The 263527-nt window shown below is 47.1% G+C and overlaps 7 protein-coding genes across 18 annotated transcripts in view; 4 read left to right on the forward strand and 3 right to left on the reverse strand.

The window, feature by feature from the left end:
• The window catches only part of UTP4 (UTP4 small subunit processome component), a 30407-nt gene extending 30367 nt beyond the window's left edge, over positions 1-40 (forward strand). For all 3 annotated transcript variants that reach the window (XM_051847225.2, XM_051847226.2, XM_070062639.1), the window contains one exon: positions 1-40. This exon is cut by the window's left edge and continues 163 nt beyond it. The gene's annotated coding sequence lies outside the window, so the exon portion shown is untranslated.
• A 13761-nt stretch (positions 41-13801) lies between these two features.
• SNTB2 (syntrophin beta 2) lies at positions 13802-132088 on the forward strand. Of its 2 annotated transcripts, XM_051847240.2 has the most exons (8): positions 13802-14424; positions 68520-68733; positions 87394-87604; positions 98201-98343; positions 104133-104213; positions 117847-118043; positions 122977-123161; positions 125018-132088. In XM_051847240.2, exons 1-8 carry the CDS (start codon positions 13854-13856, stop codon positions 125108-125110), a joined length of 1695 nt encoding a protein of 564 aa, XP_051703200.1. In that variant the 5' UTR covers positions 13802-13853; the 3' UTR covers positions 125111-132088. The 2 variants fall into 2 exon arrangements, with proteins under 2 accessions (XP_051703200.1, XP_051703201.1); XM_051847241.2 differs by lacking the exon at positions 104133-104213 and having other exon boundaries at positions 13805-14424.
• A 6967-nt stretch (positions 132089-139055) lies between these two features.
• VPS4A (vacuolar protein sorting 4 homolog A) lies at positions 139056-149825 on the forward strand. 2 transcript variants are annotated; one of them, XM_008257545.4, is made up of 11 exons: positions 139056-139306; positions 142665-142776; positions 142859-143006; positions 144297-144355; positions 144459-144578; positions 145010-145166; positions 146391-146539; positions 146834-146915; positions 147162-147381; positions 148229-148369; positions 148971-149825. In XM_008257545.4, exons 1-11 carry the CDS (start codon positions 139286-139288, stop codon positions 149070-149072), a joined length of 1311 nt encoding a protein of 436 aa, XP_008255767.1. In that variant the 5' UTR covers positions 139056-139285; the 3' UTR covers positions 149073-149825. The 2 variants fall into 2 exon arrangements, with proteins under 2 accessions (XP_008255767.1, XP_002711764.1); XM_002711718.5 differs by having other exon boundaries at positions 139058-139306; positions 144294-144355.
• A 2836-nt stretch (positions 149826-152661) lies between these two features.
• Positions 152662-160676, reverse strand: COG8 (component of oligomeric golgi complex 8). 3 transcript variants are annotated; one of them, XM_051840156.2, is made up of 7 exons: positions 160294-160676; positions 158589-158796; positions 157039-157866; positions 155643-155811; positions 155035-155210; positions 153397-153400; positions 152662-153201 (listed from the first exon to the last, which is right to left on the reverse strand). In XM_051840156.2, exons 1-7 carry the CDS (start codon positions 160674-160676, stop codon positions 153044-153046), a joined length of 1926 nt encoding a protein of 641 aa, XP_051696116.2. In that variant the 3' UTR covers positions 152662-153043. The 3 variants fall into 3 exon arrangements, with proteins under 3 accessions (XP_051696116.2, XP_069918759.1, XP_051696115.2); XM_051840155.2 differs by lacking the exons at positions 152662-153201; positions 153397-153400 and having other exon boundaries at positions 154871-155210; XM_070062658.1 differs by lacking the exons at positions 153397-153400; positions 155035-155210; positions 155643-155811.
• A 96-nt stretch (positions 160677-160772) lies between these two features.
• Positions 160773-232164, forward strand: NIP7 (nucleolar pre-rRNA processing protein NIP7). Of its 5 annotated transcripts, XR_007920025.2 has the most exons (7): positions 160879-161012; positions 161135-161221; positions 161307-161445; positions 161819-161959; positions 197189-197274; positions 224127-224195; positions 230205-232164. XR_007920025.2 is itself a non-coding variant. In XM_002711729.5 (5 exons), the coding sequence occupies exons 1-5, from the start codon at positions 160957-160959 to the stop codon at positions 162275-162277; spliced, it is 543 nt and encodes a 180-aa protein (XP_002711775.1). In that variant the 5' UTR covers positions 160773-160956; the 3' UTR covers positions 162278-163490. The 5 variants fall into 5 exon arrangements, 3 of the variants coding, with proteins under 3 accessions (XP_002711775.1, XP_051703206.1, XP_051703207.1); XR_011384061.1 differs by lacking the exons at positions 224127-224195; positions 230205-232164 and adding an exon at positions 199950-200863; XM_002711729.5 differs by lacking the exons at positions 197189-197274; positions 224127-224195; positions 230205-232164 and adding an exon at positions 162158-163490 and having other exon boundaries at positions 160773-161012.
• Positions 163672-169560, reverse strand: TMED6 (transmembrane p24 trafficking protein 6). Its single transcript, XM_051847245.2, has 4 exons — positions 169357-169560; positions 167441-167567; positions 166230-166378; positions 163672-164072 (listed from the first exon to the last, which is right to left on the reverse strand). The coding sequence occupies exons 1-4, from the start codon at positions 169558-169560 to the stop codon at positions 163839-163841; spliced, it is 714 nt and encodes a 237-aa protein (XP_051703205.1). The 3' UTR covers positions 163672-163838.
• On the reverse strand, positions 172333-205780 carry TERF2 (telomeric repeat binding factor 2). Of its 2 annotated transcripts, none has more exons than XM_008257547.4 (10): positions 205390-205780; positions 205201-205296; positions 204405-204535; positions 190446-190532; positions 189284-189430; positions 186040-186146; positions 182943-183335; positions 178699-178784; positions 175510-175550; positions 172333-173496 (listed from the first exon to the last, which is right to left on the reverse strand). In XM_008257547.4, exons 1-10 carry the CDS (start codon positions 205763-205765, stop codon positions 173338-173340), a joined length of 1623 nt encoding a protein of 540 aa, XP_008255769.2. In that variant the 5' UTR covers positions 205766-205780; the 3' UTR covers positions 172333-173337. The 2 variants fall into 2 exon arrangements, with proteins under 2 accessions (XP_008255769.2, XP_002711707.2); XM_002711661.4 differs by having other exon boundaries at positions 175510-175553.
• Positions 232165-263527: the final 31363 nt, after the last annotated feature.

Here is a 263527-nt window from a genome sequence, read left to right on the forward strand (position 1 = left end):
CTTATCACAAATCATGCTAATAAAACAAAGTTATTCTTTAGGACTAGTCATTATAAGTGCTATCTTCCAAAATACTGAATAATAATTTCCCTTCCTTGGAGCAAAGTGGAAGGAAACCTTGAGGTATTTGCAGTTGGGATAATGTTCTGAGCAGCTGCTAGCCCATCCAACTTTTTCAGGGTCCTGTTTGTACTTTAGACCACAGTCTGAAAAAGTGATTTTACTTTTTGTGGGGGGGAATTAAGATTTATTGATGTATTTGAAAGGCAAAGTTACAGAAAGACAGCAAGGTCCTTCCTCTGTTAGTTTACTCCCCAGATGGTTGCAACAGCAGAGGCTGGTCTGGGCTCAAGCCGGGAGCCTCCTCCAGATCTCCCACATGGATGCAAGGGCCCAAGCACCTCTGCCATCTTTTGCTGCTTTCCCAGACCATTAGCAGGGAGCTGGATCAGAAGCGGATCAACCCGGAATCAAACCAGCACCCATATGGGGTGCCGGCATCACAGGCTTTGGCTTAACCCGCTACACCACAACAGCCCCTGATTTTACCCTCTGTTCCCTTAGAAGTGCCTAAGACATCAGTGCGCTGATGACCTTCACTGCCAGCCTACAGCCAATGCAGAGATGTGGAAACCGGCCCTGTCTGGCCCTGGAGGGCTGGGAACCGTGCTTACTTACTCAAGAGCCGGTCCTCTAGGAGGCGTTAACAGCCTTAAGGCTCAAGGAATTCCCATACAGCAGTATAAGGGAGTGCAGCATCTAGAAGATAGATGCCTTTGACCTTTCACAGTCAGCTGTTAGTTTTATTTGAAGAAAGGAAAATTGGGCCTTGGGATATCAGCCCTGCAAGCAGTCTCTTCAGCTGTTGTATGGCAGTTTCTAAAGGTAAGAAAACGGGTGACAGGGAGTTTGCAGGGGCAGGTGAGAGTAGGGGATGGAGATGGGTGCCAGGTGCCCAGCGTATATTTCACTTCCGCTGTTCTCTTCTGTCTTCTTTGACATTGCTGTTCCCCTAGTGTTCTCAACCAATTCGTTTTTTTGTTTTGTTTTGTTTTGTTTTTTTTGACAGGCAGAGTGGACAGTGAGAGAGAGACAGAGAGAGAAAGGTCTTCCTTTTGCCGTTGGTTCACCCTCCAATGGCCGCCGCTGCAGCCGGCGCACCGCGCTGATCCGATGGCAGGAGCCAGGAGCCAGGTGCTTTTCCTGGTCTCCCATGGGGTGCAGGGCCCAAGCACCTGGGCCATCCTCCACTGCACTCCCTGACCATAGCAGAGAGCTGGCCTGGAAGAGGGGCAACCGGGACAGAATCCGGCGCCCCAACCGGGACTAGAACCCGGTGTGCCGGCGCCGCAAGGTGGAGGATTAGCCTATTGAGCCACGGCGCCGGCCAACCAATTCGTTTTAATGTGATCTTTAAATAAGAAAGTGAAAACTACAGTTAACCTGAACTGAGCAGGTAGATTTCTTCCCATCTCAGCAGCTGTATTCTGTTGCACCTCTGCGGAAACCCAGCGTGTGTGGTTTTGTTTGTCTGCATAGGGGACGGACATAGGAGCTATGGACAGAAATGTGTGGGTTCTGGCGACTCGTGAGTGAGTACAATGCTGATGAAGAGCAATTTTGCTGAGATAACCCCACCCTCCAATCTGGAAAGGGAAATAAATGAGAGAATTTAATGTAGCTGCCTGGGAGGAGAAGCAACAAAGAGATCATAAGAAATGAAGAGAGCCCAGTAATTTATAACGTGAAGCACAGTCTCAGTTTTGATAAGAGGGAACTGATACAACCAGGTTTATAATGGACACCGCTTCTCTTGGGCCCCACCTGTTGTGGTTTTGTAGTGATGGGAGTGATTGGAACAACCAACTGCAGCCTTTCAGGTCATCTGTGTAAAGTAACTTTCCATTTCCTGGACTAAGTTTCCTTCTGTAAATGAGAAACAGGCTCCCTCTCAGTCTGCATTAGGCTAGACCATTAATGACCTTTACAGCAGGCTGGACAGTGCTGACCCTTCCGAGAAATTGTTTAGGTCCCTTCTTTGTGTGGTTGAAAGCAAAGTTCAAGTCCCTAGTCTACACTGAAGGTTCATGACCAGAGGGAGGCTAGGATGCCTTAAATATTAACTCACTTGCTTTTCCTTCTCCGTAGTGCTGTAAATCCAGAGGCTCCTTATTAACTGGTGCCCAGTTTATGACTTAACCCTAAACCTATCCTAAAACCTCATGGATTGTGGAGACAGGGCTCACAGATGATCTGAGTGAGGAAGTAAAACTTTGGAAAGTCGAAAGCATTCCTCCAGGCATTGGTAGCCAGTGATTGGACTTCCATAAATGGTAGGGGAAGTAAGCGCTTTGGGCCTTGAAATTGTTCCTAAGTAGTAAGCTTTGAATACAAATGAAGCAGAAACTGATTTGGATGAAGTAGTGAAATTGGGGGAGGGAAAAGCAAACACCAACATTAAATAAGAAGAACAGTTGAATGCATGTTTCTGAGTTTTGTACAAAGTGTGAGGATTTGTGGAACCTGAATGTTGAAAGTAGCTTTTGGCATTGTGTTTCTGTTTGGGGCTCTGCGGAGAGACTGCTGCTCACCAGCCTTAGAAGTCTTTCTTGCCAGCATAACTCAAATACTTTTTTTTTTGACAGGCAGAATGGATAGTGAGAGAGAGAGAGACAGAGAGAAAGGTCTTCCTTTTGCCGTTGGTTCACCCTCCAATGGCCGCCACGGCTGGCGCGCTGCGACCGGCGCACTGTGGGGATCCGAAGCCAGGAGCCAGGTGCTTCTCCTGGTCTCCCATGTGGGTGCAGGGCCCAAGCACTTGGGCCATCCTCCACTGCCTTCCTGGGCCTCAGCAGAGAGCTGGCCTGGAAGAGGGGCAACCGGGACAGAATCCGGCGCCGCGACCGGGACTAGAACCCGGTGTGCTGGCACCTCTAGGTGGAGGATTAGCCTATTGAGCCGCGGCACTGGCCTCAAATACTTTAAGACTTTATTTTTCTCATGTACTCGTTGGTAATCTGGATTCTGGGTGGGTAATTGACCTTTACTATAGAGGTTCTAGCAAATTAAACTGAGAAAATGAAAATCTTGGGATTGAAAGTTAGAGACCATATAGACCATAAAAAATTTTCAAATTTTTCTTTTGAGCATAAAAAGTTCCTTCAAATGGAACTTTATTCTGAACCACAATATATGTTGTAGATAAAAACAGAGCTATCCCAGTTTGGGGGTTGGAGGTGAAGGTAGCAGGGGTTTGTCAAAGAAGTCATGTGACTCTTGACCTTGGTTTTATATTCCTGGAAATGGAGACCAACAGGAAAAAGGTGATTTTTCCCATGATCACACTGATTTTTTTTTTTTTTTAGGGGGTAAGGCACACTCTCAGGGTTACTACCCCACTCTCGCAGTTGGAGGGACGCAGCCTTTAACTTAGGATGGTGAGCAGGTCTGGCATGCGAAGGACTGTCCCTTTCACAGGTCACAGGGGAGGTGTTGAGGCCATTCTTGCCCTTGCTGAGCACTGATGTAGTTGTGACACAGAGTTCTGTCGGCCATCTTTATGTTAATTATGTGAACAGTCTTGTGTGTCCTCTCCTAGTTCTCAGATTGGCATGTGAGAAGTGCCGACTCAACACTGCGCCCATTTTCTTTCACTTTTAATTTCCCTTCAGACTGCCTATATTTCCGTTAGCAGTGTTGGAAAGCACGGAACTCATTTTCTTCTTCTTCTTCTTTTTTTTTTTTTTTTTTTTAAGATTTATTTATTTGAAAGATAGAATTACAGAGAGAGGGGGAGATAGAGATCTTCCATCCTATAGTTCACTCCCTAAAGGCCATAACAGTTGGGACCAGGCTGAAGCCAGAAATCAGGAACTCTGTCCATGTCTCCCTTTTGGGTGGCAGGTATCCAAGCACTTGGGCCATCTTCTGCCTTCCCAGGTGCATCAGCAGGGAGCTGGATCAGAAGCAGAGCAGTCAGGACTCCAGCTGGCACTCATATAGGATATTTTAGGCATTTTAGGTGGAGGCTTAACCCGCTGCACCACCAGGACTCATTTCTTTTTCTTTCTTTTCTTTTTTATTTTTTTTTAAGGTTATTCACTCATTTGAAAAGCCAAACAGGGGCCACTGCTGTGTCACAGTAAGTTAAGCCTCTGCCTGTGGTGCTAGCATCCTATGAGTGCTGCTGCTCCACTCCAGATCCAGCTCCCTGCTAATGGCCTGGGAAAGCAGTGGAAGATGGCCAAGTTCTTGGGTCCCTACATCCACGTAGGAGACCAGGAAGAAATTCCTGGCTCCTGGCTTTGGCCTGGCCCAGCCCCAGCCATTGCAGCCATTTGGGGAGTGACCAGTGGATGGAAGATTTCTGTCTCTGTTTCTCTTTCCTCTCTGTTTCTCTGTCTTTCAAATAAATAAATAAATAAGCAAATATTTAAAAAAAAAAAAAAAAGGCAGAGTTGGAAGAGCTGCCATTTGTTGGTTCACTCTCCAAATGGCTACAATGGCCAGACCTGGTCCTGGATGAAACCAGGAGCTTCTTCCAGTTCTCCGCTGTGGGCGCAGGGACTGAACTACCTGGGCCATCTTCCACTGCTTTCCCAGATGCTTTAGCAGGGAGTTGGATTGGAAGTGGAGCAGCCCAGACAGGAAGCAGCACCCATACAGGATGCCAGCGTCACAGGCAGCAGCTTAACCTGCTATGCCAGGGCACCAGCCCTCTAGGACTCATTTTCTTAATGAGTGAATTGATAGGTTTTCATTTAAGCCTAAGGGGTAAGAAACAGTACCTCTAATGGATCACGGATTAGGCTCGAGACTTCATCTGATTTTGGTGTCTGAGAGATGGGCCTGGTGGGAGGTTGTTTGGTGCAAAGGGTTGATTTGTTGCAGCTGGACCTGGCTTCTTTCTCTGCCTCCTGGTTCACCATCCGTTCATCCCTGCACACATGCGCCTGCTTTACCATGCCTGTCCTGTAGATGAACAGTACCACCAGATCCTGAACTGGGAAACTCCAAACTTAGAATAAACCTTTTCCTCCCCAAGAAGCTCCTCTTAGTATTTAGTTAAGATGATGAAAAGCTAACTGATTGGCCGGCGCCGTGGCTCAATAGGCTAATCCTCCACCTTGCGGCGCCGGCACACCGGGTTCTAGTCCCGGTCGGGGAGCCGGATTCTGTCCCGGTTGCCCCTCTTCCAGGCCAGCTCTCTGCTATGGCCAGGGAGTGCAGTGGAGGATGGCCCAGGTGCTTGGGCCCTGCACCCCATGGGAGACCAGGAAAAGCACCTGGATCCTGGCTCCTGCCATCGGATCAGCGCGGTGCGCCGGCTGCAGCGGCGGCCATTGGAGGGTGAACCAACGGCGCAGGAAGACCTTTCTCTCTCTGTCTCTCTCTCTCACTGTCTGCTCTGCCTGTCAAAAAAATAAAAAAAAATAAAAAAAAAAAATAAAAAAAAAAAAAAAAGAAAAGCTAACTGATACAGCAGTGCTATGTGAGACAGAACATGGAAGCTGACCCGTGGGTTAGATGAGGTTGGAGATAGGAAGTGGTCCTTGAGCTAAGTATGCTTGGAGCTGAGTGTTGATTTACATGGTAGAAAGGAGAAGAAAAGAAAATCCTGGAACGTTCTCAGTACAAAGGCTTGAAGCAAGAGAACACAGCACCTGCCCAAGGGCCTACCAGTAGACATATGTGGTTGAAATGGGATGGCCGGTGCCACAGCTCACTAGGCTAATCCTCTGCCTTGCGGCGCTGGCACACCGGGTTCTAGTCCCAGTTGCCCCTCTTCCAGGCCAGCTGTCTGCTGTGGCCAGGGAGTGCAGTGGAGGATGGCCCAAGTGCTTGGGCCCTGCACCCCATGGGAGACCAGGAAAAGCACCTGGCTCCTGGCTCCTGCCATCGGATCAGCGCGGTGCGCCGGCCGCGGCGGCCATTGGAGGGTGAACCAACGGCAAAGGAAGACCTTTCTCTCTGTCTCTCTCTCTCACTGTCCACTCTGCCTGTCAAAAAAAAAAAAAAAAGAAAAAGAAAGAAAGAAAGAAAGAGAAAGAAATGGGATATGGGATCTACTGGAAGTGGGAGAAAGGAGGTTGGAAGGGCCTTCCATAGGACTGAGAGCTTACTTCAGGAGCGTTAGCCCCAGAGGGTGACTAGGAAGCAGTGAGACTCAGAAGAGATGAGTAGAGCCATTTCTACAGAGGCATGCTAAAGCAGTTTAGGGAAAGTGTATGGAAATGAGAAAAATGAATTTCCAATCCAAACCCTGAAGCCCAGTTGTAGTAAGAAAGAAGATCATTGGTTTGGGCCTTGCAGTCTGTGGCTAAGAATTTTCATTCAGTGGAAACATAGTTGTGAGTCACACCCATTTGAAGAACTGGCACAGTAAAAATGCCCATTTCTATAATTAAGGGGCAGAAGCAAGTGTAAGTTGAGGAGGCAAAAAAAACTGTCTTGGTATACGTACGTTCTTGACTTGGGTTCTGTGTTAATTTATTTGTTAGGGCTGCCACCACAATTTACCCTAGGGGATGGGCTCAACAACTGGCATTTATTTATTTATTTTTGTAAAGATTTATTTGTTTTTTAATTTTTTTTTATTTCAAAGATAGAGTTAGACAGTGAGAGAGATAGAGACAGAGAGAAAGGCCTTGGTGCACTCCCCAAGTGGCCGCTATGGCCAGCGCTGCGCCGATCCGAAGCCAGGAGCCAGGTGCTTCCTCCTGGTCTCCCATGGGGTACAGGGGACCAAGCACTTGGGCCATCCTCCACTGCCCTCCCGGGCCACAGCAGAGAGCTAGACTGGAAGAGGAGCAATCAGGACTAGAACCCGGCACCCATATGGGATGCTGGCGCTGCAGGCGGAGGATTAACCAAGTGAGCCATGGCGCCGGCCCCCGATTTATTTATTTTGAAAAGTTAGAGTTACAGAGAGAAAGAGATCAACCATCTACTGGTTCATTCCCCACATGGTTGCAATGGTCAGCACTGGGCCAGGCCAAAGCCAGGAAGCAGAAGTTCCTTCCAGGTCTCCCATATGGGTGGCAGGGGCCCAAGGACTTGGGCCATCTTCTGCTGCTTTTCCCAAGCACATTAGCAGACAGCTAGAGGGAAGTAGAGCAGCTGGGACATGAGCCAGTGCCTATATGGGGTGGTGGCATTGAAGATGGCAGCTTTGCCCGCTATGCCACAATGCCGGCCCCTGGCATTTATTTACTTAGAGTTCTGGTGACTCCAAGTCTGAGATCAAGGTGTCAGCAAAGTTTTCTGAGACCTCTCTCCTTGGCTTGTAGATGGTCGTCCTCTCCTTGTGTCTTCATATGCCTTTCCCTCTATGCACAAGTCTGTGCCCTAATCTCCCATGAGTAGACAGTTGGCACAGGGGTTAAGATGCCACTTGGCATGCTCACATCTCATCCCATATTGGAGAGACTTCTAGTCCCAGCTCCCTACTAATGCACACCCTGAGAGGCAGTAGGTAACAGCTCAAATGCTTGGGTTCCTGCCACCCATTTGGGAGACCCAGGTTGAGTTCTGGACTCCTGATTTCAGACTGACCCAGCTTCAGCACAGTGGGTATTTGAGGAAGGAAGCAGGTGGAAGATTTCTGTCTCTCTCTGCTTTTCAAGTAAATAAAATAAAGTTTTTTTTTTCTTAATCTCTTATAAAAGTCATATTGGACTAGTGACCCCCTATATCCCATTTTAATATAATTACCTCTCTAAAGACTCTGTCTCATGGGTACCCATTCAATTGCTGGCTGCTCCACTTTTTTTTTTTTTTTTTTTTAGATTAATTTATCTATTTGAAAGAGTTACTGAAAGGCAGAGGCAGAGAGACAGAGAGAGAGAGGTCTTCCATCTGCTGTTCACTCCCCAGATGGCTGCAACACCCAGAGCTGGGCTGATCCAAAGCCAGGAGCCCAGAGCTTCTTCCGGGTCTCCCACGTGAGTGCAGGGGCCCAAGGACTTGGGCCATCTCCCACTGCTTTCCCAGGCCATAACAAAGAGCTGGATCAGAAGTGGAGCAGCTGGGACTCCAACTGGTGCCCATATGGGATGCTGACACTGCAAGTGGTGGTTTTACCTGCTACGCCATAGCACCGGCCCCTGCTCTGCTTCTGATCCAGCTCCCTGCTAATACACCTGGGAAGGCAGAAGAAAATGGTCCAAGTACTTGGGACCCTGCACCCATGTGGGAGACCCGGAAGAAGCTCCTAGCACCTGACTTTGGCCCAATTCCAGCCATTGCGGCTATATGGGGAGTGAACTAGCAGATGGAAGATATATCTCTCTCTCCCTCTAGTCTAACTCTGCCTTTCAAATAAAAATTAAATATTAAAAAGAAAAAAAAGACAAATGTAGTGACAAATTTCCAAATGTAGTGACAATCTCAGATTCTGTGGATTAGGACTTCAACCTATGAATTCTGGATGCAGGTGGATACAGTTCAGCCCATAGCAAAGCTGCAGGAAGGGCTCAGGGACTTTGTGAGTCTCTGTTTCAAGACTGAAACATCTAAGTGTGTGTGGGGTAGGTCCCCCATGCAGCCAATTCTCGAAAGCGTCCACAATCTCCCAGAAAGGTGTTAGACAAACTCAGGGAGTTAAATCTGTGCCATTACGGCCTAGAAAATACCATGGGTGTCAATAAACATGATTTGGTATTCAATAAATACTGTATGAAAAATTGAGAATTGAGGCTGACTATAAGACTGAAGCTATGAACACTGGAAATTCTGTTTGAGGATGGGAGAGAATAGACTTTTATTTTTAGACATTAGAATTTCATGGCAAATTATGTAATTTCCATGATTGTCAATAAAAAACATTGGTGATTTTCTGTAACTAAGTGGAATCAATGAAACTAAGCTGTCAAGTATGTCCTTGCTAATATTTTCCTAAAGAGAAAAGTCACAGCACTACAAAACTGTCACCAGCTGCTTCCCATTAGGAATGTGGTTAGCAGATGTGGGTTTTCATAGTCATAATGCATGAGATAGTTAATCCATTTTGCGGATTTCAGATGCACTGTGATTTGTCTTGGCAGGATGAGTTTAAAAATGTGCTCGCATCAGCTAAAACATATATGCACCTTTCCCTCTCTCAGTACCTATTTATGTTGGAGAGAAAATGCACTTTAGACTACGTCTCCCAAGCAGCATAGTACTCTCTCTTAAAAGGGACAACTGATTTCACCGTCTAATAATTTGGGAAGACTTAAGATAATTTTCAAAAGTTGGGATGTTGGATAGGTTTGTTTACAAAGCTCATTTCTCTTCTTGGCCTCTTCTTTTAGTAATAGTCCAGTGGCTCCTGCTTTTGTTCTCCTGGCATCACGCCATCTTTGTGGCAGTGACCTCCAGGCTTGCTAAGGGCTGCAATTTTGCCTGGGGCCCTCCTTCCTTATGAAATTACACAACACTCAAGCCTTGGAACCAGCCCCAGATCCACTAATTCTTTCATTTGACGGACTCTTGGCAACCTGTACTCCCTGAACTGTAGCTTTATACGAGATCTGTTTGTCACCAGCATGAATCTGGCCATTTGCCCTTTAAGCCTGGAACCAAGTGGCATCATGGTATACCTATTCCTAGATAAAAATATAGACTCTTGCTGGAGTGGCTCTCCCAAGGGTTTTATTGTTGCTGTGCTGAAGCTCAGCAGGTGGTAATAACAGCAGCCTGTACTCTTTATAGGACTCACCCAGGACGGGTACCCATGCCCCTCAGGGCTTTGTGTGTATCATCCTACTCATTCCCGCACAGCCACCCTTGGAAGCAGAAGGTATCTGAATTTTTTTGGAAAACTTTGGCCCATGACCACTGCACCTTGACCATTATCTGCTGAGTATCTAATAAGTGGCTGAACTAGAATTTGAACCTCAGGCTCTTAATTATGCTATACTGTATTTCACTGTGAGGGAACAGGAGGTGAGGGAAGACTATTGGATGTGAGACAGCGTAGATCAGAGCCTGAGTTACAGGATTGTAGGATGAAATCAGAGAATGGAGAGAGCAAATCCATCTCCCTGTTTAAAGTAGCAATGATCCCTGCCTGTTCTGAGAAATAGATAACAGCTTGATCAGAGGAGAATAGATACTGATAGGTGACAGGAATGAAGTTATTTGGAATTATCTCAACCACTTCCTTTTTTTAGAGGTAGATAAAGTAACATGCCTGTTTAACGAATTATCTGGGCTTGTCTCACTGTCCTTAAGAAACCATGGAAACAGATGTATACTCTTTTTGTTTCAGATTTCATTATCCACAGTAAGTAGATTTCCACGAACTCCTTGAGATTTCCTGGATGGCAATTTTCACTCTGCGAGAAACCAATAACTTTCAGAGGGATTACTTGAAAAGACTACAATGCAAGAAGCACTGAATTTCAATCCATCACTTGTCTAATGAATTCTTTCTCTGCAAGGCAATATTTTTAGAATAGTGGGGAATAAAAATAAGTTGATGGGTGGTCCCTGCCCTGCTATAATTTATAATCTCTTTGGGCAAACCAACCAGGCATATAATTAAATTAGTCAAAGAAAAAATACTAGCCAATTGGGTGGTCAGGATTGGTGGGAAGGGAGTCTAAGGGGCAGGAGGTATTTGAAAGGAAGAACCTTGGCCGGCGCTGCGCTCAATAGGCTAACCCTCCGCCTGCGGTGCTGGCACACCAGATTCTGTCCCGGTTGCCCCTCTTCCAGGCCAGCTCTCTGCTGTGGCCAGGGAGTGCATTGGAGGGTGGCCCAGGTCCTTGGGCCTTGCACTGGCATGGGAGACCAGGAGAAACACCTGGCTCCTGGCTTAGGATCAGTGCGATGCGCCAGCCACGGCAGCCATTAGAGGGTGAACCAACGGCAAAGGAAGACCTTTCTCTCTGTCTCTCTCTCTGTCCACTCTGCCTGTCAAAAAAAAAAAAAAAAAAGTATTATACTTAACAGGCTCTTCATATTAAAAAGAAACAATGGGAAAGGAAGGACCAGGCCACTGGGAGACACTGGGTGAATTTGATTAATCCTGAAGTATTGATGAGAATGTTGAAAAGTTCATTTCGGTCCTGAGGAAGGGCCTTATAAATGTAGCTTGATAATTTGGATTTTTTAAAAACTATTTATTTATTTATTTGAAAGGCAGAGATACAGAGAGAGGAAAGAGAAGAAAGGAAGAAAAGGAGAGAGAGAGAGAATCTTTCAACCCCTGGTTCATTCTCCAAATGGCTGCAATTGCCAGGACTGGGCCAAATTGGAGCCAGAAGCCAGGAACTTCTTCCAGGTCTTCCGCATGGGAACAAGGGCCCAAACACTTGGGCCGTCTTCCGCTACTTTCCTAGATGCATTAGCAGGGAGCTAGCTGGCTAAGAAGTAGAGAAGCTGAGTTTCAAACCAACACTAATATGAGATACCAGCATTATTGGTGGTGACTTTACCTGCCATACTACAACACCAGGCCCTAGTTGGGGATTTTTTTTTTAATGGAAATAATCCAAATACCGATCTCCATTACCTTCTCCTAGGATTAAATATTTTGTTACATAACTTGCTTTCTTAAGTAAGTACTCTCACTTACTATTGGTTGGAAGATCTGTAACTTCCTTCAACTCTATTAACAAAAAGGTCTTAATACTCTAAAAATTTCCAGTACTTCCTTTTGCTAATAAAGGTGTCCTCAAATGTGCAACCTTTGGGTGATTACATATGCAGAGGTGTTAAAAATAACGCTCAAACTCCAAAGAATGCACTGCCAAATGCTCTCTAATAAGCAAAAATTTCCCATAACTCAGGTCTCCTGGGGCTCATGCCTCCGCTGGCGCACAGCCAGAAATGTCTGTGACTGCAGGTGCACTTGGGCACGCCGGGACCTCTAGAACAGTGAGCTGACTCCAGTGCCGCTGATTTAGGAGAGGGCTGGAAGGTTGAGCTTTTGCTGACATTTGCAACTTGGAAAAGCCTGCTCCACTAATTGCAGTGGAGATTCTGTCATCATGATTTCTTTGGTAAGGTACTTTTCTCATCTTTAATTCTTCATCTGGACTCTGGATGCTTCCGAGTCTCTATTTATACTGTTTAACTCCTGGTGCAGGAAGCTCTTTGTAAGCTTCTGCTTGCACATGCACGTGCACTTGCAGAATGATGCATGGCTATGGCCTACGAGCCTCAACGTGTACATCCTGAACAAGCAAGAAACCAATGCCCTTTACAGGGACGGCTGCACACTGCTGTTCTCACAGCCTGTTGCTGCCTAAATGAGAGTAGGGATTTTGCTTTTGCTGCTGAAGGAAAGTTAAAGAACATCTTGACCTCATAAATTTCCCGAGAGTTTCCGATTTCAGCAGTGTGTTTCTGGGCCCTCAGAGTCCAAAGTTTGCATTACAGTTCCTGAGGCTGCCCATCTGTACTTGCCCCAACACGAGACCATGGCCTCTAGGATAGGACAGTCCCCTCTACAAAGTCAGGTCCAAATTCCTGGATATTTGATATGAGGCTTTTCACATTCAAATCCAGACACACCCACTGAGCCTGTGCTCTCTTCACATTGGAATTCTGTCATCTTCCTGAGTACCCATGTGCGATGATTACGTTTATGTGTCAACTTGACTGAGCTAAGGGATGCCTGGATGGCTGGCGGAACATTATTTCTGGGTGTGTCTGTGTGGGTGTTTCTGGAACAGATTAGTGTGTGAGTGCTGAACTGAATAAAGATTCCCCTTAGCAATGTGGGCAGGTATCCTCCAATCAGGTGAGGGCCTGAACAGAACAGAGGGAGGGTGCATGCACACTGCCGGAGCTGGGGCTTGCTTAGTTCCTCACGGTTTCCTGCCCCTATTTCTTAGACCAACACTGAAACCACACCTCCAGGCCCCACCCCGTTCTGGGGGCCTGCCGTCTCAGCCTTACAGCATTGGTTTCCAGGTGCTCAGTGGTGGGATTGGAACCGCACCATCAACTTCCCTGGGGCTCTAGTTTGCAGTGGCAGATCCTGGTACTCGGGGTCGCCGTCTAGGGACAGTTCCTCAGGATGAATCTCTAGTGTGTCTGTATATCCTACTGAAGTGTTGCTCTGGAGAAGCCTGGCTGATACATTGTGCAAACATCTTTGAAGCCCGCCTGGTATGGCCCCAGGACTTAAGAAGACAGCGTCCCCCTCTAATTACAGGCAAGAAAACGGGTGATTACGAAGCAGGGTGACACCGTCTTGGAATCATGCCTCTAGACCATGCATATGCTGTTCCATCTGCTCCAGCTATCACCCTCCATTGTCAGCCTCTGTGATGCGGACCCCGGGACCAAACGGAGGCCCTTTTTAGTCTGCTCCGGGGGAGTTTTCTATACATCACTTAACCACATAGTATCACAGCTCGTTGGGTTGGCTCTGCATTTTCCTTCCCCACCAGACCGCAAGCTTCAGGTGTGGTATATTTGATTCAGCTTATGGCCAGCGCCACAGAAGGGGCCCGAGTGCACAGCTCACACGAACAGAGTAAACCAGAGCAAGAATGAACGTGCCACTTAGTCTGGCAGGCTTGCAAGGTGCTTCTCCAAGCTGCTTTTACTTTCTGTGCCTACGCAGCTCCCGTGCATTGCGCGGGAGAGGTCAGCAGTTTGGGGGCCTGTAGGGAACGCAATGGGAGGAGAGTGTGAGATGGAGCCTCCCCTACCCCCCACCGGGGGCTACCCACGTCCCAGGAGCTGTAAGGCGCAGGACAGCCTCTTAACCTCCCGGAAGCCGCTCCGCCGGCCTCGCCCCGCCCCGCCCGGGAGGTGGGCGTGTCCCTCATGAATAATGCATCGCCGCGGGGGAGGGGCCGGGCCCGCCCCCTCGGGCGGGAAGGGGGAAGCGCTGAGGCTGCCTGACTGGAATGAGGGTAGCTGCGGCGGCGGGAGCGGGGCCGGCCATGGCGGTGTGGACGCGGGCCACTAAAGCGGGGCTGGTGGAGCTGCTCCTGAGGGAGCGCTGGGTCCGAGTGGTGGCCGAGCTGAGCGGGGAGAGCCTGAGCCTGACCGGTGACGCCGCGGGAGCCGACCCCGAGCCCGCTCTGGGGCCGGCAGCGGCCGCCTTCAACGGCCTCCCGAACGGCGGCGGCGCCGGCGACTCGCTGCCTGGGAGCCCGAGCCGCGGCCTGGGGTCCCCGAGCCCGCCGGCGCCGCCGCGGAGCCCCGCGGGCGAGGCGGGCGCGTCGCCGCCCGTGCGCCGGGTGCGGGTGGTGAAGCAGGAGGCGGGCGGCCTGGGCATCAGCATCAAGGGCGGCCGCGAGAACCGGATGCCGATCCTCATCTCCAAGATCTTCCCGGGGCTGGCGGCCGACCAGAGCCGGGCTCTGCGGCTGGGCGACGCCATCCTGTCGGTGAACGGCACGGACCTGCGCCAGGCCACCCACGACCAGGCCGTGCAGGCGCTGAAGCGCGCGGGCAAGGAGGTGCTGCTGGAGGGTGAGCGGGGCCGGCTGTCCGGGCGGGCGGGCGGGCGGGGGCGGCCTGGGCCCGGCCGGGCTGCGCCGTCCGGCGCTCACTTTGTTTCTGCCCCCTTGGCAAGGTTGACCCAGCCCCTCCTCCTATCCCTCGGAGCCGGTGTCCTGGGACTCTTGAGTGTCGAAAAGCTGATGCTGCTTGCAGGAAAAGTTGGGCCGGCCGCCGCCGACGTGTGGCTTGCAGCCCCTGGGCAGGACTACTCGGCGGAGATGGAGCCGAAGGCGGCGGCGCTAAGCTGGCGCTAAGAGCTGCGGCGGGACCCGACGCGGCGACTCCGCAGCTCTGCGTGTGTGCCCGCTCAGAAGTGCCGGCCTGGCGCTTTCGGCTCTCACCTCCGGGCTCCCCTGGGCGGGCGGGTCTATTAAAGAAATAAAAATAAAACCCAGCTCCATCGATGCCAGCAGTTGTGCTTGGGCAAGCCACCAAAACGTTAGTTAATTTATGGGAATTTAACCCATCGTTGGCTCTCAACAATAACCGGCGGAGATCACAGAACTCCATTGAAGCCGGAGAGCTGAAGCAGCAAGTCTTGTGTGGTTAATGAGCCTTGTTTAACCGTGGAGGCTCACGTGTTTCAACACTCACTGCCAACCAGAGTTTTGCCCCTTTTGCAAGAGAGCGCTGCCAGCTTCCTAGCGCTCACAGGCGTGCTGTTCCGAGACTATTAGGCTTTGTCGAAGCGACTTGAAATGGCAAAGCACAAAACAGCGTTTAAACAGTCTTCGGTCTGTGTGTGATCTATAGGTTGGAGCTTTTGATGATGCGTTTATGGAGCTAGGGCAGAATGAATTCTCTCCGGCTTCATGGATGTTGGACTTGGTATTTTTACACGAAATTGTAAATGAGAAGTCAGTTGCTTCCCTCAAAAATTGAACTGTTGATTCAGTCCTTGAGAAGCGTGTGTTGTTGACTGCGTGGAAGAGAGGAAAAATGACGTTCCTGTCCCTGTTTGGTCTCTGGTTGGGGAAATAATAGAAAAATGCTGAACTTTGGGGGAGAAAAAAAATCAACTTTTTAATTTTGTGGTGCAAACTATATAGGAATGCCACAGGAATGCGAAGTCAGCAGATCATTAATGGAAGTGCGATTGGTCAGGGAGGACCCTTTCAAGTGTCTGAGTTTTGCGCTGGGTCTCTGAGGAAGTGATGGACGTGTACTGGCAGAGATTAGTCAGGAGGATATATTTGGCAGTGTAAGAGAGCGGGGGAAGGCTGGGATGAGGGGGACCAGTCGACAAATCGAGTCTTAACTTTGGCAAAATGACTTTTGCTTTTTTACAGATCTGCTTGCAAAGATTTGGAAAAAATATTAAGTTTGCAAGTAAATGATTTAAAATGTGCTCTAGTTGTGAAATTCCAGTGTCCCACCTTTTTAATGCCCTATTTATAAATTTTATTTATATCTCATTTGGAGGTGGGGCTAGACACAGTTTGGAAATTCGAATTAATAAAAGGAGCAGAATGGTCGGTTGTGTGTAAAAAAATCATCCTAAATATGTATCTTAAAATGAGCCTAGCTAAGCATTTGGTTATAAATTCTTAGAACCACAATATTGAATTTAGTGCTATTTATGTAGTACTCACTGGAACTAGGCAAACAGTTCAACCTCTTACTCTGTATTGCAAAAACCAAAACAATGGTTTTTATTTAGATGTAGTTTGAACTTGAAATTCATACTAGTAAAATGAAAACCACTTAGTAAATTCTTCTCAGTATTCATTAGTCTAAACTAGGCTACATGTGGTTTTAGCAAGAGTGTTTATAGATTGCAGTATAATTAATATACTTATTAAATGCCTTTTCACCTAATATGTAGACTATTTTATTTTCCCATTTTGTATAAGACAAGCAGTTTCTGATGGAACAGAGACATAGCCCACCTAAGACATAAAAAGGCCCAGCCCCTAGGGTCTGGGCCCTCTGCCACGTGTTCAGTCTGTGTGTGCACTGGCAGTTGGTTGCCCACCTCTGCAGATTTGTTTTCTCTGAATAAATTCGGCCTGGCTGTGAGTTTGTATTCTGTCTCTTCTCTGTTTTTCTTACATTTGGGTGCCCTGTGTGAGGAGGCACCAATCTGCCCTCTTTTTCTTATAATTTCTGTCTCTAGGTATGGGGAAGTCAGTATGGTGGGTTTATGCTGAATTCTTAAACCAAGGCGTATAAAAATAGAATTACTCAAAATATGCAAAATCACACACAAACACAAACCATGGTTTGAGTGAATCAGTCAAACATTGTTTAAGTCTCAGAGCCGCTGTCCCATCCACGTGGGCTATTTTTAAGAGACAGATTTTATTCTTAGTCCTTCAAGTTTTTAAGCTCCACTCTCCTTCTGTTAGCTGCCTTAGAAGTCAGTGATGCCCTTTTGGGGTGTGGCAGGGCATTTCAGGCATGCTCTTGCCACCCCCATGCCAAGGACAGCTATGTAGTCTCTGTTTGCCTGGGGTGAGGGAACAGAGCTCAAGGGTTCTATTTTATCTCAGGGATTTGTAAGGATTGCTCACTCTTTCACTCTTTCATGTTTATTCAGCTTTCCTCACGGGCTAGAGACATTGCAGATACCGGATTCTTGCCCTCAGGAAGTTCAGAGTTGAAGGGGAGGGGTAAGAGGGAGAGAAGGCAGGGGCAGGTTGGTGGTGAGAGAATGCAGACAAATAAAGAACTGTTACAGTGAAGTCTGGAGAGGACACAGCATAAAGGAGGGGGAGGTGTATATGGGTTCTCGATGGGAGTAGCTCCTAGTGGGAGGTTGTGGGTGCCTGGAAGTTGAAGCTGAGCCTTCTCCTAAGAAGGGAGCAGTGGGTCCAGTAAAGACACAGAAGTGCAAGACACCGAGACGGTGCTGTATCCAGCAGGGGTCGAATAGGAGCCAGGGCTTTGTGGTCAGAAGCAGGTTTCTGGCCAGTGGTTTGTAACCCCTAGGCAAGTTACTTAATCTTGCTCAAGCTCAGCTTCCTCGAAATACCAGGATGGTGTTAATACCTCCCTCAAAGCGTTGTTACTCACTTGACAATGTATGTATCCAACAGCAGCAAGGAAAGTCTGGGTGAGGCAAGCAGCACTGGGTACACCCTAAATTAACAACAGGGCCCTGTCACAGAGCCCTGATAGCAAATCGTTTAAATAAAATCCAAGCCTCGTTTTAGTGAAAAGAAATGCATGCTAAAAATTGTTTTCTGTGAACAGGTTAAGAATGAGTTTGTATGTCTTAGGTGCAAGATTATGGCACCCAGGGCCGGCGCCGCGGCTCACTAGGCTAATCCTCCGCCTAGCGGCGCCGGCACACCGGGTTCTAGTCCCGGTCGGGGCGCCGGATTCTGTCCCGGTTGCCCCTCTTCCAGGCCAGCTCTCTGCTGTGGCCAGGGAGTGCAGTGGAGGATGGCCCAGGTGCTTGGGTCCTGCACCCCATGGGAGACCAGGAAAAGCACCTGGCTCCTGGCTCCTGCCATTGGATCAGCGCGGTGCGCCGGCCGCGGCGGCCATTGGAGGGTGAACCAACAGCAAAGGAAGACCTTTCTCTCTGTCTCTCTCTCTCTCTCACTGTCCACTCTGCCTGTCAAAAAAAAAAAAAAAAAAAAGATTATGGCACCCAATATTATTTAATTTTGTTTTCCTGTTTTTCTACTATTTCTTACATATACTGGTGTTTTTATTCCTTAATTTTGCATTTAGTTTCCTCTCCTTTATAGTTTTCACTTCCTTTCACATTTACTTCTCAGAACCTTAAAAGTTGTCATTAAGTATGCACTCACAGTTTGGGCTAGTACTTGTTAACATTGGTATTAGGTCATGCAGAATAAGTAGCCTTTCTATTAATAATGCAGATTGTTAGCATAAAGGGGTAATTCTGCTCATCTGTCAGATGTTATACATGGAATTTCTGTGTCCTTTTGTGTTATAAGTCCAAGAGATTTCTAGAATTTATATTTTTAAGGCCATGAAGCTGACTAAATAAATATGAGTTAGACTACGTGTTGAAAAGTTTTCCAGAGGAGGTTTGGGAAGATGGTATAAAGTATCCAGCTTGAGATCTGAGTAAAGATCCATACTTTTGAAGGAGTTGTCACTGGACTATTATTGGAAAGTCATAATAACTTTTTTTTTTCCTATATCCATTTTTTTCCCTCTGCGAGGCCTCGGTGATTTTTGTATTTGGAATGATTTGAGATTCTGAGTGTTTCATATAATGTGACCTTCTATGTCAGGAGACTTTAAACAAATATTACTGATATTATTAGGCTGCTAAGTTAAAGAAGCTGGTTTGGATTTCCACTGCTTCCCTTTCTTCATTGTATATTGAACTAGTTTCCTAGGGAAAACATTTAACATTTTCTTTGGCTTTATAGCCTGTCTCTTAAAGAGCAACTAAATTATTGACTGTTTGTGTTTTTGTGCTTCTCTTTTTTTTAATTAGCCTCTTTATGTTTCACTTGAATGATTAAACATGTTTATGAGAAGCTGCCTTTGTAACCAGATTCTTTTTTTTTTTTTTTTAATTTATTTGACAGAGTTATAGACAGTGAGAGAGACAGAGAGAAAGGTCTTCCTTCCCTTCCATTGATTCACCCCCCAAATGGCTGCTACGGCTGGCGCTGTGCCGACCCAAAGCTAGGAGCCAGGTGCTTCTTCCTGGTCTTCAATACGAGTGTAAGGGCCCAAGCACTTGGGTCATCCTCCACTGCACTCCCAGGCCACAGCAGAGAGCTGGACTGGAAGAGGAGCAACCAGTACTAGAATCCGGTGCCCATATGGGATGGCGGTGCTGCAGGCGGAGGATTAACCAAGTGAGCCACGGCTCCAGCCCCTGTAACCAGATTCTTACAGAGTCGCCTTGATGTTATGATATGCCCTCCAAGTTATTTCCAAAATATGAGAAGTTGATTGATTCTAATACACAGTAGCTGTGAACATTCTAAGAACACCTTTAGGAAACATACCCAGGCTTCAGCTGATGTATATTCATTCCCTGCCGTCTAGTCTTTCCCTTTCAAAAATTACTTTGTGATCAAGTATGTGTCTTGTTTATAAAAGACACATGTTCCTATGGCTATGGAACAGTTTTCTGGTGTTCTATGCTGACTATTCAAGGATTGTTTCCGGCTTGGTTTGCCCACTATCTTAACTGAACACCAAACAGCACTGCTTGTTTGCATTTGTCTTTTTAATTGACAAATAAAAATGTACATATTATGGAGTACCATGTAATGTTTTGGTATATGTATATGTTGTATAATTTCATACCAGGATAGGCATATCTGTCTCCTCATTTATCATTTCTTTGTGGTAAAAACGTTCCAAATTCTTTTGTCTAGCCTTTTTGAAACATGATACATTATTATCTGTATGCATTTCTGTGAGTGTTTTCTCACTAGATCTATATGCAGTCCTTTGAGATAGGTTGTTTATCTTTGTTGTGCAGATATTTAAAATGAGTTCACTAAAGTTAAATGAATTACTGAAGGTCTCAGATTTTCTTTAATTCTTAGGAACAAGAGAAAATCTTTCATGAATCTTTAAAAGTTGTGAATTCTCACCCTATACATAAAGAATTAGCAACTAGAGAAGTTAAGAGACATGATTAAGACCACCTAACAGGGGCTGGCATTGTGGTATAGCAGGTAAAGCCACCACCTGAGATGCTAGAATCCCATACAGGCACCCATTCAAGTCCTGTGTGCTCCACTTCTGATTTAGCTCCCTGCTAATGCGCCTGGGAGAACAGCGGAAGATAGCCTAATCCTTGGGCCCTTGCACCCATGTGGGAGACTCGAATGAAGCTCCTGGCTCCTGACTTCAGTCTGGTACAATCCCAACCACTGCAACCTTTTGGGGAGTGAACCAATGGGTGGAAGATTCTCTGTGTGTGTGTCTTCTCTCTCTCTCTCTCTCTCTCTCTCTCTCTCTCTCTCTCTGTAACTCTGCCTTTCATATAAATAACTCTTAAAAAAAAAAAAAAAAGACCACCTGACAAATTAGTGGTGGAACTTGGATTAAAACCCAGTACAGTGCTTTCTTTCCTGTACCATGCCACCAACAACCAGTCAGTTAGATCTTTTAGCATCTCCTGTATCCCATCATGTTACAGTGCGCTGTGGGAGGTCATTGTGCAAAGGAAATTGAAGATGAGCCCTCATATCCAAGAATTTAGAGTGAAATGTGGAACATAAAGAATAATTGTAAAACATGTCGGACTCTGCAAGAATTCTCTGAAGGGAATGTTTCACTAGGGGGATAGAAGAGGTGAAGTATGACTTCATGGAGATAGCAGAATCTGATCTGAGGCCTTGAAGATCAGGCTGCTTCTCTTTAGATGAAAGACCAAGTTGAGGGGATAGTTCAAGCAAAGGACAAAACGAGCATGACAGGGGCCAGCGCTGTGGCATAGCTGGTAAAGCCACCACCTGCAGTGCCTGCATCCTATATGGGTGCTGGTTCGAGAACCCGCTGCTCCACTTCCAGTCCAGCTCCCTACTGGTGTGCCTGGAAAGGCAGAGGAGGATGGCCCAGGCCCTTGGGCCCTGCACCCACATGGGAGACCCGGAAGAACCTCAGGCTCCTGGCTTCGGATAGGCCCAGCTCCAGCTGTTGCAGCCATTTGGGAAGTGAATCAGTTTTTGGAAGACTTCTTTTTTCTCTCTGCCTCTCTGTAACTCTGCCTTTCAAGTAAATAAATCTTAAAAAAAAAAAAAAAAAAAAAAAAAAACAGACAACTGACATGAAGATAGTGGCTGATTGCTACGCATTTGAAGGAGGAGAATAAAGTTGGCCAGGTACATTGGAACCAGATTACGCAAGACCTTGAAAGTCTTTAGACAGTCAACATTTATTAAGTGCACTCTGCAAACAAGGTATGGTGGTAAATGCTGGGAATCCCAAGCTGGGAGTAATCCCTGCCCCTTAGGCTAGTGAGAGAACAGTTATAGTGGGTTCTGATGAGTGCTTTAATAGAGATGAGAATGCATTGCCCTGGAAGCTGAGGTAGAAGTACAGATGAGACAGCATGTCAGAGGGCTGGTGTGTTGAGGGAAGTAAAGCATAAGGTATGGGAAGTGTGTGCCAAGAGACCAGTCAGTGTGTGGTAGAGGTGAGATCATCAAGGGCCTTGTGTATATGCGAAGCAATGATCTCTGAGTGTACTTTATATTTACTTTTTCAACTGTAACAAAGGAGAAATTGAGCCTTATTAATATTAAGCATGTAATTAGCACTGGTTCACTCAGTCTTATAAAATGTGCTTTTATATACTTGGTATACCAAGTGATGTCACAAGGGAAGAGTGGATGCTTCCCAGAGCAGAGGAGTCAGTGGTGGTGACCTTGCTAATTTGTCCGCTATTATCAAGTTGCGGCTGGTTGCAGTTTACCAGAGCCTGGTTGAGTGGATTTGTGTTATATTATCTACTTTTAGTGAAATTAATCTTCACAAAAGGATCAAGTGGCTTAACGATTTGCACAAGGATATCACAGATAGAAAATAATTCTGACAAGGCAAACAATAACCAAAATGTAGAGACATTTCTTCTCCAATTAGGAGCCCTTTGTCACATTCTAAAGAATTATGACTGTCAATAAATTTGAGGCCTAGGAAGTTGCTGAAGTGCAAGAGTTACAGAGAGGCAGAGAGGGAGAGAGAGGTCTTCCATCCACTGGTTCACTCACCAGATGGCTGTGATGGCCGGAGCTGGGCTGATGCTAAGCCAGGAGCTAAGATCTTTCAGGTCTCCCATGCAGGTGCAGGGGCCCAAGGACTTGAGCCATATTCTACTGCTTTTGCAGGTCATGGCTGCTCCATTTCTGAGCCAGCTCCCTTCTAATAAGTCCGGGAAAGCAGAGGAAGTTGGCCTGCGCCCACGTGAGAGACCCAGAGGAAGCTCCTGGTTCCTGACTTCACCTTGGCCCAGCTCTGGCCATTGCTTCCATTTGGGGAGTGAACCTGCAGATGGAAAGTTGATCTCTCTCTCTGTAATTCTGCCTTTCAAATAAATAAGTAAATAAATCTTTATAAAACAGAAAAAAAAATTGGGGGACTAAATAGGGTGGTATGAACCTGACAAATAATGAGATGGAAGCAAGTCTAAATTTTTGCAATCTTAGAAAAAAAGTGGAGGATAACTCCTAGATTTCTGGCTTAGGAAACTGGATGTCAGTGAAGCAAAAATGAACAAAGAGGAAGCAGTTGTTTGAGTTAGTTTGGGGCATGTTGCATTTGGGTTACCTCTGTGACATCCTGGTTGAAAGTACAGGTCTGTAGTCAAGAGAAACGTGAGAACTGAGGTGAAGATTTATGAGATGTCTGTGTAGAAGTGGTAACTGAAGCCGTGAATGTGGATGAAGTCATCAACAGAGCACAGCACAAGTTTTAAAAGAGAAGCAGAGCCGGACAGTACTCTGCACACCCCTCACACTAAAGCCTGAGTGGAGGGACAGGAGTCTGGAAAGGAAATGGTCCAGAAGTGGGGGTGCAGCTGGTGCAGTGGTGACCAGACAGGCAGGAGTTTCGAGGAGGGAATGATCAGCAAAGCCAAAGAAACTGAGAGTTAAAACGTGCACTGGATTCCGTAATGAGAGGCCAATCTTGTTGGCATCAGAGTGAGGGAAGACTATCTGGGAAGCTTCTCAGCAAAGCAAAAGAAGCAAAGGTGGGAACTGGGGTTGAAGGAAGCGTCCAAGGAAAGTTTCACTTTTGTGGTCGTTTTAATTTTGTTTTGTTTTAAATGAGAAAGAATTGGGACATGTTTGTAAAGCCAGGAGAAAAGGCCGAGAGAGTGGGGAGAGGTTGAGGAGATAAAAAGGGTGGGGAACTGATGCAATCTGTTTTTGAGCCAGGAAGTGACATGATGGGAACAGAATTTGGGGCTGGCGGCCGTGGATGCACTGCATGCAGTACAAAGAGGAAAGACCAAAGGTGGGGGACTTCAGCTGTTGGAGGGAAGAGGAATCCAAGCAGAGGTGATAACCTTGGAGGGAGTGGGGCGGCAATGGGATAGAGAGGAAGATTCATTTCAAGAAGCTGAAAGTGGGTGATGCATGCCAGGGGAGCTACTCCTGCCTTTGCACACAAACATTTGTTACTGTGGAGAAACTACTGCAGTGAACTTCTCTTTCTAGCACAAGCGTTTGATCCCTGGAGACACTGAAGTGGAAAACTGAGTCACTGTTTTGTTTTTTGTTTTTTGAAATTTTTTTTCTTAATTTATGTGAAAGGCAGAGCTAGAGAGATAGGAAGAGACAGAGAGAGAGAAAGACAAATCAATCTTCCATCCACTGGTTCATTCCCAAAATGTCCTCAACTGGGATAGTCCCCAGTCCAAAGCCAGGAGCCAGGAGCTTCTTCTGGGTCTACCACATGGGTGCAGGGGCCCAAGCACTTGGACTGTCTTCTGCTGCTTTCCCAGGCACATTAGCAGGTATCTTGATGGTAAGCAGAGCAGGCAGTACAATGGGATGCTGGCATTGTAGGCAGCAGCTTAAGCTATGCCACAATGCCAGCCTTGAGTCACTGTTCTAAAGGAAGAAATGGGGGCTGGCATTGTAGTGCAGTGGGTTAAGCTGCTGCTTGTGATGCTGAGTGTTCCTTAAAGTCTTGGATATTGTGCTTCTAATTGAACTTCCTGATAATGCACCTGGAAAGGCAGCAGAAAATGGCCCAAGTGGTTGGGCTCCTGCCACCCACATGGAAGACCTAGATGAAGCTCCTGGCTTTTGGCTTTGGCCTGGCTCAGCCCTGGCCATTACAGCCATTTAGGGAGCAACCCAGTGGTTTGAAGAACTCTCTCTGTCTCTGTAACTCTGTCTTTAAAATAAATTTTTAAAAAATCTTTAAAAATAATTGTAAAAAGGAAAAGAATATTATGATACCTACGGTATTTTAAAATGATGGGAATATTAATAACCATAAAAGTTGGTTCCAGGAAACAAAGAAATATCTGGGAGGCAGCGGTGATGGTTCAGGTGATTGAGTTTCTGCCACCTATGTGGGAGACGCAGATTGAGTTCCTGGCTTCATCTCAATACTCTCGAAGAAAGCAGGCGTAGGGGCAGGTGTTTGACTTAGTGTTTGACTTAGTGGCTAAGGAAATGATTCGGTTGCCTGCATCCCATATCAGAGTACCTGGGGGATTGAGTCCTGGCTCCACTTGGAATTTCAGTTAATGTATGCCCTGGGAGGCATGCAAGTAATGGCTCAAATTGGTGGGTCTCTGCCACCTACATGGGAGTCCTGGATTGAGTTCCAGGCTTCTGGCTTAGACCTGGCCCATCCCTGGCCATTTTAGGCACCTAGGATCTAGGGACTAACCAATGGTTGGGAACTGTTGTTTTTTTTTTTTTTTTTTTTTTTTTAATGCAATAGGAATGTGTTATTTATGGAAATACTTCCCTTAATATCATTTATAAGCTAGAAACTGCTAAGAACTCTTCTTTTTTATATTTTATTTATTTGAGAGAGAGTGCTGTTTTACTCCCCAAGTGCCCACAATGGCAGATCCGGGCTGGCCTGAAGCCGGAAGCCAGGCACACCATCCAGGTCTGCTGCATGGGTAACAGGAACCTAGCTACTTGAGCAATCACTTGTGCCTCCCAGGGTCTGCATTAGCAGAAAGCTGGAATCAGGAGCCAGAGCTGGATCAAACCCAGCTATTCCAGTGCGGGACATGGGCGTCTTAACCAGCATCTTCACCAGAAAGCCAAATGCCCTTCCTGAACCCTTCTGCGGGCTCGAAGTATGAGCGAGCAGAAGTGGACAGCATTGCCACCTAGCTGTAGCTGCTTCCATGGGGTCACTTGGAACACCGTGAATCTTGCACCTGGCAACAGGTTTGTGGGTTGTGTGCTTTCAGGTCTTATTCCATATATGGAATTTTATTGCTCCTCAAATGCAAAACATGTTGAGACAGTAGTTTCTAAGAAGTCAGCCTTTGCCACAAACCCTGTTACATGAAGCACCTCAGGCCTTTCCTAGTATAGATTTAAAATTCTTTCAGAATCACAAATTCTTTGCAGGGACAGATAATTCATTAAGTTTTTTGTAGAAAGCAAGGTAATGGCCACAGCCTAAATGAACTGACAGCAGATTTAAACTTTGGGAAACCTAAACATATTTAAGAACATTTAGTCCTCAACTGAAGCAAGCTATTTTAGATGATCTGCTAACACGGAAATTCGCAGCATTGGCCCCTTCAGTAACCCGACCCAGTTGAATGGTCTGTGGCCAAAGCAAGTATTTTTCCACTCTCTAGTTTACCACATCTTTTTGGGCTTCAAAATACCTTTCTACTTAATTCAAATCACTGGTTTGACTGTGGGGTTGAATGCAGTTGTGTAAGTAGAAATGGAAATTATTTATTCCAAGAATTCAGTGATTACTACTATGATCTTCACATACAGTCATAGTATTTCTGTAGTGATGGTCATGGTTTGTTTCCCTCAATTATGTTTTTGTTTAAAGATTTATTTTATTTATTTGAAAGACAAGAGTTACAGAGAGGTAGAGACAGGGAGAGGTCTTCCATCCGCTTGTTTACTCCCCAGATGTCCGCAACGGCTGGAGCTGCACCGATCCGAAACCAGGAGCCAGGAGCTTCTTCTGGGTCTCCCACATGGGTATAGGGGCCCAAGGACTTGGGCCATCTTCTACTGCTTTCCCAGGCCATAGCAGAGAGCTGGATCAGAAGAAGGGCAGCCGGGACTAGAACCGGCACCCATATGGGATGTCGATGCTTCAGGCCAGGGCTTTAACCCGCTGCGCCACAACACTGGCCCCTCAATTATGTTTTAATTAGGCTCTAATGCAGAATGGAGTCCATTAGCAAAAAGGGAATCCTCATATGCACAGCCCCAAGTTCAAGGGAGGAAATACTTTCTCTTCAGTTGCCCTCACATGTATTTAACAGGTAGCTTTTGTGGCCTCTTGAAAGGCAGGAGTAAAGAACTCCAGTTTAGTCTTTCTTTCTCTTTTGTCCACTGATCCTTGGGTGTGTTCTGGCATCTTGTTTGGTGGGTGTGACATGATGTTTTGACTTCTATCTGAATATTTTCTTTTCCATTTCCTCTTTCCTGTATGTGACATTTTCAACTTGTTTCTTTTACACATATTGTCTCCTAAGAATCCTGAACAAAGAACTTTAAGGTTCTGATAACACTGGCTGGATTTGAAAGAGGGAAGGGTAGAATAAGTAACTTCCTCAGTAAAACCAAAGCTCCTAATAATGCATCTTTAAAATACTTAAATGTAATCAATATTAGAATAATATTGTGTGTCTATGAAATCCTTTCTCTCTCTCTCTCTCTCTTTTTTTTTTTTTTTTTTTTTTTTTTGACAGGCAGAGTGGACAGTGAAAGAGAGAGACAGAGAGAAAGGTCTTCCTTTGCCGTTGGTTCACCCTCCAATGGCTGCCGCGGCCGGCACGCTGCGGCCGGCGCACCGCGCTGATCCGGTGGCAGGAGCCAGGAGCCAGGTGCTTTTCCTGGTCTCCCATGGGGTGCAGGGCCCAAGCACCTGGGCCATCCTCCACTGCACTCCCGGGCCACAGCAGAGAGCTGGCCTGGAAGAGGGGCAACCGGGACAGAATCCAGCGCCCCAACCGGGACTAGAACCCGGTGTGCCGGCACCGCAAGGTGGAGGATTAGCCTAGTGAGCCGCGGCGCCGGCCCTTTTTTTTTTTTTTTTTTTAATGAGATTTACTTCACTTGAAAGGCAGAGTGATAGAGAAAGTGGGAGAGAGACAGAACGAAAGTGATGTCCCAGGGCCGGCACTGTGGCTTAGTGGGTAAAGCCGCCACCCGCGGTGCTGGCGTCCCATATGAGTGCCAGTTGGAGTCCCAGCTGCTCCACTTGTGATTTAGCTCTCTGCTATGGCCTGGGAAAGCAGCAGAAGATGGCCCACGTCCTTGGGCCCCTGCAGCCACATGGGAGACCCTGAAAAATCTCCTGGCTCCTGGCTTCGGATCAATACAGCTTCAGCCATTGTAGCCAGTTGGGGAGTGAACCAATGGATGAAAGACCTCTCTTTCTCTCTGCCTCTCCTCTCTCTGTGTAACTCTGACTTTAAACTAAATAAATACATCTTTAAAAAAAAAAAAAAAGAAGAAGAAGAAGAAGAAAGAAAAAAAGTGATATCCCATGTGCTGCTGGTTCACTTCCCAAGTGACTGTGACAGTCTGGGTTAGGCCAGGCCAGAACCAGGAGCCTGAAACTCCAACTAAGTCTCCCACATGGGTAGCAGGGGCCCAGGTACTTGTGCCATCTTCTCCTGCCTTCCCAGGTTCATTAGCAGTGAGCTGGAGAGCTGAGCAGCTGGGTCTCAAACCAGTGCTCCCATATAGGATGTTGGCATCACAGGCAATGGCTCAACCAGCCCCTATGAAAGCGTTTCCATTTAGGTCCTATGCACAACTATCTTTGTTAGAAAGTGATACAAATTTTTTTTTCTTACCTTTTAACTTTTTGTTTAGGAATCATTACTCGTCTCTCTAGTAAAATACTGTTTGAGCAAGATGTAGGTAGGTAGGTAGTTTTGCTGTAGGAAAATATATTACATAAGTATTTGTTAATAAGAAGTTTACTGGAGTGGGTGTTGTGGGATAGCAGGTTAAGCCTCTGGTTGGGACACCACATCTCCTATCAGAATACCTGAGATAGGGTCCTGCTTCTGCTTCTGGTTCTAAGTTCCTGCTAATGTGCCTTGGAAGCAGCAGATGATGGCTCAGGTACTTGGGTCCCTGCCACTTGTGGGAAACCTGGATGGAGTTCCTAGCTCCTGGCTTCTGTGTGTCTCTCCCTTTCTATCTGTAACTATGCCTTTCAAATAAATAAATCTAAATGAAATAGAATAAAAACACTATAAAGGGGCCAGTCTGTGGCACAGTTGTTAAAGCCCTTGCCTGCAGTGCTGGCATCCCATATGGGTGCTGGTTCAAATCCTGGATGCTCCACTTCCAGCCCAGTTCCCTGCTAATGGCCTGGGAAAGCATTGGAGGATGGCACAAATCCTTGGGCCCCTGTACCCAAGACCCGGAAGAAGCTCCTGGCCTCCTGGCTTCAGATTGGCACAGCTCCAGCCGTTGCAGCCATATGGGGAGTGAACCAGCAGATGGAAGACTCTTTGTCTCTACATCTCTCTCTAACTCTTTCAAATAAATAAAATAAATCTTTTAAAAAAACCACTATTTAAACCTAAAGTCTTCCTCATGCTCCTTCTAGACACCCTAACATCAAGGGTTAATATTACTCTTCATCTCATACCATAGAGTTGATTTGCCTGTTCCTGAGCTTGATATAAATATGGAAAACTATCATGTATATTATTTTGTGTTTGGCGCTTTTGCTTAGCATAGTTTTATGAGTTTAAATCAAGCTGTTTTGTATACTTGTAGTTTATTCATTCTCATTGTCGTCTGACTCTTGTATTATGAATGTGTCAGAAATGTATCCTTTCTGCTGTAGAAGGAGTCTAGAAATAGATTCTCTGCTTGCCAGAGGCACAGAATTCAGGAAGAAATGATCTTTAAAATAGGGCTGTGGACTCAGTTTCAGTAGTTTACCACAGACTGCCATGGGTAGGTTGTACTGCCTCATGATGCACAACAGTGCGTACTCTGAGCTCTTTGGAGTTCAGGGGACAGTGTGAGGAAGGGAAGGAAAGCACTGGATGAAAGAATGAAAAGAAGGAGAAAGTAGAATAAAGTTCTAAAGTATGTTGGAAACGCGAATTCCAAAACCATAAGCATTCTTCACTGCCAAGCACAAACACAACCCACTTCTTAGCATTTTTTAAAAAAATTAGATCTACCTAATATTTCATTTGGCTATTCTCCCATAAATATTTTATTTTTTCCAATGTTTATTTAGTTACGTATTTTGTTTGAAAGGAAGACAGAGAGAGAGAGAGAGAGAGAGAGAGAGTTTTCTCATGGGGCTGGCAGGTCTCCAGCTACCTGAGCTATCGCCTGCTGACTTTTGGGATGTGCGTTAACAGGAAGATGAAATTGGGAGTGGAGCTTGGATGTGAAACCAGGAATTCTGATATGAAATGTGGGCATCCCAAGTACTTTCTTAATTACTACACCAAATGCCTGCCCCTGTAAATGTTTTGAAAAATAAATATAATAGAGAAAAATGAAAATGTATGTGTATGCATAATACTACTTAAGTAATAAAATGCTGAAATTTTAATTGAATCCCACTCTAACTTACTACAGTCACATCACAGCTGTATCAGTAAGGACAGGCAAGATAATGGACTCTCTTCCAAACCATGGTCATATAAACAATGACAGTTTATTTATTACTCATACTGAACATCTGTGTGGGTAGGCACTCAGGGACCCACAGTAATTGGGTGACCACTATTTTTAACTTTGGCAGTCCTTATGCTAGTAGGAAAAGTTAGAGTCTCACACCAGCTAAATGCCTTGCCTACAGTTAAATCCCATTATTTCCATTACCAGCTCAATAGTCCTATTTACCTAAAGGGCAGGAGAAAGTGAAACCTTTCACATGTTTAGATTGCTTAAGGACTAGAAATATTGGTGAGCACAATAATGCATACTTTATCCTGACGTTACTGGTTATCTTTTTCAGCACACGTGACTATATATTTAATCCCTCTTCAAGTATATTGTAAAGTCCCTGTTTAAACATAATGTTAATTGTATTATGCTTTATTATTCTTCCTCTAACTTGTCTTTTTTTGGTTATTTTTATGTTTATGACATTTTTTAAAATGAACATTTTCATTGAAATAAGTTGCAATTTGATTTGTCAAGTTTTTTATTGACAGATATTTCATAAATTTCCATTTTTTTCTTTTTTGATAATTAAAAGAAGTAAACACTTTTGCATATGTAGCTGTAAAATAAATTAATTAATAAAATAGTGAGGGCTAAAAATTTTTTGAAAAATCTTGCCCATTTCACTAGGTAATAAGCATATGGGATTTAAGAACTACAGTTTCTCATGTAGTTACCTCATTCAAAAGTTTGTTAATTGCATGAAGAAGGTAGTGATAAAGAAGATAAATAAATTTTGAATTTTTTTAAAGTTTTTTTATTTCAAAGATTGCTTTATTAATATCATGAAATTTATTTACAAAATTTAACTAAGGTAGCCCAGAGTTTAGCAAAAAGGAAATAGTTCAGTTTTTTTGTTTGTTTTTAAGGTTTATTCATTTGGCCACTACGCCACGGCATCGGCCCCTTTCCTTAATTCTTATTTTGGGGAGTGAACCAGTGGATGGAAGACCTCTCTCTGCCTCTGCCTCTGCCTCTGCCTCTGCCTCTCTGTAACTCAGCCTTTCAAATAAATAAATAAATCTTTAAAAAATACTTTTAATCACAAAATAATTAATTCCTTTTAAAATTTAAGATTCCTCTTCCCCTACATATTTTTCCATTTATACTGTTTTCTTTACCCTGGATCATTTTGTAGGATAAGAGAATATATTATTTTATAGATGTATGTTCATGATTTTTTATTATGACTATAGCTATATGAAAGCATCCTGTTCTTTATGATCATTTAAGTTAGTTTCACAGAATCCTTTTTATTTACTGTGTTACATGGATTGCTGTAATATTAAAATGTTTGTAGAATGTCCAACTCTTTTTGAAATTAAAATAAAGAATAAGGACAAAAGTGTTTAAAAGCAACAAAAAGAAGGAAACAGACTGGACTGAAAAAGATTTCCTGTGTGGCTTCTGTTGTTTGTTTTACTTGGACTTGTAGATGAAGGCTAGGGCCAATTTTGGGATGACCTGTGCAGGTATCTTTGGAATGCACAGAAAACACCTTTACATGTCACTGCTTGAGGATATAGACCCTTTAACACAAATCTTGTTCTAATGGCTTGAGATACGTATTTTGTTCTTTGTTTAAATTATATAAAAAATATACATTTACCCATTACCTTCCTAAGTGTTTACATTATGAAATATTTTAGTGGAGAGCTCCAGGTCTGCTTTGAGGGAAGAAGGCGTTTGCAGTCTTTAGGGTTTTGTTTTCATTTTGTATGCCTACCGTGGTAGCTCTTGGAGGAGAAGTAATCCCAAGAGCCGAGATTTCTTTCTGTGATACCTGCCCACGAGTGAATAGCAACAGCCTCTCGGAAGTGGATCACTGCTTTTCACTTTGAACCCCACACTCCAGCCTTTCCTAGCTGCTTACATTTCTCTGAATGCTTCGTTTTCCTGCCCGGGTTGTAACCCTAGCCAGGCGAGCTCATTTGCATCTTGTCTGCCTGGAGCACTTGAGCTTGTGTTTCAGTGATGAAGGTCTTCGTGAAAACTTCCTGGCTGACTCTGCCCCATCCCCTCCCTTCAAAATCAAGCACTCTTTTTTTAACCTTTTTACTTTGTATGTTCTATTTTGTATTTCTGGGATAATTGAGTAATATACTGAGCTGTAATTATTTATTCATTAGTAGACTCTAGTCATTTTTTTTACCTTCTCTAAGACCTGCATTCCTTATCTGTAAAATGAGAGTGAGAATGTATTCATCTTAAAAGGTTGTTGTGCGATTAAATGAAATTGTGTATATAAAACAAAGTATTAAAATCCATTTTGGCACATATTGAACATTAAATGAGCCATGGAAATAGAAGTTGCATACTTGTATTCTCTTATATTTTGGCATCATGAAAACCTGAGATGTATTTTATTTATGTTATATATATATATATATATATGTATATATATATATATATATTTCCCCACTATTTTGCCTATGATAGGTTGGATCGGTAATGCATATTCAGGGTGACAATCACCATCCCTTACTGTAGAATCTTCCCACTTAATTGTGTTTAGGTTCTTGTTGTGCAACTATCTCCCCCCCCCCCCTTCTAATAGGCTGTACTGTGAGAAATATAATTATCTTAAGATTTTTCTACAGTGTGTTATGGCTTCAGCACATATAAAACTCTAACCCATGTCTACCTTAACCTTTAAAAAGGATATCTTTCTAGTTAGTTATAAATTAGAAATATGCCATATTCAATATTAAAATAGGATTTCATCAATTAAGGGTCTTGGAAGTTATATATAATACCTTTCTACATTGTGGGATAAAGAAAGTACATAGACAATTTCTTACAGAGATAGACAATTTCTTACAGAGTGATATATTTTATGTGAAAATAAGGAACGATATTCTTTTTTAAAAATTTTTTAAAAGCTTATTTATTTTATTTGAAAAGCAGTGTGACAGAGAGAAAGAAAACCTGCCATCTGCCGGTTAACTTTTTTTTTTTTTCTTGACAGGCAGAGTTAGACAGTGAGAGAGAGAGACAGAGAAAGGTCTTCCTTCCATTGGTTCACCCCCCCAAATGGCTGCTATGGCCGGCGCACTGCACCAATCTGAAGCCAGGAGCCAGGTGCTTCCTCCTGGTCTCCCATGCAGGTGCAAGGCCCAAGCACTTGGGCCATCCGTCACTGCCTTCCCGGGCCACAGCAGAGAGCTGGACTGGAAGAGGAGCAGCCGGGACAGAATCTGGCATCCCAACCGGGACAAGAACCCGGGGTGCCAGCCCTGCAGGCAGAGGATTAGCCAAGTGAGCCACGGCGCCAGCCTAGTAGTGGTTAACTTCTTAAATGGCTATAATGACTGGGGCTGAGCCAGGCCAAATCTAGGAGCTCAGAATGCTATCCAGAATTTCCCATGTGGGTGGCAGGAGCCCAGATACTGAAGCTATTATTTTCTGCTTCCCCAGGCACATTAGTAGGGAGCTGGATCAGGAGTGGAGCAGCCGGGGCTTGAACCAGCTCTCCAATATGGGGTGCTGGGGTTACAAGCTGTGGCTTACCCTGCTAAGCCACATGCTGGCCCACATTCTTTTCTCCTGAGGTGAAGACCATGGAGCCTTGATACATGAGCCTTATGAGCTCAACACATGACTTTTTGGAGTTTTCCAATTTTTTTTTTTTAGTTTTTTTTTTTTTAACTTTTATTATTTATTTGAAAAACAGTATGAGCAAGTGAGAGAAATGAGTCCCATCCACTGGTTAATCCCCCAAGTGCCCCCTGCACCTGGGTCTAGGCCATTCCAAAGCCAAAAATTCCACATGGGTCTCCCATAAAGGTGGAAGGGACCAAAGTACAGGGCCATCATCTGCAACCTCTCAGGGTGCACTTTATCAGGAAGCTGGGCCAGAATCTGAAATAGGATTTTATTCCAGGCATCCCAAGCAATGTTCTACCCAGGTGAGCCATAACATCTGCCCCTTCAATTTTCACTATAAAACTACTATTTTAGCCAACTTGGGCTGCTATAAGAAAATATCACAGACGAGTAATTTATAAATAATAGAAGTTTATTTTTCACAGTTCTGGAGGCTGGGAAGCCCAAGACAGCAACACTAGCAGATTCACTGTCCCCTGCGGGCCTGCTCCGTAGATGGCATTTTCTTGCTGTGTCCTCTGTGTAGCACCAAAAAAGACGGAAAAGGCAAAAATGGGCTCAGGTGCTCCCTTAAATCTCTAATCCCTTCGTATGGGCTCGGCCCTCATGACTTCGTCACCTCCTAAAGTCTCCACCTCTTAATATTACCACATTGTCAATTAAGTTTCAGCATACATACTTGCAGAAACAGTTTCAGACCATAACATTTCCTATTGAAAAACTCACTATGATTCTAATGTGAATGGCCTCCTCTTCCAGGCACCCTCTTCTTTGCATTGTTGCTAGGATAGTACTTTTTCAGCAATCTTCTCTTTCAGGATTTCTACCAATGCAAAATAAAATCATAATTGTAAAATTAGGCCACTGGGGTATTAAAAGGTGTGCTCAGAAGTTCCAGGCTCCTGGCTTCGGATTGGCCCAGCTCTGGCCATTGCAGCCCTTTGGGGAGTGAGCTAGTGAATGGAAGACCTCTCTCTCTCTCTCTCTAACTCTGCCTTTCAAATAAATAAATCTCTAAAAAACTTGCTTGATTTTCTCCACTGTTAAGAAACTGTTACCACTTGAGTTTTCATCTTTATTTTGTCTTTTGTGAGAGTAGTATGATAGACTCACACACAGAAGAGTATACTGACAGGAGCCCGTTTCCTTAGATCCCTGGTCTGCTGTTTGAGTTTCATTTTATTAACCCTCACAGTATCACTGTAGTTTGCTGGTATGTAAAGTTCAGACTCAGAAAGACAAAGTGATCATTTTTCTGAATTACTACCACACGTCTGAGGGGTCTTCAAAATTTTTTTTTTTTTTTTTTTTTGACAGGCAGAGTGGACAGTGAGAGAGAGAGACAGAGAGAAAGGTCTTCCTTTTGCCGTTGGTTCACCCTCCAATGGCCGCCGCGGCCGGCGCGCTGCGGCCGGCGCACCGCGCTGATCCGGTGGCAGGAGCCAGGTGCTTCTCCTGGTCTCCCATGGGGTGCAGGGCCCAAGCACCTGGGCCATCCTCCACTGCACTCCCTGGCCACAGCAGAGAGCTGGCCTGGAAGAGGGGCAACCGGGACAGAATCCGGCGCCCCAACCGGGACTAGAACCCGGTGTGCCGGCGCCGCAAGGCGGAGGATTAGCCTAGTGAGCCGCGGCGCCGGCTTCAAAATTTTTGTACCAAAATAAATTTATCTTGTAATTACGTTTTCCATAAACTTTTTGAAGCTCTCTCGTTATCCATTATGTATCTGATAATGCTTCCTGAGAGGAGCGCCTAAGTGCTTTGTACACTCTTTCATGCGACAAGTACTTACTGGGCAGCTGCTCTTTGCTGTGGTCCATGTTAATCTCTGAAGCCAGTGAACATACTTGCCAAGTTCTGCTGCATTAGGTAATAATAGTAATACATTCAATTTCTATGGCTTTTATAACGTCTCAAGTCCTTTTCTATACATTCATTTGTTTAAATCTTCACAATAACCGCCAAAAGATAGGTATTATGATTTTACATATAAAGAAATTGAAATAAGTAGAATTAAACCACATTTCGGATGTTAAGTTCTGAACGGATGGATACATGGGAGGTACAGGCTATTCCAAAATGTCATAACCCCTCTTTTGGAAAAAAGATTATCTCCTCGTGAACCCTGTGTTTGGTGTTAGCATGCCTGGGGGAGGCTGCTAATTTCCCACCTCTCTCTGCCTTTGCTGAAATGCCCAAAACCAGGAGGGAGGCACTGGTGGTGACTGTTCAGGCTTCTCCATGCTCCCGAGGGCTCAGCGGCCACTCTTTGCCTCCGGTTTGGGCAGCCCAGTGAGCGAGCTGTTTTTACTTTTACTTTTAAGTCTTTGATCTGATATAGAAAAAGCAAATTACCACAAGATGAAAACTGTGGCCAGAGTTTTTACAATATGTTAATGTAATGGTAATAAAATGGAAGCTTCTGTCGGATCATTAGCCAAGACCTGTGTTTGACCCATCTTTTTCTCATGCTGGAAAAGTGAATTAAAATGCTCACTTGCTCTCATACCTGGTGAGGTGCTCATGTGAATCTTAGATAAGATTTCACTACTTCAGTTTTTAACTATAAAGACCAAGTGACCAAGTTTAAGTCTTGACTCACTTGTACTGACTGCTGTGTAATTTTATAATTAGCGCTTTTATTTTATGCTCTTAACAAACCACACTGAATGTTGGAGAAGTCTATAGGAGCTTATGACAAGGATTTTTTTTTTTTTTTTTTTTTTGACAGAGTGGACAGTGAGAGAGAGAGAGAGAGAAAAGTCTTCCTTTTGCTGTTGGTTCAAACTTCAGTGGCCGCCACTGCGGCCGGCGCACTGCGCTGATCCGATGGCAGGAGCCAGGTGCTTCTCCTGGTCTCCCATGGGGTGCAGGGCCCAAGCACTTGGGCCATCCTCCACTGCACTCCCTGGCCACAGCAGAGAGCTGGCCTGGAAGAGGAGCAAACAGGACAGAATCCGGTGCCCTGACCGGGACTAGAACCCGTTGTGCCAGCGCCGAAAGGCGGAGGATTAGCCTAGTGAGCCGCGGCGCCGGCCATGACAAGGATTCTTACCCGTGACTCTGCCACAGACTATAACTTGTAAGAAGTTTTCTCACTTACTTAGGCTTTGGTCTTATTAGGTTTCAGTTTGTACATCTTTTTATTTTATAAGATTTATCTTATTTATTTATACATCCTTTTAGAATATGTGTGTGTGTGTATATATATATATATATATTTGAAAGGAAGAGAGAGAAAAATCTTCCATCTGTCTACTGGTTCACTCCCTAAATGGTCACAATAGCCAGGTCTTGGCCAGGCTGTCCCTCCTGGTCTCCCACATGAGTGGCAGGGACTTAAATACTTGGGCCATCTTCCACTGCCTTCTCAGGCACATGAACAGAAGCTGATTGCAAAGTGGAACAGCTGGGACTCAAACTATCTCTCCGATGCAGGATGCTAACATCACCTGCAGAGGTTTAATCCACTGTGCCACAGCTCTGGCCCTATACATCTTTTTTTACTTTTTTTTTTTTTTTAATTTTTTGCCAGGCAGAGTTAGACAGTGAGAGAGAGAGAGAGAGACAGAGAGAGAGTTATAGACAGTGAGAGAAAGACAGACCGAAAGGTCTTCCTTCTGTTGGTTCACTTCCCTAATGGCTGCTATGCCGGCGCGCTGCGCTGATCCGAAGCCAGGAGCCGGGTATTCCTCCTGGTTTCCCATGTGGGTGCAGGGACCCAAACACTTGGGCCATCCTCCGCTGCCCTCCTGGGCCACAGCAGTGAGCTGGACTGGAAGAGGAGCAACCGGGACTAGTACCCGGCGCCCCAACCAGGACTAGAACCCGGGGTGCCGGCGCCACAGGCGGAGGATTAGCTAAGTGAGCCATGGCGCCAGCCACCCCTATACATCTTTAAAAATTAACATTTTAGACTGAATTAGCACTAGCTCTAACTCTAAAATTCTGTAAATTATCTACCTTGAGATCATTCTCTGTCCACAGGACACTGTGTATCTGTGTGTGTTAATACTTAAAAAAAAAATTTTTTTTTAAGTTTTATTCATTTATTTGAAGGGTAGAGCTACAGAGAGAGATATTCCACCTACTGGTTCACTCCTCAAATGGCCACAACAGCCAGAGCTGGGCCATGCTGAAGCTAGGAGCCAGGAGCTTCTTTCTGGTCTCCTACATGGCTGCAGGGACCCAAGCAGCCAGGACTTGAACCAGCCCCCATATGTGATGCTGGTACTGTAGGCCACAGTTTTAACCCTGGAGCCACAGCTCCTGCCCCAACACTTGAAATCAATAGCTATTTCATTAATCTTCTCTAAATATGGTTATTTATTTGGGCTATATTGAATATAGCTCTATAATTTATATGTACTTACTATGCTATAAATCTTTCTCCTTGGCCGGCGCCGCGGCTCACTAGGCTAATCCTCCGCCTTGTGGCGCCGGCACACCGGGTTCTAGTCCCGGTCGGGGCGCCGGATTCTGTCCCGGTTGCCCCTCTTCCAGGCCAGCCCTCTGCTGTGGCCAGGGAGTGCAGTGGAGGATGGCCCAGGTGCTTGGGCCCTGCACCCCACGGGAGACCAGGAAAAGCACCTGGCTCCTGGCTCCTGCCATCGGATCAGCGCGGTGCGCCGGCCGCAGCGCGCTGACCGCGGCGGCCATTGGAGGGTGAACCAACGGCAAAAGGAAGACCTTTCTCTCTGTCTCTCTCTCTCACTGTCCACTCTGCCTGTCAAAAAAAAAAAAAAAAAAAAAAAAAAAAACTTTCTCCTTTACTAGAATAATCTCCAGGAGAGAGAGGAGGATTTAGCATGCATAAAGATAAATATAATCTGAGGCTAAGCACTCTTACTGATTACAGGAAGCTAATATTAACACAAATTGGTTGTCAGTTACAAGGGCATATGTCCATATATCCAGACCTGCTCTATAATATTATTTGCCAAGAATATTTGTAATGGAATTCTGGAATTAAATGTAGATGCCTCTAGAATAAAAATAATTTGGTCTTGTTAAACACTGGATTCATCATTATTCTGACACTTCAGATTTACTCTTAATAACAATGAAGTAAAAAGATTTTTTAAAATAGTGAAATAAAAGAATATTTTGGAAACTATGTTTAAGGGCCTAGTTGTGCCTGGTACTGTAAATTTAACTAAGCCTACTAAAAAACAAGAAAAATTCTGAAAACAGACATTAGCCTTTTTTTTTTTTTCATTTATTTATTTAAAAGGCAGAATTACAGAGCGGGGTGGGAGAGACAGAGAGGTCTTCCAACTGCTGGTTCACTCCCCAAATGGCTGCAATGGCTGAAGCTGGGTCAATCCAAAGCCGGGAGCCAAGAGCTTCCTCTGGGTCACCCACGTGGGTACAGGTGCCCAAGTGCTTGAAACATCTTCCACTGCTTTTCCAGGCTATCAGCAGAGAGCTGGATCAGAAGAGGAGCAGCTGGGTCTTGAACCGGTGCCCATATGTGATGCTGGCACCACAGGCAAAGTCTTAGCCTACTACACTAATAGCACTGGCCCCAAGCATTAGCATTTTTTAACTTACATTTCTACTCATACTATAATTTCTTTCTTAATAACTTTTTAGCATGCTGGTCATAAAAGTATTGAAATAACAAATATTTAGGTAGATTTAAAAATAGTATATAATTGTAGTATACAGGATTACTTTAGAAAGTTTGTGGAAAATGGCATTAAAAGATGTATTTGTTTTTAAAGATGTATTTGTGTATTTGAAAGGCAAAGTTACAGAGAAGGGGGTGGTGTGGCTACTTGACCTGCTGCACCACAACACCCTTTCCTATTTATTTTTAAGATTTGCTTGAACGTTATAGAGAGAGGGGGACAGAGAGAGATACCTCCTGTCTGCTGGTTCATTCCACAGATGGCCATAATGGCAAGGCTGGGCCAAGCCAAAGGCAGAAGCCACGAGTTTCATCTGGGTTTCCTACATGGGTGCAGGGACCCAAACACTGGGCCATCTTCTGCTGCTTTTCCTAGGCCATTAGCAGGGAACTGGATTGGAAATTAGCTGCCAGGACACAAAGTGGTGCCCATATGAGATGCCAGTGTCTTAGGTGGTGGCTTTTTTTTTTTTTCTAAGATTTATTTTGTTATAGAGAGATGGAGAGACAGGGAAAGAGATCCTCTGTCTTCTTGTTCACTCCCCAAATGGCGGCAATGGGTCAGGCTCAGCCAGACTGCAGCAATGAGTTTCTTCTGGGTCTCCATGTGGGTTCAGGGGCCCAAGCACTTGGACTGTCTTCTGCTGCTTTCCCAGGCACAACTCAGCTGGTTAGGAAATGGAGCAGCCAGGACTCAAAGCAGTGCCACAGGTGGTGGCTTTGCCTGCTATGCCACAGCGCCAGACCCAGGTGGTATCTTCACATGCTACGCCACAATGCCAGCCTGAGATCCATCTGGATCTCCCAAGTAGGTGGCGGGGACTCAGGTACTTCAGTCATCATTCACTGCCTCCCTGGCTGTTTATTATTAACAGGAAGCTGCATTGGAAAAACAGTGGCTGGGACTTGAACCAGGCACTCTCAGATGGGATACAGACATCTCTAGTGGCAACTTAAACCACTATATCAAATGTCCACCCCAATACTTGCTTTCTTTTTGGGTCTGTATTCACTAAAGGCAGTTTTTAAATTTACAAGAAACTACCACTAATTGAATATACTTACTGTATTGAAAAAGTCCTCTTCACTTAATTTATATTATTTAAACACTGGTCATATATACCAGGCACTCAGCTTGGCCTTGAGAAAATGAAGGACATATTCAGAACGTCCAGATACTTTATGAGAATCATCTTATTTAATTGCCAGACCAGTCGACTACTACTTTATGCTACTTCTACTAAGGGAGAAATTAAGATCTTAAAAACCAGGGGGCCAGCGTTGTGACACAGTGGGTTCAAGCTTCCACCTGGGACACCGCATCTCATTTGTGTACTGGTCTGAGACCTCGCTGCTCCAACTCCAATCTAGCTCCTTGCTAAACTGCCTAAGAAGCCAGTAGAAGATTGCCCAAGTACTCAGGAGGCCCAGAGTAGTTTCTACCTCCTGAGTTTGGACAAGCCCAGGCCATCATCATGGCCATGTTGATAGAGAACCAGCAGAAGGAAGATCTCTCTCTAAATGCCTTTGAAGTAAATAAATAAATCTATAACAACAGCAACAACAAAAGATTATGAAAATCATATGACTTGGTTAAGGTCTCTGAGCTAGTATATAAGTAAAAGAACTGGGCCGGCGCTGTGGCATGCTGGGTAGAACTGCCACTTGCAGTGCTGGCATCCCGTATGGGCACCGGTTTGAGTCCTGGCTGCTCCACTCCCAATCCAGCTCTCCGCTGTGGCCTGGGAAAGCAGTAGAAGATGGCCCAAGTCCTTGGGCCCCTGACCCGCATGGGAGACCCAGAAGACGCTCCTGGCTCCTGGCTTCAGATCGGCTCAGCTCCAGCCGTTGCGGCCATCTGGGGAGTGAACCCACAGTTGGAAGACCTGTCTCTCTCTCTCTGCCTTTCAAATCTTTTTTTAAATAAAAAGGGTTTAAAAAGAAGTAAGTAAAATAAAAATTAAAATTCAAATTTAGCTCTGTATGATACTAGAGCTCGTACTTATAACCAGAATATTATGTTCTGTGTGTGCTACAAGTATTGAGTTCTCTGAAATATGGAAGTCAACGCTGGGCAGGGCTTACCAGATACAGGGAGCTTGGTGAACAAAGGCCCAGTGACTGGAGTAAAACTGCAGTGGCAGAAGTCCAGGTTGCTGAAGCATGATGAACATGGAGGGAGTGGCAAGAAATGAAGCAGAAAAAGTTATAAAAAGCATTTTATGCCACCTTAAAGGAATTTCATTTTTTTCCCTAGGCAAAGCTAAAAGATTTTAGGCAGGAGGGTGCATAATTGGGTCTGTGTTCTAGAAGTTTAGCTGACTGCAGTATACAAGATGAATTAGGAAGGAGAGTCCTATCTAGTCTCAGTAAGAAGTAGTGGATGGCAATGGAAATGGAGGAGAGGGGCACTGTAAAGAAAGATTTAATGGCACTCGCTGATGCAGTACCTGTGTGCTTACGTTTGAAGAGTTGATTTAGAGAGAGGAGCTAATGGGGCTGGCACTGTGGCGCAGCGGGTTAACACCCTGGCCTGAAACGCCAGCAACCCATATGGGCACCGGTTCTAGTCCCGGCTGTTCCTCTTCCAATCCAGCTCTCTGCTATGGCCTGGGAAAGCAGTAGAAGATGGCCCAAGTCCTTGGGCCCCTGTACCCGTGTGGCCCGTGTGGGAGACCTGGAAGAAGCTCCTGGCTCCTGGCTTTGGATCGGTGCAGCTCCGGCCAGAGCGGCCGTCTGAGGAGTGAACCATCGGATGGAAGACTTCTCTCTCTCTCTCTGCCTCTCCTCATTCTGTGTAACTCTGACTTTCAAATAAATAAATCTTAAAAAAAAAAAAAAAAAAAAGAAGAAGAAGAAGAAGAGCTAAAGGTGTTAGATGTCTAACTTGGGCTTCTGATGATGCCGTTAACCACACTGAGTTCATTTAGAAATGAGATGAAGTATGGCCTACAGGAGATGAGTTAAATTTTGAACACTGTGTAAGTTAGGGGTGCTTTTGACTTTAAGCAAAAAAAACAAACAAACAAACAAACAAAACGTTTTATTTGTGCAGTGCTAGTGTTGTGCCATAACAGGTTAAATCGTCACCAGCATCCCGTATGGGCACTGGTCCAACACCTAGCTGCTCCACTTTTTTGTTTGTTTGTTTGTTTGTTTGTTTGACAGGCAGAGTTAGACAGTGAGAGACAGAGAGAAAGGTCTTCTTTCCGTTGGTTCACACCCAAAATGGCCGCTACGGCCCACATGCTGCGCCAATCCAAAGCCAGGGGCCAGGTACTTCCTCCTGGTCTCCCATGCGGGTGCAGGGCCCAAGGACTTGCGCCATCCTCCGCTGCCTTCCCAGGCCACAGCAGAGAGCTGGACTGGAAGAGGAGAAGAAAGATCTCTTTCTCTCTCTGTAACTCTGCCTGTCAAATAAATAAATAAATCTTTAAAAAAAAGATGTTTTTTTTTGACAGGCAGAGAAGACAGTGAGAGAGAGAGAGAGAAAGGTCTTCCTTTGCCGTTGGTTCACCCTCCAATGGCCGCCGCGGCCAGCGCGCTGCGGCCAGCACACCACGCTGATCCGATGGCAGGAGCCAGGAGCCAGGTGCTTTTCCTGGTCTCCCATGGGGTGCAGGGCCCAAGCACTTGGGCCATCCTCCACTGCACTCCCTGGCCACAGCAGAGAGCTGGCCTGGAAGAGGGGCAACCGGGACAGAATCCGGCGCCCCAACCGGGACTAGAACCCGGTGTGCCGGCGCCGCAAGGCGGAGGATTAGCCTAGTGAGCCGCGGCGCCGGCCTTAAAAAAAAGATTTATTTAAAATTTATTTGACAGGCAGAGTTACGCAGAGAGAAGAGAGGCAGAGAGAGAGAGGTCTTCCATCCACTGGTTCACTCCCAAACAGGCCTCAACAGCCAGAGCTGCGCCAATCCAAAACCAGAAGCCAGGAGCTAGGAGCTTCCTACGAGTCTCCCACGTGGGTGCAGTGGCCTAAGGACTTGGGCCATCTTCTTACTGCTTTCCCAGGCCATAGCAGAGAGCTGGATCAGAAGAGGAGCAACTGGGACTGGAACCAGCACCCATATGGGATGCGGGCGCCTCAGGCCAGGGCATTAACCCACTGCGCCACAGCGCCGGCCCCAAATAAATCTTTTAAAAATATTTATATACAAGAGAGAGCATGCCCATAGACTGGTTCACTCCCCAAATGTCCACAATGGCCAGGGCCAGGCTGAAGCCTAAAGCAGGAGCTGTGAACTTAATCCAGGGCTCTGAAGTGGATGGCAGAAGCCAAATTACTTGAGTCATCGCTGCTGCCTCCCAGGGTCTATATCACAGAAAACTGAAGCTGGAGTCAAGAGCTAAAAGCCAGGTATCAAACTCAGGTCATGGGATGTGGGCATCTGAAGCAGCGTCTTAACAGCTAGGCTGAATGCCTACCATATAATTTTATTTTTGATCTTAAATCACTAGAATTCTGAAGGTAGGCTCTTTTAGGACAGATGCAGCATTCTATGATGCTGTGTTTGTTTTGTTATTCTGAATAACTTCGTTTCTCATGGTAGCAGTGCCAACATCATAGGCAAAGCTACTTTGAGACATAAATTCAAGGCTGGAAGAAGAGGAAAGGGAAACTTTTGATGTCATCTGTTCTCTTTTTCAAGGAAAGATTTTCCAGGTGCACCCACCAGATTTCTACTTACATCTCATTGGCCGGAACTGAGTCTGATAGCCTCAGGATCTACAAGGGAGGTTGGAGCTGTATTTATAGATGGATAGTGACTGGGGATGGTGTTGGGTTAGCCAGCCAAGTATTTACTGGTTGAATTCATAGTACCTATGAGATACCAGATCTGAAGGTTTTTATTTTTTAATCCTGGATACTATATCATAAATCACAGAACTAGAGTTGGTTGCTAATAGGAAAGGTTAAATGACCTGAGGAAAATTGGATAAGGAATACCAAGGGTGAACAGAGGAGCTGGGGAATGGGCCAGATTGTTTAACAGCTGGATCACTGGAAATGTCAACGCAAAGACTGTTTAATGTATCTCTGGAACAATGAGGCAGTCCTCCAAAGGCTGAACAGAAACAATGCAGTCCTAGATAATGTATATTCAGCTGAGACTCTTAAGGGCATGTAATGGCAATGTAAGAGTCATTACTACACAGACGATTGTACTGAAGCCTAAAGATTAAGTAATTTGCTTAAGATCACATTGTCTGTAATAGAAAAACAGGTTAGAAAAAAATGAATTCGGATCTCTGAGACAGTGAATAATATATTTCCAGTGGTTGTATATATTTTCAGTTATTTAATAGTTCATACCCAGGGCCAGCGCTGTGGCACAGTGGGTTAAAGCCCCAGTATGCAACGCCATCATCCTATATGGACGCTGATTTGAGTCCCGGCTGCTCCACTTCCGATCCGGTTCCCTGCTAATGCGCCTGGGAAAACAGTAGAAGATGGTCCAAATTCTTGGACCCTTGCATCTGTGTGGGAGACCCGGAAGAAGCTCCTGGCTTCACATAGGCTCAGCTCTGGCTGTTGCAGCCATTTTGAGAGTGAACCAGCAAATGGAAGACATCTTTCTCTCTCTCTCTCTCTCTCTCCCTCTCCCTCTCCCTCTCTCACCCCCTTCCTCCCTCCCTACCTCCCTCTCCCCCCCCCCCCCCCCGCCGTCCTCTATACTCTTTCAAATTAAAAAAAAAAAATCTTAAAAAAAATAGTTCAGGGCCGGCGCCGCGGCTCAATAGGCTAATCCTCCGCCTAGCGGCGCTGGCACACTGGGTTCTTGTCCCAGTCGGGGCACCGGATTCTGTCCCAGTTGCCCCTCTTCCAGGCCAGCTCTCTGCTATGGCCCGGGGGTACATTGGAGGATGGCCCAGGTCCTTGGGCCCTGCACCCGCATGGGAGACCAGGATAAGCACCTGGCTCCTGGCTCCTGGCTCCTGCCTTTGGATCGACGCAGTGCGGCCAGAACCAACGGCAAAAGGAAGACCTTTCTCTCTCTCTCTCTCACTGTCCACTCTGCCTGTTTAAAAAAAAAAAAAAAAAAAAAAAAAAAAAAAAAAAAAAAAAGTTCATACCTGACGGAAAAACCAGAGTTTGTATTTCTTTCTTTTTTTTTAATTAATTTATTTATTTGAAAGAGTTATGCAGAGAAATGGCCACAGCTCTGGCCGCAATGGCTGGAGCTGCACCAATCTGAAGCCAGGAGCCAGGAGCTTCTTCCAGGTCTCCACGCGGGTGAAGGGGCCCAAGGACTTGGGCCGTCTTCTACTGCTTTCCCAGGCCACAGCACCCATATGGGATGCTGGGACTGTAGGCGGCAGCTTTACCAGCTATGCCACAGTGCCAGCCCCCAGCCACATTCTTTTGCACTTAATCTTTATGTGTCTCCCTTCCTTCTAAATCTGAAAATATCAGGGATGTTGCATCATTTATCTTTGTTTGTTTAAAGATTTATTTATTTATTTGAGTTACAGTGAAAGAGAGGAGAGACACAGGGAGATCTTCCGTCTGCTGGTTTACTCTCCAAATGGCTTCAATGCCTAGGAATGGGCCAGGCCAAAGCTAGGAGCCAGAAGCTTCTAGGTAGGTGTCAGGAGCCCAAGAACTTGGGCCATTTTCCACTGCTTTTCCCAGGCCATTATCAGGGAGCTGGATTGGAAGTGGAGCAGCCATGACAATGAACTGTTGCAAGTGGTGACTTTACCCTCTGTGCCTTAGTGCTGGACCCTATTATCATTCATCTTCATGCAAGTATTTCTAGCAGCTAGCACATACCTTCTGTGATGCAGTAAGTGCTTGATAAATGATGTGTTTAAAGATGTAATTATTTATTTGAAAGAGTTACAGAGAGAGAAGAGACAAAAAGAGTTCTTCCGTCTGCTGATTCACTACCTAAATGTCTGCAATTTCCAGGGCTAGGCCAGGCCAAAGCCAGGAGCCAAGAACTTCTTCCAGGTCTTCCATGTGAGTAGCAGGGGCTACTTTGTTAATGGCATTTGTTAATGGCTTTTCCCAGGCCATCAGCAGGGATTGGAAGTGGAGCAGCCAGGACACGTAACAGCACCCATGTGGGTTGCCGGCATTGCATGAAGCAGCTTTACCTGCTACTCCACAACACCAGGCCCTGATAAATGATTTTTTGGTGGTAGATTGTTTTCCCCAAAAAATTCTTTAGAATTTTATCTCATTCCTGAACTTCTTGTTTATTATTTTCCCAGTTTCACTGTATAAGAATCTAATGATCAAAAAGGTTGGAGATGTGCTATCAAATCTTAAAACTCCTTCATAAGAAATTAATTATGGAGGTAGTTACTTGGTGCAGCTCTTAAGTTGCCACTTGGAATGCCCGTGTCCCATATTGTAGTGCCTAGATTCAAGCCCTGCCTCCGGCCTCCTGCTAATGTGCATCCTGGGAGTCAGCAGGTGCGGTTCCAGGTACTTGGGTCTGTATCATCCATGCAGGAGACTATGCTTCAGTTTCTGTCTCCTGGCTTTGGCCTGGCTCAGCTCAATCTGTTACAGGCATTTGAGGATAAGAGTGCGCTCTCTCGCTCTCTCTTGCTCTCGCTCTCACTCTCTCTCGCTCTCTCTTGCTCTCGCTCTCTCTCACTCTCTCTCTCTTGCTCTCTTTTGCTCTCTCGCTCTCGCTGTCTCTCACTCTCTCTTTCGCTCTCTCGCTCTGTCTCGCTCTCACTCTTTCGCGCTCTCGCTCTCTCTTGCTCTGTCTCGCTCTCGCTCTCTCTTGCTCTCTCGCTCTTGCTCTCTTGCTCGTGCTCTCTCACTCTCCTCCCACTCGCTCTCTCTCGCTCTTTCTGCTTTTTAAATAAAATAAAAATATTATTAAAAAGAAGTTTATTATGTCAATGTAGAAAATATAGCACAACAAATAAACAGGTGATGTATCCAGGGCTTGAGTCCGAATATTAGTTAATACCTGTTTTTCCTAGAAGACTGATAAGCCCTCTGATTGCAAAGCAGCACAAAATTCAAGTCTTTATTGGCACAGCGTCCTCATCATTTAAACCTAAATGTTTAGAAAATATTCACTACTAAAAAAATATTTTAAGGCTTCCAAAATGTCTTTCCTGTACACTCCAGAAAAACACCCTGGTTTTAAATCAGTTCTTTTAAATAATAAGTTATTTACAATAGTTATTTTCTACTCTTTATGCTTTTTCTTAACACACAATCCAAAAAAATTTAATGTTTCTATTTTTAATACATACAGTTTTTAAAAGAATAACAAAGTAATAATTAAAAATATCAGATTTTTGTAAGACCTTTTAAAAAGCATAATTATATGTGTAGTATGATTAAAGCTATTAAAAATACATAATCAAAACCAGAAGGAAAGATGCACACTTGATTTATTGATATTAAGGGTAGCTTTTTCTCACATTTCCAGATTTCCTTTTTTGTGTTTTGTTTACAATTCTTAAAGATTTGATACTGGGGGCCGGCGCCGCGGCTCAATAGGCTGATCCTCCACCTAGCGGCACCGGCACACCAGGTTCTAGTCCTGGTCGGGGCGCAGATTCTGTCCCTGTTGCCCCTCTTCCAGGCCAGCTCTCTGCTGTGGCCCGGGAGTGCAGTGGAGGATGGCCCAGGTGCTTGAGCCCTGCACCCCATGGGAGACCAGGATAGGCGCCTGGCTCCTGCCTTCGGATCGGCAAGGTGCGCTGGCCGCAGCGCGCCGGCTGCGGTGGCCGTTGGAGGGTGAACCAACGGAAAAGGAAGACCTTAAAAACAAAAAAACAACAACAAAAAAAAATTTGGTAGTGGGGAATAATTTTAGATATAGAACTTACAGAAATGATAGTTTCCATTTTCTCCTAATGTTAGCATCCTTTTTTTTTTTTTTTTGTAAATGAAAGCTGGGATTTTTTTTTTAAAGATTTATTTATTTATTTGAAAGTCAGAGTTACACAGAGAGGGAGAGAGAAAGAGAAAGAGAGAGAGGTCTTCCATCCGCTGGTTCACTCTCCAGATGGCCGCAATAGCCGGCGCTGCACCTATCCAAAGCCAGGAGCCAGGAGCTTCTTCCAGGTCTCCCACACGGGTGCAGGGGCCCAAGGACTTGGGCCACCTTCTGCTGCTTTCCCAGGCCATAGCAGAGAGCTGGATGGGAAGAGGAGCAGCCGGGACTTGAACCGGCACCCCTATGGGATGCCAGCGCTTCAGGCCAGGGCGTTAACCCACTGTGCCACAGCTTCGACCCCAAGCATCCTTACATAGACGTTAACAAAAACTGAGTTAACACTGGTAGAATGTTATTAGCTGAACTATAGTCTTTTTTAGTTTTCACCGTTTTCCCACTAACATATTCTGTTCCGAAATCTGTTCTAGGGCCGCATAGTACCTTTATTCAAATCTCCTTAATTCCCTCCAATCTGTGACAGTTCTTCAGTCTTTCCTTGTCTTTTATTTGATCTTTACATTTGTGAGTGGTTTTATAGGCTGTCTCTCAATTTGTTCTCTCATTCTCTTATGAATAAAAGAGGTTCTGTATTTTTAGCAAGCACGCCAGAGAAATGATAGATCCTTCTTTCTCAACATATCATACAGAGAGAGTGAGTGTATGGCACCAGTATATCTCAATCCCAGGCATGTAAACCCGATTAAAGTCAAGTTTCTTTGTGCAAAGTTGAAGATGAATTGAGACTAGGCAACTCTCCTGTTCCTCAGCAAATGTGGTCCCACTAATTTTAGCACTCATCAGAAGATTTTTTAAAAATATTGATTTAAAAGCCAGCGCTATAGTGTTAGCAGGTAAAGCCGCCACCTGTGGCGCCAGTATCCCGTAAGGGTGCCAGTTAAAGTCCTCCCTGCTCCTCTTCCAATCCAGCTTTCTGTTATAGCCTGGGAAAGCAGTAGAAGATGGCCCAAGTCCTTGGGCACCCGCATCCATGTGGGAGACCCGGAAGACGCTCCTGGCTCCTAGCTTTGAATTGGCATAGCTCCAGCCATTGAGGCCATTTGGGGAGTAAACCAGCAGATGAAAGACCTCTCTCTCTCTCTCTGTCTCTCACTCTTTCTCTGCCTCTCTGTAACTCTGCTTTTCAAAATAAATAACTAAATCTTTAGAAAAATATATTTTTTTTTATTTATTTGAAAGGTAGAGTGACAGAGAAAGGAAGGGAGGGAAGGAAAGAGGGGGAGAGAGAGAGATCTTTCATCTGCTGGTTCACTCCTCAGAGAGCTGCTTCATCTGGGTCTCCCAAGTGGGTGCAGGGGCCTAAGCCCCTTAGGACTTCCTCAGGCCATCCTCCACTGCCTTTCTGGGGCGCATTGGCAGAGAGCTGGATCTGAAGTGGGACTCAGACCCTCTACTATGGGATGCTGATGTCACAAGCAGTGACTTAACCCAATGTGCCACAATACCTGCCCCTTATCAGTGGATCTTTTTTAAAATTTTTTTTTATTTTTAATTTTTTTTTTTTTGACAGGCAGAGTGGACAGTGAGAGAGAGAGAGAGAGAGAGAGACAGAGAGAAAGGTCTTCCTTTGCCGTTGGTTCACCCTCCAATGGCCGCCGCGGCCGGCGCACCGCGCTGATTCGATGGCAGGAGCCAGGAGCCAGGTGCTTTTCCTGGTCTCCCATGGGGTGCAGGGCCCAAGCACTTGGGCCATCCTCCACTGCACTTCCAGGACACAGCAGAGAGCTGGCCTGGAAGGGGGCAACCAGGACAGAATCCGGCACCCTGACCAGGACTAGAACCCAGGGTGCCGGCGCCGTAGGCGGAGGATTAGCCTATTGAGCCACGGCGCTGTCCATGGATCTTGACTTTAACAATTATTATAGTGTTTTAATGATTATTCTGTTTCTTTCATTCTTTCTGTACTTATTTGAATTCTCTCTTATTCAAATTCTCTCCCTTCTTTATTTATTCATTTATATCAGTATGGACTCATAGGTATTTATTCTTTAGGCAGTCTATAATACTATTATTTCTTTTGATGCTCAAATTATTCCAGCTTTTGTTTTTTAACCTCCTAATTAAGAAAATTAGTGAACAATTATCAGTGAATGAAGATATTTGATGTGAATTGCACAACATATCACACCGTAACATCCAATAGTTGATTTCAAGCAGCTGATAATTCTCAGCTTGCTACAAATGAATTCCTCAGTCGTGTGTTGTGTAATGAAAAGGGAAAGAACGTGAACACATGTGTCTTCTCCTCTTCCTGAGCTCAGGTATTAATTGATTCTGCCAATTATGTCTGAAAATCCCTGGTAACAATAAAAGCCTGACCGTTACTAATAGCAGCAGTTCTTTTGTATAACAACAAAAATTACAAAATGTCTAAAGATAAGGAAACTTGGGTGGCTTCTTGTTCCCCAGCAGTGACTCTGGTTCAGGATGGAGTGGCTGCTGACCCTTTGAGCACGGCTATTGTGCTGGGTTAATAGTGTGTTTCCTCCTATAGTTCATCACCCAGGGTGCTAGTCTAAAACACACCATCCGGTTTATCCAGGTAGTCCAGGACACATCCACTTAGCAACAAAAATACTGATAGGGATTTCCTTGCACTTAAACTGAGAGAAACTTCGTGTTTTTTGTTGGTGGTGGTTTTTTTTTTTTTTTTTTTTTTTTTTTTTAAGATTTATTTATTGCCGGCGTCGCGGCTCAATAGCTAATCCTCCGCCTGCGGCGCCAGCACCCCAGGTTCTAGTCCCAGTCAGGGCGCCGGATTCTGTCCCGGTTGCCCCTCTTCCAGGCCAGCTGTCTGCTATGGCCTGGGAGTGCAGTGGAGGATGGCCCAGGTCCTTGGGCCCTGCACCCCATGGGAGACCAGGAGAAGCACCTGGCTCCTGCCTTCAGATCAGGGCAATGCGTCGGCCGCAGCGCACCAGCTGCAGCGGCCATTGGAGGGTGAACCAATGGCAAAAGGAAAAGCTTTCTCCCTGTCTCTCTCTCTCTCTTACTGTCCACTCTGCCTGTCAAAAAAAAAAAAAAAAAAAAGATTCATATATGTATTTGAAAGTCTGAGTTACACAGAGAAAGAAGGAAAGGCAGAGAGAGAGAGAGAGAGAGAGAGAGAGAGAGATTCTTCCATCCCCTGGTTCTCACCCCAATTGGTTGCAACAGCAGCCAGGACTCGAACCAGTGCCCATATGGGATGCCGGCACTTCTGGCGGCGGCTTTACCTGCTACGCCACAGCACCGGCCCCCCAGAAACTTCTTGTTTAGTGGAAAAGCATTATTTTAGGAGTGTTTTCCACTTGTCTCGTGCAGTTATGTGTAGCATTGTATTTTACTCTCACAGCAGTTAGCATGTCTTGCCTTTAATTCTTTATTAGTTGCTCTTTTTAGGGAGCATATATCTTTATTTTCCTTCTGAAATAAACAACTTAAGGACAGTATCTGCCTATCAGACGTTTAAATACCCCACATGCATTGCATGCATGTAGGAAAGTGTTATTTGTTGTTGAGAAGGGGGAATATTATGGTTCTTAAGAGTAAATCTTGGCCGGCGCCGCGGCTCAATAGGCTAATCCTCTGCCTCGCGGCGCCGGCACACCGGGTTCTAGTCCCAGTCGGGGAGCCGGATTCTGTCCCGGTCGCCCCTCTTCCAGGCCAGCTCTCTGCTATGGGCTGGGAGTGCAGTGGAGGATGGCCCAAGTGCTTGGGCCCTGTACCCGCATGGGAGACCAGGAGAAGCACCTGGCTCCTGGCTTCGGATCAGCGCAATGCACCGGCTGTAGCACGCCGGCCACGCCGACCATTGGAGGGTGAACCAATGGCAAAGGAAGAGCTTTGTCTCTCTCTCTCACTGTCCACTCTGCCTGTAAAAATAAATTAAATAAATAAATAAATTGGTGCTTAAAAAAAAAAAAAGTAAATCTTGGAGCTGGCACTGAAGTGTAGCAGGTAAAGCTGCTGCCTGGGGTGCTGGCATCCCATATGGGCGCTGGTTTGAGTTCCAGCCACTCTACTTCTGATCCAGCTCCCAACTAATGGGAAAAGCGGTGGAAGATGACCTAAGCCTACCCAGACTGCAATGCAGTTCTGAAGCATGACCAAAAAATAAGTGATATATTGTAATTGTTGACTTTTTTATAGTGCCTTGAATTTTAATCCTTTTACTGTATCCTTCTTCAAGTGCAAAAGACAGGTAGGACAGGAACTGTGACATATGACAGGTGCCAGGATTGCAATATGAAGACTGTTAAGAAAAATAAATGAGGAAGGCTATGTGGTGTCAAAGTTGGTTTTGTGTGTGTGACTGAAAGGGGAAACAAAGAACAATTGGCTTGCTGTGGTTCTGGAGATATCTTAATTACCATCTGCAGATATTCTTGATTGTTATGTAGTAATCCCATTCTGTAAATCATTTATATTCAGTGCCTACTATCTTCTAGGCCCTGTTAAACAATTTTTTATTAAACAACTTTCATTAGTTAAATTTCTTTAATCCTCTCAATTATTCAGTAAAGTTGGCATACGATTGGCATTAGAAATTCTATAAGCCGGCGCCGCGGCTCACTAGGCTAATCCTCCGCCTTGCGGCGCCGGCACACCGGGTTCTAGTCCCAGTCGGGGTGCCGGATTCTGTCCCGGTTGCCCCTCTTCCAGGCCAGCTCTCTGCTGTGGCCAGGGAGTGCAGTGGAGGATGGCCCAAGTGCTTGGGCCCTGCACCCCATGGGAGACCAGGATAAGCACCTGGCTCCTGGCTCCTGCCATCAGATCAGCACGGTGCGCCGGCCGCAGCGCGCCGGCCACGGTGGCCATTGGAGGGGGAACCAACGGCAAAAGGAAGACCTTTCTCTCTGTCTCTCTCTCTCACTGTCCACTCTGCCTGTCAAAAAAAAAAAAAAAAGAAAAAAAAAAAGAAAGAAAGAAAAAAGAAATTCTATAGATTGGGGCCGGCACTGTGGCTCAGCGGGTTAACGCCCTGGCCTGAAGCGCTGGCATCCCGTACGGGCACCAGTTCTAGTCCTGGCTGCTCTTCTTTCCATCCAGCTCTCTGCTATGGCCTGGGAAAGCAGTAGAAGATGGCCCAAGTCCTTGGGCCCCTGCACCCATGTGGGAGACCCGGAAGAAGCTCCTGGCTTCTGACTTCGGATCAGGGCAATTCCAGCCATTACAGCCAACTGGGGAGTTACAGAAAAAGAGGGAGAGAGAGAAAGGGAGAAGAAGAAGGAGAGAGAGAGAGAGAACGATCTTCCATCTGCTGGTTCACTCCCCAAAAGACCGTAATAGCTGAGACTGGGCCAGGCTGAAGCCATTTCATCCGGGTGCCCCCAAACGGGTGCAGGGGCCCAAGCATTTTGAGCTACCTTCTGCTGCTTTCCAAGGCACATTAACTAATCCTATACATGGTCAAATTTTCTCTGCTGTTGTCAACAGTCTTTTTGTGTTTTGAAGTAAGCAAAATGATATGAAAAACATTAGAACATTGTTTCACATAAAGTAGTACTTTTTAGGAATGAAAGAAGTACTAAGTATAATTTGACTTATATAAAAAAAGATGTGGCATAGAAAATAAATATAGATGTCAATACCAATAAGAAAAGAAAAATATAATTTGAAATGCTTGTTCAGATGCAGTATTTGCCAGTTTTTGAATTTGTTATATAAAGGACTTTATTTTATTTTTAAAGATTTGTTTATTTGAAAAGCAGAGTCACAGAGGGAGAGATAGAGATCTTGCATTCACTGATTCACTTCCCAGTGCCTGCAACAACCAGGACAGGAGCCAGGAACTCCACCCGGGTCTCCTGTGTGAATGTCAGGGACTCCTGTACTCGGGCCACCATCTGCTGCATCGCTGCACGTACATTAGCAGGAAGCTGGCTTAGAAGTAGAGTAGCTCAGCCTTGAACCCGCACTGTGATACGGGATGTGGATATCCCAAGTGGTGGCCCTACCTGCTGAGCCACAATGCTGAGCCCCAGAAAGGGTTTTAAACCAGCATTGTTTGGAAATTTCCACAGGGAAATGTACTAGTAGCTGCCTTCTTTACAAAAACGTTTCAAAATGCAAATCCAAGATGTTTTAAAAGATTTTTTTAAATAAAAAGTTGAGAAGTGAGAAGTTTCCATATCTTATTGCAGTTTAAGGAAACATTTCAAAGAAAAACAGTTTGTAAATGCATTTGAGGAATATTTAATATATAAATGACCACAATTCGTTTACCATATAATATTAGTAATTAAAGAAGCCTGCCAAGAAGAAATTATACAGTGAACAGCCCAATGTCCCAAATTATTTCCATCTATCCTGTTAGTCTGCATTTGTGTATGTAATAGTGTGAAAGCCAATACTTTTGTATCGGAGTAATAGATATCCATGTTAGGAATTGATTAAGGCCCAGAAAATATATTTTTTCTGCCAGTTTGCGTAAATATGTTATAAAAGGCTATAATTTTAAAGTCCTGAAATTTTAATTGCTAGGAACAAATTTCAGAGCTACTTTATATCTGGTTTATTTGGACTTACTTCCCTATAGTTCAGAAGTTTAAAAGAAAATTTGAATTCTCCTTATCATATCATCAGTAATTTGAGATCTTTAAAAAGGGTATTTCTCCTGCTTTTATTGACTTAGATAGGGCTTGCACTGAAATGGAGAAGGAGAGATGGAAAGTAAACCAAATTGAAAACCTAGTACTAAGATAAACCACAGTTGTTTTTGTTTTTTGTTTTTTAATGTTAAAATCACATCTCACATCTTCAGAGCACACATACTGCTTCTGAATGGTTCATTTCTTTGCTGGGCATTTTCCACACTGATGCCTTAGAAGAAGAAAGGGTCCCAGGTGGGTGTTTGGTGCAGCGCTTCTGTTGCCAGCATCCTGTATGGGAGTATCTGTCTTGAGTCCTGGCTCCTCTGCTTCCTATCCAGCTTCCTTCCAGTGTGCACCTGGGAGGCAGCAGGTGAAGGCTCAGCTACTTAGGTGCCTGCCACCCATATGGGAGACCCAGATTGAGTTCCAGGTGCCTGGCTTCAACCCAGCCCAGCCTTTGCCGTTGTGGGCATTTTGGGGAATGAACCAGCAGATGGAATATTTCTCTCTGTCTCTTCAATTCAATTTTGGAATTGGATTTTGGAAATGCTGGTATATCATGAAATTTAATTCAGATTTGTGTTAAATATGAGGTCCCAGTGACTGTCCTGTAACTCATCACTGTTCTTAGCTCAAATTATTTCTCCCACTTCTTCAGACAGAAAAAAACCGAAGAGACATGGATTTCCTGCTTTTAAGAAAAAAATAGGGCCTGGTGCTGTGGCGCAGTAGGTTAATCCTACACCTGCAGCACCAGTACCCCATATGGTCACCAGTTCTAGTCCCGGCTGCTCCACTTCCAATCTGGCTCTCTGCTATGGTCTGGGAAGAGCAGTGCAGGATGGCCCAAGTCCAAGGGCCCATGCACCCACATGGGAGACCCAGAAGAAGCGCCTGGCTCCTGGCTTCGGATCGGCCCAGCTCCGGCCGTTGCAGCCATTTGGGGAGTGAACCAACGGAAGGAAGATCTTTCTCTCTGTCTCTTCCTCTCACTGTCTATAACTCTGCCTCTCAAATAAGTAATAAAATCTTTTAAAAAGAAAGAAAAAGAAAAAAATTATAACATTCAACATTTGTTGAGATAGGAGATCAAGATTACACCATTTTTCACCTATTAAAGTAAAAAAGTTTGCTTTAAATGGGACTACTTCTGTCGGCAAATGTCCTGACCTGGACATGCTGGTTGAGAGTGTAAAGTGACACAGTTCATTTGGGGAGCAATTTGGCAACATTTATCATGAACCTTAAATATTCGTGTGACCCAGATAATTTCTTCCCTAAAAAAGATGCACATCATTTAAACTAAGTACTCAGTAATTAGAGAACGCCTAAATAAATTATGGTAAACACACAATGGGATGCTGTAAGTTATTTTCAAATGATGCTTGTGAAGAGTTTGTATAATATTTCTGTGTTAAGTATAGGACTGAAAAAGTCTAGAAGGAAATATGGTAGGATTAGGAATTTTTGTATATATCTTTTTAAAATTTTGGGGGGAATACTACAGAGGAATTATTATGTATATTTGTAATATTTATTTACCTGCCTTCCCGGGCACATTATCAGGAAGCTGGATTGGAAGCAGAGCATCTGGACTCCAACCGACATTCTGATATGGGATGCCAGAGTTGCAACTGGTAGCTTAACTTGGTGGCACCACAACATTGGCCCCTTTGTATTTTTATTTTCTCTATTTTATGTTTACTTATCTGAAATGAAAAGATGAGACTGGGGGCCAGCCTTATGGCATAGTGGATAAAGCTGCCACCTGTGATGCTCGCATCCCATATGGGTGCTGGCTCAAGTCCCAGCTGCTCCACTTCAAGTCCAGCTCCCTGCTAATGTGCCTGGGAAAGTAGCAGAAGATGGTCCAAATGCTTGGGCCCTGCACCCATGTGGGAGACTCGGCAGAAGCTCCTGGCTCCTGACTAGACCAGCCCAGCTCTGGCCGTGTGGCCATATGGAGAGTGAACCAGTGAATGGCAGATTCATTCTCTCTCTCTTGCTCTCTCTTGCTCTCTTTCTACAACTCTGCCTTTCAAATAAATAAATCTTTAAAAAAGTATTAATGGCTGTTTTGAACAGTTGATATGAGAAAGAACAAGAGCAGAACATGGATATGTAGAGGAAATTGTGTGACATGCAACTTGATTCTGACCTGTGATCAGAAACCTCTTACTTAGCCAGTTTCAGCGTTAAGAAGCAGATTGGTATTGGCAGTGCGATGCAGGGGGTTAAGTAGCATTGGCATCCCATGTCAAGTCCTAGCTCTTCTGCTTATGATCCAGCTTCCTGCTAATGTGCCTGGACTAGCATCAGATGATGGCCCAAGTACCTGGGTCCCTGCCACATGGGAGGCATAGAGTAGTCAAATTCATAAGACACAGAAAGAAGAATCGTGGTTGCCAGGGACTGGTGGGAAGTAGGGAACAGGAAGTCATTGCTTATTGGGTGCAGAGTGTCAGTTTGGGAAAATAAAGTTCTGGAGCTGGATGGTAGTGATTGCAAAGCAATGTGAGTGTACATGTAAAAATGGTTAAAATGGTGATTTTTATGTCGTGAATATTTTACCACAATTATCCCCTCCCTCCAGCTCCCACCCCGTCACCTCCCAAAAAGGCATTTCCATGGTCTGAGTGATTCAGAAGCATGTTGGCAGTGAGAAATGAGGAAAGTGCGTAGGTTGGAGAATAATGTTAGAGGTGGGATGAGGGTGCTAGGAAGAGGGAGTCGTCTGCAGAGATCCAGATAAGCAGTTCCTAAATCTGAGCATAAGAATCAGCCATCCAGCAACCTTTAATAAAATAGAAGATTATTGTACTTTACACCAGACTGGTTTAGATTAGATTTGGGATGACTAGATGGTAATGCTGATCATAATAACTAAAACAGTGAACAGGGCAGGGGGATAAAGGATAATGAAGATTAATTTGCATTTGGATATGTTGAATTTGAAGCATTGGGACAGCACCCAAATAGAAGGAATTGGGACCCACAGGAAATAATTGGGTTGAATCCAGCATTGAAAGTTGCCGGGAGTGGGAGTATAAAGTGACAGGAAAGTGGAAAAACCAGAGCCTTGGGAAATGCCTACAATGCAAGGATAGGAGGGAAAAAAAAGCATTAAAAATAAATCAACAGAAAAAAGGGGAAAAGTTGGTAGAGTCATTGTTACAGACAATAGAATGGTGTACACCAAGGATTGAGAAAGGGCCCTTGAATTAGGTAAGAAAACATTAGTGATTCTTTAGAACACAGTTTTATTCAGAAAGATTAAGGAGTGAAAAGAGAAAATAGAAACAGCAAGCATAAGCCGTTTTGTTTTGATTTTTCCAAAGAAGGAAGGAAGAGCCAAGTTGGGGTCACTCAGGTCAAGGCAGAACTTTTTCTGTTTGGTTAAATTTGGATGATGTTTGCTCTTCTCTTCTCTTCTCTTCTCTTCTCTTCTCTTCTCTTCTCTTCTCTTCTCTTCTCTTCTCTTCTCTTCTCTTCTCTTCTTCCCTTCCTTCCTTCCTTCCTTCCTTCCTTCCTTCCTTCCTTCCTTCCTTCTTTCAGATTGATTTATTTCTTTGAAAGGCAGAATTTACAGAGAGAGGCAGAGACAGAGAGAGATCTTCCATCTGCTGGTTCACTCCCCAAATGGCCGCAGTGGCTAGGGCTGGGCCTGTCCAAAACCAGGAGCCAGGAGCTTCATTTGGGTCTCCCACGTGGGTGCAGGGGCCCAAGCACATGAGTCATCCTCTGCTGCTTTCCCAGACACATTGTCAAGGAGCTAGATTGGAAGTAAGCCAGGACTGGAACCAGTGCCCATATGGGTGCTGGCACGCAGACGACAGTTTTTCATGCTATGCCACAATGCCAGCCCCCTTTCTTTTTTAAAATACTAATTTATTTACTTGGAAAGCAGAGTTACAGAGAGAGAGAGAGAGAGAGAGAGAGAGATCTTCCACCCTTTGGTTCACTCCCCAGTTTCTTCTGGGTCTCCCACATGGGTGGCAGGGACCCAAACACTGGGCCATCTTTTATTGCTTTTTCCAGGCCATTAACAGGGAGCTGGATTGGAAGTAGAGCAGCTAAGACACAAATTGGTGCCCATGTGGGATACCAGCATCATAGGCAGTGCCTTTATCAGCTACACCACAATGCCAGCCCCCAGTCTGGTGTTTCTATGAGTACTTGTCTCTCGTGGATCTCCTAGCCCATCTTATTTGCTATTTCTTCTCTCTTCTCCAGCTCGTCAGTAGTGGAACTGCCTTGCCTCCTTTGTGCTCACTTCCTTGGTGATGTACTGAAGTCTTCATTTGTCCCTCTGGGTCCACCCCAGCTTTTTTACCTCAGTCCCAGAAGGCTGACCTGCATAGACTACATCAATAAGGTTCCTTGCTCTTTGGGTTTTGTTAGGTTTGGCCACTGTGGAGCCCCAGCAGGACATTGGAGGGATGGAGAAAGGAGAGTGAGGTTGGAGCATTTGCCCCTTGGCTCCTAAGCCACCTCAAGTCTGGCTGAATGCACCAAAGATTGCTGCTCCCCTCGAATCAGTTTCCATAGGACTCTTCTGAATCTGGTAACCATTTCTAGTCCTGTCAGGCATAGGTGTGCAAACAGCCAGTCTGTTAATAGTCCTGGGATACCATGTTCAATTTTCCCTTGTGGTGTCTGCATTCTGCCCACACCTTTATAAATCTTCCCTTTACTAAATCCTATATCATCTGTCTGCTTTTGGGATTCTAACTGAATCAGCAATCCTATCCAGTTTTGTGGTTTAAATATAACCGTTTGTAATAGCTCCCAGATGAATGCCTCCAGCCCAGACCCGTTTCTTCTGCTACAGACTCACATATCTAGCTGCCTGCTGGACTTAATTGCTTAATTTATGTCTTTGAGGTCCTGATCTTTTCTCCTAAACCTGGCAGTAGAAATCCAGCCTTTTAGTTGTTCAGTTGTTTAGTTGTTTTGGACAGAAATTCTTTTTTTTTTTTTTTTTGTTAAGATTTATATATTTGTTTGAAAGTCAGAATTACAGAGAGAGGGAGAGACAGAGAGATATCTTTCACCTGCTGGTTCACTCCCCAAATGGCCGCAGTGGCTAGGGTTGGGCCAGGCCGAAGCCGGGGACTGAAATTCCTTCCAGGTCTTCCACGTGAATGCAAGGGCCCAAGTACTTGGGCCATCTTCCGCTGTTCTCCCAAGGCACATTAGTGGGGAGCTGGATCAGAAGTGGAGCAGCTGGGACTCAAACCAGCACCCATATGTTATGCCAGTGTTGCAGGCAACAGCTTAACCTACTACACCACAACACAGGCCCCAGGACAGAAATCTTGAAATTATTCTCAACTCGTCTCTCTTTTCCCCACCTTGTCCAATCTGTCAGGACATGTAAGTAGATCTACTTTTATTAGAGATTAGAGTCTAACCACTTCCACTTCAGTCACCCTTGTCCAAATCTTATCATCTCTCACCTCTGACAACCTCCCTGACTAGACTTCCTGCTTCTGCCCTTGGTCTTATTTCACTTCATTTTCAACATAGCAGTCACTCTTCTGCTGGAAAGCTTCCAGTGGCTTCCCATTTGAGGATAAAAGTCAAAGTCCTTATGATGGCTTACAAGACCCCACATGATTTGCCTCCCGCCCCCATAACTTCTGTAAACCTCCCCCCCCTTTAACTCTGATTGGAATGCTTCTTCCTTTTTATTATTATTAAGATTTATTTATTTATTTGAAATTCAAAGGTGCAGAGAGAAGAATCATCTATTTGCTGGTTTACCTCCCAGATAGCTACAACAGCCAGGGCTGGGCCAGACCGAATCCAGGAGCCAGGAGATTCTTCCAAGTCTCCCACGTGCTGTCAGGGGCCCAAGCACTTACACCATCTTCCACTACCTTTCCTAGGCTTTTCCCAGGGAGCTGGATCAGAAGTGGAGCAGCTGAGACACAAACCAGCGTCCATATCCGTATGGGATGCCCTTGTCTCAGGCAGCAGCTTTACCTGCTGTGCCACAACGCCAGCCCCAGGGATACAGTTACGGGTTTGTTTTTTTTTTTTTAAAGATTTACTTATTTATTTGAAAATCAGAGTTACACAGAGAGGCAGAAAGACAGAGAGAAGTCTTCCATCATTTGGTTCAGTCCCCAATTGGCCGCAACAGCTGGAGCTGCTCCAATCCAGAGCCAGGATCTTCCTCCAAATATCCCACGCGGGTGCAGGAGCCCAAGTTGGGCTGTCTTCTACTGCTTTCCCAGGCCACAGCAGAGAGCTGGATTGGAAGCGGGGCAGCCAGAACTGGAACCAGAGTGCATATGGGATGCTGGCACCGCAGGCGGTGCCTTTATCCACTACACACCACAGTGCCGGCCCCCAGTTATGGATTTTAACACATATATAAATTCTTGTATCCATACCACAATGAAGGTACAAGATTGTTCCATAATTACAGCTTCCTGGGGCCAGCACTGTGGTATAGTGGGTAAAGCTGCCGCCTGTGGTACCAGCATCCCATATGGGCGCCAGTTCAAGACCCAGCTGCTCCACTTCCAATCCAGCTCTCTGCTATGGCCTGGAAGGGCAGTGGAAGATGGCCTACGTCCTTGGGCTCCTGCGCCCACATGGGAGACCCAGAAGAAGCTCCTGGCTCCTGGCTTCGGATCGGAGCAGTTCTGGCCATTGCAGCCATCTGGGGAATGAACCAGCAGATGAAAGACCTCTCTCTCTCTCTCTCTCTCTCTCTCCTGCCTCTCTGCCTTTCTCTGCCTCTCTCTGTGTAACTGTGACTTTCAAGTAGAATAAATAAATCTTTTATTTATTTATGTATTTATTTATTTTGACAGGCATAGTGGACAGTGAGAGAGAGAGAGAAAGGTCTTCCTTTGCTGTTGGTTCACCCTCCAGTGGCCGCCGCGGCCGGTGCACCGCGCTGATCCGATGGCAGGAGCCAGGTACTTCTCCTGGTCTCCCATGGGGTGCAGGGCCCAAGCACTTGGGCCATCCTCCACTGCACTCCCTGGCCACAGCAGAGAGCTGGCCTGGAAGAGGGGCAACCGGGACAGAATCTGGCGCCCCGACCAGGACTAGAACCCAGTGTGCCGGCGCCGCAAGGCAGAGGATTAGCCTAGTGAGCCACGGCGCTGGCCTAGAATAAATAAATCTTTAAAAAAAAAAAATTACACCTTCCTTCCTACCTGGCTTCTGGAAAGCACCAATCTGTTCTTCATATATAGTTTTGTTTTTTCAATAATAGAATCATGCAGTTTGTAAGCATTTGAGAATGACCTCTCTCTCTCTCTCTCTCTCTCTCTGACAGTCAGAGTTAGACAGTGAGAGAGAGACAGAGAGAAAGGTCTTCCTTCCGTTGGTTCACCCCCAAATGGCCGCAAAGGCCGGCATCCTGCGCCGATCCGAAGCCAGGAGCCAGGTGCTTCTTCCTGGTCTCCCATGCGGGTGCAGGGTCCAAGCACTTGGGCCATCCTCCACTGCCTCCCGGGCCACAGCAGAGAGCTGGACTGGAAGAGGAGCAACCGGGACAGAACCTGGGGTGCCTGCGCCGCAGGCGGAGGATTAGCCAAGTGAGCCGTAGCACCGGCCAAGAATGACCTCTCTCAACAGAATGCCTTTGAGATTCATCCAGGTTTCTGAGTGTCATCAGTAGTTCATTCCTTTTTATTGTTGAGTAGTATTCTACTCTGCAGCTGTACAACAATGTATCTATTCACTATTGAAGGATATTCCGGTTGTTTCCAGTTTGAGCACTTATAAATAAGCTACTAAAAATATTCATATATAGGGGCAGACATTGGTGCAGTGGTCAGAAGTGACGTGAGTTGGACGCATCCTGTATTGGAGTGCCTGAGTTTGAGTTCCGGTTCTACTTCCAGTTGCACTCCCCTGCTGATGCAGACTCTAGGAGGCAGCAAGTGATGGCTCAAGTGGTTGAGCTGTGTAGGAGGCCTGTGTTGTGTTCCTGGCTGCTGGGCATTTGGGGCAATGCACCATTGGATGGGAGGTCTCTCTCTGTTTCACTGTGTGTGTGTGTGTGTGTGTGTGTGTGTGTCTGTGTTTCTCTGTGCCTCTCAAAAGAAAAAAAAAATATTTTTTGAAAGGCAGAGTGGACAGTGAGAGAGAGAGACAGAGAGAAAGGTCTTCCTTTTGCCGTTGGTTCACCTTCCAATGGCCACCGTGGCCGGCGCGCTGCAGCCGGTGCACCGCGCTGATCCGATGGCAGAAGCCAGGTACTTATCCTGGTCTCCCATGGGGTGCAGGGCCCAAGGACTTGGGCCATCCTCCACTGCACTACCGGGCCATAGCAGAGAGCTGGCCTGGAAGAGGGGCAACCGGGACAGAATCCGGCGCCCCGAGAGGGACTAGAACCCGGTGGGCCGGCGCCGCTAGGTGGAGGATTAGCCTATTGAGTCACGGCGCCGGCCTGAAAAGAAAATTTTGTACAGGCTTTTGTGTGAACGTATTTTCATTTCTCTAGACTATTATTAGCTTATTAATTATTGTTTTTTGCATGTTCTGTTCACTGGTGTCTTATTCTGTGTGCACAAAACAGTTCCTGGTACATAGTAGGTGCTGAATAAATTAATGAATGTGCTATGTTTCTTCAAAGTTAAAAAATGCAATGAAACCAGAGACACTCTGAACACACTTCAGGTTCATTGCACCAAACCCTGTTCTCTGTAGTTTCCTTAAACCCCAAAGACACGGAGACTTGGGTTGGAAGATGCATGCAAGTTGAGAGTATAAAAGGCTCTAATGAGAGTGAAGTAACTCCTCCCTTACGTCTAATCTCTTGGGAGAATACTTTATCACTGACATCAACATAACTCATTTCTGTCCAAAATGCAAAGCCAGATTGTTCACTCTGAGAATATTACAGAAACAAATATCTTGCAAAAGAAGGGGAAGTCATGGTAGCACTCTCCACATTGTGTGACTAACTTAGTTTGACTTAAATTAATAGTAAATATCACCAGCTGGAATGAAAGAAGAGCCAAAGAGTAAAATAATGATTATAGGGAAAGGGATCGGTTTACTCAAATATGTGTAATTACAGCCATAGGCTATGTGTGCACTATGAAGTACTTTTTAGATAAGCTTTAAAAAGTCACAATAAGAAGTAGGTATTTAGCCTTAGTGGTTAAGACCCCTCATGTCCCACATCAGAGTACCTGGATTGGATTCCTGGCTCTGGCCCTTGACCCCAGCTTCCTTCCCTGAGCAGGCTGTGGGAGGTGTTGCCATCACATGAGAGACCTGGATTGGGTTCCAAGTTCTCAGCTTCAGCCTGGCCTAGTCATTGCTATTGTGGGGATTTGGGAAGTGAACCAATGATTGGAGATTTCTCTGTTTTTCTGCCTGTTTTAAAAACCACATAAATAGCATTCAGTTTAGAATTGAATGCAACCTGATGTCCCAAACATGGAAATCCTTGTAATATTACTCCTTAGAGCTTGAAATTCATTAAAAATTAGTTGGATCCTGGATCACACCATCCACTGTGATAGTTTTCACAGACTCAACAAGATTTCATTTTATAGAAGTTCCAATATTTAATTTTTAAAAGACTTTATTTGAAAGAGTTACAGAGAGAGAAGGATAGAGAAAGAGAGATCTTCCATTCACTGGTTCATTCTCCAGATAGCTACTATGGCCTGCACTGAGTTAGGCCAAAGCCAGGACCCAGGAGCTTCATCAGGTCTCCCACATGGGTAACAGTAGCCCAAACATTTGGGCCATTTTCTGCTGCTTTTCTCAGACCATTAGCAGGGAGCTGGATCAGAAATGGAGCAGCCAGGACATGAACCAGCACCCATATGGGATGCTGACATGAAAGGTAGTAATTATACCCTCTATAACAATGCTGGCCTCCTAATGTTTGTTTTATTGCTTTCATCTATTTGAAAGGGTAGCTAAGAGTGACAGAGTACCACACAGCGGTGCCATGTTATGCTTACTATTCTCTCCAAGTGCCTACAGTAGCCAGAGTGAGGTTAGGCTGAAGCAAGGAACCTGGAACTCCCACATGGGCAGCAAGGGCCCAAGCACTTGAGCCACCACCTGCCTCTCCCACAGTACACTTTTGCAGGAGGCTGAATTGGAAGTAGAGTAACTAGGACTCAAACCAACGTTCAGATGTGGGACTCAGATATCACAAGTGGTAGCTTTACCTACTGCACCACAACGCCTGCCTCCCCAACATTTAATATTTGAACAAGGTTTTAGAGTAAGTCTTTTTTTTAAGATGTATTTATTTTATTTGAAAGGCAAAGTTACAGAGAGGCAGAGGCAGAGACAGAGAGAGACACACACAGAGACACAGAAAACAGAGAGGTCTTCCATCCGCTGGTTCACTCTCCAACTGCCCACAACAGCAAGATCTGTGCCAATCCAAAGCCAGGAGCTTCCTCCAGGTCTTCCACATGGGTACAGTGACCCAAGGACTTGGGCCATCTTCCATTGCTTTCCCAGGCCATGGCAGAGAGCTGCACCAGGAGTGGAGCAGCTGGGACTCGAACTGGTGCCCATATGGGATGCTGGTACCACAGGTGGCAGCTTTACCCACTACGCCACAGCACCGGCCCTCTTATTTTTTTTTTCTTTAAAGATTTATTTATTTGAAAGGCAGAGTTCGAGAGAGAGAGAGGAAGACACACACACACACTCACTCACACACTCTACAGGGATGGGGAGTGAGGAGGGGGAGATATCTTCCATCCCCTGGTTCACTCCCCAAATGGCCACAACGGCTGGAGCTGGGTTGGTCTAAAGCCAGGAGATTCTTGCAGGTCTCCCATGTGCTTACAGGAGCCTAAGTACTTGGGCCACCTCTGCTGCTTTCTCAGGTGCACCAGCAGGGAGCTGATTCAGAAGTGGAGCAGCCGGGAATCGAACCGGCACTCAAACAGGATGCCAGTGCCGTAGGTGGCGGCTTTAGGCACTATGCCACAGCACTGGCCCCTCACTACTCTTTTGATAGGTTGTGTGTGTGTGTGTGTGTGTGTGTTTCTGTTGTAGTGCATGTGTGGCAATCAGTTCATTGATGCTACTGTGTGATTGAATGACGTTCTGAGTAGATCATTGACAGTTCCTCTCTAACCACTGCAGTAGTCAAGAGTAGTCATTTAGAATGTCTGTAATTTCCCCACTTGGTAACCCAATGGTTGGTATGCTGCTTTAAATGTTCAAAAAGTATGTCCCTTCTGTTGGCAGCAACTGGAAACCCTAGGAATTTATGCCAAAGTTCTTGTGATATAATCCTCTCTTGAAAGGACAAAGCTTAAGTATATTGAAATGCCTGAGTCAGCCTCTTAGAGATCTACTGGCTGTACCGCTGCCCGTTTTTCTAGGATGAAAAAAAAATTTCCTTAGGAACTTGAGGCAGTTTTTACTGTGTCCTCCGAGAAATACATGTTATAACCATGCATAGAAGTCACACACCTATATGGAAACACGTATAAACTAAATGTAAATGTTGACAACAGAATTATTATATTTTCTAGTATGATGCTTAAATTTAGCAGATCTTGTTTGCTAGCTTAGAAAAAAATAGCTTCATCTCTTCTATTGACTACTGTTAGTTTTTTTAACTTCTTTCTTAACATTCTAATTTAGGAAAAGAAAAAGAGGCACCTATGATTAACTGGAGAAGTAGGCCAAGCCTTTGAATTTTTACTTGTTTAATGTTGCTCCTTCCTTCCTTCCTTCCTTCCTTCCTTCCTTCCTTCCTTCCTTCCTTCCTTCCTTCCTTCCTCTCTCTCTCTCTCTCTCTCTCTCTTTCTTTCTTTCTTTCTTTCTTTCAAGGGTTTATTTATCTATTTGAAGAGCAGAATTACAGAGAAGTCAGAGGAAAAGAAAAAGATAGAGAGGTCTTCCATCCGTTGGTTTACTCCCCAGATGGCCGCAGCTGTGCCAGTCCAAAGCCAGGAGCCAGGAACTTCCTCCGGGTCTCCCCCATGGGTGCTGGGGCCCAAGGACTTGGGCCATCTTCCACTACTTTCCCAGGTCATAGCAGAGAGCTAGATCGGAAGTGGAGCAGCTGAGATCCAACCGGCACCCATATGGAATGCCCAGCACTGCAGGAGGCAGCTGTACCCACTACGCCACAGAACCAGCCCTGCTCTCACTTTCTACATGTGTACCTTAGAGCCTTCAAGTGAGATCACCTAGCAGTGGTTACATCTGTTTTTGATTCCTGTGATACTAGTCTAATGATCTGTCACAGTAGACTTCTAAAGGGAGATAGGATACTGGTATAACGTGTAGTGGTTTTAGCAGAGGTAATGATGACTAATTTATCTGTATTCAACTGTTATAATTTTGATGCTATTTAAGATTTTAATAATTTTTAGTTTATCTAGTTTTTTTTTAAAGGTTTATTTATTTATTTGAAAGTCAGAGTTACAGAGAGAGAGAGAGGTCTTCCATCTGCTGGTTCACTCCCCAAGTGGCCTCAGTGGCCAGGGCTGAACCAGGCTGAAGCCAGGAGCCAGGAGCTTCATACAGGTCTCCTAAGTAGGTAGAACCATCTTCCACTGCTTTCCCAAACACATTGGCAGAGCTGGATTGGAAGTGGAGCAGCTGGGACCCAAACTGGCGCCTATATGGGATGCTGGTGCCACACGTGACAACGTTATCTGCTGTACCACAGTGCCGCCCCAGTTTATCTAGTTTTTGAAAGAAAAACACCACACCACAACTGACAGTAGTCACCAGTCATGACCAAGGTAAAAAAAAATTCTGAGTCTTAACACTGAACTTAAAAAGAAAAACACTCCTATCTAATAAAAACTATATTTTAATTTTGAACTACATTAATAGAAAATAGAGTACCTTGAACAAGCAAAATCTGCTTACACTTTCCAGATCATGCCATATGTTACATATACTTTATTGTTGCACTTATTTTCAGGATTAGCTATCTCATACTTGAGAACAGGAACTATGCCTCATTTGCCTTTTTATTCCCAATGACACTTGTTAGCTAATGAATATTGATTGAGTTGAATTGAGTTGGAGTAAAAATATTTAGGTTGGGGGCGGGACCTGTGGCATAGCAGGTAAAGCCACCGTCTGCAGTGCCAGCATCCTGTATGGGGGCCAGTTCAAGTCCCAGCTTCTCCACTTCCAATGCCAGCTCCCTGCTAATGCGCCTGGAAAGCAGCCAGATGACCCAAGTTTTTGGGCCCCTGTACTCTCATGGGGGACCCAGAGGAAACTCTTGGTTTCTGGCTCCTGACTTCAGTGGGCCTAGCCCCTGCCATTGCTGCCATTTGAGGAGTAAACCAGTAGATGAGAAATCTCTCTCTCTCTTTCTCTCTCTTTCTCTCTCTAATTCTGCCTTTCAAATAAATATATCTTTAAAAAAGAAGAAATAGGATAGTATGGAGAATAGAGATATACAGTCTATCTTCAGATATTTGAAGGGTTCTTGTGTGGAAAAGAGATTATTTTGTTCTGTACATTTTCAATAGACAGCAAATTAGTGGATCAAGGAGTTTCTAAACGTTAAGAGTCGTCCATAACTGGGCCGGCATTGTGATGCAGCAGGTTAAGCATTCCATATGGGTGCTGGTTCAACTCCTGCTATTCCACTTCCAATCCAGCTTCCTGCTAATGTGCCTGGGAAATCAGCAGAAGATGGCCCAAGTACTTGAGCCCCTACACCCACGTGGGAGACCCAGTTGGAGTTTTGGGCTCTGACGTTAGCCTGATACAGCCCTGGCCACTATGACCATTTGGGTATTGAACCAGCAGATGGAAGATCTCTCTCTCTCTCCCCCTTTTTCTGTAACTCTGCCTTTCAAATAAATAAATCTTTTATCTTTTTAACAAAAAGAGTTGTCTATAGCTAGATGACACTATCTCAGAAGGGACTAAATCTATCTTGAGGGAATTCATGGGTTTTAACTTCATTTTTTAAAAAACTTTGTTCAAGATACTGTATGCATGTGGCTATTTCAATTGCCATTTTTCATAGGAAGCAAAAATACTAACCTTCTCCTTTGATTTTTATTCATAGTCAAGTTCATCCGAGAAGTCACACCATATATCAAGAAGCCATCGTTAGTATCAGATCTGCCCTGGGAAGGTGCAGCTCCCCAGTCACCAAGCTTTAGTGGCAGCGAGGACTCTGGTTCTCCAAAACACCAAAACAGCACTAAGGACAGAAAAGTCATCCCTCTCAAAATGTGCTTTGCTGCTAGAAACCTAAGCATGCCGGATCTGGAGAACAGGTAAGCTGTACCCAACAAGAACACCATACTTACAGCCTCAGAGACTAACAGATGTGTCAGAACATTACATAGCTCTGTTAACTAAAGCATACGGAGAAAAAATCTATCTGCAATGAGAGATGAATTCTGGAGTTCTGTATTTATATTATTTAAAAATATATACGTATTATCAAGGAAAATTTTCATTAAAAAAAAAAAAGATTTATTGGGGCCAGCATTGTGGCATTGCAGGTAAAGCTGCTGTCTGCAACGCTGGCATCCCATTTGGGTGCCTGTTCAAGACCCAACTACTATACTTCAATCCAGCTCCCTGCTAATGTGCAGTGTTATTTTTGTTGTTGATTTATAAAGATTTATTTTATTTATTTTAAAGACAGAGATAGAGATCTTCCATGCTCTGATTCACTCTCCAAACAGCTGCAACAACCAGGTCTGGGCCAGGCTGAAGTCAGGAGCCAGGAACTCCATCCGGATCTCCCACATGGGTTACAGGGGCCCAGGTACTTTGACCATCTTACACTGCCTTCCCAGGTGCATTAGCAGGAGCTGGATTGGAAGTGAAGCAGCTGGGACATAAGCAGGCACTCATGGATGGCAGCTAACCACAACATACCACAGCACCGGACCCAAGTCGGCTTCTGGTGATCTGTTTCTTTTGCAAAATAAGAGGGATGGATTGGATAATTTCAGATTTCTCTGCTAGGTATCTGTTCTGTGACTTTGTTTTTATTTATTCCAGGAGGAGGTACTGACAAATCTAGTGTTAGATTAGCGACTAGGGGCTGGCATTGTTGTGCCATATCTTAAGCCACCTCCAATGCTGCATCCCTGTGAGCACAGTTTGAGTCCTGTCTGTTCCACTTCCAATCTAGCTCCCTGCTAACACATCTGGAAAGCAACACAGGATGGCCTAAGAACTTGGACCTTACCACCCACATGGTACACCCTGACACCTGGCTTTGACTTGGCTCAGCACAGCCAAGAGGGAACCAGTGGATAGAAAGTTTCGTTCTCAGGGCTGGTGCCGTGGCTCACTTGGTTAATCCTCTGCCTGCGGCGCCAGCATCAATATGGGCGCCGGGTTCTAGTCCCAGTTGCTCCTCTTGCAGTCCAGCTCTCTGCTGTGGCCCGGGAGGGCAGTGGAAGATGGCTGAAGTGCTTGGGCCCCTGCACCTACATAGGAGACCAGGAAGAAGCACCTGGCTCCTGGCTTCGGATTGGCACAGTGCGCTGGCCGTAGCAACCATTTGGGGGGTGAACCAAGGGAAGGAAGATCTTTCTGTCTCTCTCTCTCACTGTCTAACTCTGCCTGTCAAAAAAAAAAAAAAAAAAAAAAAAGCCTTAACTAACAACTGTGTGTGTATACATATATATATATATATATATATTTATTTATTTATTTATTATATACTGATATGGGGCCAGCGCTGTGGCATAGCAGGTAAAGCCCCAGCCTGCAGTGCTGGCATCCCATATGGGTGCCAATTCTAGTCCCGGCTGTTCCACTTTCAATCCAGCTCTCTGCTATGGCTTGGGAAAACAGTAGAAGACAGCCCAAGTCCTTGGGACCCTGCACCCTCCTGGAGGAGGCTCCCAGCTCCTGGCTTCGGATTGGTGCAGCTCTGGCTGTTGCGACCATTTAGGGAGTAAACCAACAGATGGAAGACCTTTCTCTGTCTCTTTCTCTCTCTCTGCCTCTGCCTCTCTGTAACTCTGCCTTTCAAATAAAATAAATAAATCTTTAAAAAATATATATACTGATATATTTGTATTGCTTTGATTGACCTTTTTAGAACTTTGAGATATTATGGAAATTACTTGGTGTTACACATAGGGTTATTCCTGAAAGGTTGTGTGTTTATGATGGATCATTTTATGTATGCATGTTGAATCATGATCTTTAATTTTTTTTAAGTTTTATTTTATTTATTTGAAAGGCAGAGTTAGAGAGGGAGAAACAGAGAGAGAGAGATCTTCATTCCACTAGTTCACAACATTTGGGGCTGGGTCAGGCCAAAGCCAGAAGCTAGGAGCTTCATCTGGGTCTCCCACACGGGTACAGGGGCCTGAGCACTTGGGCCATCCTTTGCTGCTTTCCCATGTGCATTAGCAGGGAGCTGGATCAGAAGGGGAGCAGCTGGAACTCAAGCTGGCACCCATATGGGATGCCAGACATCACAGGCTGAAGCTTTACCCATGACATGACAGTGCTGGCCCCTAAAGAAATTTTGTGTGATATTTTTCATAAAGTAAGAATTTAATTTGTGGGGCTGACGCAGTGGCACAGTAGGTTAATCCTCCACCTGTGGTGCTGGCGTCCCATATGAGCGCCAGTTCAAGACCCAGCTACTCCTCTTCCAATCCAGCTCTCTGCTATGGCCTGGGAAAGCAGTAGAAGATGGCCCAAATCCTTGGGCCTCTGCACCCATGTGGGAGACCCAGAAGAAACTCCTGGCTCCTGGCTTCGGATTGGCGCAGCTCCAGCCATTGTGGCCATTTAGGGGAGTGAACCAACAGACAGAGGACCTTTCTCTCTGTTTCTCCCTCTCACTGTCTGTAACTACCTCTCAAATAAATAAATCAATAAATAAAATATTTTTAAAAATTAAATAAAGAATTTAATTTGTAAAAGAGGTAATGGTCTCAGCCACTTAAGTCTATATTTGGAATTTTTTTCTTTGAATAGAATTTGTTTTAAATTTTTATTTAATTTGAGAAATAGAGAGAGAGAGAGAGAAAGATGGGAATGTATAATAAGGTAGTTCTCACCCTCTGGTTCACTCTCCAAACACCCACACTCACTGCATCTAAGCTGAGCTGAAGTGGAAATGGAGAGCTCATTCCAGGTCTCCCATGTGGATGGCAGAGACCCAGTTACTTGACCCTTCACTGCTGCCTCCTAGGGTCTCATTAGTATGAACCTAAACCAGGAGCTGTCAAGCTGAGAGGCTGAATCCCTTCATTATAAGTTGAAAATAGGTACCTATGGTTCTGCTGGAGGAGCTGGCTGCTAGAGAATGAAGCAAAGGAATGTAAAGTTTCTGGTTTTTTTTTTTAAGTTTTATTTATTTATTTGAAAATCAGAGTTACACAGAGAGGAGTCAGAGAGAGATATCTTCCATCTGTTCTTTCACTTCCCAACTGGCCGCAATGGCCAGAGCTGTGCAGATCCAAAGCCAGGAGCTTCTTCTGGGTTTCCCACGTGGGTACAGGGGCCCAAAGACTTGGGCCATGCCATCTTCCACCTCCAACCATAGTTGAGAGCTGGATCAGAAGTGGAGCAGCAGGGACTCGAACTGGAGCCCACATGGGATGCTGGCACTACAGGCAATGGCTTTATCTGCTACACCACGGTGCTGGCCCAGGACTGTAAAGTTTCCATGCAACGTTGGGGTATGGCAGTGGGGATAGAAGGAGCAAAGGTGATTTGACTTTGCTAGATAGCTAAAAAGTTGTGTTTTTATTACCCATTAAGAAGTCTTTTAGAGCCTGGTAATCTTGACCTTCATTAAAACCGGTGCTGTGGCGCAGCAGGTTAAAGCCCTTGCCAGACCGCTGGTATTCCATATGGATGCCAGTTCTAGTCCCGGCCGCTTCTCTTCTGATCCAGCTCTCTGCTGTGGCCTGGGATAGCAGTAGAAGATGGCCCAAGTCCTTGGGCCCCTGCGCCCACGTGGGAGACCTGGAAGAAGCTCCTGGCTTCAGATCAGTGCAGCTCTGGCCATTGCGGCCAATTGGGGAGCAAACCAGCAGATGGAAGAGCTCTCTCTGTAGCTCCATCTTTCAAATACATAAAATAAATCTTTAAAAAAAATGATATCATTAAAAAAACCCTTGGGGGCTATATTCTCTTTAGTGTATTTATATGTTGAAGACATCTGCTGATGGTCAGCTTTGAAATATGTCTTCAAGAGCCGGCGCCGTGGCTCAACAGGCTAATCCTCCACCTTGCGGCGCCGGCACACCGGGTTCTAGTCCCGGTTGGGGCGCTGGATTCTGTCCCGGTTGCCCCTCTTCCAGGCCAGCTCTCTGCTATGGCCAGGGAGTGCAGTGGAGGATGGCCCAGGTGCTTGGGCCCTGCACCCCATGGGAGACCAGGAAAAGCACCTGGATCCTGGCTCCTGCCATCGGATCAGCGCGGTGTGCCGGCTGCAGCGGCGGCCATTGGAGGGTGAACCAACGGCAAAGGAAGACCTTTCTCTCTCTGTCTCTCTCTTACTGTCCACTCTGCCTGTCAAAAATAATAAAAAATAAAAAAAATTAAAAAAAAAAGAAATATGTCTTCAAAACAAAGTAGAGAAGGCAGGTTGGAGCCATAAAAGTTTTACCATGGCTTCTTTCGCAATAGGATGATCAGCCTGCTTGGTCACAGCTTACTATACAAGGAAAGGTCTTAGAAGGTCCAGGCTTGTGCAGAAGTTCTCAGTCTATTTGCTGCAAAGTAATTTGTTTCTAATTTTTATTGAATATCAAATTTTAATAATTTTTTGTAAAGTATCAACTGGAAGTGATTCAAGGTTATTCATGATGATATTGTGTTTGCTTGCATTCCAGCATGCTTTTAGAGAAAAAGAAAAGCAGTAAAATTACAAGTAGTTGGCAGAAATTATGCATAGCTTTGGTTCAATCCAGGGAACATGAACGTGTATCCTGTGTATCTTGGCAGAAAAAAGGTACACATTTACTGATTGGCCTTCAGTTACAAGAACTAGAAGATAAGTTAGGGAGATGTTAGGGCTTTATAACTTTGATCAAGCTATGTGTTTGCCATAAGCCTCATATTTCTTCCTGTATAATACAAAATGAAGATTATTGGAAGATTGAGTGAGAAAATGATTACCGAATTGGCATAATGAATTTTTAAGATACTATTTGAGGTGCTGTTAGTATTATGAGACCTTAACTAAGTTCCTTAACCTTGCTGTCCTACTGTTTTTCTCTGTCTATAAATAGGAATAATACGGGATACTTAACTCTTTCGAAATACTTCAAGGATAAATAAGACAATATCTGCAAAACTGCTCGGAGCTCTTTGATCCTTAAATTATATGTTGGCTCGGGGCCGGCGCCATGGTGCACTGGGTTAATCCTCCGCCTGCGGTGCCAGCATCCCATGTGGGCGCCAGTTCTAGCCCCGGTTGCTCCTCTTTCAGTCCAGCTCTCTGCTGTGGCCTGGGATAGCAGTAGAAGATGGCCCAAGTGCTTGGGCCCCTGCACCCACGTGGGAGACCAGGAAAAAACCTGGCTCCTGGCTTCGGATTGGCACAGCTCCACCCGTTGCGGCCATCTGGGGAGTGAACCAATGGAAGGAAGACCTTTCTCTCTGTACCTCTCACTGTCTGTAACTCTATCTGTCAAATAAATAAATAAAAATCTTTAAAAAAAAAATACACATTGGCTCTATCAAACTAAATGTCAATTTTTTTAAATCTGTTTCCCTATGGATGATTACCCGAGCTATTTCTAGTTTTGAGCTAGTATTAATAGAGTTATTATGACTGTTTTTCTACAAGTTTTTTTTTTTTTTTTTTAAGATTTATTTAATTATTTGAAAGGCAGAGTTACAGAGAGATCTTCCATCCGCTGATTCTCTCCTCAACTGGCTGCAACAGCCTGAGCGGCACCGATCTGAAGCCAGGAGCCGGGAGCCAGGAGCTTCTTCGGGGTTTCTCACATGGGTACAGGGGCCCAAGGACTAGGGCCACCTTGTACTGTTTTCTCAGGTCATAGCAGAGAGCTGGATCTGAAGTAGAGCAGCCAAGTCTCGAACCAGCTCCCAGATGGGATGCTGGCACTGCAGGAGGCGGTTTTACCCGCTACACCACAGTGCTGGCCACTACAAGTATTTTTGAGGGCATGCGTTTTTATTTCTCCTGGATAAATGTATAGCAGCAGTAGAATTACTTGGTCAAAGAATAGATATATGTTTACTTCCTCCCAATTAGTTGTTTCCACCAACAGTGTATGAGAGTTTCCATTGCTCTACATTCTTACCGACATTGCTTCAAACTTTTCCATACTAACCATCCTGGTGTGTATGTAGTGGAATTTCTGTGTGTTTGACCCTTCATTTCTATGTAAAGATTAAACTTACTAGGCCAGAAGCTTATTTGCTATTACAGAGAAATATCCTTTTTCCTGACTCCTTTGATTTGTTTCTACTATAGAAAGCTGAAAAAAGGGCTGATCACTGGGAGAGGATGCTTACTCCCCTCCCCCACCTTGAGTTTGCCAGACCTCATAGATGCTTCAGATAATTGTGTGTGTGTGTGTGTGTGTGTGTGTGTGTGTTTTGTTTTTTTGTTTTTTTGTTTTTTTTTGACAGGCAGGCAGAGTGGACAGTGAGAGAGAGAGAGACAGAGAGAAAGGTCTTCCTTTTGCCGTTGGTTCACCCTCCAATGGCCGCCGCGGCCGGCGCACCGCGCTGATCCGATGGCAGGAGCCAGGTGCTTCTCCTGGTCTCCCATGGGGTGCAGGGCCCAAGCACTTGGGCCATCCTCCACTGCACTCCCAGGCCACAGCAGAGAGCTGGCCTGGAAGAGGGGCAACCGGGACAGAATCCGGAGCCCCGACCAGGACTAGAACCCGGTGTGCTGGCGCCACAAGGCGGAGGATTAGCCTACTGAGCCACGGCGCCAGCTGCTTCGGATAATTGTGAGCACTTCATTCTGGAAAGTGAAAACTAAATGGATGAGAAATCCAGGGGGAGAAGCTGAGCCATCCCTTAGCAGACAGTAGAGTGGACAGTGGGAAGGTTAGCCAGGACGGAGTGTTCTTAAATGCTGCGTTTCAGCAGTGTAAATCTGTGTCCTTTGTGCCGGTTCACAATGTCTTGGTCATAGTCCTACTGGCTATTTTCCATGTAAAAGGCCTTATGACATCTAACATTACATGATTATCACTGAGCAGAACGTGTAAATTATATCAAAGACTTTACTAAACAGAAGAAATAAAGTAGAATAGACTTACAGAACCCTGTATGTCTGTATTCCTACCAAAACATGGACTTGATTCATCTAATCAAAATATAATTGCATTTCTCAGGAAATTCTCAGTGGTTTGACTCAAGGCCAAAACATTGCACAGTGTAGCTGTCGCCTCTTCTTTCCCCTGGACTCAAACAATTACTGGCAGATTGCCTCCATAGTTTTTTTTTTTTTTTTTTTTTTTTTTTAGCAGAGTTTTCATTTGAATTTTTCTTTTAAAACAGCAGTAGGCTTTGGAAATTACTTTGTTCCCTTTCTTCAAAGGCATCCTAGACACACCAGTCCACTTCTGGACTTTGTTTTCTATTTCTTCTAATCCCATTTTCTATTTCACCTCCCTTTTCAAGAAACACTGCAGGCCGGCGCTGCGGCTCAATGGGCTAATCCTCCGCCTGTGGCGCCAGCACCCCAAATTCTAGTCCCGGTCGGGGCGCCAGATTCTGTCCCGGTTGCTCCTCTTCCAATCCAGCTCTCTGCTGTGGCCCAACTGCTTGGGCCCTGCACCCGGGTGGGAGACCAGGAGGAAGCGCCTGGCTCCTGGCTTCAGGTCAGCACGGTACGCCAGCCGCAGCGGCCATTAGGGGATGAACCAATGGAAAAGGAAGACCTTTCTCTGTCTCTCTCTCTCTCTCACTGTCCACTCTGCCTGTCCAAAAAAAAAAAAAAAAAAAAAAAAAATACAGTTGGGGCTATGCCCAACAAAGTAAAAAAAAAAAAAAACTGCAGATTTTTTTCTTCTTTTTTTTTTAAAGATCAGAAGTGGAGCAGCCGGGACTCAAACTGGTATCCACATGGGATGCTGGGCACTGCAGATGGCGGCTTAACCCACTGCACTACAGCACCAGCCAAGCAGAATTTTTCATTCATGAAAAATTGGTGATACTGATAATCTTTTTTTCTAGTACAGTTTGATTATTTAATCAAATTTAGTTTTATTTATTTATTTATTTTTAAGATTTATTTATTTACTTGAAAGTCAGAGTTACACAGAAAGAGAAGGAGAAGCAGAAAGAGAGAGGTCTTCCATCCACTGGTTCACTCCCCAGATGGCTGCAACAGCCGGAGCTGCGCCTATCCGAAGCCAGGAGCCAAGCACTTCTTCCAGGACTCCCACACATGGGTACGGGGCCCAAAGACTTGGGCCATCCTCTACTGCTTTCCCAGCCATAGCAGAGAGCTGGATCAGAAGTGGAGCAGCTAGGACACAAATTCGTGCCCATGTGGGATGCCGGCACTTCAGGCGGCAGCCTTACCCGCTACGCCTGTGCCAGACTTAGTTTTACTTTTTTTTTTTTTTTTTGACAGGCAGAGTTAGACAGTGAGAGAGAGAGAGTTATAGACAGAGAGAGAAAGGTCTTCCTTCCGTTGGTTCACTCCCCTATGGCTGCTATGGCCAGCGCTATGCCGATCCGAAGCCAGGAGCCGGGTGCTTCCTCCTGGTCTCCCATGTGGGTACAGGGACCCAAGCACTTGGGCCATCCTCCACTGCCCTCCTGGGCCACAGTAGAGAGCTGGACTGGAAGAGGAACAACCGGGACTAGAACCTGGTAGTTTTACTTTTTAAACAGATTTTTTTTCTTCCAGTTATTAATAAGTAGGATCTCTGATATCAGGATTTTAACAATTTAGACTTTGTCAAAGCAGGCATTTCTGAAGGATTGTCCTAGAAACTCTATGAAATGTAGAGTTTTGGGGCCGGCCCTGTGGCGCAGCGGGTTAAAGCCCTGGCCTCTGGCACCAGCACCCCATATGGGCACTGGTTCTAGTTTCAGCTGCTCCTCTTCTGATCCAGCTCTCTGCTATGGCCTGGGAAAGCAGTGGAAGATGGCCCAGGTCCTTGGGCCCCTGCACCCACGTGGGAGACCTGGAAGAAACTCCTGGCTCCTGGCTTCAGATCAGTGCAGCTCTGGCCGTTGCGGCCATCTGGGTAGCGAACCAGCGGATGGAAGACCTCTCTCTGTGTCTGTACCTCTCTCTGTAACTCTGTCTTTCAAATCAATAAAATAAATCTTTAAAAAAAAATGTAGAGTTTTTCAGGAGGTAGATGTTTTGTGCCTAGGGAAGGATGAACTGATTCCTGTCTTTAGTGCTAAGGAGGTCAGTAGGAGGGGTGAAGGAAATTTCTCATCATGGTTTGCCGCTGAACTTCCAGCATGTGATTAAAGGCTGTTATGCTGGCAAAAGTGTCAAAGCACCGGGTGGGAATGAATAGCCCCTCTAGAAATTGAATAGCCTGGTAAATAGTCTGAACTAAGGTCATCCCCACCGCTCCCACTCAGTTTTGGGAGGATGAGGGTGGGGCAGTTACTGGCCGTTGGGTGTGGAGAATGCGCAAATGGACTTCTGGGCAGCCTCTTTCCTTAGCTGCAGGCATTATTCCCACTTCCAGAGCTGCGCCAGTTCCCCAGGCTCTCAGGGACTCGCAGCAAGGATTGGCTCTGACCCGACTCTCCTACTTCACTTGCATCTGACAAACACTGTTTCCAGCTTTCAACGCTTTGTTGTAATTGCTCCTCTCTTGTTGTCCCTGAGTTTGTTGCATTATGCTTTTGAAAAATGCTTTTAAAGTTTGGTGATGACTTCTTATATTCAGCACAAAAGCACCATCCAGAAAGAAGAAATTGACAAGTTGAACTTCATTAAATTTTAAAAGTTCTGCTCTGCAAAAGCACTGTTAAACGAATGAAAAGACAAGCCAGACTGAGGGGGAAAAATCCTTGTAAAGTACATATTGGATAGAGGACTGGCATTCAAACTCTACACCAAATTCTTAAAACTCAGCAATAAGAAAACAACCCAATTAAAAATGGGTGACATGGAGGTGGGCACTTGGTTCAGTGGCTAAGACGCTGGTTGGGTTGCTAACATCTCATCTTGAAGTACTTGGGTTTTAGCCCCAGCTCCACTTAGAATGCCAGCTTCCTACTAATGTGCACCCTCGAAGGTAGCAGGTGATGTCTCAAGTACTTGGATGTCTGCCACTCATGCGGGAGATGTGGATTGAGTTCTGGGCTCCTGACTTCTGCCTAGGTCTAGCTATTGAGGACGTTTGGGGAATGAGCCAAGTGATTGTAATCTCAGTCTCCCCTCCTCTGCCTTGGTCTCTGTCTCTCTGCCTTTCAAAAATAGGCAGATAGATAGAGGCAGACATTTGGCACAGTAGTTAAGATGTCACCTGGGACACCCACATCCCATATTACAGTATGTGTTTTGAATGCTGGCTCCTTCACTCTCAATACTGCTAATGCACACCCTGGCAGGCAGCAGGTGATTGCTTAAGTACTTGGATTCTTGCCACCCACATGGGAGTTTGGAGTCGGGTTCTGGGCTCCTCTCTTCAACCTGGCTCAGCTCTGGCTGTCGCAGACATTACAAGTGAACCAATAGATGGAAGATCCTTCTTTGTCTCCTTGGTTTAGAAATAAGATGGAGGCCGGCGCCGCGGCTCACTAGGCTAATCCTCCGCCTAGCGGCGCCGGCACACTGGGGTTCTAGTCCCGGTCGGGGCGCCGGATTCTGTCCCGGTTGCCCCTCTTCCAGGCCAGCTCTCTGCTGTGGCCAGGGAGTGCAGTGGAGGATGGCCCAAGTGCTTGGGCCCTGCGCCCCATGGGAGACCAGGAGAAGCACTTGGCTCCTGGCTCCTGCCATCGGATCAGCGCGGTGCGCCGGCCGCAGCGCGCCGGCTGCGGCGGCCATTGGGGAGTGAACCAACGGCAAAGGAAGGCCTTTCTCTCTGTCTCTCTCACTGTCCACTCTGCCTGCCTGTCAAAAAAAAAAAAAAAAAAAAAAAAGAAATAAGATGGAAATAATTTAAAAATAGGTGACACTGAGGCATAGCAAGTAGAGCCGCCGCCCGCAGTGTTGGCATATCATACGGACGCCAGTTTGAGGTCCTGGCTGCTCCACTTCCAATCCAGCTCCCTGCTGGTACACCCGGGAAAGTAGTGGAGGATGGTCCAACTCCTTGGGCCCCTGCACCCACGTGGGAGACCTGGAGGAAGCTCCTGGCTCCTGGCCTTGGATTGGTTCAGCTCCAGCTTTTCCAGAGTTAACCAGCTGAAGGAAGATTCTCTCTCTCTCCTCCCTCTCTCTCTCTTCCTTTCTTCCTCTCTCTCTCTTTGCCTCTGCCTCTAACTCTACCTTTCAAATAAATAAATAAATCTTAAAAAAAATATAGGTGTCAGATCTGAACAGATACTTCACCTAAGAGGACATACAGATGACAAATGAGTAGATTAAAAGGTGCTCAATACCATGTGTCATTAAGAAACTACAAATTGGGGCCAGCACTATGGCATAGTAGGCTAAGCCTCTGCTTGCAGTGCCAGCATCCCATATGAGTGCCAGTATGTGTCGCAGCTGCTCCTCTTCTGATCCAGTTCTTTGCTTATGGCCTGATAAAGCAATGGAAGGTAGCTAAGTGCTTGGGCCACTGCACTGAAGTGCTTGGGCTCCTGGCTCCTCGCTTCAGATTGGCTCAACTCTGGCCATTATAGCCATTTGGGGAGTGAACCAGCAGCCAAAAGATCTTTCTCTTTGTCTCTCCCTCTCTCTGTCTGTAATTCTACCTCTCAAATAGATAAATAAAATCTTTAAAATTAAAGAAAAAAAGAAACTACAAATTAAAAAAAGAAATGCCAGTACTCACCTCAGTACTCACCTGTTAGAATAGTCCAAAATCCAAGATGCTGACAAGTATGTAGAACTCATTTGTTGCTGATACGAATGGAAAGTAGTATGACTACTTTGAAAGATAGTTTAGTAGTTTTCTACAAAGCTAAGTATAATCTTACCATATGACCCAGCATTTGTGCTCCTTGGTATTTACTCAAAGGAGTTAGAAACTTAGATGCACACAAAAACCTGCACATGAATTTCTTTCTTTCTTTCTTTCTTTTTTATTTGACAGGTAGAGTTATAGACAGAGAGAGACAGAGAGAAAGGTCTTCCCTTCACTGGGTCACCCCCTTAATGGCCGCCACGGCCAGTGCTGTGCCAATCTGAAGCCAGGAGCCAGGTGTTTCTTCTTGGTCTCCCATGCAAGTGCAGGGGCCCAAGCATTTGGGCCATCCTCCACTGCCCTTCCGGGCCACAGCAGAGAGCTGGACTGGAAGAGGAGCAGCTGGGACAGAATCCGGTGCCCATATGGGATGCCGGCACCGCAGGCGGAGGATTAACCAAGTGAGCCATGGCTCTGGCCCCCGAATTTCTTTACCAGTTTTTTTCATGTTTGTTAAGACTCTGAAGGAAGCAAAATTCCCTTCAGTAATTGGATAAATGAACTGTGGTGCACTGATACGATGGAATATTATCTAACGATTAAAGGAAAGGACCTATTAAAGCACTAAAAGCATAGAGGAATCTTAAATAGATATTGCTAAATAAAAAAAAAAACCAGTCTGAAAGTTATATATCATGTGATTCCAACTATACAACATTTGAGAAAGACAAAACTATGGAGACAGCAGGGAGATCAGTGATTGTGAGGGCTTAGCAGGGAGGGACAGATGACTGGATGGTGCACAGTATTGCCTTAGCGGTCGTAACAAATATACCACACTAATGCACAGTGGTAATAATGGCAGAAATTATGGAGAGAAAAATTATATGGAAAACCCCGTACTTTCTGCCAAATTTTTTTCTATGAGCCTAAAACTACTAGGAAAAAAAAAGAGTAATTAAGATTTCAGAAGTACAGGCAACAAAAGCAAATGAAATAACATCAAACTAAAAAGATGAGATGGGCATTTGTGGCCTACCATTTGGGTCACTCACATCCCATATCATAGTGCCTACTCCATGTCAGGACTACTTCATGCTTTAGATCCAGTTTCCTGCTAATGCACCTGGAAGGCAATGGGTGAGAGCCCAAGTAGTTGGATTCCTGCCACCCACATGGAAGATCCAGGTGGAGTTCCTGGGTCTTGGCATCAGCTTGGCACAGCCCTGGCTGTTGGGGGCATTTGTGTAGTGAATCAGTGCATCGAAGATACCTTTTTTTTTTTTTTTGTCTCTTCCTCTTTATCACTCTGCATTTCAAATAAATAAATAAATCATAAAAAAAAAGCTTCTGCACAGCAAACATCAGAACGAAGTGACAACCTACAGAATGGGGTAAAATATTTGCAAACCATATTTCTGATAAGTGCTAAAGTCCACAATATATAAAACTGAAACAACTTGATAGCAAAAAATCAAGTAATGTGATTTAAAGATGAACAAAAGACTGAAACTGACATTATATGAAAGAATGCTCACTAATACTGATCATAGGGAAATGGAATTCAAAACCACAATGAGGTATTACCTCCCTCCAGCTGTAATGGCTGTGATAGGATAGAAGATAGCATGTGCTGGTGAGGATATGGAGAAAATAAAATGTACACATTGTTGGTAGAAATGTAAATTTGTTCAGTCATTATGGAAAAATAAATTTTTTCTTAACTCCAATTTTAATTTGAATTTTTAATCCAAAGTTAAAAATGGAGCTATCACATACCCAGCAGTCTCATTCCTGATATTTACACAAGGAAATGAAATTGGTGTGTTGAAGATATCTGCACTCCCATGTTTATTGCAGCAATATTCACAATAGCCAGTATAGGAAATCAATCTCAAGTGTCCAATCAATCTCAAGTGAATGGATAAAGAAAATGTTATATAACCTCAACAGACAGTTCTCAAAAGAAGAAATGCAAATGGCTAACAAATATATGAAAAAATACTCAGCATCACTAGCTGTCAAGGAAGTGCAAGTCACAATCACAATGAGGTAGCTCCTTACCCTTGTCAGAATGGCTGAAATTCGAAAGACAGTAACAGATGCTGGCAAGGATGTAGAGAAAGGGGAACCCTTATGCACTGTTGGTGGGAATGTAAATTAGTCCATCTACATGGCAAACAGTGTGGAGATTTCTTAAAAACTAGAAATAAACTTTCTATAAGATCCAGCAGTCCCACTTCTGAGTATGTACCCAAAAGACAAGAACACATATCAAAGAGATACCTGCACCACCATGTTTATGGCAGCACTCTTCACAATTGCCAAAATATGGAATCAATCAAGATATCTATTATCAAATGAATGGATAAGGCCGGCGCCGTGGCTCACTAGGCTAATCCTCCGCCTAGCGGCGCCGGCACACCGGGTTCTAGCCCCGGTTGGGGTGCCGGATTCTGTCCCGGTTGCCCCTCTTCCAGGCCAGCTCTCTGCTGTGGCCAGGGAGTGCAGTGGAGGATGGCCCAGGTGCTTGGGCCCTGCACCCCATGGGAGACCAGGAAAAGCACCTGGTTCCTGGCTCCTGCCATCGGATCAGCGCGGTGCGCTGGCCACAGCGCGCCGGCCGCGGTGGCCATTGGAGGGTGAACCAACGGCAAAGGAAGACCTTTCTCTCTGTCTCTCTCTCACTGTCCACTCTGCCTGTCCAAAAAAATAAAAAAATAAAATAAAATAAACAACTTACTTGTTTAAAAAAAAAATGAATGGATAAAGAAAATGTGGCATATATACACAATGGACTATTATTCATCTATTAAAAAGAATGAAATTCGGGGCTGGTGTTGTGGCACAGTGGGTAAAGCCCACCGCCTACAGTGCTGGCATCCTATATGGGCACTGATTTGAGACTGGCTGCTCCACTTCTGATCCAGCTCCCTGCTATGGCCTGGAAAAGCAGCAGAAGATGGCCCGAGTCCTTGGGCCCCTTGGTCTCCCTGTGGGAGACCTGGAAGAAGATCCTGGCTCCTAGATTTGGATTGGTGCAGTTCCGGCTGTTGAAGCCAACTGGGGAGTGAACCAGTGGATGGAGGGCCTTTCTCTGTCTGCCTCTCCTTTTCTCTCTGTGTAACTCTGACTTTCAAATAAATAAATAAACAAATCTTTAAAAAAAAAAAAAAAGAATGGAATTCTACCATGTTCAGAAAAATGGATGCAACTGGAAGACATCATGTTGAATGAAATAATCTGGACACAGAAAGACAAATACTGCATGTTTTTCCTTATAAATAGGAACTAAAATTTAAAAAAAAAAATCCGCAAACAAAAAAGAGAAATGCCTGTAGATATCAGTATTGTTGCAAATGCAGTTTTGTCAAGTTATGTTTTATATATTTGTCAAAATGATAGTTAAGAATGTTATACTACTGGGGCCGGTGCCGTGGCTCATTTGGTTAATCCTCTGCCTCGGCGCTGGCATCCCATATGGGCGCCGGGTTCTAGTTCCGGTTGCTCCTCTTCCAGTCCAGCTCTCTCTCTGCTGTGGCCTGAGAGGGTAGTGGAGGATGGCCCAAGTGCTTGGGCCCCTGCACCCGCATGGGAGGCCGGGAAAGAACACCTGGCTCCTGGCTTCAGATCGGCGCAGAGCTGGCCGTAGTGGCCATTTGGGGAGTGAACCAACGGCAGGAAGACCTTTCTCCCTGTCTCTCTCTCTCTCACTGTCTGTAACTCTACCTGTCAAAAAAAAAAAAAAAAAAAAAAAAGGCCGGCGCCGTGGCTCACTAGGCTAATCCTCCGCCTAGCGGCGCCGGCACACTGGATTCTAGTCCCGGTTGGGGCGCCGGATTCTGTCCCGGTTGCCCCTCTTCCAGGCCAGCTCTCTGCTGTGGCCAGGGAGTGCAGTGGAGGATGGCCCAGGTGCTTGGGCCCTGCACCCCATGGGAGACCAGGAAAAGCACCTGGCTCCTGGCTCCTGCCATCGGATCAGCGCGGTGCGCCGGCCGCGGCGGCCATTGGAGGGTGAACCAACGGCAAAGGAAGACCTTTCTCTCTGTCTCTCTCTCTCACTGTCCACTCTGCCTGTCAAATAAATAAATAAATAAATAAATAAATAAAAATTAAAAAAAGAATGTTATACTACTATAGTTTTATGATTGATGATTACTTTGAGATTTGCTCCATATAGGTGAGAGAGTCATTTTTCCATTTGACTGTTGTTTACGGCCCTTACCCACATTCCCACTAAAGTCGAGTCTTTGTCACTTGTTGAACTTGTTATCTACTGTAGCATGAATTCCTTGACTGCATTGTTACCTCAAAAGTGAAGGGGAGAGCCAGCGCCATGGCGAAGTAGTTAATCCTCCGCCTGCGGCACCAGCATCCCATATGGACACCAGTTCTAGTCCTGGCTACTCCTCTTGTGATCCAGCTCTCTGCTATGGCCTGGGAAAGCAGTAGAAGGTGGCCCAAGTGCTTGGGCCCCTGCACCCACATGGGGGACCAGGAGGAAGCACCTGGCTTCTGGCTTCGGATTGGCGCAGCTCTAGCCTTTGCAGCCATCTGAGGAGTGAACCAGTGGATGGAAGATCTCTCTTTCTCTCTCTTTTTCTCTGCCTCTCCTCTCTGTGTGTAACTATGACTTTCAAGTAAAATAAATAAATCTTTTTTTTTTTTTTTGACAGGCAGAGTGGACAGTGAGAGAGAGAGACAGAGAGAAAGGTCTTCCTTTTGCTGTTGGTTCACCCTCCAATGGCCGCCGCGGCCGGCGTGCTGCGGCCAGCGCACTGCGGTGATCCAATGGCAGGAGCCAGGTACTTATCCTGGTCTCCCATGGGGTGTAGGGTCCAAGTACTTGGGCCATCCTCCACTGTACTCCCTGGCCACAGCAGAGAGCTGGCCTGGAAGAGGGGCAACCGGGACAGAATCCGGCGCCCAGACCAGGACTAGAACCCGGTGTGCCGGCGCCGCAAGGCAGAGGATTAGCCTAGTGAGCTGTGGCGCCGGCCAAAATAAATAAATCTTTTAAAAAAAAAAAAACAATCTCACAGAAGTAAAGCGTAAGATAATGATTACCAGAGGCTGTGGAATAGAGAGGGCAAAGAGAAGGGGAGAAGTTGGCCAACCAGTACTAAATTCCAAATTAGATATGAGGAATAAGTTCTGATTTTTCTTTCTTTTTTTAAGATTTTATTTATTTATTGAGCAATAGAGTTACAGACAAAGAGAAGGGAGACAGAGAGAAAGGTAGTTCATCTGCTGGTTCACTCTCCAAATGGCCACAACAGCCAGGGTTGGGCCAGGCTGAAGCCAGGAGCTTTTTCCGGGTCTCCCACACAGGTGCAGGGGCCCAAGCACTTGGGCCATCTTCTGCTACTACTTTCCCAGGCCGTAGCAGAGAGCTGGATCAGAAATGGAGCAGCCGGGTCTTGAACCGGCGCCCATATGGGCTGCAGGCACTCCAGACCAGGGCATTAACCTGGTGTGCTACAGCGCCAGCCCCAAAATAGATAATTCTTTTAAAAAATATTTATTTGAGAGGGAGAGTTACAGAGACAGGAAGAGACAGAAAGGTATTCCATCTGTTGGTTCACTCCCAAATGGCCATAACGGCTGGAACTGGACCAATCCAAAGCCAGGAGCCTGGAGCCAGGAGCTTTTTTTTTTTGGGTGTCCCACATGGATGCAGGGGCCCAAGCACTTGGACCATCTTTTACTGCTTTCCCTGGACATAGCAGAGAACTCAATTGTACTGGCACCCATATGGGATGTTAGCACTGCAGGTGGCAACTTTACCCACTGCGCCACAGCGCCAGCCCCAATAGATAATTCTTGAAAGTTACTTTTGAAATAAAGGTTGTTCTCAGTTGAGTAATAAGAGAACAGTCATAGTGTTGAAGATCTCTTAACTACTTTTCTTCCATTAGTCCATGGGTGATTTAATCATACTGTATTACCCATATATTAAAACACAGATTTTCAGAAAAAACTAGTGTTCCTGGGGCTGGCATTCTAGCCTAACAGCTTAGGCTGCTGCCTGTAACGCTGGCATCCCATGTGGGTGCTGATTTGAGACCTGGCTGCTCCACTTCTGCTCTAGCTCCCTGCTAATGCACCTGGGAAAACAGCAGAAGATGGCCCAAGTGCTTGGGACCCTGCACTCATGTGGGAGATCCTGATCTGGCTCCTGACTTCAGCCTCACCCAGCCTTGGTCGTTGTGGCTATTTGGGAAGTGAATCAGTGGATGGAAGATAGCTCTCTATCGCTGTCCTTTCTCTCTGAAACTCTTTCAAATAAATGAAATAGATAAATCTTTAAAAGGAGTATTCTTCTGCTAATTTCCCTTTTCTTTATTTCACATAATATAAATTTCTATTCACTATATGGACAGTAGTTTTTTGTGTGTTTTTTTTTTTTAACCTGTAAGACCTTATGCCATAATTTCCTAAGTACTTAAAAAATCATGTTCAGCTTTATTTCATGTAATGTATTCCTGATCCATCAGATCATGTGTTCTGGAGAATTTTTTTTTTTTTTAAAGATTTACTTACTTGAAAGTCAGAGTTACTGAGAGGCAGAGGCAGAGAGAAAGAGAGGTCTTCATCCGCTGGTTCGCTCCCCAGATGGCTACAACAGCTGGAGCTGTGCCAAATCTGAAGCCAAGGAGCCAGGAGCTTCTTCCTGGTCCCCCATGTGGGTGCAGGGGCCCAAGGACTTGGGCCATCTTCTATGGCTATCCCAGGCCATAGCAGAGAGCTAAATCATAAGTGGAGCAGCCAGGACTCAAACTAGCACCCAAATGAGATGCCAGCACTGCAGGCAGTGGGTTTACCCAGTATGCCACTGTGCCGACCCCCTGGAGAGTGTTCTTTATTCAATAAAGTTTTAACTTAGTATTAAAAAAGCCCTGGGAGATTTGATGACTTCTCACCTAGCTCACTTTTTTTTCTTTTTCCACACAGATTGATAGAGCTACATTCTCCTGATAGCAGGAACACGTTGATCCTACGCTGCAAAGACACAGCCACAGCACACTCCTGGTTCGTAGCTATCCACACCAACATAATGGCTCTCCTCCCACAGGTGTTGGCTGAACTCAATACCATGCTTGGTGCAACCAGTACAGCAGGAGGCAGCAAGGAGGTCAAGCACATTGCCTGGCTGGCAGAGCAGGTAGGCTGGGAGGCAGAGCAGGGTCTCTCTCACGTGGTTCCCATTCAGAGCCAACATGGTTCCCCATGTCATATGTCTGAAATATTTATCATGGATGTGTAATTTACAGCTCTTTTGTCTGTCTTGTTTCTCCTCCCTTTTTTCCCCCTACCTTTTAACTGTTTGTTGCTGGTGATCACCTCTACAGGAAGAACTGTCATGGTATAGCGATTCTTATTACCACTGCTGTCCTTAGTGGCAGAGGGTAGGTAATTTCCATGATTGTAGACCAAGGTCAGCAAATGTTTTCTATAAAGGGCTAGATAGCATCACAGCTACTTGCCTGTGCCATTGTATCAAGAAAGCAATCAGATAATGTGGAAATGCTTGGATGTGGCTGTGTTTCAGTAAAGCAGCCAGGAGCTTCTTCCAGGTCTCCCACACAGGTGCAGGGGCCCATGGCAGAGAGCTGGATTGGAAATGGTGCAGCCAGGTCACGAACTGGCGCCTCTGGTACTGCAGACAGAGGCTTAACCTACTGTTCCGTAGTGCCTGCCCTGTCAATTATTATTTTGTCTATTATTCCACCATGAATTATCCCCAAGACTCAATGGCTTAAAATAACAGACTCCCTTGGAGCTGGCATTGTGACATAGAGGGTAAAACTGCCACTTGTAGTGCCAGCATCCCATATTGGCGCTGGCTCGAGTTCAGGCTGCTCCACTTCAGATGCAGCTCCCTGCTAATGCACCTGGGAAAGCAGCAGAGGATCGCCCAATTGCCTGGGCCCCTGTACCCACATGAGAGACGCAGAAGAAACTCCTAACTCCTGGCTTCAGCCTGACCCAGCCCTGGTCATTGCTGCCATTTGGGGAGTGAATAACAAATAGCCACTTATAGTTTCTGTGGATCAGGAATCTAATAACAGCGTGGTTTGGTGTTGTAGCCCAGGACCTCTCATCCTAGCTTGAAGTCAGTGGCCACGTGACCACGCAGCGTGGCAGTCAGCCAAGGACTTCCACTTGGAAGGTAATTCACGCTTGTGGTTGTTAGAGGAGGCCTCGGTTCCTTGACATGCAGGCCTTACCACAGCCCTGCCTGAGTGTTCTCATGACGTAACTGTGGGGAGCAACTCGGACTAGACTAAGTTACTGGAATTAAGACTTATTCTATGCATCTGCTCTCCCACAATATGGCGCTGGGAGAGGAGGAAACAGCTTCTACACAGCTGCCTCCAGTTCAACCAATAAACTGTAGGACCTGCTCCTGATTGGAGGAGAGCAGCATACTCGGCGTGTGGGTAGCAGAGTTGGGATTGGTGGAAGAGGACTATAAAGGAGGAGAGAGACAACATGCACCAGGAACACCTGAGGAACATCTGAGCAGCCCCCGAGAGAGCCGGCCGGCGGTGTGCCGCTCCCCCGCGGAAGTAGGGAAAGTGGCAGGGGGAACCGCCCTTCCACGGAGGTGGAAGGGACGGTAGCCAACCCGGGAAGAACCAGCAGCAAACCCGGGAAGGGCCGAGCAGACAAAAGAACAGCGCAGGGTCCTGTGTCGTTCCTCCACGAAGAGGGGGAGCGACAGTAACCACCGGTTTCCATCAGAGTGATCTGAGAACGAGAACACGATGGAAGCCACAGTACCTTATATGACCCAGTCTCAGAAGTCACGCACTGTTGCTTCTGTTTTCTTCTCATCAGAAGTAACTTGCTTACCTTCAGCCTAAACCCAAGGGAAAGTAGCAAAGAATTTATTGGCTTATTTTTAAGCTACTGCAAAGAGTATATGCATTTGCAATTTTCATAAATATTGCCAAATAACCTTCTGTTGAGGTGGTGCTAATTTAATTTAGATTCTCAACAGCAATGTTTGCTAGACTTTTAAAGTGAAGTTAATAGGATTTGTGTTAGAAAGGAGAAAAATAAAGCTGACAGTTCATTGCAGTGTGTCTTTTGTGGGCCACATTTAAGTGTGTGTTTCCCCACTCAGTTGGGAGCTCTTGGAAGACAGGAACTGATTTTTTCCAAATCCTATTCCTCCAAAGAACTTAGCCTAGTAACTTATGTAAAGTAATTCTGTTTTCTCTGTCTGCATACATATATATAAAAAGCAAGCAAACAAGGCACTAATTATAAAATATTATCTAAGGGAGTTGGCATTGTGGTGCTGCCTGCAAAGCCTGCATCCCAAATGGGTGGTGGTTCAAGTCCCGGGTACTCCACTTCTGATCTAGCTCCCTGCTGATTTGCCTGGGAAACAGCAAAAGATGGCCCGAGTCCTTAGGCCCCTGCACCCACAGAGGAGACCCAGATGAAGCTCCCGGCTCCGGGCTGTCCTTGTCCTGGCCCTTGTGGCCACCTGGGGAGTGAACCAGCAGATAGAAGATCTCTCTTTGTCTCTCCCTCTCTCTCTAACTCTGGCTTTCAAATAAATAAATTTAATATATATGTTTATATATTAAAATCTAATATAAATTCAGGATTGGAAAACACTACTAAGTGGAGAAGTTCCAACTGCCTTAAAAATAGTATGACCAAGCTGATTCAAAGAACTGTTTCTAAAATGCTCTTTTTATATTTTGAAGTAGTTGCTTGGGTTACCCAAATCACATATTACTCTCGGAAATAAGGTATTCAAAACAAGACTGGATACCTTTTCTCATAGTTGTTATAATGAATTATGTATCTAATAAGTGTTGAACTACGTAAATGTTAAAGCCTTTTCTTCCTTTAAGATTGATTAACTGTGAATATGAAAATAATGATCACAAAAAATTTGAATCATTTCTGATTCAGATAAATATTTATTTTGGCAAAGGGTATATTTCTTGAAAAGTTGGCATATATAAGGAGCTATTTTAGTTGCAGTACACTAAGAAAAGAATCATTTAGGGCAGATAAATTTAGGAAGGATCATTTGTTTAATATTAAATTATTTCTTCTTAATTTATCATTCTTGTTATTTCACATTATCTTAAATCGAGTTTATTCAAAACAGGGGGCCAGTGCCGTGGCTCACTTGGCTAATCCTCTGCCTGTGGCACTGGCACCCCGGGTTCTAGTCCCGGTCGGGGTGCCAGATTCTGTCCCAGTTGCTCCTCTTCCAGTCCGGCTCTCTGCTGTGGCCCAGGAAGGCAGTGGAGGATGACCCAAGTGCTTGGGCCCTGTACCCACATGGGAGACCAGGAGGAAGCACCTGGCTCCTGGCTTCGGATTGGCGCAGCGTGCTGGCTGCAACGTGCCAGCCGTAGCGGCCACTTTGGGGGTGAACCAACGGAAAAAGGAAGACCTTTCTCTGTCTCTCTCTCTCTCTCACTCACTCTCTCACTAACTCTGCCTGTCAAAAAAAAAAAAAAAAAGAAAGAAAAGAAAAAGAAAAAAAACAGGGAATACCTGAACTATAGCTACTTAGTAACAATAGATAATCTGTTCTGTATATAGGGACTCTGTCTCTTTACGGATGTTTGTGTTTGTATATATTCTAACCTTTTTTTTTCTAAGATTTATTTATTTATTTATTTGAAAGAGTTACACAGAGAGAAGAAAGGCAGAGAGAGAGAGAGAGAGAGAGAGAGGTCTTCCATCCGCTGGTTCACTCCCCGACTGTCGGCAACGGCCAGAGCTGTGCCGATCCGCAGGCAGGAGCCAGGAGCTTCTTGTGGGTCTCCCATGTTGGGAGCAGATTGGGCCATCTTCTACTGCTCTCCCAGGTCACAGCAGAAAGCTGGATCACAAGTGGAGCAGTCAGGACTCGAACTGGCGCCCATGTGGGATGCAGGCGACAGCTTTACCCGCTGTGCCACAGCACCAGCCCCATCCCATATTGGTTATATTCCTTATTAAAAATTTTTACACATTGGCATATTGCAATTATATGTATTTATGGATACAATGCAATGTTTCCACCTATGTTTACATTGTGAAATGATCAAATCATACTGATTAGCTTATCTGTACCTCATTTCTTTGTGGTAAAAGCATTTGAAATCCTCTTTTACCCATTTTGAAATATACAATGTATTATTTTTCTTTTTTCTATTTTATTATTTTTTGAAATACTTATTTTTTTAATTTATTTGAAGGACAGAGTGGGGGAGGGCGTGGTTTCTATCTGCTGCTTCACTTCCCAGATCACCACCACAGCCAGAACTGGGCCAGGCTGAAGCCAGGAACCAGGAGCTTCATCCCAGTTTCCCAAGTGAATGCAGGGCCCAAGGACTTGGGCCATCTTCTGTTGCTTTCCCAGGCACCTTAGCAGGCAACCAGATTGCAAGTGGAGCAGCCAGGACATAAACCAATATCCATAATTGGATGCTGGTGTTGCAGGCAGCAATTTAACCTGCTATGCCACAATGCAACCCCTATTTTTTCTCTTTTTTAAAATTTTATTTTATTTATTTGAAATGCAGAGTTAAGACAGAGAGAAAGAATGTACAACGTAGTGTTAGTAACTACTACAGTTATCATGCTATCCAGTGGATCACCATATCTTATTGCTTCTGTGTAACTAAAACTTTGTACCCTTTAACTAATAGCTGTCCTTCCTTATCTATCTCTCCACCCCTCAGCCTCTGGCAACTGTTCTTCTACTCCCTACTTCACATATAAATAAAACCATTCAGTATTTATCTACATCTAGCTTATTTCACTTAGCATACAGTCCTGTAGACTCATCTGTGTTGTTGCAAGTTACAGAACTCCCTGTATTTTAAAACCAATTGTGTGGGGGTGTGTGTATCTAATTTTATTCCATTCATTCATTGATGAGTGCTTTGTTCCCACATCCTGACTCTTGTGAATAGGCTGTGTTGAATTTGGGAGTTTTGGACATCTCCAACCTACTAATTTCTGTTACTTGGGAATTTAGAAGTGGGATTGCTGGATCTATTTAGCTGTTGGAGCAGCCTCTAGACTGTTCCTCACAATGGCTGTACTACTTTACATTCCCACCAATGGTGTGCAAGTGCCCCCCCCTTTAAATTAATTAATTTATTTGAAAGGCAGCATTTCAGAGAGGCAGAGATAAAGAGAGAGGTCTTCCATCCTCTGGTTCACTCCCCAAATGGCCACAACGACCAGAGCTGGGCCGATGCAAAGCCAGGAGCCAGGAGCTTCTTCCAGATCTCTCATACGGGTGCAGGAGCCCAGGAATTTGGGCCATCTTTGACTGCTTTCCCAGGCCATAGCAGAGAGCTGGGTCGGAAGACAAACAGATGAGACTCAAACCGGCACCCATATAGGATGTCAGCATTGCAGGCAGTGGCTTTACCTGCTATGCTGAAGCGCCGGCCTCAAGGGTCCCATTTTCTCTACATTCTTGTCCACACTTGTTAGTGTTCATCATTTTTATAATAATCATTCTAGTAAGTGTGAGCTGTTGACTCATTATGGTTTTAACTTAACATTTCCTTGATGGAATTGTTGAGCATTTCTTTCATCTATCTCATGGCCATGGCATTTTCTTTTTTTCTTAAGATGTTTTTATTTTATTTGTAAGAGAGAGTAACAGAGATCTTCCATCTTCCATCTGATTCACTCCCCAAATGGCAGCAATGGCTGGGGCTGGTCCAGCCTGAAGCCAGGAGCCTGGATCTCCATCTGGGTCTCCCATGTGGGTGGCAGAGACCCAAGTATTTGGGCCATCTTCTGCTGTTTTCCAGGAGCATGAGCAGGAAGCTGGATCGGAAGTGGAGCAGTTGGCGCTCAAACCAGCGCTCTGATGTGGGATGCTGACATGGCAGTGGCAGCTTAGGTTGCTGCACCACAGCACCTGCTTCTGTGCATCTTTTAGGAAATGTCCTTGTAGGTCCTTTGCTCGTATTTCAGTAGTTGTTTATCTTCTTGTTATTCAGTAATTTGAGTTCCTTGTATATTTTGGGTGTTAGCCTTTTATCCAATGTATAACTTAGAAATAATTTCTCTTAGTCTCTGAGTTGTCTCTTTACTCTTCTAATTGCTTGCTTTTTAATTTAATAGAATCCCATTTGTCTGTTTTTGCTTTCATTGTGTTTTCTTTTGAAGTCTGGTTATATTCTTCTGTTTGTTTGTTTGAAAGGGAGAATTACAGAGACAGAGAGAAAGGGATCTTCCATCTGCTGGTACTCCCCAGATGATTGCAATGCCGGGGTTGGGCCTGGGAAAACACAGGAGCCAGGAATTTCATCTGGGTTTCCCACATGGGTGCAGGAGCCCACACACCTGGGCCATCCTCTAATGCTTTTTCAGGCCATTAGCAAGGAGCTAAATGGAAAATGGAGCAGCCAGGACTCCAGTGACCATATGAGATTCTGGCATTGTGGGCTGTGGCTTAACCTGCTACACCACAATGGTGGCCCCTCTGGTTATATTCATTTTCTCTTTAAAATTTATTTTTTTTTAATTTTATTTGAAAGAGTTATAGAGAGAAGGAGAGACAGAGAGACATTCCATTCACTGATTCACTCCTCAAAAGCTATAGCAGCAGGGACTGTGCCAGCTTGAAGCCAAGAACTGAGAACTTCTACCAGGTCTTTCATCAGGGTGCAAGGGCTCAAGCACTTGGGCCATTCTCCACTGCTTTCCCAGACATCTTAGAAGGGAACTGGATCAGAAGTGGAGCAGCTGAGACACAAACTGGCAGCCATATGGGATGCTGGCATCATCACAGGTGGTGGTCTACCCAACTACTGGCCCCTCTGGTTGTATATTCTTAAAGGAAATTTTCTTTGAGTTCACCAAATGGAGCAACTATTACCTATAAAATCAGTTTTTCTAAAGCATTTTGGTGTTGATGAGAAAAACCAAACTAGCCAAAGAAATGCTTTAACAGTTCATGCTTTGTTCCTGTTAATTCTCAGACTGAATATAAAGGTGCAAATTAGGATAAAATATATATATACTAAATTATATATACTAAAATAAATATATATATGCTAAATCAGAATTAGCAGATTACTTTCCCAAATTTTTAATCTCTGTTTTCTATGGTAATAATTAAATCAATAAAGAGCAGAGAAGTCTCATCACCTGTCAAAAAGAAAGAGCGACTAAGGAGTTTGGAGAATGGATAATAACTCTGAGGACTTTTTCATCTTTAGTGCTATCCGATTTTGTTTATTGAAAAGTAAAATTTGAAGAAGGCTGTTGTTTGGCTGGTTATATGCGTGTGTGGGTATTGAATCACCTGCAAACTAAAACCCTAACATTAGTATCCCTTTTTTCTCCAGCCAAAAACTCAGTAATGGAGCCCCACAGCTATTTGTGCTGATACCACAACCGAAAACACATACTATATATAGCAGGCAGCATTTTGACTCCAGTAAAAGCAAACAGTATCGTTAAAAGTTAAGGCAATAGGTAAACAGAATGACTAAAATTGAGGTTTCATTTTTCTTCACTGTTAAGTAGAAGAAGGGAAAAGATATTCTCTAAAAAAGAAGCTTAAAAGAACTAAAGAGCAAACACTTTTTAAAAATTCATAAACATAATGCTCTCTCTCTCTCTCTCTAGTGGATATTGCTTCTTTTGGCAATAGCATTTTTCCTTTAGAACCCAAAAATTTTCTTAGGGACAAAATACTAACTTACTTCAAAAAGTTCATGGAAAGTGTAATTAAAAGATAACATATTCTCCATGAAGTTTTTTAACACCCTTGAACGTTTAATTCAGGTTTACCAGATGCATATTTTCTGGTCTAGCCTTCAAAAATCTCTCTTTTGCAACTTCGGAGAAATTCATTAACAAAAAATCTTGATTAGGGGCCGGCACTGTGGTGTAGTGGATGAAGCTGCCACCTGCCGACACCGGCATGTTGGAGTCTCAGCTGTTACACTTCTGATCCAGCTCCCTGCTAGTGCACCTGGGAAAGCAATGGAAGATTGCCTAAGTATCTGGGCCCCTGCACCCATGTGGGAGACCTGGAAGAAGCTTCTGGCTTTGGATCAGTCCAGCTCCAGTATTGCAGCCATTTGGGGGTGAACCAGCACATAGAAGATCTCTCTCTCTCTCTCTCTCTCTCTCTCTACTCTGCCTTTCAAATACATAAAATAAATCTTTAAAAATCATCTGATTATCAACTTTAACTCTTTGAAAAGATAGATTTTACATGCTTTTCCTTATTGAAATATTGTCCATAACTGTCTTGGAGACAGAGACTTGCTACTGAACATGATTAGAAATCTATGATCCAAAAATGTAACAATCTAAGAGAACATCTCTAGAGCTTATATTCTCTCTCTGGATATTGCAGTTACTTTAGAATGAAATAGTCTTAGAAAACTAGTGTCCACTGATAAGAAAAATGTAATTATTTCAATAATACTTTGCTTGAATTTTCAGTCAGGTCGTAGTTTTGTTGTTGTTGTTGTTTTCCAACACATAGTAGAATACCACTCCCCTTACTGGCTAGAATTCACTTCCCACTCCTGGAATTAGCTCATGGTTGTGGCTAAGAGAAAAAGAGTCCTGGTGTTAGAGGTCATAACACAGAACCAACCCACTCAGACCACTGGCAGATTGCAGAAGTATTCTTAAGGTGTTCTGCCATGTCCTACTTCAGGAAAAGAAAATGAAAAGTGGCTCTGAAGACAACTGTTTAAAAGATGAGTGATTCGTCAACTTGAATTTTCTGCAGAGCCATCCATGGTGGCTGCCTGTTGTTCAGTGTTGAAGTATGTGTTGCTAAGTGTCCCTGCTCTGATGTTTCATCTAAGGAGGGCAAAAGTTTTGATGATGACAGGGCTTCTCTTGAACAAACTTGATTTTTAAGTCGTGGGCCCTTGACAGTATGGAAAAAGGGTGGTTGTTTTCCTGCATTTTTAATCTTTTACAGAGATAACTATGCATTTAAATTCAATGGGACATTTCAAGCTGAAATACAAATTTCTTAAATATGATAGGAAACTTTAACAATAGTTTATACTAGTGTTTTCCAAAAATATAACCTAGGGACCAGCACTGTAGCATAGTAGGTAAAGCTGCCGCCTGCAGTGCCAGCATCCCGTATGGGCACCGATTCGAGTCCCAGCTGCTTCACTTCCAATCCAGCTCTCTGCTGTGGCCTGGGAAAGCAGTAGAAGATGGCCCAAGTCCTTGGGCAATTGTACCCACATAGGAGACCCAGAAGAAGCTCCTGGCTCCTGGCTTCGGATCTGTACAGCTTTGACCATTGGCAGCCATCTGGGGAGTGAATCAGCAGATGGAAAATCTCTCTCTCTCTGCCTCTGCCTCTCTCTATATAACTCTGCCTTTCAAATAAATAAAGAAATCTTTAAAATATATATATATAACCTAGTGGCTCATGATCAGCATTTTTGGAAAATAGGGCATGGCATTGCGGTGCAGCAGTTTAGTTGCCACCTGCGAGGCTAGCAACTCCTATCAGAATGTCAGTTCCAATCCTGATCCAGCTCCCTGCTAAAGCACCTGGGAGGGCAGCAGATGGTGCCCACATGCAGACCCAGGTGGAGTGCCTGGCTCCTGGCCTCAGCCTGCCCCGCCCTGGCTGTTGTAGCCATTTATGAAGTAAACAAGAAGATAAAGGATCTTTCTGTCCTTCTCCCCTCCTTCCCTTCTCTCTCTCTCTCTCCCCTTTTACAAAATCTTTTAAAAAATAAATAGAAGTTACCATAGTCTGTTACCCAAAATATAGGGAGTTGTATTTTGGGAAATATTCAGTATACCCAATAAACTCAAATTTTATTGAATATAATAGAAAATATTCAAAATCTTTGGTTATGTATGTGTGTGTGTGTGTGTGCTAAATTACAATGTAAAATTGTATTTCTCTTATAAGTCCTGATCAAAAACACTTGGGAAATGTTGATAATTAGATTAATCAGATTTATTTAGTAGGAGAATTTTCTGTCCTACTAGTAAGAGTAGGTAATAGGAATTTCTGTCCTGTACTTGGAAGATATCACTCACACATCAGACACACTGAAGCTATCACCATTTTGAATGCATGCTCTGTTTTTCATCAGAATTCATGATGCACAGTTGCTATGTGGTAGGGGATATACTATGTTCTATCACTAGATAGTGTCTGAAACTCACCAAGGGAGAGCTGCTTTTTTTTTTTTTAAAGATTATTTTACTTTACTTGAAATTCAGAGTTACACAGAGAGAGAAGGAGAGGCAGAGAGAGAGAGAGAGAGAGAGATCTTTAATCCACTGGTTCACTTCCCAATTGTCCACAACAGCTGGAGCTGTACCGATCTGAAGCCAGGAATAAGGAGCCTCCTCTGGGTCTCCCAACCAGGTGCAGGGGCCCAAGGATTTAGGCCATCTTCCACTGCGCTCTCAGGCCATAGCAGTGAGCTGGATTGGAAGTGGAGCTGCCAGGTCTCCTCTCGAACTGGTGCCCACGTGGAATGCCGGCACTGCAGGTGGTGGCCTTACCCACTATGCCACAGAGCTGGCCCCCAAGGAGAGCTTCTTAAATACACAAACAACCTCACACCTCACAGTGGAGAATCTCTACCAGTGGGAAGGAACCTGAGGGAATGTTCCCTGTATCTCAAGTCTGTTAGGATAGGCAAGCAAAATGAAGATGCAATAATTTAGGCCATTATTGAATTAACTTTTACAAAGTCGTACTGTTATACTTGGCTCTGATGTCTGGATTTCTCCATTGAAACAGGCAAAACTAGATGGTGGAAGACAACAATGGAGACCCATCCTCATGGCTGTGACCGAGAAGGACCTACTACTTTATGACTGTATGCCGTGGACAAGAGATGCCTGGGCATCACCATGTCATAGCTACCCTCTGGTTGCTACAAGGTAAGACTAAAGGCAAAAAAAAACAAAAAACAAAAAAAAAAAACAAAACTTATCTTCCTCTAAATCTACTAATGAATTTTAAAATGAATTCTATTATCTAAAGTGCCTAAGAAAGCATTTTAAGTGTCTGATATCAATGATGTAGACAGAAACTTTTCTCTTTTTTTTTTCAAACATTCCCACAAGTCCACTATTTGTTTTTTTGTTTTTTGTTTTTTTTTTTTAAGATTTATTTATTTATTTGAAAGTCAGAGTTACACAGAGAAAGAAGGAGAAGCAGAGAGAGAGACAGAGAGAGAGAGAGGGAGGTCTTCCATCCCCTGATTCGCTTCCCAGTTGGCCACAATGGCTGGAGCTGTGCCGATCCAAAACCTGGAGTCAGGAGCTTCTTCTGGCCTCCCACGTGGGTGCAGGAGCCTAAGGACTTGTGCCATCTTCTACTGCTGCTTTCCCAGGCCACAGCAGAGAGCTGGATCGGAAGTGGAGCAGCCAGGACTAGAACCAGCGCCCACATGGGATGCTGGCACTGGAGGCGGCGGCCTTACCCGCTGTGCCACAGTGCTGGCCCCCAGAAGCTTTTCTTTCACAACCTTATGGGCTATTTTACAGCTCCTAGCTCCAGAATAAGTTGTTTCTGTCACTAGTATTTTTGTGTGTGTCTTTTAAGTTGTTGACGCAGTTTCCTGTGTTTAAGACTTGTTTAGTCATGAAGATAATAGGGTTTTTTTGTTTGTTTTATTGGCTGTGACTAGAAAACCACTGAAATTGTGACAGCTTTCTGACTGAGTGATGAAATCATTTAAACCAGAATGTGGTGCTATGGATAAACCATGCAGCTCAGCCAGAATACTCTTGAGCTTCTCTTTCTAATTTAAGAACATGTAATTTTTAATTCATCTAACAAACATTGATTTGATCTGAAGCAGTAGGACGTTTCCCCATATACTATATCTGGGGACTTGGAATGGAAAAGAATAAAGAAATGTAGATTTAGGGGTCAAGATGTCCCAGGGGATAAGAACTTTGAAACTAGAACGTATATTCAAATTCCGTTTTGTTTAATCATTAAGAAGAATAAGGTGTTGCTGTCACTCAAAAGCCACACTAAAAAGCAGTTTATCTGGTAGTTAATGGGACCATATGGTATGTCCCATAGGAAACAGTGTGTGCTTTCCTGCTTTGAGCAGATCTCATGTGAGGAAGAGTGCAAGTATTCTTTGAGATTTCCTCCAGTTTCCAATTTCCCTTCCATGTATAATTTTTTTTTTTTTTTTTTTTTTTTGACAGGCAGAGTTAGACAGTGAGAAAGAGAGAGACAGAGAGAAAGGTCTTCCTTTGCCATTGGTTCACCCTCCAATGGCCTCCGCGGCCAGCGTGCTGCGGCCGGCGCACCGCGCTGATCCGATGGCAGGAGCCAGGAGCCAGGTGCTTTTCCTGGTCTCCCATGGGGTGCAGGGCCCAAGCACCTGGGCCATCCTCCACTGCATTCCCTGGCCACAGCAAAGAGCTGGCCTGGAAGAGGGGCAACCGGGACAGAATCCGGCGCCCCAACCGGGACTAGAACCCGGTGTGCCGGCGCCGCAAGGCGGAGGATTAGCCTGGTGAGCCGCGGCGCCGGCGCCCATGTATAATTATTTTTATAAAAGATAAGTTTCCCATAGCTTTCCAGGACTCTCTAATTTAGAGCTGGAGCTCCTACTCACACAGCAGAGGTAAAGGAAGAGTCGAACCTCAGCGCTGGGGAGGAACCCCTCAGGAACTCCTTCAGGACTGAAGCGTCCTCCGGAAAGACTGCATTTAACCATCAGTTTACCTGTTTGTTTGTTTGTTTATCTGATAGAGGAAGAGACAGAGAGAGAGAGATCTTCCATCTGCAGGTTCACCCCCCAAATTGGCCACAATGGCTGAAACTGGGCAGACCCAAAACCGGGAGCCAGGAGCCCCCTCCAGGTCCCCCATGAGGCTGCCTCTGCTGCTTTCCCAGGCCACAGCAGAGAGCTGGATTGGAAGTGGAGCAGCTGGGACTTGAACCAGCGCCAATGTGGGATCCCAGTACTGTAGGCACTGGCTTTACCTGCTGTGCTATAGCACCAGCCCCTATTTTTTTTGTTTTATCACTACTAAATTATAACTACCCTAGAAGTCAGGCACTATGACTTAGTCATCTCAGCATTTCCCACAGTGCTTTGCATGTTGTAGGCACTCAATAAATCTTACAGTTAAATTGTTACGTACAGTGTCTGTGTCACAGTTACTCTGGGGACATGACAGGAATCCTGCAAAAACAGGTGGATATATCTCAGTAGTTATAATTAGAGCAATTAAATTTATATTTTTCAAAGAATTAGAACTTAAAAAAATGACCATTGAGATCTGTTAAGTTTAAATGATTTTGAAGCAGCTTACACTCCACTCCTGAATATGGACTATAAAGAAGGTAGCTTTATGCTACCTTTTTTTTTTTTTTTTTTAAGATTTATTTATTTATTTGAAAGAGTTACACAGAAAGAGGAGAGGCAGAGAGAGGTCTTCCATCCACTGATTCACTTTCCAGTTGGCCACAACGGCTGGCTGGAGCTGAGCCGATCTGAAGCCAGGAGCCAGGAGCTCTTTTGGGTCTCCCACATGCGTGTTTGGGCCATCTTCTACTGCTTTCCCAGGCCATAGCAGAGAGCTGGATCAGAAGTGGAGCAGCTGGGACTTGAACCAGCACCCATATGGGATGCCAGTACTGCAGGTGGCAGCTTTATCCACTATGCCACAGCACCAGCCCCCGATACATTTCTTTAACTGTGTACCCTTGGAAGATGGGGCAGAAACCCATAGATGAATCTCTGTTGAATGCTAAAAATACAGTTCCATAAATAAACAATTTCTATCCATAGATTAGACTGGGTGTAGATCACTGAGGCACTTTGTATGTTTTTATATTATCAGTGTGGGGAAAAGATATATATAAGATTTAAGGATTAAAACTATAAAACTTGCAGAAGAAAACACAAGAGTGATCTTCAAGACCTTGGGTGAGCTACAGCCTTCTTGGATATGACACCAAAACCACAAGTAGCAAGAAAAAAAAAATTAGGTAAATTGAACCTCATCAAAATTGAAAACTTCTGTGCTGCAGTGTCAAGAAAGTGAAAAGACAGCTTACAAAATGAGAGAAAATATCTGAAAATCATATACCTCTCAGGAGATTTTACTTAGAATATTTAAAGAACTTTACCAACTCAATAATAAAAAGATATATTACTGTACTAGACGAATGGGAAAAGGAAAAGGAGCTGAATGGAATTTATCCATAGAATGACAATATATATATATGGCCATGATGTACATGAAAAGATACTCATCATTAGGGAAATGAAAATCAAAACCATAGTGAGAGGGACTAGCACTGTGGTGTAGCAGGTAAAGCTGCCACCTGCAGTGCCGGCATCCCATATGGGTGCTGATTCGAGTCCCAGCTGCTCCTCTTCCGATCCAGCTCTCTGCTATGGCCTGGGAACGCAGTAGAAGATGGCCCAAGTCCTTGGGCCCCTGTACCCGTGTGGGAGATTCTAAAGTTCTATTTTAAAAAAAAAAAAAAAAAAACAGTGAGGGGGCTGATGCTGTGCTGTAGCAGGTTAATACACCACCTGCAGCACCAGCATCCCATAGGGGCACCAGTTCGAGACCCGGATGCTCCACTTTGGATCCTGCTCCCAGCTAATGTGCCTGGGAAAGTGGTGGAATATGGCCCAAGTCCCTGGCCCCTGCACCCACATGAGTGGCCCAGCCCCAGCTATTGGTGGCCACTGGGGAGTGAAGCAGCAGTGAAAGACCCTCCTTCCTTTGCCTCTCCTTCTCTCTGTAACTCTGCCTTTCAAATAAATAAAATACATCTTTAAAAAATAAAAAAACATAGTGAGATAACATTTCTCACCCACTAGGATGACTGTAATTAAAAGGACAATAAAAGTATGGATGAATTTGTGGAGAAAGTGCAGCCCTCATAGGCTGCTGGTGGGAATGTAAAATGATGCAGTCATTGCGGAAAACAGTCTGGGAGTTCCTAAAAGGTAAACACAAAGTCATCGTATGACCCAGAAATTCCACTTTAGGTTGTTTAATAAAGAGAAATGAAAACTTAGGCCCACACAGAAACTTATATGAATGTTCTCTACAATATTATTCACAGTAGTCAACAAAATGGAAGCAAAAGGGCCAGCGCTGTGTAGCAGGTAGAGCCATCACCTGCAGTGCCAGTATCCCATATGGGCGCTCGTTCGAGACCAGGTTGCTCAGCTCTCTTCTGTGGCCTGGGGAAGCAGTAAAAGATGGCCCAAGACTTGAGCCCCTGAACCCACATGGGGGAACCCGGGGAGGCCCCTGGCTCCTGGCTTCATATCGGCCCAGCTCTGGCCATTGCAGCCATTTGGGGAGTGAACCAGTAGATGGAAGATCTCTCTCTCTCTCTCTCTGCCTCTGCCTCTCTTTAATTCTGCCTTTCAGATAAATAAATAAATCTTTGAAAAAAAATGGAAACGACTCAGTGCCCATCAGTTGATGAATGGATGCACAAGTGTGATATATCCATGCAATGGGAGATTTCAACAATAAAAAGGAATAAAGTTCTGACACATGCTATAACGTGAATAAACCCCGAAAACACTAAGTGAAAGGAGCCTGACACAGAAGTCCACATAGTTTATGATTCTATTTATATGAAATGTCCAGAATAGGCAAATCTAAAAAAGCAAATGGTAGATTAACAGTCACCAGGGGCGAGGGTAGTGAGCAATATTAAACAACTGCTAATGGGTATAGGATTTCCTTTTGGAGTGATGAAAATCTGCTAAAATTGAATGTACTAATGCTTGTACAGCTCTGAATATACTGCATACCACTGAACTTAAGTGAGAAAATTGAATGGTGTATGAATTGTATCTCAATAAAGCTATCAGTTAAAACAAAAGAACCTGACAAGATTTAATAACTGCTTAGCTACTTTTTTCTTTTTGACAGAGCTACAGACAGTGAGAGAGAGAGAGAGAGAGGTCTTCCCTCTGTTGGTTCACTCCCCAAATGGCCACAGCTACTTCTAAATTATCATAGCAGCAGGCATTTGGCCCAATGGTTAGTACTCCACTTGAGATACCTGTATCCCATATTAGAGTGCCTGTGTTCAAGTCCCGACTCTAATTTTGGTTTCCTGCTGATGTGTATACAGGAGGCAGCAGGTGATGGCTCAAGTAGTTGGGTCCCTGCCACACACATGGGAGGCCCAGATTGAACTCCCAGTTCCTAGCTTCAGCATGACCATAACCCAGGCTGTTGTGGGCATTTTGGAAGTGTGTGTGATAAATGTAAAAAAGATGTGTGATTATAATATTTATTAAAATTGTATCAAAGAAGAATCCTATTTGAGATGTATAATGATTGGTTTCATATGGCCATTGTTAGAAGAGGAGCTCTTGATTTACTCAACAGTTTTTACATGTGGTCAATTCTAAATTTTTTAGTTATGAGGAATTAAAATATATTATTTGAATCAACCTAGGCATGCAAATTGAACTGTTAATTAAACTCATGAGCCCAATAGCTCTCTATACTTGTTTCTTAATAAGTTTTACTAATATAACAGTAGGGATTCTTCACTCCTTGTTTGGGAAGTACTGGTGGATTAGGATCAAGGATGACAAGCAAATGAGAGGTTTAGTTTTTCCATGTGGCCCATATTGGCCAGGTGGAATTGGGTTGAAGTCACTGCGTGATAGAATTAAGCAGGGCTTAATCATCCCTCCCAGAAGGCAGAGGGTGATCACTGAGAGAGAGCAGAAGATGGAGCCAGACCAGGAGGTGTCCTGCAGCCGGAGGCAAGGCAGAAGGTAGTGTGCTTATGTCCTTAACGTGGGGGAGTGGGTTTGAGGTTTAAATGAGTAGTGAGAAAAGGCTGAATGTTTACTTTCCCTATTTGTTTTTCTTGTACTTATTATCGGGTTCTTGGGAGTAAATGAAAGGGAAGGGGAAAAATAGCATAAAGACAGAGGTTAGGAAAAGAAATTAAAGACCTTGATTATCTACAAAAGTAGATAGCCCCTGATAAATTGAGAACTAATCATAATTCAGAATCAGATAACATTGTCAGAGCAGTGTAAATTAGCACAAGTTACTGTTTATGTTGAATTGTGTATTTACAAATCCTTGGAAACCAAAGCTGAGTAAAACAAAGAAGTGAGAAATGAAGAATATTTTTTTACACATATTTTAAGATTAAAGCCAGATACAAGACAGAAGTAGAAAGGCACATTGATTTCAGAGCTGCTGTGAATTTTGCAGGATGTGTGTTTTGTAGTCTTTACATAGTAACTTTCTTTGGAAGAGGAAAAGGTCTGAAGGAAAGTGTGGCTACTTTATGATGTGGAAAAGAGAGTGGTGGTGTGCTTAAGTGACTTATGGGGGCAAAGCTGCTAAAACGCCTTTGCATGAGCTCATCTGGCCTCCCCATAAAAGGGGGAGCCTTTTGGCCGTGTGTCCTGACTAACTGTTTCTCAGCAAGGCTCCGGCAGCTGGTTTAAATTAGATTTCCTCTGCCAAAGATTTCATAATCAAATGTGTAGGAAAAAATTGTCCTACTTTATAAAATTGTCCATTACTTTATATTTTGTAATGTCTGACTTGGGATTAGCAATCAAACAGAATATGGTAGAATATCCCTGTCGCTTTCCCCAGCGCTCCATTCCACTTGGACCAGATGTGGAGTAATTCTGAAGCTTACTTAACTCTTTCTGGGACAGCTAATGTTTAATTGGCATGTTAGTTCTATGGGAAGCAGCGCAGTAAACACGTTCTCAAGGTATTCTTCATGGACCCTTGAGGATTCCCCTTCTCAAGGGTTCTGTAGATTTAAAGCTGTTTTCGTAATAATACTGTTGTTTGCTTTTGGCACTGTGTTGACATTCGCCCTGAGGTTGTGTAGATTGCTGATGCCTTTGCGTGAATCAAGGCAGTAGGCACCAAGCTGCTTGTTGTAGCATACTCCCGTATTCTAGTAGTGATTGTAGTCTTTCCCCACACAGACTTGCAGAGGGAAAATGCCGCTTAACCTCAAAATGTCTTTGTTGGAATAATGAAAATTATTTAATCTTGTGTGCTCATCTTTAAAATTCCCTAGTCAGAAATGGAAAGTGCTCATAGAACACTTCTACAGCCTACTGAAGTGTGATCCGATTGCTGTCTCGAGGAAGAGCACGTGGACTGAGCTGTGAGCTCAACTCGATGTGTTTTTCATGGAACACCCCTTTGTTATTATTTTGAAAATTTTATTTATTCCCTTATTTGAAAGGCAGAGAGACAGAAGTGAGGTCTTTCATCCAGTATTTCACTCCAAATGCTGCAATAGCCAAGGCTGGGCCAGGCCAAAGCCAAGAGCTTTAACTACATCTAGGTGTCTCATATGGGTGGCAGGAACCCAAGTTCTGGGGCCATCATGTCTGCCTCCCAAGCATGTTTGCAGGAAGCTGGATGAGAAGCAGAGGCGGGACTCAATTCCAGACACTCTGATATGGGTTGTAGGCTTAACCTACTGCACCACAAACACCCACCCTAAAACACCGTTTTTTACTTCAAAGGACAACTGACTGACCAACTGTGGTTAGTCAGACTAGAGTATTTGTAAGACATTTTCTCTACAATGATCAAATGAGTCTGTCACTTAAGAAAAACATTAACATGGCCAGCACTGTGGCGCAGCGGGTTAACGCCCTGGCCTGAAGCGCTGGCATCCCATATGGGTGCTGGTTCAAGACCAGGCTGCTCTACTTCCGATCCAGCTCTCTGCTATGACCTGGGAAAACAGTAGAAGATGGCCCAAATCCTTGGGTCCCTGCACCCGCGTGGGAGACCTGGAAGAAGCTCCTGGCTCCTAGCTTCATATTGGTGCAGCTCCAGCCATTGCTGCCAATTGGGGAGTGGGCCATCAGATGGAAGACCTCCCTCTCCCTCTCTTTACCTCTCCTCTCCTCTCTGTGTAGCTCTGACTTTCAAATAAATAAATAAATCTTAAAAAAAAAAAAAAAAAAAACATTAACTGTATTTGTTGCCCCTGATAAAATTCTAGCTTCCAGGTGAAAATTAAAATTCTGGAAAACTTGTTCTGCTACTGGGATCTTGACCCCTCCCTGATAGGTATTTTTATGATGAGATTAGTGGTGACATTATTGAGTGCAACTTTTCCACCTTTTTCTTATCTGGGATATGTACCTAACTCTATGAACAAATATTTTCTAAATGACCAGTACATGATGTTACATAATCATGCGTGGGTAAAAAAACATCTGTTCAAAGTAGAAGAGAGACCAGAGGATTTGAGTTTGTGTCCTCAGACCAAAAAGTGCAAGCCATTAGTTCAGTGGTTTTCAATTAATGGCTACATGTTTTGGGGAGCTTTTAATGATACAAGGTTGCCTAGGTCAGTTATATCTGATTTTTTCAGGACCTGATCCAGACATGAGTGTGTTTTCAAAGCTGTGCAACAGCTGATTCTAGTGAACAGTGGGAGTGAGAGGTGCAGTAATTAACTTGGCTGACTCAAATTGGTAGCATTGAAGAAAGTACCTTTTCCTTGAGAATGTACCTTTTGTCCTAGTTATCACTAGTGACTCTCACAACCAAAGGAGATGTAAAGGAACATCCATTTGCTCTTAGAATGTCTTATTCTTCTTTATTTAAAATTTATTTATTTATTTATTTATTTGATAGGCAGAGTGAAAGAGGGAGGGAAAGACTGACAGATATTTTCAAACCACTGGTTCACTCTCTATGACCACAACAGCCAGCTTTGGGTCAGATTGAAGCCAAGAGCCAGGAAGTCCATCCTGGTCTCCCACGTGGGTGATAGGGACCCAAGTAATTGGACCATCATCTGTTGCCTTCTCAGGCACGTTGTTAGGAAGCTGGTGCAGAAGTGGAGTAGCTGGAACTCCAGCCAGCACTCCTATATGGGATGCTGGCCTCGTAGATGTCAGCTTAACCTGCTGTGCCACAGTAACACTTCCTTAGTTGTCTACTTGCCAGGTAGCTATTAGAGGAGTGAAGAGTAAATTTATAGAAAAACGTTATAGGTATGCAGCCTGTAACAAAGCTGAGAATAAACTCCAGTATTTATTGCTGGGCTTTTTTTGTTTGTTTGTTTGTTTGTTTTGTGTGTGTGGATTTTCTTTTAAGATTTTAGTTACTTGAAAGTCAGATGTACTGAGATACAGATATCTTTCATCACTCCCCAAGTGGCTGCAGCAGACAGGGTTAGGCAGGCAGAAGCCAGGAGCCAGGGGCTTCTCCCAAGTCTCCCACCTGGGTGCAGGGGCCCAAGCACTTAGGTCATCCTCTGCTGCTTTTCCAGGCACATTGGCACATTAGCAGGGAGGTGGATTGGAAGTAGAGTGGACAGGACTCAAAACCGACACCCAAATGGGATGCCAACGTTGCAGGTGCAGGTGATGGCTTTACCCAACGTGCCACAATGCTGGCCCTGTTTATTACTATTTAATATGCACTCCACACCTAGTTTTTTTTTTTTTTCAATCTTCTGTGGAAAGCAGCATTTTCTGAACTACTCTTTATAAATACTAATATGTCTCCTTATGTTGGTCAACTTCACATTTCTTAAAACTAAGGGAAGTATTTTTATAAGTGAATAGATTACTAAATCATAAAACAAACTATTGAATAGTTTGGTGATCTTTTGTAAAATTACATTTTTTACAGTTTTTCCACATGTCTACTATTATGTTACTTTTTAAAAATATATTTATTTTTATTTATTTGAAAGGCAGAGTTACAGAGATAGAGATCTTCTATCCACTGGTTCAATCACCAATTGGCCAGGGCTAGGCCAGGAAAGGTAGGAGACAGGAGCTTTTTCTGGGTCTCCCACGTGGTTGCAGGGGCCCCAATATTTGGGCCATCCTCCTCTGCTTTCCCAGGGCATTAGCAGGGAGCTGAATCAGAAGTGGAACAGCTGGGACATGAACTGTTGCCTTTGTGGGATGTTGGCACTGAGGCCAGGCGGTGGCTTAATCCACTCCACCACAATGCTGGCCTCCACTTTTTTTTTTTTTTTGGTAGTTTTATTGGCATATAATGCACATACATATAATTCATCCATTTGAAGTCATGAGATTCTATTTTTAAACAAGTTTTTTTTTAAGATTTTATTTATTTATTTGAGAGGTAGAGCTACAGACAGTGAGAGGGAGAAACAGAGAGAAAGGTCTTCTTTCCATTGGTTCACTCCCCAAATGGCCAATCTGAAGCCAGGAGCCAGGAGCTTCTTCTGGGTCTCCCATGCGGGTACAGGGGCCCAAACGCTTGGGCCATCTTTCATGGCTTTCCCAGGCCATAGCAGAGAGCTGGATTAGAAGAGGAGCAGCCAGGACTAAAACTGGTGCCTATATGGGATGTTGGTGCCGCAGGCGGAGGATGAACCTACTGCACCATGGCACCGGCCCCTGAAGTCATAGCTGGGTTGTGCAGCTAGTCTGAATGCCTACCCAGGTTTTCTTAGTATTATTGAGTTGTAAGAGTTCTTTCTATATTTTAGAGACAAACACTTATCAAATATATGCTTTTCAAATACTTTTTCTCTGTCAGTCTTTGTAGTTTCTTGACGGTGTCAGTTGAAGCACAAAATTATTTACTCTTGATCAAGTCCCATTTAACAGCTTTCTGTTTGTATCACTTGTACAGTTTGTGTTGGACTAAGAAGGCTTTGTGTAGTCTGAAGTCACAGAGATTTGTTTATTTGAAAGGCAGAGTTACGGGGCAGAGACAGAGAGAGACCTTCCATCTACCGGTTCACTGTCCAAATGGCTACAACAGATAGGGATAAGCCACACCAAAGCCAGGAGCCCAGAACTCCATCCTGGTCTCCCATATGAGTGCAGGGGACCAAGTACCTGAGCCATCTTCTGCTGCTTTCCCAGGTGCTTTAGCAACAAGCTGGATCAGAAGTGGAGCAGGGGCCAGCTCTGTGGCATAGTGGGTAGAGCTACCACCTGCAGTGCCGGCATCCCATATGGACTCCAGTTCAAGTCCCACCTGCTCCATTTCCAATCCTTCTCTCTGTTATGGCCTGGGAAAGCAGTAGAAGATGGCTCAAGTGCCGTCTTCTGGCTCCTGGTTTCAGATCAGCACAGCTCTGGCTGTTAAGGCCGATTGGGGAGTGAACAAGTGGATGGAAGACCTCTCTCTCTCTGCCTCTCCTTCTCTCTGTGTGTAACTCTGACTTTCAAATAAATAAATAAAACTTTTAAAAAAGTGGTGTAGCCAAGACTTGATCCTGCACCTTACAGGATGCCAGTCGCAGGCAGTAGCTTAACCCTCTGTGTACACATTCTAAAACTTTTATACTTCAGTTCTTATATTTTGATCTCTTTTCCATTTGGAGTTAGTTTTTGTGTGTGGTGTGATGTATGGGTCAAACTTCATTTGTTTGCATGTGAGTATCCAGTTACCACAGTACCATTCACTGAAAAGACTATTCTTTCTCCCATTTAACCCTCTGGCTCTCTGTCAAAAATCAGCTGATCATAAATGTGAGGGTTTATTTCTGGAATCTCAGTTTTATAGCTTTGTAGTAAGTTTTGAAATCATAAAGTGTGAATTCTTTTTTTAAAAAGATTTCTTTGTTTATTTGAAAGTGAGAGTTACACAGAGAAAGGAGAGGCAGAGAGAAAGAGGTGTTTTATCCGATGGTTCACTCAATTGGCCGCAATGGCCGGAGCTGTGCCGATCCAAAGCCAGGAGCCAGGAGCTTCTTCTGGGTCTCCCACGTGGGTGCAGGCGCCCAAGCACTTGGGCCATCCTCCACTGAACTCCCGGGCCACAGCAGAGAGCTGGATTGGAAGTGGAGCAGCCAGGATACGAACCAGCGTCCATATGGGATGTGGCGCTTCAGGCTAGGGCATTAACCCACTGTGCCACAGTGCCAGCCCCAGAAAGTGTGAATTCTTAAGTTTTGTTCTTTTTTTTTTTTTTTCAAGATTGTTTTGCAGATTCTGAGTCCCTTATTTCTATATGATTTTTAGAATCAGCCTGTCATTTTCTGGGGTGGGGGGAAGGCAGCTGAAATTTTAATAGAGATGTGTTGAGTGTGTGGATCAATCTGGAGAATATTGCCATTTTAATAATTTAAATCTGGGCTGGTATTGTAGCTCAGTAGGTTGGGTTTTTTGTTTACTTGCAACGCAGCAACCCATATGGGTGCCCATTTGAATCTCAGCTGCTCTGCTTCCGATCCAACTCACTGCTGGTGTGCCTGGGAAGGCAACAGAGGATGGACCAAGTACTTGGGTCGGGAAACCCAGATGAAGCTCCTAACTCCTGGTTTTGGCCTGGCTCAGACTGGGCCATTACGGTCATTTGGAGAATGAACCAGCAAATGGAAGATCTCTCTGTCTTTCTGTCTCTCCCGTACTCTCTCTAACTCTGCCTTTAAATAAATATTAAATAATTTAAATCTTCCAGTTCCTGACACAGGGTGTCCTTTTTAAATTTATTGTTTTGTAACTTGTTTTGTTTATTGTTTTGTAACTTTCAAAGTATAAATTATATCTTGTTAAATTTATGTCTAGATATGTTTTAATTTGATGCTGCTACAAATGAAATTGTCTTCTTAGTTCTTTTTGGGATTGATCACTGTTAATGTGTATCTTCCCTTTCATCTGAGTGGCATTTATTTATTTATTTATTTTTTCTTGCCTAATTGCCCTGGCTAGAGCCTCCAGGACAGTGTTAATAGAAGTAGCCTAACTGGACAGCGTTGTCATGTTCTTGTTTGTTAAGGGGAAAACATTCAGTCTTTTACCATTAAATATGTTAGTTGTGTGTTTCTCATAGACACCTTTTATCAGGTGGAAATTTTCTTCTATTCCATATCTTTCTTTCTTTCTTTCTTTTTTTTTTTTTTTTTTTTTTTTTTTGACAGGCAGAGTTAGACAGTGAGAGAGAGACAGAGAGAAAGGTCTTCCTTCTGTTGGTTCACCCCCGAAATGGATGCTACGGCCGGTGCACTGTGCCGATCTGAAGGCAGGAGCCAGGTGCTTCCTCCTGGTCTCCCATGAGGGTGCAGGGCCCAAGCACTTGGGCCATCCTCCACTGCATTCCCAGGCCACAGCAGAGAGCTGGCCTGGAAGAGGAGCAACCGGGACAGAATCTGGCACCCCGACCGGGACTAGAACCCGGTGTGCCGGTGCTGCAGGCAGAAGATTAGCCAAGTGAGCTGTGGCACCGGCCTTCCATATCTTTTTTTTTTTTTTAAAGATTTATTTATCTATTTGAAAAGCAGAATTACAGAAAGGCAGAGACAGAGAGAGAGAAGTCTTCCATCCACTGGTTCACTCCCCAACTGGCGCAATGGCCAGAGATGGGCTGATCCAAAGCCAGGTCCCGGGAGCTCCTTCCACGTCTCCCACACGGATGCAGGAGCCCAAGCACCTGGGCTATCTTCTGCTTTCCCAGGGATCAGAAGTGGAGCAGCCAGGACTAGAACCAGCGCCCATATGGGATGCTGGCACTGCAGGCAGCTGATTGACCTGCAACGCCACAGAGTGAGCCCCTATTCCATGTATTTGAGTGTTTTTCACTCATGGAGGGAATTTGATTTTTGTCAGGTGCTTTTATTCTCTGAGACTGTGATCATATATTTTGTCTATTATCTTACCTGATTTTTGGATGTTAAATAAACCTTGCACTTCTGGGATAAAATCTCAATTTGGTTTACTGGTATTTTGATGAGGATTTCTATGTCTGTATTCATTAAAGATATTGGTCTGCAGTTTTCTTATGATATCTTTGGTTTTGGTATTAGAGTGTTACTAGCCTTTTAGGTTGAATTCAGAAGTGTTCCTTTCTGTCCAATTTTCTTGGAAGAATTCATGAAGATTTGACATTAATTCTTCACACAGCAAAGCCATCTTGGCTTGGAATTTCCTGTTTTTAAAAAAAGAACTACTTTTAAATTTATTTCATTTTATTTATTTGTTATTTTAGTTTGAAAGAATGACAGAGAGGGAGAGACAGAGCAAGATCTTCCATCTGCTGGTTCACTCCCCAAATGTCTGGGTCTTGAGCCAGGCTGAAGTCAGGAGCCAGGGACTCCATCTGTGTCTCTCACGTTGGCGTTGGCGGCAGAGACCCAGTTACTTAGGCCGTCTTCTGTTGCTTTTCCGGGCATATTAGCAGGGAGCTTCATCAGAATTGAATAGCCAGAATTCGAACCAGCACAGCAGTGTGAGACGCCAGCATTGTAGGTGGTGGCTTACCTTGCTGCACCACAACACCAGGCCCAAACATTTTTTTAAGACTTACTTATTTATTTGAAAGGCAAAGTTACAGAGTGAGGGGGAAAGAGGTAGAGACAGAGAAAGAGAGAGAGAAATCTTCCATGTGCTGGTTCACTCCCCAAATGGCCACAACAGTCAGGGGTGGGCCAGGCTGAAGCCAGGAGCCAGGAGCTTCATCCAGGTCTCCCACCTGGGTGCAGGGGCCCAAGTACTTGGGGAATCTTCCACTGCATTTCCAAGGCCATTAGCAGGGAGCTGGATTGGAAGTGGAACAGCCAGGACTTGAAGCGGTGCCCATATGAGATGCTGGTGCTGCAAGCTGGTCTCAAGGCCAAGCCTTTTATTCCTGTACTCTTTTCCATTCAGTAAAGGGAATTTTTCCAGTTACACATTTGTGTTCAGGTTTTTCTGTGAATGTAAGTTTTTAACTTAAATACCAAGGAACACAACTGCTAGGTTGTATTGTGGTGCACAACAGAGCCCCGAGCTGAGCTTACTCAAGAATTCCATGTGGAGGTATAAAGGTGTGCAGTGAAGCAGGATTTGTTTAAAGTGAAGGAAAAGTGCAGGTAGGAGAGAAAGAGAGAGAGAGAGAGAATGAACAAAAAACCAAAACACAACAAAGATCCCCTCAACGACATTAGGGCCATCCTTTTATACCATCAGAGGCATAGGGAGTGGTGCCTAGGGTGACAGGTAATTGAATATTCACAAGGGGCTTGAGTGTCATTCATTTCTGTGCCCTTTCTTGGAAATATTAGAAGAGTCATGAGAACAGGTGCATGATAGGAATGGAAGTGCTAGACATGGTAGTTTTATTATGACCTCAGTAGGTCATGTGGGGTCATACCCTGTGGGCATATTGAATATTTCTAGTTGGCACTGGTTCTAAGTTTGCAGCTTTGTGGAACTTGTGGTTTCCGCTACTTGGGAAGAGCAGTCAGGAGGGTGGGCCCTGGTGGTGCACGGAAGGCAGATTTGTGTGGTATGCATAAAGTGTGGTGCAGACTACTCTGTCATGCATTATGTTTATTTTTGTAAGAAACTACCCTATCTTCCAAAATGACCATACCACTTTACCCCACCACACGTGCACAAGGGTTCCTATTGTTCTACATGCATTTCAGCACTTGGTGTTCCTTGTGGTTTTATTTTAGCCATGGGAGTAGGTGTTTGGTTTATCTTTTTTTTTTTTAATTCTTTCCCCCAGAAACCTTTTATTTAAGAAATGCAAACTTCATGCATTTCATAAATACAACTTTAGGAACATAGAGACTTTTCCCACTGTATCCACACTCCCACCCTTCTTCCTCCTCCCTCTCCTATTCCCATTCTTATTTGTTACTAAGATTTTTTTTTTTTTTAAGATTCATTTATTTATTTGAAAGGCAGAATTAGAGAGAGCAAATCTTCCATCCATTGGTTTACTCCCAGAATGACTATAATGAAGATCAGGCTGGGCCAGGCCAAAACCAGGAGCCTGGAAATTCATCTGGGTCTCCCACATGGGTGCAGGGGCTCAAGGACTTGTACCATCTTCTGCTGCTTTCCCAGGTTCATTAGTATGGACCTGGGTCAGAAGTGGAGTAGCTGGGACTCGAGCTGGTACCCATATGGGATGCCAGTGTCACAGGCAGCAGCTTAACCGGCTATGCCACAACCCCAGCCAGGGTATCTCATTTTAATTTAAGGTCCTCTCATGATATATGATGCTGACTGTTCTAATATGCTTGTTTACGAACTGTTTTTAGCTTGTTGATGAGGCATATGCTCGTATCTTTTGCCACCCTCTTTTATTTTCTGTTTTCCCTGCTGTACCAGTTCTTTTTTGTGTGTAGTAAGAATCACTTAACCATGTTTAAGTGTGTAGTGCAGCAGTGCCAGCTGTATGCACTTTGCTGTGCAGCTGATTGCTGGAGCGTTTTCCTCTTGCAAAACTGAAACTGTCTACCCATCGAGTCACAGGGCTGCATTTCCCCCTCTTTCCCAAACCCTGCTAACCACAGTACCTGCTGCTGTTTCTATGAATGTGTCTACTTTGGGTGCCTAATATAAGTAGAATCATGCAGTATTTGTGGTGTTCTGGCTGGCTTTTTTCACTCAGCATAGTATCTTCAAGGTCTGTTATGGTGTATATCTGGTATATTATGATGGAGTTTCCTCTTTGTATGGGTATGCCACATTGTCTTTATGCATTCTTCTATCGAAGCACCTGCAGGTTGCTGTTGTAGATGATGCTGCCGTGAACGTGGAAGTCAGCTACCACTTTGGGACCCTGTTTGCAGTTCTTTTAGACTGCGCCAGATGTGAGAGCGGCAGGCATCTGAACAGTGTTGAAGATGCAACGTGGGATACTGAATCCCCATATCAAAGTGTCTTGATTCAAGTCCCACCTGTGCTTCTGAGTCAGCTTCCTGCTCACCTCACCCACCCTGGGATGCAGCAGATGAGGACTCACATACCTGGGTTCCTGTTGCCCGCATCAGAGGCCTGGATTGAGTTCAGGGCTTCTGCTTTTGGCCTGGCCCGGCCTAGCTGTTGGGCATTTAGGGAATGAACTTGCAGTTTGAATTATCAGTCCTTCATCAAATATGTGTTTTACAAACATTTTCTCCCTGATGTCTTGTCATTCTCTCTCTCTCTCTCTCTCTCTCTCTCTCTCTCTCTCTCTCTCTCTTTTTTACAGGCAGAGTTAGACAGAGAGAGAGAGAGAGAGAGAGAAAGGTCTTCCTTTTCCATTGGTTCACCCCCCAGTAGCTGCTGCGGCCGGCGCACCGTGCTGATCCAAAGCCAGGAACCAGGTGCTTCTCCTGGTCTCCCATGCGGGTGCAGGGGCCCAAGGACCTGGGCCATCCTCCACTGCCTTCCCGGGCCACAGCAGAGAGCTGGCCTGGAAGAGGGGCAACCGGGACAGAATCTGACGCCCCGACCGGGACTAGAACCTGGTGTGCCAGCGCCGCAGGCGGAGGATTAGCCTATTGAGCTGTGGCACCGGCCTTGTCATTCTCTTAACAGTGTGTTGCAGAGAGTAATTCTTTTAATTTTTGTAAAATTCCAGTTGTCAATTCTGTGATTTTTGGTTTAAGATCTTTTTAAGCAGCTACCTTTTTCTACAATGTTATCTTCTAGAAATTTCAGTTTTGTGTTTAGTATTTAGCTCTAAGATCCATTTTGAGTTACTTTTTGTGAAAGGTATGAGATCTGTCTAGATTTATTTTTTGCATGTATTGCCTGACTGTTTCCAGCACCATTTATTGAAGAGACTTCTTTCTCCATTGAATTGTCTTTGCTGCTTTGTCAAAGATCAGTTGACTCTTTATATGGGTCTGTTTCTGGGTGCTAGTCTGTTCCACTGATCAATTTGTCTGTTCTTTTGCCAATTCCACACTGTCTCAAATACAGTAGCTTTATAGTCAGACTTAAAGTGCCAGTACTTCACTTTTTGTTCTCAATATTGTGCTGGCTGTCTGGATCTTTTGCTTTCCCTATGAGCTTTAGAATCAGTTTGTCAGTATCTACAAAATAACTTGTTTGGGGTATAACTGAGATTGCAGTGAATTTGTAGATCAAAGTGGAGAGAATTTATATCTTAATATGGAGTCTCGGGGCCGGCGCCATGGCTCACTTGGTTAATCCTCTGCCGGTGGCGCCGACATCCCTTATGGGCGCCTGTTCTAGTCCTGGCTGCTCCTCTTCCAGTCCAGCTCTCTGCTGTGGCCCCGGAAGGCAGTGGGAGGATCGCCCAAGTGCTTGGGCCCCTGCACCCGCATGGGAGACCAGGAAGAAGCACCTGGCTGCTTCAGATCGGCGTAGTTCTGGCCGTAGCAGCCATTTGGGGGGTGAACCAACGGAAGGAAGATCTTTCTCTCTGTCTCTCTCTCTCTCACTGTCTAACTCTGTCAAATTAAAAAAAAAAAAAAAATGGAGTCTTTCCACCCATGAACATGAAATATCTTTCCATTTATTTAGAGCTTTGGAATCTTTTGTCAAAGTTTTATGTTTTGTTTTATTTTTTTAAAAAAAGAGATTTATTTATTTGAAAGGCATACTTGGAGAAAGACTTGGATTTGGAGAGAGAGAAAGGGAGAGTTAGAGAGAGATCCGCTGGTTCTCTCTCCAAGTGGCTGCAATGGCTAGTGCTAGGGCAGTCCAAAGCCAGTAGCTTCATCCAGGTCTCCCTTGTGGGAACAGGAGCACAAGGATTTGGGCAAACTTCTGCTGCTTTCTCAGGCGCATTAGCGGGGAGCTGGATTTGGAAGTGCGGTGGAAAGGCCAGGATGGAAACCAGCTCCCACATGGATGTCAGTATGGCAAGTGGTGGCCTAACCTGTTAACCCTCAGCATTGGCCCCAGTTTTATGATTGTCCTCATGTAGCACCCGTACATAATTTGTTAGATTCTCACCTGAATATTTCATTTTTGTGTTAACTGATATAAATGATACTCTGTTTTTAATTTCAAATTCTAATTACTCAAAGAAACTGACATTTATATATTAATTTTATATCTGGCAACCTTGCTATAATTGCTTGCTTGTTCCAGTAGTTATTTCTTTGTTTTGTTGTTTTGGTTTGTTATTTGGAATTTTCTGTGTAGACAGTCATGTCGTGAACAAAGATAGTTTTACTTATTCTGAGGGTTTTTTGCATAATATTTCTTCATAGATCAAGTAATTATAGAGTCAGATGCAAATTCGGCATGAATTTTTATGCTAATACCGGGTACATTTGGTTTTGTTGTTGGTCCTTACTAGCTACAGTCTGACCATTACTCCAGAACAGGTATTCAGTGGCTACTGCAATCACAAGTTCTTCGGACTGAAGTTTGCCGTGCAGTGACCCACCCAGTTTTTCTCTCAGGAGCATATTTTTCCTCTGAAGTTATTATTTATAATTTGCTTATCACTTTCTAATCCAAATTATATCTTTTGGGATATGCATATCCTCTTGGGAGCATAAAAAACCCATGGGAAAGTCCATTCCAGTGTTCAGGGTGACTGTGACACAGCGGTTACTTTAGGAAAACACAGAATGGTAAAGACTGTAATCTTGCTTTGAAATATACTTACCCTGAAACCACAGATGACTTTTGTAAGTTGCTGCTGAACAGCGTGAATTTTCCTCTAGCATTTTCCTCTGCTGATGCCGTAACTACCTTTCTGCTCTGTCTGTGGCCCTAGGTTGGTTCACTCTGGCTCTGGATGTCGGTCCCCCTCACTTGGATCTGACCTTACATTTGCTACCAGGACAGGCTCTCGACAGGGCATTGAGATGCATCTCTTCAGAGTGGAGACACACCGGGATCTGTCCACCTGGACCAGGACACTTGTCCAGGGTTGTCACGCTGCGGCTGAGCTGATCAAGGAGGTCTCTCTAGGTAGAGATGCTGACATTTCATTTCTAACAGTAATTAAATGGAACTGTTATGCTTTAATTTAATTTAAAGTGAAACCATTGTCATGTGTGCCAGACTTAAAAATGTGCTAAAATATTGCTGCTAAAAGTGGTGATGATGGAAAGAAATCTGGTGTCTGTGTTTCACTGGCAGTTTTCTGAGCTTGGTAGGTGGCTGTCAGCACATTTATACCCACTCTGCACTGCACAGCAGTTTTCCGATTCATCATTTTAATCTGCATGTGACAGTGTAAGGGCTCATTTACCAAGTACCAGATGCATTGACTCTGGAGTTCAAATTTGGAATCTAAGTGTATTGGATAGACATCCTTAAAATGTGTACATCTGACAAGCTTATGGCTACAGGAAACTAAAGGAATTAGGAGTTTCTCTTCAAAAGTTTGAAAATGTATGCCTAATGCTTACTCAATGAACATCTAAAAGGAAAAATCCTGGCAGCCTCTTACCATTGTGGCAGCGCCCTCTTGTGGCTGGTCTATGGATTTGGGCGTCTCATCCCCTATTCAATGTAGTATTTTTGTATTTGTGTACGCATATATATTTTTTTCATATTGCTTTTCATTTTAACAAGAACAGAGATCATTCACAATGAAGTAGCAGTTACAGGTTTGTTTTTTTTTTTTAAGATTTATGTATTTATTTGAAAGGCAGTCACAAAGAGAGGGGGAGATCTTTCATCAGCTGGTTCTTAAATTGCCACAAAAAGCCAGGAGGCTGAAACAATCCAAGTCTCCTGTGTGGGTGGCAGGGGCCCAGGCACTTGGACCATCTTCCACTGCTTTCCCAGGAGCATTAGCAGGGAGCTGGATTAGACATGGATCAGCCAGGACTTGAACTGGTGCCCATATGGGATGCTGGCATTGCAACCAACAGATAAACCATTGTACCCCAAAGGCAGCCTCATAATTACAGTTTCTAACGTGGTTTTATTTACCTTGGCCATCTTGGTTGTAAATCAGTTTACTTACTTTTGCTCTCTTGTTTTCTATGTATTTTATTTTATAAATCTAGTTTTATAAAATTTATATTAAACAGAGGAAATGTTCCAAGAACAGCAAATTTGTGAGTTTTCTTTCTTTCTTTGTGCTACTTCTGTAGAACCACATGAGCAACATTTCCAGGAGATTCTTCTAAACCATGCAGAGACAGGCTTATTTCATTCTTTTTTTTTTTTTTTTTTTTTTAAGATTTATTTATTTTTACTTGAAAGTCAGAGTTACACAGAGAGACAGAGAGAGAGAGAGAGGTCTTCTATCTGATGGTTCATTCCCCAGTTGGCCTCAACCACCGGAGCCGCACCAATCCGAAGCCAGGAGCCAGGAGCTTCCTCTGGGTCTCCCACGCAGGTGCAAGGACCAAGGACTTGGGCCATCTTCCACTGCTTTACCAGGCCACAGCAGAGAGCTGGACAGGAAGTGGAGCAGCCGGGTCTCGAACCGGCACCCATATGGGATGCTGGTGCTTCAGGCCAAGGTGTTAACCCGCTGCGCCACAGCGCTGGCCCCTTCTTCTTCTTCTTCTTCTTCTTTTTTTTTTTTTTTTTAAGATTTATTTATTTGGCCGGCACCTCGGCTCACTAGGCTAATCCTCCACCTTGCAGTGCCAGCACACCGGGTTCTAGTCCTGGTCGGGGTGCCGGATTCTTTCCCGGTTGCCCCTCTTCCAGGCCAGCTCTCTGCTGTGGCCCGGGAGTGCAGTGGAGGATGGCCCAAGTGCTTGGGCCCTGCACCCGCATGGGAGACCAGGAGAAGCACCTGGCTTCTGGCTTCGGATCGGCGCGGTGCGCCAGCCGCAGCAGCCATTGGGGGGTGAACCAATGGAAAAGGAAGACCTTTCTCTCTGTCTCTCTCTCTCACTGTCCACTCTGCCTGTCAAAAAAATAAAAAAAAAATTTTAAAAAAAGATTTATTTATTTGAAAGTCAGAGTTACACACAGAGGAGAGGCAGACAGAGAGGTCCTCCACCTGCTGGTTCATTTCCCAGTTGGCTGCAACAGCCAAAGCTATGCTGATCTGAAGCCAGGAACCAGGAGCTTCTTCCAGATCTCCCACGAGGGTGCAGGGACCCAAGGACTTGGACCGTCTTCCACTGCTCTCCCAGGCCATAGCAGAGAGCTGGATCGGAAATGGAGTAGCCAGGACTTGAGCCGGTGCCCATATGTGATGCAAGCATTGCAGGCGGCGGCTTTACCCACTATGCCACAGCGCTGGCCCCTAGTTTGCCTTAAATTTTTATTATTTTATTCTTTGTCTCTCATGGTGTACCTGGGTTTGATTCCTGGCTCTGGCTCCTGACTCCAGCTTCCTGCTAATGCAGACCCTTGAGAGGCAGCTCAAGTACTTGGGCCTTTGCCACCTTCATGGAAGACCTGGATCAAGTTTTAACTCCTGGATTTTGCCTGGCCCAGTTCTGGCTGATGTTGACATTTGGAGAATGAACCAGTAGACAGGAGCTTTCTCTCTCGGTGTTAGCAAGTATGTCTCTCAAATAAATAAATAAATATAAGTTTTTTAATTAAAAAATAAGTAATGGGGCTAGTGCTAGGGCTGTTGCTTGTGTTGCTGGCCTCCCATATTGAGTACTGGTTCAAGTCCCAGCTGTACCACTTCTGAGACAGCTTCCTGCTAATGTGCCTGAGAGGACAGTGAAAGATGGCCCAAGTGCTTAGGACCCTGTCCCCCATGTGGGAGACAGAAAGGAGTTCCTGGCTCCAGGCTTCAGCCTTGTCTAATCTTGGCTATTGTGGCCAGTTGAGGAGTGGACCAGCTGATGGAAGATCTATCTCTCTGTCTCTCTTTCCTTCTTCTCCCTCTCCTCCCCACATTCCCCCACCCACGGTCACCCTGTCTTTAAAATAAATATTTTTTTAAAGATTGATTTATTTTGGAAGAGTGACAAAGAGAGAGAGACAGAGAGAAGTCTTCCATCTGCTGATTCACTCCTCACATGGCCACAACAGGCCAAGCAAAGCCAGAAGCTTCATCCAGGTCTCCCTTGTGGGTGGCAGGGGCCCAAACACTTGGGCCATCTTCCACCACTTTTCCCAGGCCATTAGCAGGGAACTGGATTGGAAGTGGAGAGTAACCAGAACACAAATTGCTCCCATATGGGATGCTGGCATTGCACGCATCAGTTTTAGCCCCTATGCAACAACACTGACCTCATAAGTCTTTGTTGTTAAGATATGTTTATATATTTAGCCGGCGCCGTGGCTCAATAGGCTAATCCTCCACCTTACGGCGCCGGCACACCGGGTTCTAGTCCCGGTCGGGGCGCCGGATTCTGTCCCGGTTGCCCCTCTTCCAGGCCAGCTCTCTGCTATGGCCAGGGAGTGCAGTGGAGGATGGCCCAGGTGCTTGGGCCCTGCACCCCATGGGAGACCAGGAAAAGCACCTGGATCCTGGCTCCTGCCATCGGATCAGCACGGTGCGCCGGCTGCAGCGGCGGCCATTGGAGGGTGAACCAACGGCAAAGGAAGACCTTTCTCTCTCTGTCTCTCTCTCTCACTGTCCACTCTGCCTATCAAAAAATTAAAAAAAAAAAAAGATATGTTTATATATTTGAAAGGCAGAGAGAGAGAGAGAGAGAGAGAGAGAGAGAGAGAGAGATCTTCAGTCCTCTGGTTCACTCCCAAAATGTCCACAATGGCTGAGTCTGGGGCAAGCCAAAGCCAGGAGCCTGGAACTCCATCCGGGTCTTCCACATGAGTGGCAGGGGCCCAGTGCCTGGTCCACCTTCTGCTGCTTTTCCAGGCACATGAGGGGCCAGCATTTTGGTACAGTGGGTTAAACCACTGCCTGCAGCATCAGCATCCCAAATGGACGCTGATTCGAGTACCAGCTACTCCACCTCCGATCCAGCTCCCTCCTAATGGACCTGGGAAAGTAGCAGAAGGTGTCGCAAGTATGGAGCCCCTGCCACCCACATGGGAGACCCAATTGGAATTCCAGCTGCTGGCTCAGCCTGGCCCAGCTCCAGCTGTTGGGGCCATTTGGAGTGTGAACCAGCAGATGGAAGATCTCTCTCTGTAACTCTACCTTTCAAATAAAATAAATATTAAAAAAAAAAAAAAGTGAAGTGACCAAGCTAGTTCAACTCTGATCCTTAAGTAATTTTAAGCTCAGCTCTCAAACAGCTATGCAGTAGCCAAGTCTCAGTGAGTCTCTCAGTTATAGCCCCTGTACGAGAAGAAATGTGACTCAGTTGTTAGTGAGACAGACTTCGCCATCTTGATAGAAGGCAGCTGCCAGTTCTGTGTCCTGTCAGTCCAGATGCTTCCTTTGAAAGGATTGACTGCTTGTCTTTTGCTCGGCGTTGCCCTTACCTTCAATTCACACTTTTTCCAAATAACAACCAAACCACAATCCTGAAAGACATCTCTGCCTTTGCTTCTTTGGTGGTTCCTTCTTCTTGCCAACTTGAATCCTTCTTCCTATTTCCCCTTCCCTATGCAGTTTTTCCTATTCTTTAGGGCCTATCTGAAGTCCCAACTCTTCGGGAAATTTTCCCTTGACTTTGGCCTTGTTCAGTTTGGCATTCAGTTGTATTCTACACATTCTACATTACACAGTTGGAATCTCACATTTATGCCTTTGTGTGGATGGAGTCCTTGAGGGCAAGGATCATCCCTCTTACCGCTCCAGTACCACATGCAGCTTATCCCTCCCCGCCTTGCCAGCATGAGTGCTCAAGTGAGGATTGACCTGAGTCTGTTGTCATTGTTATGGTCATTTCTGCCTCATCTCAGTCAAGATGTTGACTTCAGTAACCAACACAAAACTCATTTTAGGAGGCCCCAGATAGTTCTGAGATTGTCTAGGAAAGATCTTTTTTCACTTTGTGAAACCAGAAGCATCTCTTTCCACTTTGCCAATATTTTTCCTTGTCTTCAACAGGTTGCACATTAAATGGCCAAGAGGTAAGATTCACTGTCCACTATGAAAATGGGTTCACTATCTCCAGGGAAGATGCAGGCGCCAGCAGCATACTATACCGCTACCCCTTTGAGAGGCTGAAAATGTCTGCTGATGACGGCATCAGGAATCTGTATCTGGATTTCGGTGGCCCTGAGGGAGAACTGGTGAGTGTTTCTGAAAGACACGTTTGTACTAACAGACATTCTCTTCTCATTTCTTCTTATGTCTTACATAGAACATCATGATCCAGCATTTCTTCTGGATCCAGGAAATTCTTTTCGAGATGTCATTGAGTGTAGGTGTTTTGTTTAAAAAAAAAAAAAAAAGTTTTGTTTTATTGTTAGGAAGAAAAAACAGCCCCTCAAGAAACAGGTTTTTATTTTAAAAGTAAGATGTAAAATAAGAAAGCTGGCAAACTGTAATAGATTCTTTCCATTGCTCTTATCAGCAGTTCGCTGGGCTGAGGGTTAAGAGTGATTGAGTGACTTGTCTGCTACAGAAGTCTGCCGATTAAGAGAAAGGAAACATCCACACAGCTATCAGCTTTTTTTTGACTCCCTTGTCCTTTAAAGGAAATATCAACAGAAAGTCACGATTCCTCCCAGAGGGACTAAAGCAATATATCAAGTATACTACAGAAATCATAAATTACGAAAAAAGAGAAGAAATACCTTACCTTTGTTACCAGTTTTGTCAGTATCTCCAGTCTTACCATACATGAAATCTTATGTCCACTGACAAAACCACTGGAGATGGGAACTTGACAACAGTAATGTAATTGAATCTCCAAATGAGAAAGCTATGGCTGACCATCTTACTATAGACAAGAGAGGTGGAGACACAGAGAAGTCTTCCATCCTCTGGTTCACTCCCCACATGGCCTCAATGGCCAGAGCTGGGGCTATCAAAAGCCAGGAGCCAGGAGCTTCTTCTGGGTCTCCCGTGTGAGTACAGGGGCCCAAGCAGTTAGGCCGTCTTCCACTGCTTTCCCAGGCCATAAGCAGAGAGCTGGATTGGAAGAGGAGCAGCCAAGACACAAACCAGCACCCATATAGGATGCCAGCACTGCAGACAGTGCTTAACCACCGCACCGGCCCCTAAAAATCTGACTGTGAATGCTGAACCTTTAGGAGACTAAGGACAGACCATAGTGCAGGGCTTTTCAGCAGCCTGAGACATTAGTGAGAGGTAAATCCTTCTCTCTATTAAATTAGCCAGTTAGTACTATCGGTTGCCATTTAGCAAGCAAGGTGTTAGGTTATTTCTATTTGTGCATTTTAACCCTGCTGTATATTTAATATATACAGTTTAGCAATAACTAGTGCTCTGTCACTTATGTTTCTAATTAATGTTTTCCTTTAAAAGGCATAATTTTAGCCTTTTCCTGGTTTCTGTTATCAGTGCCAAGGGTGCATACAGCCTGACTCTAGCTCTCCCTGCTCGTGAGAGTGGCAGCTGTCAAGTTGGAGACCTGTGTTTAGGAAGGCATAGCTGTTCCTCCTAACAAGCCCCACCGACCATCATGCCCACCACAGATCTATCAAGAGGTTTCAGAAACCACGCCCACAGATGATCATGCTTCAGCTGCCTTCCCCAGGGAAATATAATTACAGATACCATTAGTGGTCTCCACGTACAGTGTTCTTTGTTTCACATCTTCTGGTTCACTCCCCAAATGGCTCCAACAGCTAGGGCTGGGCCAGGCTGAATTGAAGAGCCCAGAACGCCGTCCATATCTCCCACGTGGGTGGCAGGGGTGCAGTTACTTAGACCATCTTCCACTGCTCTCCCAGGTGCACCAGCAGGGAGCTGGATCAGAAGTGGAGCAGCTAGGACTCGAACCAGTGCTCCGATATGGGATGCCAATATCACAGACAGTGGCCTAACCCGCTCACCAGAATGTTGGCCCTGGCACAGTCTTTTTGAAAGTTAGAACATCCATCTAAACTTGTTTATTTCAGATCTTTGCTTATTAAATTGTCTGTATAGGAGAGTGATAATTAATGTCCTTTCTTCACAGACCATGGACCTGCACTCCTGTCCAAAGCCGATTGTATTCGTGTTGCATACCTTCTTGTCGGCCAAAGTCACCCGCATGGGACTGCTTGTATGAGCAGCAAAAAAATCAGAAAAGAGCCTTGACTGTCAAAAGAAGTATTCTCACCTCAAAAAAGAAAAAAAAAAAGCACAAAAAGAAAGCTCTTTGCTCTCCCCTCCAGCACAGTGCCTTCCCATGGACCTGCAAATCGCTGCTGAACCATACTTCTCACAACCTACCTTGGCCAGGTGACCCTGATGAGCTCCAGAACGAAGCTGTTGGTCCACTGTCTTGCGGCTGCTGTGTGATTAGGCTTGTTGCTCCTGTTGAAAAGAGTGGCTGTTGTTTTTCTTGTCAGGCACCATCAAGTAGCCAAGAGCTGTTTCCTTTTTCTGCTTCCTATAGGACCTCTTGTGGGCTTAGCCGTGAGCTCTTGGTGAGGACAAACTCTCCCTTCCTAGGTGCTAGTGCGCAGCGGCCCGTTGCCTCTCGGTCATTCCAGATAGGCCACAGGGTTCGCGGGAGTTCACTCTCCTCACCTGCTCCCTCCACCAAGGACGTCCTTGAGTCGCTTCCCCAAAGGGGTCTTCATCTGTCCTGGCTCTCACTTCATCCCACCCTGGCCATCACTTCCCACCTCCTCACCAGCTTTGCTGCTCGCACGTGCTAACATTAGGACTTACATTTTGCAAAATTTGATTTGCCTTGCCTTCCACTCCTTTCTAGTGGTGACCAAGTTGAAAAGCAAGTTGGAAACTACTGCTTTAGAAGAAAAGTTTAGCTTGATTTAGGTTTTTCTGATTTTATCTTTGGTAGGAGCCAGGGTATCTTCCACGATTTATTTTAAAGAAATCCTCATTTTCGGCTAAGCCATTTCTTATTGCTGACCACATGTGCCTTTGGGTAGGGTGAGTGGAGCTTTATTAGTTACTCTTTCAGTAACTGGGTATCACTGCCATTCCAGGGAGACCCTCCCTTCTAGGTTGGAGAAACAGTCTTCGGGGTGGCATTCCTTACTGGTGGGGAAGAGCCAGCTTGCTTGAAGAGCAGGCGTGGTGGGTGAAGCCAAATCCCAGCGCGGGGCATCACGGCGAGATGTTCTGAGCCCAGGCGGCACCCTGGCCCTGGCCCTGCCTGCGGCAGCAGAGTGGCGCAGACAGAAGGCTGCTGACTCAAGACCCCCTGTTGGCTTCTCTCTGGATGATCCACCTGCACTTTGCGAAGCTGTACCAGATGCGACTGTTAGGGGGCAGCAGCAATACAATTGCTGATTCTGTGGTATTGGACAATCACATGAGGCTAGTTTTCCTAATTTTGAAGACGGTATGTATCTGAAGAAATTTAAAATAGTGTAGTATCTGTATAAAATTTCAAGATTAGCACAAGTCCCTAGATCTGAAAGGAAAGATACTTTTGACTTGAATGCTCTCTCTGCCCTCTGAAGAAAGCTCTAGGAATTATTGCTGTTTACTTGATCTATCAGGGATGTCATAAGATGATGTGAGTACTGTTAGGGAGCAGATGTGAGTGGCACCCCAGTTGGGGTGGGGGCTGAGAAGATGTAGCTGTGTACACTAAACCTGAGCTGTTTGGGTTGTGTGCAGACTGACAGGTGGGACGTGGGAGAGAGCAGACTCAGGAGCAGAGAGAGTTCTCTATCCGATGTCGGGGAGAGATGTGTGTTCTTCCCCGAGCTTCAGATAATTGTTAAAGCTCCAATGATGAATTATCTAGTTCACTTCAAAACTAGACGTTAAAATCTAGACAAAAATTTGCCTTTTAAGAACTTTTTTGATTTGAAAATTCATAAACCTAAGATGGGTTCCATATGAGACAATTTGCAATTAAAGGAAGGAGAAAATGTCTCGAAGGTCCAGCTATGATATCTGGAAGCAGAATTTCAACAAATGATGCTGTCAGATAAGCCAGCTTGGACACTCCTTGCAGTGAGAGTATCGTTAATAAGAGGAGTCGGACAGTCCGTCCAGACTTCGGCAGCAGAGCCACTTGGCTGAGGCTTTCTGTGCTCAGGAGAAAGGCTAACGCACTGGGACTTGCAGGGGAATCCTGAGCCGCCGCTCACTGGTGAGGTGGAGTCTGGAAGCCAGGTGTGGTTAAGCGCTGGGCCGGAGGGGCAGGGCGTATATGCTTCAGCTCGTTTTGCTGAGGTCCAGAGGTTTGTAATAACCTTTTGAGTCCTGGGAAATGGAAGTGTATGGGAGGTCTCTGTCCACTAGCAGCCCCAAGAGCAAGAGCCCAGCAGCTGCTTGCCTGCATCTGTGAACTGCTCTCCAGTCGAGGTGGCCAAGATTGTTCTTCAACTAGGTGTGGGGGGGGGGGGGATTTTCAAGCCACAGACGAAGTGCTTTTTAGGAATGGGACACCTTGATAAATGTGTATTTTGTATTTCCCTGCCACAACATGGCATATTATTTTCAATATAATTTTCAAACGACAAGTAAAAATGATCATTTTTATATTTCACCTCTTTTATAGAAGCAGGTAACTTTTCATTTCTTTTTCATCTTGATTTAGGAGAATTGTCAGGGCCTTTCGGGCTCCTGTGTGTCCAGTGGAGAGGAGGCTGCAGAGTGTGACGCCTGCAGGCAGACCACCTGCTGCCCCTCCCTCCAGACCAGGTGCTCGGCTGCTTCTCATACCACACAGGCGACACCAACTGGTGTCTGAAAGGCTTCCTCCTCTTTCCTGGCCATTCTCTCCCCATAAAAAAAGAAAAGAAAAGGCACAAAGTTTTCTTTCTCTGCAAAAGACAGATCCGTTCCTGAAGTCATCAAACAAACCTTGTCTGAAATTGACACAAGTTGAGAATCCCTTACCTGAATGCTTAGAACCAGAAGTGTTCCAGATCCTGGGAGTGTTCCAGATTGTGGAGTACTCATATAGACTTCTCCAGCTGGGTGTTCCTAATTCAAAATCCAGCATGCTGATACAAATGTTGGATTCCAGAGCATTTCAGATTAGAGGTGCCCAGTCTAAACCTGTTCTCTTATAGGAAGCAGTTCTTCAGTGGGTGTCTACACAGTGCTTATTGGGTAGTTGTGACTGTAAACTCGCCTGCGTAGTAGACAGAGTTTCAGGTTAAATATTGAGACATGCACAGGCAATCAGAAATGTTACTTTAAATGTCACCCACCTCTTTGAAAGCCCTGTTTTAGCACTTTTTTAGGCTGGGGAAAGTCTGATAGGGCCTGCGTTCCGCATCTGTACTCTCACTACAAATTCCCTCACTAAAAAATATTGCATGGCAGGGGAGATTTAAGTATTTATTTCTTTTTTTACCCATAGAAAATCGTTCAACCCATAAATGGCTAACATTGTTACTTAACAATGTTTTCTTAACTTCTCCTAAGCAGAATGGTAACACAGCTTTCTTCAGTTGATTAAATGCACTTAGCTGATAAACCAAAATTTATTCTTAAAAAAAAAAAATTACGCCGTGTGGAATCCGGACAAGATTATGTTTCTCCCGGAAACAGGTTTCACTATAAATGGTTTAATGGACAAGAGGTATAAGGTAAAGGTTGCATTTTTAAAAATTCTTTGAGAAACTCTAGGTCCTCTTGTTTAATTTATATGCATGTGGGCATATTTGTTTTCAAAACCACGGAAAAGTCTGTCCGTATTTTTAATGCAAATTACTTTGTAAGCTGCTATGCAAATTCTCTTCCCTGCCTAGTTTAAGAGTTAAACGTTGCTGAAACTTTCAGGGAAGACCTGTAGACTCAAGCACTTTGCTCTTTTGTATTCTTATCTTGGACACTTGCTTTGGATTACGCTTCTATTATTTTCACTGGTTATAAGCTATTGATTGTACATAGTATCTCAGCTCTCCAAATACCCAGCATTTCCACGTGGCCACTGTCCACAGCTGGTGCGTGAATGGAATGGCTGGTAGGAAAGCCAAAGCTCTTCTCAGTCCCTAATGAAGAAATCAAATGCCAGGTCTCGCTGGTCTCAAAGCAGATGGCTGTGGCCAGATCTGAATGTCTATGTAATGAAGAGAGACTTACTTACATTTGGGACTTTATCTGAACTTTAAGTTTAATTAGGCTATGGTCATATTCATTCTTTTTATGCACCTTTATCAGGTATGACATTTTATGCCAGGTAGTATTAGTTACTCTACTTTGAATTTAGAAATCTCTCTCAGTTAGATCTCAGTTGTGGCTTTTCTTTTTCGTGTTGAAGGTGAAAGTAGAGGAATCTGCCATCTCCCGTGTGCTGTCTCTGTGCCCTTATTTTGACTGCTTGGTGGTAGAGTTTTGTTTCTTTTGTTTGTTTGTTTGTTTTGTTTTTACTTTAGAAACCAATAGCAGCAGTCGCCCTCCTTCCTCAGCTCTGTCTTGTGCTGTGTCGGGTGCATTGACACTCCATGGATGTGTGATGACAGACACCCCCTAAGATCATTATGCTGTGTATCGGGATCATGTATTTTTGAGCAGCATAGTTATTCCTGTGCTATAATGACATCAAGTTGAGTTTATTTTACACGAGGAGTAGACTGCCTAAGTGACTAGCTGAAACCCTTTTTCTGAAAACCAGAAACATCTGGCAGATTGATGACACCAGTTCATTCTGCTGTTAAAGGACAGAATTTCAAGTTAGGGAGAAGGTGCAATACATAGGCACGTAGTGCATCTGTTTTCCTGTCTTGTTTTTGACACTAGCTAAACTGCCACCTAGAAGAATGGTTACGTACCACAAAAGAACATTTCCACAAGATTACTTCTTTTGCTTCAAGACATAACATTTGAGCTCAATTTCTTACCACCTGTATTCTTCCTTTCCAGTTGAACTGGTGACTGAACCAAAGCACATTCCAGTTTTGTAAGTGAATCCACATACAATGTAAGGCATAACTCTGCCCTTTACAAAGCATTACTTGCTCTCCAGTACACATTTGATTACATTCAACAAAAATCTACCATATGAATTGTAACCCTTGGCTTGTCCTTTTAAAATAAGATTGGTTAAAACCAAAAACCGTCAATAGAGGAATGATACTTCATTGTAGTGTGAGATTGGGAGTCTTGGTTGGGTCTCTGATTTCTGAATACTGGAACGTCTTGTCTAGTTCCACAGTCTTTTTCCCTCCTGTGCTTGACTCGGCATATTCTAGTTTTCTAGTCCTCCTTCATCCCAGTCACTGTACACCCAGGAGCCTGATGACTCACTCCTTCTACACAGGGTCCTCTTTGAGGGCTTGGAGACATTAAAACTGCACAGCCAATTAATACCATTAATAATATACATCTTTCATCTAATAAGCACTTACTGAACAATATATCCTGAAGGGTCGAAAAGAAGGTTCCCGCCTCCAGGTAGCACAGGACCCATTATTTCCCAACCACACCATGCATGGTACGTCCATTCAGTGGGGACATACTTAATCACTGGGTATTTTTACCCGAGTGTATCTACAGTTCTTCTCTGGATCTGGAAAACTAGAAAATGTTTCAAGAGATCCTCAGGCTTTGATCCATGCCAACAGGAAGCCATTCCAACCACATGGACGTAGATTGGTCCTTTTCATTATACAGGATGTTTTTTTTCTTTAAGTGCAAAAGTAAATTCAGTTTGGAAAAGAAAAGAGTATCCTTAGTAAAATAAATCACAACAATAAAAAGTAGGCTCTATTGTCCAAAGTGGATCAATGAGAAAGTCTTTTTTAAACTAAAACAGCAAAACTAAATATGTTTCATCACACTCCCCCCGCCCCCATTTCTCCATTTTGCCAACTCATTTCCCCACTTACATGTAAGCATCTCATTTGTTCAGGTGGAGACTTTCTCCATTATCGAAAGATCAAAATGAAGATATTTAAAACTTAACAAAATTCTTTTGTTCTAGAACACTGGCACTCAAACTCAGTGAAAATGGCACCTGAAGAAAATGAGGGCACGATTTCATTTTCTGTAATTTTCACACAGCGCCAGCCCCTTTCTGCCCAGCTTGTCCTCCATTCATCGCAAGGGTCAGGTTCTCAGGCAACATCCTGAGTCATGCCCGGAGCCGCCTGAGCCGCCTGAGCCGCCTGTGACTGGGACGGCGTGAGGAAGGAAGGTCACGCCGTCACACGGGCTCCTTTCCCTTTGTCTTCAAGCTTCCTGGTGTTGGGCACAAACACTAGGCCATGCCTCAGGGTCTTGGTCGTGGTCTGGTCTTTACACCTACCCTTTGACAACCAGGTGCTAATGATTGTGTATTAATGAAACCAGCCCTTAACGTAGTGTCACGTGAGTGTCTCTGCTGTGGTTGCAAGGAGCCTTTCCTTCCATTTTGGTCATGTCCAAGTGGGTGTCAGTTACTTCTCCTCCCCTGTGCTTTGTGAATTAATAGAACGAGTTTCAGGTTTGCACGGTCCTCAGCGCAAATCTGCTGTATCGTAGGAGCCGGTTTCAGACCTCTTCCTCCAGCGCAGGGCCCTGTTCTGTGTTTACAGTCTGTCAGACGAGTTCAGTGTTACAGGTCCTTGGTGCCCAAAGAACTTGTTTCCTGTTTGGTACCAGACCCAAGGTCTCTGAGAAGACAGTGTGGGAAACCACTACCTAAGAGGCCCACGTTGGCTTACCTGTGCACACCCTGGTAATACCCACCTGTATGTGTTCTTTCCCACTCTGCTTTCATATGTGTGATGTATGAGGACTTAGAAAGCTGGAATAATACTCCTGCAAATAATTAAAGTTTCGAACCTGGTTTTTTTCTTTCTTTTCTTTAAAGAATCTTGATTTTAAACAAGACTTCTCTTTAAATCTTATTTAAAATTTAAGTCTCAGATCTGTCTTCTGGCTACCAAATCAAAAACCCATGGCATAAAACAGGGCAGTATTTCTGTTCTTAATTTTTTAAAAAAGCTTTATGTATACTCTATAAATATAGACGCATAGACAACACTTCCCCTTGAGTTGCACATCCACATATAGCATTGTACATTACAATGAAACTTTGTAACTTAAGGGTACTATATATATAAATGCACATATACCTTTGTAACCTTTATACTGTAAATAAAAAATTGCTTTTAGACTTGTATTTTTTGTTGTTTTCTTTCTAATGTTGAAATAGTTTCAAATCTACAGCAAATTTTCAAACAATACAAAGAACTCCTTTATCTCCACGCAAATTTCCCAGTGTGTTAGCATTTTACTACATTTGGGCCATTACCCTGTCTTGTCTTTTTTTTTTTTAATTAAAGATTTATTTATTTATTTTGAAAGTCGGAGTAAGAGATCAGATCCACTGTTTCACTCCCCAGATGCCCACAACAGCCAGCCCTGGGCCAGGCCACAGCAAGGAGCTTCATCCTTTTGTCCACATGGGTGCAGGGGCCCAAGCACGAGGAGCAGCCAGGACACGAATGTGTCCATGTGCCCATGTGGGATGCCGGCATCGCAGGCAGAGGCTTAACCCGCTACACCACACGCTAGCCCCTGTCTTTTTTTTTTTTTTTTTTTTTTTTTTTTTTTTTTTGACAAGATACTCCTAGCATCCATAAATTCTCTAGTGCATACCTACAAAACACAGGAGCACCCCTGTGTTGCCTCCCCAGTCCTCTCAGCCAGAAAAATCAACACAGGTCCCACGCTACCATCCCCTCCATAGACCCCCATAGACTGGCGTTTGCTGCCAGTCACCCACAGTTGTCTCCCTTTCCGTTCTGGCCCCGGATTCTGTGCAGCACCAGGTGGCGCTTTGGTTGTCACGTCTCTTCAGTCTGGAGCAGTTCCCCGTCCTCGGGCTGTCGCTCACATGCCTGAGAGTCCCAGGAACCCAGGTGTCTTTCCACAGGATAACCCTCCACGGGGCCCATCCCGTGCCGCCGCGGGACCTGCCCGAGTCCCATCTTGTCCCATCTTGTCGGTAGCAATGCCACAGAAGTGAGCCACGCTCTTCCCAGAGCATCAGCAGGCGCGCGGTGTCGGCCCGGTGCACCATGGTGATGTTAACCTCGATCAGCTCGTCAAGTCAGTGCCTGCCATTTTCCCTTTAGGCTTTGACTAGCGTTTGTGGGGAGATACTCAGTTAAGCCATTGTTCTGTTTTTCATCAAACTACCTCCACCAGCATTATTGTCCAGTAATAACTCGCCTGTATGATCTCCCACGACAGTGGTTGCCAAAGGTGATCAGTATTCCTTCGGCACTGATTAGCTGACATTGTACAACATAGGCAATAGCTTCCCCTTCTCCACTGTTGGGTGTGACTGACTGATTGAGGCTCCTGGATCCCTGTTTTTGTTTGTTTTAAGACATTTATTTGAGGCCGGCGCCGCGGCTCACTAGGCTAATCCTCCACCTGCAGCACCGGCACACCGGGTTCTAGTCCCGGTCGGGGAGCCGGACTCTGTCCCGGTTTCCCCTCTTCCAGGCCAGCTCTCTGCTGTGGCCAGGGAGTGCAGTGGAGGATGGCCCAAGTGCTTGGGCCCTGCACCCCATGGGAGACCAGGATAAGTTCCTGGCTCCTGCCATGGGATCAGCGCAGTGCGCCGGCCGCAGCGGCCATTGGAGGGTGAACCAACGGCAAAGGAAGACCTTTCTCTCTCTCTCTCTCTCTCACTGTCCACTCTGCCTGTCAAAAAAAAAAAAAATTATTTGAAAGATAGAGGCAGAGAGAGAGAGGTCTTCCATCCACTGGTTCACAGATGGCCACAGTGGCTGGAGCTGCGCCGATGCGGAGCCAGGAGCCAGGAGCTTCTTCCAAGATCCTACTTTTTTATTAAAAGTTTTAACCGAATGCTTATTTTGATGTCCAGATTGTTCAGTGGGAACCCCTCTGAACCAGTCACTGTGTCCTTTTGCTGTGTCCCCAGCATTCTTGAGATTTTGGGTTTTTTTTTTCTGGCACAGTAAAGGCTCCTTTGTACTTCCTGCCCCGGCCCCGGAGCAGTGATTGCCACCAAGCTCTGAGAATCTGTAGTGCAGAATGAAGTCTGGGTGCTGAGTGTGCTCGTTACCACGTGCATCCATTTGTATTTCTGTATCGTGTATTTGAAAGCTGTGGGTTCATACGGATGCTTCTAATACATGAAGGCCCTTTCAAACTCCCCCTTTCTGTGTTTGTAAATCCCTCATCAAATAGTGAGTGACTTTTTTTGTCTGTTCTACTTAATATGACTGATTTAATTCTGTAATTAATACACAGTTATTCTTAAGTGTTGAAATTTAACTGAAATGTGATCCCTGTTAAACATAAGAGTAGGAATAAGAGAGGGAAGAGATATATAATTTGGGACATGCTCAAGCTGACTTGCCCCAAATGGTAGAGTTAGAAACATACCAGGGGACTCCAATTTAATCCCATCAAGGTGGCATGTACCAATGCCATCTCACTAGTCCAAGTGATCAATTTCAGTTCGCAATTGATCATAATGAAAGGACTAAGAGTCAAAGGGAGCACATAAGCAAGTCTAGTACCTGCTAACACTAACCGATAGAATAAATAAAGGGGAGAGTGATCCAACATGGGAAGTGAGATACTCAGCAGACTCATAGAATGGCAGATGCCCTAAATAGCACTCTGGCCTCAGAATCAGCCCTAAAGGCATTCGGAGCTGGCTGAAAAGCCCATGAGAGTATTTCAGGCATGGAAAGCCAAGACACTCTGGCAAAAGATCTCTGTGAGTGAGATCTCAGTGGAAAGAACAGGTCTTCAAAGAAGGAGGTACCTTTCTCTGAAGGGAGGAGAGAACCTCCACTTTGACTATGACCTTGTCTAAACAAGATAAGAGTCGGAGAACTCAAGGGGCTTCCATAGCCTTGGAAACTCATGACTGGAGCATAGGGAGATTACTGATGCCATAGACAGGAGTGTCAATTGGTAAAATCAACAACAGGAGTCACTGTGCACTTACTCCTCATGTAGGATCTCTGTCCTTAATGTGCTGTGCATTGAGATTTAATGCTATAACGAGTACTCAAATAATATATTTCACTTTGTGTTTCTATGGGGGTGCAAACTGTTGAAATCTTTACTTAATGCATACTAAACTGATCCTCTGTAAAAAAAAAAAAAAAAAAAAAAAAAAAAAAAAAAAAGAAAAGAAAAGAAAAGAAACTATCAACTCCCAACTTGACTCTCACTGGGATTAAACATGACAATAGGTCTGATCTGATTTCATCATCATTAAAAAAAATCATCTATTATTTTTCACTTTATGTTTCTGTGTGGGAGCAAACTGTTGAAATCCTTACTTAATGTATACTAAGCTGATCTTCTGTATATTAAGATAATCGAAAATGAATCTTGATGTGAATGGAAGGGGAGAGGGAGTGGGAAAGGGGAGGGTTGTGGGTGGGAGGGACGGTATGGGGGGGAAGCCATAGTAATCCATTATTCGTACTTTGGAAACGTATATTCATTAAATAAAAGTTAAAAAAAAAAAATAGTGAGTGACCCCACTCCCTTATTCTCAATACGCTGCCTTACTTGCTCATGTAACACCCAAACCAGTGACCCCCCAGCTCCCTCGCACTCCACCCCCGCCCCCACCACGTGTGCGCTCCTGCCGCCCCTGTATGGCACCCCTTCCCTCACACCTCTGCTTCAGACACTGACGTCACTGCAGTGGGCGGGAAGGAGAGGACTAAGGGAGGAAGGGAGCTGGGAGGGGGAGCCGCCTGCGTGTTTCTTACCCCTGGGTTTTTCTCATCAGAGACACTTGTGGGCGAGAGGATCGCCTGCCTCTTGTGCCATTTTGAAGCAGAGTCAGAACTACCCCACTCTTAAAAACTTGCTTGGGGGGCGGCATTGTGGCATAGCAGGTGACGCCGCCATTTGCAATGCCGGCATCCCATAGGGGTGCCAGTTCCTGTCTCGGCTGCTCCACCTCCAATCCTGCTCCCTGCTCGTGGCCTGAGAAAAGCAGCAGAAGGTGGGCCCAAGTGCTCGGGCCTCTACTGCCTACGTAGGAGACCTGGAAGAGGCTCCTGGCTTCTGACTTCAGCCTGGCCCAGCGCTGGCCTTTGTGGCCATTTGGGGAGTGAACCGGTAGATGGAAGATGTCTCTCTCTCTCTCTCTCTCTCTCTCTCTCTGTCTCTTCCTCTCTGTAATTCTGACTTTCAAATAAGTAAATAAATATTCTTAAAAAAAAAGATTGGGGTGTCAGTATGGCTGGTGTCTTCTGAGGTCTTTCTCCTGGACTTGTAGATGGCCGTCCCCTCGCTGTGTCCTCACCTGGTCTTTCCCGTGTGCATGCGCCCCTGGTATCTATGGGACAGAGAGACTAGAGTAAGGTCTGCTCCAAAAGGTCTCATTTTTAAGTAATCCCATCTTTTTTGACAGGCAGAGTGGACAGTGAGAGAGAGAGACAGAGAGAAAGGTCTTCCTTTGCCGTTGGTTCACCCTCCAATGGCTGCCGTGGCCGGCGCGATGCAGTCGGTGCATCGCACTGATCCGAAGGCAGGAGCCAGGTGCTTTTCCTGGTCTCCCATGGGGTGCAGGGCCCAAGCACCTGGGCCATCCTCCACTGCCCTCCCGGGCCACAGCAGAGAGCTGGCCTGGAAGAGGGGCAACCGGGACAGAATCCGGCGCCCCGACCGGGACTAGAACCCGGTGTGCCGGCGCCACAGGCAGAGGATTAGCCTAGTGAGCCACGGCAACGGCCGGGGTTCTGGGTTTCAACATGGGAATTTCCTCTCCATGACAAGGGCTGGGTTTGAGATTTACTGGCTGTGTTGTCTTTTCTTTGTTCTGCCCACCCAGCCATCTCTGACTTCCAGGTTTCCCACGTGTGTGCGGAGGGGCCCGAGCACTTGAGCCATCTTCTGCTGCTTTTCCCAGTCACATTAACAGGGAGCTGGATCGGAAGTGGAGCAGCTGGATGCAAACTGGCATCTGTACGGGATGCTGGCACTGCAGACAGTGGTTAACCTGGTGCCCCACAGCACAGGCCCCCACACTCCAATCTTGAAGTATTAGCTCCCAGAACCGAGAGAAAAGAAATTTCTGCTGTTTGAGCCACTTGGTCTGTGGTATTTTGTCATGGTAGCCTGAGCAAGCCCACACAGCCACCTCTCATGATAGGATGTGTGTGTGTGTGTGTGTGTGAAGATCTATGTATTTATTTATTTTGACAGGCAGAGTTAGAGAGACAGAGAGAAAGGTCTTCCTTCCTTTGGTTCACCCCCAAAGTGACTGCTACGGCTGGCACACTGCGCTGATCCGAAGCCAGGAGCCAGGTGTTTCCTCCTGGTCTCCCATGGGGTGCAGGGCCCAAGCACTTGGGCCATCCTCCACTGCCTTCCCGGGCCACAGCAGAGAGCTGGCCTGGAAGAGGGGCAACCGGGACAGAATCCGGCGCCCCGACCGGGACTAGAACCGGGTGTGCTGGCGCCGCAAGGCGGAGGATTAGCCTAGTGAGCCGCGGCGCCGGCTGATTTATGTATTTATTTGAAAGGCAGAATGATACAGAAAGATGGAAAGACACACACACACACACACAGATCTTTCCTCTGCTGGGTCACTACCCAAATGACAAGCCGGGAGCCAGGAACTCTATCTTGGTCTCTCATGTGGCGGCAGGAATCCAAGGACTTGGGCCATCCTCAGCTGCTCTCTCAGGGCACAACTGCAGGAAGCTGAGTTGGAAGCAGAGCAGCCATGTCTTTTTTTTTTTTTTTTTTTTTTTTGACAGGCAGAGTGGACAGTGAGAGAGAGAGACAGAGAGAAAGGTCTTCCTTTGCCGTTGGTTAACCCTCCAATGGCCGCCGCGGCCGGCGCGCTGCGGCCGGCGCACCGCGCTGATCCGATGGCAGGAGCCAGGAGCCAGGTGCTTTTCCTGGTCTCCCATGGGGTGCAGGGCCCAAGCACCTGGGCCATCCTCCACTGCCCTCCCGGGCCACAGCAGAGAGCTGGCCTGGAAGAGGGGCAACCGGGACAGAATCCAGCGCCCCAACCGGGACTAGAACCCGGTGTGCCGGCACCGCTAGGCGGAGGATTAGCCTAGTGAGCCGCGGCGCAGGCCAGCAGCCATGTCTTGAACCAGCACTCTGAGATGGGCGCTGGAGTCATAAGTGTCAGCTTAATCCACTGCACCACAACACAGGCCCTACCCACTGACTCCTTTTCCTTATCTCTCTAATATGCAACAAGCATTTTGAGATATAGTTGTGTGAATTTATGGCAAACAGGGTAATATTTCAATACATGTATACCACACGTGATAATGAAACCAAGTAACTGGCAATCCACCTCCTCAAACATTTACCATTTCTTTGTGTTGGGAACATTCATTTTTTTAAAAATATTTATTTTATTTATTTGAAAGAGAGAGAGAGGTAGAGACAGAGAGAGGTTTTCCATCTGCTGGTTCACTCTCCAGATGGCCACTACGGCGGGAGCTGAGCCAATCCAAAGCCAGGAGCCAGGTGATTCTTCCAGGTCTCCCATGTTGGTGCAGGGGCCCAAACAGTTGGGCCATCTGCTGCTGCTTTCCCAGGCCATAGCAGAGAGCTGGATTGGAAGTGGAGCAGCCGGGTCTCGAACCAGCACCCATATGGGATGTTGGCGCTTCAGGCCAGGGCTTTAACCTGCTGCGCCACCCGGCCCCTATCATTATGTTCTTAGACTTGTATCTAGCAATCATATTGAATCTGTTAAAAACTAAAATTAAAATTTTCAATGTCAAAATTTAAAAAAAAATGAGCCTTCGCGTCTCCGGCATGCTAATTTTTACCAAGCACTGAGCCCCCAGTGTGAGGCACACTATTTAATTAGCAGCCTCAATCATTGCCGCTAAAGCTACAGAAGGTAGGTACTAACTTAATCGGATCGTTAAACATCAGGAAGCCAAAGTTTCCTGGGAAGTCAGGTTTACTGACCGAGTAAAACAGCCCTACAGCCTCTAACTTAATGCCAGTGGGATCCAGGATTTCCCAATGCTATTCGGCCCGCCCCTCGCCCTCGCCCTCGCCCCGCCCCTCGCCCCGCCCCTCGCCCTCGCCCCGCCCCTCGTGCGTCCCCGCGCTGGCCCCGGCCTCCCGGCGGCCGCAGGGAGCGGTGCCTGCAGTGCCGGCCGTGGCCGCCGGGGGCAGCCGCGCGGCTCAGGCCCGACCGCTCTGGGCCGCGCTGCTCGCTCGCCCTACGACTCGGCTCCGGCTGCGAGCGGCTGCCCTGTCCGCGCCCAGCGCCGCCTCGTCGGGCTCCCCGCAGCAGACCCAGCACTTCGGCTCCCCGGGGCCGGACGAGGCCGCAAGCAGCGCCGCGGGGTGTGGGGCGGACCCAGGAGATGAAATGACAACGTCAACCCTCCAGGTACCTCGGCGCAGCCCGGCCCGGCTGCGGAGGCCGAAGGCGGCGCGGCGGGGCCTGCTGGCCGCGGAGCCGGGCGGGCGGCCTCGGAGCCCCGGTCTCGCGGCCCCCGCCCGGCCGCTGCGGCCCCGGCGCCGCCTGCGTCTGTTTTCGCGCGCCCGGAGCCGAGGGCGTCCTCACCGTCCGGCCCGCTGGCCGAGCCCCGAGGCCGCTACGTGCCGCCGGCGCCCCGGAACCGCCGCGCGGTAGCCTCAGCCGGGCCTCACGGGCGCCGCCTCCAGGAGCTTGGCCCGGGCCCGGAGCGGCGGTCACTCCCTCTTCCTCCTCCAGCGCCGGGCCCTGGAAGCCCCGCGGCCCCCTGCCAACAAGCTCCGGCGCTTTCCCCGGCCCCCGACCTCCCCTCCTCGGCCGGCGACCCTTCATTCAGTCCCTGGATGGTGCTGGGCGGTGCTGGGGTGGCGCCGCCGGGGCGAGTGACCGACCCCTCCTCCAGGTGCCGTCTGCCTTGCATAGCCAGAAAACACAAACCTGCTCAGGCCTGAGACAGGGGTTTGCGTCCCAGCCCTCCACTCACTGGCAGGTGACCTTGGGCTAGTTTGCCCTTGCAGTCTGGGTCTCCCCGCCTGTTAAATGGGGCCATACCCTGAAGAGTTGTGGCGATGGCTCTTTATTGAATAATTCCCGTGAAGCATTCCTAGCACAGCGTCTGTTCCACAGTAAGTGATGGCAGACAGAGTGCTCGGGGGAGTTCGGGAGGACTTCATGGAAGAAGGGCCACTTGGCCAGAGCCTCAGAGGGTGAGAAACATTCAGACCCCTGCAGGTGGAGGGTGCGTGGCTATGTCAGGGTGCTGAGCTGAGTTAGGTGGAGTCCAAGCCAGGTGCACCCTCCATCTGTTAGCGCCAGGTCTGCCGTCCTAGGCTGTAGATCCCATCAGCCCAGCCAGGTCTGGATGGCCTGGGGGCTAAGAATATCTTGTAGGAAGCAGCGCTATGAAATGTAACCCGCATTCCCTGCAGCCCACCCATTCAGAGTGTACAGATTTAGGGCTTTTTATTCAGAGCGTGCAACACCCCCCCCCCCCAGCCATTCATGAGACCATTTTCATCACCCCTGGAAGGAACCCTGCCCCGCTGGCCGACGCTCCTAGTCCCGCCGTGCCCCCGGCCGCCACGCGCCCCTGTCTGTGCGTTGGCCTCTGGTAGGCGTTTCGTATAGATGGAGTCGTCCAGGACGTGCTCTGTGGTGTCTGGCTCCCTTCGCTTCACGTGAAGTCATGGCTTTTCACATTCTTTCAAAAGGCTGGGGAGAGAGAAGACTACTTCTTGACACGTGACAATAATAGGAAACCCACATTTTAGTGTCTGTGAATAAAGTTTTATTGGAGTGCGTCCCAGCTAATGTATGTACATACTGTCTGTGGCTGCCTCTGTGCTGCAGAGACGGAGTTAGGAGTTACAGGGTTCCCACGCCGGTGAGGCCTGAATCCTGTGTGACCCTTGCCAGCCCTTGCCAGCCTCTCCCCCCACCCCACCCCCCTGGCCACGCGCGTTTCTAGAGCTGTGGTGGGCCTGGCAGCTTGATTTATCACCTTACCTTCCTGGTGGGCAAAAGTATTGAAAGCAAGACCTCCTGCACTGGAGAAACTGTATGTGGTTGCCAAAAATACCCAGATGCCTCCTGGTGCATTGCCGGTATGGAGAAAGGGCAGTGGGCAGTGGGCCTGTCCTGCTCCCTTGGGGTGGGCTAGAGCCACCTGCAGCTTTGTTCTGAGCCCCAGCTTTCACCGGGACAGACCCAGACAAGAAGAGGCGTAGAAAGGAAAAGTCCGGAGAGCTGGGGGCGTTTGTTGTGGGGAGGAGAAGCCACCAGGGACAGGACGCCGCCTTCATGCGGACCTGAGAGCAGTGGCAGAGGAGAGAGTGGCTGAGCGAAGCCGGTGTGTGAGCTGACGGAGCCGGCAGCTTGGGCACTCCGGGCCGTTCGCAGCTAATGGAGGGGCTGGCGCCATCTCTCGCGCCCTTCCTTGCCGCCTCTGTTGGCTGAGTTCCGTTCACGGTGGCCAGGCCTCACCCCGTCCGTCGTGCAGAGCCGTGTGTGTGTTTCTCTCCGATACTTCTTAGTTAGCAGATGAGGAAGGGCCGGACAGATGCCCTGGCCCTGCCGAGGGCTGGTGAGAGGCTTGGTGTTCGCCCTGGCCGGGACCACAGGTCTGCCCCAGGCTGACGCCGCGTCAGACCGAGGAGGGGTGCTGGCCGTGCTCCGTGGGCTGATGGAGCTGTGGCTTCTAAAACGGGACGTGTAGGTGCTTTTCTTTGAGCTAGGCCATGGCCCTGCAGGATCTGGGAGTTTCCCCATGCTGCTCTTTCTCACAGAGTTCTTAGAAGGTTCCAGAAGACAGTTCCCCTTAATTGGCAGTGCATGTTTACCCCTGGAGTAAGTGAGCACTTTCATACGAGTCGCTGGTGTGTTGAGCCATGTGTCCAAGCCTGCCCTCCCTGGGGATCAGCTTGAGGCAACTTAGGAAAACCTTTCCAGCCTGGAGGAGCGAGAGAGCTGGGCCAGGAGCAGGGAGCAGAGGTCCCTCAGGTCACCTGGTGAAACTCGTGCTGGGGCCTAGCGGGTAAAACTGCCGCCTGCGGCGTTGGCCTCCCGTATGGGCATCCACTCACGTCCTGGCTGCTCCTCTTCCACCCAGCTCCCCGCTAATGGCCTGGGAAAAGCAGCGGAAGATGGCCCCAGTACTTAGGCCCCTGCCACCCCTGTGGGAATCCTGGATGAAACTCCTGGCTACCTGGCTCAGCCCCAGCTGTTGTGACCATCTTGGGGAGTGAACCAGTGGATGGAAAATGTCTCTCTCTCTGTGTCTCTCCCCCTCTCTAAATCTGACTTTCAAAATAAATAAACGGATCTTTAAAAACCATCTTGAGTTGATGAGCGAGTCCCCGGCTTTCCTCCGGCCCCAAGGCCCAGTGTGGTTTCTGGGCGCCTTGCAGAGGAGCTCGGCACGCTGCTGCTGCTGCTTCCCCCCCTCCAGCTCTCGTTCGGGTCCAGTTCTCTTTGCCTTGAGGCAGTAGACTAGGGAGTCATGTGAACTCACCCTGTGAGCCCTGACCTGAGCTTGTCTGGTTTCCACCTGCTGGGTCCAGGGTGGGTCTGCCTGCGGGAGCTCACTGTGAAGAGGGCCACTGTCTTTTATAGCTTCCTGTTAGCGCCTCTCTAGGTAATGTTGGGAAAGACGGGCAGAACAACGGTCTGCTACCCACAAGCCCTCAAGCCTTGCACTCCCTCTGCCGCCTGTGTCCCCAAGGCCCTTCCTGGCCTCCTGGGATGCACTGAGCTATTCGCTTGGCCTTTCCAGAAAGCCATTGATCTGGTGACGAAAGCCACAGAGGAGGACAAAGCCAAGAATTACGAGGAGGCCCTACGGCTGTACCAGCATGCGGTGGAGTACTTCCTCCACGCCATCAAGTGTGAGTGCTGCGTGGGCGTCCCCGCTGCAGAACTCCTGCAAGAGGGCAAGCCCCGGGCTCACGGGGACGTTTCCTTTTGCAGATGAGGCGCACAGCGACAAGGCCAAGGAGAGCATTCGAGCCAAGTGCGTGCAGTACCTAGACCGAGCGGAGAAGCTGAAGGATTACTTACGGAACAAGGAGAAGCACAGCAAGAAGCCAGTGAAAGAGAATCAGAGTGAAGGCAAGGGGTGAGTGTGCAGGAGCGCGCAGCCCCCGAGGGACAGGCGCCCCCGGGCCGCGTGCCCCCGGTGTCACTGTGTCCTGGTGCCGATGCTGCCGCCGGCTTCCGTGGTGCCTGCCTTACGGGGAAGTGTGTGCCAACAGCTGCTTTCATTCTGCGCCTTGCCGAATGCTGCCACGTGTGTTGTCTCCCTGGGTCTGTACAGAAAGGCTGGGGAGCCCAGCGCACAGGTCACGGGTATTGGGCTCTGTCACCAGGCCCGCAGGGTGTAACACGGCTCTGCCACTTCCTAGCCCTGTGACCTTGGGCAAGTGCCATGACCTCCTGAGCCTCCAGTCTCTCTCTCTAAAGATTTACTTATTTATCTGAGAGGCGGAGTTAGAGAGAGAGGTTTTCCATCTACTTGTTTACTCCCCAAATGGCCTCAGCAGCCAGACCTCGGCTGATCTGAAGCCAGGAGCCAGGAGCTTCTTCTGGGTCTTCCACGCAGGTGCAGGGGCCCAAGCACTGCTTTCCCAGGCCATTAGCAGGGAGCTGGATTGGAAGTGGAGCAGCCGGGACTGGAACCAGAGCCCATGTGGGGCGCTGGTGCCGCTGCAGGCGGAGGCTTTACCTGCTATGCCACAGCACCGGTCTCCTCCAGCCTCCCTTAGAAGGGGAAGATGATGGTGCTCCTCTCCTGGTGTTGCCGTGAAGAGCGCATGAGTGGTGTGGACAGCTCAGAACAGAGCCTGGCACGCAGGGAGCACTCAGTAGACATCACTGCTCTTCCTGCCAGAGAATGACCATCTTCATCTGATGGGAGGCAGCCTGCCTGCAGGCCCTGGAGGGAGGGCAGAGTTTTGTGGATGGCAAGTACGTGACGTCAGCATAAGAACTGGCTGTTGGGATGAGCGTGCAGTCTGTGCTAGAGTGACGTGACCGCTGCCCTGAGGACTGTGACTGCCCTGTGCTGCTGCTGTCTGTGAGTCTGCACAGGGGCTCCTGACACCAGCCTGCTTGGCTGGCTGCTTTTTTAAGTCAGCCAGAGCACTTTTCCCTCATTAGCGCTCAGGAGAAGGCAGGCGTCTCTGCACTTGTTCCCTAATGAAGAGGCGAGAATGGGTTCCAGCAGTGTTTGCTGGAGGGCCCAGAGGTGAGCTGCTGACGGCGTGCGGCCTTGATGTCCTCGAGGTGCCTGCTCGCTGGCCCCTCACCACTGCCGGGCAGGAGGGCGCCCTTCCCCGCCGTGCTGGCGGCCGCTTCCTGGCCCGGGCTCCGAGGCCAGCCTGTGATTCTCTGTCTGCTTTTTCAGCAGCGATAGTGACAGCGAAGGGGATAACCCAGAGAAAAAGAAGTTGCAGGAGCAGCTGATGGGTAAGAGGCTCGAGCCCTGAGGCGTGGAAGGGGCCAGGCGTGGGTGCCCCGTGGGTCGGCTCACGCGTGTCGGCCTGGCTCCAGGTCTGCCGCCCTCTTGCAGGTGCTGTTGTCATGGAGAAGCCCAACATACGGTGGAATGACGTGGCGGGGCTGGAGGGGGCCAAGGAGGCCCTCAAAGAAGCTGTCATTTTACCAATTAAATTCCCACATTTGTTCACAGGTAAGAGTTGAGGATCGCAGGGCAGGTGGCATCTTGGTTCCCGTCACCTCCGGAGGGCGGCGGCCGGGCCCGGCAGTGTGCTGTCAGGAGAGGCCCAGGGCCTGCCGACCACCGTCGTCTACTCCTTGGCTGCTCGCTGGTGTCAGGAACTGGCTGTGGCTGGGACTCTGAGTTGACCTCCTTGGGGTGGGCAGGGTCAGAAACCAGGGCCAGGCAGTGTAAGGTCAGGGGGTCATGAGCAAGGGCTGGAACTAAGCTCCCAGCAGGTGGTATAGCTCCCTCTGCTTCTGGACTCAGCTGTTTTCTAGAACCGTTTCTCCCTGATGGTGTCCACAGTCAGTAAAGGTCTCTGGGCTCCGCTCTGTTGCTGCTGTCCCCCCCTTTCCCATCACGAGACGCTGACTTCACGTTCCCTTTGTTCTGCATTGTAGGCAAGCGCACCCCCTGGCGAGGGATACTGCTCTTTGGACCCCCTGGCACGGGGAAATCCTACCTGGCCAAAGCTGTGGCCACGGAGGCCAACAACTCCACCTTCTTCTCTGTGTCCTCCTCAGATCTGATGTCTAAGTGGTTGGGGGAGAGCGAGAAGTAAGTCAGCCCTGCCCAGCAGCCCCTGGGGCACTGGTCCCTGCCCTTGGAGTCACCTCCCAGGGGCTGCTGTTGGGTACTGAGGAAACTAGCCAGGAGAGTGACATCTTGGTACTAATTGTACAGGGCACGGTCCTGACAAAGATACATGTGGAAGGGAACCTGGGAGAGAGGAAGGACTCTAGGGGAGGGCGGGGCTGGCGCTGTGGCGCAGTAGGTTAAGCCTCCGCCTGCAGCACGGCATCCCATATGGACACCAGTTTGAGTCCTGGCTGCTCCACTTCTGGTCCAGCTCCCTGCTAATGCACCTGGGAAAGCAGAAGACGGCCCAAGTGCTTGGGCCCCTGCACCCAAATGGGAGACCTGGAAGAAGCTCCTGGCTCCTGGCTTCAAATCAGCCAGCTCCTGCTGTTGTGGCCAATGGGGGAGTGAACTAGTGGCTGGAAGACCTCTCTCTGTCTCTCCCTCTCTCTGTCTGTCTGTAACTGCCTCTCAAATAAATGAATAAATATTAAAAAAAAAAAAAAAAAGAGGGTAAGGGAAAGGAACAAATAATAATCAAATGTCAGTTGAGAATTACATTTTTTGTGGGTAACTTGTTCCCCACAGCTCACTCCCATTTTGCAGACATTGAAACAAAGAGGAAGGAAAGTAACTTGACCTAAGACCACAGCTAATGAGTGGACTTGGAGGATTTGAAGCTGATGCCAGGGCCTGCTCTTCCTTAAAAAATAAATAAATAAATGGATACCTGTAGTTAATTATATATTTATTTGAGAGGCAGAGAGACAGGTGGAGCTCCCACCTGCCTGCTGGCACAGTCACCAAATATCTACAGTGGCAGGGGCTGGGCTAAGCCAAAGCCAGGAATAGGACCTCAGTCTCAGTCTCCCACGTGGGTGGCAGGGACCCAACTACTTGAGCCATCACCCCTGCCTCCCAGGGTCTGCACAAGCAGAAGGCTGGAATGAGGAGCCGGGAATTGAACCGAGGGACTTGGTGTGGGAACACAAGTGTCGTAAATGCTGTCTTAACCGCTGTGCCAGTCTGCTGCCCTGCTCCTCTTGGTTCCACTCTGCCAGAGGACTTGTGACTCCCATTCCTTGTAGTCCAGGCATGGCTGGGGTCAGCTCCTGGGGGAAGGGCGCGAGGAGAGAAGTGCCTGGGACCTGGCTGGGCGTGTGTGTGGGCCTCCAACCCTCACCCTGCTCCCCGCCCTCCCAGGCTAGTGAAGAACCTGTTCGAGCTGGCCAGGCAGCACAAGCCTTCCATCATCTTCATCGATGAGGTGGATTCCCTCTGCGGCTCCCGAAATGAGAATGAGAGCGAGGCTGCCCGAAGGATCAAAACAGAATTCTTGGTCCAGATGCAGGGTGCGTGCTGGGCCTGCGGCCCCCGGGTTCTTATTTCACCCAAGGTCCACCCAGGGCTTCATAGTTGAGCTGTGGTTGGGTTTGTGTCCTTGGGTTGAGGACAGGCAGCACCACAGGTCTCCTGACCGTGGCAAAGCCAGACCAGGACTTGGCTTAACTTCAGTTGGGACTCACCCGTGGTGGCCCGGGGCTGGCTGCCGTTGGTGACAGAGAGCCCTGGAGGTGCAGCCCCACAAGTCTCCCTGACCTGTGCAGGTGCTGTCAAAGCCAGCCGCTGTCTCCCTTTCTCCACAGGGGTGGGGAATAACAATGATGGGACTCTGGTTCTTGGCGCCACAAATATCCCCTGGGTATTGGATTCGGCCATTAGAAGGAGGTGAGTCTTCCCCAGGAGGGGCTGGGGGCCCGAAGTCTTCTGTAACCATGGTTAGCCTGTGACTGCAGTCCATGGCTGTGACCCAAAGCCATTTTCCAGGGTCATCCTCAGGTCTTTGTTGAAGCTGGCCATGCCACCAGCAGTGCCAGCCTGGAAGCCGGCTGCTTTCACTCGGTCTCTGTGCTGCTGCTCTTGGCACCCTTCTAGCCCCTGCTCTCAACTCCTGCCCTGCGCTTGGCTTTCTAGGTTTGAAAAACGAATCTACATTCCGTTACCAGAGGAAGCTGCCCGTGCGCAGATGTTCCGGTTACATCTGGGGAGCACTCCCCACAGCCTCACGGACGCCGACATCCACGAGCTGGCCCGCAAGACGGAGGGCTATTCTGGGGCAGACATCAGCGTCATCGTGCGGGACTCCCTCATGCAGCCCGTCAGGAAAGTGCAGTCGGCGACACACTTCAAGAAGGTGCGTGGCCAGCAAGCACTGCGCTCTGCCAGACCCTGGTCCTGCTCCCCAGCTCCTCTGGTGACCGCCTCTTCTGGAGAGCAGGGGGAGTGCCAGGTGGGCCCGGGGCTCCACTTGCTGGGGTCCTCTGCTTCAGCAACCTGAGGACAGGGCCCCATCTTAACACCGCGCAGTCAACCAGAAAGAGCTCTGTGCAGGGTGGACGCCAGGGAAACGTTCGAGCCACCAGGACACATCCGCCGCATCAGCAGGTCTTTGTTCTGTCTCCTGGGGTCCTGCTCTGTGCCTGGCCCTGTCCTGGGTGCTGGGAGGAATTAAGTGACCACACATAGGAAAGTCCCTGCCCTCCAGGAGCCTCCTCTCCGGCTGGGGGAGGAACAGTAAACAAACAAATGCTAGTTTCTTAGGTGACTCGGGAACAGAGCAGGGTGAGGGAGAGCAGGCGTCTTGGAGGTTCAACCTGAACCTGCCATGCTGGGCTGGCATTCGAGCCATAGGTTGAAGGAGGGGAGGGCGCGAGCTCTGGGGACATGGGGCAGTGCTCAGCAGTGTAGACTTCAGCCAGAAAACTGTTCGGGATGTGACTTCGTGATGAGACTTGCCTGCGTGAATGAGGGAGACATTGGGGTGGGGGCTGGGGCTGCAGTGGGAGCTGCAGAGGAGTGGCTGGAAGGGCACTGACCGCGAGCCTCTGAAACCAGTCCCTGAGCTGCTTGGATAGCGTGAAGGAGCCCATGCGTCCACCATCCTCTCCCCTTTAGCACGTCCTTAGAAACACGAGGTGTTCTGCCCTTCCCCAAACCTGAGGGCAGCCCTGCTCCCCAGTCAAAGTCCGGCTTGGTTTCAGGTCTGTGGCCCTTCTCGCACCAACCCTGGCGTCATGATCGACGACCTCCTGACACCATGCTCACCGGGAGATCCCGGGGCCATGGAGATGACGTGGATGGATGTCCCTGGTGACAAACTCTTAGAGCCTGTGGTTTGCATGGTAAGTGCCCAGCTGAGGCCGCACAGAGCCCTGCAACTGGAAACTTGGGTCAGAGTGGAAATGAGCCGCTCCGCCGTGTGCTGGGCTGCTGCGGCTGCTGCACAGAAGCCTCTGTGGCTCCGGGTGGTGAGGGCCCCTGCGGCGTTAGCATTTTATGATCTTCAGCAAGAAAAGTCAGGCCCCAGTCATGGACTCGGCCCGGGGGTTTGGCTTCCTTGGTCCACAGAAGGGACGGGTAAAAGTCCATGGGCACAGTCGGGTGCACTTTGCAAGGCGGCTCCCAACCCAGTAGCCGGGGCCTCTTCCTCTCCTAGTCCTGCTGATTGCAGGGCTCTGCCAGGGGTGGTGTGGGGCCCACTTCAGACACCTGCTACGGGAGTTAGTGTGGTGAAGAGAGCAGAGGCCCTCGAGCCCTCAGGCTGCAAACGCAGCTGCCCCAGGGGGAAGCGGGTGCTGCGTGGGCAGACTCGGGAGGCAGCTGTGTGCGGGGTGGGGGAGGTGACCTGGAAGGCAGGCTTCTACGTAGATGGCAGGGCCGGGGGAGGGGAGTCCGAGGCCCCAGAGCCTCGCTGCGTCTCAGCCCCTGCTCTGGTCTTTGCAGTCGGACATGCTCCGCTCTTTGGCCACCACTCGGCCCACGGTGAACGCAGATGACCTCCTGAAAGTGAAGAAATTCTCAGAGGACTTCGGCCAGGAGAGCTAAAAGCTGCTTCATTAGGGTGATGCAGGTGGGAGATCGGCTGGGGCACATCCATGGTTCTCTCTGCGGCAGTGGCCGGGCAGGGCTCTGGGCTCGTCCTAAAGTCACTACAGCATCCCCTCTGCTGGCGTGCGTCCGGGAGCAGGAAGGAAGGGCCTCGCAGGGCCTGGCGGCCAGAGACGCTCCGCCGCGCCGCCCGTGTGCACACGGTGGACTCCGGCTCTCCCCTCTCCCCTCCTGGACGCTCACCAGTTCTCCTGCTCAGCCTGCCCACGCATCGTCTTTTCCTTTAACATTTTTTTGTTCCCCTAAATTAATGCTGCTTGGATTTCCGACTTGTTTATAAATAAAATCACCTGGACACAACAAGGAGTGGGAGCAGCTGAGCTGTGGGTGGCACAGCAGAGCCCCCAGACGGCTGCCAGGCCCCGCTGCCTCTGCTCCTCTGATGCCCAAGTTTGCCTCCTTGAAAACCCACTGGCTGAAGCCCCTGGATCCCCAGGCCAAGCTTTGCCTGCAAAGACTAAGAACAGCCATTCCCATCCACCCCATTTGCATCCGGGCCCCGTGTCCTCCTCGCAGCAGGAGGAGATGGCTTCTGTGAGCACAAAGCTGGCGCGGTCGGTCAGAGGCAGGTGGTGGGCGGTCTGCACGGCTGCCTTTCCTCTGGGTGTGAGAACGCTGAGCACGGCCACTGCCCTGCCCCGGGTCCCTCTCCTGGAAATGGTCTAATAAACCTCTTCCCTTCTTGAGTAACTGCAGAGACTTATCTTTGGCCCTTGCCCCTCTGGTTTTCTCCTCCTCCTGCCCCCTCCCCGCCTGCAGCAGAAGCAGGAATGCTCGCGAGCTGCCACCCCTGCAGGCCTGTTCTGCATGCAGGTGGGCAAGGACCCCTCCCAGGCCTCAGAAGGCCGCATGGAGTGCTTAGGGAACCCGGGCAGCTCTTCCTGCGGTCCTGCCTCCGGCAGAGGAGGCAGCCCGGAAATGCCAAGTGCCAGGGAGCAGAAGCTGAGGAGGTTGCTGGCACAGACACAGCCAGTAACACCGTGTCACACAGAAAAGGCCTAGGTAGGAAGCAGGCAGCCCGCGGCAGGGCTTGTTCTAGCCCACCCCCACGTTACCTGCGGCATCAGCAGGCCTCCAGGTGGCAGTTTTTATAAAAGAGTTATTTATTTATTTGAAAGGCAGAGTTAGAGGGCTTCTTTCACCCACTGGTTCACCCCCAAATGGCTGCAATGGCCAGAACTGGGTTGATTTGAAGCCAGGAGCTTCTCCCCGGTCTCCCACATGGGCACAGGGGCCCAAGCACTTGGGCCATCCTCTGCTGCTTTCCCAGGTCGATGGCAGGGAGCTGGGTCAGAGGTGGAGCAGCAGGGACTTGAACCAGTGCCCATATGGGATGCTGGCATGCAGGTGGTGGCTTTATCTACTACACAGCACCGGCCCCATCCACGGGACATTTATGTAGCAGTGTGCCTGGGCTCTTTGTCACTTGGGAGTTCCTGTGTCACTGGTTATCTGCCCCCGTCCCCCAGTCCCCGCTTGTGAAGGCTAGAACACAGGTCAGGGCAGGAAAGTGCCCCTCTGCAGCCTCAGTGAGCTAGTCAGGACTTTCCAGGCTGCTGCGTTTACTCGTGTCAGGAGGCCCTTGTTCCTTTTTTCACCTGCTTCCTCATTTCTGCTGCCTAAACACCCTGACAAGCTACGGGGGTGAACGGGGTCTGTAGGGCAGCTTGGGTCACAGCTGTCAAACACCTGCCTTTCTGTGCCCTCCTCAGCGGCAGGAACCACTGCTCACAGTGGCTAACCTGTGGTGATGGCTGCCTGGGGTGGACGATTTCTTTACTGGAACTGCAAGGAGTCAGTGCCACTGCCCTGTGACCCGAGGGCGCCAGCGTGTCGGGCTGCCCCATGAGGGGAAGCCACTGCGTTCTCACTTGCAGAAAGTGAGTTTCCAGTAGACAGGAGGGCTCTCTAGACTTTCCCAGAAGCTAGGTCTGACCTCAGGGCAGGGCGTGGTCGGATGCCTGTGCCAAGTCTGACTGCCGCCAGTGGGGACGGGGGTGCTCCCCAGAGAAAGCCGGGGGATGGGGGAGTCTTTCCTAGGTACACTTAATGAACGGCTGTTTAAAACCCCTTTTTTCTAAACAACTCACTGGACTTCCTCCTACCGGCTTGCTTTGATTTTCAAGACTGGGGGGCGAAAGCACCTGCTTCCCAATACTCAACATAAATGAGCAGTCACCCAGAAGGCCGAGTCACTTCACCTCGGATCAAGTCCTGACGTTTCCCCTAAGCTACCCTGGGCAGTGTGATCGGGAAGGAAGCTCCTGTCCTGCTTTCTGGGTCTGTCCTGACTGTGCAGGAAGGGGCTCACTGGTCCCTCCCAGCGAGCAGCCGCCCTCAGCCCTGCCCCACGGCCTGCACCCAAAGACCGAGCCAGGCAGCAGCTGCCCAGGACGCTGGACGCACAGTCCTCCCCAGGTCTGGAAGTGAAGACCTAAACTGCAGAACCTGTTCAGGTGTGTGGGTACTGGAAGCACAGTCCTCCCAAGTCTGTGGAAGTGAAGACCTAACTGCAGAACCTGTTCAGGTGTGTGGGTACTGGAAGCACAGTCCTCCCCAAGTCTGTGGAAGTGAAGACCTAACTGCAGAACCTGTTCAGGTACGTGGGTACTGGAAGCACAGTCCTCCCAAGTCTGTGGAAGTTAAGACCTAACTCAACAGAACCTGTTCAGGTGCGTGGGTACTGGAAGCACAGTCCTCCCCAAGTCTGTGGAAGTGAAGACCTAACTGCAGAACCTGTTCAGGTATGTGGGTACTGGAAGCACAGTCCTCCCCAAGTCTGTGGAAGTTAAGACCTAACTGCAGAACCTGTTCAGGTGTGTGGGTACTGGAAGCACAGTCCTCCCAAGTCTGTGGAAGTGAAGACCTAACTCAACAGAACCTGTTCAGGTGCGTGGGTACTGGAAGCACAGTCCTCCCCAAGTCTGTGGAAGTTAAGACCTAACTGCAGAACCTGTTCAGGTGTGTGGGTACTGGAAGCACAGTCCTCCCAAGTCTGGAAGTTAAGACCTAACTCTGCAGAACCTGTTCAGGTGCGTGGGTACTGGAAGCACAGTCCTCCCCAAGTCTGTGGAAGTGAAGACCTAACTGCAGAACCTGTTCGGGTATGTGGGTACTGGAAGCACAGTCCTCCCAAGTCTGTGGAAGTGAAGACCTAACTCAACAGAACCTGTTCAGGTGCGTGGGTACTGGAAGCACAGTCCTCCCAAGTCTGGAAGTTAAGACCTAACTCTGCAGAACCTGTTCAGGTGCGTGGGTACTGGAAGCACAGTCCTCCCCAAGTCTGTGGAAGTTAAGACCTAACTGCAGAACCTGTTCAGGTGTGTGGGTACTGGAAGCACAGTCCTCCCAAGTCTGGAAGTTAAGACCTAACTCTGCAGAACCTGTTCAGGTGCGTGGGCACCTACTTCCATAAATGCTGCCCTTCACACCTCCTTGCGCTGGGAACCCTCTGCCTGGGTGTCACTTCCACAAGCAAGCGTGCCGAGGGCACACACACAGCCCTTTGTAAAAAGAACACCGTGCAGATGATCAACTCCATGTTTTCAGAACAGCTTTCAGGAGTTTGGGGACGACGTTAGTATCAGATCTTGGCTTTGGGAGCGGATTATACAGCCCTTACGAAACCACGTCTGAGGGGTTATTTACTTGTCACCCTCTCTCCATACAAAATCCTCAGAAATGCCCACTCCCGGGGTGGGGGTGCAGTTGCTTCCCAAGTTGTGGCGCTATTTTGTCCACAGGTGATTTCTGGGCAAACGTTTCTAACCTCCTCCACCTCAGGGTGGCTCGCTCTGGCAGTCCACTGTCTTCTGGGATTCCAGCCAATGCCAAGGTGAAGCCAGGTACCCTGTGTCCAGCTCCCAGTCCGTGTTGGTGTTCAGGCCCCCGAGTCGGGCAGGAAAGCTTCAGTCATTTACCTCCATCCAGTGGACGTTTGTAAACGACCTGCTGTCCATCTTGTCAATGAACAGGCAGCCCTGCAAGTGGTCCATCTCGTGCTGAATGATGCGGGCCGTCCATCCGCTCGCTGGCCACACCACCTGCTCACCTCTCGGGTCCAGCCCTGCAAAGGAAGTTCCGGCGGGGGTGAGGGGAGGCCACCATTCGCAGCCGCCTTTCCCTACTGCTGTTGGAAGAGGTACCGAGCAAGGGAACCAAGGCGCGGGCACTGGGGGGGACAGGGTCAAGGTGCTGCCTGGGACACCCGCATCCCTTATCAAGGGTGCCTGGGACTGAGTCCTGTTATTCTGCTTCTGACTCGGCTCCCTGATAAGCCCTCGGAGGTGGCAGATGCTGGCTCAAGTACTTGAGTTTCAGCCACCAAGTGGGAAATCCAGTTGGAATGCCTGGCTCCTGGCTTCAGCCTGGCACAGGTCTGGGTACTGCACACATTTGGGGAGTGAGCCAGTGGATGGAAGGCCTCTGTCGCTGTGCCTCTTAAAGGGAGGGGGGCATAGCAGCCTCCACGCTGAAAACAACTCTGCCCATCACCAGGTATTTAACCTGGTTCCCCACTCTTTTATGTTCACCCAAATCTTGACGGTGTTATTATTTTTTTAAATTTATTTTAAAAGGCAGAGTTACAGAGGGACAGAGATCTTCGATCCACTGGTTCACTCCCCAAATGGCCGCAACAGCCAGGGCTGGGCCAGGCCAAAGCCAGGAATCTGCAACTCAAGCCAGGTCTTGCACACGGGCGCAGGGGCCCAGGCACTCGGGCCATCCGCGGGCAGCTGGGTCGGAGGTGGAGCCTCCGTGGGATGCCAGCGCGACCGGCGGCCGGCACACGCCCTACGCTGTTCGCGGGGCAAAGAGCAGCCGTCTTCCTCCCGACCTCCCAGCGCTGTAAGCTGCTGCCCAGGGCGGCGTCTCAGCGCGGCACTGCCTGCGTGCCTCCCGGGCCCAGGAGGCTGGCTTAGCGCAGCAACCTCGCTGACCGGGCAGAGCCCCCTCCGCGCGGCCCGCTCTCAGCCACAGCCCCTCCACCCCGGGCCGCGCCGCCGCCCCCACCGGCCGCACCTGAGATCTGCACGGCCTGGAAGCGCGGCACGCAGGCCAGGAAGCCGGCCACGCTCTCGCAGCCCTCGGGAAAGGTGACCAGGCGGCTGTCCAGCACGCGCAGGCTGGGGTTCACCAGCACGCGCAGCGGGAAGGGCTCCATCTGGCGGAGCTCGCGCAGGCGCGGCGCGCAGGCGCGGAAGAGCGCCTCGGGGAACTCGAGCGCCAGCACCTGCAGCGGCACCCCGAGCTGCGGCGCGCTCAGGCCCACGCAGCGCCGGCGCCGCATCACCTGCACCAGCCGCTGCACCAGCCGCTGCAGCTCGGGCGCCGCCAGCTGCGCCGGCTCCACCGGGGCCGCCACGGCCCGCAGCACGGGGTCCCCGACCTGGCACACGTGCGAGTACGGCGGCTCGGGCGGCCCCCGCACCAGCCGCCTCACGTAGCGCCAGTAGGAGCGCCGGCGCGCCGGGCCCTCCGCGCCGTCCCGGGCGGCGGAGCTGCAGGCCCGGGCGCCGCCGGCCCCCGCCGCCTCGCCCCACAGCGGGGCCGGCCCGGCACAGCGGCGCCCCCGGAGCTGCCCGAGCAGCAGCGGCAGCCCGCCGCACAGCCGGCCCATGGCGCCCGCCCGGGAAGCCCCGCCCCGCCCCGCCCCGCCCCCGAAGCCGCCGGGGACGCCGGGAAGCGCAGTTCCCGCGCCTCCGGGCAGCGGCGTCGCGAGAAAGCGGCAGGCGGTGGGCGCCCACGAGCTTTATTGTTCGCGCCACCCGCGGACAGGAGAAAGCCGGGCGCCCCCTGAACCCGCCTCCCCGCGTGCTCGCGCGCGAGAGGCCGCCTCGGCGCCCGGGGCCGGCTACGTGCTCTCGGGAGGCGGCTCCGCCGGCTCCGCAGACAGCGCCTCCTCCCGGCCGCCCTCGGGGGGCGCCGAGGGGCCAGGCTCGGCCGCCGGCTCCTTTCCGTCCAGGGAGAAGACCATCTCTCTCTTGGGCAGGATGAAGGCGAGGGGCTCCTGGATGGCGCTGACGTCCACGTGCCCAAGGTCCCCGTACTTGGAGAGCTGAGTGGGTGGAATGCCTGCCGCAGACGGTAAGGAGAGCGAAATGGAAAATGAGTTACACTGAAATTCAGTCTAGAGATCACAGGAAGAAAATAAAAGGGAGGGGCAGACACAGTCATCCTGTTGCAGACTAAAGCGAGACCAGGAAGGAGGCGGGCAGCCCCGCACAGGGCGCGAGCCCCGGCCTTCCTGTGGGGGCCCAATGCGCGGCGGCCACCCTGGGCCCTCTGCCCCCTGGCCCGCTGCCTCGCCCACCCTCACTCCCACCGCAGGGGCCGCGGGACGTGACAGCAGGTCGGGGAAAACGAGTTAAATCCCTCCTCTGCGTACTTCGTGTAAAGCCATCACGTGGGGCTGCTCGGTGGCCGGCGTCGCCAGGTGGATCACGTCGTTCGCAAGGTGCATTTCCAGCAAAGCCGTGCAAAGAAACGCTGCCTCCCTCCCCTTACCTAAAGTCTGCGCTAGCTGGGCCGGCGGGAAGAGGACCTGGAGGCAGCGATTGAGGTAGGGAACCAGGTCCTCCAGGAAGGCAGTGCAGAACTGGACGAAGAGCTCGCGCTCGCCGCTGCTGAAGGCGGCCTCCTCGGCGCGGTGGAAGGCCAGGATCGTCTTGGTGACCTAGGAGACAGGGCGCCGGCGTCACGCGGGACCCTCGCTTTGCGTCACAGTCGCTCCCAACATCGTTATACTGTGCTGTTTAAAGATGAAGCAAAGTGTGCGAGGTTTCTGCAGGGGTAAGGCCTCGGGGGTCCACAAAGGGCAGCCAGCTGACGTCACAGCGAGGTGGCACACAGGGTGAGGAACACAGGCTCTGGTGTGGGATTCCTGTGTTCAGGTCTCAGCTGCAGATTTGGTTCTGTGACTTCCACCTGGTTGCTTAAGCGCTCTGTGCCTCCATGCCTCAGTTTCCTCACCTGTAAAGTAGGGCCAGTCGTAGGTCCTACCTCACGGTGCTGTGAGCATCAAGCCTTTATTTTTACATATTTGAAATGAAGAATGACACAGAGGGAGGGAGGGAGGGAGGGAGAGAAAGAGGAGAGATCGAGATCTTTCATCTGCTGGTTCACTTCCAATGCCTGCCACAGCCAGGGTCGGGCCCAGCCAAAGCCAGGAGCCTAGAACTCCATTTGGGTCTCCCAAATGGGTGGCAGAGGTCCAGGTACTTGGGCCACCTTCCACTGCTCTCCCAGGCACTTTAGGAGGGAGCTGGATTGGAAGTGGAGCAGCCCGGCCTCCAGCCAGCGCTCGTACGGGATGCTGGCATCCAGGGCGATGGTTTAACCGCTGCCCAGGTGCCAGCCACAAGGATCAAGTCTTGACTGCTACCTGGCATGGAGCAAGCACCATGTAAGTGTTGAGTTCTACAACCTGAATTGCATTGACTCTACGATGCTTCGAATGCTTGGTTGCGTTTACAAGGGGACACCAAGATTTTATACAGCTGCACAGAAATGACGCGATGCCATTCATCGTAAGGCCTTGAGGAGCGGAGGGCCTCAGCCCTGAAGCTTCTGCACCTGCAAGAACTGAAACCGCCTACCTGAATGAGCCCGAAGGGAGGCCTGAGGCCACGCCTGGCTGACACCTCGATGGCAACGTTGTGAGAGCCTGAACACAGGGCCCCGTTCTCCTGACTCACAGAAACTGGTGGTGGAGCCGTCATACAGCACAGGACACCAGTACAATACTGAGTCCTCCTTACGTGGGAGCCGCTTCGTGGACTGTTCCAGGTCCCATAGCCAGGAGACCGATCAGAACTTCTGCCCCAGGAACCCCTTACAGCGCACTCCCTGCCTGCCTGTCCCCACAGGCCCGGGCAGCAGGAAGCCAGCAGGACGTGCTCACCTGGACAAGGGCGTCCTCCAGGGCCCGGGTCACTTCCTGCGCCAGGGCCACAGGGCAGCAGAGGCGCAGGTCATTGAAGGCGACCAGAACGTTGTTGAGGAAACACGCGAGTGGTGGGAAGTCCAGGAGCGCCATCGGTGGCTGCAGCGTCCCCGGCTGAGCGGCTGGCACGGCGGCAGGCAGCTTACTGCTGCCCAGGATGGCTGGAGCCAAGACCAGGGTGTAGGAATTCATTTCATCCTGGAATTTCTCTACTGCTTCCTGAATTGCTTTCTGGAAAGTGCTGATGGCCACCCGCTGGAACACAGGAGCCAACTGGCCCCGGAAATCAGCCCCCACCCGGCTGAAGGACAGCCCGAAGTACATGCACTGGCCCAGCAGGGAGTCCAGGCGGCCGCCGACCCCCCGCGCAAGGTCCGCCTCCAACACCTGCAGGAACTGCGAGACCTTCTGCAGCACCCAGCCGTGGAAGATGGCGCTCTCATTCACTGTGCGCTCCCCTGCCGCGGGGGGCAGCAGCGGGTCCTCGTCCGAGAAGATGGCGCGGTACTGAGTGATGACATCGAACAGATGGACGCGGCAGGCCTCGATGGTTTTCGTGATATGGAAATAGGGGTCGTCATCAGGGATGGCAGTGAGGATGGAGTGGAGCCAGGCCTCTCGGGCCTGGAGGAACTTCACCCTCAGCTCAGCCTCGGTGAAGACGTCCATGCGCCGCAGGTAGCCGATGACGCGCAGGCAGGCGGGCAGCTGGATGCCGCTCCTCAGCTGCTGGATGAGCTGGCTGAGCATCAACTGCATGGACTGCCGCACCTCGCTCACGATGCCCTGCGGCACAGGGACACGCTCTGAGCCCCGCACTGCCCCGAACATGGCACACCCGCATCCCCCTGGCCTTCCTCACGTCCGAGGTCCATCTCCTACAGCTCAGACGTGCTGGTTCCCCAAGATCTGGCCGAGATCTGTAACTCTGTCCACAGAGCTTAAAACTGGCAGTGACTTCCCACTGCGTGAAGCCCCCGCTGCTCGCCATGCCTGCCCCCTTCCAGGGCCCTCTCGCTGGCACTACAATGTCTGTGTGAACACGCAACTCCTTCCCCCCTCAGCCGCCTGCTCTCTCCCAGGATCTGGGAGTGGCTGGCTCCTCATCATCTGGTTTCAGCTTAAATGTTCCCTCTCCAGAAAGGCCTGCGCTGACCCTCTGCCCGGAGGAACCCAGCCCAGTCTCCCTCTCCCGTGATCCCTTATGAGGTTTCTTCACTCGGCACTGTCTGAGCGTGTTGTTCATCTGTCAGTCACTGGGCCTCCCACTAGAATGTGAGCCTGGAGAGGCCAGGACCTTGCCAGCTGCTCTGTCCACACCACAGCCGGGTACCTAGCTCAGTGCCTGGCACACAGGGAACACACATCTTTGAATGAGCGAGTGTCTTCAGTTCCAGACTGCCTGGCTGAAACTGAGGTGACACAGGCCAGGGGTTCTGCCTAAAGGCCGGTCAGGAGCCCAGACCAGAGGGGCTGAGCGCGTCCGCACAGCGGTGTGCGTGGGCTACCTGGATGACCGGGATGGAGGAGTGCTTCCTCTCCAGGCGGCGCACATAGGCGGCGAGCTCCAGGGCCTCCTCGTAGTAGCTGTTGCGCACGCAGGTGTCCATGAGCTGAGGGATCTCCAGAATCTCCAGGATCTCCGTGTGCCGGTTCAGAGTCAGCGTGTTCATCCGCCGGCTGCAGCCGATCTCCTCGGCCTCCTGCAGGAAGTTCCTACAGACGGAGCAGAGCATGGGGCCCTCGCCTGTTTTTGTTTTATTTGAAAGGCAGAGTTAGGGAGAGACAGACGCAGAGAGAGATCTTCCATCCCCTGATTGACTCCCCAGGCGGCCACAACAGCCAGAACACATCGCCTCTTCTGGGTCTCCCGTGTGGGTGCTGGGGCCACCTTCCATTGCTTTTTCCAAGTACATTAGCAGGGAGCTGGAGTGGAAGTGGAGCAGCCGGGACTCGAACCAGCGCCCATGTGGGATGCTGGCGCTGCGGGTAGTGGCTTAACCCGTTACGCCACCCCTACACAATGCCAGTGCCCCCCTCCCCTCTGCACTTACACCTTCGCTCATTACCCAGAACTTACCGTGAACTAGGTGCCGGCTGGCTGGTTTATCTGGTTTGACCCTCATCACAGACTATGAGGTAAATACGCTTGAACTTGAGGAAATTTTTAATCCCAGAGAGGTTAAACAATTTCTCCTACATCACACAGCTATCTGAATATTTGAATCCCACGTGTGCCACTAACTAGCCGTGGTGAAGCACTCAGAGAACCTGTGTCAGAGTAGAAAAGACACAGTGAAATGTTCCTTTAGAAAGAGCTACTATTGGGGCCGGCGCTGTGGTGCAGCGGGTGAAAGCCCTGGCCTGAAGCGCCGGCATCCCATATGGACGCCGGTTCTGGTCCCGGCTGCTCCTCTTCCAGTCCAGCTCTCTGCTATGGCCTGGGAAAGCAGTAAAAGATGGCCCAAGTCCTTGGGACCCCTGCACCCGCGTGGGACACCCAGAAGAAGCTCCTGGCTCCTGGCTTCAGATCAGCGCAGCTCCAGCCATTGTGGCCAGTTGGGGAGTGAACCAGCGGATGGAAGACCTCTCTCTCTCTACCTCTCTCTGTAACTGTCTTTCAAATGAATAAAATAAATATTAAAAAAAAAAAGCAGCTGCTATGGTCCTCTCCGTAGCCCAGCGGCCACATCGCCCCGCGCCCCAGGCGCTCATGTCTCCCGAGGCCAGCGGTCAGCCTGCCTTCGCGCCCAGGTCTGCTCAGGCCTCCTTCTCTAATTGCGGGGCTCTGCAAGCCGAAGCCCGCACTGCCAACAGCTGTGCCGTCAGACACAGGAACGAAGCGAGGCTCACGGAAGGCCGGGGGCAGACCCAGGCTAACAGACTGAGGACATGGGGAGCAGGGACGGGATCAGGGGCCCGGACACACGTCTGGAGCACACGCTTCCCACCGGCTGTGTGTGTGTGTGTGTGTGTGTGTGCAGTTAACCGCGTCAGACCCGTCGGTGAGTGCTCTGCGTGGATTTCAGCCGCCCTGCGAGGGAGGGGCCAGCTCCTGGGTTCCAGTTCCGACTTGAAAACTCACTGGGTCCCTGGACCAGTCACTAACCTCTACCTCGAGGGCTGCCGCGAGGTTTAAGTGGCTTCATAAAGCGCTACGCTAAGTGTCAGCTCGCCCAGCGAAAAGCCCCGGGAGCGCCAGCCCCGCCGCACCTGCAGCTCTGCTGGAAGCCGGGCAGGCGGTCGAGCAGGCGGCCGAGCGACGCCTCCACGTCGCCAAAGAGGCGGTGGATGCGCTCCGTGCACTCGGCGCCGCGGATGAAGGTCTTGTAGTTGGCGAAGGCCAGGTCGCGCGTCTGCTGCAGCAGCTGCGCCCGCTCCTCCGCCAGGCGCTCGGGCTCGCGCCGCAGCCGCTCCAGCCCCGAGCCGCTCAACTCCCGGAGGTAGCGGCCCACGTCCGGCCGCTCCCGCCACTGGGCCTCGGGGAAGCGGTCCCGGAACAGCGACGCCAGGAGCCCTTCATCTTCCACCTCTCCGACAGCGGCAGCCGTCGATGTGGCAGTGGCTGACGACGGGACAGTCGCCGCCGTCGCCATCTTCCCGGCAGCAGCGTCACTTCACCTCCGGCCAGGGGAGGGCGCGCTGGCGCCGCTCCTAGAACCGGAAACAACAGGGGCGCGTTTCCTGTCTCTATGGTTGCTGGTCCGTCCGACTTTCCTTCCCCAGCGGTCCTCCGGGCGCCTGGGCCCTGGGTTGAGGAACGACCGGAACGGGGCAAGAGAGGCAGGTTTTGGTGTTGCCCGGGAGCCGCCGGCGACCGACTTCCGTTTCCGGTTACTGCGGCACGCGGATCTGGGGCTGCAGCCCGGCGGAAAGATGCGGCCTTTGACTGAAGAGGAGACGCGGGTCATGTTTGAGAAGATGGCCAAATAGTAGGCGCGCGCGCGGGGCGGACGAGGGAGTGTGTGCGGTGGAGAGGGACGGGGGAGACGTGAGGGCGCGCGGCCGGGACGGGCCCCCTCGAGCGGACTCTGGTCCTCTTTTTGGCCCCCAGCATCGGGGAGAACCTGCAGCTGCTCGTCGACCGGCCCGACGGCACCTACTGCTTCAGGCTGCACAACGACCGCGTGTACTACGTGAGGTGAGGCGGGGCCGGGCGGGGGCCGGGGGGCCCGGGGCGCACCAACCCCCTCCTCATCCCGGGCCTCTTCCCCTCCCCCCGTCAGTGAAAAGATCCTGAAACTGGCCGCCAACATCTCCGGGGACAAGCTGGTGTCGCTGGGGACCTGTTTCGGGAAGTTCACCAAGACCCACAAGTTCCGGTTGCACATCACGGCGCTGGACTACCTGGCGCCCTACGCCAAGGTGTGTGCGGGGTGGGGGGCGAAGCCGCGGCCGCTCTCCCACGGGGTCTCCGGCGGGGGTGCCGCGCGGCTCGGTCCCCGGGGAGGACAGCCCGTGCGGGCCCAGGTCACACAGGTGGCCCTGAGGCCCGGAGAAGCTGCCCGTGGCAGAAGCTGTTCGTGCAGAGTCGAGGGAAGAACTTGCTGGCAGACCTGCTCAGGGACTGAACCGTCTGGGGGAATGCGTGTTTCTCTCTCTCTCTCTCTCTCTCTCTCTCTCTCTCTCTCTCTCTCTCTTAATCCTTTTTAAGAAGCTAATTGCGGATCCTGGCCTCTGCAGGGAGAGAAGCACTGGCGTTTATGTGTCTCCTGCCTTTTCGTTCTCTCCTCTGCAGTACAAAGTGTGGATAAAGCCCGGCGCCGAGCAGTCCTTCCTGTATGGGAACCACGTTTTGAAGTCTGGTCTAGGGCGAATCACTGAGAACACTGCTCAGTACCAGGGAGTGGTGGTCTACTCCATGGCCGACATCCCTTTGGTGAGTAGAGATGATGCCACCTTTCTGCTCCCGAGAGAGGAGTTTTCGGTCTGTGCTCTCGAATGACATGAGTTCTCCTCACTTTTTGAGTTCCTCAAAGACAAGAACTGTGTTTTTTGCGTCTGTGTTCTTTCCACTCCTCAGTGTGGGCTGTTTGAGTGACTCGAGTGACTTCGTGTCTCTTCTTTTGAATCCCAGGGTTTTGGGGTGGCAGCAAAGTCTACACAAGACTGCAGGAAAGTAGACCCCATGGCCATTGTGGTATTTCATCAAGCAGACGTTGGGGAGTATGTGCGGCATGAAGAAACGCTGACTTAAAAAGCCTTCGCCAGGACAGCCGGCCCTGAGAAGGGTCTAGTTTTGTTCCTTTGTGTGTGGTCTTTGTGTGAAGCACCGTGACCTGGTCAGGGACTTCTATGTGTAATACGGCATCGCTGACAAATGCAAGCTGGATTCTTAATGTACACAGTGGCTCAGAAACGAGGTTTCAGATCTTTGTATTTGTGACTCGGTAGAGTACCCCATTACAGATTTGAATTGGAGGGCTTCTTGTGAGTTACAGGTTCCACATTGTTGGAACTGAGGACAAGAATAGCTTGTTACTGTTATCTGTGATAACACTTTGTTTTCTAAACTCTGGCTTTTCTATGTTATTTATTAAAATCAAGAAAGATATTGCCATATCAGAGTAGTAGGCCTCAAATGGAATTTGACTAAGATAATAAGAGCAGTTTATTTAGCTATTTTTCTATACAGTAAGTGCTACGTGGTATAAAACAAAAACTTGGATTCAAACTAGTTCTGCCACCTACCAGCTAGATGGCTTTGGGAGAGTCCTTCAGCTTTAACATGCTTCATTTTCTTCTGTTTAAAAAAGAAAAACTGAAACAGTTTTAACCATCTGCTTAAGAATCATTTCAAAGTTAGAAATCAATTTTTCTTACAAACCTCTTTGCCTACTTGGCTGGCCTGGCCTGGACTGGACCAAAAGCACTGGAGGCTCTGAAATAATAATTCAGCTTCTTCACCTTTCACATGTTTCTTAAAATTATTTTGTGAAAATATATTTTAAAAATCGGTAACACTGGGGCCAGCGCTGTGGTATAGCAGGTAAAGCCATGGCCTGCAGTGCCAGCATCCTATATGGGCACCAGTTCCAGTCAGCTGCTCCACTTCCGATCCAGCTCTCCGCTGTGTCTGGGAAAGCAGAGGAGGATGGCCCACGTCCTTGGCCCCTGCACCCGCGTGGGAGACCGAGAAGCTCCAAGCTCCTGGCTTTGGATCAGCGCAGCTCTGGCCGTTGCGGCCATTTGGGGAGTGAACCAGCAAGTGAAGACTCTCTCTGTCTCTATAACTCTGCCTTTCAAATGAATAAATAAATTTTTAAAAAAACAATAGTTCTAAAAAAAAAAGGACAATAACGTTTCACAGGTTTTTAAGATGTGTGTTGTAAACAGTTTTTAAATGAATATACTCATTTTTAATTCCAAAGAAGATACCTCTAAAAATAAAACAGTTTTGACCACAGAAACACTCTACCAACTCTTGTTTTTCTCTGTAAGCAAACTTGATTTTGTCCCCTCTTGTTTAGCTCTTCTCCCACCCCAGGCTTTGCCTTGAGATTCAGTGAGGTCTAAAGGACTGCTGACTACTGAGCAGTATTTAGATAGTTGATTTAATATATGCTCTGGAAAATACCAACCTCAGCACTGTTTTCCTTGCCACTGTTTTATTGCCATTCTGCCTTTGTAAGTGAGCACAGTATACTAGGACAGTTTGATCTTTTCCCTCCAGTAGCTTTACAGAGCTGACTGGACCAGAGCGTGGACAGAGGTCCTGCCCCAGAAGAAAAGGGTCAGGGTGCTGTCCTCAGCCTGGCTCAGCATCTTGGCTTCTTCGTGTCTCTGATGGTGGGGACGTCGAAGAGCCGCTTCAAGAAATGAAGCTGCAATACCCCGGAAAGAACAATGACAAGGCTCTGTGCTGCCGACCACCAGTTCACATAGTTGTAATTTGATTGGAGAAGGAAGAAGTCACCCATTTTCCTCATCCGGGCGAAGTTGTAGAATCGCCACATGTGGAAGATGTTGTTCTGCACCCTTTGTGTGCTCTCCTGTGGTGGGGAACATCAGTGATTACCATTGCCAGCACAGTAAAGTCGCCGATTGCCACCTAGTCTCATTTGGGCGGTTACCAGCACCCTTACTTAGGTTATCTGGAAGTTGAGTAATTCACTGTCAATTTTAGATAAGTAGTACTAGTATACTTGCTGATAAATGCTAATGTTGCTGTATGTGAAGAATGATCTTTAACTGTAGTTTTTAAAACTATATTATAATGAAAAATGTGAGTGTTCAAATCAGACAGCTCTTCCAGAAGGGTGCAGTGCCTCTGGATTTGAAACAAACTGAATTTACCGTTACCCCTCCAGGTGTATGTTAGAAGACAAAGGCCTGGGGACTGTTAAAGGGCCAAGTAGTAAATATTTTGGCTTTGCTGACTGTGTGGTCTCTTGGAGCTACCAAACGCTGCTCTTAGAATGCAAAAACAGCCTTAGATGGTGTGACATGTTCAAACAAGCATGGCTGCCTTCCAGCAAAGCTTCCCATTTACAAAGGCAGCGAGCCTCTTGGGTGTCACGAAGACTATCAAAGTGAAAAGATCCCACAGAATGGGAGAAAATATCTGCAAACTGTATCTGATAAAGGACTTGTATCCAGAATATGTAGATAAAGCTCTTAAAAATGGACAAGATTTGGGTAGAATTTCTGCAGAGAAGATACACAAATGGTCAATAAAAAGGTGAGAAGATGTTCAGTAATCCAGGATATGAGATACCACTTGACACCCATTAGGGTGGCTGTAATAAAGGCAGTAACAAGTATGGATGGCCAGTCAGGGCTGGTGCTGTGGCATTGTGGCTAAAGCTGCCGACTGCAGTGCTGACATCCCATATGGGTGTCGGTTAGAGTCCTGGCTGCTCCACTTCCTATCCAGCTCTCTGCTATGGCCTGGGAAAGCAGTAGAAGATGGCCCACCCAGGTGGGAGACCCAGAAGCTCCTGGCTCCTGACTGAATTGGCCCAGCTCTGGCTGTTGCAGCTATCTGGGGAGTGAACCAGCAGATGGAAGACCTCAGCCTCGGCCTCTAGCTCTGCCTTTCAAATAAGATAATAAATCTTAAAAAAAAAAAAAAAAAGAAAGAAAGAAATGTTCCTGGCCAGGATGTGGAGAAATTAGAACCCTCCTGTGCTGCTGTTGGGAGTGTAAAATGGTTTAGCCACTGTTACTCGACAAAGGCTGGTTACCACATGACCCAAGGATTGTACTTCTAGCCATACAAAATAGAAAACTAATGTAAAAATTGGTATGGAAATGTTCACAGCAGCATTATGATAGCCAAAAGGTGAAAATAATCAGTGTTTATCCACTGCTTAATGGATAAATAAGATGTTTTCCCATACAGTATGTTAGCCCTAAAAAGGAGCTGAAGACATAAGTGCAACAATGTGGATGGATCATGAAAACACACCAGGAAGGAGAAGCTGGACACTGATGGCCGTGTATTGGAGGCTGGCATTGTGGTGCAGTGAGTTATGCCACACCTGCAATGCTGGCATCCCATTTGAGTGGTGCTTGCTTTCAGTGCAGCTCCCTGCTCCTGTTCCTGGGAAGGCCACATAACGTGGCCCAAGCACTTGCATCCTTATCACCCACATGGATGAACTGGGTGAAGTGCCAGGCTTCTGGCTTCAGCCTGACCCAGCCCCAGTTGTTGGTGCCATTTGGGAGTGAGCCAATTGAAGATCTTTCTCCCTCCATCTGTAACTCTGCCTTTCAAATAAATATCTTTTTAAAAGGCCATTCATTGTATGGTTCAATCTATATGAAATGTACAGAATAGGTAAGTCAAGACTAGGGTCTCATGGGAAATGGAGAGAGAAATGGATAGAAGGTTTCTTTTTGGGGTGATAAGACTTAGGGAATTAGATGCCAATGGTGTTTGCATGGTCCTGTGAATATGCTGTTGATGTTCAGTTGTATGATATATGTTCTGTCTCTATTAGGAAAAAAAGGCAGTAGCCCAGATTGGGCCTGTGAGCCAATTTGCCAACCGCTGGTATAAAACAAGTGAGGAATTTCAAAAACTCCAAGTAAAAAATGTATGAAAGGATTCAGATCCCTTTGCCTACATGGTTTCTACCCAAATGAGCCCTCATTCCAGTTTAAAATCGGTTTCCACAGAGGTTTCCCACAGAATGCCCCATTACCTCAATTGCATCCAGAGTGTCGTTCAGTTGCTTCCTGTCCTGCTGTTTATGGTCCGTCTCAGGCCCCTCATAGAAAATTCCAAAATTGAGGTACACTTGCACAGAACCAAAGTGATTTTGCTGATTACTTAGACAAAGCTGGTAAAAACCTGTAGGAATTCATGCATCATTACTAAGTCTTGCGTCTCCTACTCTGTTAAGATTTCCCTAGAGACAGCTTCTCAGCCTTAAAATTGCTGCCGTAGCACCCTGTTTACTTGGGAAGTCTAGAGATCCCATGTTTGACATGGAAGATGTTACATAAAATTTATTTTTAATTTTGTCAAATATCAATAACTTTATACTGAATAAAAAACCAGTGTACTCTTTAACCTGTGCTTCCCACATGTTATTGAGGAACAACAGGTTGGCTTGCAATTAAGAGCATGAAGTATGTGCTCATTGCACAGCATCAGAGCTAGAATACCACCCTGAACTTAAACTAAGGGAGAAAGTGATGTGAATGAAACCACCCTGGAGTAATTGCTTGCCGGGTAACGTGTACAGAGACTGATGGTTTAAGCTATCTGCTGGTGCTGGCTCTTGGCTGACGTTGCCGTCGTGTGTGTAGGTTGGGTGGAGATTCCAGTAGTCAGAGAGCCAGTGGTTGTTGAGATCAGAGAGGTCAAAATGACTGGGAGGCACTGTCGGCATGTAGGGGCCTGTGATGCCAAGTTTGTCTGATGCTCCCGTTGAGAAAGTCCTCTTGGTGCACCTGGCTAGTAAAGAGGGCAGGTGAGTCTGGCGCAGTGCCGGCGGGGGCGGGCTTGCTCTTGCTGGAGGGATTTTTGACTGGAGAAGTGTGTTGTGGAGTGTGGGTATCTCCTGTGGCTGTTCTAAATCTGCTTTTAGTCACTGGCTCAAAGTATTCTGATGACTGGAAAGAAACGCTACCTCACAGCAAATGAATTGGAATTCTATATTATAAATGGATCTCTGAGTCATTTTCCCAGTCTGATTAGCTTCTAGGGAGGTTGTTAATAGTCACCTGGAGACACTGCCCCCACCCCACCCCACCTGCCCTTAGACATGAGCAGTCTTCAGGAGCACTGGCTCTGGGTGCTGAAGGCTCAATATTTTTCCTTCTGTTTCACCATCTCGATGTACTTCCTTTTCCTCCAGTTACTTGGAAACCTATGAATGTTGTAATAGCTATGATGATGGAAACAGACCTGTCTCTTTGGTAGGGAAGTTAATCTGTCCCCGAACATCCTGGGAAGTGTCTAAGAGGACACCCTGCGGGGTGTGTGCCGTGGCAGCAACGTGCCGGTCATGTGACATCCCCAGTGTCCGCTGAACCTGCCGAGACACATTAAAATGGAAGAAAAGCAGCTGCTACATCACTGATAATCCACATAGGTGGTAGGTAAGGTTGAAATCCCACCATCAGCACCTCGGTGACTTCCATCTGGGATGGTGCAAATCTGGGGAGGTTGGAAGAGTTTTTAGTTGTCATGGTGACGGTGTTCAATGTGGAGGCACAGAAATCTAAATACCCTTGCAGAACAAAGAATTGCGCAAAATGCCTACAGCACCCCTGCTAAGGAAGAAGCCCAATCTGACCGGTCATTTGGTGTGGATTAGCGGATAGGTTGGGTTCTGGCTGGAGTTCTTCACTGAACTTGTTTGGTGAGCTCCTTGGCAGTGTCCCACACTTGGACATTTGTTGCCTTGCAGCCCATACCCACAGCAGGCACTTGTCTCAAGCCGAATCTTTTTTCTTTTTCCTTTGGAAAGGCAGAGTGGCAGAGATATCTTCAGTCCCTGGTACATTTACATTTACATAACCAGGACAGCAGCTGGGGCTGGGCGCCAGGTTGAAGCCAGGAGCCTGGAACTCCACCCGGCTCTCCCATATGGACAGCAGAGATTCTAGTACTTGAGCCACCATCTGCCTCCCAGGTGCACGTTAGCAGGAAGTTGGGTGGGAAGCAGAGTAGCCAGGACTCAGGCACTCTGATGGATGCAGGTGTCCCGAGTGGCAGCTTAGCCCGCTGTGCCACAGTGCCCACTCCCAAGCTGGATCTTGGTAAGTCCAGGCTATAGTGAACTGACTAGTAGCTGCTGTTCAAAAATATTCAGAGATAAGGACAATCTCTGATAAGGTGTTGGTTTTTTTTTTTTTTTTGGACAGGCAGAGTGGACAGTGAGAGAGAGACAGAGAGAAAGGTCTTCCTTTGCCGTTGGTTCACCCTCCAATGGCCGCCGAGGCTGGCGCAATGCGGCCGGTGCACCGCACTGATCCGAAGGCAGGAGCCAGGTACTTCTCCTGGTCTCCCATGGGGTGCAGGGCCCAAGCACTTGGGCCATCCTCCACTGCACTCCCGGGCCACAGCAGAGAGCTGGCCTGGAAGAGGGGCAACCGGGACAGAATCCGGAGCCCCGACCGGGACTAGAACCCGGTGTGCTGGCGCCGCAAGGCGGAGGATTAGCCTAGTGAGCTGCGGCGCCGGCCTCTGATAAGTTTATTTAAAACAGATTTTAAGTTACAGTGGAATGGAATAAGATCAACATAATCTATTACTATATAAATAAAAACTGGAAATTTAGCAGATTTCTAAGATAAAGGAAACAGGCTACAACTTTAATGCTGACTTTTGTACTGTTAACAGTATAGTTAAACGTTCTTGACCCGTGATCAGGTAACTTGAAAGCATTTACCTTCTTAAGAGACGTAGGATTGTGTTGCTGAGTAGAAACAAACCTTGAGCCAGTGACTCTCCAGTTTGTTGGGATCACTCTAAAGGCAGAATAGCATATGTTGCTCCCCTGGCCCCATGAACTTTGAAATCTTTGGGTCTCCAAAGTTCATGCTACTTCTTCATTTGAATTTGTACTAAATCTTTATTAATGTCATAAGTAAATGTTAAAAGTACGCCTCCCTTGGTAGGAAAAGCCAAACCATATGTTTTAGCTCTTATTGGGGATTATTCATCCGAGAGTTCTCCTCTAACTGCAGGTTCATTTCATTAATAGGTGGGGAATCACAGTGTAACAGACAACCAAGCCTTGTTTTAGTCTAGAACCTGACCCACTTTACAAAATGAAAAAGAACAAATCTCCAGTGTGGCTGGAGGAGCCCAAGTACCTCATAACTGAAATAGAAGTATCCAGCCTGTTGGGCAAATTGCCAAAAGCATTCTGTGCCTCCCGGAGGGATCATGATGGCAAAGTCATGTCGATCAGCTGCACGCAAGAGCGGCTGGCCAGGTAGGAGTTGTGTCTTCTGGTTCCTAATAGGAATCACTAGATGCAGAATCACCAACCCAGCCCCAAAGAGCAAAGGGGACATGCTGCTTCCTGTAGACTCTGCAGGTGCTGCTTGCAGCCCAGTGGAACCAAAGTGGTTTAGACGACTGCTGGGGTAATCATTAACCCCACAATTCAAGTTAGGCCAACTTCAGGGCCTTGCACAAACATCCAGTAATAGAACTGCCATGACACGTCCACTCTCGTCTCACAGTTTTTGCTTTCACCTCCAAAACGCAGTGGCTTGCTTATCAAACCTAAATAGGGGCTCCACAGAGTATGCCTCAGGAGAGGTTCTTGTCTACTCTTTGGGCTAACATTTTTTTTTTTTGGGGGGGGGTGGGCTATCATTTTCAGTTCATGCTTCTTAGGAATAAAATATTAGCAAAGTTTATTTATAATCACCTGAATATACACCTAAATAGACAAAAGCCAGGTGGGGAGATTTTTTTTCTTATGTTGAATTGCTAGGTGCTACCTGCTCTTTCCAAACAAGACAGAGAAACCCCAGATTGCTCAATGCTACATATTACAGAAGGTACAGCACGGGCCGGCACTGTGGCACAGCAGGTTAAAACCCTGGCCTGAAGTGCCAAAATCCCATTTGGGCGCCGGTTCTAGTCCCGGCTGCTCCTCTTCCGATCCAGCTCTCTGCTGTGGCCTGGGATAGCAGTAGAAGATGGTCCAAGTCCTTGGGCCCCTGCGTCCATGTGGGAGACCTGGAAGAAGCTCCTGGCTCCTGGCTTCAGATCAGCGCAGCTCCAGCTGTTGCGGCCAGCTGGGGAATGAACCAGTAAATGGAGGACCTCCCTGTCTCTCTCTGCCTCTCCTCTGTGTAACTCTTTCAAATAAATCAATAAATAAAAAAAAAAAAAGGGGGTACAGCATGCAACCTTTAAATGAAGAGTAACAAAGACAGTGGCCAACCCCTCACCAACATGCCTTGTTCTTTTATCTTCTACCTGGTATATTATCTAAAGCTATGCAGAGCCACCCAGAGACTTAAGTTGTTCAGACCTCTTCTTCCATTCAGGACTTCAGCATCCACTGACTCCGTGGCAAGCACTGAGCTGAGAGGTGCTTGCATCTTCCTGGTCCCAACAGACCCATGAAGGAGGTTACTGTGGTCCACGTTCAGAGATGAGGAAGAAGACAGGAAACTGAGTGGCTGGCTCATGGTCTCAAGCACAGCTACCAGAGCTGGGCCCTCATGGGGGCTCGAATTCTTAACCATCAGGACTATTCCTCAAGCTATTGGTCTGAGTTCTGACAATGTTAAAACATGCTGTTTCTTTAATAATCTTACAAATCAAGATGCATTATCACCTTCTAATGAAAAAGTGCTTCAGCCTTCACTGCAGTGATTCCTGGTATCACAAGCTAAAAAACAGAGAAGACTTCATATGATCCAGTCCCAGGGAGGCCAAACACAGGGCAACACAGGGCAGGCACAGTGGTCCTGCAGCTGTCTGGATAAAGTGAAGGCAGGAGACCTGTGGACCATCAGTGTACAGTGCTACAGGCGTCCCTGACATGGATCCCACTGCCACAGCAATCCTACCACCACTCACAGCATGAGTGGAATCAGCTAGTCACTGATCACAGTAAGTTACACAGTTCTGCGGAAGCTGTAAAACACAGTTTTGTTTGTACACATTTCAGTAACACTCTTCTAACACTGAAGTTTCATGAAAAAACAGTTAATGGTGGTAGGATTCTGGCATAGCAACTACGATGCTGCTCAAGACGCCGTATCCCATGTTGCAGTACCAGCTCTGCTCCTGGTCCCAGCTGTTACCAGACCCTGGGAAGCAGCCGTTGATGACTCAAGTGGTTGGGTCCCTGCCACCCACATGAGAGACAGAAACAGTTCTTGCTCCCAGCTCCAGCCCAAGTCTTTGTGGTATTTGGGGGATGAATCAGTGATCAGGGTCTGTCTCTCTTTCAAACAAAACAAAAGTTAATGGACTTGCAGTTTCTCAAGTTTAAGAACCACTGATTCGGATATTAGTTCTTAAATCTACAATTTCATGCTATCTGAAAGGCAGGAGAGAAAACAGCTATCTTCCGTCTGCTGGTTCATGCCCCATCATGCCCCACAACAGCTGGGGATGAGGCAGCTCACAATCAGGAGCTAAAACTCAATCCAGGTGTCTCATGTGGCTGGCAGGAACTCAATTACTTGAGCCTCACTGTTGCCTCCCAGGATGCACATTAGCAGGAAGGGAGAGACAGAAGCGGAACCAGGACTTGAACTCAGGCACTTCTGGGATGCCGGCATCCTAAGCCACACTCCTGCCCAGACGATACAGTTTGACTCTTTTACCTAGAAAGTGCCTTCACATCATCTGAGTTGAAAAGAGAAAACTGCATTCTAATCTGATGGCTTGGAGGACACAACCAGCTGCAACCAGAAGGTTGCTGGACCAAGAGGAGCTCACATCCTCAGCTCCCCTGGTGTTGGCTGATAGAAAAACAGTGGTACCAAACCCAAAGTACACTGTTAGTAGGCAGGAAGGATGAACAGAGTTTCCAGTTTGTAACTAATGGATGAGTTCTAAAGCTTTAGCATTTCTTTACCCCTTGCCTCTACCCCCCCACAGTGAGAAGGGAGGAATTCTCTTGTCCTCAGAAGAAATTAACAGATTAAGAGGCAAATTCCATATCATCATCTGTCGTAGCTTCCAAGGATTAGAAATTCCAGTACAGTTAAGACATTAGCTCCTTCATCAAAACAGTTTAGCAAACTCTGTTCATCATTTGTCTGCCTCCATCTGTGAATACATGCTGGGCTTCAATTAATGAGCTACTTAAATCTGAGAGAAGCAAGACTTTAATGAAGAATGCTACAAGTATGGACAATAATTAGTTCTCATATTTTAAAAAAAGATTACAGAAAACACTTTACTGAAATTTTTTGCTAAAAAGACAGTCTTTAAGGATGTCCAAGAGAGACAGCAAGCACAACACAGTACAAAAGGAGAAGGGAATTTTGAATTCCAGTGCAAGACACTAACACAGCACAAGTAGAGAATCGGGCGGAAGCAACCATTTCACAAAGAATGGAACTGGGCATTCATATTCAATCAGGATTTGTTTTTTTGTTTTGTTTTGTTTTGTTTTTAGCTTTAAAATTCAGCTAAGGGAGGGGACTGGGAAGGAAAGGGGTGTAGCTAAGCTTATCTACAATCACCATTTTACCATAAAACACACTGGTTCAACCACATGAGAAGTGGAGGACAAACCTGCCTACACAGTCCAGCAGATATTAAGAGGCATTGCCAGGGCAGTCAGGTCTGGGGTTGATCACAACTGTTTCCAGTTTTTAAAGGGAGTCTGATTCCACAAGGACTGCTCTTACCAACCTGGGCTCCTAACAAACAGATGATGTTCCTTTCAATTTGCATCAGAAGGCCAACATTTTACATTGAACAAGTTCACTCCAAAAAATGCTCATGTTGCTGGTTTTAAAAGATCATGGGGTCATAAGTGGCTCCTAATAGACTCCATCATTTCCTAGAAGATTCTACAGATTACCAGGGATTTAAATGTAAGCAAACCACTAAAAAAGGGAAATCCTAAGGATATTCTGGCACTACACAAGCTGCGTGCCTGTCACCTCTGCCAGGACACGGGGCAGATTGGCTTTGCTTCTTGGCTCCATGATCTCCCACAGTGAGGAAGTGGAGCGGGGACATCCCCGTGCTGACAGAGGCTGCCCAAATCCTTAGCCCAGCCCAGCTTCTGAAAGAACAGCAGACTACCAGGACTATAATTAGGAACCAGGCTCCTGTGAATCCTGTGGAAATGAAGGCTTGTTTCAGTTCATGCCAAGTTTTTTCATGGTCCGCCAGCGATCCTTAATCATCACAGCTGTTCGATTAACAAATGGGTAATTTTTAGAAATGGCAGCCCAGTTTCCTTCCCCATACTTCTGCACACCAGCCTTGACCCACTCGCTTTCTTCTACAGTCCACTTCTGCAAAAGAAAACAGAGGCCACATTTCAGCGATGCTCTTCATTTGTATCTTCTCCAACACGTGATGAAATACACTCAGAATCCTAGTGAGCACGGTGCTGTGGTGTAGTGGGTTCAGCCGCCATCTGCAGTGCCGGCATCCCATATGGGTGCCAGTTTGAGCCCCAGCTGCTCCACTTTTTTTTTTTTGACAGGCAGAGTTAGTGTGAGAGAGAGAGAGAGACAGAGAGAAAGGTCTTCCTTTTTCTGTTGGTTCACCCCCCACAAGTGGCTGTTATGGCCGGCGCACTGCGCCAATCTGAAGCCACGAGCCAGGTGCTTCCTCCTGGTCTCCCACGCAGGTGCAGGGCCCAAGCACCTGGGTCATCCTCCACTGCACTCCGGGGCCACAGCAGAGAGCTAGACTGGAAGAGGAGCAACTGGGACAGAATCCGGTGCCCCAATTGGGACTAGAACCCGGGGTGCCGGCACCGCAGGCAGAGGATTAGCCTAGTGAGCCGCGGTGCTGGCCAAGCTGCTCCACTTTTAATCCAGCTCTCTGCTCATGTGCCTGGGAAAAGCAGCGAAGATGGCCCAAGTCCCTGGGCCCCTGCACCAACATGGGAGACCAGGAAGAAACTCTGGGCTTCTGGCTTCAGCCTGGCCCAGCCCCAGCCAGGATCTAGAAACTCATCCTGCAGCTCTCACATGAAAAGGGATCCAACTACTTAAGCTATCACCTGCTGCCTCCCAGTGTGTCCATCAGCAGGGAGCCGGAATCAGGAGTGGGGCTGGGACGCAAACCCACACACTCAGATAGAGATGCAGCATCTCAGGTGACACGTTTTGTTTTTTTTTAGGCTATGAAAGTATTTTATTTAGTAATGGAAAATATCACTAATTAAAATCTAGGAATGCATTACATTTAGCTCTCTATCCTTTGCAAGAGTTTCCACAAATAGTAGCATAGGGCTTCATTCCCCAGGTGACATCTTAACCACTGGCAAACCCTCATCCCATCTGCTAGGATTCAAAGATTTATTTATTTATTTGAAAGACAGAGTTACAGTGAGACAAGGAGAGACAGATCTTCCAGCTGCTGGTTCACTCCCCAAATGGCCACAATGGCCAGCACTGGGCCAGGCAAAAGCCAGGAGTCAGGAGCTTCATCTGGGTCTCCCACATGGGTGGCAAGGGCCCCAGCTCTTGGGCTATTCCCTGCTGCTTTTCCCAGGCCATTAGCAGGGAGCTGGATCAGAAGTAGAGCAAGCGGGACAAAAACCAGCACCAATATGGGATACCAGCAGAGCAGGCGGGCTTTCCCTGCTACGCCACAGCACTAGTCCTGAGGAAATTCGAGGCAGCAACATGTTCAGGCTGTAGCATGGGAGTTACTGCCTACTGTTAGTAACATTGTTGCACAGTGACAATCAGGAAATACTAATGAAACTGAAAAGGAACAGAGCAGAAAGATTTGGAAATGTGGAGCCTGGCCATAGAAGAAAGGAAGAAAATCCTTGTTTGGGACAGGGTTAACGAGGTAGAGTACTCACTAGCTAAAGAGATGAGTGCAGGAAAAAAGGAGCTATGTGCTAATAGGGAAAAAATGGAAGATCGATCCCAAAGGCATTCAAAGATCTTCACGGCTGCCCTTCCCATCACAGGCCCAGGGGCCCGGAAGAGCAGAATTGTTTGTGAAATCCCAGGACACTTTCAGTGACCCTGCCCACTACTGACTTGGGATTCATTTCCCGGTACTCTGCCAGCAAAGCACTCAGCAGCTGCTGCCATGGTTCAAGTGGGCCCAAGCTGCCTCATACACCTGCCATTTTAGCTGCAAATTTCCAATGTGTATATGTTGCGCATGTCAGGTTTCTGTCCCCCTAGATTTTTTTCTTCCACAGAAAAATTTAGTTTGAATTATCCGAAAACCTCAAAACAACCCCCAACAAACAAAGTTACTGGGTGCATGTTAATCTATGTCTGTGAGAAAGGGATCTTATGACTTGCATCAGAAAAGAAACCATGAATTACCTGCTTTCTTGCTATCATGCTGGCACTGTCTTCATCTGGTGCTGCTAGAAAACATGAAAGTGCACTCGTTTCAGAGTTCAGCTTTTACTGTGTAAAACATCAGAAAAAACAGAGAACGTCCCCAAGGGAAAACCGGCTTCAAATGTCACAAGCATGGAGATATCACTAAAGGAGAATGTATTTGTGTCCTTTGTTTGCAAAGACCACTTTAGCCCGCAAGTCTATATAGGGCAAGTGCATTACCAACAGGCTTTCAATAGATACAGACTAATGATACATTTCAGACTGTCTAGAAAAGATTATTTTCTAAAATTACTGAGGGACTATCATATTCTGGTTTTTTTTTATTTTATTTATTTATTTATTTATTTATTTATTTATTTATTTATTTTTGACAGGCAGAGTGGACAGTGAGAGAGAGAGACAGAGAGAAAGGTCTTCCTTTGCCGTTGGTTCACCCTCCAATGGCCGCCGTGGCTGGCGCGCTGCGGCCGGCGCACCGCGCTGATCCAATGGCAGGAGCCAGGAGCCAGGTGCTTTTCCTGGTCTCCCATGGGGTGCAGGGCCCAAGCACTTGGGCCATCCTCCACTGTACTCCCTGGCCACAACAGAGAGCTGGCCTGGAAGAGGGGCAACCGGGACAGAATCCGGTGCCCCAACCGGGACTAGAACCCGGTGTGCCGGCGCCGCTAGGTGGAGGATTAGCCCAGTGAGCCGCGGCGCTGGCCTTGTTTTTTTTTTTTTTTTTTTTTTTTTAAAGATTTTATTTATTTATTTGAGAGGTAGAGTTACAGACAGTGAGAGGGAGACACAGAGAGAAAGGTCTTCCTTCCGTTGGTTCACTCCCCAGATGGCCGCAACGGCCGGAGCTGTGCTAATCTGAAGCCAGGAGCCAGGCGCTCCTTCCTGGTCTCCCACGTGGCTACAGGGGCCCAAGGACTTGGACCATCTTCTACTGCTTTCCCAGGCCATAGCAGAGAGCTTGACTGGAAGAGGAGCAGCCAGGACTAGAACCAGTGCCCCTATGGGATGCCAACACCGCAGGCGGAGGATTAACCTACTGGGACACAGCGCCGGCCCCTGTCATATTCTGTTTTTAAGATTTATTTATTTGAGAGCATTAGAGAGAGGGAGAGACAGATCTCTCATCCTCTATTTCAATCCCTAAATGGCCCAAACAGCCAAGTCTGAGCCAGGCCAAACCCAGGAGTCAGGTGCTTCATCTGGGTGTCCCACATAGGTAGCAGGAAAAAAGCACTGCATTTCCTAGTCCATTAGCAGGAATCTTGATGGGAAGTGGAGCAGCTGGCACATGAACCAGCCCCCATTAGGGACGCTGAGGTTGCAGGCAGCTGTCTTACTGGCTATGCCACAATGCCAGCCCCTGTCATATTTTTTTGTTTTTGTTTTAAAGATTTTTAAATTTTATTTGAAAGGCAGAGTTACAGAGAGAAGACACAGAGAGAGGAAGAGAAAAAGAGAGAAAGATCTTCCATCCATTGGATCACTTCCCAAATAGCTGCAAGAGCTAGGGCTGGGCCAGACTGAAGCCAGCCTTCCAGGTCTGCCACGTAAGTGCTAGGGCCAAAGTGCTTGGGCCATCCTCTGCTGCTTTCCCAGGTATTTTAGCAGGGAGCTGGATTGGAAATGGAGCAGCCAAGACTCGAACTGGCACCTCTGTCTTATTCCTTAAATTTAATTTCACTTTATTTTTTAAAGTTCATTTATTTAGAAAGGCAGAATAACTAGTTTATTTCCCAAATGCCCACAAAAGCCAGGGCTAAGCCAAGCTGAAACCAGGAGCCAGGAACTGCATCTGGGTCTCCTATGTGGGTGGCAGGGACCAAACACTTGGGCTATCACCTGCTGCCTCCCAGGGTGTGCATTAGCAGGAAGCGGAATTGGAAGTGGGGGAGCCAGGACTGGAACCAGGCACTTCAATATAAGATACATGAATCTCACGCAGCAACTTAACTGCCATGCCGAATACCTACCCCAGGACTGTTTTATTTAAAACTCTAACATGTATGTATGTATATGATATGGTATTTCTGCTTTATGGCTCCCTGCCAGCCACTGCTTTGATATAACAGTTTTATTGATTTAAATCAGAATTTTCAAATCCTTACTCATTTTATCCAAGTTTAATTTGGGTCAGTTTCCTGAGCAAGAGTCCGCACTCCTACAGACCATGTGAGGTCTTTTCAAGCTCTTCTTCTCAGCCTATAAATAAGAGATCACGTCTCAGAGCTAGTGTTGTGGCACAGCAGGTTAAACCACTGCCTGTGATGCCAGCATCTCACACTGGGGCCAGTTCAAGCCCCAGATGCTCTACTTTCGATCCAGCTCCCTGCTAATGTGTCTGAGAAAGCAGTGGAGGATGGCCCAAATACTTGGGCTCCTATATCCATGTTGGAGACCTGAAAAAAGCTCTGGCTTTAGCCTGGCCCAGCCCTGGCCCTTGCAGCCATTTGGGAAATGAACCAGCAGGATCTCCCTTTAATGCTGCCTTTCAAAAAAAAGATTGAGGCTGGCACTGTGGCATAGCACATAGAGCCACTGCCTGCGATGCCATCCCTTATGGGTGTCCCTACTGCTTCACTTCTGATCTAGCTCCCTGCGAATAGCCTGGGAAAGCAGTGGAGGGAGACCCAAGTGTTTGGGCATCTGCCACCCATATGGGAGACCTGGAAGAAACTCCTGCCTCCTGGCTTCAGCCTGGCCCAGAGCTGGCTGTTTTGGACATCTGGGGAGTGAACCAGCAGGTGGAAGATCCCTCTCTCTAACTCTGATTTTTCAAAATAAATTAATTTAAAAAAGAAAAAAAATATGTATATATAGAGCTAGTAAGAGTTTTTTTTTTCTTCAACAACAACCAAAAAAATGGAGGGAATGACCCATAACCATCTTTTCTAATTAAAGGACTTTAGGAAGAACACCAACTATATTAAATCATAGTTTTTACTGAAATACAGCTAGGAATTCTCTTTAATCATAAAGTGCTGCTTTGACAGTCTCCATGGCTTACTGGGAAAGGACATGAAACTGACTCCTTGTCAATCCAAATGAGGTCAGACCTTAGTAAATTTTTCTATTTTGACAGCTGTAGATTCTGGAACATGAAGAGAACAACATATATCTGTAATCCAGCAAACATTAAGGAAGCGCCGAGGCGATTCCACGGCTCACCCTGAACTTGAAACAAGTCGTCCTCTTCCACCCAGGTCTCTTTTTCTTCCACCCCGTTAGAGCTGTTCCACTTGCTCTTGGGCACTCTGAGGGAGATCAAAGAGAGAACAAGATGTAAAACAAATTCATCCCAGCACATCCCATACTCTGTCCTCCACACGCTGGCCCGTACTCATCCTTGTTTGTGCCCACATGTGAGGTCCATCTGCATACAATTCCAAATCCACTGCCTCCCTCCCTGGCTGGCCAGCATCTCCACGTGAACACCCCCAGGCTGCAGGACCACTGCCCAAACAGCACTGAGTACATCACCGCCACCCGAAATCTCTTTTCTTCCTGGAATTTGTTTTGATTGTGTTTGACTTTTCTAACCCAGAAGATACAAACTCCTCCTTGATGCTCATCCCTGGGTGGACCTGCTTTCCCTCCTCGGTTCCCCTAGTTCAAGACACTGGTGCCTTTCACCAGGATTACACTGGCCTTTCCCTTCCAAAGCCACCAGAACAAGTGTGCTGCACTGACCACACCCCTCATGCCTGTGATGGCTTCTCCCTGTGTGAACGGCAGAGCCTAATGCCTTTATGGGGCACCCAGAACACCCAGTCTGCCCCCAGCTCTCACAAACGCACGCACACACAGCACCACTGCTCTTCTTCCTCCTATAAGCTCTGCACTTTCCTGCTCTGTGTGTCCTGTTCCCTTTACCTGGGAGTCCCTTCCCTGCCCAAATCCTAGCCATCCTCCAAGGCCATCTCTCAACAAAGCTTCCTCTTACTACCAACCCCAACACAAAGTCCCTAGTCCTCTATGCTGTGGCACAGGCATCCACTCAATAAAGAAGCATTTCACAATGTGCCCCAACCATGAGCTTCTTAAAGGCAGGGACCAAATCTTCATTTGCTACCCAACACCCAGCGCAGTCACACACCCCCTAACAGTAAGTAAGGCAATAATGGGATTGTCCAAGCACCACACAGGCGTTACAACATCAAGGATTAAATAAGCAAGAATCCTTCCTCTGAGCCTGAGATGTTAAGTACTTGGGTATAGCCCAAGGAAAGTCCCCCAACTGAAAAATAAACCCAAACCCAAAGTAAATGAAAACTGATTTGCCTCTTCTAATCAACTTTGTTACCTGACTGGCCTCAGAAAATGAAAACATCGCTTACAAAACAAACAGAAATGTCTGAATTAAGAGTTCTGAAAACATATGTAAATAACTTGTACAAGCTGACCAAGACAATGGACAAATCTGTTCTTCTACATGAAAAGAAACAATTTTTAACACTCTGGTAATTTTGCAAATAACTAATGAAAGCAGTTGGCTGATAAGTACATAGGTTTGGAAAAATTCCTTTGAGTTTCGTTTTTATTAAGTTATTTAACCAACTGTTAGAAGACAAATGGTGGACTCTCCTTTGTTTTTAAATCGGATCATATGACCCAAACTCCTGAAATAAATTTGTTAATAACACAGGGAAAGAATTACATAAGGTTTTTCTTCCTCTGAATATTACTGTCAACAAAAAGTCAGAGGGGCTACAGTTTTCTCTGTGCTTGGCTCAGTGCTGGCATAAAACTGACTTCAAGCCAGTGTGCAGCTGTTGTCTTCACAGGCCGCATCCCTGCTTATGGGCATTATTCCTATACAACTGTCCTGGTAGTCGCTTGAAGTGTTTCAGACAATGATTTCTTGTTGACAGTTCTTGGGTGGAAGGGGCTGAGATTAGGCCTATTAACTGTTGGTGGTTCTGTGGGCCCAGGCAACTCGGGCCACTTTATGATCTTTAAGTTGCTCACTTGCAAAGTGAGAACTCCATGAGCAGGAGTCTACCAGGAGCCAGCTAACTAGTCTGGCTGCTGGCTTTATGTGACATTGATGGGCTAAAGGTCTTTACATTTTTAAAAAGTGCAAAAAAACATAAGATGGAGAAATTATGTGGCCTACAATACCTCTGCTGGCCTTTTACAAAGTTTGGGTGTCACCCCTTACATTGCAAGAACAAGAATCATATTTGGTTACCTTGCTACATGCAAGGTACTACTGAGACAAAGCCTAGGAGCCAAAGCCCTGCCCCCAGTGATTGCCCCTGACTGCCTTCCAGATCGCCGGGCTTCCTCACGCCTTCCCTGCTTACCAAGGCCATCTCCAGCATACTCAGTGCCTGTCCAGGAGCCCTTGGGGCTGTCTCATCAGGCCTCCAATTAATTGTATTAGAATTATCTGGAGCAAGGTCACAAAAGCAGATTACATTCTTCTGCCTCTTCAAATTCAGTGGTCAGGAGCATGGGGACTTTTTCCCCCACAATTCCACAGGTATTTGTGACACAAAGCCCAGTTTGAGCACCTTGGCCTGACCGACTGCAATAGAAACTCGAGATCTGGCCCACAGACCCATCCAGACTGTTCTTCCTCACCCATGCACTGCATTCTTCCATCACACAGACTACAGGTAGTACACCAGGCTTTCTCACACTCATATGGCAGGCGATCCACTGCCCGGAACCCCGCCATGCTTGATGACCTACTCAGTATTGCTCCTCTGTGACCTTTGCTTCACTAAACTGCTGCGCCGGCACAGCTCTTCTCCCCCAGCTCCGAGGGCCCCTCACATTCCTCCTCTAAGAGTTGAAGTCAGGGACCCCTTTTTTCTGTAAAGGACCAAATAGTATCTGCAGCTTTGCAAGCCCTACTGTCTCTGTCGCCACCACTCCACTCATGGTCAGTGCGGAAAGCAGCCATGGACAATGTGTAACTGATGGGTGTGGCTGTGTTCCACTCAAACTTTATTTACACAGATAGGCAGTGGGCAGACTTGGCCCAAGGGCCATGCTTTGCCAACCCCTGCATCAGAGTACCTGTTACACTTCAAACCTTGACATATGAGAGGTGGGTGTATCAGGAACTTTCACAAATCCTCCCATTTACAAAACCACTGTAGTCTAGCACCCTCGCATTTCCTCACCTGTTCATGGGATAACACCTACACTCCATAGGGCTGCTGCGGAGTAAATTAAATCATGCACCAAACGGGAAGCACGTGTGGAGCTGCGTCTGCGGCCCATCAGCTGTGACTGACTTCCAAATACAAGCTGAGCACTCCCAGTACAGATTTGTGCCCAAGTATAAATCACTGTCCTGATGCCACAGCCCTCTGGAGCACCTTGTACAATGCATGCAGAGCACAGGTCCCCAAACAACTACAACACAGAGCAGTGGTAGAGATGGCAATGGCTTTGGGAGGTCAGCAAGGTGGATCATTTCAGCAGGGGTGAACAGGGAAGAGTTCATGGAGGAGGCAGAATTTTAAGAGGCAACTTGGTATACATGGCATATAGGACGTAGGCTTTTCTGTCAAGACTGACTTGACTTAAAAAAATCCCAAAGCTCATCCTTGTCACTTTTGAGTGAGCTAAGAACTGTTCTGAGCCTTCCTCCTTCCTCATCTACACAGTGGGTTAATGTATCACCTCACCGAGTGAGGAATGTAGATTCAGTGAGATTTTACAGCAAAGTGCTTGGCCCCAGGAAGCACTTAATCAACAATGGTTTCTTCTCCCTCTGAAGGACGAATGGGATTCAGACAAGCAATGGAGGGATGCCAGTTCACTGTGAGGAATGAGAAGAAGTGGAAGTAGAGTGGCAGAAACAAACACAGTGTGTTCCAGAGAGAGCAAGCAGACCAGTTTGCCTGGAAGGAGGATCCACACAGGGCACAAAGGACAGCAAAACTCAAACGCCAGGCTGGGAGTCACGATGGGGAGCAACACGATCCTAACCACCGCCCCAGAGCACCTAGCTCAATGTGGGAGATTAGCAAATATGTACTGAATTTGCCCAGTCTCAAATGCTCACAAAAGGTACAAAGCTAGAAATATTCATCAGTCACTTTTAGGGATCAAGGCGTAACGACCCAATTCAAATAAACTTCTTTTAACAAACAAGACTAATAATTATAGTCAAGACACTCAGATGTTTGCTAAAAATGAAAGCATCGATGAGTAGGAGGCTCTGAAACCTGTCCATCCTCACTCCTGCCCTAGTGCAATGCTTGGAAGCCTCATGTGGGGCTTTAGAACTGAAGGGATGTGGCTACGGCGTCACGCCCCGCTCCCAAGTCGCATTCTAGCAGTCTGAGCAAGCCTTGGTGGTAACTTAGCTGAGTTACTTCATTCACAGAAGTAATACCAGGCCCAACCAGGACCACCAAGCCTGAAAACTGCTACAAATAAGTTCTTCATACTTGGAATTCTTCTCCCTGGGGCGGGGTTGGTTGAGAGCCGTGGGCTTGGGTGGTGATGCAGGAACAGCCTCCTGGGAGGAGGTGAGGCCTGTGCTCGGCTCAGTACTCTGGCTGTCCTCTTCCAAAATCAATCTGCTTATCGTCATGCGCTTGCTCTTGGGCTGCAGTTCTGAGCTGCCCTCGCCCTCAGCAGGGGCTGAACTTTCATTTTCATCTTTTCTTGGTCTCTTGTTTTTGAGGGCTGGTGATGGTGGGGTCACTTGATTTGGAAGTACCAAATCTTTCTGGTCCAATTTTGAGAAGGCGGCATCAGAATCCTGTGCACCAGACAGAGCCTTGAAAGCTGCCTTCAGAGTTGTGATTCCAATGGTGGTTGGTGTGTTCTGTAGCTGCCTGCAAATAAAGGAAATATGTAAGGGTCAGTTTCACCATTGCTGATGTTCAGCCAAAGAGCCACAGCTTCTCTGCAGGGTCAACTTCAATGAACAAGAGGAATCCTTCAGTTGAGCACACCCCATTTTAAAGAGAGAGAAGTAGCCGGCGCCGTGGCTCAATAGGCTAATCCTCCACCTTGCGGCGCCGGCACACCGGGTTCTAGTCCCGGTCGGGGCGCCGGATTCTGTCCCGGTTGCCCCTCTTCCAGGCCAGCTCTCTGCTATGGCCAGGGAGTGCAGTGGAGGATGGCCCAGGTGCTTGGGCCCTGCACCCCATGGGAGACCAGGAAAAGCACCTGGATCCTGGCTCCTGCCATCAGATCAGCGCGGTGCGCCGGCTGCAGCGGCGGCCATTGGAGGGTGAACCAACGGCAAAGGAAGACCTTTCTCTCTCTGTCTCTCTCACTGTCCACTCTGCCTGTCAAAAAAAAAAAAAAAAAAAAAAAAAAGAGAGAAGTGAGAGACACTGTGGGGGGGGGTGGCTTCACACTGCCTTTATTCATAATAGCTCTTATTTATAATGAGTGCAAATAAACACTTTAAATACAATAGATAAGTTGGATTATGGAGTTTAAAATCCAAGTAAGAAAATCTTAAAGGAACTCCGTAAAGGCTCCCTCCAGAAGCCGTTGTGCTATCCAGAACTTGAAGTGTGTATGGACTAAAGCACTTTCTGTCTTCCCATCATGTGAGAACTCTGGATGGCGCCCACCTGGGCCATCAAGTGATCAACCAGCAATCTCACCTGCAGGTCTAGCCTTTTCTAGCCATTCCACTCCAACTCTCATGTGAGAAGACAAAGACTGGTCTCCACTCTGCTCCTTTCTCCTCCACAATGAGAAACCACCTTTTCTTTTATTTATTTATTTTTAAATTTATATGATCTTTGATTTTTTTTAAAAAATTTTTTGACAGGCAGAGTGGACAGTGAAGAGACAGAGAGAAAGGTCTTCCTTTTGTCATTGGTTCACCCTCCAATGGCCGCCGCGGCCGGTGCACTGCGGCCGGCGCACCGCACTGATCCGATGGCAGGAGCCAGGTACTCATCCTGGTCTCCCATGGGGTGCAGGGCCCAAGCACTTGGGCCATCCTCCACGGCACTCCCTGGCCACAGCAGAGAGCTGGCCTGGAAGAGGGGCAACCGGGACAGAATCTGGTGCCCCGACCGGGACTAGAACCCGGTGTGCCGGCGCCGCAAGGCGGAGGATTAGCCTAGTGAGCCGCGGCGCAGGCCTGAATCTTTTTTTTTAAAAAAGATTTATTTTATTTACTTGAAAGAGTTACAGAGAGAGGTAGAGAGAGAAAGAAAGAGAGCGCACGGTCAGTCTTCATCTGCTGGATCACTCCCCAAATCAGCCAGAGCTGGGCCAATCTAAAGCCAGGAGCCTGGAGCTTTTTCTGGGTCTCCCAAGTGGGTGCAGGGGCCCAAGCATTTGGGCCATCTTCTGCTGCTTTCTCAGGAACATTAGCAGGGAGCTAGATCAAAAGTAGCTGGGACTTGAACCAGTGCCCATATGGGATGCCGGCACTGCACACTGGGGCTTTAACCCGCTGTGGCACAATGCTGGCCCCAAGAAACTGCCTTTTCAAAATAAAGTTCACCTATCATTTGGAACAGCTAGCATGCTTAATGTCAAAACTATCAGGAGAGGAGCATACAAGCCAAATCCAGCTGATAGAGGTGCCTTGTTGCCTAACCACATGTGTTGTTTTTTTTTTTTTCCTAATGAATTGCCACCATTCAAAATTGAGAAGTCTCATATCATAAACCTGGACATCTCACACAAAACTTGAACAATGGAAGTCTGGACATGCTTGGTCATTTCCTCAGAGTATCACTCATAAGAAGCTGAAAAGCCTGCATCTCTGGTCACCAGTCCCATGTTCTCAGCTGTTTCATCCCACACCTGCTTTGCTCCTTACACTTCTTACCAGGCCCACAGAGGCATCTAGACTTGTAACGCCCCACTTTAGCTACTGGTCTTGGAATCTTGATCACACATCTGAACACTGCTTCCTGGATGCATTAAAAGATTATGTATCCACATGGAAGTACCAAGTAGATATGGGCAAGCAAGGAGAGCAAAATGGAGGTAGAATCTTCTATGAAGGATAAGCCAATAAAGAGCTTATGATAGGAACCCAAGATATCCCATCTGCAATATTCTCATTTTCCTAGGGTGTGCCCACCATTTCCCACAGTGCTTTGCACAAGAAACTCAGTAACATGTTAGTATCAAATCAACAAGAGTAGGGACAGGCAGTATATTGCAGCAGGTAAAGCCACCACTTTGGACACCTGCATCCCATATTGGAGTGCCTGGGATCAAATCCCACCTCTACTTCTAATCCAGCTTCCTGCTACTGCGCCTGGGTGGTAGCAGATGATGGTCCAATTGGTTGGGTCCTTGTCACCCATATGAGACCTGGATGGAGTCCTGGGCCCCCCCGGCTTCAGCCTGGCCCTGGCCAGGCAATTGTGGGCATTTGGACAGTAAACCAGTGCAGAGAAGTTCTTGGTCTCCCTCAATATCTCTCTTTGTTACTGTGCATTTTAAATACATTGCAAAATAAGATTTTTTTTTTTTCCCAAAAAAATCACCCAGAGGAATAGATCCTGCTCAGTGTTTTACCTAAGAACACAGGAGGACATTCGCCCTCACCTTGCTGGTTCTCTTGGGGGCTTTGCCACAGGCTCTGGTGCTGGCTGTTTGTCTTCCTTCACTGTACTCGAGGCAGCAGACTGAGATTTCAAAGCCTTTTTGGCCATCTGGGAAACACATGATGTCATTAGGAAGAGAAGACACAGGACTTTGTTAATTCTCTGTAATCACTATGACTCAATATGCAAACAAGTTCACTTACAAATCCAATCTAGGCATATACTGGACAAGAACATGAAATGGGAGAGACCTTGTAAGAATCATCTGTAACTTGTTTTTTTCCTCAGAAAACACAGAGCACCTCCAAAAATGGCTCACAACTTGAGTGGTACTAACTATTTTGACATTGGAAGAACTCTCTCATCTTTTAATACCAATTAATGACATGACTGTACTCCACACCTCTCCACCCTTCCAGTCTCAGCCCTAATAATCAGTTTTTGACTCTCAAGTACACCTATGGGGTCATGTACAAAAGTCCAATTTTTTTTTAATTTAAGATAATTAATAAATATTTATACTAATGTCTTTTAGTTGGCATTTGGAATTTTTTTACAACTGTATTTTGACAAGTATGTTTTACTTCATTAGTAACTGTTTAAAAATCCTGACACAGAAAGCCCTGAGTGGACTAGTAGTTCAACTCCAGCTGTTCATCTGTCTCCCCCTGATTTAAATTTTACACATTTCCCAGTCAGTCCAGTGTTACTCAGTTTCAGGAACTTTTCTCTGTAACATGTGAGTTATTTTTTTTTCTTTCCTAAAGATTTATTTACTTATCTGAAAGCCGCAGCTACAAAGAGAGGAAAGAGAGAGAGAGAGAGATCTTCCATTCACTGGTTTGCCTCCCAAATGGTCACAGTGGCCGAGGCTGGGCCAGGCTGAAGCCAGGAGGCAGGAACTCTATTCCAGTCTGCCATGTGGGTGGCAGGGCCCAAGCATCTGGCATCTTCCAATGCTTTCCCAGGCCACAAGCAGGGACTTGAATCAGAAATAGAGCAGCTGGCATGGGGGGGGGGCACACGCTATGGCATAGCAGGTAATCTACCACCTTCAGTGCTAGCATCTCACATCCTGGTTCCTCCACTTCTTTATTTTATTTTTTTGAGAGGCAGAGTCACAGAGAGAGAGGGAGAGACAGAGAAAGAAGTCTTTTTTCCGCTGGTTCACTCCCCAAATGGCCACAATGGCAGAGCTGGGCTGATCTGAAGCCAGGAGCCAGAAGCTTCTTCTGGGTCTCCCAAATGGGTACAGGGGCCCAAGCATTTGGACCATCTTCTGCTGCTTTCCCAGGCCATAAGCAGAGAGCTGGATCGAAAGTGGAGTACCTGGGACTCAAAGTGGCACCCATAGGGATGCCAGCACCGTAGAGGCTTAACCTATTATGCCACAGCACGGGTCCCCTGCTCCACTTCTGATCCTGTTTCCTGTTGATGGCCTGGGAAAGCTGTAGACGATGGCCCAGGTTCTTGGGCCCCTGCACCCATGTGGGAGACCTGGAGGAAGTTCCTGACTCCTGGGTTTGGCCTGACCCAGCCCCAGCTGTTGTGGCCATCTGGAGAATAAACCACCAGATGGAAGATCTCTCGTTCTCGCTCTCTGTCTCTGTCTCTCCCCCGCCACTCTGTCCCTGTAACTCTACCTTTCAAATAAATTTCAAAATATAAATATTGGGAAAAAAAAAAGTGGCAGAAGAACCAGGATTCAAAGTGGCACCAATATGGCTGCCAGTTTAACCTGCTACACAACACTGGCCCAGGTGTGCTGCTTTAAAAGCCCAGAGTTCTAGCCTCACAGACAGTGGCAGGATCTTTCCCAGTTACCTGAAATGTCAATAAAAGGATCCCAGGTCAGAATCAAGTGTCCTGACTCTTGTTCTCTGAACGTCCTAAATTACCTGTGTTAAAAGTAATTTGAGGGGCTGGCGCTGTAGTGTAGCGGGTAAAGCCGCTGTCTGCAGTGCCAGCATCTCATATGGGCACCAGTTCGAGTCCCAGCTGCTCCACTTCCGATCCAGCTCTCTGCCATGGCCTGGGATAGTAGTAGAAGATGGCTCAAGTTCTTGGGGTCCTGTACCCACGGGGGAGACCCAGAAGAAGCTCCTGGCTTCAGAATGGCACAGCTCTAGCCGTTGTGGCTATCTTGGGAGTGAACCAGTGGATGGAAGATCTCCCTCTCTCTTTGCCTCTGCTTCTCTGTAACTCTGCCTTTCAAATAAATAGATAAATCATTTTTTTTTTAAGTAACTTGAAATTTGCCAAACCACTGTTAGGATCAATGATTAATACTATCTGAATATGGGCCTGGCAGGTCTACTGTTAGGAAATTTCAACATTCTCAAAACTTGTATGTTAGGCCGGTGCCGCGGCTCACTAGGCTAATCCTCCGCCTTGCGGCGCCGGCACACCGGGTTCTAGTCCCGATTGCCCCTCTTCCAGGCCAGCTCTCTGCTGTGGCCAGGGAGTGCAGTGGAGGATGGCCCAAGTGCTTGGGCCCTGCACCCCATGGGAGACCAGGATAAGTACCTGGCTCCTGCCATCAGATCAGCGCGGTGCGTCGGTTGCAGCACACCGGCCACGGCGGCCATTGGAGGGTGAACCAATGGCAAAGGAAGACCTTTCTCTCTGTCTCTCTCTCTCACTGTCCACTCTGCCTGTCAAAAAAAAAAAAAAAAAAAAAAAAAAAAAAAAAAAAAAAACCCTTGTATGTTAAAAAACAACTCACTCATGTTCCCTCAGCAGATCCACTACCTAGGACAGCCTGGGTTCTTTCTAGTGCTGTCCTGAACCTCACAGCTTCCATTCTTTATCTCATTGGTCAACTAAAGGTCTTGATTTGGCCTATTTTTATCTGATTCACTCGCCAGGTGACCTCAATGGTTAGGGCTGGGCCAGGCCGTTTATCAGGGTCTCCCACGTGCACACCAAGCTTCTTCTATTAACAACCCAATTCTGCCACATTTACCATACCACTTAGCTCAAATTTCACCTCCCTTGGGAACCACAACTATGTATGAACGTTCCACTCCAACCACAATAAATTAATCACATGTGAAAGAGGTAAAAATGGGAGGTGAGAGAGAGCTCCTATGCTTTTTTATTTTTAAGATATTTAATTACGGAGGACAGTGCATATAATCCAAAGTGTTTTTCACACATTAAGTCTTTGCACTTCCTATTTTCTAAGTGCTTGCACATCCTCAGAGGGCAGTCAGTCATGAGAGGAAACAAGGGTCAAGGCACACCGTGAGGAGGTAGGGCTCTGTGTCGTCCAGGTGGCTCTCCAGGAAGCGCAGCATCTTCTGTTGGAAGGTCTCATAGGAAAAGTTCTGGATTACAGGGTGGGCCACGTTCTTTTCTCGAATAATGTTCAGGAGATCATTTTTCATCTTCTACACAGAAGATCGGCATTTGTACCACATAAAGGAAGAGAAAAATCCAGTAGAAGTTCAGTGATGATGAGTGTGACCGAACACTGCAGCATCTGGCAGTGACATCACTGGGACACGTATATGAAGGGAAGCCCAGCACAACAGATTAGAGTTCAGCCACAGTGGGTTACTCTGCAGCTATAAAAAAGGGGTAAGGGAGTCTTTATGTGCTAAGAGGATGATCTCCAAGATACAGGAGGTTAAAAAGAAAAAGCAATTTAATATATGTTCAGATCAGTGTATAGAATATACTGTCACATATGTGAATTTGAAGAAAAGAGAAAATAGATCTATGTGTACTCGTGTATACACACAAACACACACACTCCTATTTGTTTGCATATGCATAGAATATTACTGGAAAGATAAAAGAAAGAAATGACATTATTGCTTCTGATGGGAACAAAATAGGTAAGGGTCAAAGACGAGAGAATTTTCACTGAAATCTTTGCTTATTCCTTTGAATGTTGTATTATGTAGGCATATTACCTTTCCAAAAAATAAAGTTTAAATTTATATTGAAAAGAAGAATATCGCTTCTCGGCCTTTTGGCTAAGATCAAGTGTGAAAAGAAGAATAAGAACAGGGGACCCACTGGACTTCTGACACCAGGAAACAAGGGTTAAGTCCTCATGAAAGCAGTATCTCAAGTTTGCAGGATCGGTGTGTACATAAACAGGGTAGAAGTATTAACAAAACTTGTTAGGTTCAGACATAGTACGGACAGTTAACACAAATGTTCTATCACAAACTGAACAGAAATAAGGCAAATAAATAAATGGCTGATGTAAATTTGCTTAATGAAAAGTAAATCATAAAAATTCAATCTTACAGTGAGTTATCATGGATATAAAATGCAGCATGCTGTAGGAGTGGCATATTAGATAACCTCCACACAAAGAATCCATTCCCTGATTCTTCAGAAAAAGCAGTGAGATGGATTTCAGTCATGGGAGTAAAAAGATAACAAACTTACCTGAGTTGTGGGGTCCTTAGACATATGTTTTTTCAAAATTTTTGAAGCCTTTTCAAATTCTTTGTTCTTGATACAAATAATGACAGCCTACAAAAGGAGGAAAAACCTTTTTTTTTTTACTTTTGTAATAACAGGTATAATCAAAATATCAAACATCACAATACTCTATTAAAAAGCCAAGCTGAGTCTCAGGGACCCAAGAACTTTTTCACAGTATGTCGAATTCCTGTACTTAAAACGTAACAATTACTGTTTAAGCATCATGAACAAGTGTTAGCTGTTTCAGTCTGTAAGGTGGTCACTGTTCTGTGTTAACAGTGCATTTTTTTTAAAATGGCTGATATAGCAAAGTCTGATCCCCTGGATTATAGACCATTTAATCAATTTGAATGGGGCCTAAGGCAAGACATAATGGACAGGAGTCATTTTAGGGCCCTGTAATCTCAGGTCCCCAGAACAACTGGTTCCGCTGTAGAGCTTTCAAGTAAGGGGTGAGGGGTGGGGGAAGGAGGATACGCTGTGAGCAGGAAAAACAAACAAGTGATCTGCTGACCACAGGATCTGCTAGTTCCATTCAGGAAAGGCCTGGGGTCAATTCTATGGGAAAATGAAAAGACAAGCCTCTATACCATAAACCCTAGCTGGCAACTTTAGTTAAAATGTGCTGGGAGGCCGGCGCCGTGGCTCAATAGGCTAATCCTCCACCTTGCGGCGCCGGCACACCGGGTTCTAGTCCCGGTCGGGGCGCCGGATTCTGTCCCGGTTGCCCCTCTTCCAGGCCAGCTCTCTGCTATGGCCAGGGAGTGCAGTGGAGGATGGCCCAGGTGCTTGGGCCCTGCACCCCATGGGAGACCAGGAAAAGCACCTGGATCCTGGCTCCTGCCAGGATCAGCGCGGTGCGCCGGCTGCAGCGGCGGCCATTGGAGGGTGAACCAGCGGCAAAAAGGAAGACCTTTCTCTCTCTGTCTCTCTCTCTCACTGTCCACTCTGCCTGTCAAAAAAAAAAAAAAAAAAAAAAAAAAAAAAAAAAATGTGCTGGGAGACCAAAAAAGCCAGCTCACCCACAAGCAGCAAATGAAAGGACAAGTTCTAGGTAAGATGAGAATGTCTCACTAGTCACAGAGAAAAAGAAAAGTCCTTCTGTAAAGAAACATCAGAGACAATATATAGAGAGGAAAAAATCCAGTGATCAGAAATTAAAAAGAGGCTGGCGGCGCGGCTCACTTAGGCTAATCCTCCACCTGCGGCGCCGGCATCCCAGGTTCTAGGCCCGGTTGGGGCGCCAGTTCTGTCCTGGTTGCTCCTCTTCCAGTCCAGCTCTCTGCTGTGGCCCCGGAGGGCAGCGGAGGACGGTCCAAATGCTTGGGTCCCTGCACCTGCATGGGAGACTGGGAGGAAGCACCTGGCTCCTGGCTTCAGATCGGCGCAGCGCCGGCCATAGAGGCCATTAGGGGAGTGAACCAACGGAAGGAAGACCTTTCTTTCTGTCTCTCTCTCACTGTCTATAACTCTACCTGTCAAATAAAAATTAAAAAAAGAAAAAGAAATTAAAAAGAAAATTGTACCATATGTTGACATTTACAAGAATCAGAAAAGCCAACATAACACTGGCAGCATCTGGAGTTATATAAGATAATGTAGATACCTTAAAGCTAGTCTCAAGGAGAAGCATTAAAGAAACAGATTTTTTTTTTTTTTTGGACAGGCAGAGTTAGACAGTGAGAGAGAGAGAGAGAGAGAGAGAGAGAAAGGTCTTCCTTTTGCCGTTGGTTCACCTCCCAAGTGGTTGCTATGGCCGGCGCGCTGCACTGATCCGAAGCCAGGAGCCAGGCGCCTCTCCTGGTCTCCCATGCAGGTGCAGGGCCCAAGGACTTGGGCCATCCTCCGCTGCCCTCCCGGGCCACAGCAGAGAGCTGGACTGTTAGAGGAGCAACCGGGACAGAACTGGCGCCCCAATCGGGATTAGAACCCGGGGTGTCGGCGCCACAGGTGGAGGGTTAGCCTAGTGAGCCTCGGCGCTGGCCAAGAAACAGATTTTTTAAAAGATCTCTTTCAAAAAGGAAAGCTGGAGCAGATGCTGTGGGGCGGAGAGTAAGCCACCACTTGGGACACCCAGCTATTCTGCACTCCTGATCTGGCTTCCTGCTAATGCACCTGGGAGGTCCCTGCCACCCACATGGGAGATCCAGAGGAATTCCTGTATTCCAGTCCTGGTGCTGCAGGGATTTGGGGAGTGAACAGTGGATGATCTCTCTTTCAAATAAATACATAAATAAAACACAGAGCAGCAAAGGAAAGCAAACTCGTCTGTTGTCTTCATGGGGAAGAACATACAGAGATCTAGACCAAGAAAAGGAAGAACAGCGTCACATACTCTTGAATACACAGGTTTACTCCTAAGTTCTTGTAGTGAGGAAGCAAAGAAAGTCTTTTCATTTTAATCACGACCATTGCCACTTACACATCCTTTTCAGCAGAAAAACCACAGTTAAGACTATACTTTCTTGAAGAACACACTTTTTACTTCTTAAATCATAGGTTAATTTTACTTAACATTCAGCAAAATTACATTTTTGGGGTGTACAGTTCTGATTTTTAATACAAGTAGACTCCTCTGAGCTGTTCCTTTGTGGTCATATCCTTCCCCATCCCTAATCCTTGCTCTGTCTTCTGTCTTCAGGAACATCACATAAGTGGAACCACAGAGTCTGAAACACTGATTTTTTTTTGGTAAAGATTTATTTTTTATTTATTTGAAAGGTACAGTTATAGAAAAGGGGTGGGGGGAGAGCTTCCATCTGCTGGTTCACTCCCCAAATGATTAGGGCTAAGCCAGGTTGAAGCCAGGAGGCTGGAGCTTCTTCCAGGTCTCTCACGTGGACGTAAGGGCCCAAGCACTTGGGGCATCTCCTCCTGCTTTCCCAGGGACACTAGCAGGGAGCTGGATCAGAAGTGGAGCGGCCAGGTCTCCAACTGTTGCCCGTATGGGATGCCAGTGGCACAGGCAGAGGCTTAACCTGCTGTGAAACAATACCAGCCCCAAGGAGCCCTGATTTTTCAAAGAGGTACCCTTGAGGGTGTCCACCTTCACTCTAACGCTGCTGAGGCCCATCCATGTTGCCGCAGGATTCAGAGTTGGTTTCTTCTTCCTGCCGAGCTGTGAAGTTTCTCGTATAGATGTACTAGCTTACTTATACATTCATCCCCTGAAGGCCACTCGGGTTGTTTGTAACCCCGGGTTATTATGAATAGAGATGCAAAACGTTCATGTACAGGTTTTGGTGTGAACCTAATTCTTCACTTCTATAAGGTAAACAGCCAGGAATGGGATTGCTGGGTCACGTAGAATGTGTCCGTTTAGCTTTGTAAGAAACAACCAAACTGTCTTCTAGAGTAGCTGGACTATTTTTTAAAAGATTTATTTTATTTATTTGAAAGGCCAAGTTACAGAGAAAGAGAGAGATTTTCCATCTGCTGGTTCATGCCCCAAATGGCTGCAACAGGAAGGGCTGGGCCAGGCCAAAGCCAGGAGCCAGGAGCTTCTTCTGGGTCTCCCATGTGGGTGTAGGGGCCCAAGCACCTGGGCTGTCTTCCAGTGCTCTTTCAGGCACATTAGCAGGGAGCTGGATCAGAAGTAGAGCAGTGGGCCGGCGCTGTGGCACATCAGGTAAGGCCGCTGCCTGCAGTGCTGGTATCCCATATGGGCACCAGTTCGAGTCCCAGCTGCTCCACTTCTGATCCAGCTCTCTGCTGTGGCCTGGGAAAGCAGTGGAAGATGGTCCAAGTCCTTGGGCCCCTGCACCCACGTGAGAGACCTGGAAGAAGCTCCTGGCTTTGGATCAGTGTAGTTCAAGCAGTTGCAGCCAATTGGGGAGTGTATCAATGGATGGAAGATCTCTCTGCCTCTCCTTCTCTCTCTGTAACGTTTTCAAATAAATAAATAAATTTTTTTTAAAAAAAGAAAGAAGTAGAGCAGCCAGGACTTGAACCGACACCCATACGGGATGCCAGTGCTGCAGGTGGCAGCTTAACCCACTATGCCACTGCACCAGCCCCAGTTGTAACACTGTATCCCCATCAGTAATGTATGAAATTTCCAAATACTCTATATCCTGGCTAGTACTCTAAAAAAAATTGTGTAAATATATGGTTTACATAATGGTCTGAAATATATAATTCAAACTTAACTTTATTAGTATTTTTAAAACAAATATAGCCATTCTAATTCCTATGTACTATTATTCACTGTGATTTTGTATTTCTTTAAAGGCCAAATGATGTTGCAGGTTTTTCTTTTCTTTTCTTTCTTTTTTTTTTTTTTTTGATAGGCAGAGTGGACAGTGAGAGAGAGAGACAGAGAGAAAGGTCTTCCTTTGCCGTTGGTTCACCCTCCAATGGCCGCCGCGGCCGGCGCACCGCGCTGATCCAATGGCAGGAGCCAGGAGCCAGGTGCTTTTCCTGGTCTCCCATGGGGTGCAGGGCCCAAGCACCTGGGCCATCCTCCACTGCACTCCCTGGCCACAGCAGAGGGCTGGCCTGGAAGAGGGGCAACCGGGACAGAATCCGGTGCCCCGACCGGGACTAGAACCCGGTGTGCCGGCGCCGCTAGGCGGAGGATTAGCCTAGTGAGCCGCGGCGCCGGCTCTTTTCTTTTTTAATTTATTTGATAGGTAGAGTTATAGACAGTGAGACAAAGAGAAACGTCTTTCTTCCGTTGGTTCACTCCCCAAATGGCTGTTACGGCTGACACTGCGCCAATCTGAAGCCAGGAGCCAGGTGCTTCTTCCCGGTCTCCCATGCGGGTGCAGAGCCCAAGCACTTGGGCAATCCTCCACTGCACTCCCAGGCCACAGCAGAGAGCTGGACTGGAAGAGCAGCAACCGGGACTAGAACTGGCGCCCATATGGGATGCCAGTGCTGCAGGCGGAGGATTAGCCAAGTGAGCCACAGCGCCAGCCCCGCAGGTTTTTTCATGTCCTTTTTTTTGGCTACTTTGTTCTTTTTGGTGAGTCTTGCCCATTTTAAAAGTAGGGTTGTATATACAGGCTTGGTTATTTTGAGAGTTCTTTAAAATTTTCTCTTCAAGACTTAGTTATTTCAAAGAGTTACAGAAAGAGAGATTTTTCCATCTAGTGGTTCACTCCTCAAACGGCTGCAATGGCCTGGGCTGGGCCAGGCCACAGTCAGGAGCCTAGTATTCCATATAGGTCTCCCACATGAATGGCAGGGGCCCAGGCACCTGGGCCATGTTCTGTTGCTTTCTCAGGCACATCAGCAGGGAGCTGGGTCAGACGTGATGCAGCAAGATGTGATCCAGTGTTCACACAGGATGCCAGCATCACATGGCAGCTGAACCCACTGTGCCACAAGCAGGCCCCAGTTCTTTATCTGGTTGAGATACAGTCCTTTGTCAGATAGGTGATTTGCAAATATTTGTCCCAATCTGTCTTTTCTTCTCATAATCGTGGCTTTTTTTTCCCCCAAAGTTAAATTTTTTTTCCCTAAAAAAATGTCACAGGGCAAGGTTTATGCCTCGGCACAGCTCCTTTTTCCAGTTTCCTGCTTGCAGGAAAACTAGGAGGCAGTAGTCATGGCTCAAGTAAATGGGTTTCTGCCATGTGGGAAACCTAGATTGAGCTGCTGACTCCCAGCTTTGGCCACCCAGCCATCAGGTGCACTTGGGGACTTAATCAGTGGATGGGAGTGCTCTGCTCTCAAATAATTTTTTAATTAATTAATTAATTTGAGAGGCAATTACATAGAGTCGGAGGCTGAGAGAGAGAGAGGTCTTCCATCTGCTGGTTCACTCCCCAGTTGGCCGCAATGGCCGAGCTGGGGCGATCCGAAGCCAGGAGCCAGAAGCTTCATCTACGTCTCCCACATGGGTGCAGGGGCCCAAGCACTTGGGCCACCTTCTACTGCTTTCCCTGGCCACAGCAGAGAGCTGAATGGGAAGTGGAGCAGCCTAGTCTTGAACCAGCGCTTATACGGGGTGCCAGCATTGCAGGCAGCGGCTTTACCCACTGTGCCACAGCACTGGCCCCCTCAAATAATTTTTTAAGATTTATTTTATGTATTTGAAAGACAGAGCTATATAGAATGGGAGAGAGGGAGAGGTGGAGAGAGAGAGAGAGAGAGAGAGAGAGAGAGAGAGAGGTCTTCCATCTGCTGGTTCACTCCCCAGATGGCTGCAACAGCCAGAGCTGAGCTGATCTGAAGTAAGGAACCAAGAGGTTCTTCCGGGTCTCCCACGTGGGTGCAGGGGCCCAAGGACTTAGGCCATCTTCCACTGCTTCCCCAGGTGCATTAGCAGGGAGCTGGATCAAGCTGGGACTTGAAAGGCCTGGGAAAGCAGTGGAAGATGGCCCGAGGCTGGGGCTCCTGTACCAACACGGGAGATCCCGAGGAAGCTCCTGGCTCCTGATCGGCCCAGCTCTGTCTGTCGTGGCCATCTGGGGAGTGAACCAGCGGATGGAGGATCCCTTTCTCTCTGTGTATCCCTCTCTCTGTAACTCTGTTCTCAAATAAATATTTGAAAAAAAAAAATATTGCCAATAAAACATGTCCAGTTGTCCAGAGAGTGGGTGACATTCTTAGTATGAAATGGTAAGGAAATAATGACCTTGATAGGGAGGGCATAAATGTGTCATTTATAAACCCAGCTTATACTTCTCCCTTGTCTTCACTTTTCATTCAGATCCACTGGGGTGATACCTTTCTCTTGGTTTTTTTTGGGGGGCCAGGAATCTCAATTCTAAAGCCTTGTGAGAAGACATGGCAAAGAAAGGAGGTGGGCACACACTCCATGATGGCAGAAAAAAGGAGAAAGGTAAGAGTTTAAAACTTTGATATAGTCAAATCTATTTTTCCTCTGGATTATGGTTCCAGCATTTAAGAACTTTTGTCTAACTCCCAGACAAGAATATATTATGTTTTCTTCTAAAAGTTTTGATTTTTTCTTTTCTTTTAAATTTTTTTTTAAATTTTTTGATAGGCAGAGTGGACAGTGAGAGAGAGAGACAGAGAGAAAGGTCTTCCTTTGTCGTTGGTTCGCTGATCCAATGGCAGGAGCCAGGTACTTATCCTGGTCTCCCATGGGGTGCAGGGCCCAAGCACCTGGGCCATCCTCCACTGCACTCCCTGGCCACAGCAGAGAGCTGGCCTGGAAGAGGGGCAACCGGGACAGAATCCGGTGCCCCGACCGGGACTAGAACCCAGTGTGCCGGCGCCGCAAGGTGAAGGATTAGCCTAGTGAGCCACGGCGCCGGCTCAAAGTTTTGATTTTTACATCTTACATTTAGTTTACAATCCATTTTGAGTGAATTTTTGTCTAAGATGCAAGTATGTCATGGGCCATATCTGAGTATGAACATTCAGTTGTTTCACACCATTTGCTGAAAAGACTATCCTTTTCCCACTGAATACTTTTCCCATTGAATTTCCTTCACATCCTTGTCAAAAATCAGTCATATTCATGTCGACTCTAGTATTTTGTTTCTGGACTCTCCTGTTTCAGTAATCTCTTATCTCTCCAGCCATGAGCAGCTTTATAGGAACTCTTACAGTTGGACAGAATAGTTTTGGTTGTTTTAGTTTATCTTTAAAAAAATTTAGATTCAGCTAGTCTGTATTTACAGAAAATCCTGCTGAAATTGTGACTTGAATTGTATTAACACTATAAATGAGCTGGAGAACCAACACTTTAACTATATTGTTTTCCAGTCTATTAATATGTTATATATATATATATATATATATATATATATATATATATATATATATATCAGGTCTTTCTTTCATCAGCATTTTCTATTTTTCCATGTACAGGTCCTACATGTTTTGCTACATTTATACCTGAGTGTTTCTTTTTCTACAAAGCTACTGCAAATGGTTTTGTTTTGGTATTTTAATTTTTAATTGTTCACTGCTGCTACATAAAAATGATTTTTATATTGTTGTCATATTTTACAACCTTGCTAAATGAACTCCATGGGGTTTTTTACATACTCTTGTCAGCTGGAAATACACAAAATTTTATTCCTTCCTTTTTTTCCAGTCTGTATGCCTTTTTTTCCTTTTTTTATTTGACAGGTAGTTATAGACAGTGAGAGAGAGAGACAGAGACAAAGGTCTTCCTTCTGTTGGTTCATTCCCCAAAAGGCCGCTACGGCTGGCGCTGTGCCAATCCGAAGCCAGGAGCCAGGTGTTTCTTCCCGGTCTCCCATGTGGGTGCAGGGCCCAAGCATTTGGGCCATCCTCCACTGCACTCCCAGGCCACAGCAGAGAGCTGGACTGGAAGAGGGGCAACTGGGACTAGAACCTGGCACCCATATGGGATGCCGGTGCCGCAGGCGGAGGATTAACCAAGTGAGCCACAGCAACGCCCCCCTCCCCCTTTTCTTTTAAAAGATTATTTGGGCCAGCGCCACGGTTCACTTGGCTAATCCTCTACCTGCGGCACCGGCACACTGGGTTCTAGTTCCGGTCGGGGCGCCGGATTCTGTCCTGGCTTCTCCTCTTCCAGTCCAGCTCTCTGCTGTGGCCCGGGAAGGCAGTGGAGGATGGCCCAAGTCCTTGGGCCCTATACCCGCATGGGAGACCAGGAGGAAGCACCTGGCAGCGCACTGGCTGTGGCAGCCATTTGAGGGGTGAACCAATGGAAGGAAGACCTTTCTCTCTCTCACTGTCTAATTCTGCCTGTCCAAAAAATAAATAAATAAATAAAAAAGATTGATTATTTGAAAGGCAGAGTTAGAGAGCGAGTTAGAAAAAGATATTCCATTCACTAGTTCACTCCACAAATGGTGGCAACAGCCAGGGCTGGGCCAGACCAAAGCCAGGAGCCAGTTTCATCGGAGTCTCCCATGTGGGTGACAGGGCCCAAGCACTTAGGCCATCTTCCACTGCTTTCCTAGGTGCATTAGCAGGGAGCTGGATCAAGCTGGGACTTGAACTGTGCTTATATGGGATGCCAGCGCCATAAGTGGTGGTTTAATCCACTGTACCACGGCACCAGCCCCATCCAGTCTATGTGCCTTTTATTTATTTTTCTTGCCTTATTGCACTGGCTAGGCCTTTCAGTATATTGAACATTAGTAGTGAAAATAGATATCCCTGCCTTGTTTCAGATCAAGGGACAAAGTGCTCTGGTTTTCACCATTACCATGTTAGTTGTGAGTTTTTTGTAGGTGCCTTCTATAATGCTGAGGAAGTTCCCTTCTATTGCAGTTTGCTGAGTGTTTTGACCATGAACTAACGCTAAATTTTGTCAAATGCTTTTTCTGCATCAACTGATATCATATGGTTTTAACATGGAAGATTAAACTGACTCATTTTCAAATATTAAGTCAGCCTTGGGCTTGAGTTTTACTCTGCCACACACTACCTGCATCTGTATCCAGGACCAAGCAGTGGGTTAGACAGTAAAATATAGAATCAACAGAATATGAACCAGGTTCTGGGGAATAAAGCTCCTCTGGTAAACAGTGGGTTTTTCTCCTGTAGTTTTAGGTGCCTACCCTATTGTCAGTGCCACTGCCAGCAACTGCTGCTGTCCAGGCTGCCGCCAGGGCGCCAGGAGGAGACAAGGGAACCCTCCCACCGCTCTGGCCCTCAGGAGATCCTCAGGCCAGAGAGCCCTCCTTTTGGAGCATGCGGAGGGCATGCACAGGTTTCAGGCTGCCTCTGAGCCCAGTCCGTGTGATACTCGGGGGAGGAAAAAATGGCAAAGTGCTCATCACTGGTTTGATATACAGGAAAATTCTGGTCTTTTCCCTGCGTGCCTGCATTTCAGGATTCTCAGACAGTTGCTCCATGCATTCTGTCCAAGACTGACATTGCATCAAGAGGGAGACAAAATATAGATTCTTCCCCTCACCTGCCTTTAATTTGTGAAACAAAAAAAGACACATGAATACTTTCAGAATTGAAATTAAAAGTCTGCCTTCCAAGTTTGTGCGATAAACTATGTATTAATTTCCTGTGGAAAACAATTTTGAGAGATGAATCGTTGCTTTTTCACTTGGCTGTTCTCAGATATAATTTCTTTTCTTACATACTTGTTTAGGTTCTCTAAGCATGTAAGCAGTATCAGTAGTTTCCAGGTAACTTAAAAAGGAAACTGCAAAGCATCGATTTTCAGAATAGGTTTATATGGGGAAGAATGCTAGAAAGCACACATTAATTAAGGAAGGGAAGAAACATTCACAGAACTGTAAAACGGCTTAAGGACACACAAAAAGAAACAAGGGGGCCTGGGAAACAGCACGTGTTAACGCTGTTAACGAAGTCCAGAGTTGAAGCTGTGAAGTGTCTCTGAGGTAGCAGCGTCCCAGGTGGGGAAGACCCCAAAAGTTTGTCACTAACAGAGCTGGGAAACTGCTGCACAGCTAAAAGCAACATACAAATAAACAAACAAACCGATAAGGTACAAAATAAATACCAAAGCTTCCCCTGGAACACCTAATATACGTTGTTTTCCCCTCTTCTCCAAAGAAATCTGAGGAAAGAATCTTGTCTGAAGAGAAAAGCACTACAGTCTTAATATAAATCACAGCTCACAGGAGCAGGTCTCAAACTTTCTGGTCTCAGGACTCCTCTCTACTCCCCTGAAATGTTCATGAACACCCAGAGTTTTGTTTATGTGGGTTATATCTGTTGATATTTACCAGATGAGAAATACTGAAAAAATTGAAATTTATTTATTAATTCATTAAAAAGTAATAATAAACTCATTACAGGTCAATGTAAGTAACAAATCTATGAAAAACCACTGTATTTTCTAAGACAAAAGTTTAATGAGAAGGATGGCACTGTTAACCTTTCTGCAAATCCATTTAATTTCTGGTTACTAGAAGATGGCTGGATTCTTCTAAGTGCTTCTGCATTTAATCTGTTGTGATACACTGTTTGGGTTGAGGTATATAAAAAAACTAGCTTTACAGGGATATGATGGTGGAAAAGAAAAAGACAGTTTAATAGTCTTTTCAAAAAATCACAGATATTCTTTGATTCTATTTTAAATCTTTGACAAGTAAATTTTTCTTAACCTGTTACATTAGAATCCATCAGTCCATCTTGCACTTTAAATGGATCTTTCATCCATGAATGATTTTGTAGCGTCACACATTGATCATTGGAAAATAATGGTTGACTGAGTTATGCAGATCTTCCAAATGTTGACACATTCATTAAAAATATTTTTAAAATCACAGTTGATACCAAAAATCTTCAGAAAAGTCTAACATTTGGGTAGTTTTCAAATTTAATTTTCCAAAATTTGATATTTTCATCTAAGAGCTTGACTTTTACCACTGACAAAGAATACTGTCAACTGTTTTAAGTGACATATTCACTTTGCTCATTCTCAAGAAAAGAGCCACCAAACATATAAGTCTGAACAATCCTCATTTGTCAGTTCTTTCAGATAAAAGTGTTGCACCACAGAAAAACCCAGCATGTTCAGCGTGCAACAGTCACGTCCAAGTGCTCTTCCTGAAGACACTACCAGCGTTAGTCTGCAGCAGAAATGCTTTAGACAGGCTCCCTCTCTTAGCACCTCAAATCCTGAAAAGATGTTTACGCACGGACTGAGACTCAATACAATTAATGAAATGTTAGTGCTTGAGCAGACACTCTTAATTAAAACTGATGGGTTTTTTGAAAAACTGCACTTGGCAGTGCAAAATATGACAGTGACTAAGTACAATTTACCACCACCTTAACTGTGATAAAGCACAAGGAGTTTTACCCATCACTGCTCCTGTACCATCAGTGCAAATGTTAACACGACGAAAAAGTCAAATAACGTTTGGTATTGTTATGAAAACAGCTTTGACCTCAGGAATCCTCAGAAAGGGTCTCAGAAACCCTAAGAGATCCCCTGACCCTACACTGAGAAATTCTAACTTAGAACCTCAAAGTTTTTACAATTTTAAAATGCCTATGGTAATACATTATATAGCTGAAATGATCAAAAAGCCTCACTGAGCCTAGGCATCCCAAGGTGTTTTTTTTCCCTAATGATGACTGCTAACAGATTTTATGACTCTAAATCAGAAACTTCTAAAAAGTAAATTTAAAAAAGTAAATCACTCAACAGCAAGATCAAGCTAACTGTGGTTGGCAGCCTTAAGACAGTGCCTGGTGATGCCCACCTCTGCACAGTCCCGTGCACAAAGCCCACCAGAGTTGGTGTTCTGTGTGACAGCAGCATGTGGCAGAAGTGCTGATATGTCACTTCTAAGATCAGATTCTAGAAGACGAGGGCTTCTGCCTTCTGCCTCGGGCTCTCACGCAGGCTTGCGCTTGGGCTACCTGCTCTCGGGTAAACAAGATGCTGGGCTGTATACAGCCACCTCTGTGGAGGCTAGGAACTGAAGTCTCAGCCAACAGCCAGTGAGGAGTGAGTCCCGCTACAACTGTGAGTGTGCAAGCAGATCCTTCAGCCTCCGTTGGGTCTTGAAATGAGTGCAACTCTAGCTGACAGCCTGACCAGAACCTGAGAAACCGGAGAGGGAACCACTCAGCTAACCATTACCAGATTCCTCACCCTTGGAAACTGAGAGATAATATTTACTGTTTTAAACTGCTCAATTTTGGAGTGAACTGTTACACCATTAATAACAGTAAGGCACTGAGTTCAACAAAAGATTTGGTTCCTGCTGGAGAATGGGAAAGTGGATGGGAATCAGACTAAGAAAACAGTTGATTATTCTAAGGAAGTTTACATCTTGCAAACAGATTGTCCTAATGAAGCCTCCAAAGACAAGATCAATGAGCTTAAATAAATAAACAAACAATAAAAAGACTTCCTGAAGTGGAGCCATGGCCAGTCTACAGCCCTTGTGTTCGGAAGGGGTTGCATTTTGAACTAGCTACTTAGCCGGAGTTGCACATGGGTACCATTTCTTCCCTTCAAAAGAATCTTTGCTGTGCTCAAAACAGACATCGGCTTCTCCTCCTGGACAATGTCTCCTCTGGCACTGGATGCCCAGCAGCAGCCTGACTAAACGTGTGTTCCTGGAGTTACTCCTCTTTAGAATTCACTGTTATCTAAGCATTCTTTGCAAGGCCAAGGTCTTTAAGTGAATAAGCAAAGCACCTGTACCTCCTGCACGCCAGCTGTTTTTAACAGGGCACCTGAGTGCCTCCACACAGCCACAGCCGGGGCAGGCCTTCCCTGCACTCCCTGCACAGCACCGGGTGTGCCTCTGCAGTGCTCTTTCCCGTTCTCACCAGCTCCCTCGTTCCCACCACCAAAGCAATGCTGAGCTGGTTTTCAGTCCTCACCTCTGCCTCTGCTTCCTGGTCCCACAGTCACTTCCATGTTTGAAATGAAAATAAGTTCCACTACTTGAAGCGACATGAGCCACACCACAGGGACGGTTCCAAATTCCCAGACACTCGTTTTCTTTCTTGATGTCAGGAACAGTGTCTGTGCTAGCCCTCTACCACTCTTCTACCATTCCTGGGTTTCTAGCTGGCACATTATCCCAGCATCCCCGATTCTAATCTAAAAGTGCTAAGCCTCTTTCTGTAGACAATTGCATGAAACAACACAATCAGTCCTACATTTTCCAAGGCCCCAGCTTTTCTCCTTGGTTGATTATAAACAAGGGTGGCCAAGCCGTAGGCCAGTTACTTGCAGCCCTTTCACTGTTCTCCCAAATGCTGTAACCCCCTCCTCCAACATGTCAGTCTTTAACGCCTGTGTACTATGGCCCTTTCTGCTGGGGCCACAGGGAAAAACCGAAATCAGGAAAGTCAAGTGCTTGCCATTAATGATACTTCCCAAGCCTGGGTGGAAAAGGGGCCAGAGAAGTAACATCCGTGTGCACACGCACTTGCTCTCTGCCCACCCCGGTTCTCCTCTGCCCCACACAGGAAGGATCACGCGCTGCATCCTCAAAGACCCCTGATATTTGTTAAAAGAAGAAAGAAATAAAAACAGAGCCTTACAGCCTCCTTGACCAGCTTTCTGCTGGATTCGATCACCGCTTCTGTCAACGTAAACTCGGTTTTAATCATCTCCAGCACATTGATGGCTGACTCCAGGGGTGTGAGCTCAGCTTCCATATCAAAGGAGCAGTCTAGGACAAAGCACAGTTCTCATTTCAAGCTCTTCTCTAAGGAGCAGGAAAGCGATGTCCAAACACATGAGTGTACACTTAGGGGCAGGGAGCATGCCACTATAGCAAGATCTGAATTCCACTTGCTGACACACCCGGGCTTCCAGACCCGGTCAGAGTGCCCAAACTCAGGCCAACGGATTTAAAACGTGCTCATCTTTCAGGATTTTTCGAGGCACGTAAAAAAGGTATTTTTAACACGTGCATTTGCCTCTCAGATTCAGGATACACACATCCTCCTCAGACACAAATGGCCAGAAACTTCAGCCAGTTTGCCAAACAGCTGTCAAGTTCAATTCGGAGAGGGGGCGGGAAACGTGCTCACACGCTGAAAAAACATCACTACGGGGGAGAGACTAAGTCTCTTTGGACAGCAACAAAGTTGGGCTAAGCAACTAACAGGTGGGAGGAAGAAAAGAAAAGGGAGAAAAAAAACCAACAACCCGCACACAGAAAAGCAGCCCACGGAACCTCCGGGCCCGGGAAAGCGAGCGAGCGCGCACGAGACCCCCGCGGTGCAAGCGGCCGCGCACTTTAACCCGGAACCCCTCCGTCCCGGATGTAAGTTTGAAAACAACAAAACCCGACGCAAGTACGCCCGCAGACGAGCACAAAAACAGCCATACCTAAATTCTCCCCTTCTTCAATGCGCGACAGACACTGCATAACCCGCAGCAACCGGGACACCGTGTGCTCCTTCCCCAGGGGCCTGACAAGCAGAGCTGGGAAAGAAGACAGCGTTGGCTCGGCGACCCCAGCCCCGACCCCGTCCCCACGACCCCCTCCCCGGCCTCCTTCCCGGGCCCGGCCCTCACCCTGCATAATGTCCCGGATCTGCCTGAAGTCCCCGTACCGGCTACCCCGAAAGGCCCGCAGCGCCTCGTGGAAGTAGAACTTGAGCACCCAGCGGTTGACCGCTTCTTCCAGCCGTGCTTCCCCCGCACCCCGATCCGCAGGACCCCCCAGCCCCGGCTCGTGGCGCCCCCGCCGAGCCCGCCCGCCGCTGCGGGACGCCCGCCGGCCCGCCCGCCCGCTGCCGTCGCTGCTCCCGCCTCCTCCCGCCATCGCGTCCGATCGCCGCGCGCCCTCCCCGCCCCCCCGGCTGGGCCGCTTCCTCGGCTGTGACGCCGCCGGGTCACGCACGACGCCCGGGCCGGAAGCAGGGCCCGCCGTCCCGGCTCCCGCGGCCATGATACGGACAGCGTTCCTAGCCGCCCGCGGGCTTCTGGGAGGGAAAGGACCGGAGGGCCCAGCCTCCGTCTCGGCCTCCGTAGTTCCCGGTCCGCTGGCCGCAAGGCCTGCTGGGACTTGCAGTCCGTGCCGCTCAGGTCGGCCGGGAAGTCCGCGGGGTTTGCAGTCTATGGCTCAGTGAATTGCGAATTTAATATGCATACTACTGTTCCGGAACTATGTATAAGATAACGGAAAATACGTGTATCTCGTTAAGCACTTGGGAAATTGCGGGCAGGAGCTCCATAGAAGAAGGTTTGTTAACTTTACTTTTTTTTTTTTTTTTAAGATTTTTATTTATTTATTTGACAGGTAGAGTTACAGACAGTGAGAGAGAGAGAGAGACAGAGAAAGGTCTTCCTTCCGTTGACTCACTCCCCAAATGGCCACCACGGCCGGCGCTGTGCCAATCCGAAGCCAGGTGCTTCTTGCCAGTCTCCCATGCAGGTGCAGGGCCCAAGCACTCGGGACATCCTCCACTGCCCTCCTGGGCCACAGCAGAGAGCTGGCCTGGAAGAGGAGCAACCAGGACTAGAACTGGCGCCCATATGGGATGCTAGCGCAGCAGGCGGAGGATTAACCTAGTGCGCCACCAGCTGGCCCCAACTTTACATTTTAACAAATAATTACAAAGCAGAGGCCAGTGTGCTCCCAGTCCGGGTCAAGCAACAGAATATGTCTTGCAATACCGGAAACCTCTGGAAATATAAAGTTTTTTTAAAATATTTGTTTATGTGCCTGCTTACTTACTTGAAAGGCACAGTGGCAGAGAGAGAGGTCGGTCCTTCTGCTGGTTCACTCCCCAAATGCCTGCATCAGCAGGGGATGGACCAGGCCCACGCCAGAAGCCAGGAGCTTCTTGCTCCCCCGTGGGTGGCAGGGGCCTAAGTACTCGGGGTGTATCGTCCACTGCTTTCCCAGGCTCATGGCGGGGAGCTGGACGGGGCCAGAGAACCGGAACTTGAACCAGCGCTCGGATACGGGGCGTCCAAATGGTGCCGTAACCCCCGCGCCGCAATGCCCACTCCATGTCATTGTTTAAATCATAAAATTATGCGCGTTATTGTAGAAGAATTAGAAAAAAATAAGCAAAAGGATCGCCCAGAGTCCCACATGAAAAAATTAGTTGTTTTATTTTTATAGTCTTCCAGTATCTTCTGTGTACCTATTGTGTGCCTGTGTTTGCAAAAATAGGATCGTACTAATTAACGCCTTTCCCCAGAGTTAACTTTTTTTAAAAAAAATATTTATTTTTTATTTATTTGAAAGGCAGAATGAGAGAGAAATGTATGTTGTATTTGCGGGTTCACTTCCCAAATGCCAGCAGCAGCCAGGGCTGGGCAACACTGGAACCAGGAGCCAGGAGCTCCATCCACGTCTCCCACATGGGTGGCAGGGACTCAGTTACTTCATCCATCATCTTCTGCCTCCCAGGCAAATTCGGAGGAGGCTGGATGGGAGCTGGAGGTGGGTCTCAGTCCCAGGCAGTGAGATATGGGATGTGGGCATCCAGGCGGCAACTTCACCCGCTGCTCCACAACACCCACCCTATTTTGAGATTATATTTAGTATTTTAAGTATTTAATAGCTACATGGCATTACAGTATATAGGCAAACCAACGTTTTCTTTATATAAACCCCTACGGTAAAATGTTTATGTTATTTAAAATTTTTGTTACTCTGGCCGGTGCCACGGCTCAATAGGCTAATCCTCCGCTTGCGGCGCTGGCACACCGGGTTCTAGTCCCAGTCATGGCGCCGGATTCTGTCCCGGTTGCTCCTCTTCCTGTCCAGCTCTCTGCTCTGGCCCAGGAGTGCAGTGGAGGATGGCCCAAGTTCTTGGGCCTGCACCTGCATGGGGGACCAGGGGAGGCACCTGGCTCTTGGCAGTGCGCCGGCAGCAGCAGCCACTGGGGGATGAACCAATGGAAGGAAGACCTTTCTCTCTCTGTCTCTCTCTCTCACTGTCCACTCTGCCTGTCAAAAAAATAAGTAAAATATAATTTTTGTTATTCTAGACAGCTTCAGTATTAAAAACATCCCTTTAACAATCTTCTGCACAGATTCATAACTATTTTCTTAGGATAATTTCTTTAAAGTGGAATTACTGAGGCAAAGTGTCCCGTACATTTGAAAAGAGGAGCTCATCAAACTGTGGCTTCTTGTATCATAAAGAGTCCCCCTAACACTCCACCAGGCTTAAGGAGGCTGAGAATAGCGACAGTAACTCCCCAGGGAATGCACTCCCTGGGCATCAACCACGTTAACCACCCAGTGAACCTGTTCCAGAACGATGAAGGCCCAGTTGCTCAGTTGGGATGGAAGCAGGTCTCCGCAGGAAGTTGCGTCTCAGCCCGAGGTTCACCTCTCTGTGAGCGGTCACCTGCTCAGGGTGAGATGGCAGCCAGCACAGTGGAGACCCCAGGTGACCTGTGACCCTTGTCACCAGAGGGCGGTGCCAGTGTTGGTGGGCAAAGCTTCACAGATTAGCCCCAAGGCTAACAGGTTGTGGCCCTGTCACAGCCTGAGCGCTCAGTCCCGCCGTGGCCTGAGCTCTCACTGCGTCTGTAAGACTCGTGGGTTGTGAGTTGCATGTATATATTTTTTTTTTTTGACAGGCAGAGTGGACAGTGAGAGAGAGAGACAGAGAGAGAAAGGTCTTCCTTTGCCGTTGGTTCACCCTCCAATGGCCGCCGCTGCAGCCGGCGCACCGCGCTGATCCGATGGCAGGAGCCAGGATCCAGGTGCTTTTCCTGGTCTCCCATGGGGTGCAGGGCCCAAGCACCTGGGCCATCCTCCACTGCACTCCCTGGCCATAGCAGAGAGCTGGCCTGGAAGAGGGGCAACCGGGACAGAATCCGGCGCCCCGACCGGGACTAGAACCCGGTGTGCCGGCGCCGCAAGGTGGAGGATTAGCCTATTGAGCCACAGCGCCGGCCTGAGTTGCATGTATATTTTGAAGTCCAGATCAGAAAGTCAGATCTGGGCTTCTGTTACAGAGTGGGTCACATTCTTAAGGGGAGAAAGGAATGTATTCCAAGTTCTTATCACAGCCAAACAAAGCAGTCTGTGCACCTGGTCATTTCTAAGCTAGAGGACACACAGAACACAGATCACAACCTGTGACCCCCTCACCCTTTTTCTTTTAGCCTTTTTTTTTTTGACAAGCAGAGTTAGATAGAGGGAGAAAGGTCTTCCTTCCATTGGTTCACCCCCCAAGTGGCTGTCATGGCCGGTGCGCTGCCAGGTGCTTCCTCCTGGTCTCCCATGGGGTGCAGGGCCCAAGCGCTTGGGCCATCCTCCACTGCCTTCCTGGGCTACAGCAGAGAGCTGGACTGGAAGAGGAGCAACTGGGACAGAATCCGGCACCCTAACCAGGATTAGAACCCGGGGTGCCAGCGCTGCGGCTCACTTGGCTAATCCTCCGCCTGCAGCGCCAGATTTTAAACAGTGCAGAGTCCTTAGCAGACTTGTGGAGTTGGAAGAGGCTGCCTGCTTGCCAGCCTCACATGTGCTCACGTGTGCCCACGTGTGCCCACGTGTGTTCCCACGACTGCTGTCACGCGCTTTCCACCTGCTCCCCTGTCTGCCTGGAAGCTTGTCTTGTCCTGCAGGACTCATCTGAGAATCATGTCACCCTTTCTTACTTTCTGGGCTCCCTTAAATCCCCCCTTAGCACCTGATTTTTTTTTTAACGTTTCCTAAAAGCATAGTCTCCACAGTTAGCTCCTTTTGGGGCAGGCACCCTGTCTGCTTGTTCATTCGACTTCCCAGAACCCAGCCCACGTAGAGATGCTGCATAAATGCCCTGAAATTAGAGGCATGGCCATAGTTTCTGCTCACACCAAAACAGGCTGGGGATGGGCATACCTGCCCCAAAGGAATGTGGCAGCGGGAGCAGCAGGGGGCTAATGGACATGAATTGATACCTGGAATATTTTGGGGAATTTGTGAATTTGCACGAGCATCTAAATGGGCCTGTTTCTGAAGATTTACAACACAGCTCTAATCCCTAAGTTAGACTACCAGACCAGATTCCTTTTCCCAAATCCTTAAGTTGATGTATAACCTTGCCTACGTGCCTGCTGGCTTGTAGACTAGCTGGTACCCACTAAATAAAAGTGGGAGCACATAGCTATCCAGTGGTGTGCTCTTAGAATGAACACTCCCGTGTCCTGTCTCCCCATTTGAAAAACCCTGCGAGCCCAGAGTCTGACAGATTTTCTCAGCTTGTACTGAACTGATGAAGGCAGGTGAGTGAACCTTCCATGCATGTTGAAAACTGGACCAATTACCTACCCGTCCAGGAGCTACATTTGCTGAAACAGGGGCCTTTGGGGGCTGCCTCTCATTTCCTCTGTGTTTGTGTCATAATCTCCTAGATACAACAGCAGCTGAGCACATGATATTAGACTATACAGGCTACCTGTGCTGAGCTCGTCTCTTTCTATTCTTTTTCTTCCAAATATTTACTTAATTATTTGAAAGGCATAAATAGAGAGGAGAGAGTAGAGGGAGACAGAAAGAGGGGGTGTCGGGGAGAGAGATCTTCCATCTGTTGGTTCACTCCCAAAATGACTGCAATGGCCAGGGCTGAGCCAGGAGCTTCTTCTGGGTCTCCCACGTGGGTGCACTTGGGCCATCTTCTACTGCTTTCCCAAACATATTAGCAGAGAGCTGGATCAGAAGTAGAGCAGCCAGTACTTGAACCAACACCCATATGGGATGCCCAAGCTGCAGGTGGAGGCTTAACCTTCTATTTTTTTTTTTTTAATTTTTGACAGGCAGAGTGGACAGTGAGAGAGAGACAGAGAGAAAGGTCTTCCTTTGCCATTGGTTCACCCTCCAATGGCCGACGCGGCCGGCGCACCACGCTGATCCGATGGCAGGAGCCAGGTACTTATCCTGGTCTCCCATGGGGTGCAGGGCCCAAGCACTTGGGCCATCCTCCACTGCACTCCCTGGCCACAGCAGAGAGCTGGCCTGGAAGAGGGGCAACCAGGACAGAATCCGGCGCCCCAACCGGGACTAGAACCCTGTGTGCCGGCGCCGCAAGGCGGAGGATTAGCCTAGTGAGCCACGGCACCGACAGGCTTAACCTTCTACATCACAGTGCCAGCCCCCCCAACCCCCACTTTCTGTTCTTGTAGACAACCCTGGAGGGGACTTCAAAATCCCGTCCGTCTTCCTTCTCCAGGTATTCATTCTTGTCCAATCCCCAGTTCCAAACCCACTTCCATCCCCGCCTGCTGGACATACTCCTGAACCTTCCTCCTGTAATTTCTTTGTGTTCTGGGATAGGTTTGCCACATTGGCCTTGGGGTCCCTGTGCCCCCGTCCCTCACTGGGTGCCTCTGTGTTCATGTCCTCTGCAGGCAGAGGAGTGACATCAGGAGCACAGCCAGAGGACTGGGTGGGCCCAGGAAGAGGGTGGGCACAAAGGTTTGAGTCACCTGCAAGTTTTGCTGAAGTCCCTGGAGTTCATTGCTAATACCTGGCAATGAGAGAAATTCCGGTCCTGGTTTGTGGACGCGTGTGCCTCCTGCTGGGAGGTCGGAGGATTACTCCAGCATCAGAGGTTGGCCTCTCAGCCCCACTGGACTGGCCCTGGAAAAGACCCGGTTTGTGGTCACTAAAAGACAACTCCGGAAGGCTGGTGGTGGTGTCACAGAGGATGTCAAGTCACATGCTCACCTTGACCTATTTAGATGTGAATCTTAATATCCTGGTCAGACAAAAATTGCTGTGTGTTGGAGTTTCCAGGATCAGAGCAGAGGCCACCAAGTTGGGCAGATCTTTGGAGATCATGGCTGCTCTGGGATCCCAGCTTGCTTCCCCTAACCAGGCACCAAATTCCCTGCCTTCAGATCTCTTTTACTCATTAGCTGTGTCACCTTGGGCAAGTTATTTAACCATTTCTATGCCTGGATTTTCTCCTCTGTCAAGCACAAGTAACAGAGGTAACTTTCGGGAATTGTATGAAAGTTAAAATGAATTACCATTCCCAGTGCCCTTAGAGCAGGCCTTGTTTTTTGTAAGGCCTCAATGTGTGTAAGATTGTTTCAAAAATATTTATTTTATTTATTTGAAAGTCAGAGTTATATATACAGAGAGACCTTCCATCCTCTGGTTCACTCCTCAAATGTCTGCAACAGCTGCAGCTGGGCCAGGCCAAAAGCAGGAACCAGGAGCTTCATCCAGGTCTTCCACATGGGTGCAGGGACCCAAGGACTTGGGCCATCCTCCACTGCTTTCCCAGGCACGTTAGTAGGGAGCTGCACTGGAAGCAGGGCAGCCAGGACTTGAACTGATGCCCATATAGGATTCTGGTATTGCAAGCGGCAGCTCAACCAGTTATGCCACAATCTGACACCAAGGTATTTTTATTAACTCACCCAGTATCTGCCTGAAAAGTACTTCTCTATTCAAAAATCTCATTTTTTCTTTTTTTTTAAGGTAAGGCACAACTTACACAAGTGCACAAATATTAAGTGTAGGCTTGGTGGGTTTTATGCTTATTTTTCAAAGTCCATCATCACATGGCTGTCTCATCGTTGTCCACATTATCTATTGCAAATACCCGACTGTCTATCCAAGGGAACCGCTTTAAGGAACTTGAGTTCTTCATGCTGTTCTCCTGAGCCCCAGCAGGAGGCAGTGTGTGCAAGGGAAAGGCTGCAGTCAGTGGGTTAAGGACGGGCTTATCTATCACTTGGGTAGAGATTTAAGCTCCAAGAGTCTTGCTTTCCCTGTATGCTAGAGAGGGTAGATCACACACACTCACACACACACATCAAAAAACAGACACAGTGAAATTGAAATGAGGCCTATCAATGATGCCTAACACATGCCAAACAAATTAGCAAGGTTTTAAATATTAATACTGCCCACTGTCAGAGAAGGTGGGCACTTTCAGGCAGTGCTGAGGGAAAAAAATCAATACAACTTTCCCAGAGATCAACTAAAAAAATTCAGCAAGAGTCATAAGAATTCCATTTTTTAAAGAAATTCATTCTGCAAGAAAAATAATAAGAGCATTAGGATTTAAATTTTTTCATTTCATTCAAACAGAGCTCCCATCTGTAGGTTCAGTGCCCAAATACCCACAGCAGTCAGGCCGGGCCAGGAGCCAGGAATTCAGTCAGTGTCTCCCATCTGAGTCACAGAGACCCAAGTACTTGAACCATCACCTGTTTCCTCTCGGGTCTGCTTTGGCAGGAAGATGAAACTGGGAGCCCAAGCCAGGAAGGGATCAGCCCAGCTCCAGCCATTGCAGCCATTTGGGAGTGAACCAGTGGATGGAAGACCCTTCTCTCTGTTTGACCTTTTCTCTGTCTGTAACTCTACCTCTCAAATAAATAAATAAATAAAATCTTTAGAAAAAAATCTGATAGTGAATTTTTTAAAAAAGATTTCTTTTTATTTATTTGAAAGGCAAGGTTACAGAGAGAGACCTTCCATGTGCTGGCTCACTCCCCAAATGGCTCAGGCTGAAGCCAGGAGCCAAAAGCTTCCTCTTAGTCTCCCACCTGGGTGCAGGGGCCCAAGCATCTGGGCCATCCTCCACTGGCTTCCCAGGCACACTAGCAGGGAACTGGATCAGAAGTGGAACAGCTGGGACTCGAACCTGAACCCACATGGGATGCCAGCATTGTAGATGGCGCCTTTACCCGCTACACCACAGCACTGGCCCCAATAATGAAATTATTAAATCAATCATGATGTGTTTAAAAGTATCCAGGAATTTTACTCTGTATTAACAGTTACATCACTCCCCTTAAAATAAATATGAGGGGTGCGACACTGTGGGATAGCAGGTAAAACTGCTCCCTGTGATGCCAGGATAACATATGGCAGTCAGTTCAAGTCTTGACTGTTCCACTTCCTATCCAGCTTCCTACTAATGTCCCGGGAAAGCAGCAGAGGGCTGCCCATGTGTTTGGGCCCCTGCCACCCATGCAGGAGACCTGGAAGAAACTCCTGGCTCCTGGCTTCAGCCTGGCCCAGCACTGGCCGTTGTGGCCATTTAGGGAGTGAACCAGCAGATGGAAGATCTCTCTCTCTCTCTCTCTCTCTCTCTCTCTCTCTAACTCTGCCTCTCAAATAAATAAATATTTAAAAAAATTCCTTTGGAAAACTTTTTTAAAAATAAATAAATATATGCCCAAAGATTATCAGATACTCAAGATGTATAATAAGAGGAGAAAAAAGATAGAAACATACAATGTGATCACAAATTTATGGAAGTAATGATCATATAAAATGTACTTTTGTTTATCATTTACTGTCCTAGGATGTCTTATATGCTTTATTTCTTTTAGTCTGCATGAAAATCTCACCCAAAAATAGTATTACTATGCTAGCTTTACAGATACAGGCTTGTCCAAGATATCATGATAGATATAGGTCTGAATCAGATTTTACATCCATATCTGATATTGGCCAAAATAAAATGACAAAAGATTAGGTTCATTTTTTTAAAGATTTATTTATTTACTTGAAAGGCAGAGTTAGAGACAGAGAGAGACAGAGAGGTCTTTCATCCACTGGTTCACTCCCCAGTTGGCCACAATGGCCAGAGCTGAGCTGATCCAAAGCCAGGAGCCAGGAGCTTCTTCCAGGTCTCCCATGTGGGTGCAGTGGCCCAAAGACTTGGACCATCTTCTACTGCTTTCCTAGGCCACAGCAGAGAGCTGTATCAGAAGTGGAGCAGCCAGGACTTGACTCAAACTGGCCTCTGTATGGATGCCGGCACTGCAGGCGGCAGCTTTATCCACTACACCACAGCACTGGCCCCTAGGTTCACTTTTTGTCTTTTATTGAGTTTCACACAAACAGAATCAAATACCAGGTACTCTTTGTGTCTGGCATTTTTGCATAACCATGTTTCTGAGATTCGTCTGTGACATTCCTGTTTACAGCTGAGTAGTGTCCCATTGTATGAAGGTCCAGTTTATTTATCCTGTCTCTTCTTGATAGATATGGGGGTTGTTGCCAGCTTGGCACATCTAGAAACAGAGCTTTTGGGGCTGGTGTCGTGGTGCAGCAGGTTGAGCTGCCACTTGCAACACCAGCATTCCGTATCAGAGTGCTGATTTGAGTCCCAGCTACTCTGCTCCCTATCCAGTTCTCTGCTAATGCACCTGGCAAAGCAGGAGAACATGGCTCAAGTGCCTGGAAACCAGGATGGAGTTCCCGGCTCATGACTTCAGCCTAGCCCAGAGCCAGCCGTTGTGGTCCTTTGGGGACTTAACCAGCAGATGGAAGATCTCCCTCTCTGTTGCTCTGGATTTCAAATGAAATAAATAAATGAATCTTGAAAAGAAAGAAGGCTGTTTTTGAGCACTCTAATTCACCTTAAAAAAAAAAAAAAGTAGGGTCAGGCATTTGCTGTAGCAGTTAAGACTTCACTTGGGAGTCTTAAATTGAAATAGCTGGGTAATGGCTCTGGCTCTGTTTGCTATTCCAGCATTCCTGCTACTATGCATTCTGGGAAGTCCCCAGATGATGGCTGAAGAACTTAGGTCCCTGTCACCTGTGTGGGAGACCTGGACTGGGTTCCTGGCTCCTGGCTTCAGCCTGGTACATACAGCCTTAGCTGTTGCAGATATTTGGCAAGTGAACCAGTGGATGGGAGGTTTCTCCCTGTCTTCCTACCTCTATCCGCCTTACAAATAAATGCAATAAATAATTTTTAAAGTAAGGTGAAAACTTTTGGATGTTGGCATTGAAATGTGCAAGGAGATATGCATTTTTAGGTGGTGTTTTCTTTAGTATGATAGATAACTTACACACAGACTCTTTTCCAGAGTAGTTGTAGTATTTAATCACTTACAATCGCCTTACTATTTACATATTATAATAATATTTCATATTACAACAATTTCATATTATATATTTAATATTACATACAATTTCATATTAAAACCATCTGGTGATCATATAATTGTAGTTATTGCTATTAGTAGGCTTGTTTAAGAAATTATTTCCTGAGGCTCGTGTTATGGCATAGTGGGTAAAGTGCTGGCTGTGATGCCAGCTTCCCAAATGGGCGCCAATTCAAGTCCCAGCTGCTTTATTTCCAATCCAACTCCCTGCTAATGGTTTGGGAAAAGCAGCAGAAGATGGCCCAAGTGTTTGAGTCCCTGCCACCCATATGGGAGACCTGGCTGAAGCTCTTAGCTTCAGCCTGGCCCAGCCTTGCCTGCTGCAGCCAGCTGCTGAGTGAACCAGCAGATGGAAGCTCTCTCTCGCTCTGTCTCTCCCTCTCTCTCTGTAACTCTGACTTTCAAATAAATAAATAAATCTTTAAAAAAGAAAGAAAGAAAGAAAGAAATTCAGCTGGCACCACAGCTCACGAGGCTAATCCTCCGCCTGCGGCACCAGCATACCGGGTTCTAGTCCCTGTCGGGGTGCCGGATTCTGTCCCGGTTGCTCTTCTTTCAGTCTAGCTCTCTGCTGTGGCCCAGGAGTGCAGTGGAGGATGGCCCAAGTGCTTGGGCCCTGCACCCCATGGGAGACCAGGAGAAGCACCTGGCTCCTGGCTTCAGATTGGTGCAGTGTGAGCCGTAACAGCCATTTGGGGAGTGAACCAACGGAAGAAAGCCCTTTCTCTCTGTCTCTCTCTCTCACTGTCCACTCTGCCTGTCAAAAAAAAAAAAAAAAGATAAAAAAAAATTCTTTCCTATTCAGAAGTCATGAAGGTATTTTCTACGTTGTGTTCTAAAAAGTTGTTGATTTTTGTCTTTCACATTTAAACCTTTTTTCTATCTGATTTTGTTTTTTAAGATTTATTTTATTTATTTGAAAGACAGAGTTACAGAAAGAAAGAGGTAGAGCCAGAAAGAGAGAGGTCTTCCATCTGCTGGTTCACTCCCCAAATGGCCGCAATGGCCAGAGCTGAGCTGATCCAAAGCCAGGAGCCAGGAGCTTCTTCCAGGTCTCCCACACGGGTGCAGGGGCCCAAGCACTTGGGCCATCTTCTACTACTTTCCCAGGCCATAGCAGAGAGCTGGATTGGAAGTAGAATAGCCAGGACTCGAACCGGTGCCCATATGGGACGCCAGTGCTGCAGGCCAGGGCTTTAACCCGCTGCACCACAATGCCGGCCCCTCTACCTGAATTTGTTGTTTGCAAATGGTATGGAATAGGATCTAGTTTCGTGTTTTTTTTTTTTTTTCCCCATATGGGTATCCATCTATTCCCACACCATTTATTAAAAATATCTCCTTTTCCTACTTTTATTATAAATTATGTGGCCACAGAGGCGGGGACCTGTTTTTGGAGATAGTTTTCCGACCTTGTTAAGTAATAGAGTGTGCAAACAAGAAAGGTTGACGGCTACTCTCCTGAGAACCTGTGGCCTCTGTATGGTTTGTCAGCTTCTCCGAGCTGCCTGCACCATGGGGAGAACCCGGTGGGATGGCTCAGTAAAGCAGCTGGATGTTCTGACATGGAGGCCTCGGGGAGCAGTGGCAGCAGCCGTTTTTTTCCTTTGCTGTTAATTTCAAGTGCCAGGGAGCACACCCCCTGGAGACAGAGACTGCCAGAGGACAAGTCCAGGGAACATGGCTTTTGGGTGGGTCACGAGTGATGGGGAACTCTGTGGGGATCTGTTAGATGTCCGTGGCACATTTCCCACGTGGATTTCATCCCCTTGTAGTTTGTGTGGCTTAGAAGGGCCCAGAGGGAAAGGACTGTGCCCTGCCCCCCATGCCGGCTGGCAGGGAAGATCGAGTAGTGTTGCTGGCCGCGGGTTAGACACAGAAACCTGTCACCAAGTCCAGGGCTGGGCCTTTTTAAAATTCCTGCCGCTGCAGTGCTGCAGGATTCCAGAGTTTCACCCACACTCTGCTCCCTCCCCAAACCCCAGCCAGGGCCGACGTGTTGCCATCAAACTCACCCACTCACCCGAAGCACCGCCACCCATGGGTGGTGAAATGCCTGCCACGCCCGCAGCACAACCTTGCCTCTGGGACAAAGAGCACAGGGTCTCGCACTCAGCAGACACTGTTGATAACCATCAGGTGAGTAACCAGTGAGTAACCACATTAAGATTAGGCTACAGGAGCACATTCCCATCTGCTGCCGTGTAGCCAGAATTGGACAGGGGGTGTGGCCGTGCCCGGTCTTGCATTGCTGAGGGAGCTCCCACTGAAGGGATTCTGGGCCCTCCCCCGCCTGCTGAGTTAGAATGGAGAGGGGTGTACAAAGGTAGCTATGTATTTATTGTATTATTTTTTTTTAAAGATTTATTTGTTTGTTTGAAAGGCAGGGTTACAGAGAAGCAGAGGCAGAGAGAGAGAGGTTGTCCGTTCGCTGGCTCATTCCCCAGATGGCTGCAATGGCTGGAGCGTTGCCAGTCCAAAGCCAGGAGGAGACAGGAGCTTCCTTCAGGTCTCCCATGTCGGTGCAGAGGCTCAAGGACTTGGGCCATCTTCTGTTGCCTTCCTGGGCCATAGCAGGGAGCTGGATTGGAAGTGGAGCAGCTGGTACTCGAACCAGTGCCCATATAGGATGCTGGCACTGCAGGCAGCGGCTTTAGCCACTATGCCACAGTGCCGGCCTCAGCCTATGTATTTTAAGCTCTCTGGAATTCCAGTTTTGATGCCCCATCAGGTATGGGAATCATGGCACCCTTGGTGGTCACAGTTCACATGCCATTTGACCCTACACTTTCTCCTGTGCTATGAGTACAGGCACAAGCACACTCAGGGCAGCAGTTTTGGAACAGAAGTACCCAAAACTATCTCTTCTTATGCCCATGATGGAAAAAAAATAGAAATACCTGAAACTAGGCAGATGTCCCTTTCATGAAACACATTTTATGGTGCATCATCCCATTAGCAGAATCAGGTGTAATAGCAGCAAAACAGCCGAGTGCCTACTCTCAGAGAGATTTGCCTGTTAGTCCGTCAGACCGAAGGCACACGGGGGGAGGATTTGTTGATGTATGAGTGTACTGCTTTGAAAAGATGTTCAACACTTTTGTTTGTTTGTTTTAACTAAGGAAACCTTTGAGTGTGACCTGCTCCAAAAGAGGAAAACAACTTACAAAACATTGTATGCAATATTGTCCTTTTTTGTGTATGCTTTAAAAGTTATATACACAGGCATAAACATCTACAAGGGTATCTCCAAAAAGTTCATAGAAAATAGAATGGACAAGTTTATTTTCTTGCAGAAATATTTTTTTAAATCTGAAAAGTTTTTCACTAATACACATTTTCTAAGAACTTCTTGAAGACAATTTGTGCATATACAAGTATATTAGTAGCGTTCCAGTGCTGTAGGATAGTAGGCTAAGCCTCCGCCTACAGTGCCAGCATCACATATGGGTGTCAGTTCGTGTCCCAGCTGCTCCTCTTCGGATCCTGCTCTCTGCTATGGCCTGGAAAAGCAGTGGAAGATGGCCCAAGTCCTTGGGCCCTTGCACCCGTGTGGGAAACCAGGAAGAAGCTCCTGGTTCCTGGCTTTGGCCTGGCCCAGCCCTGGCTGTTGCAGCCATTTGGGGAGTGAACCAGCGGATGGAAGGACTCTCTCTCTCTCTCTGTTTGTAAATCTACCTCTCAAATAAATTAAGAAAAAAGAAAAGAGCAGACATCTTTTTAAAAAGTATATTAGAAGAAAACATTGTGGCAGAACGTCTTTTAAAATGTTAAGGACAGTCAGCCCTGGAAAGTGGGACTGAGGGAAGGAAGATTTTGCTCTCTGCTCTTCTCTTTATATCCTTTCATGTTTTTAAACATTTTTAACCTAAGGAAATACGACTTCAACATTTTTTAACTATTGCAAAAATTCCCTTTAGCCTTGTGAGCCTGTGGGATTTTAAACTTCCAGCAGGGGGTAGCAGTGATTCTGAAATAAGTCTGACGTCAGTCAGTGTCGGTGCAAAACAGAGAGTTAGCTTCCATGCGTTTCCAGTTTCAACCCCAAATGCTGTCCTTGGATCACCAGGATCACAAAGGAAACAAAAAGCAACAGAGATAGAAAGCTTAACGTAAGAAGCTGTGGGCACTGCTGTAAGAAACACACTCTCGATGGTTCCGTATTAACATCTCTCCTGAGTCCGAACCGCCTCTTCTCTCTCGGGAGCTCTCAATTTCCAGTAAGTTCAGAGGGCTTGCCGAAATCGTCTTTAAAAATTCTCTTTTCGTCTCAAAATACTAAGGCTTTATGACTCCAAATTAGTATCAGGAAGAAGCAAGCCCCAGTGCTCTCCAAAATTAATTGGCTTATCCAAGAATCTGCTTTACAACCCTTAGCTGAACAGCATGAATTATTACCAGTTTATCTTTAGTGCAGATCAAAGAATAGTTTTGGGGTGGTGATGGGAGGGGGAGCACGTTGGTATTTATTCAGCTCACTGAGGGAGAACAAGAGCTCTCCCACTCTGTGAACGTTCAGCGTGTGTGTAAAGGTCGCCAGGCTGGTGTTCAGAAACCACACACGGGCTTACAAAACAATCTCCTCTGCCTTGGCCAAGTTAAACAGCAGCCAGTTGTAGAGAAACAAACACAAGTTAACTTTTAACCACAGCAAGTCTCTGTTCTTGCTGCTTGGTCCTCCCCAACAGGAGGGGCCTGGCAGGGTCGGAGGGCTCTGCCTGCTCCGGCGAGAAGCTGGGCTCTTCCGAGGAGGCACGCATCTCTCCCGCTTGCATGAGCTGGACCGTACCTGCACATATTTAAGCACCCGAGTCACAGACCCCCTCCGAGCTGTCCTTGATGCCCTCTACGAGAGTGCTGCTTTATTTTTTTTATTTTTATTTTTTTGACAGGCAGAGTGGACAGTGAGAGAGAGAGACAGACAGAAAGGTCTTCCTTTGCCGTTGGTTCACCCTCCAATGGCCGCCGTGGCCGGCGCGCTGCGGCCGGCGCACCGCGCTGATCCAATGGCAGGAGCCAGGAGCCAGGTGCTTTTCCTGGTCTCCCATGGGGTGCAGGGCCCAAGCACTTGGGCCATCCTCCACTGTACTCCCTGGCCACAGCAGAGAGCTGGCCTGGAAGAGGGGCAGCCGGGACAGAATCCGGCGCCCCAACCGGGACTAGAAGCTGGTGTGCCGGTGCCGCTAGGCGGAGGATTAGCCTAGTGAGCCACGGCACCGGCGAGAGTGCTGCTTTTACAGACGACCTTTTACGTATATTTGTTCATTTTATTTGAGAGGCAGAGAGATGGGGCAAGGGGAGATCTCCCATCTGCTGGTTTACACCAAATGCCCACAACAACCAGGGCTGGACCAGGCTAAAGCAGGGAGTCAGGAACTCATTCTGGGTCCCCCCCACAGGTGGCAGAAACTCAACAGCTTGAGCTGACCCTGCTGCCTCCGGGTGTGCGCACTAACAGGAAGCTGGAATCTGGCTCCAAGACTCTCAGGCTTGACCGTGGCACCCCATGAAGGGGGAAGACTCACTTAATTCACGTGCTTTTCTGAAGCTGTGAACATCTGCAAAGGTAGTTGAGTGGAAAGTACAAGACTCCTTCAAGAAGTTCATAGAAAAAGGAATTAGAAGTATGAGTCTGGGGACTGGGGTAGCGGGGAAGTGGGTGAAACCACTCCCTGCAATGCTGGCATCCCTTATGGCTCCAGGTTCGTGTCCCAGCTGCTCCACTTCTGATCCAGCTCCCTGATAATGGCCTGGGAAAGCAGCAGGTGATGGCCTAAGTCCCTGGGCCTCTGCCACCTACATGAGAGACCTGGAAGAAGCTCCTGGCTCCTGATTTCAGCCTGGCCCAGCACTGGCCATTGTGACCATCTGAAGAGTGAACCAGCAGTTGGAAGATGTCTCTGTCTCTCTCTCTTTCTGTAACTTTGAGTTTGAAAATAAATAAATATTTTTTTTAAAGTGTGAATTTTGATGCAAAAAAGTTTGAAATCCATGTATAGCTTTTTCATAAAATGCATTTTCACATATTATGAAAAAAAATTTTGCACCCAAATATCCGCATGCTTTTAATTCTGTTTTTCCTGCGAACTTTTGGAAGTACTTCCGACATAAAGCAAATGGCTCTTATACTGCAAAGCTCCACCAGGTGCTTGGGGTAGGGGTGTCCTAAGATGAATTAGACTTGCTCATATACTGAAGAAACTTTTGTTTTTATTTTATTTTTTTTTCTAGGGAGTGAGGAACCAACACACGAACAAACGTAAGATGTAAAAATAAATAAATAAATAAGAAAACCCAGATGAGGGAACTGGGCGGTTAAGTCCCCTCAGCTCTGGGTCCTCGAAGCCTCAGTTTCCTCTAACAGGTGAATGCTGTGAGGGTTCAGTGATGTAATGCGTTATTAACTCGCTTAACGCAGAATCTGGCAGGTAGGAAGACTTTCCAAAATGTCAGCCCATGAACTTGGGTAGTGAAGCTTCAGGAGACGGAAAATAAGAATCCACGCCTACAACCACGTGCCTGGGACCTAGGCTCCCTTTTAGCAAACTCTTAGGCATCTCCCAGGACAAAAAGAGCCCTTCCCTTGAGATTTCTTCTTCCTCTGACCCAGTTATCTTTTGATCCTCCAAGAAACAAGGATGTTGCTACAGTGCTCCCTGCCCCCAAGCTGCCCCCAAGCTGCCCCTGGCCTGAGCTGGATCCCAGGCGCAGAGACAGGAGCCCGGGGACGGACTTCAGGACAAGCAAATCCAGGCAGGTGCGAGAATCGCCGGGAGCATCTGTCAGAAAATTTCCAGTGCCTGCTGTCCGAGATCTTCATGCTACTCCATGTTGAATTTCAGCACACACTTTGCTAATATTTTCATAAAACCAGAAAGACAGGAAGGGTTTCACATGATCGCATCCTGCAGCCGGTTCCCTTCTCCACCGGTTTATTTATTGTTTTCTCTCAAACACTGACTCACCTCCTCCATGGCCAGTCAAGGACACTGCTTTGATATGCTACGGTGGCTGCCCCTTTTAGCTTCTGAGTCTTGGCTGGAGAGCGTGTGAATTCTTTCATCTGAAACCCTCTGCCTGTTCACCCCCATCTCTAAGCCAACACTGCGCCTCTCTTTTGTAGGCAGCTGAAAACTCAGCGCCTTCTGGAACCTCTCCCTGCTCGGATTTCTGTGTTTGTGCTGTGTGCTCTGACACAGACACGAGTGGGTTGTGGGAAGGCAGCCAGGGACGTGTCCCTAAGGCCCTTTGTTGTGTGTGTAGCTTGGGGTCCTTCCCAGCGAGGGCAGCAGGGGTTTGTGGAGAGGGCGGGGGTTCTCAGCTTCCTTCCGGCTGTCCCTCGTCACCTTGGGACGGGTGCTCTACCCTCGTGGATGGTTGTCCTCCGCCCCAGCGTCTCCGGGCAGCTGTCCCTTCTCCTGTTTGCATTCCTTTTCTCCAAGTCAGGACAGAAGGCGCTCTTGGCCGGTGCTGCGGCTCACTAGGCTAATCCTCCCCCTTGCGGCGCCGGCACACCGGGTTCTAGTACTGGGTCGGGGCTCGGGATTCTGTCCCGGTTGCTCCTCTTCCAGGCCAGCTCTCTGCTGTGGCCAGGGAGTGCAGTGGAGGATGGCCCAGGTGCTTGGGCCCTGCACCCCATGGGAGACCAGGAGAGGCACCTGGCTCCTGCCATCGGATCAGCGCGGTGCACCGGCTGCAGCGCACTGGCCGCGGTGCACTGGCCATGGCAGCCATTGGAGAGTGAACCAATGGAAGGAAGACCTTTCTCTCTGTCTCTCTCTCTCACTATCCACTCTGCCTGTCAAAAAAAAAAAAGGAGCTCTTTTCGCTGACCACAGGACTTGGCCCCTGGCAACTTCAGGTAGATGCTGTACAGTTGGCTCACTCAAAACCCGTTCTAGGGGCGGGTACTGTGGTTAGATTAAGCTTCTGCCTGCAGTGCCAGCTTCCCATATGGGTGTTGGTTCAAGTCCTGGCTGCTCCACTTCTAATTCCTCTGGGGGAGTGAACCAGTAGAGGAAGATCTCTCTCCACTTTCTATCTCTCTCTCTGTAACTCTGACTTTCAAATAAATAAATAAATTTTGTTCAGGCCAGCACTGTGGCTTATTGGGTAAAGCCGCTGCATAAAGTGCCGTCATCCCATAAGGATGCCGGTTCCAGTCCCGGCTGCTCTACTTCCAATCCAGCTCTCTGCTATGGCCTGGGAAGCAGTGGAAGATGGTCCAAGTCCTTGAGCCCCTGTACCCTCCTGGCTTCGGATCAGTACAGTTCCTGCTGTTGTGCCCAATTGGGGAGTGAACCAGTGGTTGGAAGACCTCTCTCTCTCTCTCTCTCTCTCTCTCTCTCTCTCTGCCTCTCCTTCTCTCTTTGTGTTACTCTTGATTTTCAAATAAATAAATAAATCTTTTTAAAATTTTTTTATTAATCTCTTAGATGATAACACAGGAGACAACCTAGACATCTTTGGACATGGCAATGACTTTTTAGAGACAACACTAAAAGGTAAGATCCATGAAAGAAATACAAATGGTCCCCAACTTATGATGGTTCAACCTATGATTTTAAGTTTAAAAGAGAGAGAAGGAGACAAGTAAAGAGAAAATTCCCATCTACTGGTTCACTCCCCAAAGGCCCACAAGAATTGGGGCTGATCACATCAGAGCCAGCAAGTCCATGCAGGTCTCCACCTGGGTACTTGGGCATCATCTGCTGCCTCCCATGGTGCACAGTAGGAGGAAGCTGGATTGGAGTGGAGGCGGGACTTGAAACCAGGCACTCTGATATGGGATGCGGTTGTCCCAAGTGGCAACCCTATCTACTGTGCCACAATGCCCGTGCTCAATTTATGAATTTTTTTTTAAAGTTTATTTATTTGGAAGGTAGAGTTACAGAAGAAGAGAGGAGGTGGTGGGGAGGAGAGACACACAGAGTTTCCAGCCCCTGGTTCACTCACCAAATGGTCACAATAGGCAGGGCTGCTCAAGGCTGAAGCCAGGAGCCTGGAACTCCATCCAGGTCTCCCATATGGGTGGATGTGCCCCAAATACTCGGTCCATCCTCTGCTACTTTCCCAGGCACATTAGTAAGGAGCTGGATCGGAAGCCCAGAAGCCGGGACTTGAACCAGAGCTCATATGGGGTGCAGGTATTGCAGGTGGCATTGATGTTTTTGAGTTTACCATGATGTAGAGGCCATATGCATGCAGTAGAAACGCACTTTGAATTTTGATCTTTCCCTGGGTTAGTGATAATGGTGTGGTCTTGTGAAGCTGGGTGGCAGCCATGAGCATGGCTACCCTTGGGTGTGTGATCACAGGGGGAATAAACACTCCACATGGTGCTGGTTGCTAAGTGATGATATCCAATAGGTGAAGTGCATTAAATGCATTTTTTAAAAAGATTTATTTATTTATTTGAAAGGTAGATTTTCAGACAGAGAGAAAAAGGCGGGGGAGAGAGAGATCTTCCATTTGCTGGTATACTCCTCAAGTGGCTCCAACAGCCAGAGCTGGACTAGGCCAAAGCCAGGAGCTTTTTCTAGGTCTTCCACATGGGTGTAGGGGCCATATCTTCTGCTGCTTTCCCAGGCCATTAGCAAGGAGCTGGATCGGAAGCAGAGTAATTGAGTCACGAAATGGTACCCATATGGGATGCCAGCATTGCAGGCAGCAGCTTAACCCACTATGCCACAACACCAACCCTAGTAAATGAATTCTGTCACTTTCAATGGATGGTGAATTTTTCAGTTTATAGTCCTTCTTTAAATCAAGATGCATCTGTAATTGGTAAGCTGGATTCCATTAAAATTAACTATTATTTTTAAGTTTTTTTTTTTTTTAATTTTTTTGACAGGCAGAGTGGACAGTGAGAGAGAGAGACAGAGAGACAGAGAGAAAGGTCTTCCTTTGCCGTTGGTTCACCCTCCAATGGCCCCCGCGGCCAGCGCGCTGCGGCCGGCGCACCGCACCGATCCGATGGCAGGAGCCAGGAGCCAGGTGCTTTTCCTGGTCTCCCATGGGGTGCAGGGCCCAAGCGCCTGGGCCATCCTCCACTGCACTCCCGGGCCACAGCAGAGGGCTGGCCTGGAAGAGGGGCAACCGGGACAGAATCTGGCGCCCCGACCGGGACTAGAACCCGGTGTGCCGGCGCCGCTAGGCGGAGGATTAGCCTAGTGAGCCGCGGCGCCGGCCCTAAAATTAACTATTATTTTTAAGAGATTTTATTTATTTATTTATTTGAAAGGCAGAGATACAGAGAGAAAAAGAGAGGGAGAGAGAGAAATCTTCCATCTGCTGGTTCACTCCCCAAATGGCTGCAAATGTTGGGGCTGGGCCAGGAGGAAGCCAGGAGCCAAGAGCCTCCAGGCTCTCCCACATGGATGCAGGGGCCCAGGCACTTAGGTCATCTTTTGCTGCTTTTCCCAGGCCATTAGCAGGGAGCTGGATCAGAAGTGGAGCAGCTAGAACTCGAACCGGCACCTCTATAGGATGATTACACTGCAGGTGGAAGCTTAAACTTCTGTGCCACAGCACCAGTCCCAAAATCAAAGATTTATGCTCTGCAAGAGACAGCCAAGAGAACAAGAAGACAATATATAGACTGAGGGAAAATATATGTAAAACATATATCTGATAAAGGAATGTTATCTAAAATATAAAGATAACTCTTAACATTCAACCATAAGAAAATTAACACTTTGGGGCTGGCAGCACTGCAGAGCAGTGGGTTAACACCCTGGCCTGAGGCGCCAATTCTAGTCCTGGCTGCTCCTCTTCCCATCCAGCTCTCTGCTATGGCCTGGGAAAGCAGTAGATGGCCCAAGTCCTTGGGCCCCTGCACCTGCATGAGAGACCGGGAGGAAGCTCCTGGCTCCTGGCTTCAGAGCAGCGCAGCCAACTGGGGAGTGAACCAGCAGATGGAAGACCTCTCTCTCTCTCTCTCTGCCTCTCTTCTGTGTAACTCTGACTTTCAAATAAATAAATAAATCTTTAAAAAAATAAAGAAAATTAACACTTTAAATTTTTTTTTTTTTTGACAGGCAGAGTGGACAGTGAGAGAGAGAGAGAAAGGTCTTCCTTTGCCGTTGGTTCACCCTCCAATGGCCGCTGCGGCCGGCACACCATGCTGATCCCATGGCAGGAGCCAGGTACTTCTCCTGGTCTCCCATGGGGTGCAGGGCCCAACCACTTGGGCCATCCTCCACTGCACTCCCTGGCCACAGCAGAGAGCTGGCCTGGAAGAGGGGCAACCAGGACAGAATTTGGCGCCCCAACCAGGACTAGAACCCGGTGTGCCGGTGCCGCAAGACGGAGGATTAGCCTAGTGAGCCGCGGCACCGGCCAAGGCCAACACTTTAATTTAAAAATGGGCAAAAGGGGGCGGGTATTTGGCATAGTGGTCAAGACCATTTACTGAAGCATCATTTGCAGTAGGGAAAACTTAGAATTCATCTGAATATCCATGAAAAGAGAAATATCCAAGCCCAGTGGGATATCACGTAAGAGCTAAAAACGTTAACAAGAATGAGATCTGTAATAACCACATAAAGTTTTCAGTGTTATAGCATTGAGTGAAAAAAAAAACTGCAGAATAATTTACACAGTATAATTTGCTATTTAAAACTCTTGCATGTAGGAATCCTATATATTTTCTATGAATATATTTATATTTATGTAAAATTATAAAGAAAAATCAAGAAGTATAGCCTCAGAACTCCTAGAAGTGATTTTCTTTGGGAAAGGGAAAAAGGTGATGACATTGTGAAAACTGATTAAAGAGAATCACAGATGGGGCCAGCATTGTGGCATAATGGGTTAAGCCGCTGCTTACGATGCCAGTATCCCATATGGCCTCTGGTTCAAGTCCCGGCTGCTCCACTTCTGATCCAGCTCCCTGCTAATGTGCCTGGGAAGCCAGCAGAAGATGACTTAAGTCCCGGGGCCCCTGGGACACGTGGGAGAGCTGGAGGAAGCTCCCGGCTCCTGGCTTCAGCCTGGCCCATCCCTGATCATCGCAGCCATTTGGGGAATGAACCAGTGGATAGAAGATTCTCTTTCTCTCTCTCTCTCTTTCTCTCTCTCTTTCTCTGTAACTCTGCCTTTTAAATAAATAAAATAAATCTTTAAAAAAAAGAAGAAAAAAAAAAAAGAATCACAGGGGCTGGTGTTTGGTGCAGTGTTCAGATGCCACTGGGACTTCCCCATCCCAGATCGGAGTGCTTAGATTTGAGTCCCAGTTCTACTTCTTACCCACTTTCCTGCTAATGTGCACCCTGGGAGGCAAGAAATGATGGCTCAAATAATTGGCGTCCCTGCCATCCATGTGGGAGACTTGAATGGAATTTCTGGCTCCTGGCTTTAGTCTGGCCCAGCCCTGGCTGTTGTGGGAATTTGGGGAGTGGATCCCAAGTAGGATAGAAGACGTATGTGTGTCTGTCTCTGGCTCTGTTGCTCTACTTTTCAAAGACAAATACAATTTTAAGGAGAATCACAACTTTTGCTGCAATATTTCTAATTTTTTCAAAGAAGAATGTATTTCTGTCCAACTAATAATTGAAAAGTTGATAAAAATGTAAGAAAAATAATGGTGAGATCTTAAAGGAAGTATTAATTGTAAAACAAGATGAACAATTATAAACTTGTCATTCAAACTTTTTCCACCCTATTTTGATTAACTAGAGGCTGCAAGGAGACAGTAATCATAGAGCCATCATTCAACAGCTCTGGGAACCTTCTGGAACACAAACAGTGCAGATTTCAATCAGGCCCCTCTTTCATATGCCACTTTCACATGTGATGTGAATAAACCCAGATCATATATCCTAAAGGTTTCACAGACCTTCCTTCTTCTTTTTCTTTTTTAAAAGATTATTTATTTGAAAGGCAGAGAGTTAAAGAGGGGCAGAGAGAGAGGTCTTCCATCCTCTGATTCACTCCCCAGATGGCTGTTGTGGAGCTGGGCCGATCAGAAGCCAGGAGCCAGGAGCTTCCTCTGGGTCTTCCCATGCTGGTGCAGTGGCCCAAGGACTTGGGCTGACTTCTACAGCTTTCCCAGGCCATAGCAGAGCTGGATGGGAAGTGGAGCAGCCAGGACTCGAACCAGCGCCCATATGGGATGCCAGCAACACAAGCAACGGTTTTACCCTCTATGCCACAGTGCCGGCCCCTAGCCCTTTCTTTTTGTACAATCTAGCAAATGGGCAACTCAAAGGAAGCTGGTGAAAAAAAGACAAGAGGTGTCCAAGTTCAATTTCAGATGGCCTTTTTATGCTATCCCCCATGTCGCCCTACACAGATGTTCTCTACAAGTGAGCTTGGCTCTGCGTGAGTCATGCCAGAATGGGATTGTCTAAAACGGTTTGAAGAGAGGAACTCACACTTCCTGAAATGATTCTCTTTTGACATGAATTCAAATTTAGGAAGGAGCTGTCTAAGGCTTTTATAAATACCCTTGATACATATGTGACTCAAGACCGACTTTATTTCCTCTGTCTTCCTGGTGCCTCTTTTATCTTACTGGGTGATGCTGTGTCTTTGGTTCCAGACGGCAGTGAGTGACAGCCGGGAGTTAGCCCTGTCTTCCTGTCCAGGTTCAAGAAAGGTGGGGCGTTTCCCTCCACTCAAGGGCCCAGGTGCCTGGAAATACTGCCAAGAGCTTCTTCCAACTCCAACAAAAATATAACGACATCCACCAGTTCTGGACTAGGCCTTGCTTTCGCCTAACTTGAAAATTAGGAGATAAGAAGAGCAGAGCGAAATGTTTTCCCCACGTGTGCAGTCCCCTGCCCTAGTCTTCCCCATCTCCAGCGTATCTCTCTGAGATAAGTGAGGCACAGCTAAAACAACACACTTATATGTTCCTCCTTCTTTTTGTTCTTTTATTTCGCACTAATCGTAGCACACTCTACAAATATGTTTCTCTTTTTGCTTCTTCTCCCACCCCACCACTAGAATGGACACTCCAGGAGAGAAGGGCTTTTGTTTGTATAATGTTGTATCCTAAGCACACAGAGCTGTGCCTGGCACACAAGAGTTGCTCAAGAAATGTTTGTTGAGTGAGTGAATGAACACACACTTTTCTGCTTGTTGCTTTTTTCATCTTGATCATATCATTTCAGTCCATAAGCAACCTCCTCATTCTTTCATGACTATATGATACTCCATTGTGTGTGTTCGTTATGATTTACTTAATCACACCCCCATAATGGAATTAATTGGTTTTTAATCTGTGGCTATAACGAATACTGCTGCCATTTGTGTCCCTGAACAAATATTACATCCCAGATATGTGAGTATATCTGCCTGTAAGATAAACAGTGCAGAATAGCTGGCTCAAAGGGGAGGTATGTTTTGTCAACTTCTTATTAATCAAAAGCACCTTGCATTGTCTAATTAGCTTTCGTGGGGCCTATGGCCATTGACTTCAGTCCAGCGTAGGGAAGTCTGTCACTAATGAAATTGTTCTGGCTAGTCCTGAACTTACCAACTCTGCTTATTCTCGCAAATCTCAACAGAAAAACACCACATAGGTTGGAACTGTTGAAGCAACACAGATGAATCTGGGAAATATAATTGCTGAAAAAAGGAAGCCAGACACAAGAGTACACAGCACGCCGCGGCTGCATGTACAAGGTGCCAAGTCAGGAACAAGCAAGGTGCAAACACGGTGATAGGAATGAGAACTGTGGGGGCCTGGTGTGAGGGAGCATTGGCTGGAAGGGGGCAGCAGGGGACTTTCTGAGGAGACCAGAAAGTTCCATCTTGAATTCAGTGGTGGTTGTGAGAATGTTTGTACTTACTTGTCAAAACTCATTGATACAAACACTAAAATGTAGACTTGTATTTATTTTAAACATTTATTTATTTATTTGAAAGAGAGAGAGAGAGAGAGAGAGATCTTCAATCCTCTGATTCACTCCTCAACTGATCACAAAGACTGGGGCACAGCTAGGCCAAAGCCAGGAACCCAGAAGTCCACTTGTGTCTCTCATGTGGTTGCAGGGGCTCAAGGACTTGGGCCATCTTCTGCTGCTTTTCCAAGCATAACAGGGAGTTGGATCTGAAGTGGAGCAACCAGGACTCAAACTGGCACCCATATGGGATGCCAGCATCGTAGGCAACAGCTTAACCAGCAGTACCCCAACACTGTGAATGTAGACTTTTAAAATGTAAAGTATACTCTGACTTGTAAGAGCTGAGCTCTGAGATCATAAGGCTTCAGTCACAACGGCCTTTTCCAGTTCTGCAAACACACTGTGCTTTTCACACCCAATAGCCTTTACACATCCTGTTCTCACCAACACAACCACAGCCACTCACCAATTCCTTCTCTCTCTCTCTCTCTCTCTCTCACACACACACACACACACAAATTGTCTTCTTACAACTGTGTGTCAAAGCACATGTTGTGCACAAAATGGCTGGGTTAATATACATACTGTTATAATCTGTATGAATTTCTTTGCAAAGTTCAGTCATAGAAATTGCTTGTTTCTCAATTTTGGGAGGATTCAGGATTATTATTTTAAAAATTTTAATTTTTTTTTAATTTGAAAGGTAGAAAGACAGAGATGGATTTCTTGTCTGGATCACTCCCTAAACACCTGCAGCAGTCAAGGCTGGGCCAGACTGAAGCCAGGAGTCCAGAACTCAGTGTTGAGCTCCCATGTGGTGGCAGGGACCCAAGTTCTTGAGCCTTTCCAGTATGTGTTTTATCAGGCAGCTGGCATCTGGTGCAGAGCCAGGGCTCCAACCCAGACCCTCTGACAGAAGATGAGGACATCCCACATGGAATCTTCACTACCGCATGAAGTACCTGCCCTAGGACTCAAACTTACATGTGACTTTAGTTCTCCCTTCTAGGTGGTGGAGGGTGACAAAATCCCAATCATTTGTAGCCACCTTCGCCACACAGCCTCCTGAGATTAAAGAAGTTCTGGGATCGAGAAAATTCACAGCTAATGGAGAACAGCCCCAGGTCCCTGAGTGGTTACTGAGACGCTTGTTCCGTGTCATTGCCTGGGAGGTAGAAGGCTCAGCCTCCATGTCAAGCTCAGCCACAGGGACCCTCCTGGAGAATCCCAGGGCCAAGGAAGTGCTTAGTTCTCTGTGCTGCTGGAGCCTCTGGCTACCTCAGTCCTGCTCCCTGCTGGGGATCCGTGTGTGACAGAGTCGGAGTCTCTCACTCAGGACCCCCTCTCTCTTCCCCCTCCCCCTCCCTGGATTTTTATTTGAAAAAACCCTTCTGCAGGGAACAGTGGCAAGGGCTAGAGGGGACCTGGGAACACATGGCGAGTTCCCAGCTAGGACTCAGCCTCCACGTCCACTAAATAGCAAATAAACTGGGAAAGAAGGGGGTCTGAGTGAGAAGGAGAAAGACTGTTTTTTTTTTTTTTCCGAGCTTCTAAGAGAGCTTTGCAAACAATTGGAGTAATTAAAAGTTCTCAGAAGTAGCCGACTGGTGCCCTTTTCACCAAGGGAATGTGGGCCAAGCATGATACATTAAAAGAGAGGGAGCTGCCCTATTGAAGTTAAAAATACTCTTCAGTCACATGGCTAATTTGCTGGAATGCAGCAGTCAAGGGCTGTGGGCAGAGGGGGAGCTGGAAGCAGCTGGGGAGCTGGAAGCAGAGTGCCCGCCCTGGGGACTTCGTGTGCAGGGACAGAAAAACAGTGACTTAGGGCACCTTATCAGAAAGCTCACAGAAGTGGCAGGAAGAAGGCGAAGTGGGTTCAAGTTCCTTGCTGTGACCTTTGGGCTTATCAGACAGTGAAAGGATGGGTCAGGACTTGCCACCTGTGCTCCTGGGGTGCTGATTCACGACGCTGAGGTTGAAGGCTCTCCAGCTTCCCCTGCCTTTGAATCCGTTTCAAAGAAATGCTGAACCTGAAGGAGCCCTTTGATCCTAAACCCAAGGGAAAACCGATCTATAGGGTCTCCAGGGAAAACAGCTCAGGCCAGGAATACGAGTCTCAGTTTGGGACACTGGAGATTTTTTGAAATCTTTGAAACTGTAGTATTGAAATAGAAACTAAAAGTTATTCAGTGAATCCCTGAGTGTGAATTTATCTCTTTTCATTAGATTTGAAAGGCACAGAGACACGGGCAGAGCAACAGAGAGACACAGAGAGATTTCCCTTCAGCTGGTTTACTCCCCACATGCCTGCAACAGCCTGGGCTGGCCCAGGTTGAAGCCAGGAGCCCAGAACATGGGTGGCAGGGACCCAAGTACTTGAGCCATCACTTGCTGCCTCCCAGGGTGTGCAGGAAACTGGATTGGAAGTGGAAGATCCGGGCCCGGAACCAGGCACTCTGCTATGAGATGTGGACGTCCCAGTGGTATTTTAACCACTGCACCAGATGCCAAGCCTCCCAAGTGTGAATTTTCCACGTAAGGCTCAAAGAAGCTGACTTGCTCACAGTCACTCAACCAGTAAGTGACAGCTAGATTCAAACCTATGTCTAAGTGGAGAGGAAGGGCACAGTGATTAGGAAGTGCAGGGTTCAAAGAGCCCTGATGTCAGCTCCTGGCTCCACCAAGAGTGGGACCCTTGGGCAAGTTCCTAACACTTCTCAGTGGTGGTTTTACCATTTGTAATTTGGGGATGACAATAACAATTATCGCTTAGAGTTACTCTAATACATGTACACTGCTTAGTACAACTTATAGCCCGGAGGAAACGCTTAATACAATTTTAGATGCTATCACCCCATAGATTTTTCTGTACTACCCTACATCAAGTCCTAGAGCCTTTTGTCAATTAACTTGCTTAAACATCCTCTTCTTCCCAGCTCCAATTCTTATCTATTATATACAAAGAAAAAAGAGGATTAGGCTGCCACCTGGGGTGCTGGCATCCCATATGTGCACCTGTTCAAGTCCTGGCCACTCCACTTCTGGTCCAGTTCCCTGCTAATATGTTTGCTAAAGCAGCAGAAGATGGCTCAGTTGCTTGGGCCCCTGCCACCCATGCAGGAGACCCAGATGGAATTCCTGGCTCCTAGCTTCAGCCTGCCCCAGCTCTGGCTGTTGCAGCCATTTGTGGAGTGAGCCAATACATGGGAGATACCTCTGTATCTCCCCCATCCCCCCCCCCCCCCCCCGTCACTCTGCTCTTCTAATAAGTAAGATAAGTATTTTTTAAGTGGATGCTTGAATTTTAAGATAATCTGTCCAGGGGCCAGCACCGTGGCTCACTTGGTTAATCTTCCGCCTGCGGCACTGGCATCCCATATGGGTGCTGGTTCTAGTCCCGGTTGCTCCTCTTCCAGTCCAGCTCTCTGCTGTGGCCCAGGAGTACAGTGGAGGATGGCCCAAGTGCTTGGGCCCCTGCACCCGCATGGGAGACCAGGAGGAAGCACCTGGCTCCTGGCTTCGGATCAGCGCAGCGCTGGCCGTGGTGGCCATTTGGGGTGGGGGGTGAACCAACTGAAGAAAGACCTTTCTCTCTCTCTCTCACTGTCTATAACTCTACCTGTCAAATAAATTAAAAAAAAAAAAAGGTAATCTGTCCAGCCTCAGTGAACTAGCTACTTCTTCTGGCATTTCCCTCACCCTAACTCACACGTGTGACTTGTTTTCTCCTAAGCTATAAGCCCTCTGGGCTGTGTTTTCAGTGCAGTTACCAGTTTGCTGGCAAGCATAAACAGTGCCAACAGGAAGAAGCAAGTACTGCTGGCCCAAGTGCAGCAGCCAGGCCCATTCAAATCCTTAGAATATTTGATCAGTTTTCACATTCGTGATGGGCACCGCTAACGGACGTGCTCTTGATATCTGGTGGAGATTCAGGCTGATGGTGTCTCTGGCAGTGGAAGCCAAGTTCTCTGTGTGTACATATGTTGGCAAGGACCCGAGATTTGCTTCATACCAGCCTGAGCCAAAAAAGGCGAATTTCGTGGCTCATGGAACCCGAGGAGCAGATTTCAATGACTCAGGTGTTCAAAACTGTCTGTTTTGTGGGGCTCCACTTCTCAGCCTCATTCTTTCTAGTTGGCCAAGGAACAGTTTGGGAGAAACCCAACTCTACTTCTGCTGCAACAGTTTGATATTGTTTACACAAAGTAGTGTTTTTCAGGCACTCCCCCTTTTCTGCTTGTTCCCTGATTGGCTACCTTAAATCATGTGCCCATTCCTGAAGCAATGAGGACCCAGGAAAATGGACTTTTCTGATTGGACAGATTGGATCACATGCCCACCCCTGTCACCAAGGGGAGGCGGAACGCACTGATTGGTTCCTACACTAGCTTCACGTACAAGGGGCGAGGAATAGTTCCTCAAAAGAAGATGGGCTGCTGAAACCAGAAGAAAGGGAAACTGGGGCCAGGGATTGGGGCATCAGTTGGGAATGCCAACATCCCATGTGGGAGGGCCTGGTTCAAGTCCCAGTTACTCTGCTTCCCAACCGGCCTCCTGCTAATGTGCACCCTGGGAGGCAGCAGGTGACGGCTCAAACACTTAAGTCCCTGCCACCCACGTGGGAGACCAGGATTGAATTCTGGGCTCCTGGCTTCTGCTTGGCCCAGCCCCAGCTGTTGTGGGCATCTGGGAAGTGAAGCAGCGCAGGACAGATGTCTTTCTGTCTCTGCCTTTGAAAGAAAATAAATAAATAAACATTTAAACTGAAAAAAAAAAAAGGGGGGGGGGAAGGCAGGCAGATATATAAACTTTAAGAACCAAAGTCCACGACAGCACCCACGTGCACTGTCCACTGCAGTGCTCTATAGCCCGCTCGGCCTCCTCAGGGTGTTCTCGAACCCAAGAAATAGGAAGAACCTTGCAACACCCCAGGCCCCTCTTCAGTCACTCTTCCTGCACCTAGGAAAGGGAGCACATTAGGAGAAACTGGCCACGAGCTGCCAGTACCTTCCCTGTCCTGGTCAGTAAGGGTACAGGGGCAGCAGGGCCCTGGGTCTTCTGTCCCCGACATGCGGTGGGCAGGCCAACCCCTTGCTGCCTGGCCTGGCAGACGAGTCGGTTTATTTAGGATGCAAGGAAGCCTGTGTGGCACACACACACCCAGCTGCAGTTTCTAACTTGTAGCCTTTATCAGAGGGTAGCCCATCTTCTGGCTTTTTCCTCTTGGCTTGGTTCAGAACCGAGGAGGAAGGCGCCTGCGATGTAGTGAATCCCTTTTCAGAAGTCAACAGGAGCCCCGTCCACTTAGAGCACCAGGGACCACAGATTCATCTTCTTACTCGCCCCCTTCTTGGCTGGGCAAGATGCTGCTGGTCCTGGGATCCAAGGAATAGCGGAAGGCTAGGGCAACTCTGAGAGAATTCTCTAGAAGGGCAAGGGAGCTAGATTTGCTTGTGCCTGCAGGTGAGAGGAGCTGGGTTATTATTTCACGTGGAAGGGGAAAAATAACGGAGGGATGATTTCATCGTGGCCTTCGCAGGGCCGCACGGCGGGCGTGGCGTCCCTGGTATTTTTCCACAGCCTCGCCCTGGCCGGGATCACAGTCACATCTGTCCCCTACCTCTCCTGTCCCATTCGTATCCTTCCACACCCACCTCTTGGAAAACAAATAAATTGTTCCATGGATTATTTTTATTAATATTAATTAGAGAGGTATAAGAGTTTGGAGCCCACAAACCAACTCATTTATTTTTAATTACGAATATAATACACAGTCCTTGGAAAAGAAAGAAAAAGGATGTAGAAAAGCATGAAGATGAAAGCGTAAATCTACTCCTGGCCCTCAAATCCAAGATAGCTATTCTCGGCATTTTGATTTATTACTGCCCAGCCTTTTTCCTATACTATATTTTAGATTTTATTATAACTTTAGAAATCGTCTAAAAGTGTCTCAAATAATATGAAAATGTGTAAAATATAGAAGATGACACGTGATATAATCTGCTATTTCTTGTAACATTGATGTACATGTTACTATTAAGCATTTTTTGTCACCACTTCCCTTTCTCTCCTCTGACCCAAAGAATAACTGAAATTATTGGCACCCATTAGAGAAAATGATGTTGGTATCATGACACCCGTTTTAGGGAAGGACTGAGGCTTCCACACTTGCCCACAGCCACACCGGACTATTGCCTTTGCGGCCAGGGTCTCTAGGGAAAGAACAATTTCCTAATTTAATAGGCAGTTTTGGTATAAAAGAGTGGAAAGGTTGTGGGCCTTTGGTTTAGCAGTTTAAAAGCCTCTCGTGGGGCTGGCGCCGGGGCTCACTTGGCTAATCCTCCGCCTGCGGCACCAGCATCCCATGTGGGTGACGGGTTGTAGTCACGGTTGCTCCTTTCCAGTCCAGCTCTCTGCTTGGCCCGGGAGGGCAGTGGAGGATGGCCCAGGTACTTGGGCACCTGCACCCGCGTCGGAGACCAGGAAGAAGTACCTGGTTCCTGCACAGCACCAGCCGTAGCAGCCATTTGAGGGGTGAAGCAACAGAAGGAAGACCTCTCTCTCTGTCTCTCTCTCACCGTCTAACTCTGCCTGTCAAAATAAATAAATAAAAAATAAAAGCCTCTTGAGACAACCTGCATCCCGTATTGGAATGCCTAGGTTTCGAGGCCTGGTCCGTTTCTGATTCCATCTTCCTGCTAATGCAAACTCTAGGAAGCAGCAGGAGACACCTCAAGCACTTGGGTCACTGCCACCCATGTGGAAGACCTGGACTGAGTTCCAGGCTGCTGACGTTGGCCTGTCCCAGCCCCAGCTGCTGACTACTTATCTGATGAGCGAGTCAGGGGGTGAAAGAGCTCTCTGTCTCTGTCTCTCTGTCATATATATACATTAAGAGAAGCAACTTCCATAAACCAGGGCCCTAGGCCTTCTTTTTCCACCAGAAACCCCCAGGGTACCTGCACTTACTCAAGTCAAGCTCTCCAGCTCCAGGAGTTTGCTTCTGGGAACCTATAGCTTCAAGTGCACAAAGAGCCCAGGGAAAGTTCTTTATCAGCAGGAGAATGATTTTATTCCATGTGTTTCCTTACATGAGTTGGGACAATAAGGGAGAAAGAATGAGAAGAAATAAAAGGCCAGTTACTTAGGCCACTTTTAATGAATCACCCCACAGTGTCATTACCCATCCCCAGTCAGGAAAAGCTTGAGTTTTTCCCATGCCAAGAAAAACAGAGGGCAGGAAGAAACAAATTATGACCTTGTTTGTGTTTTGTGTCCTAACTATTTGATTTATAGGCCTTGATCTAGTGATTATGGATGAAAGAAAATATTTCAGTGTCCCAAACCTAACCTGAACTTAACCGGGAGTGGGTCTCACGTCCACTGCTCCAAGTTAGCACGAAGTGAAAATGCTTCAAGAATAAAGCTTTTTTTGGGCTTGGGCTTGGGCTGGGGCTGCCTTAGGCATTTTTAACCCAGAAGCAAGGCCAAATTCCTTTCCCACACTCCAATATCAAAATATTCTGTTTGGAAATTGCAATCCTTTCCACTTATTCCAGAAGTTGACCATTTATCTATTCAACTAATGATCGTTAAGCACCTACTGTACGCCAAGTGCCATGTCAGACACTGGTGATAAAATAGTCAGCATAAAGATCAATCAACACGTGCATCAGAAAACATAATGTAGCCTTGAGTTCTATGAAGAGAAAGAAAAGCAAACAATGTTAGAGAGAAACCAAGTAGCCTCTTAGGATGAGGTAGCTAGGCCATTCTTACTAAGGTGGTGACATTTAAGCTGAGATTAGAATGATAAGATCTGGGGGCCAGTGCTGTAGCATAGTGGGTAAAGCCTCAACCTGCAGTGCTGGCTTCCCATATGGGTGCTGGTTCAAGTCCCAGCTGCTCCTCTTCTGATCCAGCTCTCAGCTGTGCCCTGAGAAAGCAGTAGAATGTGGCCCAAGTCCTTGGGCCCCCATGTGGGAGACCCGGAAGAAGCTCCTGGCTCCTGGCTTCGGATTGGCGCAGCTCCGGCCATTGAAGCCAATTGGGGAGTGAACCATCAGATGGAAGACTTTTCTCTCTCTCTGCCTCTGCCTCTCTCTCTGTGTAACTCTTTCAAATAAATAAATAATCTTTAAAACAATGATAAGATCTGAATGTAAAGTTAAGATAGAGGAGGTCATTTCAAGCAGAGGAAATAGCTTGGTGTATAGAAATTAAACTTCTCAACTCAAAAGAAATTCTTGGTAATTTGGATTACTTCTTAGGAGTTGATTTGCAAGAGTTACAGAGAGGGAGAAACAGGGGTCTTCCATCCACCGATTCACTCCCCAGATAGCAGCAATGGCTGAGGTTGGGCCAGACCAGAGCCAGGAGCCTGGAATTGTATAGGTTCACCCCCTAGGTGGCAGGGGCCCAAGAAGTTGGATAAATTCCTTTTTGCTCTAAACTATAGAAACAGATATTCAACCTCAGGAATAAGGAGGGAAATGTAAATTAAAACTATGGAGTGATATGAGTTTCTAAAATGAAAGTTTGAAAACTTTGATTACGTACTCCATATGTAGGATGGCTTAACCTGGCACTCAAACACTTTGCCAGGGAGAACGTTAGATTCTAGTGGTAAGATTCAACTGTTAGCACTACAGCAGTTTATGCCTTTGACCTAGAGGTCTCATTCTTTCTTACACATGGGCATAACAGAGGAAAGCTCAAGGTTGCTAATTACAGTATTGTTTGTCATTGCAAAAAAGTGGAAACAATCCAAATCTCTTCCAGTAAGAAACAAGTTAAATTATGGTATAGTCATATCAAACCATGAACGAATACCAAACTGTTGAAAACTATGCAACTGGAAAAATGAACAAGGTGGCTCTCTATGTGTTAAAACCTAAGAAGTTATAAGTTACATTGTCACTGGAGGAAAGGCGGTGGAAGCCGTGGGGTTCTTGTCTTCAGGTAAGAAAGAATTCAGGCGTGAGACAGTGAATTAATAGGGCGTTACTGGGGATATGGCGTCCGTCAGGATGATACTCCTGGGCAGGCCAGGCGGGCGGCTCAGCGGAGAGGCAGAGGGCGGAGTGTGCAGTCTGTTTGGACTCCTTAGGTTTTTAAGGGAGCCTGTTTACCCACCTCGCTGCTCCTCCAGGACAAAGGGTGGGGAGACCTAGCAGAAGGGTTTGTTGGGTGAAAATTAGCAAATTCCTCCCCAGATTTGCTGGTGGGGCAGAGCAGAGGGCCTTCCCTTATGGCATCTGAGAAGATTTTGTTGCCCCGTGTTATCAGGTCAGGTAACCTATCTGGTCCTGAGGAGGGAGTTCTCCCTGGAGCTTTCCTTGAGGGAAGGGCTGGGACCACCTGGGAGGTTCAGGGTCTGGGCAGGATGTGAAGTGCAGGATGCTGGGCTTCTGGGGCTTCCGTAGTAGGTGCTGGGGTTCAGGCCCTTCTCACACACACAGAGGCTAAATTTCTGACTTGCTACCTAACAATATGATTAAGTAAAAAAACCAGAAATCAGAAAATCTATCTTTTACATTAAAAGGTGATACAGTAGGCATAAACGTTTATATGGAGTTGCATTTGCATAAAAAAACTCAGGAAGGATATACAAAAAATTAATGTAAATGATTATGTGGGGTGAATGAGCAGAAGGAAGTCAAAAACTGGGTATAAAAGTAGGTAAGAGATGTTTTATTGGATGCCATATGCCTTTTAATTTCCTTCCTTCCTTCCTTTCTTTCTTTTTAAGTTTTGAGCCATGTTAATGTAGTATGGATTCAGAAAATGACATTTAAAAATTTTTCCTAGGGCCAGCATTGCGGCCCAGTAGGCTAAGCCACACGTGATACAAGCATCAGAGTGCTGGTTCAAGTCCTGGCTGATCCACTTCTGACCAGGCTCTCTGCTAATGCACCTAGGAAAGCAGTGAAGATGGCCATGCAGGAGTCACAGATGGAATTCCTGGCTCTTGGCTTTGGCCTGGCCCAGTCATGGCTGTTGTGGGCATTTGGGGCGTGAACCAGTGGACAGAAGATCTCTCCATCTGTCTTGTCTTTTCTCTGTGTTGCTCTTCCTTCCAAATAAGCAAGCAAACACATAAATCTAATTATTTTAATATTTATTTATTTGAAAGGCAGAATATTGGGGGTGTGGGGAGAGGGAAAGAGAGACTTTCCATCTGCTGATTCACTCCTCATATGCCCACAACAACCAGGTCTGGGCCATGTGGAAGCCAGGAGCCAGGCACTCCATCCTGGTCTTATGGGTTGCAGGGGCCCAAGAACTTGGACTAGCACCTGCTACCTTCCCAGGCACGTTAGCAAGAAGCTGGACCAGAAGCAGAGCAGCCAGGACTAGAATGGACACTCTGATATGGGATGCCAGTGTCATAAATGGTGACTTAACCCACTGCTCCACAGTGCAGGCCCCCCAAAGTAAATCTTATAAAAAATTATTCCTGCTACTACTCCAGTAGCTTATCATGTAATGTATAATCACTTTCACTTATGCAGCCACAACCTTGAGAAAGTATTTATTTATTTATTTTTTAAAGATTTATTTATTTTACTTGAAAGTCAGAGTTACACAGAGAAAGGAGAGGCAGAGAGAGAGATAAAGAAGTCTTCCATCCGCTGGTTCACTCCCCAAGTGGCCGCAATGGCCGGAGTTGCGCTGATCTGAAACCGGGAGCTTCTTCCATGTCTCCCACATGAGTGCAGAGGCCCAAGGACTTGGGCCATCTTCTACTGCTTTCCTAGGCCATAGCAGAGAGATGGATCGGAAGTGGAGCAGCCAGGTCTCAAACCAGCGCCCATGTGGGATGCTGGCACTGCAAGGGGGGGCTTTACCCACTATACTACAGCACCAGCCCCTGATAAAGTTTATATTTAAATGTGGATTTTGGTAAATAAAAGGCACAATTAGTACATAAAAATATATGTCAATGGAATTAAACAGGATCTATAAAAAGGTTAGCATAAGGTCTATTCAAGGAAGAGCTTGAGTGACCTAGGCCTGGGAGACACATACCCAACAGCTTTCAATGAGCCTTGTGCAGCATTCCCATGTGGTCAAACTCTGGTCAGCATTTAGGTATTACACAGTGAGCTTGTGTTGGCTTGGCTTGGAAAAGTGGGTCTTAGGTAAGCAGGGGGCAGGGGAATGAATTTTTTACTGATTGGAGATGAGACTATCACTGGGTAAAAACACCTTCAGAGATGGAGGGTATTGTCTCTAAAAAGAGGCTATTAAAAAGAAGGCTACGGATGGATTTTAAGGGAGGCATTTCTGGGAGTGGGTAAGGAATGCAGAGATAAAGAACAAAAGATAGGTCAAGGTTTCTTCAGATGGCTAAGACAAAACACACCCTTGTACACATCCCCAATCTCTCACCATTTCATAAGCTTCAACACTTTCTTTTGAATGCGTTGCAGGCTTTTTTAGGGGCAATTTCTTCATTTCTTCATTTAAAAGCTGATTTTAAAAAATGTAAGGGGAATAGGCATTTAGCCTAGAGGTTAGGACTCCTGTGTCCTACATCAAAGTACTGGTGATATACTCCAATTCAAGCTTCCTGCTAATGCAGACCCTGGGAGCCGAGGATAACTCAAGTGACTGGATTCTCGCCTCCCTTGTGGGAGACCTGGATTGAGTTTCCAACTCCCAGGTTTGGCCCCAGCCCAGCCCCATCAGATTTGTGGAGCGAACCATCAAATTGGAGCACTATCTTGCTTTCTCTCTAATAATACTAATAAATAAATAATTTAAAAATACATGAAAGGTTCACTCCACCTCTGTGGTTGTTTCTATGTTTTGCTACAGTGAAAGGAATGTGTAAGTTGTCAGACTCAGAATGGAGTTTCTTGTATCAACCCTAACCAAAAAAAGCAAGAGATCTTAAAGAAAGTGTTCTTCTCGCCGATGGTAACTATCACAAAAGACTCTGCGAGAACTACTTCATTACACAGAGGCCACCACAACCTATACAAAAGGTACTTCTGGGGGCCAGCTTGTGGTGCAGTGGGTTAAGCCAGCATTCCACATGAGCGATGGTTCCTGTTAGGAAAAGAGCTGCAGATTGGTGCCCCCTCACACAGGGCACCAAAATGTTAGGAAAAGAGGTGCAGAATAGAGAGGAGGCAGGGTACGAATCTACAGCCAGGCAGAATGTATTCAGAGAAGATAAATTCGTAGAGGTGGGTGACCAACTACCCATGTGCACACGTGGCAGAAGGCCTCGACCCCGGGGGCCAGACCTTTTTAAGGGGGGCTAGAGTAGAGGGCAGCAGGCCGAGGGGAATTCCTGGAACTGGATGGGGCCTTTGGAACCTGCAAAAGAATGCAGGGTGGGTCATGAAGGCAATAGAGTGTGAGACCCAAATTGAGATTCAAGGGCAAAGTGTACATCCCAATGTTCATCTATCTTTTGAGCGATGAGCAAGAATAGCTGAGGCTCTTGTTCATCAGTTCAAGTCCCGGCTGCTCCATTTCTGATACAGCTCCCTGCTAATGTACCTGGGAAGGCAGCAGAGGATGGCCCAGATATTTGGGGCCCTGCTGTAGCAACATTCATGTACAGAGAAAAGACACCAAGGCCTTTAACAGGAAGTAGTCTTTTATTATTTATGGCAGCATAAGGCTTAGGTGGAATTTCTTTTTTTTAATAAAGATTTTATTTATTTATTTGAAAGTCAGAGTTACACAGAGAGAGAAGAGGCAGAGAGAGAGAAGGAGAGGCAGAGAGAGAGAGGTCTTCCATCTGCTGGTTCACTCCTCAGTTGGCCCCAACGGCTGAAGCTGCACTGATCCAAAGCCAGGAGCCAAGAGCTTCCTCTGGGTCCTCCCATGCGGGTGCAGGGGTCCAAAGACTTGGAACATCTTTCCCAGGCCATAGCAGAGAGCTGGAAAGGAAGTAGAGCAACCGGGACTGGAATCGGTGCCATATGGGATGCTAGCATTGCAGGTGATGGCTTTACTTGCTAGTCACAGTGCCAGCCCCAGAGGTGGAATTTCTTATTCAAAAGCCTGAGCCCCAACAAAGAGGTACTTTCTTCTATATGGTTTTAGCCTTGTTGTCTCCCCTTATATGGTCACACGCATACATTTGATTGGGTATTCAAATGTTTCATGGCAGCCACAGGAATTGATACACTACTGCTCATGTATAGCAGTTACTGACGATGCTTTCTTCCACACACATACTGAGCCGTCTGCTGTCTGGCAAGCGTTAACACCATTGCTCCCTGCTAACAAGCAGGACCTGAAATGGTTACATATAAGCAGCTAATAACTACAGTGGAAGCATTCGTGGGCAAGCAGATAACAACCACATTTCATTCCCAGGACAGATTTCTGCCTTTTTCTTCTTCTGACCTTGGGGAGGCTTCTACCACAACTTCAATCATGTCAGTTAGAGACAGTTTAATTAAGAGACAAAGGCCTCTGCCACATCCCCCACTCTGATGCTCGGAACCCCCGCGGGTCAGAGAGCATCATCCTGGTCCAAGGACTTCCATTTTTACAGCATTGTGACATGTGTAGCTGTTTTTTTCTCTACCACAGTCTCTATGAGGCTAGAGACAGTTTTTATAAACAAGGGCACAAGACAAGGTAAAATCAGACAAGCCCCTAACATTCCAATCACAGCACCTTTGAGAGATTTGAATGCATCAAGAGTGCAAAACCATCCTCCACACAAGTCTCTGGGTTCCAGCCCTTTCACCTCTGGACCAGAACATGGGCGACTCTTTTCATTTGATCAGTAATTTTTTTATGACCTTGTCCTCATCGTCTATTTATAACAACAGTTGCTTAAATTAAATTTTCCACAAACTCCACCTTTAGAAGCACGTAAATAATCTAGGGCTAGGTGGTTTTGGTAGACAGCATTGCGTGTTTGAGTATGTTGTTTGGCCAGTATATTAAGAGCCCTTGCAGTTTCATTAGTTATAATCTGGACAGCAGCCTGTAACCTGAAGATGTGGTTTAACATGTAGATGGGAGTATGATATCCCCTGGACCCATATTTTGTCTAGGTGGCAGGACCATAAATTTTATTTTTTTAAAGATTTATTTATTTTTTACTTGAAAGTCAGAGTTACACACAGGAGAGGCAGAGAGAGGTCTTCCATCCGATGGTTTACTCCCCAATTGGCCGCAACAGCTGATCCAAAGCCAGGAGCCAGGAGCCTCTTCCAGGTCTCCCACGTGGGTGCCAGGGGCTCAGGGACTTGGGCCATCTTCTACTGCTTTCCCAGGCCATAGCAGAGAGCTGGATCGGAAGTGAAGTAGCCGGGACTAGAACCAGCACCCATATGGGATGCCAGTGCTTCAGGCCAGGGTGTTAACCCGCTGTGCCACAGCACTGGCCATCATAAATTTTTTTTTTCATCATAAATTTTCAACTAGAGCTTTAAGCTGTTCTCCCCATGGGGCGAGACAGTACTTTCTAATAATTGAGGTTTTTAGAAGCTAATACAGCATTGGACGAGTGGGGAGACTTTGTCTCAACGTAGGGCTCAAGGAGGTTTAACCATTGATCTGCATGTTGGTTCCCCCACAGACGTAACAAGGAGAGATACTTAGTGATTGAGCTGTAGTTTCTGTGGTAATGGGTATGGCAGGGAAGTCCTTTATCATTTCCTCATAGAAGGAATGAAAAATCTCATGAGGAGGCCTGGCCCGTGGTCTTCACGCTTCTGAAGTCTAATAAGCCCCAGGACCTTGGCCTCCTCTGTTAGTGTATATCACCCTGTCAATTACCTCCCAATCCAGGGTCGTTAGGTTGAGGAGAGTGAAATTAACTGGGTTACAGGTTCCCAAATGACAGTCTGATGAGGCAACACCCTTCTGGAGAAGTGCCAAGTGACCCATGAAGCACAACCCCAAGGGCAGTTAGGGGACAAGTTGGGGCCCCTTACACACGTATTTGTCGTTAGACAGACACTCTCCCTCCCACAACAGGCCCCCATGTGGACTGTGGTAGCTGGTCTCCACCAGCAGCCTCTTACTTCCCGCGTCTAAGTGAGGTGACTCGTTATACTCCGTGACCCCACCTGCATCAAAAGAGTGACACTGTCCATTTGGATTGGTGAAGCAGAGTTGTGGTGACACCCTGGCCTGATCGCTCACGTGAATATGTGGGCCATAAGATGAGGGGGTCGGGTCCAAAAAGGGGAGCCAAATCAGAAACAACCAGTGACAATGAAGCATCCTATCCACAGGAGGAAAAGAAAAACTTTAAGAGAAGCTTCTTACCACAGTCCCAGTGGGTTGGAGTGGTTGTCATCAGTCCTATTGTTAACATTTAGGCCTAAAACTGTAATAACAGAAATAAGGATTTGCAATGCATTACAAGAGAAAACCAATATAAAAAGGCAAGAAAAAATAATCAAGGCCGGCGCCGCGGCTCACTAGGCTAATCCTCCGCCTAGTGGCGCCGGCACACCGGGTTCTAGTCCCGGTCGGGGTGCCGGATTCTGTCCTGGTTGCCCCTCTTCCAGGCAAGCCCTCTGCTGTGGCCAGGGAGTGCAGTGGAGGATGGCCCAAGTGCTTGGGCCCTGCACCCCATGGGAGACCAGGAAAAGCACCTGGCTCCTGGCTCCTGCCATCGGATCAGCGCGGTGCGCCGGCCGCAGCGTGCTGGCTGCGGCGGCCATTGGAGGGTGAACCAACGGCAAAGGAAGACCTTTCTCTCTGTCTGTCTCTCTCACTGTCCACTCTGCCTGTCCAAAAAAAAAAAAAAAAAAAAATCAGTCCATTTATTTTATTGGGCAGCTGATTCCTCAAGCTTTGGCCGTGCATAAATCAGTCAGCTTCCGGAGTGCTGAAGCAAGGCTGCTGTCTTGTGGAGTTCCTCTGCGGCCACTGGCCCTGGCCATCTCTTTAGGGCTGGCTCGAATGGTTCAGGTGGTCAACTTGAGCTGTGTTGCGCATCCGAGATGCACTCCAGGCACAGGCTGCTGGCTTCACTCTGCTGTGGTGGACCTTGGGGGCTCTCTGGTCGGTAACTGTTACAGGAGCGAATGAAGCAACAGTAAAGTGACCTCTTGAAGGGGGTCTTAGGGGCTGAATGCTTTATTTATTATTATTATTTTTTGCACCCACACAGCATCTCCTGGCATTTTATCATTTGGGCATTAGTTAGCCAGTGTTGTCTTTTATTTGCAAGGGTTTGTTTGATCTGTTCGAAGGCCTCTTTGTTTTTTTTTTTTTTTACAATAGAGGACTTCTTCCCCCCTTTGTGGCTTTGTAAGTCTGGAGGAAACAGATCCAACAAGTAAACTAAATACAGCAGGGTCTAAAACAAAAGATTGGATCATTATTAGAGTGCCTAGGAAAGGTATTATCTAAAGCAGGAGGAATTTTTCTCATTGAGAGAGGCATGTAGGCCTGGCTGGGTATAGGTGAGGCCTAGACCTATCTGTCTCTTTACACGGGTACTGGAAGGTGTGAACCTCTTTAGAGAAGACACCCTGTTGACTGTCATTACGTAGCCGGCCTGGGAGGAGAGCTGGCCTGCACAGGAGGTTAGTGTAGAACAGGCAGCATATCCAAGAGGAGGTCACAGTCCTGCCTGTTACTGACCCTGGGCCTTTCCCTCTGCAGCGGCGCTAACTGGAAACGGAATAAAGGGCTTTTTCAGCTTGGAGCCCGCAGGGCCTGTGGCTCTAACCTGGGAGCCCTTCCACTTACCCAGCTCTTGAACAGGATTTTGTAGAACCTGGCTTTTGTCAGGACAGCTGTTTGCCCAGTTTCTTGGCTTTCCATATCAAAATATGATGCTATTTGAGGTGGACTGGCCTCGCTGTGTTTCTTTGATGGCAGAAAACTGTGTAAAGCACAAAGATAGGCTGGCTTGCCACCTCTCTAGATTGCTGCTGTTCCTGGCTCCCTCTCCTCTCTCCTGGTCTCTGTTCGAGTAGACCACAGAGGCAGCCTCTAGGATGTCAGCCAAGGGGGTGCTCAGCCTTAGCCCCAATCTTTGGTGGCCTAAGCTAGAAATCTGTAGTCACAGGCATGTTTTGACAGCATTTTCTGTGTGACAGCATAAAGCTCACGAGGAGAGTTATGTCTTTTTAGATAAGATCAAAACATGATGCTCAGCTTGCCTAATCTGTCTATAAATTTTGATGTCATTAATAACACTTTATCTTTTATGTTATCAATCTATACATTTTAATGAATATACTTAAATTACCTAAGAAATTAAAGTATTAGGTAAGTATGGTATTATCTTAAGTCATGATTTTTGCCAAAGAACAACTTTAAGTTGGACTTTATAGGGAGCATTGAGCACTTTATCATACTTTGCCTATATTATTTTTAGATTAACATTATACCTTTATGATTGCAAGTATCTAACACAAGTACAACTTGCTTGACCAGCAAACCCAAGCACAAATGTGTCAGAGATTTATTTAAGTCACATGCACCAAAAAGGTATTTTGTGTTAATTTAGCAATCTTAATGTATATGAGTTTTTTAGTCCACAAGCCAATGTTATTATTATTATTATTTATGGTTTCATCTCTGCACTCTATTGTCTTATAAGATTGCTAGGGCACCTCTGGGAGTTAATCAGGCTCCCCTTCTGCCACTTAGGGTAGGTCCACCAAACCAAATGAACAGGAGTTCTTACCAGTTCCGATGGGTGGTGCTCCTTAGGCTAGCTCTTGTGCTCACTGCGTTCTGTTGTGTTCTCAGGGTCAGAATCTCACGCTGAGGGAGAACCACTCCCCACAGAGCAAGTGGTCTGCTGGAGCCACGGGAGTTCACTCTACCCCGCACCCCCATGCTAGGGGCCTCATGCCCCATGGGACAAAGGAGGTGAAAATCCACGTGGGAAGGCAGCAGAGGGTGGCCCAAATATTTGGGCCCTGCTGTAGCAGGATTCATATACAGAGATAAGACACCAAGGCCTTTAGCAGGAAGTGGTTTTGTTTTTTTTTTTTTTTTTTTTATGCCGGAATAAGGCCCAGGTGGAATTTATCCAAAAGCCTGAGCCCCAACAAAGAGGGGTACTTTCTTCTATATGGTTTTAGCCTGGTTGTCTCCCCTTATATGGTCACTTGCATACATTTGATTGGATATTCAAATGTTTCATGGCAGCCACAGGAATTGATACACTACTGCTCATGTATAGCAGTTACTGACGATGCTTTCTTCCACACACATACTGAGCCGTCTGCTGTCTGGCAAGCGTTAACACCATTGCTCCCTGCTAACAAGCAGGACCTGAAATGGTTACATATAAGCAGCTAATAACTACAGTGGAAGCATTCGTGGGCAAGCAGATAACAACCACATTTCATTCCCAGGACAGATTTCTGCCTTTTTCTTCTTCTGACCTTGGGGAGGCTTCTACCACAACTTTAATCATGTCAGAGACAAGTTTAATTAAAAGACAAAGACCACTAGGTTGGTGCTGTGGGGTAGTGGGTAAAGCCACTGCCTTCAGCACTGGCATCACATATGGGCACTGGTTCGAGTCCTAGCTGCTCCACTTCCGATCCTGCTCCTTGCTGTGCCCTAGGAAGGCAGTGGAAGATGGCCCAAGTCCTTGGGCCCCTGCACCCTCATGGAAGACACAGAAGAAGCTCCAGGCTCCTGCCTTTGGATTGGCCCAGCTCCAAATGTTGTAGCCATTTGGAGAGTGAACCAGAGGATAGAAGAGCTCTCTCTTTCTCTCTGTGTCTGCCTCCCTGTAACTCTGCCTTTCAAATAAATTAAAAAAAAAAAAAAAAGACAAAAGCCTCTACCACACTACCACCCACCTGGGAGAACCAGAGAGAGTCCTGGTTTTGGCCTGACCCAGCCCAGGCCATTGTTGTGTCCATCTGGGGAGTGAACCAGCAGATGGAAGATTGATCTCTCTTGCTGTAACTCTGCCTTTCAAATAAATTATAGAAACCTATTAATGAACAGAAAGTACTATACAAGGACATCTGCTCAACCTTGATATGATACCCCGGTTATTAATCATTATGACCAAAGATGACAGTTTCAAAATATCTGATGAAATTCTCATTTTTAGCCTTTGAAAATATTCCCTTGTTTCAACATCTTTGAATGCACCCATCATTTATTATGTATGGCCTGGAAATTCCCAACGTAATGCTCTGTTGTTCCCAAATAAATATTGTTATTCTTTAGAGATTCTCTCTCAGATTGTTGTCTCACTGTTTGGGTTGATGGTACTCATCCTCAACAGACTAGATAAAGGCCGTTGACCAAAGGCGATCAGAGCATTCCAGGATGAAACCAGCCTAAAGGAAACCACATGTTTATAGAAACATGTTTTTTCAAGGGCTGGCAGTGTGGCTCAACAGGTTAAGCCTCTGCTTGCAACATCAGCATCCCATATAAGAGCGCCGATTTGAGTCCCGGCTGCTCTGCTTCCAATCCAGCTCCCTGCTAATGTGCTTGGGAAAGCAGCAGAAGGTGGCCCAACTCCTTGGGCCTCTGCCACCCATTTGGGAGACCCAGATGGAGTTCCAGGTTCCTGGCTTTGGCCTGGCCAACCCCTGCCATTGAGGTCATTTGAGGAGTAAACGATCAGATGGAAGATCTTTCTCTGTCTCTCCTTCTTTCTCAGTCACTGCCTTTAATTTTTTGTTTGTTTGTTTTTTGAGTTATGGTGACCTTTTGCCCAGTAGACTCTAGTGACAACCATTCCATCTATGTACTTGATTCTCTTCCACTGAAAGAACCCCTTCCATTACAAAGAGCTTCAGGATTTCAAGGTCTTTTCCCATCTGTTTTCTCATTGACTGAATACCTGCAATGTACAAAAGTGTTTTAACATTTTTAAAAATGTTTTTATTTGACAGATAGAGTTATAGACAGTGAGAGAGAGAGACAGAGAGCAAGGTCTTCCTTCCATTGGTTCACCCCCTAAATGGCCACCATGGCCAGAGCTACGCCGATCCGAAGCCAGGAGCCAGGTGCTTCCTCCTGGTCTCTCATGCAGGTGCAGGCACCCAAGCACTTGGGCCATCTTCCACTGCCCTCCCGGGCCACAGCAGAGAGCTGGACTGGAAGAGGAGCAACCGGGACTAGAACCCGGCGCCCATATGGAATGCCAGCACCGCAGGTGGAGGATTAACCAAGTGAGCCACGGTGCCGGTCCCCAGTGTTTTAACATTTTTTTTTCTTTTTTTCTTTTTCTTTTTCTTTTTGACAGGCAGAGTGGACAGTGAGAGAGAGAGAGACAGAGAGAAAGGTCTTCCTTTGCTGTTGGTTCACCCTCCAATGGCCGCCGCTGCAGCCGGCGCACCGCGCTGATCCGATGGCAGGAGCCAGGAGCCAGGTGCTTTTCCTGGTCTCCCATGGGGTGCAGGGCCCAAGCACTTGGGCCATCCTCCACTGCACTTCCCTGGACACAGCAGAGAGCTGGCCTGGAAGAGGGGCAACCAGGACAGAATCCGGCGCCCCGACCGGGACTAGAACCCGGTGTGCCGGTGCCGTAAGGCCGGCCCAGTGTTTTAACATTTAAAAATCACTCTGTCTCCCCTTATTCATGATCTTCCCCAACCACTAATCCAGATTCTAACACCATGTGTTAAGTTTCGCCTGTTTTTTGTTTGTTTTTTGTTTGTTTGGTTTTTTTGACAGGCAGAGTGGACAGTAGAGAGAGAGAGAAAGGTCTTCCTTTTCCATTGGTTCACCCCCAATGGCCGCTGTGGCCGGTGCACCACGCTGATCCGAAGCCAGGAGCCAGGTGCTTCTCCTGGTCTCCCATGGGGTGCAGGGCCCAAGCACTTGGGCCATCCTCCACTGCACTCCCTGGCCACAGCAGAGAGCTGGCCTGGAAGAGGGGCAACCAGGACAGAATCCGGCGCCCCGACCAGGACTAGACCCTGGGGTGGCAGCACTGCAGGCAGAGGATTTGCCTAGTAAGCCGCGGCGCAGGCCTGTTTTTTTTTTTTTTTTTTAACAGCTTTATTGAGATGTAACTCAATATGTCACACATCTCACTCATTTAACATGTACAATTCTGTTTTTTTAGTATAGTTACAGGGTTATATAAATGCCATGACAATCTAACTTTATTTGTTTTCACTTATTTTTAAAGATTTTTTAAAAAATTTATTTAAAAGTCAGAGAGACATAGAGGTAGAAAGAGAGAGGTAGAGAGAGAAAGAGAGAGAGAGAGAGAGAGAGAGAGAGAGAGACCTTTCATTCACTGATTCATTTCCCAGAAGGCCACAATGGCTGAGGCTGGGCCAGGTCAAAGCTACTGGTCAGGAAAACCATCCTGGTCTCCATATGGGTAGCAGGAGGCCAAGCAGATGGGCCATCTTCTGCTGCTTTTCTGGGCACTTTAGCAGGGAGCTGGATCAGAGCAGCTGCGACTTGAACTGGCATAGCGATATGGAGTGGGCGTGTCACAAGTGGCAGCTTAACCCACTGTGCTGGCCTGTCTTCCGCCTGTCTTGAAATACTCCATACAATATTGTTAACCGTAGTCACCCTACTGTGCAGTTGAACACCAGAACCTTTTCCTCCTAACTGCGACTTTACACCTGCTGACTAATCTCTCCCTGTTTGCCCCTCTTGCTCCCTTCCCCAGCCTCTCCTAGCCACCCTGCCACTCTGTGTTTCTATGAGATCAGTGGCTTCAGGTTCCTTAGGAGTGAGATCATCCAGCATTTGATATTCTTTGCCTGGCTTATTTCACTTAATGTGAGCTTTTCCAGATTCATTCGTGTTGCTACAAATGAAAGGACTTCATCCACTAATGGCTGAATGATGTTCCAGTGTGTGTGTGTGTGTGTGTGTGTGTGTATCTCACATTTCCTTTATCCATTCATCCACTGCTCGTGAGGTTGATTCCATACCTTCACTACTATAAGCAGTGCTGCGATGAACATAGGAGCACAGATATCTCCCCAACAGACTGATTCCATCTCCTTCCGATATATGCCCAGTAGTGCGCTTGCTCAATGAGCTAGTTCTACCTTGCATTTTTTGTGGCACCTTATACTGTTTTCCATGATTGATCTACTAATTTACCTTCCTGCCAACAGTGTCTAAGAGTTCCCATTTCTCCACATCCACATCAGCACTTGTTATTTTTTCTATTTGAGAATAGCCATAGTATTTGGGGCACAGAGGTATGTCATTGTGTTTTTATTTTTTTTTTATTTTTTTTATTTTTTTGACAAGCAGAGTGGACAGCGAGAGAGAGAGACAGAGAGAAAGGTCTTCCTTTGCCGTTGGTTCACCCTCCAATGGCCGCCGCAGCCGGCACGCTGCGGCCGGCGCACCGCGCTGATCCGATGGCAGGAGCCAGGAGCCAGGTGCTTTTCCTGGTCTCCCATGGGGTGCAGGGCCCAAGCACTTGGGCCATCCTCCACTGCACTCCCTGGCCACAGCAGAGAGCTGGCCTGGAAGAGGGGCAACCGGGACAGAATCCGGCGCCCCAACCGGGACTAGAACCGGTGTGCCGGCGCCGCTAGGCGGAGGATTAGCCTAGTGAGCCGCGGCGCCGGCCGTCATTGTGGTTTTGATTTGCATTTCCCAGATGAATACTGGTGTGGAATGTTTTTTGGTGTACCTGTTGGCTGTTTGTCTTTTTTTTTTTTTTTTTTTTTTTAAGGTTTTAAAATTTATTTGATTGAGTTACAGAGAGAGACAGGGGGAGAGAGAGAGAGATTTCTTCCATCCACTGGTCTACTCCCTAAATGGCTGCAATGACTGGGATTGGGCCAGGCTGAAGTCAGGAACCTGGAACTCCACCTGTGTTTCCCATGTGGGTAGCAGGGGCTCAAGCACTTGGGCCATCTTCCACTGCTTTCCCAGGTGCATTAGCAGGGAGCTGGGTTGGAAGTGGAGCAGCCAGGACTTGAACCAACACTCATGGGATGCTGGCATTGCAGGTGGTAACTTAACCCTGCTACACTATGACAATGGCTGCTGCAGAAGCTTTTTAGGTGTAATCCCATTTGTGTTTTTGCTTGTGTTGTCTGTGTTTTTGGAATTTTACTAAAGAATTCCTTACCCAGGCTAATGTTATGGAGCAGTTACCTATGTTTTCGTCTAGTAGTTTTACTGTTTCACGTTTTACATCTAAATATTTAATTAATTTTGTATTGACTTTTTTAAAAGATTTGTTTGGTGAGCAGAGTAACAGAAAGAGAGGGAGAGACAGATATCTTCCATCTGCTGGTTCATTCCTCCGATAGTTGCCACACCCAGCCCTGGGCCAGGCCAGAGCAAGGAGCCAGGAACTCCATCTGGGTCTCCCACATGGGTGGTAAGAACCCCTGGGCCATTATGTGCTGACTCACTGGATGCATTAGAAGGAAGCTGGATTGAAAGTGGAGATGGGGGGTTGGCGCCGTGGCGCCGTGGCGGCGCAGGTTAATCCTCCACCTGCGCCGCGGGCATCCCATATGGGCGTCAGTTCCTGGCTACCCCACTTCCCATCCAGCTCTCTGCATTGGTTTGAGAAAGCAGTAGAGGATGGCCCAAGTGTTTGGGCCCCTGCTCCCTCCTGGGAGACCTGGAAGAAGCTCCTGGCTTTGGATTGGCCCAGCTCTGGCCGTGGTGGCCATTGGGGAGTTAACCAGAGGATGGAGGACCTTTCTTTCTGTCTCTCCTTCTGTCTCTAACTCTGCCTCTCAAATAAATAAATAAAATCTTTAAAAAAAAAAAGCGGAGATGGACTCTATTGCAAGACCTGTGATACAGATGAAGGGTCCCAAGGAGTGGCTCAACCTGCTGTGCCACAATACCTGTCCCTTTGTCCATTTTTTAATTAGGTTGCCTTTTTTGTTGTTGGATTGACAGAGTTCTTTATATATTCTGGATATAAATCCCTTATCAGATAATATATATGACATGCCAATATTTTCTCCCATTTTCAGGGCTGCCTTTTCCTTTTGTTTGAGGCAGAAAAGTTTGTGATTTTGATGAAGTCCAGATTATCTATTTTTCTTTTGTTCTTTAGACTTTTGTTGTCATATTTGTTTGCCTGTTTTTGAACTTGGAAGAGACAGAATCATAGTTTCTATTTTTTTTTCATTTATCACATGCAAATACTCGATTCAGCTGGAATTTTAGCCAAAGTTGTTTTCCAGAAAGATATTTCCAGAAAAACATGACTTAATAAATATTACTTTGTCTGAACACCATAAAAAGCCTTTTTTTTTTTTTTAAAAAAAGATTATTTATTTGAAAGGAAGAGTTACAGCGGCAGAGGCAGAGAGAGAGAGAGAGAGAGAATCTTCCATCCACTGGTTCACTCCTCAAATGGCGCAACAGCTGGATCTGGGCCAATCCGAAGCCAGGAGCCAGCAGCTTCTTCCAGGTCTCCCACATGGGTACAGGGGCCCAAGTGTTGGACTGTCTTCTGCTGCTTTCCCAGGGCATTAACAGGGAGCTGGATCAACAGTGGAGCAGCCAGGAATGGAATCGGCATGCATATGGGACGCTGGCACTGCAGAAGGCTGCTTTACCTGCCTTGCCATGGCACCAGCCCCGTAAAAGGCCTTCTTTCTCACTGACTTCATGAACATGTTTAGCACCCCTTCAATTCTAGGTCACATGTGTTAGGACTTTTTTTGTTTCATTGGTCTCATGATCACATGCATTGCTGATAGGAGTTCATGAAAGCAGGCGTCCTCACACGTTGTGGCTGGAAATATACGTAAATTGATACATTCCACATGAAGGGAAATTTGGTGATATTCACACAATTGTTAAAGTATACACTCTTTGGCTCAGTTCTTTCCACCACTGGGAGTGAGTCCTATAGACAGAATCACACAGGCAAAATGGCAAGTGTGCAATTCATTCATGGACATATTAGCGATAATGACAAAAGGCGGGACAAATCCAAATATCTACTAATGAGAAGCTGGTAAAATACACTGTGGTGCCATGGTCAATGGAATGCCAGGTGGTTGTAAAAAAGACTGAAAAGGAATCATCTTGAAAACAGATTGTTACCTGAGGAAAGCAGTGGGCACAAAGGACAAGGGCACCTCAGACTGTTGGAAATGGAATTAAAAAATAAGTATATTTAGGTTGAGAAATTTTTGACATCTATACAGTTTTTCATAATACACATATCTATGAACATTTTGAGGATCCTTAATATATATAATAAACTATGCTTTGCTTCAAAAGGGAGTAGGTGTGGAGAAGATAAATAGAAAAATAAAAATGGTTATGTGATGGGAACTGGATATACATGTATTTACATATTACAACTATATATTTACATGTACATATATGAGGGGTCTTCAGAAAGTTCATATAAAATGTGCGTTACCCTTTATTCATTTAAAAATAATTTATTTATTTCATTTGAGAGGCAGAGAGGCAAAGACAGAATCTGTTGGCTTACTTCCCAAATACCTGGGAGCCAAGAACTCTATCCAAGTCTCCCATATCAGTGGCAGGGACCCAAGTACTTGCACTATCATTTGCTGCCTCCAATGGTACTTGTTGCAAGAAGCTGAAATTGGGAGTGGAGATGAGACTCAAACCTGGGCACTCAGGGGACACAAGCATCCCTACTGGTGTTTTAACATCTGTACCAAGTTCCCATTGTATGCATTGTCTTGTCTTTCCTTTTTTTTTTTTTTAAGATTTATTTTTATTTGAAAGGAAGAGTCACAGAGAGAGAGTGAGAGATGTTCCTTCCATTGGTTCACTCCCCGAATGGCTGCAATGTCCAGAGCTGGGCTAGACCAAAGCCAGGAGCCAGGAGTTTCATCCGGCCCTCCATGTGGGTGAAAGGACCCCAGATACTTGAACCATCTCCTGTTGTATTTCTAGGCACATCAGCAGGGAGCTGGATTGTATTAGAACAGCCAGGACTTGAACTGTACTTATATGGAAGTCTGGTATTGCGGCAGGTGCTGTTCAACCCACTGCTTTACAACACCAGCAGCCCATGCCTTATGTTTATTTTTTTTTAAGATTTATTTATCTGAAAGTCAGAGTTACACAGATAGAGAAGGAGAGGCAGGCAGAGAGAGAGAGAGAGAGAGAGAGAGAGAGAGTCTCCCCAGATATCTAGAATGGCTGAAGCTAGAGCCAGTAACTTGATCTGTATCTCCCATGTGGGTGTCAGAAATCCAATTACTTGAGCTGTTACCATTGCCTCCTGGGTCTGCATTGGCAGGAAGCTAGAGTCAGGAGCCAGAGCCAGGTATTAAACCCAGGTACTCTGATATGGGTTGTAGGCATCTTACACGTGAATGTATTTATTTTCTGTTAAAAACAAATAAGCTAATAAACACTGGAAGCCCAAGAACTGTTCTGAAGCCAGGGAAACCAGCTCATAGTAGAAAGCATCCTGCCAGTGCCGTGGCTCACTAGGCTAATCCTCTGCCTGCGGCGCTAGCACCCTGGGTTCTAGTCCCGGTCGGGGAGCCGGATTCTGTCCTGGTTGCTCCTCTTCCAGTCCAGCTCTCCGCTATGGCCTGGGAGGGCAGTGGAGGATGGCCCAAGTGCTTGGGTCCCTGTACCTGTGGGAGACCAGGAGGAAACACCTGGCTCCTGGCTTCGCATTGGCACAGCGTGCCAGCCGTAACAACCATTTGGGGGGTGAACCAATGGAAGGAATACCTTTCTCTCTGTTTCTCTCACTGTCTAACTCTGCCTGTGAAGAAAACACAAATAAAAAAAATTTAAAAAAAAGCATCCTTGTCAATGCTATTTGCACAGGCTGTATTTTCTTTCACTTCTAGAATCTGGGTTAGGCTGAGCTACTGGGAGTTTGTACCCCGTGGCATAAGACTCAACAAGATGACCTTGGGGAAAGCTCAAGCAGAGGCCACACAACAGGCCATGGAGTTCTGGCTGCCCCACAGGTGGGAACTCCTCTAGGATGCTGGAATCAAACCTTCCCTGAGGCCATACCCTGGAGCATACAGGTTCCTCAATTTGTACCAAGTGTTTGAAGCCTCCAGGATTCTGGAGGGCTCAGGCCTGGCCCTGACAAGGGAAAGTGAGAGATGGACTGTGACAGCTGTAAAATTCGTCTTCCCTCTGGCAGAGGAAGAGAGTAGGTTTCCAGGGCACACAATATTTTGAGAAAGGCAAGAGCAGATTCACAGGCAGTCTCCTTGTATTTCGCTCCTGGAATAGCAAAGGGGAATACCCCCTAACCACTCGCCCCCACGCCCCCACGCCCCCACGCCCCCAGAGGAGACTGCCTGATGTTTACAAAATGTGGGGCAGAATCTTTGTTCTTTACTCTCTGGTCTCAAAGAGCATGCACAATATGTGCCTTTCCTGTTCTAATTCACTTTTTATAAAAAAGCAGTAAAATGTGCTTGCAAGATAAATAAGGACTCCCCTGGAGCAGGTTCTTACACACAGATCCTGATCCTGCTGTTATCTGAGACCGATTACAAAGCATACACCTAGACAGCCGGGGGAAGGATTTTGCAGTATGTTAAAGCAGCAATAGTAAAATGGTGATGTTAAAAATGTTCTTTATGGAAAGTGCCAACTTTCTCAAAACTTCTTTAGAACTAATTCTCATTTATAGCACCTGGGTATAATAACCCCAAACAGCCAGCATTTGCTAAGGACTTTTTGTGACAGGCATTGTACTAAGGGTTTTTTTTAACTGACAGAGCGATTATCTGTTACTACTCAGTAAATATTTGAAAAAAAAAAAACATTAAGACATTAAAGAGAATATTATGGACCAATGTCCCCTTCATCGATGCATATAGAAAGATCTTTTAAAATAATAGCAAAAGGGGCCAGCGCTGTGGCGTAGTGGGTTAATGCCCTGGCCTGAAGCACCAGCATCCCATATGGGAGCAGGTTCGAGTCCTGGCTGTTTCATTTCTGATCCAGCTCTCTGCTGTGGCCTGGGAAAGTAGTAGAAGATGGCCCAAGTCCTTAGGCCCCTGCACCTGCGTGGGAGACCTGGAAGAAGCTCCTGGCTTCAGATCAGCTTAGCTCCGGCCGTTATGGCCAACTGGGGAGTGAACCATCAGATGGAAGACCTCTCTCTCTGTGTGTGTGTGTGTGTAACTCTGACTTTCAAATAAATAAATAAATCTTAAAAAAATAGCAAATGGAATCCAACAATGTAGAGAAAAGACTAACATCGTAGCTGAGTGAAGCTTATCCCAGGAATGCAAAGATGGTTGCTTTTTGAAAACCATTCATTGCAATTCAGCATATTAGCAAAATAAGTGAGGAAATCACATAATCACCTCAATGGGTACAGAAAAATATTAGGCAGGATTCAACACCTTTTCTTGATAAAAACAATTCAAGACAAACCAAAACAAAAATATCAGGAAACTGAAAATATAAGAAAATTTCCTCTAGCTGATAAAGGGCAGATGTCCTGAAACATGATATTTGATTGTGAAAGACCAAAGGCTTTCCTCCTAGGACTGGGAGGAAGAGAGGGATGCTTGCTTCACTGTTTCTATTCAGCCTTGCACTACAAGTCTCAGCCGGTGCCATAGGCAAGAGGGAAAGTAAGCATACAGATTGGGAGGGAGGAAGTAACACCATCTCTGTTAGCAGGTCACATGGCTATTACCACAACTAAGACATTTACAAAGCAGCTACCAGAATTATAAGTCCATTTAGTGTGGATGCTAATTTAGGCCATGGGATACCAAGTCAATGTACAAAATCGAGTATATTTATTGTGGGGAGCAACTGGGAGCAACTCGGACTAGACTAAGCTACTGGAATTAAGACTTATTCTATGCATCTGCTCTCCCACAATATGGCGCTGGGAGAGGAGAAAACAGCTTCTACACAGCTGCCTCCAGTTCAACCAATAAACAGCAGGACCTGTTCCTGATTGGAGGAGAGCAGCGTACTCGGCGTGTGGGTAGCAGAGTTGGGATTGGTGGAAGAGGACTATAAAGGAGGAGAGAGACAACATGCACCAGGAACATCTATCTGAAGGAACACCTGTGCAGCCCCCGAGAGAGCCGGCCGGCGGTGTGCCGCTCCCCCGTGGAAGTGGGGAAAGTGGCAGGGGGAACCGCCCTTCCACGGAGGTGGAAGGGACGGTAGCCAACCCGGGAAGAACCAACAGCAAACCCGGGGAGGGCCGAACAGACAAAAGAACAGCGCAGGGTCCTGTGTCATTCCTCCACGAAGAGGGGGAGCGACATAATGGTGCCGTGACTCGGATATGAAGCCTAGGCAGGGTTTAGTGTCGTTCCTCCACGAAGAGGGGGAGCGACATTTATATTGGCAGGAAACAATTGGAAAATGAAGCAATTTATAATAGCATAAAAATATAAAAGAAGGGCTGGTGCTGTAGCGTAGTGGGTAAAGCCGCTGCCTGTAATGCCAGCATCCCATATGGGCTCTGGTTGGAGACCCGGCTGCTCTACTTCTGATCCAGTTCTCTGCTATGGCCCAGAAAAGCAGTGGAAGATGGATCAAGTGCTTGGGCCCCTGACCCAATGTGGGAGACCCCGAAGAAGCTCCTGGCTCCTGGCTTTGGATTGGCACAGCTCTGGCCATTGTGGCCATTTGGGGAGTGAACCAGTGGATGGAAGGCTTCTCTTTCTCTCTCTCTGCCTCTGCCTCTCTGTAACTTTCCCTTTCAAATTAATTAATTAATTAATATATATAATAAAAGTATATATATCAAAAGATGTAGAAGAGCTCTGTTGAAAACTACAAATTAATAAAAGATTCAGGGCAGGCATTTGGCTTAGCGGGTAAGACACCTACAGCTCATCCTGAAGTACCTAGGCTCCAGTCTCAAGCTCCACTCTTTTTTTTTTTTAAAGATTTATTTATTTGAAAGGCAGTGTTACAGAGAAAAAGAGGGAGAGACGGGGAGGGGGGGAGAATCTTCCATCTACTGGTTCATTCTCCAAATGGCTGCAGGCTGAAGCCAGGCAACTGGAACTCCATCTGAGTCTCTGACATTGAGGGGGCCCAAGTACTCAGACCGTCTTCTACTGATTTCCCAGGCACATTAGCAGGGAGCTGGATTGGAAGTGGAGCAGTCAGGACCCAAACTGGCGCTCATATGGGATGCTAGTGATGCACAGCTTAACCTGCTGTGCCACAATACTGGCTTCCCCAGTCAGATTTTTTTTTTTTTTTTGACAGGCAGAGTGGACAGTGAGAGAGAGAGACAGAGAGAAAGGTCTTCCTTTTGCCGTTGGTTCACCCTCCAATGGCCGCTGCAGCCGGCGCGCTGCGGCTGGCGCACCGCGCTGATCCGATGGTAGGAGCCAGGTGCTTCTCCTGGTCTCCCATGGGGTGCAGGGCCCAAGCACTTGGGCCATCCTCCACTGCACTCCCTGGCCACAGCAGAGAGCTGGCCTGGAAGAGGGGCAACTGGGACAGGATCTGGCGCCCCCGACCGGGACTAGAACCCGGTGTGCCGGCGCCGCTAGGTGGAGGATTAGCCTATTGAGCCGCGGCGCCCGCCCCAGTCAGATATTTTTAAAACATTTATTTAGGGCATGGAGAGAGAGAGAGAGAGAGAGAGAGAGGAGATAGAACGCGCATCTATTTGCTGATTTGCTTCTCAAATGACTTCAACAACGAAGGCTAAGCTGTGGCTGGAGTCAGGAGCCTGGAACACAATCCAGGACTTCTATATGAGCAGTAGAAACCCAATTACTTTTTTTTTTAAAGATTTATTTATTTATTTGAAAGTCAGAGTTACACAGAGGAGATGCAAGGAGGGAGAGAGAGAGAGAGAGCGAGCGCGGAGAGAGGTTTTCCATCCAATGTTTCACTCTCCAATTGGCTGCAACCGCCAGAGCTGGGCCAATCCAAAGCCAGGAGCCAGGAGCTTCCTCAGGGTCTCCCATGCGTGTGCAGGGGCCCAAGGACCTGGGCCATCTTCTACTGCTTTCCCAGGCCATAGCAGGGAGCTGGATCGCAAGTGGAGCAGCCGGGTCTCAAACTGGCGCCCATATGGGATGCCGGTGCTTCAGGCCAGGGAGTTAATCACTGCACCAGAGCGCTGGCCCTGGAACCCAATTACTTGAGTCATCACCACTGCCCTTACCATCTGTATTAGCAGGAAACTGGAGTCAGGAGGTGGGACTGGGAATCAAACCAGATACTTGGGTATGGATAACTACTCAGCTAAACACCAGCTCCCCATCAGGTGTTTTGTAGAATTCCCTAGATTTGGGTTTGCCTGATGTTTTCCCTCACAATTATGTGGTGGTTATGAGTTTGGGTAAGAATGCTACAGTGGGGAAGTGTCTTTCTCAAAACATCACACTAAGCGGTATGTGCTGTTGGTACAATTTTTCACCAGTGATATCAACCTGATCATTTGGTTCAACAAGCTGATTTAAAAACTTACATGGAAAAGCAGACATAGAATAGCAAAAATAATTTGCTTATAGTAAGAGCAGAGTTGGAGGATTCACATGCCAATCTGAAGCCTTGCTAGACAGCCACAGTAATCAAGACCAGTGGAACTGGCTTCGCGAAGGAAAAGGGGGGCGGGATAAAGCAAAAGGAAGGGCAACTACCTCACTGTGATGAAACAAAAAGTCCAGAGGAAGACCCACACCTATATGGCCAACCAATTTTCAACAGACATAAAAGCAATTGGGTGGAGGAGCCCGGGGACTTGGGCCATCCTCCACTGCTTTCCCAGGCACATTAGCAGGGATCAGAAGTGGAGCAGGCAAGATTTGAGCCTGTGCCCATGTGAGATACTGGCACTGCAGTCCATGGCTTAACCCACCGCACTACAGCACTGGCCCATGGTTCAGTTCAATAAACAACAATAATAGCTGGAGCTGTGACATAGAGGATAAAGCTACTGCTTGCAGTGCTGGCATACCATATGCATGCAGGTTCGAGTCCCAGCTGCTCCAATTATGTGCCTGGGAAAGCAGCAGAAGATAGCCCAAGTGCTTGGGCCCCTGCACCCACGTGGGAGACCTGGAGGAAGCTCCAGGCTCCTGGCTTTGGATAGGCCTAAGCTCCAGCCATTGCGGCCATCTGGGGAGTGAACCAGCGGATGGAAGGCCTTTCTCTCTCTCTCTCTCTCTCTCTCTCTCTCTCTCTCTCTCTGCCTTTCTGTAACTCTGCCTTTCAAATAAACAAATAAATCTCTAAAAACTAAAACAACAATAATAAAAATGTATGTTGGAGAAACCAAATATCGAAAAATTGCTATATTTGTTTCAGCCCTAAATAGGGAGATAGATATGGGAAATTAAAGCTTATAGATAGTGGATCTCGTCAGTATATGCTATAGGGAAATAGAACTACTAGAGCTCAGACAGGCAGGAAAAACTTGTGAAAAAGGAGAAACTGAAGGGAAACTTGAAAGGTGAGCAGGCACCGGGAGGAAGAAACTGCATTAACTGAATGTACCCGGGATGCCTGGATTACGTGGGCTTCAAACCAGCAGCTTTAGGAACCAGTGGCTGGTGCACGAGGCGTAGAAAAGAGAATGGTGGAAGCTATTAGTGAAAGACAGAGAATCAAGATGGGTAGGCTGTGCGGGCGACCCGATGAAAATGCCGTAACAGGATGACTAATCTGTCGGTTGTGATGCTAGTTAAAAACACTAGGCTAATCCTCCGCCTTGCGGCGCCGGCACACCGGTTCTAGTCCCGGTTGGGGCACCGGATTCTGTCCCGGTTGCCCCTCTTCCAGGCCAGCTCTCTGCTGTGGCACGGGAGTGCAGTGGAGGATGGCCCAAGTGCTTGGGCCCTGCACCCCATGGGAGACCAGGAGAAGCACCTGGCTCCTGCCATCGGATCAGCGCGGTGCGCCGGCCGTGAAGGCCATTGGAGGGTGAACCAACGGCAAAGGAAGACCTTTCTCTCTGTCTCTCTCTCTCACTGTCCACTCTGCCTGTCAAAAAAAAAAAAAAAAAAAAAAAAAAAAAAAAAAGGAGCTCCCAACACTGCACGTTAACCAAACTTGGAATTCCAAAAACGCTTGGGCCTCTAGCAGGGGACACCTGAGGGCCTCTAGCAGGGGACACCTGAGGTGCACTGTATTTTAGAAAACTTAGAACC

Source organism: Oryctolagus cuniculus, chromosome 18 (assembly GCF_964237555.1).
Source record: "Oryctolagus cuniculus chromosome 18, mOryCun1.1, whole genome shotgun sequence".
Classification (NCBI taxonomy): Eukaryota; Metazoa; Chordata; class Mammalia; order Lagomorpha; family Leporidae; genus Oryctolagus; species Oryctolagus cuniculus.

What these genes read in the sequence shown, in the direction of transcription:
- SNTB2 (XM_051847240.2), top strand. Translation starts at nt 13,854, where the DNA reads ATGAGGGTAGCTGCGGCGGCGGGAGCGGGGCCGGCCATGGCGGTGTGG. An exon ending in CAAGGAGGTGCTGCTGGAGG is followed by an intron (nt 14,425 to 68,519) that starts GTGAGCGGGGCC and finishes TTTTATTCATAG; the next exon opens with TCAAGTTCATCCGAGAAGTC. An exon ending in TTGCCTGGCTGGCAGAGCAG is followed by an intron (nt 87,605 to 98,200) that starts GTAGGCTGGGAG and finishes CCATTGAAACAG; the next exon opens with GCAAAACTAGATGGTGGAAG.
- VPS4A (XM_002711718.5), top strand. Translation starts at nt 139,286, where the DNA reads ATGACAACGTCAACCCTCCAG. An exon ending in CTTCCTCCACGCCATCAAGT is followed by an intron (nt 142,777 to 142,858) that starts GTGAGTGCTGCG and finishes TTCCTTTTGCAG; the next exon opens with ATGAGGCGCACAGCGACAAG. An exon ending in CGGCGACACACTTCAAGAAG is followed by an intron (nt 147,382 to 148,228) that starts GTGCGTGGCCAG and finishes GCTTGGTTTCAG; the next exon opens with GTCTGTGGCCCTTCTCGCAC.
- COG8 (XM_051840156.2), bottom strand. Translation starts at nt 160,676, where the DNA reads ATGGCGACGGCGGCGACTGTCCCGTCGTCAGCCACTGCCACATCGACG. An exon ending in GGCTTCCAGCAGAGCTGCAG is followed by an intron (nt 158,797 to 160,293) that starts GTGCGGCGGGGC and finishes CTCCGTCTGTAG; the next exon opens with GAACTTCCTGCAGGAGGCCG. An exon ending in CCTCCATCCCGGTCATCCAG is followed by an intron (nt 157,867 to 158,588) that starts GTAGCCCACGCA and finishes CCTGTGCCGCAG; the next exon opens with GGCATCGTGAGCGAGGTGCG.
- NIP7 (XM_002711729.5), top strand. Translation starts at nt 160,957, where the DNA reads ATGCGGCCTTTGACTGAAGAGGAGACGCGGGTCATGTTTGAGAAGATG. An exon ending in TTTGAGAAGATGGCCAAATA is followed by an intron (nt 161,013 to 161,134) that starts GTAGGCGCGCGC and finishes TTTGGCCCCCAG; the next exon opens with CATCGGGGAGAACCTGCAGC. An exon ending in GACCGCGTGTACTACGTGAG is followed by an intron (nt 161,222 to 161,306) that starts GTGAGGCGGGGC and finishes TCCCCCCGTCAG; the next exon opens with TGAAAAGATCCTGAAACTGG.
- TMED6 (XM_051847245.2), bottom strand. Translation starts at nt 169,560, where the DNA reads ATGTCCCCTTTGCTCTTTGGGGCTGGGTTGGTGATTCTGCATCTAGTG. An exon ending in ACTTCTATTTCAGTTATGAG is followed by an intron (nt 167,568 to 169,356) that starts GTACTTGGGCTC and finishes GTGTCTCGGCAG; the next exon opens with GTTCAGCGGACACTGGGGAT. An exon ending in CTTCCCTACCAAAGAGACAG is followed by an intron (nt 166,379 to 167,440) that starts GTCTGTTTCCAT and finishes GAATTCCTACAG; the next exon opens with GTTTTTACCAGCTTTGTCTA.
- TERF2 (XM_002711661.4), bottom strand. Translation starts at nt 205,765, where the DNA reads ATGGCCGCGGGAGCCGGGACGGCGGGCCCTGCTTCCGGCCCGGGCGTC. An exon ending in TGAAGAAGGGGAGAATTTAG is followed by an intron (nt 204,536 to 205,200) that starts GTATGGCTGTTT and finishes GCTTTGTCCTAG; the next exon opens with ACTGCTCCTTTGATATGGAA. An exon ending in CAGAGCCCTACCTCCTCACG is followed by an intron (nt 186,147 to 189,283) that starts GTGTGCCTTGAC and finishes TGTGTTTCCCAG; the next exon opens with ATGGCCAAAAAGGCTTTGAA.